At 43.7% G+C, this 274,666-nt stretch overlaps 2 protein-coding genes and 1 long non-coding RNA gene across 15 annotated transcripts; 1 reads left to right on the top strand and 2 right to left on the bottom strand.

Moving 5' to 3' along the window:
* The first annotated feature begins 6,367 nt into the window (after positions 1-6,367).
* On the top strand, positions 6,368-16,228 carry GPR65 (G protein-coupled receptor 65). 9 transcript variants are annotated; one of them, XM_047738509.1, is made up of 4 exons: positions 6,368-6,619; positions 6,882-7,048; positions 12,959-12,962; positions 14,468-16,228. In XM_047738509.1, the coding sequence occupies exon 4, from the start codon at positions 15,005-15,007 to the stop codon at positions 16,025-16,027; it is 1,023 nt and encodes a 340-aa protein (XP_047594465.1). In that variant the 5' UTR covers positions 6,368-6,619; positions 6,882-7,048; positions 12,959-12,962; positions 14,468-15,004; the 3' UTR covers positions 16,028-16,228. The 9 variants fall into 9 exon arrangements, with proteins under 9 accessions (XP_047594465.1, XP_047594464.1, XP_047594467.1 ...); XM_047738508.1 differs by lacking the exon at positions 12,959-12,962 and adding an exon at positions 12,816-12,958 and having other exon boundaries at positions 6,882-7,051; positions 14,550-16,228; XM_047738511.1 differs by lacking the exon at positions 12,959-12,962 and having other exon boundaries at positions 6,882-6,967; positions 14,550-16,228.
* A 72,825-nt stretch (positions 16,229-89,053) lies between these two features.
* LOC125105523 (uncharacterized) lies at positions 89,054-94,245 on the bottom strand. 2 transcript variants are annotated; one of them, XR_007128924.1, is made up of 4 exons: positions 93,524-94,245; positions 91,284-91,660; positions 89,912-90,017; positions 89,054-89,441 (listed from the first exon to the last, which is right to left on the bottom strand). It is a non-coding gene; the product is annotated as an uncharacterized LOC125105523 (long non-coding RNA). The 2 variants fall into 2 exon arrangements; XR_007128923.1 differs by lacking the exon at positions 91,284-91,660.
* A 51,026-nt stretch (positions 94,246-145,271) lies between these two features.
* On the bottom strand, positions 145,272-274,317 carry KCNK10 (potassium two pore domain channel subfamily K member 10). 4 transcript variants are annotated; one of them, XM_047738867.1, is made up of 7 exons: positions 274,094-274,317; positions 214,573-214,907; positions 194,764-194,881; positions 183,640-183,800; positions 153,386-153,572; positions 148,837-148,979; positions 145,272-146,757 (listed from the first exon to the last, which is right to left on the bottom strand). In XM_047738867.1, exons 1-7 carry the CDS (start codon positions 274,134-274,136, stop codon positions 146,137-146,139), a joined length of 1,608 nt encoding a protein of 535 aa, XP_047594823.1. In that variant the 5' UTR covers positions 274,137-274,317; the 3' UTR covers positions 145,272-146,136. The 4 variants fall into 4 exon arrangements, with proteins under 4 accessions (XP_047594823.1, XP_047594822.1, XP_047594826.1 ...); XM_047738866.1 differs by lacking the exon at positions 274,094-274,317 and adding an exon at positions 270,586-271,025; XM_047738870.1 differs by lacking the exon at positions 274,094-274,317 and adding an exon at positions 238,744-238,803.
* Between the last annotated feature and the right edge of the window lie 349 nt (positions 274,318-274,666).

The following is a 274,666-nucleotide window of genomic DNA, read 5'->3' as shown; positions in this document are numbered from 1 at the left end:
CAAAGAGAGAGAGTGAGGAGGAAGTCACAGGATCTTTCTGACCTCATCTCCAAATAGCACACCATGACTTCTGCTTTACTCTCTTCACTAGGAGGGAGTTGCCAAGTCTAGCCCACACTCAAGGGATGGGAAATTAGGCTTTACCTCTTAAAAGGAAGAGTGTCAGGACTGTGTGAATATATTTTAAAATCACTGCACATACTCATGACACATTTCAGCAAACCACCCATATGATACAGTATTAAATATTGCAGTAACTAATATGTGGTGAATTAATTTAAAGAAGTGAGTATTATAAAATACCTTAAGTAATGTGCTCAATTACTACACATTTGCAAAAATATTTTAGAAACCTTGAAAAAAGCTCCAAGGAGAATAAAGACTAGCATTATTTTCTATTAAATTGCAGACATTTCTCTTTTTTTAAGATTTTTTAAAATTTATTTTAGACACTTGAACCTTCTTAGATATCATAACATATTTGCTTTAGTTAAACCTGGATTCATGAAATACTTTTTGGATCTTAAATCTTAAATTGTTTGTTGGCTATCCCTACCATAAGCAGACTCAACAGAAGAGATACTTCCACAAAGGATGACAAGGATGTACCCTTATTAGCCTGACTTCAAAAATTAAGTTAATCAGCAGTCTTTACACCTATAATACATCAGAGGAAACGATTTGGAGTTAATACCCTTCTTAACATTTGTGGACATAATACAGGCCATTAAAATTATTTATGTAATTTATAGACATCAAGAAATACATATTAGTTCTCCTAAAAAGGTATTTAACGTATTAAAGCTTCTAATGTCTAGTTTGAAAACATATCTTCCTTTTAACTCTTACAATACTTAAGGTGACCTGACTTGATGTTGAGGTCAAAAGCATTTACAAGTCTGAAATGACAGGCTCTATCAGCTCTAGTTTTTGGAAAACGCGGGGCCACATAAACTAAAGGTACAATGGTGCAAAATGGAATCGAATCACTGATGAAGGGATAGTGGGAAAAGCAACCAAAGGCAAGAGTTCGAAAAGAGGGTGTTTCCTCACTCTTCTGTTTTCAGAGGTTCTTATCTCTCTCTCACAGTCTCTTACCCAGGCACCCATCCTAGGCATGAGTTGTTCTCAAACTTGGGAGCATCAGAATTACTCAGAGGGCTCATTAGAACACACACATCACTGGACTCCCACCTGAGCTTCCGACACCCTACGCCTGGGGAGGGATGGGTAACTGTAGCCCTCAAACATGACAGGAGTCACCGGACATTGATGCTGCTAATCCAAGACCCACACCTGGAGAACCACGGATGTAAATGATTCCAGTCTCGGGCCAGAACCTTAGATGCAAGAACAAGAACATTCTTTATCTTTCTGTAACTCAGCTAAAATGGTGTTTGAATCTTTCATTCTGCCAAGGTGGTGGAAACTTAATCGCATTTCATTCGGGGTCCAACCTCACCTTCTTCTGGGTCCCATCTGTCTTAGCCTGCTAGGGCTACCACAACAAAGTACCCCAGACTGGTGGGTTGAACAAAAGAAATTAATTTTCTCACAGTTCTGGAGGCTATGTAGTCTACCATCAAAGTGTTAGAAGGGTGAGCTTCTTCTGAGGCTTCTCTCCACGGGTCACAGGTGGCCAGCTTCTCCCTGGGTCCTCACATGGTCTTTCCTGGGTGCACATGCAACCCAGTGTCACTATGTGTCCAAATCTCCTCTTCTGATAAGGACACCAGTCATGTTGGATTAGGGCCCTTCATTTTCACTTAATCGCTTCTTTAAAGGCTCCATCTCCAAATGCAGTCACAGTCTGAGGTACTGGGGGTTAGGACTTCAGCCTGTGAGTTTTGGAAGAGGGATGGAAGGACATAATTCAGCCCACAACACCAGCTAAGATCCAGGGAGTTGTCAAAGATACAAATGTAGTGATCCCAAGGGGCACATGCACCCCAATATTTATAGCAGCAATGTCCACAATAACCAAACTCTGGAAGGAGTTGAGATGTCCATCGACAGATGAATGGATAAGGAACATGTGGTTTATATACACAATGGATTATTACTCAGCCATCAGAAAGGATGAATACTTACTATTTACATTGATGTGGATGGGACTGGAGGGTATTATGCTAAGCAAAACAAGTCAACAGAGAAAGACAATTATCATATTGTCTCACTCATATGGGGAATTTAAGAAACAGTGCAGAGGATCATAAGGCAATAAAGGGAAAACTGAGTGGGAAGTCATCAGAGAGGGAGACAAACCATGAGATACTCTTAACCATAGGAAACAAACTGAGGGTTGCTGGAGGGGAGAGGGGTAGATGGATGGGATAACTGGGTGAAGGACATTAAGGAGGGCATGTGATGTGATGAGCACTGGGTGTTATATTCAACTGATGTACTATTGAACTCTACCTCTGAAACTAAGGTACTATATGTTGGCTAATTGAATTTAAATTTTTTTTTCTTTCTTTAAATTTATTTATTTGAGAGACAGAGAGAGAGCATGAGAGGGGAAGTCAGAGGGAGAAGCAGACTCCCCATGGAGCTGGGAGCCCGATGTGGGACTCGATCCCAGGACTCCGGGATCATGACCTGAGCCGAAGGCAGTTGCTTAACCAACTGAGCCACCCAGGCGCCCCTGAATTTAAATTTTAAAAAGAAAGAAAAGAAAAATAAATAAAAGAAAATGAAAATAGCCAGGTACCTGGCTGGCTCAGTTGGAAGAACATGTGACTCTTCATCTCAGGGTTGTGATTCAAGACCCGTGTTGGGTGTAGAGATTACTAAAAAATAAAATAAACTTAAAAAAAATGTAAATGCATAATCTAGGGGCAAAAGGTAAAAATATTTTTTAAATAAATAAATAAAATGAAAAAAGAAAAAAAGATCCGTGAAGTTTTCATGTCTTCAATGCTAGAGGGTAGTAGCTCAATCCTTGGATCTCAAGCTGACCCTCTATCAAAGCTGGCCTCTCCTGAGATGCCCTCCCTCGCTCCCTCAGGTCTTCAGTCGTTAGCCTCTACAGGACTCACCCAACCTGTTTCTCATCAATGGTTGCAAGGCAGCTCATGTGACACACCAGGCCACTGGCAGCACCGTGACATGGGCTGAGGCCCTCTGTCACTTCTGTGTGCCCTCTGTGGCCTTCCAGAAATGAATCTACTCCCCCTGTGCTGTGCTAGGCATGGGGGATCTTGCTGAAGCTGTTTCCCACCTCTCCCCACACCCTTGAGTCTGACCTCTCAGACTTCACCCTGGACCTGAGCCACAGGTTTCCCCTCCTCCCCAGATCCGACATCTCATCTGGGATAACTGCCACTTCACCTCCCCACAGGGCTTGCTGGGAAGGGGAGGTGCAAGCAGTCAGGATGCCAAGCCCTGTCTCAGATGTGGCATCTGAGCTCTCATAACTTCCTCTCTCACAACGCTGAGAGGAAAACCCTTTTTCTGCTCCTGGGGGCGGGAAGCTCTGCTTTGTCTCCGCAGGTACACTCCCCAGCAGATTCTGTGCTTCAGTAATTTCCACTCTCCTACACCACAGAAATTTTTTGAATCTCAAACCCAAGGATTATCTTCTCCCTCCCATCGACCCATCTACTTTTCTGCCAAGAATTCCTCTTCTGGGGCACCTGGGTGGCTCAGTGGGTTAAGCCTCTGCCTTCGGCTCAGGTCATGATCTCAGGGTCCTTGGATTGAGCCCCACGTCAGGCTTTCTGCTCAGTAGGGAGCCTGCTTCCTCCTCTCTCTCTCTCTGCCTGCCTCTCTGCCTACTTGTGATCTCTGTCTGTCAAAAATAAATAAAGTCTTAAAAAAAAAAAGAATTCCTCTTCTGACGCAAGATATGCAAAGTAGCTAATTGCATTGGGTCGGGGTGGGACAAGGACATAGGTCAGTATTTCAGAACACACCCTGCCGTGTCTGCTAGCTGCTTTCGCTAGTGAAATTGCACTGAACAGACCACATGGCCTCACAGAGGCCCCTCCATCAGCAGGTTGCACTGCCTGCCCCATGGAGAATTTGGAACTGGGCAGAACCACATGCTCTTCCCTTTTCCCTGTGGGTGGACCAAGTGCCCTGCTTGCTGGCCTCAGAAGAGCAAACAGCTGGCACATCAGCAACATCAGCTCCTTCAGGCAGTGCTCTGAATAGCTACGAAGTGGCTTTTTCTCACCATGGAGCTGTTAAAAATATCACAGAGGCTCAATGCCCTGAAATGTCCAGCTGTTTGGTAGGTAGCCCTATGGTGGAAAATACGGTATTGACATATATTCTAGACTACATGAGAAGGAAATTTACTGGGGCACCTGGGTAGCTCAGTCGGTTAAGCGTCTGCCTTGGGCTTGGGTCATGATCTTGTGGTCCTGGGATCTCAGGCGGTCCCTGCTCAGCGGGGAGTCTGCTTCTCCCTTCTCCTGTGTACAACCCCTTCCCCATGTTTGTTCTCTCTGTTTCTCAAATAAATAAATAAAATCTTTTTAAAAAATTTACTATAGAATGTTAAATGTCTTATGGTGTAGAATTGGCCAAGTTTTAGCATAGGTGAGTGCAGAGGTTTTTCTCCTTTTTAATCAAAATTGAAAGTTTGATTGTGCTTCTTGTGCCTTGTAACTATGTCCTTTTTTTCTTCCTGAAGAGTAAAATTCACAAGTATTTTGATTATGGATATGAATATACCTTTCCCCTAGCAGAAGTATAGCATTTAGGCAAAATAAGAGATTGTGAGAGTCATGAAATAGCAAAGCACAGATACATGGATATACAAAACCAAGCAAAAGTGAGAATTTTGGATTAAAATCACAAGGAAAATGGTATCAGTATTTCAATTTTATAAAGTCTTAAGGGTTTTATTATCAGTTTTCCAGATTATACTTAAATTTTTCATTATTCAAGAAAAATATAAAGTATTCTAAATTTTTAAGTTACTGTATGCTAAATTACTTTGCAAACTCTCATGTACTTTATAAATATGCATTATTACTTACAGTATTCTCCATGAGAAACCCGCAAAGGAAGTAGAGAAAATCTGTTACATTTGTGTTATGTCCTGAATAACTCCAAGATTAAAAGTCTTGGTTCTATCACTAGATCATCTTTGCTACTTTTGTGTGGAAATTAAAAACAAACAAACAAACAAATAAAACCCTACCAACAACATCCTCTGATGTCCTTTTACAAAAACAGACTCAGATTGTCCTGATCACAGCTTTTCAATTTAAATCAAATGTATCCAACCCACATTAATTCTGTCCTGATAATGTTTTCCCTTCCTTTGTAATAAAAGTTTACGGGGGCCAGGTTCAAATGTGACATCTCTGACTTTTTTATGTCTCAGAAGTTCTGGGAGTTAATTTCACCTCATATTAAACCATTTATAGATTTGCCAGCAAAGGTCAGCATGTTAAAGTACTACACAAGTTTTTATTAAAACAATTCTGTCTTTCTCAAATAAATTTTCAAGTTTTAAAGAATTATTGATTTGTCTAAGCCAGTTAGGTCAACTGGTTGTAGCATAGTTTTTAACAATCTCTGATCTCTATTCTGAGAGGGCAATGAAAGGAGAAAATGGTCTACAAAAAAATACTATGTAGCTAATCCTTCTGGTCAAAAGAGAAGAAAGAAAGGGAGAAAGGAAGAAAGGAAGAAGAAGGAAGGAAGGAAGGAAGGAAGGAAGGAAGGAAGGAAGGAAGGAAGGGAGGGAGGGAGGAAGGAAGGAAGGGGAAGGGAGGGAGGGAGGAAGGAAGAGAGAAAGAAAGAAAGAGAGAGAGAGAGAAAGGAAGGAAGGAAGGGAGAAAGAAAGAGGAAAGAAAAAAAGAAAGAAAGAGAAAGAGAGAAAGAGAGAAAGAAAGAAAGAAAGAAAGAAAGAAAGAAAGAAAGAAAGAAAGAAGGAAAGAAAGAGGAAGGAAGGAAGGAGGGAAGGAGGGAAGGAAGAGAAAAAGTCTTCACAAAGTTGCCACCATTAAGCAAGGAAACGCGCTCTTTACACACCCAACATCCATTCTTCCCCAGCTCCTTTTCTCCCAGGAAGTTCATCCCGCTGAATCCAAGTAGACCCTCCTCTCTCCTACATCACACATTCAGTGATTCATCCTTTCTTTCTTCTTTCTTTTTTGGACATCTCTTAGAGTACTTATCTTTTTTTGCCCTTGTATTACGGTTATTACTGAACATGCCTTTTTCTCACTGGGTGATGGGGTCCTCGTGCCCCACAGCCAGATCCTCCATCACCCTCAGCACAACGCCCTACGAGTATAATAGATATCCGTGCAGACAGAATATATGAATGAGTGAGCAAGGGATTACATGAAATTCTAGCACGTTTTCTATTACCTAAACACATATATCAGTATACATTGTGATTGAGATGCAAAGAGGAAAGTGAATCATAAAAATTATTCTACCGTAACTAATAAACAAAAACATCTTTTAAAATATTTAAGAGACTTCTTTTGTTCAAACTTGGATAATGTAAATCTTCATTAAGAGGCTGCTTCCTCTTTAGTGATGAAATATGAATGCAATTTCCTGTCCCCTTGCTAGGGTTAGTTTCTCATCTCGGTGCAAGCAGATCTATCCAGCTCCTCGGTGGACAAGATTGTCACCCCAAGAAACATGGGTAAGTGTAAGATTAAACAATAAAATAAGATTTTTATTAGATAACATACTCTGACATGATCATTAGTAATGTTCACAACCCTTTAATCGAATTTAGACTAATGAATGCGATGAAGCAGAACTTTATGAGAGAGAGAAATGAGATTGACACGTGGTTTCCTCTTCTTTGGGCAGTGGTAAAAGGATGTCAAAATTGCTGTTTACAAATAGGTAAATCTACCGATATACAAGAGTGGAATATTTATGCTTCATTCTCTTTTCAGGAAGCATCATATTGGCAAACTGAATTAAGAGTTTGTGAAGCAGTCTACCAGCTCCCAGCTGTAGAGCCATCCCGCACCATTTCCTGGTTGGTACGATGGGCTTGTGATACTTTCTATGTCATCAGAAATAATGTGAAATTTGGAAATAGGATTTCCAGTGTTAATAAGTAGTAAGTCATAATTCTTACTTAACAAGTGGCTATCAGTATCTGGCACAAAATAGTCTTAATAAGCAGCTATTAAATTAATAATAGATATATTTTAATACACTGGGGATTATCTCCTTCTGGAATTTGGTAAAAATTGAAGTCAAAATTAGAAACTTATCCAAATTTCTCAGCACTGGTTCTAAAAACAATTTTGTCAAAATTGTATTAAAGTAGTAAAATGATATCTGAAAAGAGGTATAAATAATAAGAACCATGTATTCCATTAAAATCTCAGAAGCAGGGCACCTGGGTGGCTCAGTGGGTTAATCCTCTGCCTTTGGCTCAGGTCATGATCCCAGGGTCCAGGGATAAAGCCCTGCATCGGGCTCTCTGCTCAGCAGGGAGCCTGCTTCCACCTCTCCCTCTGCCTGCCTCTCTGCCTACTTGTGACCTCTCCCTCTCTGTGTCAAATAAATAAATAAAATCTTTAAAAAAAAATAAAATCTCAGATTCACCCACATTAATTCAACAACTATTATCTGCAGAGCTTGGTATCATATTTGAAACGTTGCTATACAAATTATACTCTGAGTGCTCCTGGTGTCTCTACTATGCTCTAGGCAGATGACAAAAGATGACCTCCACTCAGGACATGTTGGGGACAGCACAAGGACACCCACAGACTAGCAGTGGGTCATTCAAACAGTACTATCATCTAATACATAATGAAGGTCTCCCATGTTCCAGGAACGTTATGTGTGTTCTCATTTTATTGTCACAATAACTCTATAAAGTGGGTGTTAATCTTACCTATGAAGATTGAAACGTAGAGAAGAAGCACCAGGGTCATAAATCCCCCAAGGGCTGTGTGAGAGCCTTTCAAAAAGTCTCCGGAGCCACACACCCAACGACAGCCTCATAACCACTGCTTCTGTTATCCCACAGAGAAGACACTCTGATTCTGCTTCATCAGACTATTTGATCTTGTGGTGGTTTTAGTCAAAGCGGAAACATTTTTACAGAGGAAGAAACTCAGTCCATTGAGAATTTTACAAATCCTCCTAAAATTATGTTTGCCATTTATCCATCTTTTTTCTTCCTTAAGAGAAAAGATGAATACTTCTTAAGATGAATAGAGAAAGAAGGGGCACCCACTGCCAGTCCTCTCCCACCCCTGCCCTGACCTCTCAATCCTGGTCTCAAGGAAGGATGTTTTCATGGCGGAGGTGTTCTTCCCAGACAAATGAGCCTAGTGATAGGTGGGACCCTGTGCAACCATCAGAGCAGAGTTCCATCGTCCGTCACTCAGACTTTTTTCTAGTGTCATTTTCCTTCTGCACTTTTATCCTTTAGGTCTCTTTAATGAGGATTTTGGGGGTCAATTTTCTCAGTGGTAGTTTATCTTAAATTGTCCTTAATTTTGCTCTGGATTTGACATTTGGTTCTGTCATGTATATAATTATAGGATGACATAAATTTTCACGGCCATTTGGAAATATCAACCCATGGTCTCCTGGTCTTGGTTATTACTACTGTGAAGTCCTTTGTCACTTTACAGTTCATTCTTTGTAGGTACTCCATTTTTTCTCTCTGGTCATTTTTTCTTTGTCTTGAATCAGCAGCTTCATTGCAGTGTGTCTAAGCAGATGTCGATTCCCATCTTTGTTTTTAATCCTTGTTGGGATTTGCTGGGTTTCATAAATCTGAGGATTCCATGTCCTTCATCAGTCCTAGACGGCTGTCAGTCATTATCTTTGCAGACATTCCCTATTTTCTCTTTTCTGTCCCTTATGGAATTCCAGTTAAATATATGCAGACGTGTTTGCTTTATTCTTCATGGCTTTTTGTTTTTTCCCATGTCTTTAACACTCTGATAATTTATTATTTCCTTAGATCTGCCTTGCAGTATATTAATTTCCTCTTCAGCTAAAGCTCATCAGTGGGTTAGTCCCTGTGTTGATTTTTTAAAATTTAAATTATTACATATTTTATTTTTTGGAAAATTTATTTCGATCTTATTAAAAATATGCCAATTCGTCTTTTGTAGTCTCTTGTTCCTTGCTCATGAGTTTAAATTCCTTCATTTCTTATTTTTTCAAAGGTTTTTTTGTATTTATTTGAGAGATAGAGAGAGAGAGAGGGAGAAGGAATGAGAAGGGTGGGAAGGGTCAGAAGCAGAGGGAGAAGCAGGCTCCCCGCAGAGCAGGGCTCGATCCCAGTACCCTGGAGCTACCTGAGCTACAGCAGATGCTTGACCGACTGAGCCACCCAGGCGCCCTTCCTTTATTTCTTATTAACATAATTATTTTGTGCTGTAAATCTATTACTTTTATTCTAAAGCTTTTGTGGATCTGCTACTCACTTTCCTCATTTTTGATAACTCTCAGGCATAGTGGTTAATGTATGTGTGTGTATGTGTGTGTGTGTGTGTGTTTTCATGAGCTCATATTTGTTAAAACTTTTATCTGAGGAGATTCTTTTTTATTTAATATTTTCTACTGAAATAGAGTTGACACACAATATTACATTATTTTCAGGTGGACAACATAGTGATTCGATAACTCTAGACCTTACTCTATGCTCACCACAAGCGCAGCTGCCCTCTGTCACCACCACACAACACTCTCACAGTAACACTAGCTCTGGTCTCTATGCTGTACCGTTCATCCCCATGACTTATTCATTCCACAACTGGAAACCTGTGTTTCTCACTCCCCTTCACCCAGCTTGCTCACCCTTGTGCCCCCTCCCTTCTGGCAACCACCCATTCCTTCTGAGAGAGTTCTTTGAAGCCTAGGTGGAGAGAAGGTCCCTCAAGTGATGATTTCTATTTACTTTTTCCAGGTGCCTAGGATATTCGTTTTTTCATATAGCAAACTCTCATTTTTGGTGAATTCACTTTCATCTTGCTTAAATGATTTATGGTTTGCTTTGGTTTCCATGAATTATGTTTATATATGAGAAAAGAAGTAAAATGGTATCAGTTCTTAAGAAGGTCTGTGTGCTCCGCTGCAGGTAATATAGATGCTGTTTGGCTCTCAAGATTCTTTCAAGCTCATCACACAGAGCCTCTGATTACACTTTCTAACTTTTAATTGCAGGATAACAATACATGCAGAAACATGCACGTGTCCTAAGTGTACAGCTTGATGAATGTCTACAAACTGAACACGTTCATGGAATCAACACTCAGAACAAAACCAGAACATGGCAAATTCTCAGAAGTCCCCCTCATGCCCTCTTCCAGTCATTACCCAGCCGCTCCCCCAAGGCAAACACTACCTGACTTCTTTTTTTTTTTTTTCCTGACATTTAAATGTTTACTATGATACTCCACAACCAAATCAAACAAGGGTTTGTCCACCTAATGTGCAGCAAGCCAATTAAAACTGTCATGGAGCTTCTGCAGTGAAGAAAGGTAGGCTAGGTATTGGTGTGGTACCACCCAGGAGAATGGAAAGCTCATTCTCTAGAGTCCCGAACTGCCTGATGGCTTGCAAGTGAGGGCTCTGAAGGGCAAAATTTGGGGCAAGGGTCTTTGAGGAAGCAGACATCATTGAGTGGAGGCCCATGAGATCATGCTATCAAAGGTCTCCTGAGAAGGCAGATGCTATTTTTGTTTTTGTTTTTTATAAGAATTTATTAATTTATTTAGAAGAGAGTGTGTGAGCAGTGGGGGGCAGGAGAAAGAAAGGGAGAAGGAGAAGCAGCCTCCCTGCTGAGCAGGGACCCCAGTGTGGGGCTCGATCCCAGGACCCTGAGATCATGACCTGAGCTGAAGGCAGATGCTTAACCACTGAGCCACCCAGGCACCCCAAAGGTGGACACTATTGAGAGGAGGCCCATGAGGTCATGTTAATAGGTACTCTGATCCTGCTCCAGCTGGCCTCCTGAAGTTCTTTTCCATCTCAGGAGACTTAGATTTGGAAAAATATCTTTAATTCTTCTGTTACAGATTTCATTAGGTACATATAGTACTTATATCTTTAAGGTAGTGCCGATTAACTACATGTAAGCCAGTGGGATTGCATTCCTACAGGTTCTCTGGCCAGTCCAGCCATGCCTGCAAGTGGTATAACCTCTAGAGTTCATTTTTTTTTTAAAGATTTTATGTATTTACTTCAGAGAGAGAATGAGTGAGAGAGAGAGGGAGAGGAAGTGCGTGAGCGAGGGAGGGGCAAGGGAGAGGGAGAAGCAAACTCCCCACTGAGCAGCAGAAATAGACTCCCAGCTGAGCAGTGAGCCTGATGGGGGTTCGATCCCAGGGCCCTGAGCCACCCAGGCACCCTTCTAGGGTTCGCTCTTGCATCTGAACTGACAAGACAGATGCGGACTTCACCTCCACATGATTTTTGCAATCATGCACACATATCATGTTACATATACATCGATCTCAATCGGTCTTCACTACATTTTCTTCCTTACCACATTATGAGTGCTGAAAGATACTTAATTTCAGCTTTGAAATAATTCACAGAGGATTCCCAAACTCAACAAAATAGACCCTTCAAAGCTCAGCTTCATGACTCTTAAGAACTGGGAGATTGTTTTGAGTGTGGTAGCAGGATAAATGTTCCTTTTAGCCATCTAGTTCTCAAATCAGGTGCAGGAAAAATTAGAGCCTGTCTAAGTAAATCCAATACATTATCCATTATAGAAAAGGAATCCGTGGGCACATAACAACACATTGTTACTAAGTGGGAGGACACGATGTGAGATGATGATTTTTACAAGTTTATTTGAAGCCTGTAGAGTCTAACAGACAATGTGAAAGTGATGTGTTCTAGAAAACCTGTGGTCATCTTCTATCCAATTTACAGAAATGATTATTCACAAATTATTTTCTTTAATTAGATCTGTTATTATGGCGAGAAGACTTGTATTAATCTATTGGTGCTACTATTTTAGTGGAAAATAGAAAATAATTATTTTCTTTCTCAACAAAGCTGGTCTACTTTGCTGTAAAAACACCTCAGCTTTCGAAGGCATTTTTTTTTCTAAAGATTTTATTTATTTATTTGACAGAGAGAGAGAGATCACAAGTAGGCAGACAGGCAGGCAGAGGGAGGAGGGGAAGCAGGCTCCCCGCTGAGCAGAAAGCCCAATGCAGAACTCGATCCCAGGACCCTGAGATCATGACCTGAGCCGAAGGCAGCGGCTTAACCCACTGAGCCACCCAGGTGCCCTTTCTAAGGCATTTTTATGTAAAAAGCAGAAAGCAAAATAGTTTTCAGCCAAGAAGCTTTATTTAGCATTCCAACCTAGGATCGTGGCCAAGTTCCACCCATAATTAAATAGGTATTTCTAGGTAATGGCTTAATATGTGGCTCAATTCTTTATTTGTAATACAAGGATATAATAAATGGCCCAGAATAGTAGTAACACCTAAGTTATAACAAATATGCATGCCATTTTAAAGGGTGCCTAGCACATAGAAAGCCTTTAATAAATGGACCACTGCTCTGATTTCTGACAGAGTAGATTAACTTTACCTACTTTTTAATCACTAGTAATATTCTTTTGTGTCTGCTTTTTTCCATCACTCTGCACTATGTTTCTGAGCTTCAACTGTGTTATTGTACGCAGCAATAATTTGTTCGTTTTCAGTGCTGTATAGATTTCAATTGTGTTAATATATACTTATCTATTTACTGATCTATTTACTTCTCTATTCTGCTGCAAGTGCTCTTTCCACTTGGGGGATGCTACAAATAAGTTTACTGTGAACATTCTTATTCTACCCCACGTCTTTTAGTAAACACATGTATGTATTTCTGTTGACCAGATACCTGGAAATGGAATTGCTGAACCACACGGTATATGTAAATGTGAAAACAATTTTCCAACCACCTGTAAATAAGAGTCCCAGGCACATTACAGCCTTACCACAACTTGTTAACTTCTGCCTTTTTCATTTTATTCATTCAGGTGGGTGTCATTGTGGTTTTCGTTTGTATTTCCTTGATGACTGACAAAGTTGAGCACATAGATCCAGCAAGAGTTCCTGTGCAGATCACAGGACCAAACAAAGAGTGTAGACTCAGGCCCCGTTCCCAAGAGAGGACCAGCCGGAGGCCATGAATCCTCAGGGATTTTTCATCTTGGCTCCTCGCAGAAACACAGCAGAGACAGGGAACTTGCCAGCAATCCCCACCATCTGCAAGAAGCTTTCCAGTTTGTTTCCTATGTTTAATTTCTAGTTCACCTCTTGCGTGAGGACAGAGGCTCCAGCACCCCCACACGTGTGCTATGGTGAGAACCACTTCCTGCCTGCACACGTCTGCCTCTAGCTTCTCTGCATTAGAGACTCTAGTCACATCTTCCAACTCACACAGGCCTCCAGGACGTCCAGAGTTTTCTGCTCACGTACCTTCCTGATCTTAGCTCCCACTTCCTTTTTCTCCATCCCAATTTTTTTTCCTCTCTGGAAGTTCACCTATTGTTTCAAAAGTTGTTTTTTCACAGTTTGTTCATATTTCTAGGTGTAGTACAACAAGAAGATTTGGAGGAATTTAGGTCTTTACTTTAAAACTGACATATAAATAGGTACTCTGAATGTGGTTTTTTCTGCTACCAGAATCCTGTGGCTTGTGGTGGCAAGGCCTCTGTTGTGCTCAGGGCTCATTCATACTTGGAAAGGGGTGGTTTTGGTGTCCTCAGGCACATAACAAGAAGGCAAATCTTTCTTTCCCTGCACAGTGACTCTACAGAGTGTAATCTCCCCACCACATCCAACGCAGGAATAGGCCTCTCTGGCAAAGAAATAGAGACTAAAGTAGTTCTCTACTCCACTATGAAAAGAAGAATGGGGTCTCTGTTCCCATGTGAATCTATAATAGCAGACCTTTAAAAAATTAAGCTAATAAACAGTGACAAAGGTAGACACTGATGGTGAAAAGATTTTGCCCAGAATTAAGAACATTCTGCCCTCTCTTTCACAAAAGTACAGGAAAGATAAAATGCCCATGAAGGAAGCAGTGGGAAAGCAAAAGAGGCAGTGTTGTCTAATGATTTATGAACTTTCATCAAGCCGCTATATTTTACAATATTTCAGTTTATTAAATTTCTTGTGACTCTATTTTCTTGACTAATGAGCTGATAGTGAAAGTACCTCATACCTAGATTGCATACAAAATGAAACATTTGAAATCGTGTAACTATATGAACTATACAGTTCATATAACTCAAAAGCATTTACTGATTACAAACAAATCATTACATCTTCCATTTTTATTAGCTCCGAAAATGTTGTAACTTATAGTTTTGTGATCGTGTCCAGTGAGAAATAGAATTCCCTCTCATCTATCACCCTGTGGATAATTCTTATTTGAAATAGAGAAAAATGTCTCAGCTTGATTTTATTTACTGAAGTCAATTAAATAATTTACCTTTTTAAACACCTTCATTGTCATTTAATACATTTTTGATATCTCCAAGAAATGAAATAAAAGAAGATTGTTTCAAAAGCATGAGGCACCCGCTAAACACCTAAGCTATTCGAGTTCATCTTTCGTTACAGAAACAAAGGCATGTTAAAAATAGATGTCAATCTCCGTGAAAACAAAGCCTTCTATATTCACGTGTGCACCAATCTCCCAAGTTTTGTGAAGGAAAACAAAATGAGGACGACACTCTGCCAATGCTGAGGGATGGCCCGGTCGGTCGCTGGGGTTCTTCATCAGCATCCTGTGATAATAAGAACATGGATTTCTGCTCGTTAAAATTTACTGACCATTGTGGCTAATCGCCAGGAGGCTGGATTCTGGCCTCCAACTATTGATATCTTTGTGAAAATTGATCTACATCCACCTTTTAAAAGCACCAATGATAGAATCAGAACTTTTGAAAGCAAAGAAAAATGGACATATATTCGTAAAAAAGAAGGAGATGCTGAAAGCAAACTGGAAGGAGGCAAGACTTACCTTGCTGCGTACCTTCTAAGAACAAATGCAATTGCCACCTTAATACGAGAAAATGAACAGCACGTGTATTGAAGAACAGCACGACCTCGATCACTATCTGTTTCCAATTGTTTACATCTTTGTGGTCATAGTCAGCGTCCCAGCCAACATCGGATCTCTATGTGTGTCTTTTCTGCAATCAAAGAAGGAGAATGAGCTAGGAATTTACCTCTTCAGTTTATCACTCTCAGATCTGCTCTACACATTAACTCTCCCTCTATGGATTGATTACACTTGGAATAATGACAACTGGACCTTTTCTCCTGCCTTGTGCAAGGGGAGCGCTTTCTTCATGTACATGAACTTCTACAGCAGCACGGCCTTCCTCACCTGCATCGCCGTTGATCGGTACTTAGCAGTGGTCTACCCTTTGAGGTTTTCTTTTCTAAGGACAAGAAGATTTGCCTTCATGGTCAGCCTATCCATCTGGGTATTGGAAACCTTGTTCAATGGTATCATTCTGTGGGAAGATGAAACCACTATAGAATATTGTGATGCCAAAAAATCTAATTTTACTTTGTGCTATGACAAGTACCCCCTGGAGAAGTGGCAAATCTGCTTCAACTTCTTTAGGACATGTACAGGCTATGCAATACCCTTGGTCATCATCATGATTTGCAACCAGAAGGTCTACCAAGCCGTGCAGCATAACCAAGCCACTGAAAACAGTGAAAAGAAGAGAATCATAAAACTTCTTGTTAGCATCACACTGACTTTTGTCTTGTGTTTTACTCCCTTTCACGTGATGCTGCTGATTCGCAGCATCTTAGAGCGCGATGGGAGCTTCGGTAAACTTACCTTTAACCACAAGTCTGGGAAGCAGACTTACAAAATGTACAGAATCACGGTTGCATTAACAAGTTTAAACTGTGTTGCAGATCCCATTCTGTACTGTTTTGTCACTGAAACGGGAAGATCTGATATGTGGAGTATATTAAAATTCTGTACTGGGAAGCTTAATAACCCAAAAGCACAAAGAAAAAGCATACTTTCTATGTCTACAAGAGACACCACGGAATTAGAAATCCTGGAATAGAAGCAAAGACTTTTTTTAAAGTACACAGTATCATAACATCAAGGTTACATTTTGAGGAGGAAATTAAGGATGGGAGGGGACAAAGTGTTCCAACTGAATATTTTAATCCTCTTCAATAGAAATCTTTTGGAAGTGTACTGTATGGCTCCCTTTTATTAAATTGAATATTGAATAAAATTCAATAATATTAAAAAAATTCAATAGTATTTTAGTGACTCAAGATCATTATTATTAATAGCAATTGGTTTGTTTTGTTTTGTTTTATCTATGCTGTAACCTTTCAGAGGTTATTAGATGTATGGAAATCTGTGCCCTTAATTCAGTGAGCTTTGTGTTCAGTTTTCATGATTTTTATCACTCTTTCAATAGATTTCAATAGATTTCAATAGATTTCAGGCGCCTCTCATAGCACTCTTAATAATGGTTAAAGAATCAATGATTTGGAATATTGTATGATAGGTTAAAAAGGAACCAGGCCGCCAAAATCGTTGAGCAGTGTATCCATCCTGTCCGAGCAGAGCCAGTCTTGGAGGACCCACAGTGGCAGGATGCTGTCCAGATTTTAGGGCAAAGCACGCTAGATATGATCTAAAATTTTCTACAGTTCTGACAGTGGGAAGTTAAGCTTTCGGTTTTGAGAAGCTTTTGTCGTTCCTAATTACAATCCTCCATTAAACTGTAAGTATGGGGGTGCCTGGGTGGTTCAGTGGGTTAAGCCTCTGCCTTCAGCTCAGGTCATGGTCTCAGGGTCCTGGGATGGAGCCCCACATAGGACTCTCTGCTCAGTAGGGAGCCTGCTCGCCACAACCCTGTCTGCCTGCCTCTCTGCCTACTTGTGATCACTATCTGTCAAATAAATAAATAAAATCTTTTTTAAAAATAAAAAATAAATAAACTGTAAGTATGTCTGGAAGAAGAAAGACCCTACAGCTAATATCCACCTGGGACTTTGTTGGCAGAAGACCCAGACAGGAGCACCACTGACCACCCACCATTTGACCTTAAAGAATTTTTGTGTTCTCCCTAAGGCTCAGCTTCTGTCCACTGCAGGGGCAAGAATAACACTTGCTTTTAACAAGTAGATGTGAAAACAACTTTGCAGAAGGTGATGAGATGTCTAGATGTTCATTATTACTTATTCTCATCTTTATCAGGATTAGTGGACAGCTACCCAAGAGATAGAGATTCCCCAGGACCCTGGGGTAAGAATGTGGCCATGTGAGCTGACCAGGGCCAGCTCCAGCACACCTCTGCTCTGGTTACTTCTTCCAGGGAGCTGACCACACCCGTCAAGGTAACTGAAGGGCCTTCGTTGTTCCTGGCTCTGTGGCATCTTCTCCGCAGTGCCTGCTCCTGGGAGTTCATAGTGCTGAGGAGACACACACTGAGGATGTCACCATGAACAGAGGGGTGGACATCCATTTTTGATTTGTTTAAATTCCAGACTTTTTATTTCCTTATTCAGAATGTTATTTTTTTAAGATTTACTTATTTATTTTAGAGAGAGAGAAAAAGAGCACATGTCTAGGGTGAGGGCCAGAGGGAGAGAGAGAAGCTCAAGCAGACTCCTTGCTGAATGGGGAGCCCAACATGGGGCTCGATCTCACGACCCTGAGATCATGACCTGAGCCAAAGTCAAGAGTCAGACGCTTAACTGACTGCGCCACCCAGGTACCCCGATTTTTTAATCTAACGGACTCAGACATCTTAGATAAGCCACTGAGGAAACTGAGCACAGGATTTTAAAACATCCATTTTTCCTACCTCATCTGAAGAAGCTTCATGGATGAAGGAGACGTGAAAACACATCAAAAATAACCACCTCGTTTGGACCAAATGATACAGCATTATCTCCATAGGGGCAGTCTGAGCAAATCTGCTTCCCCAACATCATTTATTCCATTTTCTCTTTGCAGTTTAAGCCATAAATTCTCCCCAAGACATTATGTTTTCATTCCTAAATGTTAGGATCAGATAAACAATTATTTGCCAATTGCCTCTGTTGACCTTGTGAACTTGACTTACTTACTTAGAAATACGCAGTACCAATTTTAAAATAGAATCTGTGGTGCATGGCATGTAAGCATTTCTTTTTCCAACACTTTTTATCTCACCCTGGGCTTCCTTTAGTCCAGACACTACTGTCATCGTTCTGTCATTTATGCATGGGGCCTCTGTTCCTTCCTGGCTGAGCCCATCCACAGGTTGCTATGGAAACACAACAGCTACTGTAACTCCCTGACCCAAGAAGGCCTTTGTGATAATAGACTTCTTTGTCCAGGTCCATCGGGTGACTCTGCCATGAATCGGTAGGCTGTTCCTCCAACAGACACACCCACACACGAATAACACATATTCATAGATACAAACAACCTGTCCCATGTCACAAAAACAAACCAACGAAAATTCCTGGGATCTTTTAACATGTGTTTGTGCTATTGCGTAAGATGCCTAGTACCAATGAGGAGAACACATATTACCTCCTTAATTTCTGAAATAATTCTCCTTGTGGGTGTTTTCATTTTGTTGTTTACTAGATCAGAAGTCGGGGGTTGGGGGAGACATTGTCAAGATCCTCCCTGCCAATCCCTACTCCCTTCTCTTTCCTTCAGGCAGAAGTGGCTACCAAGGACTATTCTGGAAAATGGTATTCTGGAAAAATCCAGTTCTGATTGGGATTTTTTTTTTTTTTTTTTTTTTTACATCTTCTGGGCAGACACCTATGGGGGAGAATAATAGGTTAATTTAAAAGAAAGCAGGAGGGGCGCCTGGGTGGCTCAGTGGGTTGAGCCGCTGCCTTCGGCTCAGGTCATGATTCCAGGTCCTGGGTTCGAGCCCCGCGTCGGGCTTTCTGCTCAGCAGGGAGCCTGCTTCCTCCTCTCTCTCTGCCTGCCTCTCTGCCTGCTTGTGATTTCTCTCTGTCAAATAAATAAATAAAATCTTTTAAAAATAAATAAATAAATAAATAAATAAATAAAAGAAAGCAGGAATGTCCTGTGTTGTTCTTTGTTCATAATATAAACACTTGATTGGATTCAACTTTTTTTTTTTAACGACCATTCATTTCTTTTATTCTTTGGCATTTTGTAAAGCTTAAAGATAGAGCACGTGATTAAGTTCATGTTATTTAGTTGCATTTGCTGAATGCCCCTTGTTTGCAGGAATAAGCAGACAGTGGCAAAATTGGGTCAAACTTGGGTGAGGGAGAAGAAAGCCATGCAGGAGTTTAGAGTTTTTCTCCTCCAAAGATCCTTTTTTTTGCTACATCATTTGTTGCTGGCCAAGAAAAATCACACAGACGCCTTGCCTGTGGCCACTAGATGTTGATCATGTTCTATTTAGAACATTGTATTTCCACTCCCCTCCCCCCCACCGTCACTCCCAAAGGGCAGAGTAGTGTAATGGTGATGTTCTACCCAAGAAACAAGAAATATCCCCTATAAATTAGAAATGAAGGAGAGGAAATGGTGAAATTCAGTTTGTATCCTTTGTCTTCCTGCTTTCCGGCAACCTTAGTAAAGGTAGGGTAATTTCACTTGGTTTAAACTCCATGTATCACTTTAGTATCATTTTTTCCAGCTGCTCAAAATTGGTCAGTCCACATGTAAGAGAACATAACTGTGTAATTTCTGCAGGATTGGATACAACATGGATAACTTGTATTTGTTTGGTTATCTTACCCATGTTAGAAAATACTCATCCCCTTTCACATAAGTAGAAACAAAATAACTGAGCTATCAGAAGTTTGCAATTTTGTCTACTATAATAAAATTATTATCTATGAAATTCAAGATGTAATTCAATATATGTATGATTTTCAATTCCAAATTTATTATTGATTTATCTCAGCACTAAAAATGTACATTATGTTGAATTGTTGAATCTGTTCCTCCCCAAAGAAGAGTAATGCAGTCATCATTTAACAGCATTTGCATATCATTAAATATGAAATGGCCTGTAATCTGCTTCTTCTGCCTATAATTTTCTTAAGTCCTTTATGAAACACCAGTGAATTTTTACACATTTAGGAAATAGGTTATGATTCCTCAAATGATGTTGCAATTATGCGTTCAAAAAAGCAAGCCAGTAAAGAAATGAGCTAAGAAAGTCTCCATATTGTTTGGTGTAAGTTTGAGAATAAAAATATAAATTTTGTTATGTAGGGAATGTGTGCTCAATAAATTTTGAATCAAATACAATCAGGAAATCTTGCTCTACAATGATTTGACTTGCCAGTGCTATGAAAAATATTAGTGTGAGCTCTCGTCACTGCATTGATCCTTCTTGGATGTGTAATTGAACTCATAAACATCCTTCTAATAGAAATCTTTTCAAAATGGTTATAAAATCTCTGGTCTTGGTCCCAAAACTATTGACACTTACTTACAAATGGATTAACTTGGAAAACCTGATTTCATTTCACAGTTAATTATATCACCTCAAAGGATTAAAATAATGGACTAAAAAGTGACTTTGTAGAAATGCCTCAGAGAGGGGTACTGTGAGCCTTTGGAAGCCTGAACATGACTGCCAGATCTATTAGGTTCTATTAGTGTTTTTAAAAATATTGATAACTGGGGCGCCTGGGTGGCTCAGTGGGTTAAGCCGCTGCCTTCGGCTCAGGTCATGATCTCAGGGTCCTGGGATCGAGTCCCGCATCGGGCTCTTTGCTCAGCAGGGAGCCTGCTTCCCTCTCTCTCTCTCTCTGCCTGCCTCTCCATCTACTTGTGATCTCTCTCTGTCAAATAAATAAATAAAATCTTTAAAAAAAATAAATAAAAATAAAAATATTGATAACGGAACAATATCCTTTCTCATGCCATTCACCCTTTCGTGGAATTGACAGTTGCTGATGCTAAGGAATGCTGCTGTGAATCTTCAGGGAAAGGCCTTCAGTGACATCCCTGGCAGTTTACCCAAGAAGGGAAAGTGTGACTTCTGTGTTCAAAGGGACTACGGGAAAGAAGGACCTGCTGGATTGTACCACTTGCCCCATCTTCCCTGGATTAAATGATTGTCAAAGCAAAGCAGTGTCTGAGATAGGCAGAGACTCTCCTTGCTCTACAGATCTTGTTCTGGCCCCTAAAAGGACTACTGTAAACGTTATTCTCACTGGTGATCAAGATTGCTTTTTGGGTGAATAAGTAATAAGTCAATTAATGGAGTGAACCAAGAATGGTACAATTTCACCCTTTGTCCCAACCCTGGAGCTGAGTATCTGAAATCCTTGGAACAATTTGTATTTGGGGTTGAAAACTTTTTTTAAGATTATATGGAAAGATAAGTTTAAAGAGAAAGAGTTTCCTTTTAAGAAAACCCTAATTAATATGTGTTAAATTTGTTAAAACAGAAATGATAGAGGCTTCTGGGTGGCTAAGTCAGTCAAGCATCTGCTTTCAGCTTAGGTCATGATCCCAGGGTCCTGGGATTGAGCCCCAACATTGGGCTCCCTGCTTGGCGAGGAAACTGCTTCTCCCTCTGCCTGCCGCCCCCCACTCCTATACTCTCTATGTGTCTCAAATAAATACAATCTTTAAAAATTTTTTTTAAAAACAGAAGCACATATTACCAATGACATTTTACTCATCTTAAATGGATAAAAACAGGAAGTGTCATGTTGATTTCCATCTATCATCCCTTACTCAAGAAATTTTAGGATGTTCATTCCCTAAATTTTTAGTAAGATGTTAAAAAATTGACTTGCTCTTATTGCAGACTCCACAATGGCATGAGTTTGTTCACTGATTCAGTGCTACAGAAAAATATTGCTGCCTTTTCTTTAAGTCAACCTCATTGTAACTCCCAGCCCAGATATCACCAAGCTATAGGAAATTCCAACCTCATCATTCCTGGGATGCCCTCCTCTTTCAGGTTTATATCAGAATCAGAGAGGGATTACATGAGGCTAAGAAAATAGAGGCTAACAATTACCAGGGACTTTATCTAAGCTTTCACGGTCCTTTACACCTCACTGTTTTTTTTTGTTGTTGTTGTTGTTTTGTTTTGTTTTTTTGTTTTTTTGCTGCCTCCCTATCTTGGGGCATAAGGCTCATTGATAAGATTGAGTATATCCTGGCTAATGACCCAGATGCCTGTGCATCAAGTTGACTGACATGGCACTCCCTTCAAAATCCATGTAGTTCTTGGCTTCCAAACTGGGGCATACACCTCAGTTAAGCTAATCAGAGCAGCCCAATGCCCTGGACCAATGATGGGCTGAGTGGTGGGCATGTGACCCAACCTGCTTGTAATGCTGGGACAAAGGCTTTTGCTTTTGCCGTGGATAGTGTGCCCCACGGCTGCAGTGCTGGAATCTAGATGGTCATCTTGTAGTTATGAAATTACCATCACATGGAAGAAAGAAGAAGTCAGGGAATCACCGAGCCCTGGAGCTGGTTCCTATGATGCAATGAGTCTGTGTGCATTGTAGTTACACCTACCAGATGAGACTCCTTGTTCTTTACATCAGTCTGAGTCGGTATTCCCCCCTTTTTCAAACCCCAAAGTTTTGTAACATGGAAATGAAGATGATGTCAGATTGTTGAAGAAGCAGGTCTGAGGAGGTATGATGAAAAGGCAGTGAGGACGCACCTAGCCAGTGAAGTTAGCAGCCCTTGTTAGTAAATGGCAAAAAAAATAATGGTTTAAACTGTTTCTTGCTACAAGCTGGGACTCAAAAAATGCCTACCAAGGTTCTCACATCAGGGAATTGCTAAAAAAATTAAATTAAAAAATCATGACATTGGAGTTTTTGAGCTTCTTTTTACAGGCTTCAATAAGGTTCTGCAAAAGAAAGGTAAAATGATTCAATTTTTCTGAGACCTTTCCTGATATGTTTTCAAGTCTAGGAAATACCACTGATCTGAGGGGCCCAGGCACTGAACCAATGTGTTTTCATGCTTCAGGAAAAGGGTGAACTTTAGCGAGAAAAAGGAAGTCAATATTATTTGTGAGTCACTAGTGAGCAGAGTCTCGAAAAAAGCTAGACATTATGGAGGAAGAAAAGAATTTTAAAAACTCCTTCAGCTCGCATTTCACATAAAGAACTAGATTGGGTGAGTTAAACTTGGAGTCTTCAAAAAGCCAAGGGAAGGGAGGACATAAGATATAAACAAAGCTCTTGTTATGCAAGAAATTTAAAAAACCTAACCTCCTGAACCCTTGGGCTGTGGGGAGGAGACAAAGAAGAATTAGAATAAATACATCAGAGACACGTGTTGAACTTCATGACCAGAGGAGCAGTAGGAACTTCCAGAGTGGGTGGGGGAGAGTAGTCAATGCTGGTAACCTGCTTTCCCTACAGGCAGTTGCAAGCTTCTGGGAGAAACTCATTCTGACTATGGGAGAAGCCCCATACTCATAATGAGGTGTATCAATGTGGTACAAAAATAGAGATTAGCATACAGTTGAGCAGGTTGAGCACGGCACAAGAAATCTATGTCTAAGGGGTACCATTCATTTCACAGACATTGTAGATTTGTACATTTATTATGGCAGCTTTAGAGCATTGGCAGCTAAGTGTTCTAATAAAATCAGTGTGACAGGAAAGAAAATGTCTTAAGGAAGACACTTTTTTTTCTAACTTGCATAGAATGCTGTTTCAGCAGCTTAACCTGGCCTCACCCCTGTCACTACAAGGGCCTGTAAGCCTCTTGTACTCCAGAGCCATCATGGGAGGAACTAGGATATGTGAAACATACCTGAAAAATTGAGTGTTTACCCCAAAAAAGCTGAGTTAACCCAATTAGACAGTTTATGCAAGAGGAGGTGGAGATACTTTTAATTCACAAACAGAATAATTTTTTGTACCCTGCTACCCAGCAGGTTGGTGACTCAGAAGGAAGAAGAGACCAGTTACAAAAAAATAGAGCTACTTCTTTTGTGTGCACAATTGAATTGTAGTGTGACACTTGCCTCTCAGATGTTGAAGTTTTGACTGGAAGGGCCTGCTGCAACAGAGGGAGAAAGAAACATACTTTTATTTAAAATAATCCTGTCTACCTATGACCTACAAGCCAGGGTGACTATAAGTCCAGTCACTAGAGCAGTGGTTCTCAAACTTTAATGTTTGTAAGAATCACCTGGGAATCCTCGTTTAAAAGAGATTTGTTCAATAATTCTGAGGCAGACACTGAGATGCTGCATTTCTAACAAGTTTTCAGGTGATGCAGATGCTGCCAGATCCTGAGTCCAGGTGTTGAGTTGCACAGTTTTGGAGACTAGAGCCATCGTTCTCAGACTTTTGCATGCAATAGAAGCACCTGGAAGACTTGTAAGATGGAGAGCTGTGCCCCTACAACATTGTGATTTCTAATAAGACATACTCAGGGGTTTCCATTTGCGGTTCTGACACAGAACTCCTAAACCCCTGGGGATTTCCTAATGACAAAAGCACTAGGGCCACCTCTGGTTTTCATACTTGATCTTTGACCCCATCCCTATGACACAGGGCTCCCAAAAGTCTTGTAAATTCCTAAGTGATGGGGTATCTTTTGTTTTAATGAGTGGCTGGGTAGGCTGTTACATGGGGTGTAGATGAGACTGGTCACTGCAGAGAACAAGAGATGATTAGAAGTCTAGAATTTTCAGCCCCTTTCCCCATTCTCTTGAGAAAAGAAAAGGGTTAAAAATGGTGTTAATGACTGATGGTGCCTACCTGAGGCAGCCTCCCTAAAAATCCCCAAGGTTGAGTTGGGAGAGCTTCCAGCTGGACAAAAATATTTGCATCAGGAGGCTAATGCACCCCAACGCCACAGGGACAGAAGCTCCTGCCCTTGGGACCTCCAAGACCACACCCTATGAATCTCTTCATCTGGCTGTTCATCTGTATCCTTTAGCATACCCTTTAATAAACTGGTTCAAGTAGGGGCGCCTGGGGGGTGCAGTGGGTTGTGCCTGCCTTCGGCTCAGGTCATGACCCCAGGGTCTGGCATGAGTCCTGTATCAGGCTTCTTGCTCAGTGGGGAACAGAACTCTAGAAAACACATACATGAACCAGTTTCCTAGAGTTTAGTGAGCAGCTCTAGAAAATTAATGGAACCCTAAAAGAGATTATAGGCACCTCCTTTGTAGCCAAATTGAACAGAAGTTGTGGGTAACCTGGGACCTACTGCCTGCAGTTGGCATCTGAAATGGTTGGGGGCAATCGTGTGGAGTTGAGTCCTCTGCCAGTGGAGTCTGACCCTACTCCAGGTAGAAAGCATCAGAAAGTGTGAAATTGTGGGATATGAAGCTGGTGTTGCAGAATTGCCTGTTGCTGGTGAGGTTGGGGTGCGGGGACCCTCACACGCTGAGTGACCAAAGTGTCAGAAGTGGAGTATTTTGTGTGAGTAGTACAAAAGACACATAAGACATACACCGTAGGGGGAAACTGGGTAAATTTTTCCTTTATATCCCCATTCCCAGAGCTTCTGATCCAGTAGGGGTAGAGTGGGGACCTTTCTAATAAGTTCTCCAGTAACTGATGTGGGTGGGTCTTACTTTGAGAACTTCTGCTCTAATATAATGCAGCCCTATTCCAGGCCCTTCTTTATCAATTACCCCTACCCAGAATAAAGGGACAGCCTCTCCCACAGCAAGGATACCACGGATAATAAGCCCACAGGTAAGGAGTATAGTTGTGGGTCCCTTCCACTCTCAAGTTCAGTTCTACCCTGTGGTTGCTAAGACAGAAATCATCGAGGCTCTAAAACTGTGACCAATCAGGTTTCTGGCTGTGGTCCCTAACTTGCAGAATTTATGAGAAGTAATTGGACTAAAAGCTGCCAAATTAAGGGAGCTGGATAACCATTCACCTCTCGGAGTTCACAGTACTGTGGTGCAGGCCACATGTGGTTCTTTGCCATGCCTTAAGCCCGTGGCTGTATCCTTACCAGTAGGTCAAAAGCTATTTGAGAGCAGAAACCGTGTTTTATTCACCTCTGTATGTCCTTCAAGCCCATGTTCGGCTCCCTTCCTGGAAATGAGCATAGAGTTCTATATATTCTAGATGTAAAAGGAATCTTATTTAGAAAATACCAAAATGTTTACACTTTCCATTCCCATATAAGTGATCTTCTCTCAATGCCCATCCTTCATTAAAGCTTAGTTTATTGCTCAGGATAAAGGAGGGAGGTATCAAAAAGTCATAATTCATGAAAGAATATTGTTTTAAAAAGATTTTATTTTAGAGTGCCTGGGTGGCTCAGTTAGTTAACTGTCTACCTTCAGCTCAGGTCATGATCTTGGGGTCATGGGATCAAGGTCCATATAGGGCTCCCCACTCATCAGGAAGTCTGCTTCTCCCTTTCCCTCTGTGCATGTTCTCTCACTCTCTCTCAAAACTTTTTTAAAAAATTATTTTATTTATTTGAGAGAGATCATGTATAAACAGGGGGAAGGGCAGAGGGAGAAGCAGACTTCCCACTGAGCAGGGAGCCTAACATAAGGCTCAATCCCAGGACCCCAAGATCATGACCTGAGCTGAAAGCAGATGCTCAACTGACTGTGACACCCAGGTGCCCCAAGAAGATATTACTTTGTGACTCCTCACTGGGCAGAAAGATGAAGCAAATATACCTTCTGATTCTAGAATAAAGTCATGGAGTAGAGAAAGCTAGAGCAAGAGAGAGGACATGTCCCTGGGGTCAGACCTAGAGAGGTCAATAAGAAAATCCAGAAGCAGAAAGGGTTTCCATTCCATACCCTGTTTGGGGGCTGGGGAGGGGCCACCTTCAAGGAACTCTCACCCAAAAATGGGAAAATGGCAGGAAACAGAAAAGTAGACTGGGCATGCCATGCATATGCGAAAAAGAGATCTGGTGATTGGTCAGCTCATGTGGGGCTTGGAAGACATTCAAGCATTCTCACATGCTCTCAAAGGTGGGAAGGCAAGGAAGAGCAAGGAAGGCCAATCGGCTAACGTGGATCACTGTGGGAAAATGTGACCCCTATGGAAGAGGATGAAGATGGACCACCTAGAGCCAGGGCGTGATGGAGCAGGCAGCCGATACGTAGCAGATCTGCAGCTCTAGCAAAGACACAGGTAAAGGGGAACACTAGACCCCCACTAGGTCACAAGATCATAAGTCATGCTGACCACAGGGATCAGCAGCTCCTACCTAGAGGATGTCAAATGGACAAGCAGGACATCTTCTCAAAGGTGAGAGAGGACAAGAGGGCAGCACCAGGACCAGAAGGTAGACATCACCCCTTTCCCCACACAAAGAAGACAGGTAAGCTTTCCTTTCCTCCCAAGAGCCATCTTATGGGGGTGCCATTTTGTGGATATCTAAGAAGAGTTCTAAGAAGAGTCTTGCATTTGACTATTTATCCAAAAAATATTAAATAAGTTCATAAGAGACTGCATTAGCCAGCAGAGACTGGGATCTCTTGTACGAATTTAAGGATTTTTTTCCCCCCACCATCGATGGGAATGGAGTTTCTGTAGCAGGAAAATAAGCTTCTCTCTCACATGCAAATATAGTATGAAAAATGTGATGTCACAGCTCAACAAATGTTTGGCAAATTGCATACGATTACGTTGTTACATTCACTTTGACATAAGTCTAGCTTACTGAAGCTAAAGTTTCATCCACTGGGGAACAATAGCAGAAAATAGAACTACTGTCAACAGCCCAGAAACAATATCCTGGTCATTGGGTGCTAAAAGAATGGGTGGGTGGATAATAGGGAGGATTAAGTACTCTTCAAGATGTTCCTTCCTCTTTACTCCAAAGCTCATCTGTGTCTTTGGCATTCATTTGGTGAAAATGTATTCGGTCCCTTCTAAGGAGGAAACACATAAAAACAGACTGCTAATAATTACAGTACCTAGCACCACATCTTGCATAGAGTTAAGCACTGAATAATTATTTGGTCATTTGGTGTGCTGATTAGATTTGAAGAGATACGAAAACCATGTGGTGTACTTGGTTGAGTGAATTGAAGTGGGGAAGATGAGATAACATCTCTTCGGAACATCAGTGTGGCCAGCAAGGTCTGGGCAAGGCCTTTCTCTGCAGTAGCCTTTATTGGATGGAGGACAGGGCTGCCCCTCTGCTATCCTGAAAGTGCCAGGAACAGAGAAAGAAGAGCTCACAAAAAGACAAGACTTTCTTCCTAGTTCTACCCCAAGGTGAAGGATTGGCCACAGTTTCTCCTCTTCCACATTCAACTCTAGAAAGGCATTTAAAGAACATCCAGTACTGATTTCTAATATTATAAATAAAGGGATCTCAGCCCAGCGACACAAAATAATTTACCAAAGTTCAATGACAGAGACTGGCCTAGGCTTCACGTCTCCCAGGTCAGGAGTTTTTCCTTTATTGCAGATTCTTCTGGAGGCCCACGACAAATCACACAGTCCTAGGGGAAAAAAGGTTATCGGTCCAGAGAGGAAAAGTCCAGGGGCAATTTCAAGTCTGGCTAAAAACAAATACTCAACTCATGTTGCTAGGAACACATTCTTGCCATCTTCCTGCTTTGCCTTTTGTAGTCAAAGATTTTCTGTCATGTCAGAGAAGGCTCCCGGCACCTCCAGGCTTAGGATCCACAGCTTAAAAAAATCCAATGGAAAGAGTCTCTTTCCTGATAGTTTTGGCCAAAGTCACAATTCTGGTTCCCCTGCCCTTGTTCCCCACTTTAAACAGTCGCTGTGGTTAGAGGTATGCAGTGGTCAGTTCTCAGAGACCATGCCAGCTTCTAGAGTTTAGGGCAGTCACACTCTGATTTTGGTGACTGAAAGGAGAGGAGAGGGCAGCTTCTCAAAGGAAAATCAGAATGCTGTTATCCAGAGAAGGAGAGAAGAGAGTCTGCTTCTGCGACTGTATCCTTCTAGACTGTGTGGTCCAGATACACCTGTGACATCAGACACACACCTGGCATTATTCTCAATGGAAAGGGATGTAGGTTTATTTAATTTCTGAAAAGGGAGAAATTGGACTTCTCTGCATCCAGAGCAGACACTTCCCACAATGTCCATCCCGAAAGGTGGTATCAGGAAAGACCAGAGGCAGGCACTCTACTCAAGGGCCAAACCCTGGGAATATCCATGAGACGTCTGAACACATGTCCTTGTCTACATTTCTATACTGCAGCATTGCGTGCCAAACATTTGTAATAAAAATCTGTCGACGCACATGGAATGTGAATATACGTGACAGCAGCATCGGTGATGTCCACTGGAGCGTCTTCTTAGTTTGGGGTTACAGTTTTTGTTCCTTCCTTTACTAGCTCCCTGAAACCTGGAACAAACCAGATAATCTTTCAGAGATAGAATTTCCTCATTTTTATTTTTTTATTTTATTTTATTTTATTTTAAGATTTTATTTATTTATTTGACAGAGAGAGATCATAAGTGGATGGAGAGGCAGGCAGAGAGAGAGAGAGAGGGAAGCAGGCACCCTGCTGAGCAGGGAGCCCAATGCGGGACTCGATCCCAGGACCCTGAGATCATGACCTGAGCCGAAGGCAGCGGCTTAATCCACTGAGCCACCCAGGTGCCCCAGAATTTCCTCATTTTTAATGTGGAGATAACATTTCCCCTGCCCATCTAATGGTAATTGCTATTTGGTACAAATGAAAAATTGGATATAAAAGTGTTTGGGGGCGGGAAATGAAGTACTAATTTTATATTGATCATTTCAACCTTTATATGTGAGCATAGGAAATATATTAATATGCATTCTTTATGGGTATGAATTTTTATAATTCTTACCTCAGGGAAAGTTCCAAAGCCCATTTGACTCTTTTCCATACATGGCAGTATTTTTCACCATGCAAACGTTGAAATGAATTGAGGATAAATTTACCTCCAGTTTTCTCCAGGCTTGCAGCAAGGAGATGATTTACTGTAAAAGTTCACGTTTTCTGCTTGACAAATGAGTCACTGTGCTTATTATCTGTTTATGAGTAGGCAAAAGCACAAAACATCCCCATGTGTCCCAGTGAATTATGAAAGTCCTTTAAGAACAACACATTCACCATGGATCTTCCTGCTATCTCTCCTCTGCAGTTTGCTGAGAATGTTTTCCATAATACAGCTGAGCTTATCACAATTCATTTCTGCACTCCTGGCTCCTAGGATGATTACCTAGATTTCTAAACCCCAGATTAGAAGCTGCAGTTTGATAAAAACTGGAGAAAATGGCCCCATTTTCTCTCACCCCCTCTCAGTTCCTCCTTCTGTTCACCCCCGTCACCCACCCTACCCCATTCATCCCTCTCTAAATATTCTGGTTCCTGAGACTCTTTTGATCAAATTCTTTATTGTCCCAGGTTCTTGGGAATTCAGCAGTGATAGCCTCCCTGAAGACGATGAGAGTGTACCATGTGTTGAGTCCTCTACATCTGATATTTTACTTAATGCCTCCCACAGTCTTATGAACCAGATTATCTCCATTGTACACAAAAGGACTGAAGTTTGAAGAGGCTAGAGCAGGACAAGATTTGAGCTCAAATATCTGAGTCCAAAGTCTATGACGCTAACCACCATACTGGATAAGGTTTGTTTCCATTTTGTTCAAGCAGGCTTTTTTCCCCCTTCCCTCTCTCTTGGGTAAACTTGACTGATCTGCATTGAGAAATGGATCACACTTGGGTCAGGAGGCAGAGGGAGTTTTGTTCCTCTAATTTCAGGAGACACTTGTGTATGCGTTACAATATATTGCAGATAACTTTACTGGATAAGAAACTATGACTATCTCCTAAGGACCCCGTCTTGACAGTGGAGCAAGGAACAACCATATTGAATTGCTGTTCTCTGTCAGTCACTATGAAGTCTACATTCTAATTATTATATCATATAAAGTTCCAGGCCATTGGTGAGATAAATGGTCAAGAGGTAGTGTGATCAGCTTTGCAATCACTATTATGACAAAAATATAACACGGGATTTTTTAAATATAAAAATGAGGAAGAATGCTAAACGATTGGGAATCTATATATGAAATTTATTTATTTTCGAGGTATAGTTGGCACAGAATGTAACATTAGTTTCAGGTGCACAGCATAGTGATTCAGTAAGTCTGTATGTTATACTATGCTTACTACAAATGTAGCTGCCCTCTGTTACCATGCATTGCTATTACAATGCCATTAACTGTATTCCCTGTGCTGTACCTTTCATGCTTGTGACTTATTCATTCCATAACTAGAAGCCTATATCCCCCACTTCCCTTCACCCATTTTGCCCATCTCCACCACCTTTCTCCCTCTGGCAACAATCAGTTCATTCTCTGTATTTTTGTGGCCTGCTTTAAAAAAAAATTATTGGTTTGTTTTGTTTTTTTAGATTCCACAAGTCATATGGTATTTGTCATTCTTTGATGACCTATTGCATTTAGTACATATATGAAATTTAGTCTATTTTTCCTGCATAATGACTATAAGAGATTAATCCCAATGATACAAAATTTACCCCTCATAAAGTTCTCAATCAATTTCATGCTGTTCATACTTTCATTAACTTCTTAAGTATTTTGGAGAAGTGTATGAAGAAAAAAGAGTACACACTCTTTTCAAAAATTTTTTATTTTTTATAATTTTTTATCATGTTATGTTAGTCACTGTACAGTACATCATTTGTTTTTAATGTAGTGTTCCATGATTCATTTTTTGCATATAGCCCCCAGGGCTCCATGCGATCCATGCCTTTCGTAATACCCATCACCAGGCTAACCCACCCACCCCTAAAACCCCTCTAAAATCCACAGTTTGGGGGCACCTGGGTGGCTCAGTGGGTTAAAGCCTCTGCCTTCGGCTCAGGTCATGGTCCCAGTGTCCTGAGATCGAGCCCCACATCGGGCTCTGTGCTCTGCAGGGAGCCTGCTTCCCCCTCTCTCTCTCTCTGCCTGCCTCTCTGCCTATTTGTGATCTCTGTCTGTCAAATGAATAAATAAAATCTTAAAAAAAAAAATCCACAGTTTGATTCTCAGAGTCCATAGTCTCTCATGGTTTGTCACCCTCTCTGATTCCAACCCCCCTCACTTTTCCCTTCCTTCCCCTAATGTCCTCCATGCTATTCCCTATGTTCCACAAATAAGTGAAACCATAGAATAATTGACTTTCTTTGTTTGACTTATTTCACTTAGCATGATTTCCTACAGTTTATCCATGTTGATGCAAATGTTGGGTATTCATCCTTTCTGATGGCTGAGTAATATTCCATTGTCTATATGGACCACATCTTCTTTATCCATCCGTCTATTGAAGGGCATCTCAGCTCCTTTCACAGCTTGGCTATTACGGACTTTGCTGCTATGAATATTGGAGTGTATGTGGCCCTTCTTTTCACTATATCTGTATCTTTGGGGTAAAGACCTCATAGTGCAATTGCTGGGTCCTAGGGTAGCTCTGTTTTTAATTTTCTGAGGAACCTCCACACTGTTTTTCAAAGTGGCTATACTAAATTGCCTTCCCATCAACAGTGTAAGAGGGTTCCCTTTTCTCCACAACCTCTCCAACATTTGTTGTTCTTTTTGTCTTGTCAGTTTTTGTCATTCTAACTGGTGTAAAGTGGTATCTCAGTGTGGTTTTGATTTGAATTTCCCTGACGGCTAATGATGTTGAACATTTTTTCATTTGTCTGCCAGCCATTTGTAGGTCTTCTTTGGAGAAATGTCTTTTCATGTCTTCTGCCCATTTTTTGACTTGATTATTCATTTTTTGGGTATTGAGTTTGAGAAGTTCTTTATAGATCTTGGACACCAGCACTTTATCTGTAGTGTCATTTGCAAATATCTTCTCCTATTCTGTGGGTTGTCTCTTTGTTTTATTGAGTGTTTCTTTTGCTGTGCGGAAGCTTTTTATTTTGATGAAGTCATAAAAGTCCATTTTTGCTTTTGTTTCCCTTGCCTTTGGATATGTGTTTTGAAAGAAGTTGCTGTGGCCTATGTCAAAAAGTTACCGCTTATGTTCTCCTCTAGGATTTTGATGGATTCCTGTCTCACACTGAGGTCTTTCATCCATTTAGAGTTTGTCTTTGTGTGCGGTGTAAGACAATGGTCGAGTTTCATTCTTCTGTATATACCAGCACTATTTACTGAAGAGACTTTTTTCCACCGTATATTTTTTCCTGTTTTGTTGAAGATTAATTGACCGTAGAGTTGAGGGTCCATATCTGGGCTTTCTATTCTGTTCCACTGGTCTATGTGTCTGTTTTTCTGCCAGCACCATGCTGTCTTGGTGATCACAGCTTTGTAATGTAGCTTGAAATCAGGCAATGTGATGCCCCCAGCTTTGGTTTTCTTTTTCCTTGGTGATTTGGGGTCTTTTCTGGTTCCACACAAACTTTTAGGATTGTTTGTTCCATTTGAGAAATGCCATTGGTATTTTGATCGGGATGGCATTGAAAGTATAGATTGCTCTGGACAACATAGACATTTTAACAAAGTTTATTCTTCCAATCCCTGCACGTGGAATGTTTTTCCATCTTTTTGTGTCTTGTTCAATTTCCGTCATAAGTGTAGTTTCTAGAGTACAGATCCTTTACGTCTTCTGTTAGGTTTATCCCAAGGTATCTTAAGGTTTTTGGTGCTATTGTGAATGGAATCAATTCCCTAATTTCTCTTTCTACAGTTACATTGTTAGTGTATAGGAAAGCAACTGATTTCTGTACATTGATTTTGTATCCTGCCACATTACTGAATTGCTGTATGAGTTCTAGTAATTTGGGGATGGAGTCTTTTGGGTTTTCCACATAAAGTATCATGTCATCTGTGAAGAGAGTTTGACCACTTCTTTGTCAATTTGAATACCTTTTATTTCTTTCTGTTGTCTGATTGCTGTTGCTAGGATTTCCAGTACTATGTTGAACAATAGTGGTGAGATTGGTCTTCTTTGCTCTGTTCCTGATCTCAGTGGAAAGGCGCTCTGCTTTTTCCCATTGAGAATGATATTCCTGGGGGCTTTTCATAGACGGTTTTTATGAAATTGAGGAATGTTCCCTCTACCCTACGCTCTGAAGGTTTTTAATCAGGAAAGGATGCTGTAATTTGTCAAGTGCGTTTTCTGCATCGAGAGGGCCGTGTGATTCTTGTCTCTTCTCTTATTTATGTGTTCTATCACACTTATTGATTGCAAATGTTGAACCACACTTGCATCCCAGGAATAAATCTCACCTGGTCGTGATGAATAATCCTTTTAATGTACTATTGGATCCTATTAGCTAGGATCTTTTTAAATGATAATACACTTTCTTTTTATTTTTTTAAAGAATTTATTTATTAATTTGACAGACAGAGAGATCACAAGTAAGCACAGAGGCAGGCAGAGAGGGTGGGGAGGAAGCAGGCTCCCCACCAAGCAGAGAGCCCGATGCAGGGCTTGATCCCAGGACCCTGAGATCATGACGAAAGCTGAAGGCAGAGACCCAACCCGCTGAGCCACCCAGGTGCCTCCAATACACTTTCTTTTTAAATGATCATACACTCTCTTTTCAAATGATCATAAGGAGTAGTGAATAATTTAATAGAAAGAAAAGAAAAATGGTCAATTCATTTATTAATTCTTTTTTTTTTTAATTCTTTCAACATTTTGCCAAAGGCCTAATTTTTGCTCGGTGTTGGAATATGGGGAAGCTTATCGTCTAGGAGGGCATTTGGGGATACACAATATGACATAGTGAGTGTTGCAGTAACGGTTAGAAGTGTGGGTGGGCATGACCGATGCTAGCTCAATCTTGCAACATGCAGGAAAACGTCCAAGAACATTTCTGCCTCCTGAGTAGGCATTAATCAACTGGTGGAGGGTTCAGGCTGAGGGGCAGCACATAGAAAGTCCTGGCTACATTTTAAGGAAATGAAAGTAGTTCAATGTTGTTGGAACTGACTGTAAGAAAGGAAGTGGCAAAAGATAGAGTCCAAAGAAACAGAAGTTAAATCTTAATAAGTCTTTTAGCTAAGATAAATAATTTGGACTTTTATGGTAATGTCAAGAAGCAGCCATTAAAAAGTTTTAAGCAAGTGAATGACATGATCAAATTCGTGCTTTAGGAAATTACTTTTGTCTCAGTGTCCAAGAGGACATGGGTATGGGTTGGTCAGGGGGAGGAGTGATATTGTCCCTCATCTCTAGTGGTCTGAGCCCTTATTTACCTTGCCTTTGTTTGCCCATAGTTGTTGTAATACAACTATGTGTAAACACTACATGCAGCAGACTTATGTTCGTATGAAATATCAATTCCAGTAAGGACAAGTTTCTGTCCCCCAAAAAATAGAAGATGTTTATTATAGTCTGCTTGCTCCAAAAGATTGGCTGATTTCCTTGGTCTCTGCTGCTCGCACATTAGGCATGCAGAGAGTAGCATGGATCAGAGGGAGCCTGTGCAAGCCTCTGTCTCTGCCCCATGACCATACTTTTGTTGGGCCCATTGTCCAGCACAGAGGTAAAGTGACAAGAGGGACTGGCTGACATATCCAAGATGAGTCCACCTTTCTCTGGGGGTATCAAAAAAGCCCTCTGCAGCAGATGTTTTCTGTGGGCAATTAGATCTGCATACTTGGTGCCCATTCCCACTGGGTAAGAATTGAGCAATTCATCACACCCAGGGGTAGCCTGCTTGTTAACAGATCCTCATGTGAGCTCTCCTTACATTCCTTCTACTTTCTTCTTGTCCTTCACTCCTGATCTCTGGGATTATACTCAAGCCCTTTGCTTTAAGCTGTTCTTCTAAGGAAGCTCAGATTAAAATGGTTGGTATAAGGAGTGGCCCTAACAATCAACCATCACGATGAGATTTTCAAGCTATATTACTAGTGGTAGATACTAGAGCCCTGCACTGGGTGCATGGGAGCTGATCAGATATTCATCCCAGGCTGTAAAATTTTAACTATGAAATCATACTAATGACAGCTATCAAGAAAGTGTCCCAAAGCTCTAGATTTATTTTCCCCTTCTCACTGGATTGGAGTTCAATGGGCAAAAACAGAGATCATTCACTATGTTGTCACACATTTCTGAGCATCTGGTAGGAAAGCTGTATCTGAAGAGACCTGGCTGGTCAAGGAGATAGCTCAGTAGAAGCTGTGAGTCACCAGGTGTTTTAGTTGCCTGTGGACTATTTCAATGTTTCTTTTCTTCTGATAATTTAGTAAGTGATGGCGTTTTTTCACCTTCATTGGTTTCATGTTGGGTTTCATGTTCTAAATCAGTAAAACACTACCCTGATGTCTACAATTGAATAGCCTGAGGTGCTTTAAAAATTGATGCATGGACTCCGTCATTTAAATCAGAATCTCTCAAGTTGAGCCCAGATGACTGTATTTTAAAAGGTCTTCTCATGGTTCTAATGTGCAGCCAGAGTTGATTATAGCATTTCTAGACCAACAGATAGAGGAAGGGAGAGAGGAACTTGCATTCACTGAACAAGCACTATATTGGCCTCTTCCCTCTCTTTTTATAAACATGTAGTTCCAATAATGGTGTTATGGGAAAATGTAATCAGAATTCTTCTTTGAGGAACATTCCATCAGTTTGGTAGAAACACTTTGTTCAAAGTATTTGATGCTTGGGTAAAGGGAGAGTCCTCCCGAAGGCATGCTCAAAACAAAGTCATTTTGCATGCCTATGACAAGGAGAGAAATTAGTTGGCCTTTGAGGGGCTGGAGAAAAGAATGAAGAGGGATAAAAAAGAATAAAGGGTAAAACATCTAAATCTTCCATGGACTGAACTCCTGGTACTTGGGGTCAGGACCTCTTGACACAGAATAATGCTGAGGTTTCTGCTCAGGTGACAGAGTCCGTATGAAAGCAGGAGTTGGAGGCTCAGGGATGTCCCTGCTGAGGTCTGTTGCACTGTGATGTAAGAGAGTCTACTGATGTCAAGAGGTCACCTTGGTGATGGGCTCACAGCTAGAGCTGCATTTAGGGAACCCCACAGAAAGCCTTTATGACCCAAAATGTCTCTCCAGAATGTTAAACTCCTGGAGGTAATCATGAACCAGCACTATCCAAAGTGTGTTTTGTAAAACTTGATTCTAAGGATATTAAGTGGAAAAAATTAACAAGGGTTCTGTAGCCAAAGAAGTCTTGCAAATGGACTAAATGGAAGGACCTCCAAAATCTTCAGTATGCTAAATGGGCATAGTGACACTCCAAGAGGGAGGCACAGGCTATGGCTCTGTGTGTGTGTGTGTGTGTGTGTGTTCTCATGAAGTGTCTCAGATCCAAACTCTGTGAGAGTCATTTGGGAAATACTACTATAGACCTATATATGAATGACCCATAATACACGGATGTTTTTGCAAGAAATGACCAGACACAAATACACAAGGACACACACTAACACATTTTAAATTTGCCTTCTTTCTCAATCAAAAACAAAAGTTATTTTCCCTTTCAATGCCTTTTGCTAGGAGCAAGCCTCTTTCCATACAAGCTGTTAGCCTGCCAGAGGCACCGTGTATTCTATGGATGTTTATCCCCCAGTTGTTGTACCTGATGTAATGACTCTGCAGGATTTGTTTCACTGGCTTCCTGGAACTCAAATTCCCCATTGGGAGTTGTAATAATGTATGTGAGAACAGTAGGGAGCCCAGAAGCAAAGAATTCATCCTGCTGAATTTCTCCCATTGTACAGTCATGATGTGATTCTGTAAGTTGAATGCAAACTGAGAAGCAGTTAACATTTAATAGCAGGAGGTTAGAAATATATTGTGCTTCTGGATCAAGTTACTTTTACTAAAGTGGAAAGCATGTGATGGATGTAGTTATGAAGAAGAAGGCCGGAGACCTGAATTCTAGTCCCAGTGAAATCTTACTCTTGCTATGTGACCTTGGCCAAACACTGGGCTGTCTCATCTCTGAAGGGAGGGTTCAATGAGCCTGGAGGTCTCTTCTAGATTGAATCTCTGTAATAAATAATAAATGGAAGCCATTCCAAAGTTACTAGAGAAAACTTTAAAACTCAGAACCTACCAAAAGGGTCCTTCTTAGGAAAGATCTGTTCTTTAAAAAGAGGCTCCAGAATTTTTACAGCCAATGTTCTCAGTGGGCCTGGGGTTGAGGATAGAGGGATGCTGAGTTTGAGAAAGCTTCAGTCATTCTTGGAGCGCCTTCATTTACTCCACACAATGCTAGAAAAATGGTGAGAAGTCTAGGCCCTGATTCCCACATGATGCTGTTATCCAGCTCTGGCCCTTCCCGTGGGTGTCCAGCCATGAAGCTCCTGTACTCCATGATGCCCAGGCTGTCACCCTTTGTGCCTACTCTGTCCTCTCCAGCATAATTGCAGCTGTCCCTGACTTAAAGTTTGCCACCTTCTTTCCCTTTGCCTGTTACTTCCTCATGGACTACTGAAGGTCTCACAATAGAGCAAATTTTTCTGGGCGTTGCAAAGAGCTCAGCCTTTACAAGTGCAACAACCTTTGTCCCATCATCCAAGAATGGTCAGCATACCCTTTCTTATTCATAGTAAGACAATAATATAATTGGATTTTCACATGCTATCATACTAAATTCTCAATAATTCACCTAAGCTTGTCCTACAAATAAAATTTCTGATGCCTGAATTAGAAGGTTGGAGTGGCCAGAATGTATATAATTGGAACAGAGCTCTCCCAGGTGATTCTAGCATTCTCTCCTTCATCTCAACTCTCTTTTACCCAAATTTGAGGCCAGTGTCCTTCCTTGACCCTTCAGCTCCAAACATAAAGAAGCAGGCCACTTTGGTTGGCCTTAGCAATCTTTGAAAATTTCAGTGCATTTGGAGCTTTAGCCTTCTTGTGTGAAATTATGGGAAGAGCTGTAACAAAACACATTTTTGCTCATGAGGCCTTTTCCCATTTTAGATATCTCCTTCTAAAATATCTCTCTCATAATACCATACATCCCCTGACACCTGATATAACCTCTAGTGTGATCTCTCCATGTCCATTCCTGCCCCTTCCTACTCATTCTTCACATAGCAGCTAGAGGGATCTTTTACAAGCCTGATCAGGATTCATCCCACTGAAAACTCTCTTGGCTTCCATTGATCTTTGATTCCAAAACTCATAACATGGCCCACAAGAGCTTTGTGTTCTGAAGTGATCTGACACTGCATTAAATCTCAACCCTGGTCTTTTACGCCCTTCCCAAAACTTTCCCAAACTTCATTAAATTTTATAGATAAATTTTGGGAAACTTCAGATATTTCTCAGTTTCCAACCAGAACGCAGTGCGTGTTTTTATTTCATGTAAATCTTCCTTTATGCCCCCAATAAAGTTTTACAATATTCTCCGTAAAGATCTTAAGCATATATAGAAGATTTATTAGGTCACTTCCAGATTTTGTCACTTAAGGATTTCTGATACTGTAAATAGTATTTTTAAAAATTCATCCTTTAAGAATTAGTATCTAAAATATGGGGCGCCTGGGTGGCTCAGTGGGATAAAGCCTCTGCCTTTGGCTCAGGTCATGATCCCAGGGTCCTGGGATCGAGCCCAGCATCAGGCTCTCTGCTCAGCAGGGAGCCTGCTTCTCTCTCTCTCTCTCTCTCTTTCTCTCTCTGCCTGCCTCTCTGCCTACTTGTGATCACTCTCTCTGTGTCAAATAAATAATACAAATGGGCAGAAGACACTTTTCCAAAGAAGACATACAGATGATTAACAGACACATGAAAAGATGCTCAACATCACTCATAATCAGGGAAATGCCAATCAAAATGACAATAAAATATCACCTCACACCTGTCAGAATTGTTAAACTAACAACACAGGAAAAAATAGATGTTGGCGAGGATGTGGAGAAAGGGGAACCTTCATACACTGTTAGTGGGAATGCAAACTGGTGCAGCCACTGTGGAAAACAGTATGGAGGTTCCTCAAAAGGTTAAAAAGAGAGCTATCCTATGACCCAGCAACTGCACTATTAGGTATTTGCCCAAAAGATACAAAAATACTAATTCAAAGTATACATGCACCCTGATGTTTGTAGCAACATTATCAACAATAGCCAAATTATGGAAAGAGCCCAAGTGTCCACAACTGATGAATGGATAAAGAAGACACAATGTATATAAATAGATGTGTGTGTTTGTGTGTGTGTGTGTGTGTGTGTGTGAGAGAGAGAGAGAGAGAGAGAGAGATATGGAATATTACTCAGCCATCAAAAAGAATGAAATCTTGTCTTTTGCAATGACATAATGGAGCCTGAGAGTTTTAGATTAAGTGAAATAAGTCAGAGAAAGACAAATATCATAAAATTTCATTCACATGTGGGATTTAAAAACAAAACAAATGAACATGGGGAGGAAAAAGGAGAAGCAAACCAAGAAACAGTATTAACTATAGAGAACAAACTGATGGTTACCAGGGGGGAGCTGGGCGATTGGGATGGGTTTAACAAATAATGGGGATTAAGGAATGATGAGCACTGGATGTTGTATGCAAGTGATGAATCACTAAATCCTACACCTGGAACTAATATTGCACTGCATATCAACTAAGTGGAATTTAAATAAAAACTTGGGGAAAATTTTATCTTTAAATTGCTTTTTGAAGTATAAGAGTGAATTCATTTTATGTAAGATATCCAGTATCAGCAACTTTGAGGGCTTTTGTTCATTCTAGTTGTTTGTCTTTAGATTCTGTTCATTTTTATATAGCTATTAATTTTGCCCACAAATAATGACAATTTGGGTTTTCTTTACCTACTTGTTTCATTTTTATCTACTTCTAAACATTATTGTGCTAAATTGGACTTACAGAATAATGTCAAATAAAAGTGGGCACAAAAGACATCCTCATCAAGTTTCACCATTAAGTTTAATATTTGCTCTTGGCCTTTCTATGATTTCCCTTATCAGTTTAAGGAAATTTGTCATAAACTTCCATTATGAACTAGTATTAGCATTAATAATTATAATCATTATTATGAACGCTTTCTTTGTATCTGTAGAGCTTAGCATATGACATAAAATTATATGAAGATTTTTTTTCCCTACTTTTCTATTTTCTATACCAGTTTATATAGGATAAGAATTGGTTGTTTTTTGAAGCATTGTTAGAACATGCCTATAAAATCACCAGGACCTACCTATGGTTCTGCTTTTTCATTCCTTATTGATTTCTTACCCCTGTAAATTTTCTTTCTTTCATGGTAAGGTCAACAAGCATATTTTTATTTATTTTTTATTTTTTTAAAGGTTTTTATTTATTTATTTGACAGAGAGAGATCACGAGTAGGCAGAGAGGCAGGCAGAGGGAGAGGGAGAAGCAGTCTCCCTGCTGAGCAGAGAACCCGATGCAGGGATCAATCCCAGGACATTGAGATCATGACCTGAGCCAAAGGCAGATGCTTAACCCACTGAGCCACCCAGGTGCTCCAACAAGCATATTTCTAAAATGTGTTATATATTATATACAATATCCCGAATGTCTATATGTTATGCAAGTTTTTGTTATTACCTTGATCCACCAGCTTTCTAGGAAAAAAGTCTTTGATTATTTCTTAAATAATTTTTTTCCTTTCTCTTGTGAATAGATTATTATATAATCTTGATGGTCAACAGTGATATACAGAATGCATCTTTGCCTTCCTTTCGAGTCACTGTGCTAACCTCCTGAAAATATACCCAGCATATTACCAGATTCAGCAGTCTATAACTACAAAATAATATATATATATTTTTTGGTACTCAAGACATAAGGACTAGTAGGTCTATTGTATGGACTATTAGAAGTCTACACTTAGCCAGGGCTTCACTCTCCAACAGATTTTTGGGAATTTTGAAGGAAGGTATTCATGTAAATGACTCTTTGCTGGTGATCCCACTCACCTGCTCCTACAGCCCATGTCCTGGACCACTGCTTCTCAAAAGCCAGGAAGATCCCCTCTCATCACCTAATGCATTTCATATCCTTCTCAGATTCCCTCCAAGCTTGGACATGATCCACTTCTAAGATTCTCAAAGTAGAGTTAGGAGCAGGCTCTTATATGTAACAAAACTTATTTGTAAGAATCTAGAGAAGATGACCAAGCAACTTATCAGGGAAATGAAACTAGACTGCTATCAGACATTTCAAAAACAATGGTCCAGAAGAAAATGAAGTCCTGCATTTAAGATTCTCAAGGAAAAAGAATGTAACCACAGGTTTTATAACCAGCTAACCTGACTTTCAATATCAGGGTTTAAAAAAACTATTACCAGCATCTAAGAATTCAGGGAACTCCCTTATCCCTTCCCTGGATCTGCTACAGAACAAGCTTCAGACACACAGCATGTCTAGAGACATCAGCATAAATACTAGTATATAGTAGCTTATAGAATTAAGTTGAAATGAAAGTTAACAAGGCAATGGGGTTCCTGGCTGCCTCAGTCAATAGAGCACATTACTCTTGATCTCAGGATCATGAGCCCACATTGGACTTAGATATTACTTAAAAAAAAGTTAACAAGGCAAGATTAGAGTGTGTAATATTTAGATGCTCTGACAATGTAATTACTGTATAACAAAAAAAAATGGTGAGGGGAGGAGTGGAAGAAGCATATACAAATTTTTAAAAAATTTTTTTCAATAATCCTTTGATAGGGTTGTATTGATATCAGTATCAGGGACAAACATTTTGTATGATGTAGGATAAAACAAATTTAGTAATTATGATCTATTCTAATTCTATCATCATTCTAGAGAACAGGGGATTCTTAGTGTGGAAGAAGGAAGAGACAGATGTCAGCTAGGAGAAGTTACATAAAACTCAATTGTCCTGAATTAGAATTGAATGAATTTATACTGATATAATTCAAATTTACACTTATGAATATATATGTATGTATATTTAAGAAAACCTCATTTTGAGACTACAATCTGGGTATATGGGATGTCCAAGTCAATGGTTAGGTCATAAATCTGGCCACTGAAAATTTCTGGAAACAAAAACCCAACCCAGTAGCACTGAGCATCTCTAATACCCAGAAGATGATTTGAAATGAGGGCTTTTTGTAGATGTGACCAATTTCAGGACGTCAAGAAATACACGAGATGATCCTGGAACATGTTGTTACTCCATAAGGGTCTTGTTAAAAGAAACCAACTTGAAAAGGCTCCCCGAGGCCAAAAATGGGAGATTTTGAGTTTTAATAAAGATATTAACTAAAATAGATTGCTGTTATATCTAAATCTATATAGTTATTCTTATCATACAATTGGTCATATTTGGAGAAGGATTTGGAAGACCAACTCATTATCTTGGAAACTAACAGAAGAAATAAGCACACATTCATCTGGTCTTGTCTACGTGAGTTTTAATCTCTCTGACAAGGTGACCACAAGGAAACCTTGACAGCCAAGTGTGGAAAACAGCAGACTCACCATCACACCTGAATCCCTGGGAAATTATGCCACTGTTGCTCATCTAAGCTCCCTCCATAGGAAAGGAAAAATTTTTATTGAAGCCACCAAATTTTGGGGGTTTGCTCTATTCCCTAATCAATACAGAAATCAGTACCTGAAAGTGAGTGCCATAACAAACACCTAAAATATATGGTATGGCTTAGCATTCAGACAAAAAGAAGAAAATGGATATCAAAAGCTGGAAAGCTAGAGCCCTATGTTATCTACAGGGGAAAATAAATAAATTTATCATCTATGATCATTTGGAAGGCAGACCAAGAGCCTATTAAATCTGTAGCTGTAAGGAAAGCAGTTGGATAGAAAAATAATATTAGTGTATGTTGGCTGCTATTTTTTGCTTTGAGCAAAATATCACAGGGAAGAGATGAACTCGGACAAGAATTGACTAGTTTGCCAGCTGAAGTGGAATGTAATAAAAAAGACTTTCAAAATTCAGGGCTTCTGAGGGCTGGGATAACTTATGTTTTCCGTACCTCAAATACTAGAAGATAAGATTTGTAGGTCAAGGGAGAGAGAGAAAGAAAGGGAGAGAGAGAAAGAGAGAAAAGAAAAAGAGGAGATGGAAATCCAGCCCCAGTGGCAAAGATATTATCAAGGACGTTGTCTTGCTACCTAAGTCTATTTCAGACATCAGTGTAGATTCCACAAGGGCAAAGAGTCGATGAGCTAAGGAAGAAAAGCAGACTTTAGGACAAGCCTAGAAAGGAATTTGGGGCTTATTTACTACCACATGAAATGGACTGGAAACAGGTCAGAAGCCCGTCAAGTTTTTGAGCAAACTCTATTGTTTAGAAACCACAAGCTTGTGTTTATAAAATCGCTCTCACGCACCAGCAGAAAGTGGGTTCCAAAAGGTATATGGCTCCTAATAACCTACTCTGCAATATCCATTCCCTATGTGAATATGGGGAAAATGGACAAGAATATTCTACAAGATGGCAGAGCTCAAGCCCACTGAGAACAGCAGACAAAAAGATTCTGTGCTGAAGACCAACCCGGAGTTTATCAAGGCATTTTCTTGAAGCGGGTGGGTGTCTTCCCAATACCTCCCCAACAGGATTCCATCATTGCTGTGCATCAGGTGCTGCTTTTGGAGGGCTTACTGTGGGTATCCGGTCCATTTTTACATACTGGTGGGCAGATGGAGTGCAGGTAACTTCTCTTTTCGTTGGACTGGTGCTGGACCCTGAGGAACCATATATGGACCTACAGGGGAGGTCTGAGCATCTCCTGGGGATCCTAGACTTTGAAATAGATGCAACGACTGGATGAAAGTTTGGGTTTTCTCGCCTACAGAGCGTGTGAGTATGTTTTATGTAAGGGATTACGCTAGTCAAAGGGAGTAATGACAGGGATTGCTAGTTACAAAAGAGATTGTCTGCAAAAAACCATTCTCCCCTTCTTTCTGGGAACACAGCTAGACTTCATTTCTCAGCACCCCCTGCAGAGAAGTGACTAAGCTCACAGAATACAATTGAAGTGACACGTCTCTTCTGTGCATGGCTCATAAAAGTCCCTCACTGGGGACTTTTATGCTCTTTTTCACTACCGGCTGACTGAAATGGGAAGACTTTAGATGACGCCCAGATGTCCTATGTTGAAGTTACCAGAGCCATCATCAACTTGGGTCATTAAATGACTATAATGGGTTTTTGCTTTTTAAGCTATTGAAATCTGGAGATTATCTTAATTGCAATTTAGCATACTCTCACACATAAGGTCAAAAAATTGCAACATCTATTTTGCACAATTTGCCAACTTTTCAAAAAAAAAAAGACTATGGCTGATCCATTGAATCCAAGAGCTTTTTTTTTTAAGATTAATTAATTAATTAATTAATTATTTTATTTGAGAGAGATAGGAGAGAGAACTTGGAGAAGGAGGGGGAGAGGGAGAAGCAGACTCCCCACTGAGCACAAAGCCTGATACAAGGCTCCACCACAAGACCTTGAAGTCATGACCTGAGCAGAAGGCAGGCACTTAACTGGCTGAGCCACCCAGGCACCCCTGAATCCAAGAAATTTATTCCACTGTCCCTCACCCCCATCCCATCAAGGAACCCTATGACCACATTACATTGTATGGTCTCTTCTTCCTTATGATTCCCTTGAATCGATGTACTGTTAACTTCTCCTTTCTCTCCCCTACCACCACTTTCTCTCTCCCACCTCTCTCTCTGCTTATCCCCAACTCTGCTGACATCCAACTCTACCTTCTGGCACACTCACAAACTGAATTCATGACCACTGATGTAACACAGGTCCACAGTACTGCCCAGAGATTACATCACATTTCCATAGTCCATTCATCAGACCAGTCTTTCACAGAGCTGTTTCATATTTTCTTTTCTCTCTACAACCCTCCAGTTCCTCCACCCTCCTCCTCACTCTGAGCTGATGAGTGTGAATTCTACTTCAACAAGAAAACAGAAGCCATCAGGGGAGAATTTCCACTAGCTCCCACCACCGCCTCTACTGCCTACCTGCATCTGTTCCCATGTAATTTGCTTCCCCTCCTGGGTGAATTGTCTGTGCTCCTTTCTAAAGCCAAAACTTCCATCTGTGCACTGGGCACCATCTCCTCCTATCTATTCGGGGAACTTAGTCCAACTCTTTCCCTTCTCTCCTGCGTCTTCAAAATTTCCCTCCACACTGGATCTTTCCCATCAACATACAGAACATGCTGCAATATAGCTCATTTTTAAAAAACAAAACTCTCATGCCCTCCTTCAACTACTATCCCATTTCTTTGCTTGTTTTTATAGGTATGTCCAAGGGGAAAAAAACTGCTAGATTCACTCTGTTCCTTTATCTAATTTCATTCTATCTTGAACCCACTCCACGTAGGATTTCTTCCTCACTAATTCATTGAAAAAATTCATATCAAGATCACCAATGAGCTTCATGTTGCCAAAACCAATGGTCAATTATTAATCTTCACATTACTCAATGAGAATTTGATACAGTGTATTAGTCCTTTTGGAAATACTTACTCTCTTAATCTCCAAGGAACCTTCCTTCTCGGTTCTACACCTCCTTTACTGGCCATTTCTTAGTCTCCCCAACCTCTAAATTTTGCAGTGCCTTGGGCACAGTATCTTAGGTTAACTATTTCCTATTATTTCTATACCATATCTCTGCAGACAGATCACAAGTTTCTATTTCTAAGCCAAACATCTCTCTATAACCTCAGGATTGTACATTCAGCTGCTTTCTTGATATCTCCACTTGGGTGTCACAACTAACTTTTCCAAAAACCGAACTTGTGATTATCCTTCAGCCTACTCAGTATAAGTAGCTCCATTTTTCAGCTGCTTAAGCCAACCTTTATCATCCTTGACTCTTCTCTTTCCCTAAAACCCTGTAGCCAGTGCATCAGCATATTCCCCTGCCTCTACCTCAAACTATATCCAGAATTTGACTACGTCTCCTGAACCCCATCATCATCATCTCTCACCTGGATTATGGCAATAGTATCCTATGATCAAAACCACTCATTTCCTCCCAATATCTATTTAGCTGGGTACCTGGTCTTTCAGATGTAGATTTTCTAAACTTTCCTAGAACTTGGGGTAGCCAAGGGCATGTAAGCAGAAATGCCTATGGATTTCTGGGAACCTTTCCTAAGAGACAGTTGTAAGATAGCCCTTGTAGCTTCTTCTTTATCTTGTCCTCATACTGTTTCCCAGTACACAGATGGCTCCTTAGCTCACAGAGAAGCACCCTCATGTTTACTCTTTTCTATCTGCATCCTTGCCCCAGGTGAGTCCTTAGAGCAATTAATTGGAAAGTTTCCCAGTTGCTAAGGACTTGGTAAGCAACTACCATCTACCTCTGGATTCAAACCTCAGGACTTGGGAATGAAAGAGAAACCACCTTCTATTTAAAGCCATGTTGTCTGGGTAACATTGTCACTGTTAAACTTAATCCAAAGCAATATGCCTTCTGATTTTTCTCCCGCTTCTGCTCTTGTTCCTTTATAAACTATCCTCCCCACAGTGTCAGCCAGAGAAATCCCTTTAAAACCCAAGTTAGCTCATGCTACTCTTGTGGTCAAAATCCTCCAGGGGCTTCCTGTGCTACTCCTAACAAGGTCTCACTAAATGCCTTCCTAGGCCTGTCTGCACTATGTTCTCTACATGTTCTGCCCAACCTGCCCCCTGCCTTGCAGAAGAGACTCTGCCCTTTTCTCTTCCATTCTTTCCCAACTGTTCCATTCCAGACACAATGGCCACTCGCTGACTCAAAAGCACACTCCAACTATCAGGCTAAGAGCTTCCGTCTTTTTCCTTGGAAGACTCTTACCCCTGTTATCTTGTAGCTTATATTCTCACTCCTTGTCAAGGAGGTCTTTTCTGACTACCTGGCCTAAACCATCACCAGCAAAATCAGGACATTTCCCATAAAGTTGGAGTTTTTAGCCTCTTTATAAAACGCAACTTCTCTAACAGTTTAATCCTTTGCCCAATTCTCACAGGACAACGATGGACTTGAGCCAAGGATAAAAACAAAATAGAGCTTAGGGAAGCCTTAGTTGTTCTTCCTATATAATTTTCATCAGTAACTTTGTCTCCACTCCTTGACAGGAACAAAGGATGTTGTGTTTATTTTATATAAACTGCTATGCAAACTTAGCTTCAAGCAGCACCATCCGCATCCCATTCCCATTCCGAGCCAGATGGTCATCCTTCTAAATAGAAAGGTCTAAAGATGCTTCTGGCTAGAAATTGGGTAGCATAGGTATCTATACTTCATGGTCTCCTTCCAGCTTCCTAGTATCATACATTCCCCTGCTTCACTAATTCATAATTTTGTCTCATTCCTCCTTGTATACAGTTAGCAAATAATGGCTTAAAGCAAATAATGGCTTTGTTCTCCAAATTTATAGAGGAAAACTCAGAAGATTAAGAGGTCTTTGGGGACCCAAAGCAATGACTCTTCGATAGTGCAATTCCAGGCATCAAGAGGCAACCATTCCACATGCTAACTTTCTATACCTGCTATACTGAAGGCTGAAGTCCATCTCTCAGATTATTTTACAAAGCCATATGGCCTATTCCTGAAAAGTTGTTTGATTTGGTTCAGAACCCAAGTCTTTTTTTCTTTTTAAATGTCAATACAGGCCAACCAGGCTTTGAACATGTGCAGACATTATTACAAACAGATTAATCTCTCCTAGGAAGGGATCTATCCTTGCACAAAGGAACTTCTGCTTTAGACAACTAAAATGTGAATTGAATTATTGAGTTGGTGAAATCTATATTTAGAAGTTACTAGAGACAACTGCTAGTTCAAGTAAAACTCAAATTCCTCAAAAACAACAACTTGTAAGAGTTTTATATGGAGCTCAGCAATGCCCTGTTACATATTTATATGGAATTTTTTTTAATCAAGAAAAGTGTTGGTGTTTCCATGTTAATTTTACCACATCTTTATAAATGCTTTTGAAACCAAATTCTTAGAGAATGGTAATAGAAACTGCTTTGAATGGACCTCATGGACTTTTCTTTTTAGCAGTTTGTTCAGAATTAAGAATTATAAAATAATTTCATTCATTCACTCATTAAGCAAAGTCATGGAACAATTATCTATCTAACAATGTCAGTCACTGTTCTAGGCACTAAATTCAGGGCAGTGAGAAAAAGAACAAGATTCCCATTCTCATAGAGATGACAATCTTATTGGGGCAAGGGGTTGGGGGCAAGAGACATAAGTAAGTGTATAGATGTCAGGCTACAAAAAAAAATGCAAGCAAAGCAGAACAGTTGGAGTTTTATTCATATTTACATCACCAGCATCTGGAACTCTGAAGGAGCATGAGAAGTGAATGGATTAATGACTTTATATGATAGACTCTACCTGCAGAATCCTGAGCAGACTGAAAATTTGCTCTAGAGTTGTAGAATGGGGTGGGGGCATGCTTGCTTTTAGTTCCATCTCTCACAAACTGGAGCCTTATTGTATGTTGGCTGTAGGTCGTTCCTAAAGGGAAAAGCGTTGGAAGTCAAAGTCTTTGTTTTGGCCTCTGCCTACAACACCCACACCCGGTATACTGAGCAAGGGCTTCAGAGAAACATTACCACAAATCAAAACCACAATGAGATATACCTCAACACCTGTCAGAATGGCTAAAATTAGCAACTCAGGAAACAACATGTTAGCGAGAATGCAGAGAAAGGCGAACGCTCTTATACTGTTGGTGGGAATGCAAACTGGCGTGGTCATGCTGGAAAACAGTATGGAGATTCCTCAAAAAGCTACAAATGGAGCTACCCATGACCCAGCAACTGCACTACTAAGTATTTATCCAAAGGATACAAAAGAGGTGATTTGAAAGGGCACATGCACCCCAATGTTTATAGCAGCAATGTCCACCATAGCCAAACTATGGAAAGTGCCAAGATGTCCATTGACAGATGATGGATAAAGATGTGGTGTGTGTGTGTGTGTGTGTGTGTGTATAATGGGATATTATGCAGTCATCAAAAAGATTGAAATCTTGCCATTTGTAATGATGTGGATGGAAATAAAGGATATCATGCTAAGTGAAATAAGTCAGTTAGAGAAAGACAATTATCATATGATCTCACTGATACATGGGATTTAAGAAACAAAGCAAATGAAGATAGGGGAAGGAAAGGAAAAATATAAGAAGATGAAAAGTGAGAGGAAGGCAAACCATAAGAGACACTTAACAATATGAAACAAACTGGAAGTTGCTGGAGGGGAGGTCGGTGGGGAGAAGGGATAATTGGGTGATGGGCATTAAGGAGGGCACTTGATGTAATAAGCACTGGGTGTTGTATGCAGCTGATAAATCACTGAATTTGACCCCTGAAATTACAATACAATATATGTTCATTGAATTTAAGTAAGAAAGTTTTAAAAATGAAAGTAAAAAAATAAAATGCTGAGATTCTTGTAAAGTCGAGAAGTTTCCCAGTTTGGTGTTTTGTATTCCCTAAAGCAAATTAGATCTCTACTTAGAACAAAGGCTGCCTTGTTGGGAAAGGAGTGTGCCAGTTAACGTGTTTTCTGCTAAGTTTTCTTTGCTCCTCTTGGTGTCCTTGCAGTTGAACTCATCGTTTACCGGGATGCCCTTTTATTTTCCCTGGGCTACTTCACCCATCCAGTCATTTATGAGAGTTGCTAATTGCTTCACTTAGCAAAGTCAGCACTTCTTGTTTCCGGATGCACTGTGCTATGTTGGCAGTTTGGCTGAGTCTTTCCTCAACAGTTCCAGGAAAATTATATCTTTACTTTGTAGCCTTCATTAACCCTGAGCAGAAACAGAAATAGACATGCCCAAATGCTGAACCAAATATCTTTGTGAAAATCATGAAAAACAGTGTCACTTTTCCCTTCTTGGGGCCCTCTGATAAGGCCTTTCTCAACCACAGTTCATTAGATATCAGAGGATACGGTTGCCCCCAGCCAGTCTAACCCAGGAAGTGTAGGAGAGCCAACACCAAGGGTGGAACCAGAGAGCAAGAGAAGAGGGTGACCTGGTTCATGACAAATGAATCTCAGAGACAGAACTAGACGGTAAAGTCAGCAAAGTTGTTCAGGGCCCCATTACCATCTGAGGGGCCCTGGACACTTTTATCTTCAGGACTCCCCTTCCTCCATTAAATAATATGAAAAATTGTGTTTTATGACTGTTGGTATAAAGATGGAAACAATCCAGACTGGATTCATTATTATAGGTTAACTATAATTAGAGTTATTTTTGTCATTGTTGTTATTTTAAAAGAAATTAAAATTCAAAAAGTTTGTAAGTCTGATGCCTTCCCACTCCCACTGCCTGTACTGACTACAGACATTATCAGAACCCATCTGCCAGCTACAGAGTGAAGCAGGATGTCACAAACCAATGGCCTTCCAGTGTCTACTTCCTCCTTGCTCCTATGGGAGCGGGTTTGGCTGCCACTTCTCTGGCACTTCCCCTGCTGAGGTCATCAGTGACCCCTAGGTCGCCAATACTCATGGATAATGGTCAATCCTTATACTTCAGACCTTTCTGGGGCATTTGACACCATTCTCCATTTAACTGGTTTTTATTGAGTGCCCACATGTTTTAGGCTGTGTCCCAGATTTTGGAGGCATACTTAACTAAACAGACAAGATTCCACCCCTCATAGGGATTTTTGCCCAGGAAGGAACCCATATAAATAAACACCAAGTGCAATATGTTTTGGGGGTACTGTAGAAGCACAAGGGCCCCAAACTTGAACTTGGGAAGTTGAGAAATGCTTCCTAAGCCTTAAAGATGAATAGAAGTTCTCCTGTTAGAGGGAAAGGAGAGCGCCCTAAGTAGAAAGAGCAAATGCACTCAGGCTTGGTGACAAGAGGACCAAGTTCACACTCTGGTAATAGAAAGTGGCCCCATATGGCTGAGGCCTAGAGTGTGTGGGTGAGAAGGGGAGTTTAAACTGAGTGTCTCATGAACATATTGGCACCTTAAGAAGATATCTCTGGGGGCGCCTGGGTGGCTCAGTGGGTTAAGCCGCTGCCTTCGGCTCAGGTCATGATCTCGGAGTCCTGGGATCGAGCCCCGCATCGGGCTCTCTGCTCTCTCGGGGAGCCTGCTTCCTCCTCTCTCTCTGCCTGCCTCTCTGCCTGCTTGTGATCTCTCTGTCAAATAAAAAAAAAAAAAATCAAATAAGCTCGTGTTATTTAAAAAAAAAAAAAAAAAAAGAAGATATCTCTGGGGTCTGTGTGGAGAATGAATTGGAATGGTATCACTTAGCCTAGAGAGATACTGAGTCCTGGGAGGCTGTGGATGAAAGGCCTGTGGATGGGACCCAGGTAAGAGAAGGTAGTGCTCTGAAACAGGGAAGCAATGCAGGGCAAGAAGAGAAGTGAACAGACCAAAAATATTACATTAACAGGAGTTGGTGACAGCCTGGATTTGGGTATGCAGGGAAAGAAGGATGGCATCTGTCTGAATTCCTGCTAATAGAAAACACAATCTTCTATGCTGATTAAGCAGAAAGGGTTTTGTTATAAGATATTAGGGGGAACATGAACATTGGGAAGACCAGAAAGCCCAGTTTGGAAGGCTCACAGATCAAGAGCCATGCCCACTGTACTACAGTATGGTTAGAGCAGAATCACTGTGCCTGTCATTTGATCCTGTGAGACTAGGAACCAGACACTGGAAACTCTACCCCAGCAACCCCAGAAGAACTGGATGCCCCCATATTTGAGATTGCCACCAGAGGATACTTGCCCTAGCTCAGCAGCAACCATGTTGCTCACTTCTGTCTCCTATTCTTATGAAGGTGCAAATGGGATCACATGTTGAACCAGGCTACCAGGAAGCATGGGGAATGTAGTTCCTGACTTTTTCCAGAGGAAAACTACAGAGGAGTTGGAATGCGTGGTGAGGGAGTCCCTTCCACTATTAGCCTCAGCTGGTATCTCTGCATCAGCCCCCTGACCTGAACAATATGAAGAAGGTGTTACAACTCTCTTTCAGAGATGAGGCTTGAGATTAAATAACTCACCCCAGCAATTGTGCTACTGGATATTTATCCCAAAGATACAGATGTGGTGAAAAGAAGGGCCACATGCACCCCAATGTTCATTGTAGCAATGTTCCCAATAGCTAAACTGTGGAAAGAGCCAAGATGCCCTTCAACAGATGAATGGATAAAGAAGATGTGGTCCATATATGCACAATGGAATATTACTTAGCCATCAGAAAGGATGAATACCCAACTTTTGCATCAACATGGATGAGACTGGAGGAGATTATGCTGAGTGAAATAAGTCAAGCAGAGAGAGACAATTATCATATGGTTTCACTCATATATGGAACATAAGCAATAGCATGGAAGACCATAGAGGAAGAGAGGGAAATCTGAAGGGGAAGAAATCAGAGAGGGAGGTGAACCATGAGAGAATAGAGATCCAGGAAATAAACTGAGGGTCTCAGAAGGGAGGGAGGAAGGGGGAGAGTGTAACAGGTGATGGGGATTAAGGAGGGCATGTGCTGTGATGAGCACTGGGTGTTATACGTAACTAATGAATCACTGAACACTATATCAAAAACTAATGCTGTACTATCCAGTGGCTAACTGAACATAAAAAATAATAATAATAACTCATCCCAGCTCAGTCATGGGACAGAGATTTGAAGGTAGGTTTTGCTGACTCCACATCTGGGCTCTTTCTATTCACTCTGGCTGTCATTCAAGACTGGCCTCTGTCCTGACTGCCCCTGGAAAGTCTGCCCCACTCTTCCCAGACTGCAGGATATACAAGATGCCCTCTTCCTGGCTTCCCTAATGTCCTGGACAGATTTGTGCACAGACCTACTACACTGCATTTTCATTTTCACTAACATATATGTTGACCTCAACCTCACCCACCAAACCTGCCCTGCATGCTTTTCTATTTGGTATTAAAAGTCTCACCCATGCACAAAGCAAGAAGAACAGTATGATGAGCTCCTGTGCATAGCACCCAGCTGTGACAACAGCCTGCATTTACCATTTGGTGTCCCAAGCGTTCTTTATTCCTGTTAACCCAGCCTCCTTTTGTGCTGGCCTTTGCTCGATCCCTGTCCTCTGTTCTGTGAGCCTCACCCCACTCAGGAATCTCACAAACTGATGATCTCTGGTCTACACAAAGTCCTTCCACCCCAACTGTTCCCCAAGTACCTGAAATAGACTGTGGCTCCAATTTCCCAACCCCATTACCTCATTTATTAAATAAAATGGAACAATTGCGCCAGATGATCTCTTTCTGCAATAAAATTCTAGGATAGATTCTGAAATTTCCCCCCTTTTTTGGGAAGAGGTTGGGGAAGGTGCTTGGGATTTGGCTCAAGAATACTGCAGGTTGTAAGAATTCTTTTAATTAGATTCCTGGGTATCAGAATTTCTCTTTTACCAGTAATTCTCCTCCTCTGGACTCTCTGTGTAGGGAGGCTCTACCAACAGCACCAAGCTTCTCCTCTCTTGGCTGAGACCCATGTGTCCATCCTTCTCCCCATCCTACTTTCTTTTGCCTTCACATCCCCTCCCCACCACAGGCACCTGTGCAATTTTTCCTAATACCCTGCCAGCTGCTTGACTCTTGCAAAAGCCAAGTTCTCCTTTGGGAGTTCTGACAGTAGGTACTAAGGACACAGAATGTGATGCTTCTTCCTAACCTGGACTCAGAAAGGAGACCTTTGTCAGGAAGATTTTCTCACTTCAGATAAACAAACTCACTTTACAGCAAAGGATATCACCAGTGAGCACTTGAACTAAGATCGCTAGTCCCACACCGTCAGGGCCATTGGACAGCTTGAAGCAAAATCACAGATTGGAAGTAATATGCCGTGAGGATAGGTGCTATCTTTCAGGTTCCAGTGTACTCCCTAAATCTATGCCCATTATGTGTACCATGCCCCAAGGAGTTAGAGCACAATGGTCTCAGCACAAAGGAATAGATGTGCAAGGGGCCTCGCTGACTGTAATATCTGGTGACCCACAGAAACAGCTGTGCTTCTAGACCCCCAGTTGCCCAGAGCAGCACTTACTCCTTATCCCACTATTTCCTGACCCTCCCTCCCCCTTGTGTCATTTTCTAGTCCCTCACTATGCTCCTGAGATTACCTCCCAAGTAAAATCCTTGTACCTGAATCTTTGCCTCAAAGTGTGTTTTGGGGAGACTCAAGCTTGTACCCCACAGATTTGTTAGGAGGAAAAAATGAGAGAATGCACCAAGCACCATGTGTGTCTTAGAGTAAGTGCTCAGTGAATGCCAGCTACCATCATTCTTGTCTTCATCATGATCATCTTCATTGTCACCAAGCTCTTGCAAGAGAGCCGAGATGACCCTGTTCAAAGTCCTAAGAGAGGTGACATTGACATACCAGGCTTCCTCATTCCTCCTCTTCCCTCATATGCTGACTCAATATAACACTTAAAGAGTCTATAAGCAAGGCGCAAACTACTGATAATATTAATAGCTATGAGTAAAGGAGTGCCTACTCTGCAAATAGGTACTGTGCAAGTAGGTACTGTGTTAGTTACATCATAGACGTGATTATAGCATAACATTGCCTCAACAGCCTTACCAGATTACAAAAACTAGGGGCATAATTATAATCTTAATAACAAGAAACAAGATATGTTGAGCTTTTACCAAAAACTGGGGAGTTTTCTGGGTGCTTTACATGTATGCAGTAACATAGTATCTTCCCATTTTACAGGTGAAGGAATAGGTTCCAAGAGAGGAAGGGACTTGCCCATCACCACACAGACGGAAGATGGGCAAGATGGAATCTGGATCAGAAGCCAGATCTGGTTGACCACAGAGCTCACCCTTCCTGCTAGACCACAGTCTACTCACCCTCCCTGAAGTTTCTCTAGATGAGACAATGTAGTTGGGGAATTTACACTTTCAGGGGAACAAAACTTTGGGAACTGACATTTTCAGGAACTGAAAAGAAGACTATCACTCAGCCCAAATAAGCAAAGTTTGCAAGAAATCTAACCCTGAAACAATAATTTTAAGGAACAAGAAGACATGAGTCACAGTCCAAAATAGCAAGAATAAAGCATGGGATTCTGCTTACAACAAAACTGATGCAGCAACGAGTTCCAACTATAGCAGATGTGGGAGGGAGAAGTCCTGCTGAAAGCTGAGATGTCTGGGGAAAAGTAAACCATCCTAGACATAATAAAATGACTATTTTCTATGGATGTCTAAAAGGCAGAGATGTATGTGTCTAGTTGATAAATTCTTATCATATTCTACCCTTAGAAAAATTAATCAATAATTTATACCAATGTTGGACTCATTCTTAGAACATTAAAATTTGACCTTTTCTTATGTTTTACCTTATTATATTACAAAATAATCCACTGAAGTCTTCCAAGTTAAGGTTATATATTATCTCAAAGCATTCCCTCTATATACAATTATAGTAAGAAAACAGTTGTTTTACCAGCTCTTCAAGCTATAACAAAACTGAACTTGATAGATTCCTTCCCCCATGATTATTTGCAATCATTACAATAGCTAATATTTTCCAAGGGCTTATTGTTTCCCAGGATCTGAGCTAAGGACCTCTTGTTATTTCATTTAATTCATATAATGACCATAAGAAAAAAAAGTATCCTTATCTTCCCTTTACAGAAAAAGGAACTATAGATTAGAGAGGTTAAAATTTTACACAATATCATTCAGCTACCCTCTAGGGCTATTGAGATTCAAATCCATGATTAATCAGTGTATTTTGGTTTGAAAGGATTATCCAGCCAGCCAGTGCCCTTTCTGTGTGGACCTAAAACTTTAAGTTCCAAGTGGTTGAAATCAGGCTGAAAAAATGTGACCCGATGTATTTCTGAGTTCTCAGCAGGAAGAATTAAGAGCCTTCGAAAAGTTAACATCTTAATAAACTCTTCCAAAGATCTGTGTCTGTAGGAGGAACAGAGACCTTGGTCTTCATCACTGTGGCTTACAGGTAAGTTGCTTCCCTGTCACACTGTGAAAGCCATCACAAGGAATCAAAACAACATATTAAAAAATGAATGCCTTTCCAAAAACAGAGTTAGAATTCATGCTCACAGTATGGACTTACAAATCACCTGCACCACTCAGTGGCCCTGGGCTGACCTAGCAACCAAAGATGATTCTGGATTTGCTAGGAACAAAGAAATGGACTCTTACCAAACACGTGATCTCCTTAGGCTATGTTAGGACATCTGATATTCAGGTACTAAAAGTTGTTTCCAGCTTTATTGTTGAAAACTGAAATAAAATCTTGAAGAAGCGGAGGCACAAGGTACATGACAGATGCTTCTTCATAATAAAGATCCTTGCCTCAGCCTGATCTTAGGGGCGTGACTCAGCACTTCCTACTTGGCAATTTACCTATCCTGAGCCTACTTCCTGTCCTTAGCATGCCAGCCACCATGGGTCCTTCTACTCAAGGACCTCTGATAATTTCTTGGAGTCACCAGGAGATAAATAAACAGCCCCCAAAACAAAACTTGCCCACCCCATGGCAGCCACTTACTGCAAAGGAAAGGTCCCTTACAGAGGGACAGATACGGTAAAAACAAAAACAAAAGCTATCTCGAGAGGTATGCTGGCTTTAAGAGATGTTTGAGAGAAAGCAGTGTACTGCCACCACAAGCTAGATTTACACTCCTTGCCTTGAGGAAAAAAACACCTGGGACAACATAAGGTATGTAGGGTGTCCTTTGACCTGTTCCAGGGTATCAGGAATGCTAATATCTTTCACCGTAATTTCAATTGCAAGACTCAAACTCTCTGGATGGAACCCTCAAACATATAATAAGTTAGTAGAGGAGGTCCAGAAAGTGTTTTATTCCCACATCTTTTTTTTTCCTTTTTAATTTGTTGATTGATTACTTGACCCTCTTCGTGGATTTACTACATCCAGATAAACAAAAGAAAAGGAAAATAAGAATTCCTTCATAAGCATGATATGGTTTTAAAGAACTATGGGTCTTAACAGGAAGGTCTTAAATTCAGGAGATGTGTTTGCCAGAAATAGGGGCTGCTGATCAACTGGGGTACTGTTCAAGTAATTTTCCTGACTGATTGCTTTCTCCAAGTACTATCATGGTGTCTTGCTAAATCATCAAAAGTACCTGAGCTACAGCAGGTTCACTCTGACAGAAATATTTCACTTATGATTGAGTGTCAGGTCCTTGGTCATAGGGGAAATTTTTCTGTAACTTACAATAAAGGCAAACTGCACTGATGACATTTTCAATATCCTTCATTTAAAAGTCCATGTTGTAAATTCTTTCTGGAACTTAGGGACACAAAAACATATAGCACTTGCAAATCAGTTTATGAGAAAACTCCAAAGTGCTTTTCTTCCTTTTAGTTTTTATAAAGATGGTGGGGGGAATGAAAATAGCAAACATTTTCTTCTTCTTAAAAAAATTATTTGACTATTTCCCTAAGTAATTTCCAATGTTTCCTTTTATTTTAATTGCTTAGTGTATATTTTATATATAAGGCATAAGTGTGTTTTTTATTATAATTCTATACAAGTCCTTTTACAAATGACAAATAAATGCCTATCTAGCTACAATAGATAGCCCATCATAAAAAGTTTGGGAATGGTAGAAGCAGACTATTACAGGTCTCTGACAGAGTCCAGCTCTTCAGCTAACATCAGATAAGCTTGTAGCAGAGATGTTCTGAGTCCTCCACATCCCTCTGATTACCTATTGCTGTATGACAAATAACTTCAATGGTTTAAAAACAATAACAATCATTTATTTTTTTTATTTTTATTTATTTTTTTTAATTTATTTTCAGTGTTCCAGAATTCATTGTTTATGCATCACACCCACTTATTTTTTTCTCATAAATGTGGGGTTTGACTGGGATCAGCCAACAAACTAGAGGTGATTTCCCCCCAAGGAACATTTGCAAATGTCTGGAGCCTTTTTTTTTTTAATTTAAAGATCTAATTGGCTTTATTAAATGATTCATAGATCAGACATTTTTGTATCCTTTGGGTAAATACCTAGTAGTACAATTTTTGGATCATAGAGTAGTTCTATTTTTTCACTTTTTCAGGAACCTGCATACTGTTTTGCAGATTGGCAACATCAGTTTGCATTCCCACCAACAGTGCAAAAGGGTTCCCCTTTCTTCACACCCTCGCCAACACCTGTTGTTTCTTGTGTTGTTAATTTTAGCCATTCTGACAGGTGCGAGGTGGTACATCTCATCATGCTTGTGATCTGTATTTTGTGGAGGATGTGCGATGTTGTACATCTTTTCACAGTTCTGTTAGCTAATCTGGATGTCTTCTTTGGAAAAAAAAAATCTGTTCATGTCTTCTGCCCATTTCTTAACTGGATTATTTGGTTTTGGGGTGTTGAGTTTGGTAAGTTCTTTATAGGCTTTGGATGCTTGCCCTTTATCTGGTATGTCATTTGCAAATATCTTCTCCCATTCTGTAGATTGCCTTATAGTTTTGTTGATTGTCCAGGGTAACATGGTACTGCAAGGGCTCCAGCTAACTCTAGTTTCGGCTTTGCCTCATTTCCCATATTCTAACCAATGCCAACTCTACCACTCTAGACAAGCCCATCTTCTCCTATACTATTTCTGCGATCTTCAGCGAGTTACTGAACATAAGCTGAATATATATATAAAGTATCAGCTGCTACTATGATTCTAACTACAAACCAAAATCTTTTTCATAGTCAAATATCATGGAGAATAAGAATCTTTATGGGGCACCTGGGTGGCTCAGTGGGATAAAGCCTCTGCCTTCGGCTTAGGTCACGAACTTGGGGTCCTCAGATTGAGCCCCGCGTCAGGCTCTCTGCTCAGCGGGAAGCCTGCTTCCCCCTCTCTCTCTGCCTGTCTCTCTTCCTACTAGTGATCTCTGTCAAATAAGTAAATAAAATCTTAAAAAAAAAAAAAAAGAACCTTTAGAACAAGAAGCCTCTGGGCCTACTATAAGCACTCAGAATTCCCCAAATGAATATAAACGTTAGATCCAACTAGTAGTCCTCTTGTTAATCAATGTATATCATTTATGATTCATCTTCGCTAATGTATATACATTTACTGTGTTGCTTCAAATGGGCCACATAGGACCCTGTGGTATATGCCCACCACATTTTATCTATATATAATGAAACTACTATGTGTAGGATCTGTGCTAAGCTACTTATATTGATCTTTTTTAATCTTTACAAGAAAACCATAAAGAGTATTTTTATTGAATTTACATGCAATTTTACGATTCCATCATCTTAGTAACTGTTCTAGGTCCCAAAATTGTATAGCATAAGAGGAAGATGACTCAAAGCTTCTCCTCAGATTCAACGATTTTATAACAAAGAATCAGGCACAGAGAAGAAAGGGGACAAAGAGAGAAAACTGAGAAAAATGTCACATTTTAATTCATTTTTTTATCCACTTCCCGAGTAAATTTATGAAGTATATCCTATGCACCAGTGCATTATTCTGGGTCCTCTGAGAAGCAGGCACTAAGACAGGATTAAATGTGCAAGCAGGCACCAAGACAGGGGGGAACATCTGCGGGAAATAGTTGCCAGGGTGCCAGGAAAGGCTAAGAGAGCCATCAGATCATGATGCAGGTCTCACTCTGCATGAAGGAAGGAAGCAAGGTTGGATGGATGCTTCTTAGATTACCATCCAGTTTAAGAAAAGTGGGGCAAGGCCATGGGGGTGGCTTCAAGCCAAAGTTGCTTAGCAGAGGAGTCTTACCTCTCTTGGAAATGGGCCTATTTAATCTCTGCCATGCACAGCCAGCCAGTGTCTGGGAGCAGCCCATGGGGAAACATGGCTTTGGTATAAACTCAAAATGGATTTCAGAGCCAAGCCGGACTTTATTATCCACCAAAAAAGGAAAGATGAGCTCTAATATGAAGTGGAGGAAAGGACTTCAGCCTGGACTGTTCCTAACCTATTAAGCATCTCCCAGGAACTTTTCTGGTGAGCCAGCACCCATACTCCTAAATCTAGAAAGATGGACAAGGAAGGAGAGAATTTTTAAAACTTATTCAGGCAGGTTGTGGATACATTCCTGGCTGGTCTGGACTCCCCAACTCTCCTTTATTGGGTATGAAAGAAGAAACATTCACTGTCTTAGTCCACTTGATTTTTGTTTTTGTTTTTATATTGCATCAACTCCCGTGTGGAGAATGGATCAAAGAAAGGCAAATTAGAGGCAAAGAGACTCACTTTAGGTGCCCAGACTAATGTGGTGGCAATGGAGGTAAGAAGAAGAGAATTGGTGGAAAATATATTTTGGAGATATAATCCATAGGATCACTGGTGGATTACATATCCGTGACTTCAAAGATTGCACACATGGGCAGACTGCAGTACAATGTGTCAGAAAGCCATCACAACTTAGAAATATTAAACACTATCACTCTTTAGCTTCTACCACAACCCTACCATGAAGAGGCCATCTTGAAGAATGTGTTTAACCTCATCCAATCATGTAGCATGTTATTTCCATAGAAAGGCCCATCCCTGTCTCTTGTGTTGGTTAATACTTGTTGTTTTTAATTTTCTTATCCAAATGAGCTCATCTACTAAAAGCAGAGAACTCAAAATCATTTTTTAAAACCATCTGGATAATAATGTTAGAGCTCAGCAATTTTCAATTAAGGAATGACAATGTCCCCAAATAAGAAATTCACCTGAAAGTTAAAAATAGGGTGTAAGGGAGCCTGGGTGGCTCAGTGGGTTAAGCCTCTGCCCTTGGCTCAGGTCATGATCTCAGGGTCCTGGAATAGAGCCCCGCATCAGGCTCTCTGCTCGGCAGGGAGCCTGCTTCCTTCTCTCTCTCTCTCTGCTTACCTCTCTGCCTACTTGTGATCTCTCTCTGTCAAATAAATAAATAAAATCTTTAAAAAAAAGAGGGTATAAAAAGCACATATCAAATATCACTGTGAAAATTTAAGTCTAACAACCGAGATAATCCATTTAGTGTTTCCCTGAGAATCCAGAATAACCTTAAGAAATTGTCTTTCATTTCCTTTCTGAGCACAGCATCTTCTTATTTAACCTATATGAAAGTGTATTCTATTAGATTGTGATCAACCTGTAAATCTAACTACAGTTTTATTCTGAGCAAAAGGAAGTCTAGGGTAGGTGTGCAAGAAAGTCTACTGCCTTCCCATGCATACCAACCTTCATGTCACAGCCTTCATATCAGGGATCACAAAGAGGTACTCAATTTTGTACTAGAAAAAAAGATAACAAGCACCCTGAGGGAGAGCAGGACAACCCACTCCAAAGAAAGGAAAAGCATGTCTAATGCTTGGGGCAATCTGCTGTGTGTGGTGTTGTCCTCTCTTCCAACTTGCCTATCAATTCTTCAATAATCTCTACATTGCACATAGAAGCAGTTTAATGAATGAGTTCAGGGAGGATACAAAAAGAAACAGTTTTATTTTCTTCCTTCCACTGCTTCCAGCATGTTCTGATGGGTCTCCTTTCTCCACCTTTTGATGACATCCCAGGCAGAAACTGTAATCTTCCAATCTCTTTAGTTTCATGAATAATCTCTCAGTTGTAGAGGCTCATTTTCAGATACTATAAAGTTCCATCCAGCAAAACAGAACCTCATATCTCATTCCAAGCTCTGTCTCTCTCCTTTTTCCTGTCTCCCCTAACAAGCCTTCCCTAATCAGGTCTGACCTTGACTAGAGGACTTGCAGTAGAGATTGAACAAAACATTTTCCTCTACTTCTCCCATCTTTTCTCACTCCCTAAGAGTCAGTGCATGGAAAAGTCCAATTAGAGGAAGGGGCAAAGTTTTGGGGTTTTTTTTTTTCCCTAAATGGTCACCAATTTGTTTCTCCCTTGCCTGACACTGGGTGGCCCCTTCTACATTGCCCCCATTCACATATGGGTTTCTTGTGGGACATGTATAGTGGGTTCTTCAGAATTACTGGGGAGGGGTGCCTGGGTGGCTCAGTGGGTTAAAGCCTCTGCCCTTGGCTCAGGTCATGATCCCAGGGTCCTGGGATCGAGCCCCGCATCGGGCTCCCTGCTCAGCAGGGAGCCTGTTTCCCGCTCTCTCTCTCTGCCTGCCTCTCTGGCTACTTGTGATCTCTGTCTGTCAAATAAATAAATAAAATCTTTAAAAAAAAAAAAAAGGAATTACTGGCGAAACACTGTACTGCTCAGTTTCTAGAAAGGATAATGAGCTCTCTGGTTCTCTTTGGACCATCCTTAACTCCTGCTTCCTAAGGAACCTCCCACAGTTGAGTCCCCTTTTCATCACCTGACCTCTTGGGAGGATTCTTTCTAGATGATTGTCATCAACTACATGTTTGTATGTAATATGTATTACATATGTTGAAACCCTATCTATCCCACTCCATGGTAGGAATAGTGCCCTTATAAGAAGAGACAGGAGAGAGGTGCAATTCCACCTCAGTCAAAGACATTTGAGAATCAATGCAACAGGTCCCTCCCCCAAAAGATCAACAAGAACATCCAGCCAAGACCAAGTTCACTGATCAATGAGAACTGCAAAACTTCAGAACTATGGGAATACAGCACATGGAATTCATGGGTTTTTTTCCCATGATTCTTTAGTCTTCCAAAGTTAAATTTTTTTTATTTTATTTTTTCTTATCATATTTTTACAAATTTTTCCTCTTTCCTATTTTAACACTTTTTAACAATTTTATCTTATCAATACCTTTTTAAAAAATTATTTTTTTAACATATAATGTATTATTTACCCCAGGGGTACAGGTCTGTGATTATCAATACCTTTTTAAAAATCTTTTTAAATTTTCATTGTTGTAGTCATATTCTATCCCTTCATTGGATTTAGCCATATTCTTTGTATACATATAGGTTTTTCTTTCTTTAAAATTTTGGGATACAGTTTCTTCTAACAGCTCAAAATATACCCTAAATCTAGTGGATGGCTTTGTTCTAGACTCCAGCCTGATCACATTATTTCCTTTCTTTTTTTTCTTTTTTCAACCAACTTCTTATCTTACCAATTCCTTTTTAGAATCTCTTTTAATTTTCATCTTTACAGTCATATTCCATCCTTTCATTGTGTTTACCCTTATTTGTGTGTGTGTGTGTGTGTGTGTGTGTGTGTGTATTTCTTATCATATTTACCCTTACTTTGTGTATGTGTGTATGTGTATATATATATATATATATATATATATATATATATATATATTCTTTCTTTCTTTAAAATTTTGGGAGGCAGTTTCTTCCAACAGACCAAAATACACCCAAAGTCAAGTGTGTGGTTCTGTCCTATTCACCAGTCTAATATATATAGGTAGATAGATAGATAGATATCTAACAAGAAAATCTAACAATTTTAAATATCTATGCCCCTAACATGGGAGCAGCCATTATATAAACCAATTAATAACAAAATCAAAGAAACACATTGACAGTAATAGTAGGGGACTTACCACCCCCCTCTCTGAAATGGACAGATCATCTAAGCAAAAGATCAACAGGGAAATAAATTCTGTAAATGATACACTGAACCAGATGGACATCACAGATATATTCAGAACATTCCATCCCAAAGCAACAGAATACATATTCTTCCCTAGTGCACATGGAACATTCTCCAGAATAGATCACATCCTGGGTCACAAATCAGGTCTCAACTGGTACCAAAAGATTGGGAGCATTCCCTGCATATTTTCAGACCACAATGCTTTGAAACTAGAACTCAATCACAAGAGAAAAGGTGGAAAGAACTCAAATACACGGAGGCTAAAGAGCATCCTACTAAAGAATGAATGGGTCAACCAGGAAACTAAAGAACAATTAAAAATATCCATGGAAACAAATGAAAATGAAAACACAACTGTTCAAAATCTTTGGGACACAGCAAAGCAGTCCTCAGAAGAAAGTATATAGCAATACAAGCCTTTCTAAAGAAACAAGAGCAGTCTCAAGTACACAACCTAACCCTACACCTAAAGAAACTGAAGAAAGAACAACAAAGAGAGCCTAATCCCTGCAGTAGAAGAGAATAATAAAGATGAGAGCAGAAATCAATGAAATAGAAACCAAAGAATGGTAGAACAAATCAAAAAACTAAGAGCTGGTTCTTTGAAAGAATTAATAAGATTGATAAACCCTTGGCAAGACTTATCAAAAAGAAAAGAGAAAGGAACCAAATTAATAAAATCATGAATGAAAGAGGAGACATCACAGCCAACACGAAAGAAATACAAACAATTATAAGAACGTATTATGAGCAACTATATACCAGCAAATTTGACAATCTGGAAGAAATGGATGCATTCCTGGAGACATATAAGCTACCAAAACTGAACCAGGAAGAAATAGAAAACCTGAACAGACCCATAACCAGTAAGGAGATCGAAGTGGTCATCAAAAATCTCCCAATATACAAGAGCCCAGGGCCAGATGGCTTCCCAGGGGAATTCTAACAAATATTTAAAGAAGAATTAATACCTACTCTCCTGAAGCTGTTCCATAAAGTAGAAATGGAAGAAAAACTTCCAAACTCATTTTATGAAGCCAGCATTACCTTGATCCCAAAACTAGACAAAGACCCCATCAAAAAGGAGAATTACAGACTGATATACCTGATGAACATGGAGGCAAAAATTCTCACCAAAATACTAGCCAATAGGATCCAACAGTAATTAAAAGGATTATTCACCATGACCAGTGGGATTTATTACTGCTGCAAATTTGGTTCAACATCCACAAATCAATCAAGTCAGTACTCTCAACAGATGCTGAAAAAGCATTTGACAAAGTACAGCATCCTTTCTTGATCAAGACTCTTCACAGTTTGGGGATAGAGATACATACCTCAATATCACAAAGCCATATCTGAAAAACTCACAGCAAATATCATCCTCAATGGGGGAAAACTGAGAGGTTCCCTCTAAGGTCAGGAACATGGAAGGGCTATCCACATCGCCACTGCTATTCAACATAGTACTAGAAGTACTAACCTCGGCAATCAGACAACAAAAAGAAACAAAAGGCATCTGAATTGGCAAAGAAGTCAAACTCTCATTCTTTGCAGATGATATGATACTTTATGTGGAAAACCCAAAAGACTCTACTCTAAAACTGCTAGAACTCACACAGGAATTCAGTAAAGTATCAGGGTATAAAATCAATGCACAGAAATCAGCTGCATTTCTATATACCAACAGCAAGACAGAAGAAAGAGAAATTAAGGAGTTGATCCCATTTACAACTGCATCCAAAACCGTAAGATACTTAACAGTAAACCTAACCAAAGAGACAAAGAATCTGTACTCCAAAAACTATAAAGTACTCATGAAAGAAATTGAGGAAGACATAAAGAAATGGAAAAAACGTTCATGTTCATGGATTGGAAGAACAAATATAGTGAAAATGTCTATGCTATCTAAAGCAGTTACACATGCAATCCCTATCAAAATGCCATCAATGTTTTTTCAAAAAATAATGGAAAAAATTATCCTAAAATTTATATGGAACCAGAAAAGACCCCAAATAGCCAGAGGAATGTTGAAAAAAAACCCAGCAGCATCACAATTCCAGCTCTATTCAATTCAAGCTCTATTACAAAGCTATAATCATCAAGACAGTATGATACTGGCACAAAAACAGACACATAGATCAATGGAATGGAATAGAGAGCCCAGAAATGGAACCTCAACTCTATGGCCAACTAATCTTTGACAAAGCAGGAAAGAATGTCCAATGGGAAAAAGACAGTCTCTTCAACAAATGGTTTTGAGGAAATTAGACAGCCACAAGCAGAAGAATGAAACTGGACCATTTCCTTACACCACACACAAAAATAGACCCTAAATGAATGAAATACCTCAGTGTGAGACAGGAATCCATCAAAATCCTTGAGGAGAACACAGGCAGCGACCTCTTCAACCTCAGCCACAGCAACTTCTTCCTGGAAATATCACCAAGGCAAAGGAAGCGAGGGAAAAAATGAACTATTGGGACTTCATCAAGATCAAAATCTTTTGCACAGCAAAGGAAACAGTCAACAAATCCAAAAGATAACCAACAGAATGGAAGAAGATATTGGCAAGTGACATATCAGATACAGAGCTAGTATCTAAAATCTATAAAGAACTTGTCAAATTCAACACCCAAAGAACAAATAATCCAATCAAGAAATGAACAGAAGACATGAACAGACATTTCTCCAAAGAAGACACCCAAATGGCCAACAGACACGTGAAAAAGTGCTCAACATCACTTGGCATCAGGGAAATACAAATCAAAACCACAGTGAGATACCACCTCATACCAGTCAGAATGGCTAAAATTAACAAATCAGGAAACAACAGATGTTGGTGAGGATGAGGAGAAAGGGGAACCCTCCTACACAGTTGGTGGGAATGCAAGCTGGTGTAGCCACTCTGGAAAACAGTATGGAGGTTCCTCAAAAAGTTGAAAATAGAGCTACCCTATGACCCAGCAATCGCACAATTGGGTATTTACCCTAAAGATACGAATGTAGTGATCCAAAGGGACACATGCACCTGAATGTTTATAGCAGCAATGTCCACAATAGCCAAACTATGGAAAGAATCTAGATGTCCATCAACAGACGAATGAATAAAGATGATGTGGGGGGTGTGTGTGTGTGTGTGTGTGTGCGTGTGCACACACACGCACACACACACACACACACACACACACACACACTGGAATACTATGCAGCCACCAAAAATGAAATTTTGCCATTTGCAATGACATGGATGGAACTAGAGGGTATTATGCTAAGCACAATAAGTCAATCAGAGAAAAACAATTATCATATTACCTCTCTGATATGAGGAATTTGAGAGGCAGGGTAGGGGGTTATGGGGGTAGGGAGGGAAAAAATTAAATAAGATGGGACCAGGGAGGGAGACAAACCATAAGAGACTCTTAATCTCAGGAAACAAACTGAGCGTTGCTGGGGGGTGGGAGGAAGGGATAGGGCGGCTGGATTATGGACATTGGGGAGGGACATATGGACTATGGTGAGTGCTGTGAATTGTGTAAGACTGATGATTCACAGACCTGTACCCCTGAAGCAAATAGTACATTATACACTAATTTAAGAAAAATTACATTAGGGATAGGGTGGCTCTGTCAGTTAAGCATCCAACCTTGATCTCAGCTCAGGTCTTGATCTCAAGGTCCTGAATTCAAGCCCTGTGTTGGAGCCTACTTAAAATGAATAAATAAATAAATGAAAAATTTTTTAAAAAGGGACTTTTGGAGTGTTGGGTATGGTAACAAGTACTGGAGGTATGGAAGTGAACAGAACCCAAAGGTTGTAGGAGGAGGATAGATTTCAGTGGCAAAATATCATCCAGGCACCTAAAGGGTAAAGGAAATCCCTATTGCCCTCCTTCCTAAATGGATTCGTAATTGCATTCATTGGGAGCAGATCACAATATCAATAAACTAGTGTACATGATTAACTGACTTGCTATTTAATTTTCATGGGCAACTTTGTAGTTTTTCCACTAAATCATGAATAATACCTGTTTGAAGACCAATTGCCCCCCTACCTGCTATTCACAGGAGGATGTGCACTCATGGAGAAGGCTCAATTACTCCCTCTTGCTTCCCAGAACCAGTCAGGAAAAGGCTCTGAGCATCATACATTATGGCTTTTGCACTGTGACTAATTTATCAGAGTGTCTTAAGAACTCGTGTAAATGGTTATCTCTGAAGATGCATCAAATTGAAGGAGAATAATGAATAACATCCTGGAATTAGGACTCCATTGATTCAATCAGTGAGCATTTCCTTTTGCCCATCTTCAATCACTGTGACTCATACTACCCATTTCCAACACACAATGGCTACTTTCCATTTGCTTATGCAAGAAAATTTTGTTTAAATTCAATTAGCCAACATATAGTACATCATTAGTTTCAGATGTAGAGGTAAATACTTCATCAGTTGGATATAACACCCTGTTCTCATCACATCATATGCCCTCCTTAATGTCCTTCACCCAGTTATTCCATCCCCCTACCCCTCTTCCCCCCAGCAAACCTCAGTTTGTTTCCTAGAGTTAAGAGTCTCTCATGGTTTGTCTCCCTTTCTGATGACTTCCCATTCAGTTTTCCCTCTATTACCCTATGATCCTCTGCACTGTTTCTTATATTCCTCACATGAGTGAGACCACTTGATAATTATCTTTCTCTGATTGACTTATTTCACTCAGCACACTACCCTCCAGTTCCATCCACATCGACGTAAATGGTATTTATTCATCTTTTCTGGTGGCTGAGTAATATTCCATATATATATACATCATAAATACATCTTCTTTATCCATTTATCTGTTGAAGGACATCTCAGCTCCTTCAATAGTTTGGCTATTGTGGACATTGCTGCTATAAATATTGGGATGCATGTGTCCCTTCAGTATGGAGATTCCTCAAGAAGTTGAAAATATTTTGTTTTTTTGTTTTGGGGTTTGTTTGGTTTTTTTGTTTCTTTTTTCTTTTTCTTTCTTTTTTTTTTTTTTTTTGGCTTGATATGTTCCTATTAAAATCCTACTAGGTGCTAGGAACTTTGTTCAGATGATGTCTTATAATAACTATAGAAAATAGATAGGGTTATCTCCATTTAAAAGGTACATAAATGAGGCTCAGAGACATTAAATTATTTGCCTACACTCATGCAAGTAGCAAGCTAATTCAGACAGAATTTCGAGCTTTGTCTCCCAAAACCAGAGTCTAGACTCTTCCCCTACACCATCTCCTTAAAAAGATTAAAGAAAAAATTTAGAATTTTCTAAAAAGCCCCAAGATAGAGAATATATTCATGAATTTTCTCTTAGTGGTGTTATGCCAAAATGAGAATATCCACAGCTTTCAATCCTGCTACATTTATGAGTTTCCAAAACCAGTGAATCTCAGAGCTAGTCTATGTATCATCTGGTCTGACAAATCCTTCCTAGACGCTCTTCTTCTCCTCACTCAGGTCCTCCAGTCCCTGCTCCTCCAGGGCCAGAGATGAGAACTCATAGACTCAAAACCCTCCAATCATGTAACACTGAGAACAAAATCCATACTGCCCTAACCCACTATGTTAGAAGTTCACTGTTGTTCTGGAAGTGTGCTGGGAAGCTGACCTGACACAATAAAACTTCAGCATGCTGGACAATTTTGCAACTGCTCTGTATTTTATTCACATTTAGATAAATACTTGTGAATGAAGAACAGAGCAGATTCAAAGGTAAATTTGGCTTGCATCATCTGAAATGCAAGCAGGTCCAAAAGAGGAAAACCTAACCTCTAACTCCAATGTTGGGAGTATGTTATGAAATTTTCAACACCTTGTAGAGCCCAGCTCTTCTGACATGAACTCTAGCTTTCCATTATTATGAACATCTAAAATGTAGCAAGTTTATTTTTAATTTTCTTATCAAAGAGGATATTCTCCAGTCATTCTAAATAAGCCCAAAATAATACTGTTGCAAATATAAATGCAGTATGTTTTAGGGCACCTAGGCGGCTCAGTCTGTTGAGTGTCTGGCTCTTGATTTCAGCTCAGGTCATGGTCTCAGGATTGAGAGATCAACCCCTGCATCAGGCTCCAAGCTCATTGGGAAATCTGCTTGAGATTCTTTTCCTCTCCCTCTCCCTCTCCCTCTCCCTCTGCCCCTCCCCCAACTCATGCTCGCGCTCTCTCTCTCTCTCTCAAATAAACAAATTTTATAAAAACATAAATAAATAAATGAATTATGTTTCATGCTACTGCATCTAAACCAGGAGTAACCAATTGACCTTGAAATAATATATGAAATTCTGTGTGTGTTTGTGTGTGTGAGAGAGAGAACACAACACACACAACGAACACTGCCCCACCCCTATTCCACCACTTTCTCTTGGATTGTAGTAGTATGCTTATTTGTCTGCCATCCTGCATAGATGGTAGACTCTGTGAGGGCAAAGTTCACTTCTGCCTTATTGACCTCGGTTCTACCCCCATGGTCCAGTGTGGTGTCTAGCACCCACATGATACTTAGTAAATATTGGCTTTAAAACATTGTAAATTAATGAAAGTGCTCTCTGACTCCTTTTTATGAAAACTGCATGAATCACTGGAGCCAAATGGGAAGACCAGACATGTTCACCCGATATGTTCACCATGCGTCCATTCATTCATCCACTGCAATTATTTCCTGAACTTTTACTGAGAGCTAGCACCATGCGAAGCCCAGCGACTCAACACAAGCAGGACTGCCCAGTCTCATGCGGTCTTCAGTCCAGTGTCAGAGACATACATTAAATCAATAATCAATATCACAGCTATTAGAAACTGTGATCAATGAAATGCAGGAAACATGCAAGAGACGTAACTTAATGACAGGGCCTTAGAAAGGCATCTTGGGAAGAATGGTATTTCAGCTAAGAGCTGAGGGATGAATGGTAGTTAATTAGGAAGGACTCTGCCAGGCTCTGCACTTAAAGTTTCTGTGTTTCCTGCAGAGTAGGGTTCCTGGGAGACTTCCCAAAGTGTATGTACCTGCTGTGCTACCTTGTCTCCAAAGATGGCACCATCAAATCCTTCTTTCTTTGTAACCACACGCCACTCCATTCTATTGAATTTGAGTTGGCCTTTAACTGCTTTGACTAGTAAAATGTGGCAGAAGTGATGCTATGCCAGGGCTGCCTCCTTTTTTTTGGAGCCCTGAGCGGCCATGGAGGAAATCCAAGCTGCTCAGTTGGGGAGGGAGGCACCAGACTGGTGAGTGAGGTAGCCATCCTGGACATCCAACCCATTTGAGACTTTGGATGACTGCAGCCCCAGCAGCATTTTAACTGGACTGCATGAGAGATGCCAAGCAAGAATTGCCAGGCTGAGGGCGCCTGGGTGGCTCAGTGGGTTAAGCCGCTGCCTTCGGCTCAGGTCATGATCTCGGGGTCCTGGGATCGAGTCCCGCATCGGGCTCTCTGCTCAGCAGGGAGCCTGCTTCCCTTCCTCTCTCTCTGCCTGCCTCTCTGCCTACTTGTGATCTCTCTCTGTCAAATAAATAAAATCTTTAAAAAAAAAAAAAAGAATTGCCAGGCTGAGCCCTGTCAACTTACAGAACCAGAGCAGATAATAATAAGTTACTTTAAACCATTAAGTTTTGGAGTAGTTGATTACACAGTGATAGGTAATCAAAATGCTTTTCAATGACATATTAAGACTCATCTGGGGGCTTGGTCTAAGAGACCTCGTTTCCATCAGCTGACCGTGTCTCCCAAAAACATGTATTCAGATGTTTTTATCTGGGAAAGCAGGGAAGAAGTTTGTTCCTCCCAATGGATCCAACCCTGACCTGCCCACATGTCAAGTTTCCTTTGCTCTGGGCTGGAAAGGAGTGGCCTAGAATACCTTCAAGACTTGGCAATATCCGACACCTTTGTCCTGAGTCTCAGTGAGAAACTCTACCAGTTTCTCCCAGTTAGCACGCTTCTATTATTTCCAAATCCTTCATAAGAGTCCAGCTCCAAGGGAAACAAGCATGGTGTTTCTCTTTTCACAATGTGTGATTTCCTTGTCAATGTCATCTCTGGCTTTTCAGGATCCGGGGTCTGCTGGAGGAGACCCACTTTCTCTTGTTATCATGTCCTTCAGATGATTGGAGGGTGGGGAGCAAGGAAAAGGAGAAGAGGAATCATGCCTTGAAATCGGTAAGAGTGTTTTTGTTTGCACATCTTGCATTATTAATATTCCTGCTTTGCATAATGAGCTACCTTCTCCAGCTTACAACCTGCAGTGTTTATGCTTCCTTTTGAAAGCTCACCCATTAGCAAAGCAGTCTGTTCCCCGAAGGCTGAGTGCAGGTGGTTCTGAACGATGCAGGATGCCAGTTGCTCAGAAAAGCAGGCGACATGAGCTGTAATTGATGCTAAAAATACATTCGCTAGAAGAATCAGACTCCTTCAGTCTGTCTGCAGGGGATAAAAGCATCTATGGATCCAGCAGTCTTAGGAAGGCCCGGCAGAACAAAGGAGAGGTGAACAAATGTGAACAAAGGAATTTTATTCATGGGGAAAGAAAGACTGCTAACACAGGACAATATTACTTCTCTTTATTCAAATAATTGGCAGTCCGTTTTACTTACACAATGACTACTGCTCCAGAATATGATTTCAAACTCAACAAAGCAGTGCAATTAAAGTTCCGTCATGCCTTGTCGTCCAGCTTCGGGCAGCCTAGAAAAAAGTCATTCAATATTCTTTATGGACTCATGCGCTGTTAAAGCTGGATGAGAGCTCAGAGCTCATATATCATAATAGATGATATACTATTATTATATGTCATTTATATTACATTGTTATATGTATATTTCAGTGGTCTGAGTTCATATTTTTCCATCAGCTACTAATTCACTACTCAAGAAACAGTTATCCATGAAGGAAAAAAATAATCCACTTTGACTTCTCAGAAATGAGTCAAGATTGAAAGAGTACACACATGTGGGGAGGGAGGTGTCAAAGTAATTCTCCCTAGTCTGCTAAGCAAAGCACTGCCCTAGCATCCAGCAGAACCTGGAAATCCAGGTCAAATAATGCTTTCAGCAAATATTAATATGGTGCTTATAGTGCTTATAGGATATTAATCTCAGTATTAGCTATACTTAATTTATGTAATCCTTAAAAATCCCTACTAGGTCAACATTACGATCATTCCCAGTTGATACCGAGGAAAACTGAGATACAGAAGTTACAAAAGTCAGGACGCCTGGGTAGCTCAGTCGGTGAAGCATCCAACTCTTGATTTCGGTTCAGGTCACAGTCTCAGGGTCATGAAATCAAGCCCCACATCAGGCTATGTGCTGAGCATGGAGCCAGCTTAAGATTCTCTCTGTCTCTCCCTCTCCCTTTGCTCTTCCACCTCCTTTCTCTGGCTGAAAGATGAAGGAGAGGGAGAGGGATAGGAGGAGGCGGGGGAGAAGGAGGAGGAGGAAGTCGTTACAGAAGTCACCTATGGTCACACTGTAGCAACCAGAGTCAAGGTTTGGACCCCGAGAATCTGGTGCAAAAGTCTGTGTGCTTAATCAGTGTACTACACCACCTCTCGGTTCAAATTTGAATGTCTCCATATTTACCCTTGACCAGCCCTATATCACCTTAGAACAAGTTATTACCTCATTTTTAGTGTGCAGAGAACTTTCACGTGCATTCTTCCATGGGATCTTTGGGTCAGATTTGCGAAGTAAGGGTGGCATAAGTTATTACCTCACAGATGGAGGAACTCAAAAGTCATTTTCTCTAACTCCCTTATATTTCTGGTAAGAAAAGTAAGCTGAATATATATAAAGAATGTTTACAAATAAATATTGAGGTAATGCAAACAATATGATGGAAAAACAAGTAAAGACATGAAAAGTGTTGAACACACGGCTAGTGGCCATATGAAGGACACTGAACATTATTAGGTGGAGGGAAATGCATATCAAGGCCAGGATGGGGCACCAATTTCCATGCCTTTCATGGGCAAAAATGTAAAAAGTCCATCTATGACAACTACTGGGAATGAATAGAGCCATAAGAGTGACCAAATGTTGCTGATGGAAATGTGAGTTTGGAAAAGCTGACATTATCTACTAAAGTTGAACAGCCACATCTCATGACCCAGATATTCCGCTGCTACATATATTCTCAAAATACAGTTTTATATATCTGTAAAAAACATTCTCATCAATGTTGTTCACAGTAGCAAAGACTCTAAAAACAACCAAATGGCCATTAACAAGAGAGCAAATGAATATATTATGAAAAAAAAAATCATTTCATGGAGTATTATATAGCAGTTAGAAGTAAAAGGATTATAAAAACACATTCGGACACATACCAATGAATCTTAGCATTATAATAGTAAGTGACAAATAAAGCAAGTCTCAAAAGGTAAATAAACCTACAGCAAAAGGAAAGCAAGGGATGGACAGATTTTAGAGAGAGAGAGCCAACTGCATGGGATATCGGAAGGATTCTGTATAGGTAGTATGGTAGGCAGAATACTAAAATGACTCCCAATGACCCATACCCTTAGATAATCCCCTCGCTTTAAGTGGGAGTGGGACCTGTATCTTGCTTCTAATCAACACAACAGGGCAAAGGTGATGGCCTATCACAGCTGTGATCAAGTTTTGTTATAGGGCAGAAGTGAAGAGGTTTCAGAGATGTAATTAAAATCCCTAACAGTTGACTTTAAGTAAGCAAAAGGGGTAGCATCCTGGGTGAGTACCTAATCAGGGGAGTCCATTAAGAGGACATCGGGGTCAGAGGCTCAAAGCAGCAAAGAATCTTTCTCTCCATGGTTAGCTTTGAAGAAGCAAGTTTCCATGAATTCTAGAGCCTCAAGGAAACTGATTCAGCCAACTATCTTGACAATCACTTCTCAGGCTTCCAGATGAGATACCAATTTGTCTATGGTCTAAGACCCGAACAGAAGAACCAGATAAGTTAGACCCAGATTCCTGCCCCACACCATCTGTGACACAATATATGGATGTTGTTTTAAGCGGCTAAGTTTATGGTAATTATTTATGCAGCAATCGAAAATGAAGGTAGATAAAGATGCCAAAATCTTAGCTTTTGTTTTAAAATATCGTCCACTGGTAGTGATGAAATTACTAGTAAGTAATTAAAGTTCATTCTGTCTTCTTTTGATGAGATATAGGCAAAAAGAGCAAAAGTTAAACATTCCATTTATGTGTTTGGCTTCCATAAGCTAAAGACTAACAAAGCTAACAAGGATAGGATGTCCAGATTCCCTGCTGGGCGTGTCTCCTGCTCAAAGAAGCTGAATGCAGAACTTTATGGCAGAGGGTCCTTGAAGGGGTGGCATAACCTGCAGCACTCTAGGTGATCTGGGGAGGGGGGAACTGGACAGACCACCCAAAGACAGTGACAGATGTAAATACCTTGCCTAAGTGGGCATTCAGTACTGGAGAGTAACTGGCTGATCCCATGAATCCTTTTCATGGAGAAGGCAATACCGTTACTGGATTACAGGGTAGGCAGAAATATGTGCACATAAAGAAGGCAAAAGGCAGAAGCCACAGGTAGTAAAGGACTTGTATAAGAAGATGTCATGTGGTACAAAGAAGTTGAGTAGAAACAGCTAGTAGTGGAGTGTCGTGGTCAGGCAGAAGCAAGAGAAATAGTGATGGAGAGTAACTGAGGCACCATAATGTTAGGACGATAGTCTAAGAGGGATGGTCCTATCCTGCCGAAGGGATAACCAGACAGGACATCTCAGGGGACCACTGAGACATTCTTTATTTTTCTGACCTCCCCGTCTATCCTAAGAACAAACAACCCTTACTTGAGATAACATAAGAGTGTCTCTGCTCCCGTCCCTCAGAAGAAACCACCTAATTAGTGTAGTGATGCCTGAGCTCTAGAGTTAAGACTGCCCGGGTCATCTTCCAAGCTCCATCGCTTCCAAACAATGTGACCTGGAGCAAGTTAGCTAACCTCTCTGTGCCTCTGTTTCCTCATCTGTGAAGTGGGGATATTATTTATATCTAAGATTGTTATGAAGATTAAATAAATTAATAGTTGTAAAGTGCTTAGAGTACTTGGCACATGCCAAGAGGTTGTTGAATATAGTTGTCTGTTGAATGAATAAACTTGTCAGGGTGGGGGGCACTCTTCTTCCTGACTCCCTAACACTCCCTCCCATGTGGAGGGACATCAATTGGTGTAACACTCTGGGCTGCTCCCCACCTCTCAATCACCCTTTCCTGACCTAGCACCCAAAGAGATGGGAGTGACTTATCTGATTGGAGAGTGCATCAGTTCATTAAATCACAAGAATTTCAAAATAATAGTGGTTTAAACAAGATAAAGGTCCTCTCTCCCCCATACATAAAGTATGAGGTAAGTAGACCAGTACTACTATAGTGTATCTCCAGAGTCCCTGGCTCCTTCCAGTTTGTATGCTGTCCTCAAAATTCAGTTTCCATTTCATGGTCCAAATGGACACTCCAGTTTCTTAGTCTTAGAAGAAGGGATGAGGAAAACTGGGGAGAAAAGCTCAGATAATCACTCCCTAGAAATTGAGCACACTTTCTCTTACCCCACCCCCATTCCCTTGAACTAAGCCACAGGTAACACCTAGCTATATGGAAGATTGGGGAAGGTAGTCTTTGTTCTGAGGAGCCACTATGCCCACCTAAAAAGTGGGGGTTGTATTACTGTAGAGGAAGGGAAGAAGAGATTTAGCTGATAATTAGCAGTCTCTGCCATAGTGAGTTTGTAAGGAACAACTGAGAATGCTTAATTTATACCCTTGCTGGGAAAAAGCTCATCCTAATCTAGCAGGCTGGGTCCATATCTGCCTGATTTCAAGCATCAGTATTAGATAGTTGCCTTGGCCACCAGTAGAAGCCATTTTCCCCAATATCATCTTGGACACCACAAAAGTGATATATTTATTTCCACCTGCTAAACAAGTTTGTCTTGCTTTCATTGTTTCAGAACCCAAGCAGGGAAGTGGGGAGATAATATTACAGACCTTTCAAGATTTCTGATATAACACAAGAAAAGACATACACAGAATTTGTCAACACACAGAGGAGTTGTATAGAATTCCCTACACTGTGGGCTCATGTCACAGAGAGAATCCGGGGTATATTTGTAGCTACATTTCAATTGCAATACTCCCGGATCCAAATTTATTTGGTGGTTAAATATATCTGGATGTACTCTTTTAAACAGCTCCAGTAAAAGCAATGCCAAGTCACATCCTCCATTCTGAGAAGATTTGATAACTGAGTGGGATCTAGGGCTTTACTTTAATGTTAATCCTTTGGCAGAGTCGGCTTTTTTGGATCTAAACTATCCTCTACCATGGACTGTTTTAACATTTAGAAAGTGTCCATTTTTAGCGAAATCACAGCTATGTGAATGTAGCATATTGGTGTGGAGGAGGGTTACATTTCAACTTGTTATATTAAAAAAGTAAGAAAATCACTGACTTTTAGATCTGGAAAGAAACTTGGAGATCATTGAGACAACCCCTCTTATTATGGATGAGAAAACCGAAGCCAAGAGAGGGAAAGGGGAATATCCCTGGTCACACACATTAATCAATTATGGAATTAGAGAGGAGTCCAGTAGCTGCCAGACCTACATAATTTCCAGCATACAATACCACGCAAAATCCTACTCTACTTTCTTCCCTCCACTTTCCCTACAGCCAAGAAAATTAAAAAGGAAATGAAGTGGGTTACTTAAATTCTCTGTGCCTTTCCCATCTGTAAAATGAACATAACAATGCCTACCTCATAGGACTTTTATAAAGATTAAATTAGATAACTATGCTGATCCTCTAACACAAAGTAGGTGTATCTCAAACAGAGTAATGACTTGATAGTAGCTTCTATTAAAAGAAGACCTCATATAGAAGGTTGATAGTAGCTTCTATTAAAAGAAGACCTCATATAGAAGGTTAAAAGAGCTATGCAAGGACTAATGTAATGTAATCATTCTGTCACTTGTTCATTCATTCAATCAAAAGTAAACATGCAGTTATTGAACTGCTCTGTGGCAAGCATTATGCTGAGTTCTGAGGATATAAGGCGAATCTGATAATTCTAAAAGGGTAGAAGAGGTGATAGAGGACTACATAATATAGTAAGGGCAAAAACTCAACAGGACAGTATGAGGTGTAAGGAGTGACCAACTAATTGTCTTGGTTAAGGGTGTGAGAGGGAAGGTTAATAAAGGCTCCCTGAAAGAAGGGACCTCCAAGAATGGTTTTCAAAGTCAACTAGAAATTTGTCAGGTGGAAGAACATCCCTAAAAGAAATTGCATGTGCAATGGCCCCGAGGCATGAAATATCATGTTATTCATGGAAAAATAAGAGTATTCATAGTTGTTAGAGAATAAGGTACCAAGATGATGGAAATAGAAGATAAGGTGGACAGGAACCAGCACGTGAAGACTGTTCAGTCCATGTTGGGAGCTAAGAGTTCGGCTATAGGCAGTAAGGAACTTGTTGAATATTTCTGAAGAGAGAAATGTATGTCCAGATTGCCTTTGGTTTGAGTAGAGGAAAAGGAGCAAGCTGGTGAGGCAGGAGGCAGGGAAGCCAGTTAAGAGATGAGGACAAAACTGCAAGCTGTCCACCAATATCCTCTCCCTTCTTACATAAAGATTAAATTTTTACTTGAAGGTAGGCTGCCCAGAATGAAGATTACATGTCCCAGCTATTTTATTTCAGTGAAGGGAGGCCATGTGGCTAATCTTGTCCAATGGGATGTGAGTATAATTTACAGGGGGAGCCTCTGGGTCCTGCCTCAAAGGAAAGGGATATGCCCTCTCATTTCCCATCTCTCTTCCTTCTTGCTGAATTCAGTCTCAAGGATGAGCCATCTTGAGCTGTGTAGATGACAATGGTATTTAAAGATGGTAGAGCAACGAAATGGAAGGAATTAGAGCCCTTGCAGAGGAAGAGGCCCCGCCCAGCCTGGATTGTTATATGACAGAGAAAAACACTTCTGTCTTATGTGTTAAGCCACTGTGCCTTCTGTCTAGATGGAAGGAAATGACCAAAGGCAGGAGCAGAGGAATGGAACAGAAATAACAGATTTGAGAAAAGTTGCAGGACTTGTTCCCAGGATGTAGGAGACAAGAGAGGAGGTGTCAACTGTGCCCCTATGTGCTTTTGCTTGAAAGCTAGGTCGATGATGAAGTCATCAAAGAAAGAGAACAGAGGAGAAATTAAATTACTTCTAAAGATGTGGAAGTTTGCTGGAAAAGATCTCAATTTTCAGTTCATATGTTCATCTATTCTAACACCTTTTACTAAACTTGTATAAGGAATTGTATATGGAACAAAGGATTTTTTTAAGTTGTCGATTGGCAGTAAAGTTGGTTTTTTTTAAAAGATGAACATGTCATCAACAGATGAATCAATAAAGAAGATGTGATATATATATATATATATATATATATATATATATATACTTACACATATGTAGATATGTATGTATATAATGGAATATTATTCAGCCTTAAAAAAGAATGAAATCTTGCAGATATAGAGAGGATAATGTTAAGCAAAATAAGCCAGTCAGAGAAAGACAAATACCATGATTTCACTCATATGTGGAATTTAAGAAACAAAACAAAGGAAAAAAGAGAGAGAGGAGAAAAACCAAGAAACAGACCCCTAACTATGGAGAACCAACTGGTCACCAGGGGAAGGTGGGTGGGGGTGTGAATTAAATAGGCGATGGGGACGAAGAGTGCACTTAGCACAACGAGCACTGAGTCATGTGTAGAATTGTTGAATCACTATAGTGTGACCCAAAACTAATATAACACTGTATGTTAACTATGCTGGAATTAAAATATTTTTAATGTAAGAAGATAGACATCTTATCTGTAAAGACTATAGAAGAACTCTCCAGACTATGCACAGGAGTGGGGTGGACCCTTCATGACTTGAGCTGTTCATAGATTACCTGTCAGGGCACCTGGGTGGGGCAGTCACTTAAGCATCTGACTCTTGGTTTCCACTCGGGTCCTGATCTCAGGGTCATGAGATTGAGTCCAAGTCCCGCTCCACAGTCAACACAGAGTCTGCTTAACCTCCTCTCTCCCTCGCTCTCTGCCCTTCTGCCTGCACCTGCACTCACTCTCTCTCTCTCAAATAAATAAATCTTAAAAAAGAAAAGGAAAAAAAAAAGGTTATCTATGCCCTGGCTTGGTGCTGTTTCAGCTTTGCACAGACAGTTGCCTGAAAAAGGAAGGTGTGTGAGAGGCACACTTTTTGCTTTAAGATTTCATAAAAGCTCATGTGTTTGTAATGAGGTGTTGTGAGTAAGAGAACATCCCTGAAGTGAGGATAATTCCACATAGCCGCTCATTTGGTTGTGCCATAATCCTCAGAATCCCGAGGAAGTCCATTTTAAATTAAATTGTCAGGACAAAAAAATGTGTGTGTGTGTGTGTGTGTGTGTGTGTGCGCGCACACACACATTCTATACATTTAAAAACAGGGCCCTGTTTAAATAATCTCTGCACATTTTCACAGCAGACTTTCTTTTTTTGCACTATTTATCCCTCCTACACAGGCAGTTTAAATAATCACTCCACATGATAGTCCAGACTTCCTGGGTAGAACAGTTTTTCTTATATTGATTAAAAATTCAAAGTCTATCTATAAATCAGGAAAGTCACTTAACATTCATGTTAACATCCATAAACGTTAGGCTGTCTCAAACATATCCGAAAAAAAGATTTCTTTAACAAGAAATATACAGGAAGGAAGATCAATAAACGTATTTATTCCGTGTGTCTTAATGGGTCATTGGGATCGTGCTCGTTGCTCTGGTCTGTGCCCCTCAGAGTGCTCTATTATTGGTCAAATGAAGGTACTTCTCAGCTTAGTCAGAAGGGAAAGCATCAGTTTAACTAACCACATTCGGTGTAGCTCATCAGGTTATTTCCTGAACACCTACTATTGTCTTAGGCCAATGGGGATGCAGATGTATATAAGGTCCAGTGGGACTCTGACACAGATGCAAGCAAAGAACTCAGAGGGCCTGGAGGGAGAGATGAATTCCTTAAGGTTGGGATCCAAACATACTTCTTAAAGATTCCTACATTTGAGCTGGGCTGTAGAAAGGAGGAAAGGCTGGACACTGGAACTGCCAAAAAGGCAGATCTGACATTCCAGACAGAAGGAACTAGTTTCCGCAGGTGTTGAAAGAAGAATGCAAGAGCCCCATGAAAGTGGCTGTGGGCTGTGCTGGAGGTGTGTTTATGGACTGAGTTGTGCCCCCCCCCACCAACATTCCTATGCTGAAGTTCTAACCCCCAGTACCTTGGAATGTGATAGTACCTGGGATAGGGCCTTTATAAAGGTAATGAGGTTAAATGAGGTCATTAGGGAGGCCCCCTAATCCTATATGATTGGTCTCCTTATAAAAAGAGGAGGTTAGAGGGGCGCCTGGGTGGCTCAGTGGGTTAAAGCCTCTGCCTTCAGCTCAGGACATGATCCCAGGGTCCTGGGATCGGGAATCTCTGCTCAGCGGGGAGCCTGCTTCCTCCTCTCTCTCTGACTACTTGTGATCTCTCTGTCTCTTTCAAATAAATAAATAAAATCTTTAAAAAAAAAAAAAGAGGAGGTTAGGAGCGCCTGAATGAGCATCCAACTCTTGGTTTCAACTCACGTTGTAATCTCAAGATTGTAAATTCAAGCTGAGCATGAAGCCTGTTTAAGATTCTCTCTCTTCATGGGCCCCTGAGGAGGGCATTTTCATCTTCCTGGACCCCAGGAACTGCAGAGGACTGAACCCGGCAGTTTGATCCCTGCCTACACCTGAGCCTGACAGAGCAAAGGAAATGGAGCTGAATGGTCTGATAAGGAGGGAAGGATTCTTAAATGGCTCAGGGCAACATTCCGGAAGTACTGGCAATGGTTTCTATGATTTGGAAGATAAAAACTAGGAGTTCTATTCTTGATTTTTATGTAGAGCTTATCCGATTCATTCTTTATAACCATTTTCAGAATGGCCTGGGTGATCATTTCAAGACTTAAGTCGACATCCAGTGAAACCATTCAAGAACCAGTATCCTGCAAGGAGAAAGAAAACATTCATCACCTTCTAGAAGCTTACTATCTGGTTGGGGATAACGTGACAAAATATTTTTTAAAAATTGAAAAGGGGGACATCTGGGTGGCTCAGTCCGTTAAGCATCTGCCTTCAGCTTGGGTCATGATCGCAGGGTCCTAAGATTGAGCCCCACGTTGAGCAACCTGTTCAGTGGGGCGTCTGCTTCTCCCCCTCCCTTTGCCCCTCCCCCCGCTCATGCTGCACTCCCTTTCATTCACTGTCTCCTTCTCTCAAATAAATAAAATCTTTTAAAAAAAAAAACAGAAAGGAAAAATACAGGAATATACTTAAAGTAGGCCTCAGGTTATTTTTTTAAACAACCTAGTAAGAGCTAGTATGAAAATCCTTTATAAATTCTGATGCGCTCTAACAGGTTAAGAAGTTTTTATTACTGTTCACCAAAGAATAAATACTGAACTTCTTCTGTGGGTCAGGCACTGTTTTGTGATTATTCATAACAAAAGGATGCAAATGAGCCTGGAGAAGTTCAAACTGAGTCAGTGGTCCCCTGGGAGACCCATAATAAAGGAGCGATCCCAAAGCCTTGGGGGTGCTCTCCCAACACTGCCGCAGACATTTTTTTTTTTGTCTGAGCACTCTCCTGGCTCCGGGGCTTCAGGCCTGGGGCTGGAACCCCAATGCTCCCATCTATGGTTATTTGACTCACTAAAATCACAAAAAGATCATTGATAATAGTATACCTCCAAGAGTTCCTAAAAAACTCCATTGTAGTATGGGTAGAGTATCTGGACCACATTCAGGGCACTATAAATGGAAACTTTTATTATTCTTATCTCTGTTGGTTTCCTAGGGCTGCCATAACAACATACTAAAAATCAGGTAGCTTAAAACAATAATTTATTGCTCATGGTTCTGGAGGCTTCCAAGTCCAAGCAGGGCTGGTTCCTTTGGCGGGCTATGACAGAATCTGTTCCCGGCTGGTCCTAGCTTCCATTGATGTCCAGCCCCTCCTCAACACTCCCTGCCTGGCTTGTACCTGCATCACTCTGTCACTCTGGTCTCTGTCACCTGGACGTCTCCCTGTGTCTCTGTGTCCTACATGGACACGTGCTCTCTGTGTCTCTCTCCTCTTCTTATCAAGACACCTGTCCTATTGCATTAAGGGTCCACCCTACTCCACTATTATCTCAAATCTTAACTAATTAAATCTGCAATAACCCTATTTCCATATAAAGTCACATTCTGAGGTGTTGGGAGTTAGAACTCGAGCATATCTTTTTGGGGGGGAGTGAGGGAGTTTTTGAATTCAGCTTCTCATCCTGCTCTATCACAAAGCAGCCAAGTGACCTTGAACGAGGCACTGCCTCTGATCCTTAGTATCTCAATTTATAAAAAGAGGTGATAATAATAATACTGACCTTATAGATTCCCCTGAGAATCAGGACAATGAGTGAGATTTTCATGAACTATCGAGCATTATATAATTTAAGTTAATCATAAGCATTCCTCTGGTATTACAGTGTTTGGACACCTGTTCTACCCTGAGCTGTCTGCTTCTGCAGTGCCTGTGAGCCATCGAAACACCATGGTTCCTTGCTTGCCTTCCCCAGTCCCAAATAGGACATGTTATTAATCATTAACTCTAAGTGAACTAAATTATGCCTGTGAGTGATTGGACTATGAATTGAGTTACCTGACAATTTCCATGCAAGTCACAGGGCTAGCCTAATGCAACGTGACAGCTCTTTCCTGTAGCACATTCTCGAAATTCAATTATTCTGAGTTAGAAAACATTCACTGGGAGGCCTCATTCAGATTGCACAAGGCCTGTTCAGCATCCATATGGCGAGATTAGGCTTTGGGAATGAGGACCCGGAGAGCAGCCAGCCCCCCTGTCAATCACCTTTCTCGGGCTCCAAATGGAATAGAACTGATGGGGTGCCTGGTCCTGTCACCTTCTGCAGAATTAGGGACTGTACTAGCCCAGGAATCATGAAATCCACTATTAGTCATAGATAGATAGAGATAGTCTGTATTTTGACTCCACAAAAACAATTTAAAAGGAAATTGGCCTTTGATACTTACAGACCAGGCCCTCAAGAAAGACAATTATCATATGGTTTCGTTCATATGTAGAATATAAGAAACAGGACAGAAGGTCATAGGAGAAGGGAGGGAAAACTGAATGGGAAGTCATCAGAGAAGGAGACAAACCCTGAGAGACTCTTAAGCATGGGGGAAAAAAACGAGGATTGCTGAAGGGGACAGGTGGGAGGATGGGGTAAGTGGGTGATGGGCATTAAGGAGGGTGCATGATATGATGAACACTGGGTGTTATATGCAACTGAATTATTGAATACTACATCTGAAACTAATGAAGTATGTTGGCTACTTGAATTTAAGTCAAGTATATAGGTTGGCTAATTGAAATTAAATTAAAAAAAAAATGTTCACATGAACTACTCCTTACAGGTGGTCCTGAAGCCAGTGGGGGAGAGCACAGTACTAGATAGAATCTCAACAACATGGACACTTGAGATGAATGAAGGTCATGGTTGCCACCCACCCCTAGCAGAATAACCATAGATATGGGCTGTGGTAGGCAGAATCCTAAAGAGCGCATACACACACACACACACACACACACACACACACACTAGCATCTCTTGATTACTCATTCAAACACTAATATAGATCCTACCTTGAAGACATTTTACAGGCGTAATGAAAATCTTGAGTACCAAGTCAGTGGACCTTAAGAGAGAAACTCATCGAGTCATGTGAACCCTTGACAAGCAGAGTTTCTCCCCAGCTGGTAACATAAGAAGTATTCCATCAAGCATCACTGCTGGCCTGAAAATGCAGGGGGCCACACAACAAGGGAAGCAGGAGCTTCCAGAAGTGGTGAGCAGCACTCTGCTGGCAGCCGCAAAATGAAGAGGGACCTCAGTTCTGCAACTGGAAGACACTGGATTCTGCTAATGACCAGAATGAACTTGAGAGAACATCTGCACTCCAGGTGAGACGACAGCCAACCAACCACCTGCCTTTCAGCTACAGCCCAGCCATCCATGCTAGAATTCTGACCAGCAGGACTATGAGCTGATAAATGAATGGCTGCTTGTCCTATCAGCTCTAATGACACGTCTCACTATAGAGATCACCACTTTAAAGGGTACAATTCAGTTTTCAGTATCCACTGAGATGGGCAACCATAAGGCTATCTAATTCCAGAATATTTTTATCACCCCAAAAAGAAATTCTGTACCCATTAGCAGGTCCTCACCATGCTTTCAGTCCCTGGAAACCACTAATGTACTTTGTTTCCATGAATTTGCCTATTCTGGATATTTCGTTAATGGAATCATACAGTATGTGAGCTTTTGTATTTGGTTGCTTGCATTTAGCATGTTTTTTCCTAGGCTTTATCTGTGGTAGTCTATACCAGGATTTTACTCCTTTAGTGGCTGAGTAATATTCCATTGTACGAGTATATCACATTTTGTTTATCCATTCATCAGTTAATGGACATTTGGATTTTTCCCACTTTTCACTTGTTGTTAATAATTTTGCTATTCTTATTTGTGCACAAGTTTTCTATGGGCATGGGTTTTCGTTTCTCTTAGGGTATATACCTAGACGGGAATTGCTGGATCAAAGAGAACTCTATGTGTAACATTTTGAGGTACAACCAAAATTTCTGAAGTGGCTGCAACATTTTACTGTCCTGTCAGCAATGTGCCAGGGTTCCAGATCGCCTGCGTCCTTATCGACACTTGTTACTGTCTTTTTCATTATAGCTATCCTCGTGGGTGTAACGTAGTATCTCCTTTGGTTTTGATGTGCATTTCGCTAATGATTAAAGTTGCGAGCATCTCTTCCTGGGCTTTTGGCCACTGATGTAGCTTCTTTAGAGGAATGTTTTATTCAAATACTTTGGGGTGTGTGTGTGTGTGTGTGTTTTCAGGAAGGTGCCAGACAGGTCACATAGCGACAGTTCTCAGGGGAGGAAATGCTCTTGGAAACCTCTAAACTTTCTCAGCCCCCTCGAGCGGAGGAGAGGCTGCTGGTATTCCCAGTTACAACAGGTGCAAGGCTCTTGGGTTTTAAAGCTTCCATGGAACTTGGGAATGGGGAGATGTAAGGCACATTAAAATGCCCAAAGTTCACTGCTCGTGCCGAGATTCAGCTGGTATTTTTGAATTAATTCTCCTCAGATCATTGCAATCTTTTGGTTAATTTTACAGAGTTCTGAAAAATTCTGGCAGTTTTTTTTGCCAACGCCCCCATTGTTTATATGGAGGACAAGATTTTCAGAGGCCCTTATTCTGCCATTTCCAAAATACCTCCCTGCTGGTCTCACTTTAAACAACTAAGTTTGTGGTAGTTTGTGTAGCGATAGAAAACTAATCCATGAGACAAGGGTGAGGACGTGACTGGACTACAGAGCTAAGATCCGAGCTCCCACTATGGCAAGAATATTGTGACTCTCTGGGGTGGCCTCTGATTTACCTCCTTTGTGGTTTCTCCTTTAGATCTTTTTTCTTGCCCCTCCAGCAGATCCTTCACTCCGATCCAGGAAGAGAAAACCCTAGGCAAAAATCTTTTTCATGTTCTAGGAATATCCTTCCAGATGCTTGCTTTCCAATTGGCAAGCCGTGGCTTTGTTTATTCATTCAGCAAACATGTACCGTGCAATGGCTAGGGTCACCAGCTGTCCCACTTTGCCTAGGACATTCCATTTTCTAGCACTGACAATGCTTCAATCCAGAAAATAACTCAGTACGTGGAAAACTGAAATGGTTTTAAACCCTGTAATTCCCCAGGCCTATGGTCTAGGGCAGGCAGGGGTCGGGAAGCTTTTTCCCTAAAGGGGTACATAGAAGGACTTGAGGCTCTGCCGTCCAGATGGCCTCTCTTGCAACTATTCAACTTGGTGTTTGTAACACAGAAATGGCCGTGGACAGTGTGTGAACAAAAAGACATGGTTATATTTTGATAAAACTTTATTTTAAAAATAGACGGCCATACAAGAAAATACACATATGGTCAATACACACTAAAAAAAAACAAAAAAAAAAAAAAACAAAAAAAAACTTGCTCAACATCATCACCCATCAGGGAAATTTTAAAAAATCAACATCAAAGCCACAATGAAGTATCACTTCCCACTCACCAGGATGGCTACCATCCAAAAGACAGTCGCAAGTGCTGACAAGGGTGCGTGCGAAATCGGGACTCCCCCTATTTTAACTGGTAGATTAAAGGAGCCACTTGGGGAAATAGTTTCGTAGTTCCTCAAGATGTTAAGCCTAAAGTTACCATTTGACTCCGCAATGCCACTCCAGCGGTCTAGTCAAGAGAAATGAAAACCTACATCCACAGAAAGCTTGTGCCTAGGTGTTAACAATAGCACAGGAGTGGAACGGCCAAGCCAGATACTCTGTCTCCTTCTCACTCCTGTGCAGATGAGCGCTCAGCCAAAAACACAAATGTCTTCTCTGCAGCTCTCTGGAGCTTTGTTTCCTTCCCTTCTGCCCCAATTCCTGCCCTGCTGGCACTCCCAAATTCCCGTCCCTGTCTCCGTCTCTGGGAGAGACTGTCCGGCCGTGCCGTGTCTGGGCTCCTCCTTCTTGCACCGCAATCTGGAAACTGAATCCAGGCAGTAAACTGTGATGGTTGGGCTCACTGCTTTCCCTTCTGTCAGAGACCACAGGCCGGTGCGGCCCACCACCCAGGGTCAGGCATCATTAAATCATAGACTTTAGCTACTATTTCTTAGCTGCTTGAGGTGGGAGGGTAAATTCAATCTGTTCTCCCATCCTGACTGGAAGTGGGACTTCAGTCTTGCCTGCTTTTGAACTTTCTAGAAATGGATCCAGACTGATTGCGTTCCTTTGTCTCTGGCTTCTTTTGTTCAGCATTCGGTCTGTGAGAACCGGCTGTGTTGTTTCAAGCAGCTTTCGCTCCTTCATTTTCATTGCTGGTTTGTATTTACATATATTTATTGATTTCTTACCATGTGTGCCAGGAACTGTGCCAGGCTCTAAGGAGACAAGTTTGATCAAGATAAATATAGTTCCCATTCCCAGGAAGTGTAAAAGCGAGTGCAGGATTCAACAAACTACAGCTCATGGGCAAACCCAGCCTGCTGCTTGTTTTTTAAATAAAATTTTATTGGGCACAATCATATCCACTCATCTATGCATTATCTACGGCTGCTTTCATGCTACCATGACAGAGTGGAGTAGTGAGAGAAGCCACACGCTAGTCCACAAAGCCAAAGATGATTACAATTGGTTCTTTCTAGAAAAAGAAAATTGCTAATCCTTTGTCTAGTGGAGAAGGCTAGTAACTTCTTACTGTAACACAGTACAAACGTGGATGCCAACATCACAGAGACTAAATGACCTACTTGAAGGTACCCAGATCTGTCCAGTGGCATGCTGGTAAGCATTTAACAACTGGGAACTCAAAAAAAAAAGGAGCGACATATATGATACATTGTACCTTTGTTATAAATTATAAAGAGTACATATACCACATTTTACAAATAATAAAATGTATAATTTTTTTTACAGCATTACATGGCTCTGTGACTACACTAAAAACACACTGGTTGTCTGGGGGCTAGGTTGGAGGGAGTGGAAAATAACTATTAATACACATAGGATTGCTTCTGGAGGCATTAAAAATGTTCTAAAATTAAATCCTGGTGATGGTTGCACAGCTCAGTCCTAAAAACACCCCTGAACTGAAGAGCTTTATTCAGGCCATCTACTTAGTGTCTCTGGGGGCTTGGTCTAGTCTGGACATTTCACCTAAATGAAATCCAACAACGTATGGTCTTTGGGGACCAACAGTAGTCTCTCTTGTCAATTACATATGAGCAACTGGTTCTCACAGAATGCTTTCCTTGGTTTGGATGAACTTTTATACTCAAGAGACAGCCAGTGGTTGCAGTCGATGATTGACTGTCATTCCAACATGGTCATGGTATTTCCATTTCTATTCAAGAGTAGAGAGAGAAACAACAAGGACATATGTCAGAACTTCCTTCATCAATGATATGAGCAACTCAGGTGCAGAACGGTGTGATGTTCTGCATTATTAAATCATACAGTTTTTGAATAGTGAAGTCGTGTCGCCTCAGTATTCTATGCCTTGCACTATGTAACAACCAAAATCTTTTAAGTTTAATCCTGATCATTAGCATTTTCCTCATTACTTTTTAAGTCTAGACCCAAGATCGGCAAACTTCTCCTTAAAAGGACACACAGCAAACATTTTAAGCTTGTGGGACATACACTTTCTCTTGCCACTGCTCAATTCCCTCCCTCATCACCTGAAAGGGGCCACAGACAATAGGTAAATAAAATGGATGGGTCTGTATTCCACTAAGACCCAATTTACATAAACAGATTGAAGGCCTGCAGGCCATGTCTAGGTCTAGACAACCAAGAGTATAAATAAAAGACCTGATTTATGCCGTGTGCCAATCCCACCAGAATTTCAAGCTGCCAATGAGACATCAGCAAATGCGAAGTTAGGAAGACAAACACAGAGGGAGGGTTGCGTGGTGTTCTATAACAAAAAGAGAAAGATTAACAAAATACTGACCTCATAGTACTTAAGACAGGAGCTTTGAGGACTATATAAAGCATTCTAATGTTGCATCTTCCTGATCACTAATGCTCTTTGCTCTGGCCATTTTCTCTAAAGATAAGTTATAAGGGAAAGGAAAATTTCTTATTTCTTCATCACACTGATAAATGTTTTGGTTGTAGGATACCAATTAACATTCTAAGTGACTGACGATATTGTATTTTCTTACAAAATGATGACTCTTGAATAGAATAGCCTACATAGATTTCAAAGATGCAAGGAAAGTAAGCTTCTAGTAAACATGTGAACAAACCTCCCTCCAGTGACTCATCCCTTTCTGCCATCTAAAGGGAATGATGACTTCACAACAACCAAGCACAGGTAGTTCTCTGATTAACTTACCTCAGGTTACACTGAAATTCAGCAACAACCAAAAATATCAGACCGAGTATCCTCAATAATTCAACAACGTGGTTTATTTAAAAATTTTTAATCTAACATACTAAGGTACAACATAGGATGATAATGTGGATATAACATTACTTGTCTAGAATTCCTTAGTTATTAGCCAGAATTTGGTGAGCACTCACAAGATGTTAGACACTCCACTAAGTAACGTGAAGGATACAGACACTCCCTCCTTCCCCTCCATTCCCGCTTCTAACAATCCATCCAGGCCCTTGGCCATATCAGGATGACTGCATTTAATACCACCTTTTACGCCCTTCAACTCACCCAGCACCCTATCAGGTTGATATCCCTAAAATACAGCTTCTGTGATACCACTTTCATGTTCAAAAAGCATAAACTCCTTAGCCTGGCATTCAAATTCCTCAACAGCAAAGCATCTTTTCCACCTTGTCTCCCCCTACACACATTTTTCCTCCAACCCTTCTTTGCCCCATAAATATATCTTTGCAATTGGGACCACCACACTTTTGCACTTGCTGTTCTCCCTGCGTGGAATATTCTGTAACAGAGAACCCCCATCCTCCTGATTCAGAGCTTGAGTCAGGGCTTCTCATCTTATCCACCACCCCCCCCCCCATCCATAAGGATCTGTCTAGCTTTTGACTTCCTTACACTTGATCTTAACTCCAATCTGTTCTCCCATGTGGTGGAATTAGTGTGAACTGTCAATGCTACCAACTCTATTAGAAAGGGCTCTGTGAGAAAGCCAATTTAAGCAAGATTTGACCTCCCCCCAAAAAATATCTTTACTAAAAGAATAGTAAGGTAACTTACATTACTAAAGGACTGAACAATCAAATGACCAAGGACAAAGGTGCAGCTGAAAGTTGAGACTTCTTGGACTCCCACAGTCTCTTGCCTCTGTTTCTCATGGGTAGACTTGGTTTCTTCTCAAAGTGGATGACTTCTTGCACATGGCAGTAAGTAGGGCACCCTACAGTTGCTGAATGTCCTGTTTAGTAATGTCTTTTTCCCTCAGACTACAAAGCTTATTTTTTTAGACTGCAGTTAGGATACTAGGGAAGGATTCAAACTGGCTTGGCAGAGGCCAAGTACCCATTCCTGAATCACTCAGTCATAGCTAAAGGGCAGTGTTATTTAGTATATATGTGGCTCCTGAGAAACCAACTCCCATACATCCAGGGCTATTCCTAGAGTATTTATTTATGAATAAGACAATAATCCTAAAAGTTGTCTTGTTCACTCCGCGCCTTGATCTCCCAGTGTTAAGTGCTATGGGTAGGCTTGTACATCCGCATTCATGTGCACACAGAGGACCTGAGTGCCATAGTCTTAAATGAGGACAGAGTTCTCAATGAAGTAACCACAGACGTGTGCTCTGGAATTGAGGTAGTTAGCAGGATGCCCCTCTGTGCCCCAGGACCATTACTTGTGATGTCCTTTGTCAGAACCTTCAGACCTAGCACTCTGCAATAAGGATTTTAGATCCCTAAAAGCATAGCCACTACTGCAACCCCTGTTTCCTGGGTTTCTGAAACCCAATAGTGAGCCAACCTGGGGTTATGGCTATCTGTAGCTCCATACTATTCGGAGCGACTGGATGTGCTCTGCTTTAATGCCAGATCCACACTCTAAAGCTGCTCTGTGCTTTGCAAAGCCACCGTGGGTAGACCACACGAAAGGTTGACTTGCCCTCTAGCTTCTAGTTGAGTAGAGCTACTAGGGAGCCCCAGCAGACCACCAGATAGAGGAAGAAGAGTACAGTCAGAGCATTTATCCCCCCAGCTTCCTCCCTGTGGGTTGCCATGGACTGACTGCGTTTATTAACTGAAGATCATTGTTGTTCTCTGTCCGCATAACCTCTCTTGTCTCCAAGTTCCCTTAACCTCTCCTAATTCTGTTCTCTACTTCCCAATTCTTTTCTTGGGTCATGACATGTAATAAAGCTAGAATACTCTAAGTAGCTTTGGCAATTCAGCTCAAGCCAGTAGGAGAATCAAAGACTCTGAGAATAATTTGTTGGAATTATGAAAGGGGGAGTTTCACATTGTCAATATCCAAGGGCTGCTTGCCCCACTTCTCCACCCAAAGGATCTGAAGATTTTACCCCTTGCTCCTTACCCATTCACTTTCACACTGCTTCATTCTCTTCCAGAGGAGAATCTGGTAGAACTGAGTGACTTAGGACTACCTCCTGGGATCCTGAGATAGGATCCTGGGACCACAGAAATAAAGAGAGGACTGTTGGCTAGGGCAGAAGCAGGGGTCCAGGACAAGGGATAGTTTCCCATTATACCACAAAAGGACTGAAGATAAGAGCCTGCTCACCAGACCCAGGACATAGGACATGGAACAATGGAGGAGCCTGGAATGCACTGGATTAAATAGGAACCACTCACAAATCCTCCCTCCCACCGTGGACCAAGAATGGACTCAAGAATGAGACTCAAACCTGCAGTAAAAAATTCTTGAATATTTCTCTGGAATCTGTAATATATGTAACCTGCTTGGAGCTAAGGTTTTTGAATACTGTAATGTCTCGCTCCTCCCTTTCCTTTTGAAGAAACTAGTCCTCTGTTAAATTACACAGAGTCTAGGGTCAGGGGAGTCATTTCCCAGAGCCATAGCCACTGATCTTCTAGACAGGCAGCCTCTCCACGATCACCCTGCCCAGTCACCTGGATCACTAAAATAAATAAATAGACAAATGGATGGATGGATAGATAGATAGACAGACAGACAGACAAAGGGGTTTTTAAAAACTAATCTTTTTGAATTCGGTTTCATTCCAAAATAAATGCCGTTAGAGTACAAAAATAAGATAGTGAGATCGAAACACAATCACATTTTTCTCTGTAAGAATAACTTCCCAGAGAGAATACAATAGAAAATTAATAAGCAAACAGGCCAGCTTATTGGCCTGTTTCCTCTCTTGAAAGCTAGGAAGATATATACTCATTTGCTTGTGCTGCAGTGACAAATGACCACCCGTTTAGCGTTCTAAAGCAACAGAAATCTGTGATGTCCCAGTGCTATAGATAGGATTGGCTCACCTGGTTCCTCTCTCTCTGGGTCTCAAGGCCAAAGCCAAAGTGTTGGCCAGCTTCAGAAATTCTGTGGAGGCTCTCAGAAAGAATGTGCTTCCAGACTCATTCAGGTTTTTGGCAGAATTCAGTTATTTTTGGTTGTAGGACTGAGGTCCCTGTATTATTGGCGGCTGTCAGCCAGACATTCTCAGTTCCTAGCGCCCTTATTATGGTTCTTTTCATCTTTAAAACCAACAACAGTAACATGTTTCTCTTGCTTCAAATCCCTCTGTCTTCTTTGGTCACATTCTTTTGCTCCAGCTGGAGAAAGTGGACTGCTTTTAAAGGCTTGTGTGATTAAATCAGCCCCACCTGAATAATCCAGGGTAATCTCCCCATTGTAAGGTCTGTAACCTTAAATCTGCAAAGTCCCTTTTGCCATGTAATGTAACATATTCACAGTTTCTAGGGATTAGAGTGTGGACATCTTTGGGGTTCTTTCTCCCTACTGCAGAGACATTGAAGCTGGGTCATGACTAAGTGGAGGGAAGGAAGCAGTGTAGACCAAGACTGATGCCACTTTCACATGGGAATTTTTTTTTTTTTTAGCTCTCTTATTTATAGTCCAACATACTGGGAAAATGCTATGAAAATAAATGTTAATTTCAGTATACTTTTCTGATTATATCTATAAATATGTGTTGTACATAGAATATCTATACAGTTAAAACCTTGGAGTTGCATATTTAGCTCATTCAATTTTTTAGCTCTCTTATTTATAGTCCAACATACTGGGAAAATGCTATGAAAATAAATGTTAATTTCAGTATACTTTTCTGATTATATCTATAAATATGTGTTGTACATAGAATATCTATACAGTTAAAACCTTGGAGTTGCATATTTAGCTCATTCAATTTATGAAAACTATCTGCCACATAACCTAGTTAGCAAAGCCAGTCCTCCTTATCAAGTTACTCAATCAAATCACACTTCCCATTAGGAAAAAAAAAAAAAACTCTGACTTAATTTTTTTATCCAAATAAATGCATTAATTATACAATCTGCTGAAAAGGACAACAAATCACAATGGTAAGCTTACACTACTGTAAGATAAACTACTAAAAGTTGTCAGGATTAAAATTACTTGGATCTACTATCATTAATTTATGAATTTTTATAAGTTATAAAATCAAGCATAAATCTCTTTGCTGCTTTTCATTATTTAACTTGTAACAGTCCAAAATTTAATGTATAGTTAAAAATAAGTTTTTTTCTGAAGGGAGCCTAGGAGAAAAAGGAGGTGGTAGGCATGTGTATCCTAAATGCAGATGTTAGGCCTTCTGAAGAATGTCGTGAAGGGAATTCCCTTGACATAAAGGTAATTTCCACCTATGTTCTCAGGCAAGCTATCTCGAAGATCACAGAACAGAAAGGTTCACCAACCAAATTAAAATACTTGAATCAATACAATAAAAAAAAAAAAAAAAACTTGAATTACAGAGGCTATTTCATCCACTTGGTACAGAAGCAGGAGAAAGCGATGGGGTAAGCTAACACACTTAGCAAAGGGTAAAAACAGATTAACTTCTCCATCAGGCACCTTAGCCGTAGACACAACACTTTGGGGGCCCACTAAACAGTTTTAACTTCTTATAAAATCAGAAGAAGAAAAAAAGATAATCCAGCCTGGATTATATTAGTCTTTCTTTCAATGCAGTAGTAAAATAGAATTTTTTCTATTTCTTGTTGGAGAAAAGGGCCCAGGAAGAAAGACTCAAGTCCGCAGGGCCCAGGACAGACATCCTGCAGCCCAGGATGGGAAGAGAACACTACCTAAATCTTGGGTCACACAATATTCATATCTTGTCTTTCCTACATCAATATTCCCCACCGATGGTGGGCTGATGAAACAAGAGTTTAGTTTGAACAGAGGGCTTAGACAGAAAGCGCCTGGAGCCAATATAAATACCAGCTTCACCCAAGAGACTCATGCCTGGCCACAGCCACAGCCTGGCAGTTATCCAGCTCCGTAGCTCTGGGTTTTGACGAGTTTCTTAGGCAGAGACCATGTGGGGCCAGAATAGGACCATACTGGGAGCCTCCAGTGGCTGACCAATTTCAAGATGCCCAGAAATGGCCTCTTCAGTTTGTAACTTGAGTCTTTCCCTATTGTTGTATCTGTAAGTAACATTCATTTGTTCAACTACACATTCCATCTACCCCATCTACAGCACGTCTTACAGATTATGTACTAGTGTATTTAACACACTTACAAATTCTGCCTGTGCCTCACAAATTATTTGTTTGCTCATTATCGATCCCAAACATGTCCGATCAATTTTGCCCAAATCCTGTAAGCTACTAAGCTTCCTTGTTATGCTTTACACTTTTTTTGAGTTTTATCCACCCTATTTGTTGTCTAGCCTTTAATAGAAAGACTGAATATTCTCAAATAATATAGAAAGTATATTATAGGAAAGATTAAATAAAAATAATGTATGAGATTAAGAAATGACACCATTAGTTCATTAGACACTGTGATCAAACATGATTCATGTAAAGAGAGAGAAAGTTCTATTCCACAAAAGACCACGGGGCTCATCAACTTTTCACCATGCTTCCATCATCACATTACTACTTTATACCAGGAGGTGGACAAAATGAAACATTTTATAAGGTGAGATAAGGCAAGCATGTTAAGATTGCAATGCAAGTTTAAAAAACGAAACACAAAAATTTTATCCACAGGTTTTATCCAAGGTAACTTGAAAAATTTGATAGCTCCTGAAAATAGTTCAGTTACATTTTTAAAATTAACCATCCCTAACCTCATCTACTTGGGCCACTCGTAGGTGCTTTTCTTTCCAGCTAATTACTTATCTCGGGGATAAGCACTGAGAACAACCGAAAAGGATCCCTTATGTTCAAATCTGTTGGGGGAAGAGCACCAAGGGAGAGTGCCATTTTTAGCTTTTATTATTTCTTATCCATATTCTTTTTGCTTTATCTTCAACAAATTCTCAAGAGCTATGAATTTCTTGGTAACAGGGATAAAAGAGTAGTAAGTAATTAAATGAAAGTCAGGTTCATGGCCTACAGTTAATATATTACTTCCAATTTCAGAGTACAACATAGGGGCCCAAATATCCCCATTTCCAAACCCATGCCTCATCTTTAACAGAAACTTGCACAAGACATAAAAGGGGAGGAAGTTTGGCGGGTGATCCTTGATTTCATCAATTAAAAGACTCTTCCTCCAAGTCAGTATTTCAAATTGACTATGCTCCGGACAGAATTGGGGGCAGGGGCTATAACCCAAAGCGATGGGTCACACTAAGAATTGGATAAGGTAAAGTGTTTATCTGTCTTAGATGAAGCAGAAGATGGGCTGTGGAAAGGGGAAAATGGAATAGAACAGCTCTCTAATGTCAGGAAAGAGATGCCCAGGAGTCTGAGTCCTCCAATTTGAAGGCACTGGTCTGTACCATACAATGCAATTGGTAATTGTCTATTACTACTATCATTATAAAATACTTTAATCTTGTGCTTTTTTTTTTTTTTTTTTTTTTAGATTTCACCCATTTATTTGAGAGAAGGAGAGAGAGAGAGAGCACAGAGGGTGAGAGGGAGAAGCAGATTCCAGGCTGAGCAGAGAGCCCAATGCAGGACTCCATCCCAGGACCCTGGGATCATGACCTAGGCTGAAGGCAGAAGACGCTTATCCGACTGAGCTACCCAGGCAACCTAATATGATGCCATTTTAAGAATTCTAAGAATCCCTTTCTATAGTCCAGCCCCCACCATGCTTCCCATGTCGTAGGGGCTCAGTGATATGTATTTATCCAATTCTTCATTCATACATGCAGGCAGCATTTGCCAACAACCTGTTATATGTCAAATGCTGGGGCGACAAGCCGATGAACATTCACTATCACTCTGTGACAGGCACTGTACTAGACACTGGAGATAAACAATGAACAAAACAGTCTTTGAGAAGATAATTAGCATTGGCTGAATGCCTTTCTAGACAAACTTCCCTGGTCCTCTTTATTTAAAAATCCCTGATTCTGTTCTCACTATCACTTTCATCCTGTATGTCTATGAATCGAGGAGAGGTAAATGTGAAGCCACTCCGAGCTCATGGGCCATCCAAAAAGAGGGGATGGGTCACATTTGGCCCTTGGACCATTACTGGCTGACTGCTGACTTAATAAAAGTAAGAAGAGAAAGAAAACTGGGGGATAAACTTTCCACGGCAGAGATCCTTTGTAGGTGCTGATACACTATGACTAGTTTGGCCACATTGTTTGAAGACCAAGGGAAGAATAACAGTCCTGACATTATTTCTGAAAGGATTGTTTTGAATCCATTCTTTCGGTATGAAAACACGTGTATCTCTGAATAACGCACTATTATGGCTGCATCTTTATTTGGGGGGGGGGGTTAGGCTTTATCTACTGGCTTCTCCATATGAAAAATAAGTCTCCTCCTTCCTTCCCCTTCGTTCACCAACAGCCTACACATTGTCCATCCCCATCCCCTTTTGTTCAATGCAGTCATGTCACTCCCTATAAAATCATGCCTCTATGTGCTACTTTATAAGTGAGACCTGTAATGAAACTTCTTTTTTTTCTCTTCGGAAACACAAATTTTGCTTTTTCTTGCAGTGAATTATTGTTCCCACCCCTTTAGTTTCTGTGTTCTCATCAGTGATGCAAACTCCAGTTGTCCCCAGAGTCCTAAGTCCCCTGGATAGCACTCACGCCACATAATCCAGCAGTTCCGTCTAACAGGGAAGCCTCTCTTGTAGCCTCGGTACCTGCTGCAGCTAGATGGGCGGCCTGTCAGGGCTGGTGCACACCAAGCGCCCCGCCTTTCTCACAGGCTTTGCTGCCCTGTTGTGGCTCCTGGGGCCAGTACTGCAACGTCTCAGAGGAACAGTACTGACAAACGCAAACCTTGAGCTCTCAGAGCTTTCCCCAATGTGTGCCTATTCCTGTGTTTGCTCCATCAGCTCCCATAGTCCCTGGGTTGTGGCTGTGGCCACATGCACTTGCACCCACATTCTTCAACTGTGCATCTAAAACACATACATGCCTCCCAAGTCGCCCGCAAAGGGAAATAGAGAGCTGGGGGAATGTATATGGTATATTATTCAGGGCCGGACCTGGAAAAGGTTTACACTAGCTGTGCTCACCTCCCAGTGGCCATAACTCCAGCCACAGGACCCCAACTCCCCACCCCCATCCCCCCCACACATCCCCTCCCCCTACCTATGACCATGAGGGGCATTAAGGGCAGGTCGTCTGTGTTCCAGGAAGAAGAAACGCTGTGGGAAATATCCAGCCTTATTATGTCGGCCCCGTCTGCCCATCTGATCACTAAACCATTTTATTGCTCTTCTAATATGTAGACAAAAGACAACAAAGCAATGATCACTGGTTCTGACCCTCTTGGTCTGACAACTATGAAATAAAAACAAAAATCACTGGCTGCATAAACACCAAAGTAAAAGGGTAGCTTGGAGACAAAAAGTACCCCAAAAGTTGAAGAACAGCATACCTCAGACTATCACCACTCTGAAACAATTCAGAAATCCCTCTGGGCACCGGAGAGGGCACAACCCTTGGAAGTAGGGGCACTTCCTGGATTGGGCCCGGATTCTGCCTCTGGAAGAAACTCCTTTGGCTATCTGAAGCACTTTTCTCTGCTTTCTGAGAGACTCTCATTTTTATTTTCCTTGGTCACATCAGACCAGAGTGGTGGCAAGCATGTCCCTTCCGGAGGAAAGTATACAGAGCCTCTGAAGCCTCTTTCCCAGGTATGGAGGTTGGGCTGCTGGGATTGTTTCAGTTTTCAACCTTTTCGAGATTTTGCAGGGGTAGGGGCAGGGGTATTAATCAAATTCATGGTTTCTTTGGCAATACAGTTCCCTCAGAAGCCTAAGTTTCTGAGGTATTTGTTTTTGATCAGATTCACAGGCAACAGGTGTGCCCAAAGTTCCTCCCTAAGCATAGTTGTGCCTTCTAGATAGAGACCCCACGCATTGCCTCCTCCTCCCTCCCTATTCTTCTCCCAGTTCAATGACCACTACACTAAGGTTATCAGGTGTGAATGGGACCATAACACCCAAGTCACTTTATCTGAGAAGTTCTACTGTAAATCTGTATCTCTTACCTTTTGTGCTTTATAAACAAGGTGGCGGCTTTCGGGGCCCAAATTTCTGTATCCCCTTGTATTTCCTTTGATGTCTCCTTGCACACCAGCCAATTATTTCCAAAGCTACCTATCACTTGCAACAACTTGCCAAATGGATCTCAGAGTGGCGGACTCCCAACACCACTTTGGATTCTTTGTAACCAGTTCTCCTTGGGCCTCTAGTTCCCACATTGCCACAAGTGATGGTTTTATCAAATGTTTGCCACTGCCTAACTTAGAGTCTCCATTTCTTAATTTCTAATCTTAGTTCCTTTGCTAATCACCACTGAGCCACTAAACAAATGCCACTTAGTTTTTTTAAGTTCCTGTTCCATCAACACCTGCTTTCTAGGAGTATGAGAGCTCAACACTTGCTGCTTCAAAGACAAACCCCAAATCTCACATTCCATTGGCCAGCATTCCATTATATGGCTCCAATATAACTGCAAGGGATGCTGGGATATGTAGTCTTCCTATGTGCTGGGAAGAGGAAACAGGTAGCATTATCTCTGACACAGCATGTCTTCTGATTTCCTGGGGCTTCACCCCGAGCCCCACCTTGAAAAGGGCTATACAGAGAGGTAAAATTTTGAGGACCTCACACATCTGAAAATTTATTTATTCTAGCCTCGTATTCATTAATAGCATATCTGGGTGCAATATTTTTAATTGGAAATTTTTTTTTTCAGAATTTCAATAGATATCACTATCTTTGTTATGGTCTTTTCTGAATGCCTATATTCAGATATTAGACCATCTGGGCTAGTCTTATTATTTTATTTTCTCTCCTTTTTAATATTTTTGCCATTTTGTTCTACTCTCTGAAATGACTTTTCAGTGTTCTCTTCCTGACCTTTATTTGATTTTCTTTAACATCAAGTTTTTAATTTTCAGAAACCTTTTTATATTCTTAGAATACTATTTGATGGCAGCCTGTTCTTCATGCATGGGTGCTAGATCTTTCTAAAAACTTTGAAGTACTTTTTCATGCACAACTGGCTTCCTCCAGAGTGCTTTTTTCCTATCGCTTGTATCATTACAAGACTTCAGACTTCTGCTTGTGGTTCTTGGCCTGTTCCCATGGACTAGGAGCTCTGAGCAGATGAGGGGGTCAAGTGAAGATCCAACCGTATTTTCCAGAGAAGATCTTCCCATTTTCTGCCTGGATACCGAATGCCTGGAACAGAATGGAGAAAGATGGCTGAAAGTAGAGGTGGAGTCTCTATTTTCCATAGACATGGTTTGGTTAAACCTTCATATTTTCAGTTTGTCACTGAAATATAACTGTCACAGTTATGCCTGGCTGCTCTTGGTTCACAGACCCTAAGCTTAGTTTCTTTCCTGAGTGAGGGAAGAGTGGCTGCCCCACACGTGTGGAGTAAGAGAGAGAATCTAGGGGTCTCATCACTTCTTAAACCGGCACTCAATCTTCTTTCTTATGGGAAATACACACTTTCAGAAGTCCCTGAACTACCACCCTCCTCCAGTTTCAGAACTTTTTGAGGATTTTGTAGTTAAACCAGTTCCCTTTCCCCACTGGTGTCTGGTAAGTCAGTTACTGCTTATCCATTTCGTTTTCCAGTCTCAGAAATTTTGTTACTCTGGGTGAGTTAACTGAGCAGAGCTGCTTCCATCCCAAGGAGGCAAAGATTCTTTGAAGCAAGAGGTATGCCTGCCCAGGGTCTTTCCCATTCCCCTTTGAGATCCCACTCTTGGTATAGTGGACCCCCCAATTCCCTTTCCAAGTAGTTCACAAGACATGCCTAAGGCCTGCCAGAGTTTCTTCCTCAGTCAATCCAGCAGGCTGAATCCCCAGTGTACACACAGTAGACCTAAGGGATGGTCAAGAAAGGACTCTATGCAAGGGCTGAGAATGGAGCTGGACACATGCCAGCATGCTTATGTCCATGCTCGTGTGTGCACATCACTGCCTCTTCCCAAAGCCAATCACAGCTTAAACAAAAGTCAAATGAATTTTTAAATGGCACCGTCTGCAGTTATTTGATGTAAATATACACATATATGTTTAATGTTGTAATTATGAGGGTGTATTTGTCAAGGCAAGAAGATAAACTATAATAGTTTGTTAGCTTGATTTATAACTTTTAAATATTTAAACATATGGCATCGCCCACCCCATTCTTGCTCAGGAGCTTTGCAAATATTAGGGGTGACATGCTCCCCATATTTATAGATTTATGTCCTTAAAAGTCACATTACTGGAAGTTTTTGGAGGTGTTTCTGCAGAGAACAACATTAGACATGTGTGTCCAATCCGCCATCTTAAACAAAAAGGGTACCCGTTTCCCTCCCTACTTGAGGCGTTTCCCTGGTGCCTGATGCTCCTCCCACATTGGTTTTAGTTCCTCCTCTCCTTTTGGTTCTTTCTTTTTTGTGTCTTTCTCAACATCACTGCTGCTCACTGAGATATGACCAAAGAAGGAGGTTCATAAGGAATATTTATTCCTGTGCTTCTGTACAAGAATTCTCTATTTTTTCCCCTTATACATATTTTCCCCTCAGGTCAATTCAATTTCTTATGAAGTTTTTGAGGTCTTCTCATTTATTTTCACTGTATCTTATCATCTCACCTCATTCATCCTTGAGTCCCATACAGTGTTTAGCATAATTCCTAGCTCAGAGTAGAAACCTAATGAATATTTGTTCGGCATGGCCCTGAGTTGTAAGCTCTGAAAATCTATGTCAAAGGATGTTATTTTGAGATGTCAATGAATGCCTCCTCTTTGCTGACAGAAAATAGGTGACTCTATAACCAGACTATTTAAGGCATGATTATATTTATGTGCTTCCTGCCAAAGGAGTGGTTAATTGTACTGAATGGTTGTTTCAGAACTGTGTAGGATAGTCTCAAATTATATAACAAAAAGAGCTAAAATTCTGCCTCTGCATGGATTTATGATTCCCAGCAATAAGGACCATCCAAACAGAAAAATTTCTGAAGTTCTCCAAACATTCACCTCTGTGCGTATCCCTACCTACCACTGCTCTGACAGAAGGGACATCGAGGCATACTGCGTACCTCAGCCATGGGCTAGTGGGAGCAGAGAAGCTACACAGTAAAAATGAAAGGGACTGAGTTGGTTGTAGGAGCCAAAGGACCTCTAACAGGAGAAGAGAAGTCACAATCAGCAGCTAAGACAGTCCCCAAAGGGACATAACGAATCCAGGGAGGATTTCAACGAGCTTCAAATCCTCTTTGGGAAGGAGCTCCCAGAGGGCAGGACAATTGGCATTTGGAAAGCCAAAGGTGCAGTGAATCCAGGTGGTCTACTGTTTGGACTATACCAATGAGTGTCTGAGGACGTGCAAATCAGTGTCTGACCTACCAGAAGAATAAAAATATCTAAGAAAATTGTCAGCTGACCAGGCAAACTTCAGAGTCAGGGCAAGATTTTGATCCCAACAAGGAGACATGGGGAGCTCATCATCAATCCATCATGAATCCAAGGTGGCATCTGTCTTCAATGGACTTGTCCTGGTTTCTTGGCCATTTGAGAGATCTCGGTTTAAAAGACCTCACTAAGGCCATGTGTTTTGACTTCCCCCTCATTCTCAGTTGCTTACAACAAAAATAACAGCCCTAACTCCCCACTTTGGAAAACAAGGGAGATGTATTAAATTGGGCCAAACAGGGGACATTTGCTATAGGAACTTTCATCATCAATTGAAGTCAAATCTAGGGATGAATTGGCCAGCTGGGTCCTTAGAGCCAAAGCTGAGTTTTCTGCGGAATAAGAAAAAAAACAGCAGAATTCTCAGTCAAGAAATTCTAATTACAAAAAATAAGTTTTATCCAATGGTTCCTACGAAACCAGGGACTTCCCATCAGGATGCCCAATGACCTTCATCCACTGTCCTTACTGGGCACATATTGCTGTGGTTCCTCCAAATGCTAACTTTTTCTGCTTTGGGGATCCGGGAGCATATTTCCCATGCTTTTCCCACGCCATCAAAAAAGTTTAACTCTACCTAAGAGCAATTTAAAATATTGTGCTAATAATGAGAAATCTGACGAGTTCCAGAAGAAAAGAATGAAATGAACAAAAGTCAGATTTTAGGGATTGGGTTTGAAATTAAGGAAAAGACCTTTTAAACTACAAGTTGGGTATTAGGAGCTGGCCTCTTCCAAAACAAAAGGAATCAGACACGGCTGGCTTCCAGAAAGGCTCTAACATCCTTTGTGTAATAGCGCCCTCTGGCTTTAAATTACTTGGCAGTGTATCTGGCTTGGCGCCTCAGGTTTTGCTCAAAATCCATGGCTGCACTGGAAAGAGAACCCAGGATCCCTCATATCTGAAACCCTGCTCCTCTGTTTCTCCTGCATTTGCCTCTGCAAATAAGAAGTATGAGTCAAGCAATGCTTCGTCATCTGTGGAAGAAAGAACTGTCAAAGAATAAGTCCAGTAAGGACCTATTCAAATTATTCAATTTCAGGCGTGGGGACCTTTGTGGTGCTTTACCAGTCTCTAGAAAATACTCTCTTGAGACTGCCAGCATACACCAAAGAAAATGGTCTTCAGGTTTAGACATGGTCAACTAGAACAAGTTGCGGGAAAGGAAGAGACCCATCCAAGACCATTAGCATAAACGATTATTGATCTGTCATTCATGAAGGAAGCGGTTGAGGCTTCCTCATTTCCTGTCTGTGCTTAATTTTAAGACTCCTAAAGTGACTTCCAAGAAGAAAGAAAATGTTCTTGAACAAATGAAACAAACTCTTGCCTATGTTTGAGTCTTTGTGTGAATACAGATACTGAAAGAGCTTCTGGATTCTTCTTGGGAGTTTTAAGTAGAAGGTGTCAGAAAAATTCTGAACGGCATCATTGGCTTTTGGTTCTCCATTAGAGCTCAATTTGATCTTTTTGACCCTTCAAAGTGAGTCCTTCCTGGAGAGAAACAAGGCTCAGCAAGAATTAAGTTATTCATCGTGGTAGAAAGGAAGGAATCCAACCAGAGCCCCAAGAGTCTTCTCCTGGCTTTTGAGAAGACGGGATTGTCTGAGATGGATCTTCCCTATGATACTCTTTCCTTGGAAAGTATTACACTTTTGTTGCCCTCAGGTGAAATCTTGCCTACCCTTAAATAGTCAGTGCAGAGATAAACATTTTGTGCCTGAAACTACCACTATCTTGTTAGATCTTTAGAATAAAGCCAATGTAGCTAAGAAAACTAACCAAGCTGCATTGGTATACTGGAAATGCAGATTTTTATCAGGCTTGTACCCAGTTTGCCCAGGCATGATATCATCAGGAAAGGGTTTTGTTTTCTACCATCCATGCTTGGGGCAGATTCCATCCTTTTCAAGTCAATTTCAGGCATTAAAAAAACAGCCCTGTCTTCAGGAATTAATACATCCAGTCCAGACCATTCTAAATCAAAGCGTTAACCTTGATCCAATTAAAACTTCTTTCTCCAGCTTGACTTCAGGTTTGGGAATCAGCACCTTGGATGGGGGTCATTGTCTGGCTTTCTCTCTTTTCAATATCTCCTATTCCACCTCACTCTACCCAATGCCTGCTTCTGGCTCTCCAGGTACAAGACGGATGAGAGGGAAAAGATCAAAGGAATTTTTACTAAATTTGTTCTGTTTTCAGTACTCTCTTGGCTCTTGAAGTGCCTCTATCACATAAATACAGGCTTCTTTTTTATGGACAACAGTTATGGGCATGTTGGAGACCCCCTGGAGGACCAGCTTGTGAAACCATCCCCTTCCCCTGGTCGAGCTCCCATGACCGCTGCCCCATCAGCTCCTGCCCTGACAGTATGCCTCTGAGGTCCCCTTACCACCAGATAGCCTTCTTAGACAGCATCCTTTCAAGACAACTTGAGCCTGGATCCTTTTACACATTTGCCTGAACCCTTGGGGATTCATTCTTGTCCCTTAAAAACTGCAAGCATGACCTGCTCAGCCTCTGAACTTGCCCTTCTCACCGTACTACTGTGAACTGCCCAACCAACCTCTCACCTTTAGACTTCCTCAAGGGACACCTATCAACCTTTCTAGAGGACTCTGTGCTCTTGTAGGAAAGCTAATGACTTGCTGAACCCCAGGTGTCATTCAGCCAGGGAATGTAACATGGTCACCCCCACTTCTAGTAGACAACACCAAACTCTGCAATGTTCTGCTGGTTTTATGAGGCCCTCTTTTGTTTCGCTGATGAATGAGAGCAACACCCTCTCCTGTCCTCTTTTCCCTTCTCTGAGGAGGAGACCCATAGCAGCTTTATTCCTACAAATTCCCTTCAAAATAGTTCACCAAGCAAATACCAATCTTCTGATTTATAAGAAAGAATTTGGATGATGGGTGCAGGTGTTGAAATGACATGTCTGGATTCTCTTTGGTAAATTCTGAATGAACACGGAGTTATTTCTTTCACCCATTGCCCCCAACATTAAGCCTGTAGCTGAAATTCCAGTACAGAGAGAAGAATCTCTTTTCATTGGCCATTGACATAGACTGTGCCTCTTGGTGAGTGAAGTCCACCTCAACCAGGCTAAACAAGTCACAAGATGAGGTGACAAGGTGAGCTGTCTGCTTCAAACCTTCACCTCCCCATCTCTACTGGACATCTCTTTGGCTAATGCCAAGGAGTCCTTAGCACTGACCCTCTGCTAGAGTCACATGTCAGCCCCAGCCCTATGTACTTTGACCTCTCTACAGGAAGGTAACTACCCTCTCCCCCAAGGAACACCGACCAAATTCTCAAGGGGCTTTCAGACAACTGGATGGGCCTTCAAGCCTTTACTTCCGTAAAGCACTCAAGTAACAATATTAATGAAAACTGGCTACATACATACAAAAAAATGAAAATCCTTCACCAGTAGCATATATTAGCTCATAAACATGAAATTTCTCTTCTAACCTCAAAGAACATCATCAGAAGTAGTCAACCTAAGGCATACCAAAAACGGACCTTGATGAGTAACACCCGCTTTCAGTTACCCCGTTGTGATTTATTGAAAGGAAAACATTCATTTCATGCAAGGTCATTTTAGGGGTGGTTCCCCCCTACCCCTTGTGTTGGTGTGACATCAAGGAATTGAATCTAACTAGATGTCACTCCCCGAAAGAGAAGTAGACGGTTAATCTGCTCCAGGAAAAAACAACATAGCGTATCTTAAAGCCAAACACAGATTGTTCCTAGAAATTCTGTTGCGTTGTCCGTGAATAAACGTGGTGAATCTGATAGGAAAAACCCAAACTTGCCCATGCTTGAATTTTCTCACCCATCAGAGCTATTGAAAGTAGACTGACAGTGTAAGGCGAGTCCAGCCTCTCTTTCCACGTTCCCAGCATGGACAAAAGAAGTGCACACATGAATTTTGGACTGGGGTCCATTTTAAACACTGAGACAAGTAACGAGGCCATGAGAAGGATGTGGTGAGCAGGAGGAGGGAGGGGGCTGGGCCTGTGTCAGGGCACGCCCCTAGGTGTGATACATTCCAGCCTGGGCGATCTCTCTGGTATTGGTGCCAGAAAGGAGGAGGACCAGATGAGATGGCAGGACAATCAGGCTGTGCCTGCTCTCACCCAGCTCTTTTCATTGGCCCACCTGGGTATTTGCGGGCCTCACTGTTCCCAGGAGCTCTGGGACCTTGCCCTGGTCTCCCTTTCCCTGACACCCCTGCTCCCTGTGTTTCATGCATCAATGTGTTTTACACATATGAACCTTTTAGGGGCTTTTAAGACTCAGATTTATGTGCCCAGTTTAGGTCCAATCAATCCCCCCTCACTATCCTATCCTCCTCCCATTGAGTGCTGTCATAATGGGACTGTTCCCATCTGAGGGTGTCACCTCAGACCCATCCACCTCCTTTAAAATGCTATTCCTTTCCCAATTGTATCCTAAACTAAGTGTAGCTGATGTTCAAAAATATTTAACAACTGGTATTTGGTACGGGCACCAACCAATCAGAACGGATTCCAACAGTAAACAATCAGCCATGAAGGGCTGGGGACACCTGCCAGAGAAGGACCCTAAAGTAAGGACAAAGAGACCTACACCTGTTTGCGGGGCTAATGGCTTTTCTTCGGCTGCTAGCCCTGGTGTTCTTCAAGAGCCCCACAACTATCTACCACTAGACCTTAGCTTGACCCATCACATCATTTACGGAGGTGAAAGCCTTGTCTATGTGGAAACCAGAGGAGTCATGCCTACATTTTCTGTTTTCTGAGTTTTAGGGTTGTTGGGTTTTTTGATATTTAGGTCACATCTCCCCACAAATAAACATCTCCACACCTTAAAAATGTCAACAAGTGTATTTTTCTGAAACAACGTCCCAAGAATAAGCCCTTTCCTGAACTGCTAGGAGGTTCCAAGGAAACCCACAACTCTGAGCTGAGGCTTCCTCTACATTCAGGGGATCAGGAAGAATGACATCAGCCCTCACAGTGTCCTCGACCGGCCCCAGAGAGACTGCCAGCTGTTTTATTCCTCTCCAAATAAGACAGACCGACTGGCATCCGAGAGAGAAACCACATTAAATAAAGATTCCCAAATATAAATTCTATTTTAGCAGGAAAAGTAAGAAGTCATGATTAAGACACCAGCCATTTCCTGGAAATAAAAGCCCACCCGGAGGTGTTTGGGAGCCCAGAGTATCATCAACACCAGCTGGCAATTAATCTCCAGGGAAAGCTCTTCTTCAAGTGTCTCTGTTACAGGCTAAATATACCGTAAATATAATTATAAATATAAATGTCCCATCTATTCCTCACATTCCCTGGGGCTGCCGGCATAAGACAGGGATCAGCCCAGCGGTACTTGGCATTACAGGTACCCGTCGAGAGAGCATACTGACCCTATTAGCTCATTGGTATCCCACATCTGCTAAACTTGTCTGAACTCTGCATATTTAAGAAACACTCATTTCTCTTCCCTCAAAAAAAAAAAATTCATGAATTTCTTGAATAATTTTTGCTTTACTATGGAATTGAGATAGTGAACTATATCTTAAATCCAAGCATATTTGTTGCAAAACTGCGGTTATAAATCTCCCTGGTTTTCACTATAATGTTTTACCACTTTTCAAGATTTGGACTGAAATATTTATATACATATATATTCAGCAAGTGTAAGCAAATAACCCGAAAGACCAAGGTCTGGCAATGGAGAGAAATTTATCCCTAGAGCTACACAGTGAAATGGCCCTTATCAGAGCCCAAGGGTCTTTCTCCTTTAATTCTGCATTTCGTGGTCATCTCGGCCATGTAAGGCCAATATGGTCTGAAAGGAAAGATTTGGGGTCAGTTAAAGAATAGGAGTGAAAGAACAATCATAGGACAGGAGTATTGGGTATGGTTTTGGTTTCTTTCAAAATGCCCAAGGGCATAAGTACGGTTGGCAGGGAAACGACCACACTGGGCAGGAAACAAGAATGAAGGCAGCCGTCGCTGGAGTCTCCGAACATGGAGAGAAATGCCATTTCCTATCACTTTTGTTTGAACCAACAGGCCAAATGTTTTCAGACCCTGTGAACCTGACAATGCTCCCAACCAGTTGTTTGTGCCTCTGTGCTTAGAAAACATATCCATGGTTTTAAAAGAAGTGCTCTGGCCTGAGTTTTAAATCTCACCCAAAAGGCAGTTATTCTGCTTAAAAGTCTCTTTCCTGGAAGTTCCTCATGCAGGCCAGGTGTACAGTATCGTGCCTTGAACATCGCTCTCCTCCTCTGGAAGAGATTTCCCTCTGGCTCGGAGACATACCACTGAGGAAGCTATCACCAGGAACACGATGTGGATCGGAGACAGATTTGGCCAAGCTGGGGTCCAGGACCCCGTGTTCCTGAGAGGGGCATCAGTATAGAGGCAGAGCAAAGAGTGCTTAGGACTGGACACTGGGATTCAAAGGCTTAGTTCTCTTAAGGCATGGCTCTGGATCCAGGTCTCAGGCCACTGCCAGGCTGTCACATGCATAAGGTACAGATAGAAAAGGACTCCCTGAATGAGGTGGGTCTGTGGGAATCTAGGTGAAAAGGCACACAGCTGTGGATCCAAAGATAGCCTCCTAGCTTCCTTCGTCTCCAGGAGGCATCCTGAGCATACATGTGCAGCTAGGGTCAGGAACATCCTGGGGTCCAATGGACAGAGGGTTTGCCCCTGGTGCAAGGTTGATTGAATGAACCCTGATGAGTCTTCCTTTTGTCGCTGCCCAACTTTGTTCTCGAGCTCTGCAATGACAGTAAGTGTGCATCTGCACATGACTGTTTTCAGATGGCCCAACTCCCAACCAGAAAAGCTCACAGCATCACAGAACATTAGAGTAACTAATCTCTCAGCGCATCTGGACCCCTGCCCCAGCTCCCTATTTTCCCCACCACAGGCAGCTCTATTCCAGGCCAGTTACCTTGCCCTAGTCTAGCTGCAGACCAAGGCTGGCCTGAGGAAAGACATGGTTGAGTTGCTTCAGTCCTCCCCTCTTGCCCTTCCAACTCCACCACCCGTCTGGCAGGTCTTAGCTTTAGATTTCTTGCCCATCGAATGACAGGGGAGTGGTGCCCTTCCATGGTGGCAAGGATATAGCCCTATGCCTGGGATCATTCTGGCTGCCATCTCGACCTCCAAGTGCCAGGGCTGATCCCTGAGCACCCACACATCCCCTCTTAGGGTATCTTGTGTGTCCATTCTAATACCAGGACAATCAGGGTTCTTGCAGCCAGGGGTTCCCAAAACCAGATTTCTGTGTGCCCCACATCATAAAATTGGGTATCCGTCTTCTACCCCGTGTTCCAAGGCTGCGCTCTGATTCTCTAGATCAGCTGTTTTGATTATCCAATCCCCCAACCTCCAGAACCCCAGGTCCTAACCACAGCCTAGTCAGGACTGGATGAACCAGCAGTGGGCGCCCTCTGCTGAAAGGGGGTCTTCAGTCACTTCTCCCAGCACACCCTGTTGGGCCCGATCCAGATCTAGACCCGAGACCCTCTCCTTTGGACACCTTTTCTGATTCTCCTCACCCTAGCAAGGTGAGGGCCCAAGGTTGGAGAGCCTCCGCGTAGTTTGTCTCTAGTATGGTATGTTCGTATTCCATTATAATTCTGCTTCAACTTGAGTGCTATCTAGTAGACCTTCTTGTAGGCAGAAAAAAATTTTTAACCATTTCTATACAACCTTAGTGCAACTACAGTGCCTGGCACAGAGAAGGAACAAAATGCATGTCAAACGAAAGAACTTTGGATGGATGAATGAGAAAAATGAATGAGCTTTCTTATTGATAATAGCCAGCCTGCCTGGACTTCTCAGTACACCCTGAATTTCTGTAACCTAGGTCCACTTTCACGATGAGAGTTTGCTGGGCCTCCCAGGAAAGTTTGCCCACCTAGCTGGACCTCAGCTATGGGGATCTGTTGCTGGGCTTACTACACCAGAATCTATTCCATCCTACTGGTGATGTTGGTGAAAAGATGTCCAGCACAACCTTAGCCCTCTGACTATTCCCTACTTCGATCATGTCTCACAGAAAGCCAATCATCTGGTGGCACTAATTCTGACATGGGACGTAGCACCCTTTGAAGTGATGGTACCATTTTTGGAGTGGCATTGACATGTGTTTCCTTAAGTACTATTCTAATATTAATGACTCATGTTTCACAAACAATGACGTTCACAGGGTATGGAAAAGAAGAGAGGAAGAGCAAGGAGGGGCATTTTATAACTTATCCAAACAACAAGTGCCAAAAATCTTTTAAAGTTCTTAATCATTGAACACCAACAGCATAGAGAGAACTTGCATTTAACTGTGAGTGTAGACAGGCTCTGGAGTATTGTGTGTACCTTGTCCCAGTGCCTCATGAGAGTGAATAGATAAATAATCAGGGAACTGAGTTCAGGAGAACCTGTTTCACTGGGAGGAGATTTGGAAGGGTGCCAGGGCCAGGGCATGGGACCCCACAATGGTGGACTTTCCAGAGCAGTCCTGATTTCAAATATTCAGTCCTGTTGTGCAACCAAATGGTATTTCAACATTTTCTCACCCAAACGGCATCTCCTGGACCATCTCTTACACATAGGAGTCCCCCGGTCCTGATTCGAAGATTGAGAAAAAATGGCACCCACTGATAGCTCCCAGTAGAGATAGCCTTCAACTTGGACCTTTTATAACTAGATCTGCACTTTCCGGGGAAAGCCCTTCACTAGATAAATCAGAGGGGAGTTTCCCGAGCTTCTCTGAGGATCCTCAAGGAGTCTAGAGACAACACTCACTCCCTGGCAGGGTTGAGTAGAGTATTAAAGCAGAAGGTGCTAGAGAGCTTCCTCACCTGCAGAAGGTGGGCAGAACATGTATGCAATGGCGCAAGGCTTGTCTGATGCAACAAGAAACTGGAAGAGATTCTGGGCATTGGAAAATTGCAGTCACCAACATCTCAAATGCATCTGCCTTCTAGGGTCACAAAAAAGCCTCTTCTGATAAATTGGGATCAAATTATGTCTTTTTAGGGGGGAACATATCAAATTATTTCAATTATGAAGTACTAAACTCTCCAATTGGAGGTATCCACAGAGTTCCTCTGTTGGTTCCCCCAGGCACCCAGGACTGTGTAGGAGGGTAAGACTCTTCCTGGTGCTACTTTTACCCACCACTCACCAAAGTCCTTGCTCTTGGCATTCTCTGGTTATCATACTGCATCGTTCCTAGTCATGAACTTGGTACATTTATCATCCTGGATCTAAGTGTAGTATCCTTTATTTTTGGAGGTTCTCCTCTCAGCTTTGTCTTAAGAGGCTATCCTCCTTCTATCCATTTTCTCAGAGTTTATCCTACAGGTAAGCTCATACCAGCCATTACTACCTAGAAATTCTCCAATCCCCTTCACCACACAACTAGCACATCTCTAACTCTAGCATCCAATAGGTATCACAGATTTGAGTAGCGGTTAAAACATCTATCCAGCCATTATTCTCCAGCCACAGTGCAGTAGGCAGATGGCTTACATTCTGGGGGGAAAAAGAGGCTCTAGCTACATGACCCACAAAGAACAAAACCAGTTTTCCATAATGGAAAGCTCACACAGTGCACAGCATTCCTCCACCCAGAACATCCCTTCTGACATAAGCTCAGTAACATCATCATTCTTATCATTACTTTGGCATCTAGCCAATACCTTAAAGCATTTCAAAACAACCCCTGGTGTGCAAAAAAAATTAAAAAGTAAAAGTAAAAGACAGTGACTCTCAAATCAGTATCCATGGGTTGGCATCAAGGGGACCATAAAAACACTGAAACTGTATGCAATGTTTTTCCTTCTTTCTGCAAAGAAACTTCTTTCATCCATGCTTGTAGAGATCCATAACCCACGTGATGTTAAATTCCACTCCTGTAAGGTATATTTCAGAGTTACCCCTTGGCTTTCTGTGGAAAATGGAAAATACACCATTTTCCTGTGCCCAAACTGGAAAACCACTGGCAAGAGTCACTTGAAGTAACCAAGGACATAACCCCATAACCTTCCAGTCTGTCAACTTCTCTTACAGTGGCATATGCCCCATCTATCCCTGGTAGGTACTGCTGTGCCTGACTTACCCAGTTCCTGCTCACTGCCCACACATTTTGGTGACCCTGCTTGGGGTCCCAGAGTTCATCACTGGGGAACCATTTGTCCCCATAGACATCATGGCCAGTTTGGGTACCTACTTCCACCAGGAAGGGCACAGACCAGAGGAGTTGTTTCTTGGTTTCTCCCTTTTCACATCCAGCACAACTTTTCATCAGGGAATCCAGGAGCTTTCTGTCATGATCTGCCACCAGGAAGGCACCCAAAGTTTGGGAAAGTGGTATCTACCTTGTCCCACTGATACAACTAAATGCATGCTTTCACCTCCGTAAATGATGTGATGGGTCAAGCTAAGGTCTAGTGGTAGATCGTTGTGGGGCTCTTGAAGAACACCAGGGCTAGCAGCAGAAGAAAAGTCATTAAAAGCAGATACATGTAGACCACCATTGCAAACAAGGGTATCCCACTAGTGATTCATTCAGGACCACTCTTTTGCTGAGTTCTGTTAAGATCTAACCGACTATGCATTTTCCCCTTCTTCCTTTGGCTCTTGATTCCAGCCAAATCCCAGGTGAATCACCTTCTCTGACTTAATGACATACTTACTTCTTCCTTCACAGTGTCATCTCAGTTCTGGCCCTTGTTAAGAACACTCTAATACTTTGGCCATGGAGAACATCCCCCACATTCTGGCTAATCTCTCTCACTTCCCACTTCTTATGTCCTCACATCTGCCCATAAAAGATTTCTGGAAGAGTTATCATATTTATAAGTTTTTCAGATGCTTGAACTATTTCAGGGCAACAAAGGACATATCACTCCAGGCAATAAATTTGTCCACATTTTGCTATTTGAAATTTCTAAATCCAAAGAAACTGAATATTGTGTTGTAACATTATTTTTCCTTTTCCCTGATGGGAGGTGAAGGACTGGCCCTCATAGAGCAGGTGCTTCCTTACCATCTTGAGTAAAGCAATAACCAAGGAGGCCTTCCCCTTCCCTGTGTTCTCCACACCCAGCAAGCTGGACCTCACCCTGACAATTTATCCTTTTTCACAAGATCTTAGTGGCTCAGGGTGGTCTGCAGGACACCTACTATGAGATATTTTCTGGACTTGCTGCTTTACTTTACAGAACAAGTTCCACCTATAGAGCAGAGGATGGGGCAACCCCTGGGGCACTGTCCCTGGTCCTGAACTGCATATTCCCTTGGGGAGCTCACAGTCTTTCCTTCTTGGAAGCCATCCAAGAGCAGATCCATCTGGATGTGAGTTCTCTGATTAACTAGAGACTATTTTTGGTACTTGGACAGGAAAAATTACCCTTTGGTTGGGGTCCATCTCAGGGCTCACCCAATTCAGACTTCACAGACTGATGAGTTTGGTCCCTACCCTGTTTCCCTAGGAAGGCAGATATCAGAAGGGGAAGGCAGCATGGGTCATGGGATCAGCTCCTTTCAGCACCCTCAACTCTGTCTGGATATGACCCTGCCACCCACGTTCCCCTCTCTTTCTAGCCCTTTTGGCTCAGCTCTCTTCTGTCCCCCGCCCCCACTATCTCTTCAGTCAAAACCCAACTATGGATCCAGAAAGACTGGGAAGGAAAGGGGGTAATGCTTGGTAAGGAGAGGGGGAATAGAAGAGATGACACATCCTAACTATTCCACCACTGAAAACACTGGGCCTCTGAGATTTTATAGAATGAAGATGACAAGGATCTAAGTGAAACAAAACCTCAGACCTCATTATGTCTTTGCCTTGAGATCACGACAGGGCTCACCTTTCACTCAAGAACAAATTCATGTACCATCTGCTTTCTTGTTTTGTCAAGGAGGCACAAAGGGAGAGAGGAATGAGCCTCTAGAATCACAGGACCTGAGGATGATGTCTGGCTGTGCAAACTGATTCAATGAATCATAGATCTTCGGTTTGTGCTGGCGCACACGGAGGACAGACAGCAACAACCACAGTCCCCTCTGGACCTTTCACAAGCCCCGTGGGCCTCCTGATGTATTGAAACAAATTCTAAGCAACTTATTTGAATCCAAACTTACACAAATTCGAATTGATGCAGCACTCTCCAGCGATCTGGCCCGTGTCTAAGGGCTCTAATCTTTTATGGGGGGGAAATGGGGTCCCAAAAGCCAAGAACTCCCTCAAAGACAACGGAGCCCTTCCTCACCTAGAGACCACTTGAAATCCAAGCAGCCTTTGCCAGGCCCTGCTGTAAGGGCCTGTTTAGCCAGAGCAGCTCCATCCGGTTAAACAATGATTTTGTTGTTTATGCAGTAAAACTTAAACTGACCCTGCCCACCGCAACCCCCCCCCCACCCCCGCTCAGGGAACTTACTTTTGAGTAAGTCCAGGAAACCAGTCCCAGGTAACAAAACCCAAATATAGGGGCGGATCAGGCCAGGTGGAGATATCCAATCAGTGGGGGCGCATATTGTCTCCCTAGCTACCAAGGAGTGTGGGCCCCGCCTTTTGGGCGCCAATTCTGACCAAGGTGATAGGCTAGTTCCAATAGCTACTATGGAGTAAATTGTAATTCAATTGGCCACCCGTGTGTGACCTAGCATGACTGTGCAGCTTTCTCTGTGTGTTATAATCTCATTGGCCACCTGTGTATGGCCAGTCCCAACCACATGGCCTTTGCTCTATAAAAGTTAGTCTGTGAGTCAGGGAAGGGTTGCCCTCTCTTTAAGAGGTGGACCCCAAACAATCAGTTTGATTCTCGATGCTTGGCGCGAAATAAAGCTTTGCTTGACCTTCGCTTTGTATCTGTCTTGCTCCTTTAATCACGGACCCATTATTGGGGGACCTTTCACTGCTAGTGAATGATTTTCTTTACTCTTTATAAAAATAATACTCTTACTAAATACTAATACTCTATCCCTGCAAAGCTCAGCAAACAATTAGTGAGTCCCTCCTGAATGAGAAGACTGCAGGACAGTCTGTGCAAGGTGATTGACATAGGAGTATTATATAAGAATTGGGGCCCTTAAGGGGGCTTGGGAAAGAATAAAGAGGAGGGATGCCAATATCCTTAAAACAGTCTGTGAGCCTGCCAGCAATTCATGTCTTGTATTTGTTTCTCAAGAAAGGAAACTATGTGTATGGTCCAATGAACTGATAATCAACATATGCGGGACGTTTGCCACAGAGCGGGTGGAATCTCTAACTTAGCCTTGGATTTGATTTTTGTTCTGCAGGTGGAGTTAGGTAGACAGAAATTCTGCCCCCTCCCCAAGACTCTGTTTGTCAGTTCTGCATCACAAAAGGACAATCGGGCTCATTCTTGATGTTGGCCCCTCAGGGTCAATCCATGGTTGTTTTCAGGCAGGAGTTATCTCTAAGAACTGGACATTTTACTAAACAAAACCGCATCCCATTTGGGGTTAAGTAAGTGCATCGTCTACCCTGGGGGAATGGGGAGGAAGGTAGGAGACCCAGACTTTCGTGTGGTAGGTTATGAAATAGTGGGAAAAGCAAAGCTACTGCAGAGGAAGGCCGGCCACAGATGAACAAGTGGGCAAGGCCACAAAGAAGAAAAGCAAAGCCCAATCTCCACGGGCCTTCACTTCGCTCTCCTCTGCTTAAGGAGAGTTACCACTGCCGAGGCACTGCCCACAGGGAGCACGGAGTCTCCATCAGAAGGCATTTCAATACACCCCATTTGAGCGGGACAAGTGATTCGGGATCATGCAATCTGAGGCCTGAAGAAGGAAGGAAGCCTCTTATGGGAAGGGTCTCGTAGAAAGGGAGCACTGCTGTGTTTGGAAGCCCAGTTTCCTATTTGTCAAGGACCCGCCCAAGGTCATGTTGAACTGCAGTTTTGAATCTTCCCAAGTCTCCTATTGAGTAAGTAGCACACTAACCACACAGGCCCTGGTCTCCCCCCGGGCAAAGGTAGTAACTCCAACAGAAAACCTAACACGGAATTTGCAGGCTCCTCAGATATGAATGGACCTGGGAGCTGGGTACACCCTCTTCTAGCCTCGATACCCCTCTCCCTCTCTCTATCACACCCACACCTCACATAGGGGATGGGGAGAGGAAAATTTTCTATCTAAAACAATCAGAAGTTCTGACTGCCTCTGCCTTCTGAGGAAGTGGCGTGAGCCAACTCCCAATAGATGGGTTTTCTGCTGAGATATCAGCTGGATGGGCCCTTGGGATATGAGACATGGGGCCACGGACCCAGCTGGTCAGGATGGGTGCAGATTAAGTCAAACAGAGATTACATGCTTTGTTCAATAAAGCAACCAGGACCTTGGAGCGGTCTACAGAGGCCGCAGTGAGGGACCTAGGATCTTGGAAAAAATGGGGAGGTAGTGAGGTTGGTAGTGAGGGAGGTAGTGAGGGGGCAAAGGGGGTCTCCTAGGGGAGAGAGGTGGCCTATGAACATGTCCCCACAGCCCGGGATGGCTAATGAATTCTGTCTCGTCCTAGTGCCTGTGGTGTTAAAATCTCTACCGCTAACCCCAAGCCTTCAGGTACACAGAGAAGTAGCAGTGTTTCTTTTCAGGCTGACGGGGGCAAAAAAAAAGTTGAGAGGCTAAGGAAAGGGAAAGAAAGACTTAGGCCAGATCAGGAAAAAGGAGAAAGGAAAGAACAAAAGAAACTCCAAGCTCACAGAAAACCTTGGATTGCTTGGGAGGGTGCTAGACCCCGGAATGGGGGCTCCAGCCTGGCTATTTAGTCCACCAAGGAGAGAGCCCCTGACCTGGGAATGACTCAGGGCCTGAGTTGGGAATGAGTGGACTCAGAGGCTCATGGGGCCCTTCTCACCTCCACCTCACCTTGTCTGCCTGAGGGCAGCCAGGTACAGGCATGTTTACCCAGAGGCCTGCTCCAGTCCCTCCAACCCTCCAGCCCCAAGCTGACTTCCAGAACGGGCACTAACAGCCCCTCACAACTCTGCTATCCCGGGGCGCCCCCTTCGGGCTCCTGGGCCTGACTCCCCAGTTCACATGGAAAATATTCCCTCTTCCCCCTTCCTTCTGTCCTTCCACCACCCCGATAACCGATCAGAACCAGAGCAGGGAACCGCCCGGGTGCCCCTCTCTGTGCAGCAGTCCTGTTGGGTGCCATTCAATGCCAGACTTCCACTGATACAAATGCTCTATCTTCCCCTAGACTTAGTAAATGGCAAAAACACAAAAGGAGACCAATCGTAAAATATCTAACAACTATTTTCTTTTAGAGTTTGTGGGGAAATGTTGCAGAAACAATCAGCCATTTTTGTCGTTCTAAAGTTCCGTCCGAAATATTTAACAGGCTGCCCAGTGACCACACAGACTGACTGAGGCTGAAAGTCACCCATTCAAGACAACTTTTATTACTTTTTCACAAGAAATGTTATATACTGCTTGTATTTCTGAAGTCTTGATACTTTTTTTGTTGTTGTTGCTGTTAACCAGCCTACCCCAGTTACTTTGTTCTGAATTCGTGCCCTAAGGCTGTCATCAGTTCTAAATATTCTGGTCCATTTAGGGGCAGGATAAATCCCACGGGATTCAGGGCAGAAATAGGATCATGTCCGGAAAAACTGAAAGCCCATGTTGCTCTGGGTAAGACCCGGTTCTTTCTCTAGAATGTCCATTTGCTTCCCCCAGCCCCACAATCCAGCATGCCATTTTTACTTCCTTAGGACACAGAAGATACATGAGAGTATGCGAAAAAAAACCAAAAGCAAAAACAAAAACATACTTTCTGGGATCAGGTAGCTGGGATTTTGCCACTTATCACCCAGATTACCTAGGGCAAGCCTATCCATTTTCTCCAAGCATCAGCTTCTGCATCTGTAAAATGGAAATAATTTTTCTGCCCGACAAAGTCCTTACAAGAATTAGAGCATATAATGCATGTCTGGGGTCATGGCTGAGTGTCCAACAGAGAGTGGGTGCTCAGGGAAGATGACTGCCCCTCCACCTCTCTCCTTCCTTCCAGCTGTCTAGACTGCTTCCCTTTATCCTTTGACATGAGGACCGTTTCCTAATTTGGGTGAGACAGTGGTTAGGAATCAGCTTCACTTTTCCGTTTTCATCTCCAAAACATCACATTCAACTCCAGCCTTGGATGCCAATATAAGTAGAGGGCTCCAGGCATCCTTCTAGCAGATGGAAGGTGTGGGTATTGACCTTTCATCAGCAAAACTCTCTATAGTCCTTGGGTCCTCTGTGAGCTCTGACAGCCTCAGAACTCCCTGGGTTCAAGCCTCTGTAAGGCTTTGTCCATCTCAGCTGAGCAGGATCAGTACCTCCCTTCTCTTGGAAAGAATGTAAGTTAACCAAAATACCAAATCGTTTCTTTAATCCTTTGGCAGTAGGCAGGGTGGGGGTACAGTTGTAGACCTTTGTGCAGCCGTGGGAAATGTAAGAGGTCATGGAAATCGGGAGAGTGAAACTGCTCATGTCATCAACCAAGGAATCCTGGACTGGGTTTTTCTTAGGTGACTAGGTCACAGGTTGCCCTCAGAAAGGAAATACTCTGCACAGAGAGCTTATATAAGTCAATTCCACAAGCACTGATTGAGCAACTGGCTTTTTCTTGGGCCCAGGTGGGTATAAAAATGAAACAAGCCTCCTGTCCTTGTAGGGTTCCTAGGCTTTTAGGGGAGACAAACACATAAACAAATCATGGTAACAACAAAACTATAAGCATCGAGTAGCAGAAAACAGAGTAAGGAAAGACTTCCCAGTAGAAGAAATGTCTAAGTTCATCCTTAAAGGGGGAAAAGGAGTTTTCTAGAGTCAGAAAGTTGGGCGGGTCCTTTCAGGCCCAAAGGAAAACAAGTACAAAGTCCCAGCAGGTGAAAAACAGCAGTACTCATCTGGAAGGCGAAAGAAACATCTTTCCTAAGGCTGCAGCCCAGGAACCCAGAGGAGCAGCCAGAATCTGGGGGGCTGGGGCTCTAGGCAGGGGCAAGGCCACAAGCAGACTGACAGCTGTGCCTGGGAGCAAAGGGTCTACCAGGTAGGTGATGGAGAACCACAAGGGAAAGAAGCAGCTTGAAGCATCTTTTGCCCCTTGGGCCACCACGTGAAGAACGAGAACCCGGATGCTCACTATGACATTCACACTTTAGGAAAGGGAAGCCCGAGAACAAATGTCCAGAGTTGCTCTACGCTGTGATATGCACCCTGTGACCTTCGGAAAATAAGAGGGGCCAATTTTGCGGAATCCTCTTAACCAGAGTTTCTGGCAGGAGTGGAAGGGCAGGTCTGTGAGGGTGGGTGTCTTCCATCTAACGCCTTGAGTGAAGGGCATTCCAAATAATTTGGGTAAACTAACATCGAAACAATTCAGATGATACCCGTATTGTCAAAGGCAGCAGGTTAACCATCTGCCTATACTTGGGTCCAACGTGAGTCTAAAGAGTACCCCTGGGACAGCTGTCACTGTGGCTATGTGTTCAGGCAGTAGAGCGGGAGGCCTGGCACGGCCCACCCAGAAGTGCTGGTATCAGGTGTAACCTCGAGGGAGTCTCTGAACATCGCTAAGATCAAAAGAGTACACCAGGGAAATAGGGAGCTCTCTTCTGTTTCCAAAGTTCCATGATTCATCTGCATTTGCAGGCGGGGAAAAGTAGATCTAGGGAGTGGTTCAGATTCATAGAACTAGTTATTGGGAAGCACTGTCCACTACGAAAGGGGGTGAGGAAGAAGCCGGAAAGAGAGGAATCCAAGTACTCTGCCAGAGGGGAAGGTCTCCAGCAGAGGCCTGGACAGGGGGGTAGGGAGCATTTCTTAAACGCAGACAGCCGTTTCTTGCATCTGTTGAACATCGGTGCTAACAAGTTTGAGCTTGTCAACACTTGGAAGACAGAAAAGAATTTCCCTGTCCCTAAACCCAAAGGACCTCTATGTTTCTTGCCTGGGCCTCTGGATTCTTCTCCTCCTTCACTATCTCTAGTGAGTGCCTCTACTCTCAGCATTAATTCCTTTCTCCCTCACTCCCTTAGAGGAAGGAGGCCCTGGGATTCCATCTATCTGTAATGATCCAACCATCTTGTCCAGGGCTCTTCCCCCTGGGCCACCCTCAGGGGGCACAAGCACAGACACAACTTGACAGGGTTGCCAAGGGGGCTTGGCCCTATGTTCCTGCTTTTATAATGGAGCCTCTGCTAGCAAGGGTCTCCCAGTGAACTGCCCCGCATCCCCCAATGAAGGCAGAAATTCCTTAGGGAAGTGTGTGGTCTTATGTAGGTTTGTGTCTGGCACGACATGTAGGTATATATACTTATACCGCTGTCACTTGACGGAAACAGAGACCTTCATGACCTATTGTTTCAGGCACTTCAACCCATTACACTGGGCAGCTACTCGGCCTAAGGTCTTAGCACCAGGCACTGTTGGGAACACCAAGAAATAAATAGCATGGCCCTGTTTATTAGGTTCTTACAATTTAGCTCTGCATATTTTCCCCGGCTTATGGAAGACCCGTTTGGAAACAAATGGTTTCCAAAGGCACTGGCTAAAATTTAAGATGCGTGTAAAGTTATGTATTGCTGAAGTAGCCACAAAGTTGTCTTAAGCATAGATGAAAACCGAAGAGAGAAAGGACGGAGGCAGGATAGGAGAAGGGGAGACGTTAGCTTTCAGCCCCATGTTTCTGGATTATTCCTTCACTGGTTCATGTTATTTCAGTGTTTTGTGTATTATTCCCTCTCCGGCTACCCACATGCATCCTATTACTGCATTTTCCTTGTGATTGGAGACCACAGTTGAAGCGAAGGTGCAAGTTTTTCTGAGGACATAAGAGAGAAGATGCAGAGATCCTAATTCATTTCGTGGTCAGTCACAGCTGATTCGGAAGGTTGAGAATCCATTCCTGTCCTTATGATGGCAATGTCATTTGTGAGGTTTCTAGGTGGCTTCTATGAAATAAAAGCTAAAGAAATACATCCTAAAGCTTTTTTGTCTTGTTTATTTAACTTACGGGAAATCTGACTCGTACGTGGAAAAGGGTTATTGCTTTTCATAAGTGTATAACCAAGTATGCACAGATAAACAAATCATCAAGCAACTTATGCTTATGAGGAATACCAGAGCAAGGAGGGGGTCCATCTGTGGCAGTTAGCTTCAGGAGCCGGGAAGGCTGCATGGCTACATGGGGAAGCTGAGTCTTGGGTAAGGATGGGTGGGATTTACAAGGGGAAGAAAAAAAGGAAGGTCCTATTGGAGGAGGAAGCCTGCCAAGGATTTCTGCAGAGCCAAGGGAGCTAGGCTCCCAGACATGAGTGGACCTGGGGGTTCCAAGATTATTGTAGGCAAGTACCATGAAATAGGAACAGACAGTTCCTCCAATGGGAGGTTCCTCCAATGAGAAATGGGCAGCCACGTTCGTGTTCAGCTGGGGAGATTCATGATGTCAGCTGTGCTTCTGGAAGGGTATCTGGCACATCTTAACGGTCATAAAGGCCCAAACTTTCAGAACCACCTATAGACCGTTATCCAAAAGAAATGCAGGCAACAAGAAAGGGCAACTCATTTTTACAAACCCAGATAAGGAAGAACTAATTCTTTTTCTCCCTGGCTAGTTTGTCTTCTTACTCTGTTATCAACTGATGTAATTTAAGCTTTGCTTATGCATCCATCAGGTACTTCAAGAAGCAGAAGGAGAGCAGATGGAGGTTAGACATCTGAGAATCTTGGGAATAAGAAACGTCTGGAACCTCAAGTCATTTCCAAAAATGATAGATGGGAGTCAAGTGTGTGCAACTTTACATATGTAGTCATAACAAGATATAAAAACAAGAAACCAAATTGCCATTCAGGCATATGATCTCACAGTAAAATGAATTTAGTGAAATTCAATGCTCCTAGAACGAAGAGACTTTTCTTGTTCCCTCTTTCAACTAGACCCATACTTATCGTTACTCCCGCTTCCTGGAGAATCTAAACCACGTAAGACACAGCCATTAAAGTTCATAGAGAAAAGGGTATTTATTAATGTGAGAAAAGGGAATGCATTGCCAAATGCAAAAGCAGGTAAAAGGGCAGTATGGTAACATTTTTATAGAAGTAAGTCAAACAGAGAGAGTCAATTATCATATGGTTTCACTTATTTGTGGAGCATAACAAATAGCATGGAGGACAAGGGGAGAGGGAGAGGAGAAGGGAGTTGAGGGAAATTGGAAGGGGAGGTGAACCATGAGAGGCTATGGACTCTGAAAAACAATCTGAGGGTTTTGAAGGGGCAGGGGGTGGGAGGTTGACGGAGCCAGGTGGTGGGTATTGGAGAGGGCACGGATTGCATGGAGCACTGGGTGTGGTGCAAAAACAATGAATACTGTTACGCTAAAAATAAATTTAAAAATTTTTTAAAAACGATATAGATATTAACATGCATTTATATATATTTATAGATAAATCCAGGAGGAGGAGAGGCCAAATATAAGCCAAAGATATATTAAGTTACTTTTGCATAGATGTGAATGCAGGTGGATTTTTCTTGCTTTTCTTCCCTTTAATACCATTCAAATTTTATACTGAGCATGTGTTTTTAAACAAATAAAAAACTGTGTTGTTGTTGTTGTTGTTGTTGTTGTTGTTGTTTGAAACTGCCTTAAGTATGTGGGATGAGACAAGACCCACAGATTATAGTTTTGATTAGTGGAGATTCCTCCATCTTTTGCCCTTTCCTTTGTAAGCCATTTGACAATAGAAAGCGATAAAAGTCCGTGGCTGATTTAAACCTGTGACCAGTCCTCTGCTACTGCCAATGGGAGCAGTATCCCACATCTTAATCCAGGTATATCTGCAATAATTAAACTCATCAAGCTAGAGTGGGAAGGGGAGTAATGGCCACCCAAGAAATGAACATGGATGTGTTAAAAAGAAGACAAATGATTATTCCAAATACTCAATCCAAGGTGTTTGCATGCTTTCACATGCCCCCAGACACTTAGTCACTGACAAGGACTATCTGAGTTTATGGCCTCCAAAATGATGTGGGTTTCATTTAGAAGATGGACCGCTTGTGTGCTCAGCTCCTGAATCATAAGTAGTTATAATTAATGCATCTCATTACACTACAGCGCAACACAGAAGAGAAAGGCTTCTTGCTGAAAGGCAGAGTGGGGTTCATCCCAGATCCTTGCTTCCTCAGACCCTCAGTGGGAGACCACAGACAGATAACGTCCTGCCTGCAGCCAGAATGCCACAACACACACTAATGTTATTTCTCTGAATAGCTTCTCTACACTGCTGTCCACAATGAATCTGCTAATGTGTAATTAATAGGAGTTATCAAACAGTTTTCTCCTTATCCTGAAAATCCATTGGCAACTACCATTATTGGGCTGCATTTGGCATCTGTAAATCTTACAATAGAAACTAGAGCTATCATCAACGTTTTCTACTGACATGTTTTTCTTTTCCCAGAATGGAGTGCCATCCAAGTTCACAAGAGATTGGCAGCAAGATGGCAGATGGTGACACAAATTCCCATAATGCCAGTTCCTCCAAGAGGGTTTTCCTTTGTCATTCAACAGATTCCCAGTGGTCTCCATTTATCTCCTTTCTGAGCTAAAAAAAAAAAACAAAAAACAAAAAACAGACCAACAGGCTCTGAGGTATTCTAAGCCCAGCAGTCATGAATCAGATAAGGTGAAAGAAAAAAACACTATTTGTACCAATGGGCTTCTCCTAACGTGCCATCTTAGGGCATTCTAAACTGTAACATATATATGAATCATCTGAGGATCTTTGTAAAATGCAGATCCTTAGGTCTGGGCTGGGGCCCAGGATTTAGGATTTCTACGAAGTCCCTACATGATGTTCACAATGTTACCAGACCATGGTCCATACTTTGGGTAGCGAGAACCTTGACTTTTCTGACCTTATCTTCTGGATCCCATTGGTTGAAAAAATACTAAAATCACTTTTGCCTGATGGTGTTCCAAGGTAAGTGAAATTTAATGTGGTGGTAAAGAGCTCACTCCTGGCCAGGGCATATTAGGAAAGAATTCCAGGACTTTTGTGCCCTGAACATTCAGCAAAAGGTGGAAGAAAAAGGGAGAAAGAGAGCACAAAGAGACAGGAAATGACATATACTGGAAGACATATCCAAGGTCCTTCCAGAAGCTTAAAGGGTGAAGATAGCTCATTACTGTATTCTTACCCTCTTGAAGCCAAAAGAAAACCAGGTACCACAACAACTCCAGAAATACAAACAGTACAAAACTGAAGCAGAGCTATTGATTTTTTTAAATTATTTTATCTCGGAATCTAAAATGTTGGGAAACAGAGGAAGGATTTTCAGTAGGAGAAAAGATCATATTGCCAGTGCCTCTGTAGGTGATTAATGTTGGCTGAAGGCATTAGGGAATGAGGAACCAGGCTCTTTCTGCATTCAACACTAGAAATGCAACTGTACAAAGACATGAACCACAAGGTAGATTCTTCATTCCATAGGTCACAGCATGAGACTCCTTCATTCCTAATTTCCAATGTTTTATGATTATAGGACATATGCAAATGAAAGATGTCTGGGGAGGATACATTTACTATCTTCCTAGTGAAGCATCTGTACCTGCTCTTGAGTCTATCAAAGATGCCCACTCCTTTGTGATTTCCAGTTACATAAGATGGATAAAAGTGTATATGTGTGCTCAGATATCCCTACACCATAGCTCATCACGGATACAAGGGATTATACACCCACACTCTCAGATCACAGAGGACTCTGAGGTCCACATGACTTGTCCAACTCCCAGTGAGGGAATATTCTACCATGCCAGGAAAGGAAAGTTATTTACGGAAGAATCACAGAAGCTCCGTGGTGTCTGGATTTGGATTCTGCCTGCCCCAAATTCAGAACTCATTTACAATTCCTCTGCCTTCCCAATTTGCAGGCTTCACGGAAAGACCAAAAGGCCAAAAGGGGAAATTTGAGCAAAAACATATACGTCCTTTGCAGGGACTTCCTGCAGGAAACAGCAGATCCCATGAAAGATGTGCTGAACCTGAGAATCCAGCTATGAATCACAGTCCCCATGACAGGATGAGGAAACAAACCATACAGCAACTCTCTCTGGCAAGTAAGAAGCCAACCTCCAAAGACTGTGCTTGCAAGTGAAAGATATTCTTTGTATTGTCCCAGACAACCATAGCCAGAAGCCAAAACTTGAACCTGCCCAGCTGGGCAAGAATCTAAGAATTAAGACAAAGGAAAGCATTCTCAAATATGCAAGGTCTATAACCTCCTATGATTGTTAAGGGGACATTTTTTGAAAAGTTAATCAGAGTTCTAAGAGGAAGAGAAGAGAGAAAGACAAAGGGACTCATCCTCAGAATCCCTAAATGCAAGGGGAAAAAAGAAAGTGTTTTGGACACCCTTACCCCTATCCCCACTACTAAAGACTTTTTGGGCAAGTGGATTTCTCCATCAAGATTTTTATGAATGTGGATAGGGTACTGGCTTGAACAATAAAATAAGCAAGCTCACGGAAGGTCTCTTGGAAAAGTCTGAACTCTACCCCTCCAACAGCCAGACCCTCTGTGTGGACCTTGCCAACCCTTCAAATAGCACCATCTTGGACATGTTAATATCCCAAGTCCTGGCCACCATCTCCCACTATCCATCCAACTCTTAATTCCTCCCTGGCTTTATACCAGTTCTTCAGTCTCATTGATCCTGTACTCCCCCCAACCTTCTTCCCTCCCAGCCAAATCCCTCTTTGGGGCTTCCCATCCTGTTTTAGAAAGACTCACAGTGACGTTCATAGTGAATCCTTCCCCACCACTCCCAAGATCCTCAGGGTCCTAGACCCTTCTCTTCCAGCCCCACCCGCCCTATTGCCAACCTTGGATTGGTCCAAACATTCTCCCCTCCTATGCTTCTACCACTGTGCTGCTGAGCACTGCTTGAAAAAGTCACCACACAGATCTGGAGCTTCTCCTGGGACCTCAGTGTTCCATAACAACCTTTTCATATCCTACCGGAGCTATCCCAAACCTTCACCACTCTTACCAAAACCCCATCCCATTCCCCAACTAACTGCCTTCAGCAGAAGGTCTTACCTCCTACCCCACAGAGGAAAATAAGGCCCTCAAAAGGGTCAGGCAAGTTCCCTGGTGTCTATGAATGTATCCAAATCTGTGTCCACCTTCACTCCATTTCCTTCAGAGGATTTAATCTATCCTTGTGTTTGAGAGGCCATCCCACCACCAATGTTCTACATCTGGCCTCTCTGCCCTCTTCCTGGCCTGAGACCCTGTCTCTCCCCAGTGCTTCCTCTCTCCCTCTGTGCACTCAACCCCTCTCATCAGGCTCCCTTTGTACAGCTTTAAAATGTGCTGCAAAGCTGCCATCCACACTTGTGGAAAATGCAACGTTTCTCCTGATCTTCCATCTTCTCCAACAATTGCTTTACCTTCCCTGCCGAGTTTGCCAAAGAAATCAGCTCTACTTGCCCCTTTCACTGCCTCCTTTAGCTCACTCCAACCAAGCTCCTCACTCCTCCAGCACTGAAAAAGTTCCGGCAGAGGTTATAGGCCACCTCCTAAATGACCAGCCCAGGCTCAGAGGATACTTTTCAAACCTCACCTTACATGAATGCTTTACTTCTTCTTTCTCAAAAATCCCTCACCCTGTTCTAGCCACCGCTCTGGCTTCTGTGATCCCACTTTTCTGTTTCTCTCCCCCCACCCCTGCTTTAATAAATTCTGCTTGTTTTGCTTCTTCCTTTGGCATGTTGCCTTAAGGTTCTTCTCCTCTTGCTCCACGTGTTCCAGTAAAAGTCTCTTGCCAACTCTCGTGGCCTTATCTCATGGATGTGTAAATGGACCCAGAGCAACCGAGTCCTTTCCTAACCATTTCTGGGTCCAAGCTTTCTAAAGAATGCAATGGCACTTCAATTGCCCAACTGATCCTTCCTTTCCCACAACTTCCAAGTCACAAGGAGGGTACAACTAAGTCTGGGTACCTTCATATAGAAAAGGGTCTCAAGAAGGTAGAAAGGTTGAAGATCTAAGATAGGGGAGGAAAGAATGGGAAAATCAGGAAAGAATGGAAATATTGTGGGGACATATAGAAACCCTGGCTTTGGAAAAAAAGCTGTGCTTCTGAGGAGGAAAACTGAGTATTTATTGAGTGTCTTCAGGTGCCAGCAAGTATAAAGAAGTTGCATATAATAGCTCAGTTTAAGTTCACAATAGTCTTGTGAGACAAAAATTACTACCATTCCTGTTTTAAAGAAGAGGAAATACACGCCAAACAAGGTTAATTTGCCCAAGATCACAAAGCTACTAAGTGCCAAAGTCAAGTGCTTAAGTCAAGGCTCAAACCTAAACCAGCTCTCTCCAAAGTCATTGTTCCTAAGGCATGAGAGAAATAGAAGAAGGATCCTGGAGAGAAGAGAAATAGCAAGGTGGAGAGAAGGGAAGATGAGAGGTCTGACAAGCTTCTTCTAAATATGAATATGAATAGAAAAAAATATCGCAAAATCTAATAAGCTCAGAAGCTTGCTGGAATATGCCCAATGTCTTCCCATTACCCAATGTCCCTTTCTCCATACAACCCAATAGTCACCTGGATTCATAGTATTTCCCTTCCCACTGCTCTTTTTTGTTTTTTGTTTTTTAATGAACATGTTAAATCTCATTTGTGGCCTTTTGTTATTTTATTAAATCTTGAAGGAAATCTAAATAGGGAATGGAGACTCCTTCTGCCTCCATCTAGTGACTTTTGACTGTCTGTCCTCTTCCTACCCCTTCCCTCCCCAATCACTTACAGTGATGCGGGAATTTTGTATACCGCACTGTTGCTTTAGGTCTTGGCACTCTGGGTATTCAACACTCACAACAGATACTTCCTAGGATCTTGAATATATTTTCCTGAAGCTTAATCTTGGTCACTACCTTTCACCTTCCTCATTGACTTTTAAAAATCTTAACCATTTCTATAATTTTATTGGGTTCTTGTAGGAGAAGGTGGGGGAAGATGAAGCAAGAAATCCATATATTTATTTCCTTTGCTTTTTTTCTAAACTTACTACAATTTCCTAACAGCCAAGAGAGCAATCTCTTTCTCTTTTGCTTAGCTTTGGAAATGAATTGTGAAAACCAGCAAGAACGACATTGGACAGCTCACGGATGGTTTGAGGGTATGTGTGGTAGGTGTGTGTGCACAGATTAAGGGTGGGATGAGAGCATCGTCTCTGAGGGAACGACCATTGAAAACCATTTCTCCTGCAAGGTTATCTTCTCCTCAGGGGATTGAAAACTAAGGATCCAGGTACTCTCTTCAAATATTATAGTGAGAAGGGAAAATGATTCTGACGAATTAACATCCAAATCACAATGTTAGTCCAATTACTTAAAGCCAACTTCTAAATTTAGCTTCAGTTTGCTGTTCAATAAACACCTCTGCAGTACAAAAGTAGATCAAAAAATATTAAAGAACACTAGGGTTGGTCCTTTTGTTTTTCTTTTTGCCTGATAGATGCATGCAACTAGACCTCAAGATTTTGATGATATACCATGATCCTTGTATCCCTCCAGGCCCTGTTCAGCCACAAATTCCTAGGAAATCCACACTTGTGCTGGCTCCTCAAAGTAGCTTTCTCCTCAAGCTTGTATTAGAGAAAGGGCTCCCTATTCCTCTTGGAAAACCTCTGGCCCCAAGTCTATGTGAAATTCATACTGAAGAATGGAGCAAACCCCATAAAAACCGCATGTGGTTGGAGGTGAAATGACAGACACTGGAAACATTGATCTTAACCTTGAGATTTAAGGTGGCTTCAGACTCACAGGGAGAGAAACCAGTGCTGCGTCTCTGAAGGGAGGCAAGTATTAAGAGGAACAGGCCAAAGGACAGTTTAACTGAATGGAACCTTCATGAAGGCAAGGTACCACCACAGTCCTCAAATCTGGGGGGAGGAGACTTTGGGCCTCAGGCTTTGATTGCTTTCACATTCCGATGAACACATGACTCTTCTTCCATAATCAGTTTTCATTTCTTGTTCATCTCCCAGTTGACTATAAGTCACTTCATTTATCTCAGTGCCCGAGCCAAGACTGGTACATAGTAAGCAGCCAGTGAATATAGGGAAGGGAAGGGAAGGGAAGGGAAGGGAAGGGAAGGGAAGGGAAGGGAAGGGAAGGGAAGGGAAGGAAGGGAAGGGAAGGTGGAAGGAAGGGAAGGGAAGGAGGGAGGGAGGAGGGGAGAGGGAGAGAGGGAGGGAGGAAAGGAGAGGGAGGGGGGAGAGGGAGAGGGAGTGGGGGAGAGAGGGAAAAACAACTAGAAAAACCTACTTACAGTAACAGATGAAACCATTTTAAAGGAGCAGAAGACTTATCTCACGTAGACACCTGAAAGATCCAGAAAATTTGGTGGGATTTCTGTAAACTTTGGTCGACTCAGCTCAATGGAGAAGAGGTTCAAAATGTCCCTAGTGGCCAAGACATAAAGGGAAATCCTGAGGATGTGCTCTATTCTTTATTCCCTTAAGCACCAGAGCCAGAAGTTAGCATAAAGCCTGACAAACAGGTGTTCCCTAAAAACATCTTGAATGAAAGTGAAGCTCATCTCTAAGGCCCTTTCCACCTCTGACAGTATGGGACTCTGCCTTTTAGGATCTGCTGTGGCTGGCAAATCCCTACCACCCCTCATTCTTGGGCCTGGCAAAATAGACAAAGGTAAAATGGTAAGTTGGAGGATAGAAATAGAAAGTGAAAACTTGGCCTCGAGAGGGAGCCTCACTGTTCAGCCCCCCAGCTTCCTGTATTGCTAGCCAAACCAGTGTTTTCTCCAAGAAAGACCATTCTGCTGATTGATAAATGCAGACATTGTGTTGAGAGACACACTTACCTATTTGATTGATACACACCACAAAACTCTGATCCACATTTCCCCATACTGGAGCCCTCCATAACCTCACTCTATGAAGAGGAGGGCTAGTTCCCAACTTGAGGCCTATTTGTACTCTGCACTGCTTCTCTTCTCTTGTTACCAACAAAGAAGCTCATCCTGGTTGTCGTCATCCAGGGATGCCCTGTACCTTAACTAGAAGGCACGCAGACCATAGTAGGAAGAATTACTGATGAGTTTTTGCCTGCATTTATTAGTAAGCAGTTAATAAAGAAGGAAAGGAGATGGGGGGGAGAGAGGGAGGGAAGGGGGATGTGGAAAGGGAAATGGGAGAATGGAGAGAGGGGGGCATGGAGAGTAGAAGGCGAGCAGGCAATGTGGAAGGGGAGGAAGGAAGGAGTGGAGGGAGGAAGGAAGGTCATATATGCAGATACAAAAGAAAAGAACCAAAAAGGACAAAAGCCTCTGTCTCAAGTCCACAGTTTAAAAAAAAAAAAATGTGTTGAATTCACTTCTGAGAAAGAACAGTGAATCAAAGTTCTAAAATTACTTGGTTCAAGTCTTGTAGCTGCTATTTCCTAGCTGGGTGGAGAAGTCCCTTCAACCAGATGCTCAGATGTGTGAATGCTTGCTTTTCCTGCCTGAAAGGACTGGAAGCACCTTCTACATCCATGGTGCTCTTCCTTCCCGTGGGTTTGTGTTCCTAGATAGAGTTGTAACCGAACCTGCCTCTTGGGCCTCGCCCTTCCTCACAAAACCTCAGTGTTCCCCCACAGCCTGGAGGATAAAGTCCAAGATCCTCAACATGGTATTTGAGGCCATCCTGGGCCTGGCTCCTCCACACCCCCATTTTGGCCTTTCCATTCTAACAGCACCCCCATGGCTCATCCCAACCCGTGCATCTCTGAGCTTCTGCTCGCCATCCTGCTCTGCTTGGAACCATTACCTACACCCCTCCCAAGGCCAACTGCCACTCAGACCTCTTCCTGAAGCCTTCCATGACCCCTGCCTGCTCATCCTTATGGCTAGGTGGCAGCTGGGAGACCCCTACCCTGGGCATATCTCTGTCATTGCACTGGCCACATTCTGTGACATTTGTCAGTTTCGTGGATTTCCCATGATAGTGGGGTCCTCTGGGCAGATCCATCATTGGATTCCCCACCTTTGAGCACCACGCCCAACACAAGGTAGGCCTTTGATAAATGTCTCTTGGGTGAAGGGGATGACGGAATGATCATCTTCTCCACACTTGAACCCAGATGTCCTTTAGAAGATGGAAAACGAAGTTTGAAGACACTCTTGTTTGTTAATCCCTCCCTCTGGCCCCTTGGTAGGAGCATATTTTGTGCCTTTTTCTCCTCGTGCCTTCTCCTGTTTCTGTCTTAATCTCCTTTGTCACTTTAGTAGCCCTCCAGCTCCTGTATGCTGGAAGCCTGGCCATACCAGAAAGTGTCAACTGCCAGAGATGGGCCCAAATCAGTTGAGGGCATCAGGAGGCAGGGCGATATCCCGGAAATCTGTTCTTAAGGACTCAGAATATGTTGGGAGACAATGCTTCTGTTTCAAGAAACCCAAGGAAAGCCTAACGTACAAATGCGGGCTCCACATCAGGAATGTTGTATTGCCTTCTGGACCCATCCCCACTTATGGTGGAGATGTGCAAGGAGCAGTGGACGGCCATCCCTCAGGATTACTGTAGAGAGAATGTAGGCTCTGCATGGAAGGTTGAAATAAGTGACTTCAACATTCTCTAGCTCCCTATTGTAGCTCTCCATCTTTGAATACGGTTTGCAGAAGTTGCAGTGAGTCTGACTGGGGCTGTGATTCACACCCACTGTCTCATCCCCTCCCCTTCCTTCCCAGCAGGGGGCACTGGGAAGGCTCTAGGTCCACACAAGCCTTCTCCCTGTCCTTGGGAAGAGTGGGCATCCTCCTCCTCTGGGTTCTTACAAGGTCCAGCCTATGAAAAGGAAATGAAAATTAGAGTTGCCAAGAAAGACAGTTACCATAATGTTAATATATGTTAACTATGTTAAGAATAAACATGCCCACCCTGGGCCCAGCCAATATATATACATGTATGTGTACATACATATCTATGAACATAGGTGACACCCCCCAGTTCCTCAAGGCAGTGTGGACAGCGGCAGGCTTGATGGCAATGTTTTTAGTGCCTTTGGTCCCAGCACCTCCCAGGACATTCTCTTGGACACACATAATTAAGCGCCAGCCCCAGGACCTTCTGGCAACTTCCACGGCCTGCCTGCCCATTCGAATATTGGTAGCAGTCCAGAGCGCTCACACAGTGCAGCAGCTGAGGAGAAATGATGAGTACTGTGTGAAATTCGCTTGGGGGTGGGGGGGAGGGTCAGTGGGGGGGCTCTTGGGATGATGTGAGAAACTCCAGGGGCAGGGGATTCCCAGGCAAGTGCAGGCAGCACCTGAGAAATAGTGTTTTGGGGCTCTAACTGCAATTCTCACCCTCTGAGTTGTTGGGGATTTCCCTGCAGAGTTTTGTCACATTCAGAACAAATGGCCTAAGAGGACTCCTGATAAAGAGTTTGGGAGTGAAGAGAAATGAAAATCTGGGCACACGAAAGCGTCCGCATAAGTGAGGATGGCAGAGGAAGCCTCCACCCGTAATGCAGGGCTCTGGGTGGGTTGTCCCGTTGGCTGGCAGTGTAGAGAGGAGCCTGCTGCAGTGACTGACCAGGAAGGTTTTCCTGGCCCACATGGGCCCAGGAAATGAGGCCCTCAAGTCTGCTCTGCAGCTGGGGTAGGGAGGAAGGGGGTATGGGGCAGGTGCTATGCGCTGCAGGGCAATGGGATGTAAGGTCACTGCCTGTCACAGCCCTGCCTGAAGAAGGGAACAGGTTCTGCTTGCGTCTGGAGTCCTGTCCCATATCTTGCCCATTTCTGTACTACCTTCACCACCTACCTTCCCAGATCCCAGGAAGCTTATGGGATGGGCCTTTTTTAAAAAAACAAAACTGTAGACTTGTGCAGAGCAGAGAAACTGACCTTGGAAGCGCACAGATACTATTAATATCACCCACTCCCAAATGTTCCCCACACTGGCCTTCCTGGCCTCCTAAAGCCTGAAGGAAGCGAGCTCTTTCACTCGGTTTCGAAATGTCAAGAGGTATTTTTGAATAGAATCCTGTAAGTCTTGAAAGGGTCCATATGAAACACGGGAAGTGGGTAGATATCACAGCAAGGCCTACAGCCCACCACACCACCCCCAAAATTTCAGAAGAATCGTCTCGAAGAAGACAAGTCACCTGGCACATGGGAGACTAATCACCCATGTTGAACAAACAGACTCCGCAGGCTGGAGAACCGGGAGGAGGGAGAGGTGGGAGAACGGCCCGTCACCCCCATTCTCTCTCTCCAGGAGCCACATCTGGTGAAGAGAAACTATCCAGGATGAGGAGAGCAGGTGTGGCTTAGGGGAAGTTTTCCAAACATCCCCATAAGGATGAAGCCCACCCACGACCCTCCAACCGACCCCTGTTCTTAGCTGCTTCAAACAGGATGGGACTCAGGAAACAAGAGAGGGAGACAGAAAAAGAGGAAGGTGAAGACACTACCTTGTCTTTTCCATTGTGCCCTGGTACCTAACCTAGACGGCCTAACACGTTTCATAATAGGTAGGGAACTTTCTGACTTGCCCTAGTGATATTACTGACCTCCGTAACCTGAACTCTGACTCACCTTCTCACCTGAGCTAGATGGGGCCGTTGATATTCAGGTACAGTCGTTAAAAGACATCACTATTGCTTGAGCTGGCTCCTAGTGCTTGAGCTGAGACATGGGGGACAGGCGAGCTTTGGAGGGGGTCTCCACAGCAGTTGACTCCTTGTCCCCTAGCCGAGGGGGAGAAAGAGTCCCTGATCCCCGGGAGTCAGTACCCTGCCCTTAAGAAACTCCTCCAAGTGACTCTGGAGAGAGATGAGGTACCCTAGCCCATCTGGAGCCCCGGCTCCCTCCTCTGTGACATGGTCTTCATGTTTAGCATAGACGTTTCTGGACAGGGAAGCACCAATGAGAAGAATGTGGGATCTGTGGCTGAGCACGTGTTTATTTCCCTTTCTGGCTCCTGTCACCCACTGGCGCCTGGGGTATGACCTTGGGCGTGACCTTGGGTGTCTCACTAAAGTTGTCTGTCACCTTGGGAGCCCACCCTAGCAAACAGGACTTGAGCTTTCGTAGTGGTAAACAAGGGAGGCGGGTCTGACAGGCCAGGAACTATTGAAAGGCTCTTCGGTTTCTTTGAGAATTAGAACCCAAATAAAAGGAAAACAAATCTGAAAGGGGGAAACATACACTCTGAAGAAAAGGACTTATCAAATTCTGAGTTGTGTATTTTTTTCCACTGAATCAATGATAATCTTCCCTATAAACAACAGCGTAGAAGAGGATAGGAATATTTAATATTAAATATTGAGTACATAATTATTTAGCTAATTAATAATAAAATCATTAACTCTGTGTGTGTGTACCCAGCACATAGCTAAGAGCTTAATATGTGGTAGCCCTGGAGTATTCTAGCCTTTTTTTTTTTTTAATCTTCTTTCGTAAAAGGTCACCTCTTGCTTTGTTCTAATGGCCTTTGGGACAACTTCTGGGTCTCTGGTCAGAGAAAAGTCCCAGAAGCCTGAACTTAAAGATACAGAAAATGGGGGGGGGGGGCACCACTGCCAAGCACTGAATGTTGCTTTTGTTTAATGAGGATTTCCATCGTACACCTTCATGCTCCCTTCATCTGCGGATTTTCTACGATAAACTTCCCCCCCAGGAAGGAACATGGGACAGAACACCTGCTTGGTAAATTCATTAGAGTGCCCAGTGTTTCTAGATGTTTTCCTCCCCTTCGACAGGTGGGAGCTGTTTGGGCCGAGGTCCAGCACCTGGCTTATTGCTGGGGTTTGGCGACTAGTTTAGGGCTGTGAACCCCTCCGCCCTGATGCTGTCTTGAGATGTACTGAGTTGAAGCCCCATGGCCGTAGTCAAGTGCGCCCTGCACACCTTTACAGCTGCCCAGGGATGCCATGAGCCTTCCTGAGCATTTGGCGGGGGCTCAGGAAACCCCGTCCTCTGTCCCAGCAACCCTTTTCTTCCTCTAGGAGAGCATAGCACAGGGGCAGCCAAAGAGATCCAGGGAGAAAACAGTCCCCCAGAGCCAGCCCATCTCTCTCCATGCACCTCTGCCCCCTTCCTCCTAGAAGGCCCTCCTGAGTCCCTTCAGCTCAGGTCCCTTCAGGGTCTTCTATGACCTCAGACCACCTCTTCTTGCTTTAGAATGTTGCTGAGATCATTTTTCCGAAAGCTCGCTCCTGCTCAGGGCTGGCCCTCCCCAAATCTAAGGGCTACCTGTAGCCTCCTGATAAGCCTCTGTGCCTCAGACAAGGTGGGGTAATCTAGGTGGGGACCCCCTTATCTCCTATACTCATCATCCAGTAGTTTGGGCTTACCTGTCCCGACCCTGCACCAGACACACAGAATATTGTCCTGTGGGATTCTCGCCCTGGCAGGGAAGGAGGACCTCTGCCCCCACCTGCCCATGGACGCTCGGCCGCCCTATGCTCTGGGGAGATCATCTTGCCTTTTAGCTTCTGGAAGACATTTTTGCCTGGAACCCCTATCTTTTCTCCTTTGCCAGTTCTCATTATTCTGTCTCCATCTCCCAAGGATTCAGACTTTTGAGGAGATAAAAAGCCAGGGAAATGCTCGGCTATTTCTGCTTCCTTCCCAGTCACATCCTTGTCTTGCTTGAATTGGGGCAGGGTGAACAGCCAGGCCTGGGCGCGTCTGGAGTCCGGTCCTATCAGCCGCTTTGGCCATGAGTCTGATTGGATCTCTCTGTCCCCATGAGGTTCCCCCTCTTCTGCCCCCATCCCTCCCTCCCTCCCTCAGGCAAGTAAATTCTGCTGGGCCCCACCTTCCCATTGCTGAGGGGGGAAGTATATAAAAAGTAGTTCAGCCGAGAGGTGTTCCTAGTCTCTAGTTTTAGGAAACTACCTCCCCTCCCTTCCTCAAAAAGAGATTGTCCAGTCTAAGGCCTGCTCAGATAGATACAAAGTATTTCCAGAATAGGAATCTTCCACAAATCACGGAGAAAACACTCTCCTCTTCCTGCCTAAGCAACCAGATGATATAGGTTCAGACCAAGAAGAATTCTTTAGGACAGAAACAAAGTTCAGGTATGCAAGACATGGTGAAGCTCTTTAATTTTCTGTCGATCAACCTAATTTCCCATTCAAGGAGTGCGGGAAGGACCCTAGGGCCCTGTACCTCTCCCCTGGCCCCACCCACCCATGCCCCTGGCCTTTCTGGCAGGGCTGGCCCAGGGCTTCTCTGTTGAGGCTTATCCTGCTGTCTGTCCTATCTCTTCAGGGGACTGCCCAAAGGTCTCTCTCTTCGGGGGATCCAGCCTCTGTCCTCAACCTAGGGCAATCTCTTCTGACTCAGGGAAGACGCTTTCCCACCAGGTGCTCCAAGCTGCTGTGCTTTCTGTCCAGTGAAATCTTCCTGTGGGCCTTGCTGTTGAATCAGGAATAGTCTTGCGATTGTATTCCTCCCTTGGGGAAATGAAGCCAGAACCTAGGTCCTGCTTGACGTGAGACGGGAGGGAGGGAACACAGAAAAAGAAGAGAAGCAAATGCAGAGCTCATGTACTTGAGTCACATGTGGCTATCAGAAGGAGTTACGATTCCTGTTGTAACGGGTGCCTGACGGAGCTTATCTTCTGTTCATCTTTTAAGTTTGGCTTAGAGTTTGTGAATGATTTGTCATCGTAAAGCTTTCCCACCCGAAGAGAAAATGTCCTATAACAAAGTAATCCCAAGCGAGGATTGGTTTGTGGTATCCTCAGACAAATGGATCCATCTGAAATGTTATCACAAAATATTGTGCTTGGGAGCCAGCCAGGCACCTCTGCCCCCTAACCAGTCCTCCTCTACCTCCTTGAAGGTGCCACGTCTTACAGAAAACCTGCTTTGACTGCTGTGGTGTGCGCTGACACTCGCGCGCTCTGAATTCCTAGCCGCCTTGTGCTTTTGAACCAAATCACATGCCATCCTATTATTTCTCTTCCCCTAACCCTGTGGCCAGATTTTGAAACCCAGAACACATTGCACCTGGCTGCCTGAGCGCACGGGAGATCCTTGAGGGCTGGGACTATGGCTTTGCCAGCCCCTGACATTCTCCTAGGACCTCACACAGCGTAAGCTCCAGAAATGATTGTAAATGGATGGATGGATAGATGGATGCAATCTGCAATCTTTACCAGTTACCGTCCCAATTAGCTATTTCTCCCCTTTTTTTTCTCCTCAACCATAATTCAGTGGAGAGATTGTTTCGGATTCATATTCATTCATAGAACAGGCAGACACCTTATTACTTTTCTTCCTTCTGTGGAATCAGACAGCTAAAGAACAATGTTCTTTTAAGGCATAAATTAATGCTCTCCATAAAATAATGAAATGTACACCTGCAAATTATGTTAGCATTGGGTGTATTTCTATTTCTTATTATTTGCAATGAACATTGATTCCAGAACAGTGACTTTCTCCAAGGCTCTTCATTACAAAACAAATTTGTATCTTATGAGGTCTTACCTTTGTTCTTTGCCTCAGGTATTTACAAATCATTCAAAAGAGCCATTGAAGTGCGGGCAGTTTATAGATAGCACAGATTACTCTACTGGAATATATTTTAGGGTTGTTATGTTCCAAGGGAAGAAAAATCCTTATTTATCTTAAATGATTCCACATAATAATTAATGACCTTTAAAATTCATTTAATAAACACAACTCTTCCAAAGAGGTTATGTGAAACATTTGTGTGTATATATATATATATATATATATATATATATATATATAAAATGTTAGATTCTTATAACATTTTAAAATTTATTTCTAAGAACCAGCCATTAAAAATTTGAAATATTTCCTACAGAGGTAATGGATGGATGTTGACTCATAAGTCACCATCTCAAATTCACACAGCCAGGTTTTACCCTAGTATTTCAACCCTGGAATAGTTTTGTGTTAAGGGTGTTTACACCGCTCTGGTTCCTGTGATTGATGTGAGGCCAGGAAAGTGACCAGGTAAAAGTTGTCTTTGAAGTCAGTGTTCTGTATCCAGAACTCTTCCAAGATACTTTCCATTTGTCTGGACTGCTACCCTGTGCCCTAGGCTCCCCTCTCACACTGAATCCATCTAACTTCCCCTCAAGTTCACCACAGCTTTGGGTTCTCTTCTTCTGTTCCTACAGTCCACAGAAGCCCTTTACTCAAACCACGGTTTTGGAATTGCTCCTTACCCAACGAATGTCTCCTGAGCGCCTACCAAGTTCTGTGCACTGTGCCAGACCCATGAAAACAACAAGGGAATGAGATGTCCCTCTAGGAGCTCTGGATACGGGGAAGATGGGACAGTTATGACAATGGAGTGAACTTTCTCACCAAGGGATCATTAGAAGGCCATCAGTTCCAGTCCTGGAGGGGCAGAGAGGCATCTAGAAAATTGATTCTCATAGCATGGCGGCCATGAAACTGAGTGCCTGTGAGAGGCCTCTGGGATTCTTAGGGCTAACTGGAGAGGAATTTGAAGGGGCTGGACCCTCACAAAGCAGGTGGGCAGGACCAGAGAAATACTGTATCTGGGTACTTTGGGCTTCACTAAGAAACACCCGTCTATTTACAAGAATTTTGGAGAATTCTTTAAGGTTCAACAAAATGTATCATATTACCTTGCCTCCATCCTCTGAATAACTAATACTACTCCCTTCTAAATGCTATGCCTTCATGAAGGAATGAGAGTTTAAAAGGCAAACAATGTCTTAGTATTGTTCTGGAAATAGTTCCAACCTCACGATCCCAGGAAAGAATCATAAAGACCTACAAGGGTCACTGGACCCTATTTTGAAAACTATTAACCTTGAGTATAGTCTTAAAGTAGAGTCTAGAATGCACCCAGGTTAATAGGGAAGAAACTCTGTGATAAAGAGAGCTGCTTTGGGCAGAGGAGTCAAGAATGTCAGCACATTTGTCATATATTCGCCATATATTTGCCATCCCCACGAAGCATAATCCTTTATTTCCTAGATTCACAGTCTGTAGTAATAAGATGGGTCTTAAAGCAAAAATTCCATCACCAAACATCATAAATAGAGCTCTCCTTCAGAGTAGTCACCTTTAGAGTCTAGTTATGTTCAAGAACTATCACTGCAAAATTTGGAGTTCTTCGTAAAATACAGCTCAAACTCATTACTTTGTAAGTAAACTGGGTTTTGACCAAGATGATACCTTAGGAGTGGGATAAATTGCTTATTGTTGGCTCCAAATGACTTCCAAGTTTGAAAAGATTAAATCTGTCTTGAAGGATGAAAATGGGCTATCAATACGTCTATTAAAATTACTCTACCAATAATTTGAGTGTGTCTGTTGTATGGAGCACCGTGCTCAGCACTGGAAACGGAAATCAAAGGCCAAATTCCTGCCCTGAGGAGCTTATAATCTGCATCAAACACACAGCGGGCTCCTCCACCTGCAAGACAACGGGTTTCCATGGGCTCTGGCCTGTTGCTGATGCACTTGCATAAGTGGGTTCTCAGCCAGGCAAGAAGCCTGTCCCCAGAAGTGAGAGTAGCTCCCCCCGCCCAGCCACTGTGAACCATGCTTGGCCCCACAAAAGAAAGGAAAACAGGAGAGACATTGGGTCAGATCTTCCAGAAGGTCTTTGTTGCAATTTTCTGCATAATTGAAAAAAAAAAGTTACATCGTCATCAAAGACAATAGCAGCAGAGCTCACTGAAACGTTACAAGCAAATTTGCTCTTGTACTTTTCCTAAGAACATTACGAAATTCCCTCCTCCCCCCCACCCCGCATTATTTTCTGTAAAATGCCTTTTTTTTTTTTTTAAAGCACCATGAAATCCTACAGAGAGAAAAACAGGTAAAACACCTCCACACATGGGTTTATCGTCATCGCTGGGGCCCCTGCCTGGGAGTCTGGGACAGGGAAGAGGCTGGAGGCTGGCATGTGGGTTGGTTTGCATAACGCTTCTAGGCACCACTGTACCTTCTTCCTTCAACCTCGGTGCCCTGATGGCAAAGGAGAGGTTTTCCCAATCACCCTCTGTAACACCAGTCTGCTGTATCAATGGAGCGGAGTCCTCTCAAGGATGGTTTTGTTTTGTTTTGTTTTGTTTTTAATGCACAAGGAACTATTCGAGATTTTTCACTTAAGAAACGATAACAGAAGGTAGATTTCAAATCTCTTAGGCACCTGTGAAAATGATAATCGCTTTCTGTAAAATCAAAGACACTTGTTAGTTCTCCTCAGTGCCACCGTGCCAATGTCATGTGACCTAGGGACCGCCATGGGAGGAGTGAGGTTTGCATGGATGGCTGCTGGTTTATCATGCCAGGACAGCCAGGGCTTTGTTTCTAGCCACGTAATCAACATGCTATTCCAAAGTTTCCGTATGTAGAATTAACAGGATCTGCAATGCCAAAGTCACCTTTGTTTCAGAGAGTTTCCCATTTTTATATTTTAAGGCCGTTGCTATTGAGCTCTTACACTCTACCCATGAAAGCTCCCTCCGCTGACACAGTCATGGTCTTTGCACACAGTCGCATCGTAACAGAAATAATAAACCTCCGCTTGAAACCTTAGCAGGATGCAGAAAGCAGAGACAGGAAAAGCAAAGCCGGTTTTTCCTCATTTCTTTAGAGAGTCTCTGCACATTTGTGTGTTTTCCTATGCCTTTCCTATGGTTCGGAAACCATGGTATACATTGAATGGTCTACAATCTTACCCAATCCAATGAGAATAAATCTGCCCCGCCCAAATTCTGGTCACATTCTCACTAATCCCCCAAACCCAAGCACACAAATAAATCCTCTCAGAGGGAGGTAAGGGAGTGGTTTGCTAACATCTAGCAACTAGGACTTTCAACATCAAATGGTCCCATTAGACCCCAAAGCAGCCATTTCCAGCGCGCGCGCGTGTGTGTGTGTGTGGCAGGTATCTGTCTATATTATATGAATTCATGAAGTAATCAAAGGGAACTTTTATCACAATTGACTGCAAATAGCAACAGCTTTAAAGTTCTTTAAACAATCTTAACACCATGCAAAAAAAGCCCGCATAGCCTGAGTCCTCCAGGTGACAGGATGTTGTAAGGGAGTATAGAGTGAGCCTACACAGGGCACGATTCTAATTCAGACACCAGGCTCCCAAATACATCTGGTCTCCATCAATTACCCAGAAAACAAATCCCAAAGGGCAGGAGACTCTTAGCCTAAAATAAGGGGGCCCGTGTGTCAGTATACACAAACATGGCTAATACCGTTCTTAATGAATTTAACAAACTCGTAGACTGGGGAGGTTTGGTCAGAGAACTGCAGAACTAAAAGGGGCCTTGATGATTACCTGTGTTGAATTCCCTTGATGTCCTGACGAGGTAACAGAGAAGCACAGGGACAGAGGTGTCCACGCTCACAGGCTGGGACAGGGAAACACAGACAAACAGTCCCAGTCACCTCACCTACAGGTCAGGGACATCCCTACCCGCACACACATTAGGGCCCTCCCCTGACAGTGGTAAGTTTCTAGAATTCACTATTGAGTTAGGACTGGGTATGGAGCTACCGTCTCCAAATGATCCTCCCCCCACTGTCCCCAGCAAACCTCCAGATCTGTTAGGGAAGAAAAAATCAGGACCCAATTACCAGGTGAGGCAAAAGACACCACCCACTGAAGACACAGAAGATACTGAACACGTGCTCTTCCCATGTGCAAAATCAAGGCGCTGACGCCAGCTTTACGGAGGCGTAGGGAGCACAGGTTGGAGGGGCAGGGGGGCGCTGATGGGTGTTTAGAATCTGCAGCAGCTTCGGTACGTGCTATTTGCTATGTGCTGTTTGGTCCCATCTTCAAAGGGTACCGCTCACACCACTTCCATCACGACTCGCCTCCCCCAAATCTTAGCCTGTACACACTAAGAGGAGCCCAAGCTCTTACTCCCTCTCAGCTTCTCAGACTTTGGAGAGTATGCTCTAGTTTGCCCAATACTGCCCATATTTAATGGCGCACTCTCCAAAGAGGGAGGGCTCTTCTTGGATTTCATTCCCCAGGGCTTTGGGCCCCACTGTATTCAGGGAACAGGTTGTACTGGGTTTTTTCCCACTCTCAGCCGAGGGCTGTTTTTGAGCCCTCTGTACTACTGTGATTTGACCCCTTTGGGGAAGCGTCTACGCACACACCAACACCTGTTCCATTTGGTAGAATGTGCAGCTTCGTGCTTTGAATTGTTTTATTCCTGCTATAAGCGTAGTTCCTGCAAGGTAAGCAAGTAAAGTGCAAAAGAGTGCTTTCAAAGGGCATTTTTTTAACAATACAGAAAGGGCACCACAGACAGCATTCCCAAAACCCAAACCAAAATAATGTGTAAGTATCTGTAAGGGTAATGCTTTAGGTCATGATTACACAAAGACCTTGTACGCTCTTAGTAATAGTGATCTCCCCACCTCCGTACACCCTGTCCATGAAACTAGAAAGACACACAAACACACACATACACATACACACACATACACACAAGAGTGCATGACGTGGACATTACAGCAAAGTCAAAAGCAGACTTTGGTCAGACAGTCTTTAAAGACGAGCTCTACCACCTTCTTGCTGTGTGCCATTGGGCAAGTTACTCAGCTTCCCTGAGCCTCCGTGCCCTCATCTGTGTAATGGGTTTGCAAACACTTCCCGTAGGGTGTTGCTATGAGGTTTCAGTCAGCTAACGCCCATAAAGTGCCTAATCTAGTGTCTGGCCCATGGAAACCACTGGATAAATGACAAGGAAGCCTCTTGGCCAGATTTGTCTGTAGGGTCTAGAGTTTTTAACACACTGCTACAGAGAAGTACAGGGCAGAAACGCAAATGCATGAGATGGATGGATAGTTTAATCAGGAAGCTTTTAACTTATCAGAGGAATAGAGAAAGTCCCAGAAATCTACCAATCAAAACACATTTTGTCAGGCTGGAAGGGCTCTCACAGTGAGAGCCAGCGCCCACACCTGTGTAAAGGTCGTTTCCGTGTCTGTTAATATATGAACACAGGATGTCACCAGTGAGCCACAGCTCCAGCCCGGTGGAGGCATTAACCCAAGTCTACCTTGGACAGGAAGGGTCTTGTGAAAGCTGCTTCTTATTTGGCTCCTTCCCGAAAGCAATGCCAGAACTTTAACTAGAGCCTAGAAGTTGGGGGAGGGGCCAGTGGGGCTACATGTGCTCCAGGCGAGGGAGAGCTGTGCAATTTTGGGAAGTGGGCGGGAAGAGGTCTGCCCTGGTACCAGTGGTCAAGGATGTGGTGGGTATCATTTTCCCCAGAAGTCCGACGTCTGCGCTAATCCTGTGGTCTTTTGATCAATCCCCTCCGTGTGTTAGTCATGTGAAATCCCCAAGAGGTGGCGCTGAGATTGGGAAGCCCATCACCAGCAACTTTCTGGGGTTGCCAGGTCCAAATGCTTAAAAGCATGGGCCAAACAGCTAAGTCTGAACCATCCATGGTCAGCTGAGGCACACACAGGATGGTGAGGCCTAGCACATAATTTGCCCTTTCTGGTTTCAAAAAATCCACTTAAAATTTTTTCAAAACCTATGACTGGCCCCTCCCCCACTCTCCTTCCCGGGACCATTCTAACCTCACGGAACAATCACGTTGCTATTGTTTGCGTTGAAACCATTAATCACCCTGGTGTTCCGACTTTAGTGAACAGCAGGTGTAAGACAAAGAAACAAGTAAGGAAAAGAAGTGATGCCTTCAAAATAAGGAACACCCAAACATAAACGTGGAAAGTTGTAAATACTTCTTTTAAGCATTAGTTTTTAAATGGCATTAATGGCACTTAAGCTGCAAGCAATTAAAACAATTCAATTTTCTTGTACAAGAGTTGGTTGGGGGGATTCTTTCTTTTGTTTGGAGAGCAAGATTGGACCTCGTCACTATGTCTACCTTAAGACACCCAAAGGGACAAAAAGCCCTGAGATGGAATGATGCCGTGGTCCTCCTTGGTATGTCTCAGACATGCAGGATGTCTATTTTTATAAAAATTTAGGATCAGCTAGACAGAACAGCAAGCCACTGGCATCATGCAAGGCAATCGTTTTGGTTTTTCCCCCCCTCTTATCAAAACAAGTTACAACCGAAGTTCCACTAGAAAAGTGAAATGGACATTTCAAAAGCAGTTTATTTTCACCACTGCACCCACTGAGGAAAATGCATGATTTTTGCCCATAACCATGCAGCGAATGAGGTTGAGTTTTCGCCAAAGCTTGCAAGTTCATTCTTCATTTGTCGAGAGACAAAATTCAATAGGCTTCTGTCCTTGGTTAAGGTGATATCCACAGTGTGATGCATTTGTGATTTTTTTTTCTTTTGTAATGAGGAAAGCAATTGCACCTTTTAATATGTGTGCTCTGATCTGTTTCTCACAAAGTCCACATGCTCCCGGGTCCCACGGACATTCGCTTGGAGCTCAGAAAGACTAGCTGTGCACTGAGGCTGTGTATCAAAATTCAAGCTCAGAGCAACATGCCACAATGTCAACTCGAACCCTCATTACAGGTACTAGTTCAGCCCCCATCCGGTCCCCTTCTCTGTGTGTGCATATCTCTAACGGTAGGTTCAGGAAACGAGGCTCCGTGTAAAAGCCACACGTGTTCCTTTCAGAAGGCTGGTCTGAGGAATAGCTGCCCTTTCTCCACGCCAGGCCCGGGCGGCACCGCTCAGGGGGAACAGCACCGTCCCATACCCGCCCTTAACTTCCGTGGCCACGACCTCCTGCGTGTGCAAACACTCCCGGCGTGTCCTGCGGCCCCTGACGGAAGTTCGGTCCGTGTTCTTTGATTCCTTTTGGCAGAGCGATCTTTCTCCGTCGTTTATGGCACAGTGAAATTTTTCTTCAATGCTATGTAATTTCGGACTACCGAGAAGTCTGTTTTAAGGCACGTGTCTCAGGGTGAATATATTAAAAAAAAAAAAAAAAAAAAAAAAAAAAAACAACAACACTTGGTCAAGTCCAAGGTCCTCAGCATTTAGTTTCTATCTTCAAGTAATGCATTGTTCTCGAGTTCCCGGTCTTTGGTGTCCGTGGGGACCATTCCGTTCTCCACGCCCGCCTGCTGCTGGATGCACTCGGTCAGCATGGCCGTGCTGGAGTGGTCCGAGTTGCACATCTTCTCCGTCTCCTCCTCCTTCTTCTCTTCGTCCAGGGAGTAATTCCGGAAGGTCTTGTAGATTTTGTGAACGTCCTCGGGCAAGGTCTTTTTGAGGTCCTTGTTTTTCCTCTTGGTGAGTCTGGAGGTGGATCCGAACTTGTTGATGATGTTGTCCTCAGAGGCTCCCTGCCCGTGTTTGTTCAGCTGCTCGGAGCCCTTGAGACGCAGGTTGTTGGGCCGGTTGTTGATGCTCTCCTGGGACGAGGCCTTGAAGCGGCCCGTGTCCAGGGCGGCGAAGACGGAGCGCTTCTCCGGGGACAGCATGTCCAGCGAGTGGGCCCTCTGGTCCAGGCCCAGGCGCCGGCGCTCCATGCTGCGGATGGTGGCTGCCCGCTGCAGCTTGTCGTGGATCTCCACGCTGAGCCGCCGCCGTGTCTCCCGGAACTCGGCCGTCACGTTGGCCTTCCACTCGGCCGCATGGGCCTTGATTTCACCAACCTGGCCAGGAGACAGAAGAGCAACTAAGGAAGCCATCCCCACCTTGGTCCCCCACCACTCCCAGCACCCACCGCCCTTGGAGGAGGTCAGGAGGTGACCTAAAGACCTAAAGACCCATCTCAAATTGGCTCCCGGCTCCTGTGGCTCGGGGGGCACACCTGCTAGAGGACCTAGCATGAGCCTGAGATGTGGAGGTGGTGACCGATCTGGAGGACGGCATTCTGCGGGAGAGACAGCTATCTGGAGTTGGCCGGGCTTGGGTTCCTGTTATGCGTCCACCCTTTTTTTAGCTGTATGGCCTCCTTCCTTTGACATAACTGGGGTAATCATGTCTAGCTCACAGAGTTCTTAATGTTACATGAGACAGGGACACACACCCGGGCACAAAGCACAGATGCAGCCGGTCCTTGGCCCTTCTCTGTTGCCGCAATGCTTCTGTCTGGGTAGGGTGACCAACCAGTCCCAGTTAGACTGGGACTGTCCTGGTTGTTGAACAGGACGCCCTTGTCCTAGGTACCCCTGCAGTCCTGGGCAAACTGGGAGTGTTATTCACCCTGAATCTGGGCCACACTATGGTTGAGTGCTACCTGGCTTAGGCTGCCTTAAGAAGACCCTCCGGGGCACCTGGGAACAAACTTCTCTAGTCATGTTCTGCAAAAGCCCACAGACCATGCTTCCTTAGAACGCAGGAAGATTGATACCTTTCTGGGCTCTCCTTCAGCACTTCCAACAGCACTAGTCCCATGCTTTTCTCTATAGACGAGGAATTCACAAGTCTGCATTTTTGCATTTAGGAAAGTCGATATTTGCACGGTTACTTTCTCTTTCACTACAGCTGACTTTCAGCCGGTCAGTTAGCCATCTGGGGAATCAGACTGAGGATGGCATTGATGGGATTGCATTGCCAGTGTTTCCGTGAGCCAGGAAAATTAACACTGGGGCCCGGGAACGAGATGGGAACATTTCCCATTCAGCAGTTTTGTCCTGGGGCCTTCTGTACAGAATGTCTGTCTGCCGAGAAGTGAGTAGGAGGCTTCACTCCTTTCAGGAGCCTCCCCCTCTTTTTGTTTCTTTTTTCTTTTTAATCTCCCTTCCACTTGTTACCTCTTTTTTCCTTCTCTTGCCCTCCTTTCCAGTTCTTTTCCTCTCTTCCTAGAAGAACTACATGGACTTTTTTTTTTTAATCACAAAATCTATCTTCCCCTCTTCTCCCTTTTCTTGCCTTTGTGTAGGTTTTCACGCATATTTACCCAAGGGAGTAAAGTTTGCATGTCCTTGGACATAGGGGTAGATGTGTTTCTGTAGATCTGACAACAGGGAGGGGGTGATGGTGAAAAGGGACCCCTTGTGTTGGTTTCCCCACAGCTGGTCACTGTTGGGAGGACTTCAGTCTCAGAGAATCAGGAAGGAGTCCTAGTATTCTACTCAATTTCCATATAGACCCCAAGACCTGAAGGACAGGCCCATCCTTCTCAAGCTTTTTATAGACATTCTAAGCCTCTCCCACATGTCTGCACATCTCCCTCACCTATGGTCTACCCCTGCTGACCATTGCTATTTTTTTCTTTTTCCCTTTTCATTTTCCTAAAAAATAAGTCATTCTGGGGCACCTGGGGGTGGGAAGGGGGTGGCTCAGTTAAATGTCCCACTCTTGGTTTTGGCTCAGGTCACAGTCTCAGGGTCCTGGGATCCAGCCCTGCGTTGGGCTCCATACTCAGTGGGGAGTCTGCTTGAGATGCTCTTTCTGCCCCTCCCCCTCATGCTCACTCTCTCTCTCTCTCTGTTCCTCTAAAAAAAAATTTTTTTTAATTTAAATAGTAAAAAAAAAAGTCGTTGTATATTAGTCCTTCCAGGATCCATGGGCTGGTGAGTCATCAGATGTTCTCACCTGCCAGAAAAGGTTCCAGAAATAACTGCCATTCCACTGAACTTGGCTTTCAGGAAATGATTCAAAAAGAGGAAGCCATAGGGGCCCTCCATGTATTAAGAAACCCTCCAGCCCATAAAATAGAGACAGGAATTCTTGACATGAGCTCATCTGATCTCAGAAACATTTATAAAATTTAGAAGGGGTCCTACCTCTTCTTTTGTCTTTTTGGATAGAACCCGTAGCCAATCTCCAATCATACTGAGGACAGCTGCAAAGTAGGCAAGGCCAACCAGGATCCAAAACCACACCAGGGGCTTGTACCACTCCCGGTAATTGATGCCAGCATTTCCCCCTGAAAACAACAAAACTTTACTTTAACCAGGGTCTAGCATTTGGTCTTTGCAGAACAAACATATTCTGGTCCACGGAGCAGAGACATCATCCCATCCCCATCTGACACTCAGCTGTTAGAGGTATTGGAAGGGAGGGCAAGGAAAAGATGTATCCTTTCCTAAAGGAGTCTGACTTTGGCTTAACTTCTCTGAAGTTTTGACCACTAACCGTTCTACACACAACAATTACCACTAACCAAATACCCATAATGTCCAGGGCCAACTTGGTCCAGCTCTTCTCAACCCGGGCTTGACAGTGAATGACGTCAGCTAGAGGACAATACATTAGGCCTAGCTGTCCAGAGTCTTCCCAAACTTCTTTAAATGCAATAAAAATAAAAGATCAGTAATCCCCAACGTCTTGGACTTCTTGGCACAATTTCCTTCCTAATACATGCATTTCCTAAGAGTGGGGTGGATATGTGGAAGTAAAATTAGACTTAATGGCATTCTTGAGACTTTGATCCAGTGGTAGTGATTTAACGCTAACTAAGGGATGGTGTTTACATGATGCTAATCCGAAAGGTCAATTAGGCTCAATAATTAGAATCACCATGCCAGAACTAAAAGGCCAGCTAGTCCAACCCCTCTATTTTATACATAGGGATTACAGTAGAAATCCATCAAATCAAATTGGCCAGCTGCCCGATTGCATTGACCAGCTGTCCCGCTGAAAGGACCAGTCATTTATTGCAAATAATTAGCCTATTTATTCTAGCCCTCCTACAGGCGCTGCCAAAGGTACCCATGCAAAGCAGCCTCTAAGCCCAGCCCCCTCTCCTAAAGAAGGGAGGACGTAACTGATGTCAGCCTGGCTTTCACTGTGTGAGACACTATTGCTCACTGAGGCAGGCCCACGGTCATTTCCAAGACAACCAACATTGGCAATATATGGGTAATTAGGGGGTTCCGTAATGAGTGATTACTAGTCTTTCCCACTGGGTAGTGGTTATAACCTCTTCTAGAACCACTGAATCCACACTGAGCTTTTACGGTATCAGTAATACCTCCCAAAGGCAGCTGGGCCAGCACTGCGGCCTGTGGCTCCTCTCCGTGCAGCCCACAATGTCTCGAGGCCATTGCCATTTCTTAAAATTAGAATTCCAAACATTACCAACGGGTTGTGTGGCCAGACCTCTTCGGTCTAGTTTAGCTGCCTTTGTTTTTTTTTTTTTTTTTTTCTCTTAGGTAACTCTCCCCCGCAGCTTCCTCAAGGATTCTACTGGAGTTCCTGCCGCAATAAGTGGTTTTTTGTGGTTCATTCCCTCCCTGTGCTAGGACTTGGGGCAAAGAGGAAATATTTACTTAGCAAGTCACCACCACCCAACAAGGCTTGTCACTAGGGGGCGCTAGCGAACAACACAACAAACACCCTTTGGCGTCTTTAAGGACTCCTTGTCTGGAATTCAGAGCTCTGTGTTCGCTTTTTATATCAGGATTTCAAAATCCTGTGATGTTAGGCTGTCCTAACGTGAGTTGGCTACAAAATAAACCATCACTTAATCCTGCATGGTGATCAATGTTCCAGTTACATTTCTAGAAGGGTTGATACCATGTCCAATCACAGCAATCATCGGCTCTCGTACCTTTTTTAAAGGATCGGGTATCCTTCCCCATTGCTCTTAGAGTATAGCTCAAAAGGTTGTGACAAACTTCCAGCCTTTTAAGGCATGCATTCCTTAGACCAATCTACGTAAGCTCCGGAAACCCGAGCTTCCAAGGGCCTGGTCTAATTGCAGTCAGCAATGTGGATTATAAGAGACACCTGTCCATGGAGACCTCAGGACAAAAGAAATCAGTCTCTGTAATAAGGGAATTAAAATGGGGCCAGGCCTGTGACTGTGGAGGTCACGCCCTTGCTAGGTAAGTCAAGTTAAGGTCAAGTACCAGTGAATACTAAGTGCTCTCAATCTGTGGTGGAGAATAAGAAGAAATAATCAATTAAAATCATTGGCAGTACCCCATGAAGCACCAGAATCCTCTCTCATTTTGTCCTTGCTTCTCCTCCCCCCCAGGGAGGAGCAGCACACCAGCTGGGCAGTGCGCCCTAACATGTGTGGTCTCCCTGAGTGAAGAGGTAAGGAATGTGGATGTCCTTGCTTCTCTCCCATCCATGATGAAGAGCAGGGACCCACTTCCTATGAATTCATACGTCACAATGTTAAATAAACCACACGTGTTCTCCCCCGGGGTTATCTTCAATTTTTTTACTTAGAACCAATGTTGCAAAATCATTTAGGTTGGCCAACTATATTCATCTAAGATCCAAATAAATCAATGCTAGCTTTTCTGACATTTTTAATAAAGCTGTAAATTAAGTCCCATCACATAGGCCAACTGAGAATATCTATGTGCATTAAATCTGGGGCTCATTTTATTTTATTTTTTATTTTTTCATCCTTCATTCGATGCTGTATTATAAAATGTAATTCGTATTATTATTTTACAGATTCATCATCACTTTTCAATCAATGTGAAGGCCTGGATTCAATAATGTTAACCAAAGCAGGTGGTAGATATTTTATATTTTGATTTTAATTTGAATAGGCTATAATAGTTTTGTTTTATAATATTACAATGTATAACATTAAAATTTAAAATATTCAATTATGTTATTGTCAAATGGCATTTTTTTAGTAAAACGCTTCCCTGCCCTTACACTGTATAATTAGATCTAAACAAATAACCTGAATTCAAATTAAAAATTTAAACTCTTTGCTGATTACCAAATAAATGCATTTTTAAAATTCTGTATCCCAAGGCTCTATTTGTGCCCCAGATTAACAGATTAACAGGCCAAGTCAAGCAGGTGTTTAGAGAGAAGGGCTCATCACTAGCGTCCCCTAACAGTGCGGCAGATGGCCTAGGGCTGGCACAGGGCACTTTGAAGCACAACCCAGTGCAAACTATGCTGTGGGGGAACTTGAACGAGTTTGTGAAATAGTCCCAACAGTTCTCTCTGTGGTTTCCCTCCAGAGCCGCAGGCCTCCCCTCTGGGCTGCACACCTGGGGGCTCCACACCCAAGGTGAAGGGCAGCACAGCAGCTGAGCACTGGGGTGGGGTCCCAGAACCCTGGCTTTTTTAATCACTTTGACTTTGAAGTGCTCAGTCCTTAGGCAGTGAAAAGGACAGAAAAAAAATAAAAACTGCTATTTTTACAAACTGGACTTTAGTCTTCTTCGGCCCATTTAGAACAGCTAGGAGACCACCCTGCTGGTTATCACCATCAGGGTAAATGTGGAGACACCCATGTGCCTTTCAAAGAGCCCTGAATATCCCCTCCAGAATGTCCTGTTTTCCAGATTTCCAGATCCCTAACCTCCTTGTGAGCACCGCAGTCCAAGAAGACACCAAGGCAGCGGTCAGGATCATGTACCAAATAAAGTCTGCGAGCTCAGCCTGCAATGTCCAGGCTGCTGCTTAACCAGGAACTGGTCAAGAACACACACACATGCACCCGTGCGCGCGCGCGCGCACACACACACACACACACACACACACACACAATGCACTTGCATCACCCAAACATTTTGAGTTTAGGACAGAGTTGCTTAATTAAAGTGTTCACTTATCAGACTAGAAAACAATCAATTGTCTAAACCCCTAGAAATATCCCTTAGGATAGAGAAGGATGCCTCCTCTTCCTGCCTTCCTACCACATTCTGGGAAAGCCATACAGGTAAGAAGCCAGATCGAATTTCTTTTTCAAACTCCCCGTCCCTAGCCGAAATTGATGGTGGTTTCCTTTTGCTTCCATAAACATAGTTCATTGTCATCTATGTTCACAATGAAGGCTATTGTTTCTATATACACTTGTGCAGAATTCGTTATAATATTGTACTCCCTTGGGACAGTTCTCAGCTCCTGGTAGTCAACTGAGCCCTAAGTCTTATGCCAGGGCAAGATCCAGGATAATGTCTGCAGGGAACACAACCCTCCCCTGGGCAGCCTCAGGAACCCTAATCCACAGGTCGCTGCAGGCAAGCTTTATGCTAATGGCTCCAGAGTTTCATATTTGCCACTTGCTAATACAGCCTTTATCAATAGATTCAAGGAGCCTTAATGCAAATCAGAAGTCCAACATTCAATGAGAAATTCATTTCACTCATGCATAATTCATAGGACGATAAGGGCAATGAGCATCCTGAGGAAGAAGACGCTGCCTTTCATTTCTCAGCAGAATCTGCTGCTTTTTACATTACGTGGAGCTGTGGGCTTGAAATGAGTCCATGCACAGCAGTAGGGACACTGAGCCGTTTTCATTTGCTTCTCCTACAACACAGTTTCTCTTGGTTTTGAAATGCATTATCAACAGAACATTTTCCCCACCAGGGCCCTGGTGGCCGGGATGCCCAGTGTGCTTACCTGCCACAAAATCACCAAAGCCCACCGTGGTGAGGGTGACCACGACAAAGTAAATGGACTCCAAGGCGGTCCATCCCTCGATATATTTGAAAATGACAGCGGGGATCGTCACAAATACAATGCAGCCGGCCAAGATGAATAGGATGGTTGAGATGACCCGGATCTTGGTCTGGCTCACTTGCTTTTTCTGGGAAAGCAAAGGAGAAAGACAGGCAAGTCAGCTTTATCACCCCAGGTTCAGATGGAGGCACAAGAAGAATGTTTTATGCCGGTGACTTTTCACCTTTCATCCGTCATAAGCAGCTTTGGGAGAATGTGATGAAGGCTGGGGACCCTCTCCTAGAAAAATGCACATACAGAAGTTTTCAGAGGCTCTAGGTGGTTCTCAGACCCAACGAAGTCTGTTCATGGACCCCGGGTCAAGAAACCCATCATGCCTTGGATGTCACGTGTATGGTTCCATGACTACAGTCCAAATGTGGATTCTAACTTCCTCACTAGTACAAACGCAATGATTCCCCAAGAAGGGCTTGCTACCAATTTTCACGTGGTGTTACTGACCCTCCTCCAGGAGGGCACAGGTTTGGAGCTCTTTCCACAGTGGTAGGGATGGACTCTGCACCTAGTTTCTCTTGTATCAAAGGGAATGTGTTGGAAACAAAACAAAACAAAAACACAGCTGACCTGAAACACACTAAACAGACTAATGTTCAGATAACAAGAAAACAGCCACCCCCATACGCATTTGAGATGGACTCTAGCTTCTTCACCCTCCTTCCCTGTTGAAGCTGTACACTCGCGACATACTTTTCTTTTAAAAAACACACATGAGCCAGTGCTGCGGTGCGTTTGTGCTCTGTTATCCACCAGGGACAGACAAGAGTGCGAGTCAGACTGACAGGTTACTCCTTAAATTAATAGGAGTTTCTGCAGGAGCCAGTCAAGAGGGGAAAGCATTTAGATTGGGAATTAGACAGATGTTACCCAAAGGAATGGTGCCAGTGGAGTCCAGATGTGGACTAGGAGCATCACTGGCATTCCCCTAGAATGAACTCAGGACAACACTGGCATGGCCTCTGAGCTGAATAACACTTATGGTCCTCTCAAAGCTCCCAGGACCAGCATGTAGATTGTCCTCAGGGGGCCGCAACACCATAACCCGACCAAAACCATACACATCAGAGTGCATGGGTCTTTCTCCGTCACCTAGATTGATTTTCTGCAAAAATACACCACATGGAGGGCACTGGATATAGGAAACATTTATCACGTGCTCTTTTTTCTATTCATTACCTTCCGGTAAATTAGAAGGCAGAGAACCTCAGAGCACAGAGAGAACTTTGCATTCATATACTCAACAGAAGCCAAGAGGGGTTGAGGGACTAGCATAAAATGATTTTGCTAATTAGAGACAAAGCCAAGATTGTAATTCTGATGTGATTAATTCCCAGTCCAGTGCTTACTGATGGAACCAGACTTCAAGTTACTCAACAATTTCCCAGCTCACACAAAGTCGCCAGAGTCCCGCTCCCACCTGCCCCCCTCTAACAAAATCAACCAGACTAACCCCCATGAAGAACAACAGGCCATCCTGCTTCCCTCCTGGAAAAGAAGACTGGGAATAAAAAGTTGTTTACTGTGTGATCTGTCCAGGAATTCCTAAGCTTCGGTCATAAGCAGTAACATCTCTGGCTGTATCCCCAGGACAGAGCTGGTCAAGAGAGAGCCTTCTAAGGTCAACCACTTGGATCAACCGTGGAAATGCCGGTCAAGAAGATGACTAGGCTTTCTATCCTCTCCCCCTTGACTGTGGGAGAAAAGTCGGTGCAGCCTCTTTATTGGAAAGTTCTAGGGATGCGGGAGGGCTATCCACTCTACTCCCAGAAACATTCAGCCCCATTTGCCTGGGGTCCCAGTCCCAGGTATGTTCAACAAGACAAAATGGAGGACTTAGTTCAACAAATAAGAGCAAGTATGGTGGACAGCAGGGAGCCTGCTTCCCTTCCTCTCTCTCTGCCTGCCTCTCTGCATACTTGTGATCTCTGTCTGTCAAATAAATAAAAATTTTTTAAAAAAGAACAAGTATAGTGGAGAACATTTATTTGCATGAATCTTAAATCAGCACTATGTACACCCCTGTTCTGAGATCAATATATTCCCTAAAAATACACAGGAAAACCTAAGGAAATACAATCCTTCTTTATGAAAAGCAGTCATGTGCTCCAACTCCCAAAAGGGCACTGAGTATATAAAGTGGGAACAGGGAAAAATTATTTGATCCTTGCTTTTATATAGTCCCCTCCTCATCTCCTCAGAAAAGCCATCTGCAAAAAAAAAAAAAAAAAAAAAAAAAAAAAAAAAAAAAATTATAATTTACTGATATTGCTGAAACTGCAAATGAAAATTCCAGGTTTGTTTTTTTTTTTTTCATGAAAGTATCGTGACAAGATGAGTCACTTGAGAGCCATGGGAATGTCTTACCCATCCCATGAATTTCCAGGCTGAATATTAGAGCAGGACCTGGTGAGGGGAGTGGAGCCCCTCCGAGAATCCAGGAACTTATTTATTACTAGCCTAGTTTTGTTATAGACATGTATAAAAATCCAAAGCCCAAAAGGAGATTTCACCATAGATCACATTATATTAATCTAATTGCTGGCAGGGGGAACATCATTCTGCCCCTCCTCTCTAAACTGTCCTCCTCAAATGCATAATGAAATTAAATGTTTGTGAGACACTTGTTAAGTCATAAATTAGGATGTGAACACAACTGTAATCCAAATGAGGCTGAGGTTGGCAAAGGAGGGCTTGCAAGTACAAAGAGAGTTGGAGACATTCCTGGGCTCCCTGAGGTGGGCGGAAAGGACGGCAGCACAGGACAGGATTTGTCTGGTGGCAGGGAGGGAGCTATGTAACAAAGGAGAAATAATGGTATCTAAAATGGGTTATCTGTTGGAGAGTTTATTGGCAAGGTAAACATTTCACCACCACTCACCTCACCACCCGAGGCAAACCTCGGCTTCTTCTTTCAGACATCCTAGGGTGATGTTCAGTGAATGCTTGGAGAATTCAATCATGGGGGTATTTTCGGGACTTAAGTCAAGTGTCATGTGTGTGTGTGTGTGTGTGTGTGTGTGCGCACGCGCGCGCGTGTGCACGCGCATGCGTGCGCATACGTGTACAGAAATGTGTATACCCATACTTCACTATAAAAGGAAGAGATGTGGACATAAAGTTTTAGCAATATACATTATTCTGGATACCCATGTTTTTGCTGCACTCTAGATATTAAAACAGAACAAAAACAGTTACCTTAACTGAACACCTTTTCCAGATGGAACCACAAACCATCTTACACGTCATCCAGTGATCTTTGGGCTTCTTATCCCCATTAGCCCCACAACTGTGCACTACCACTTGCAAAAGGGTGTTTAGGAATGTGGAGTCCAAGGTTAGACAGCCTGAGACACAACCCATCCCCACTGCTATATGGCTGGGTGACCTCAGGCAAGTTTCTCAACCTCTCTGTGCATAAGTTTCTTCCTTTATGACATGGACATCAAGAATCCATCTCATAGGATTGTTTGGAAGATTAAATATGTCTGTAAAAGTGTTGCACACTGCTAAGTGCTCAGGGACTGTTAATGATTATCTTTGATGTAGAACTTCAAATGTTTTCTCAGATGTGGACAGTCCCAGATTTAATATCACCCTTAGCTACTGAGGAATGCTCCCTCGTGTCTGGCTTAAGATAATCTTCATGTAGCTTCAGGAAATTGCAGTTAGTTGTCGCTTCCTGGATACATTATCTCATATAATTACCTCACTGTTAATGAGAAAAAGGTCCTCATTCTCTCTTGATTCTTCTGTGTTGGCTCTAGGTTGAGCTCTCAGACAGTCTCAGCCCACAATCTTGAAAACTCTGCCTTTCCATGAACTTCCCCCTAGTTCTTCGTCATCCTTCCGAGATTGCCAAGAATTGTAGATAATGTCTGCAATGTCAGGAACCAGCTGGAGAGAGGCACATACCTCACTTTCCTTGCCCTCCCCTCACCTCCCCCTTCTCTCCGCCACGCCACGTACAGAAGTGTGCTGAATTTCCAGAGAGGGGTTGCTAAGCAAAATCACACTATTTATTTACCAGTAAGCAGAGCAGCTAGCAAAAAGCTCTGTGAAAGCCCAGATCTGACTGAGCTAATGTGTTCCTGGGCTAACAAAACTATTATCTAGGAAGAGATGGTTCAATACAATATTTAGGCAGGAGGGACACGATGGTTGCGCACATCTGTCCAAATCTTGTTTTCACACTTTGTTGATTAGAATAAACGATGTGTTCTTTCCTTCTTATGCAAATATCATTATGCAAAATGATTTCCTGCCTCCGGATTGGCACTAACTGCAGGAATTTTCTAAGAACACAAAACTCACCTCCTGTAGAGTTCATTCTGTTGTCACGACTCTATGTGCAATTATTCCAAAGAGCGAAACAAACTTCACAAACAGAGAGCAGGAGAGCCAGCTCAAAGAGCTCTCTTCTGAGAGAGGGATATACGTGCTCACACTCCTAGAAGTGTTTACTTGTTTCAGACCTCAAAGGACTAAACCACACAGCCAAATCTCATTAAGCAAAACGCCCTCCCTGAGTTTGCTTGCTTCCACAATCTTATTTTAGAGAATGAGTATATTTCTATTCATTTGTGGGCTGGTTCTTTATTTCATTTTTGCCCCTCTAATGTCCATTCTCCTTTTCACTTCTATGTGATTTCTTAGAATTCTGAGATTAGCAATCCAGATTGTTGTGTCTGTCTGAGGAAACTGCTTCTCTGATGTGATTTTTAGCCGGGACCTTGGAGAGGTTATTTAATGATAAGGACACTGCATAAAAACCCTAGGACAGGAGCTACATGTGCAGAGCTCTACTTTTGGTCTGGTTTGGTTTGGGTTTTATTGAAATGCAAACACATCACCATGGTAATACAATTGAACTGAAAATAATTTATCAAAGTGGAAAGATAATAGGAACTGCCTCACAGAAGAATTGACTTTATTTTCTGATATTAGGATGTTTGCCACACAGATTTCTTTTTTAAAGGTCCAGTTCCAACAGATAGTTTCAACGTCACAGTGAACAGCTACGTAATACCAGCAATTCTATATACCATGAGGACAGTTTGTAAACAACATTTGCCTATAATCTCCATGGCAGAGACACTGTAAACACACATTAGTGAGAATCATGCAGCAAAATCTCCATGGAGCCTTTGGAAAATGTCCTCCTCAAAGGCTGAAGACACAAATGTATTTTGTTTCTATTCAGCTGGATAGCTGAGTTCACACACACCAAGTTTTGTCTGAGCCACACTGCAGCATCTCACAGATTATTGGCCCATTTGGGGTTTTGCTAGTATTGCCATGCAAAGTTTTTGAAAAAGCTTTTGGGTAGATACAATTAAGCCATTTTGGTCACTGAGATGCCAATGTTAGGTTCACCTGGGATAGAGAAAAATTTAAAATCCACAAGTAATAAAATTTCTCAGCTGTTCCACTCCAGGAACACTTTCATTAAAATCTTTAAAAGTTTTCTGTTCTAAAATTCAGTGGCTTTTAGTATTCAGAGATAATACTCGATCGGAACACCAGAGTTTGTGCTCAGAACACCAGAGTTTGTGCTCAAAATACAACCTGTTAATTCACTCAGTCCATAATTTTTAAGGACCTTTTACGTATCAGGGGCTGTGCTGGTTGCAAGGGACACAGCAGATTTTAAAAAGAGCAAAGTTCCTTCCTCACATACTGGAAGGCTAGTGGGTGGGGCGGCATGGGAACCTCTGAGCCTTTGGCTGAAAGCAGGCTTTGTGGCGCTGTCCATGGTGTCCAGCCCTGGTCTAACTATTGAAGGCAACGTGTAGTACCTAATGACATCCCACTGATTCAAAATATCACCTGCGAGAGAAGAAAGAAATATTCTCGTAGTTCTGGTATGTGGACTACAGAAGTATGCCAACCATCATGGGTGATCTTTGGGTCTCTGTTAGCTAGGCATTCCGAAACTGTGTCCCAGGGCCTGGAACAACTCAGAGGCAATCACACCAATGCAGGAAACATCCACATGTAACCTGGGCTGAAGAATGGTCCTTCTCTTCAGCTAAGATTTGGAAAGCAAGCCCATGGAAAGGAGAGGAGGCTGGGCACACCTCCTTATGAGCCACTTCAACAGACTAACTCCTAGCAACCCCAACAGATACCCCACCTAGCGGTTCACCTATCCAAATTGTAAACTTACCTTACGTGGATTTTAGCAGCATAGGGAACAATGCGTCCACCCCAAAATGCCCTCCCACCGTCATATATACAAGCATACAAGAGTAATACTGCAGTAACAATGCTACACACACCTGAAGTTGCCTCCCTCTTCTCCCCCCACACCTCCCCTCCCTGCTAACAGGGTTCAAGGTCAGTTCATTGGCCAAGCAATCCACAATAGCCAGGGAAACAAGATTCCACCCCAATGCTTCTTTCTCATACAGGGGACTCCCCCTGCTTTAACACACATGGCCTCTCTCCAGCCTTACTCTGACCCGTGACCTGAGTCACAAACTCCGCCTCTTCCTCTCCCTTCCTTTTGGGAACAAGCTGACCTCTAGAAGTGGCCTCATGATTTCCTAATTCTGGGCCTGTTATTAAGAAACCTATTTTTCAAAAAAAAGAAAGAAAGAAAGAAAGAAAGAAAGAAAGAAAGAAAGAAACCCATTTTTCCACAGATATAAACCATATTCTCCAGTGTTGAGAAAATATAGTAATACTAGGCTTCAGTACATCATCTCTTTTGTCTTACTTGTCAATCAGCTCATATCTTGGGTGGAAAAAAAGAGATGCTATTTATTTGGCTCCTTCAAAGACCCCCATCATCTCGATTCTCTTCTCCATAGTCCTCCTGGTACCATGGTTTTTTTTAATGTTAGTGACAGCTCAATAATTACTTCACCATGAAGAAGAAAAAGGTCAGACTGTGTTCAGTGGGGTAAGTTCTCCTCAATGAAAGGTGAGTTCCCTTCCTGACACTGTAGCCCCTTCCCCCCACCAAGGAGGAACACATATAATGAAAGCAGAAAGGAAAGAAATTACAATGGACCTCCTACTGAATGGCCTGTCCTAGAAGGAGATGAGGAATGGGGGAAGTCATTAAGGTAGGCCAGGCCCCAGTTGAGACTCTCTGAAGGGACAGGACCTTCCACAAAGACAAGACAGACTGAGGGAAGACCTTGGGAAGCAAGAGTCATAATGCAGCCATGTAACACACTGAGTAAAATAAGTGGTTCACTGGGGATTATCAAGGACACTCTGACTCCTCCTTGTCCTTCCAGGCCATCTCCAAGCCATGTCCTTGTTCACAGGAACCAGCATCCAAGGGTACCCAGGAAGTGTGGGAGAAAAGAAAGCCCCATCCCTCCATTCTCAGCTATGAGCAGCCCAGAGAAAAGGCCCTGGTGAGCTTCTGGTGGGCTGCCCAGGATACCTTTCTACATGCCCAGGAATCAAGGCTAGTGACAAAAAAGCATGCATTTTCTGTGACCTACTATTTATTTTGCCTGTTAGAAGATTTGGAGAAAGCCCCCAAGATCAGCCAGATTTAGGTCAATACCTTAAAAACCCACATGGGTATCACTGAGTCAATACCTGGGCAAATACCTGGGTTTTACTGGGGATGTGGTTAGCAATGCTCTCCAAGGGTCACACCACACCTTCCTTCTTTCTAGACAAATACTTTTTAATGAAAGCACACAGGGCTGCTCACCTTCATAAAACTATAGACAATAATGAAATAGGCATTAAGAAATTATATGGGGAAAAGATGTGGCAACTAGAAGAGAAAGAGGCAATGAGAAGCAAGAAAAAAAAGTCCATGAGAAGGATGAGAAAGAGACTTTGCATATACAAAGCAGAAATGAAGCCACAGTTTGAGGGTCTAGAAGTTTCCTGGAGGTACAAGAGGGCTGCTCAGACAGGCCTGCACTGAATTGTTTGCGAGACAGAAAGCAAACAGCGAGAAGACAGATACACCTGCACTTTCTAGTTAGGCTGGAAACAGAGAAGTTTAAAGAAGAATGAAACACAGCTTCACAGAAAAATCGCTCAGAAATTAATCCTAAACTAGGAAGACTGGCATTTGAGGCAGTTTGATAGAAACATCCAGATCAGACAAGATTTCTTTAACAGAAAATTTTCCAAGCCTGTGAATGGTGTAGAATTCTGTAACTTTTCTGTTCTTAAATTCATAAATATTATTGTGCACCTACTGAGCTAAAGTCACTGATGAGAAAACAGAACAGCCCTCCTCCCCATACAGAGGCTGAGGCATACCAGCAACTCACTCTCTCAGCCTCCCCAGTGCAAAGACTCAAGCACGCATTCCAGGCTCCCCAACCACAGAGACCTAAGTCATACTCTGACTCAGACACTAGTGAGACAGGTGACAGGTTTGGTCTTGGAGTATCCCCTCTATGGTTTTCTGTGTGTTTTCCTCTTGTCTCTCTCTGGTATCCCAAGGCTATCCCTAGGGAGGAGCAAAGATTCCCCAGAGACATCCTTGTAGAACCACTTTCTTCTCTGCCACAGACTCATTAAGACTAGACTAGGGTTAGGGACAGAGAGAAGGCAGGATGGCCATACAGCTTGGAGAGGAAAAAAGGGTGGAAGGGGCTGCCTCTTCCTAGGGTCTTCCAAGTGGCATTAGCAGAACCTGCTGTCTGGAGGGCCAGGGGCGGGGAGGAAGGGGTGAGAGGCACAGCCCTTCTCTAACGTGGACACAACTCCCTCAGCACCTGTGCCCAGCCCAACTCAAAGGGGTCCTGGCTCCCCCTAAGTCTCCTGAGCCGAGATGGAGGGACATGGACCCTAAACAGGATGGAGGCGTGGAGTCAGAACTTTGCCCCCAATCCAGGTGGAACTGGACGGCACTAGATGGAAGCTTCCATGGGGCAGTGGCGTGACAGACAGCAGTGGACACACCATCCATAAGGAAGCAGGGACCGTGTGGGTTCCATCCTGGGGCTGGTGGCCACAGTGATGGGATCAGATCACATTTCCAAGGGCAGTCACAAGGGTGGTTCGAGAAGAAGCATCTAGGGCCCAGAATCACAGGGTGGGAGGGGGGGAGCAGCAGGGCCAGCTTCTATCTGTGCCAGTCAGAAATGGTAGTGGCTTCCTCTGGAACCAGTTCTATGGCATGATTTGGGTCATCGTTCTTGGCTGGGCGCCTCCCATGTCTGGGTCTCCATCCAGCCCAGGGATTCAGTAGCTATCTAACACCCTTAAAAAAATTTTTTTTTCTGCTTAAATTATCCATTAGTTGGTTTCTCTTCAATCAGCTAAGCTGCCTGCCTGCAGGTGCCTCTCCTGGAGGTCAGGGTAAGCCGGTCTCCACCTCCGGCAGGCAGGTCAGAGACATAGACCCAAGGGGTCCTCATGACAGGCAGAGAACTCTGAACTCCAAGACCAGCCCGAACTTGAATGTGACATGGTATATAACTGCTTGGGCAATCTCCCAAGATTTCTAAGTCTTCAGAGAAGTCCTGTCAGAAATGACAGCTAGTTTCGGCTGTGGTGTGGAAGGGGCCGAAAGCATTCCTGGGAAGGAGAGTTGGAGAGAGCAGGATCAGACCCTGGGCCAGCTGAGGCAGAGGGTCTGGCCCCTGCAGGAGGGGACCAGTGGCACTGCCCAGAGAGGCTGCTGGTCAGCGCGGAGACTGGCAACCCAGACAAGTGAACAGGGAAGACACAGGCTGCAGCCAGGTCTGGGCACACGTCAGGGACAGCCCCTGCAGGCACCAGAGGGCAGAGGACCCTGGGAAGGGGGGCTGTGGTGGGGTCTGCCGGGTGCCAGTGCAGCTGCATTTGGGGCTAAAGATGCAAAGAGAAAAGATTCCTAAGCACAATTACCAACATGTGAACAGTAGATCTCTTTGGACGATGGGTCTTACGTGATTTTATTTTCTTCTTTGTACTCTGTTTTCCAAAGTCTCTACGATGGCCATGTTGTCTTTGTCATCTTTGCAATGAAGGAAAAAGGAAAGGCTGGAAGGGAGAGGGATAAGGAGGAGAAAAGGGAGAGAGGCAACAGGGGGAACCATGCCTCTGAATGTTGCGTGGTTCCCTTGAGAAATCACACCAAAGTCTTTGACAAGGCAGCCTGTCTTTTCTTTTGGGAAAGAGATGATTTCCCTTGAGGGAAAACTGGAGGAGAGAACTTTCACCCCACAGGAAAGTGAAGAGAGGGGCCTTATCTACACCTTCAGGATCCCAGGGACAATTTGCCAGCAGTGGCGGTGGCCGCCGCGAGGACATGGCCTTGTTCCAAGGCGGTAATTGCATCCTGCCTGCTGTCCTACCACCTCCTCATCCCACAGGACATGGCCACCCCCTTCCTGAGCAGAAGTGCCGGGGAGCCCCACTGTTGGCAAGCAGCCACTGGCCTTCTCCGTCTTGCCTATAATTCCAGATCTTTTCGCAGCTTACTCACTAAAGAGAATGAAGTTACTGATGCTCACAGTCTCGTGTCATGCTTCTGTTCTGTCTGCTGGGATGTTCTTCCCCTTTCTACGTTTGTCAAACTCCTGTTGGCTCCTTAGAACACAATTCCACTTTTGCCTCCTGCAGGAAGCCCTCTGCCTTCTCGATGGAGTGTCCCATCTCCTCCAGCTGTCTCTGTTCTGGTGCGTTCCCAGGTCAACGGACCCGCACGTCCCCCATTTGCTGTCCAGCTACATGCGTGTCTCCCTATCGTTGTATCAAATATGCAGTGTGTCTTCTACACTTGCTGCCTCTTTGTTAGCACCCAGGGAAAGCAGGAGAGCAGCTGTTGGAGGGAAGCTAACATACGAAGGACATAAAACTGTTGAGCTACCAAGAGATATACTTGTCAGGGTTTTGTCACGTCAGATGCTAGAAGGGGAACATATTACACAGAGACCCAGACGATGGACATACGCACATGTCACACAGTACACATTTGCAGGATGAAACTGAATATTAATAGCACGGAACTGTCTTAGTGGGAGAGTCCGGACTATTTGAACATGGTTATTTATACAAGGATAGAAATTATACGCATGTACTCCTGAAGTTACATAGGAGCTCCCTGGATGGCTTTTTTCTCCCCTTGCAACCCCATTTAGAGTATAACACTGTAGGAGGTGACTGGAAAATCTGTGAGGTGTTTTTGGTCATCACACCGATCAGAAGGGCCCTCCTGGCCTGCGGCAGGAGAGGGCGAGAAGGTTCAGACATCCTGTCTGCGAGAGCCGGTGCCAGACCAGACAACAACCCCAAATTTCGTGTGAGTTTTGACTATCCCTCTGAGGAAACTTCGTGTTTATACTTACCTGACCTGAGAACTTAACTCCCTTTCACGTATAAATATACATACATGCGCGCGTGTGCGTGCAATTTTTTTTTTCCAGCATGACTTCAATATAGGCTGAATTTTATAAGACTATGACTCCAACCTACATTGCAAAAAGGCTGAACTTTGACTAATTGGAACACTGCTCTGAATTGTTCTCCCTTTTGGAAAAGGACATCATGGGGAGGGGGGGACATCCCCTGTGGCATCTTCGTCACTGGGAGGACACACCTGAGCTGACCCACGTCTGGAGTGGAGGAACTCACCACTCTGGTGGCTCCCAGAGGGTTTCATGACCAAGTATCTATGACTAGAGCATATTATTTTATTCTAAATGGCCTACCTTTTATCTCTCCTTCATATTGGAGCTAGAAAGTAATATTGAAACTGGCAGAATTAGAGGCGTACATCAGTTGCACTCTCCTTGAGGTTCATTTCAATGTTGTAAATGGGCACCAAGGAACACTTGCTATAAAAGAGGGTGTTGGGTACGACGGGGTTGAGAAGCACCGGATGAAAGTCAACTGTACATCGTATTCGAGGTCAACTCGAAGAGTCTGTAGAATTTCACTTATGGGTATTGCCTGATGAGACAAAAGTCCCTGGTACATAAATACCATATGCCATGTGCAATAAGCAATGTCAGGGGACAGGTCCCTTACTGGACCACCCTCCCATCAAAATAATGGCAATTCAGAGGTTAAGCCCAAGGCATTTTTTTTTCCATTGACATTCATTGGCACATGATGCGACCTTTGGTTTCCAGGTCATCTTCCCTACCAAAATGTATGACGATGCTCATTCACTCAGTCATTGGGTATGGACTACAGGCTCTCCGGGTGCCAGGAGCTGGGCTGGAGACTGTGCTGAGGAGCAGACAGGACGGGGCTCCCCAGAAGCTCTCAGGCTGACGGGGACGGCAGGCATCAAACATGTAACTCCAATTTGGGGAGATGAATGTCATTCTAGGGGTGTATAAAGTGCTATGGGAGTTCTGGGTGCTGACCTCATTTAAAAGTCAGAAAAAAGGGATGCCTGCATGGCTCAGTCAGTTAAGCATCTGCCTTTAGCTCAGGTCATGATCCCGGGGTCCTGGGATCGAGTCCCATATTGGGCTCCTTGTTCAGCAGAGAGCCTGCCTCCTCCCTCTGCCTGCTGCTCCCCCTGCTTGTGCGCTCTCTCTCTTTCTCTCTCTCTCTCACAAATAAATAAATAAAGTCAGAAAAACCTCCCTGAAGAGCTGACATTTACCCTCAAAGCTGGAGGGTTATGGGGACTGTCCAAAGCACCATAAATACCCCATCCCAAGATGAGATCACAGCACATTCAGTGTAGACACGGGCCTTTTGGCTTTCCCCTTCGGGAGCGCAGATCTCGCCCCCAAATACAGCCCTCAAGGACCTCACTCCAAGAAAGCACGCTGACCATAGCTTTTTTTTTAATTTTGATACGAGCTTTTCACAAAATATGGTTAGTCAGTTCACCTTTTGTTGCTTCCCTAGTAATAAGAGAAGAATTTGAATTCAAGACATTTCTAGAAATATGATTAACACTAAAGGCATGTGATCATTTTTTAAAAATAGAAAAGGGATAGGAAGCAGTGTGCCCACTCTTCAGGCAGGGCGGCAATTTCATCAGCCCTCAAATTGCCCCCCACAGTGGCTCCCAGAAGCAGGTGTCACATGGTTATGGGGCCATCTGGACAGGTCCTCTTCCTCCTCTTCCCTGGAGAAAAGGTTCACAAGCCTCCAAAGGAAGGTAAAAGAGAAATGTGCCTCATAGAAATACAGAACCCAAAGCAGCAGAGGCAAGAAGCAAACGGCGATGTCAGAAAAAGGACGAATGCCAAAGAAAGTGGCCAGACCCCTTCGAGAACGCCATATGGCCTTGATAGGTCTGCGTTTTATTTTAAATGTTGATACTTGCTTTCTTGTTAGCGTTGCTGCCAACTCTGTTTCAGTACTCAGTAAAATTCATTTTTTAAAAAAAATCACACAGAAGCTCTCTGTACTCTATTCTTAAAATCATACATAAATTTCTATCCTTTTTTTAACTGCATGCTCTATGGCCCCGTTCCTTATTCAGACTACACGGCAAAGTGGTGTTAAATTGGAAGGGAAAGTCCTGTTGACTGATCAGAGATGCCCAACACATTTGTTTGTACCTACTAAGCAGGAAGAGGTAACCAGGCTGTTGGAGGGGTGGAGGTGCAGATAGGTAGGCAGCCAAATAGAAGGACTATTGATGTTTCTGTTAAATTCACTACTGCTGGGACACCTGGGGGGCTCAGTCGGTTAAGGTTCCAACTCTTGATCTTAGCTCAGGTCTTAATCTCAAGGTTGTGAGTTCAAGCCTCACACTTGGCTTCATGCTGGGTGTGGAGCCTACTTTAAAAAAATAAACAAAACAAAACAAAATAATTCACTTGTGCCAAGGAACAGAAACAACTAACCGAGGGGATCTCACTCCATTGAAACAGAGCCATAGCGGCAAGCACATAGGATCAGAACACGAGAGACAGGGCAAGGCACAGCAAAGCCCCTTTTGATATTTGGGGGCAAGGTGTCTTTTGGGAAGAAAGTCTGGGAACATTTTGATGCTTTATTAAAAATATGAACTGGCCCTTGTCTTCAAGGTCTAGGGAAAGCACACCCAACCTGAGAGGCAATCAGCATGTAGCTAAAATAAATTCTTTTTCATTCTTTGACTTTCCTTTTACTGGAATCTACATACGTGATGGGACGTCATGGATACGTTGGCATATACATTTACAGCCTATTAAGTGCACCCAAAGATGCAGAGCTCAGACAGAACAGCAGGGGCACACTCAGACCTTCTGTATTCTTTCTCTGAGTCCTGGCCAAGGCATCTTTTCTTTGTAGGACAATGTCTGATAACGAGCTTTGTCCCAGACGCAAGCCCTCCTGCCTATCATATTCCCTCTGTCACTGCTGCTCCCTAAACTCCTCCAGCCCATGCACCTCCAAGCCCATTCCCAAGAAGGGTAGGACTGAGCATCAGCAAGCATCTCTTCTGCATTCAGATCTGTGGGGGTGCTGCACGGCCTGTGCACCCTGGGTGCGTGGAAAGGAATCTGATTCATCTCCCCTTCTCCAACCAATACACAATCCTAGTAAGTATTTACTGAAGTATGGATGCCTCCATAGTGCTTAGTGTTGAGCAGGTATGGCAAGGGTACAGGAAAAGAAAAGGCATAGAAGTTCTACATTCAAGGCCCGTATGCTTTTCTTAAAAAGAACAACCCATGGTTATGCAACATAAGACAGGTGCTGCACTGAAGGTGTGTGTGATGTCAAACACAAGCTAGAATTCACAAGTCCCTCCTCTGGGCCCCCATCACTAGTGGCACACTTGTCCTGACAGTAGCAGCATTTACTGAGTGCTGACCAGGTATCAGGCAGGCTCTCAGGCATCAACTAAGTAGGAAAAGAGGGAGCTACAACTTTAACCTCATTTTTCAAATAAAGAAATGGGCACAAAAATAGGCACATAGATCAATGGAACAGAGTAAAAGACTCCGAAATAAACCCACAGTTATATGGTCAATCAATCTTCAACAAAGGAGGCAAGAATGTCCAATGGGAAAAGACAGACACTTCAACAAGTGGTGCTGAGAAAACTGCTACCTGCAAAAGAGTGATCCTGGACCACTTTCTGACACCACGCGCAAAAATAAATTCAAAATGCATTAAAGACCTAAACGTGAGACCTGAAACCATAAAAATCATAGAGAACACAGGCAGTAATTTCTCTGACATCAGCCACAGCAATATTTTTCTAGACAGGTCTCCTGAGGCACAGGAAATAAAAGCAAAATTAAACTATTGGGGCTTTATCAAAATAAAAAGCTTCTGCACAGTGAAGACAAATAATCAGCAAAGCTGACAGGAAAAAAAATGAAAATAAAAAACAAAACAAAAACCTGAAAGACAACCTATAGAATGGGAGAAGGCATTTGCAAATGACATATCTGATAAAGGGTTAGTATCCAAAATACATAAAGAACTTGTAAAAATCAACACCCCAAAAAAGAAATAATCTAATTTAAAAATGGGTAGAAGACAGGAACAGACATTTCTCCAAAGAAGACATCCAGAGGGCCAACAGACAGATGAAAAGATGTTCAACATCACTCATCATCAGGGAAATGCAAATCAAAACTACAGATATCACCTCACACCTGTCAGAATGGCTAAAATCAACAACATAAGAAACAACAGGTGTGGCGAGGATATGGAGAAATAGGAACCCTTGTGCACTGTTGCTTGGAACGCAAACTGGTACAAACATTATGGAAAACAGTATGGAGGTTCCTTAAAAAATTAAAAAATAGAACTACCCTACAATCAAGTAATCACATGACTGGGCATTTACCCAAAAAATACAAAAACACTAACTAAAGGGGAACATGCACCTCTATGTTTATAGCAGCATTATTTACAATAGTCAAATTATGGAAGCAGCCCAAGTGTCCATTTATAAATAGATAAAGAAGATGTAATGTGTACGTACACACACACACACACACACACATATACACAATCGAATATTATTCAGCCATAAAAGGGAATGAAATCTTGCCATTTGCAACAATATGGATGGAGCTAGAAGGTACAATATTAAGCAAAATAAGTCAGAGAAAAACAAATATCATATGATTTTACTCATATGTGAAATTTAAGAAATAAAGCAAATGAGCAAAGAGAAAAAAGAGAGAGACAAACCAAGAATCAGACTCTTAACTGTAGAGAGCAAACGGATGGTTCCTGGGGAGGGGGGGATGGGTGAAATAGGTGATGGGGATTAAGTAGTACACCTGCAGTGATGAGCGCCAGGTGTTGCAAGGAAGTGCTGAATCCCTATATTGTATACTTGCCACTAATGTACTACTGTATGTTAACCATACTGGAATTTAAATTAAAATCTTAGTTTTAAAAATTTAAAAAAATTTTTTAAAAGAAAAAGGGGCATAGCCCAAGGCACATGGCTGGTAAGTGGTGGATCAGGGCTTAGGCACTGAGGCAGTGGCTCCAGAGGGAGTCTACCTGAGCCCCCATCTCATCATGAACGTCAGTCTTTATCTATGTCTGTTTCTTCCCAGGGAAGGAGGGTCTCCTGTGCCTCATCACATACCCCAGTGTTGAGAACCCAGGAGGTATTATTTGATAATGGCTTATTAAAGTGACCCGGGGAGAGGTAGGAAGGAGCAGCCACAATGGGAAGCCGGAGAATGAAACATTGCGAGGCAGATAAAACCGTGTCAGAGCAACAGCAAGGCCAGGTGGACACCGGACGTCCCCCGCATGCAGAGACCCCAGTTGGCCTGGCGTCAGGCCGCCCTCCCTGCCAGGAGCTCTGCTGCAGGGCCGGAGCTGAGAAAGCACTACGGGGAAAAGCCCAGGGATGCAGATGGAGCAGAGGGTGGGGGGTTAGGAGGGCAGGTGCAAGAGGGAGACGAGCCACAAGGCACCGCCTTGCCATTTTGCCTCCAGTGTCACCGGATGGCATCTGTTGGGGCAGCCAGGACATGAGGAGGAATCAGCGATTTATCAAATGCTGTCTCTGCAGCCTTGAAAGTGGAAGAAAAGGAAAAAAAAGCAGAAAACAAGTGCTGGCAAGGATGTAGAGAAATTGGAACCTGTGTGCTTTGCTAGTGGGAATGTAAAATTGTGCAGCATTGTGCAAAACAGTCTGGCCGGTCCTCAAACTATTAAACATAGAATGACCGTATGACCCAGGAATTCCACATCTAGGTCTGGCTCAAAGAAACTGAAAACAGGGACTCAGAGAGATATTTGCACACTTGTGCTCATAGCCGCATTATTCCCAACAGCCAAAAAGTGAAGCAACCCAAGTGTCCACCGGTGGTTGAACAGATAAACAAAAACATGGTATATACACAGAGTGCAATATCGCCAAGCCTTAAAAAGGATGGAAATTGTGACTTGTGTTACAACATGCAGGACTCCTTAAAGACATGACGCTAATGAAACAAAGCAGTCACAAAAGGACAAGTCCTGCCCAATTCCACTTATAGGAGGTCTCCAGAGTGGCCAAATTTTCAAAGACATAAAATAGAACAGCAGTTGCCAGGGGGCTGGGAGAGGGCAGAGTGAGGAGTGAGTGTTGGATGAGTACAGTGTTTCAGTCTGGGAGGATGAAAAAGTTCTGGAGGTGAGAGGTGGTGATGTTTGCACAGCAATGTGAATGTCGTTAATGCCACTGAACCATACATTTTTAAATGGTGAAAATGGTAAATTTCCCACAGGAAAAAAAAAATATGCACAAGGAAAAACATTGAAGCAACGTTCTAAATTATCCCACTAACTCCTGGGGTACCTTAAATGAGAAGACAACCTCTTTGAAACAGAATGTTTCAAAATGTTAATTCTGTGGTGGGCGGGGGGGGGGGGAGAATGGCAAGGAAAAAGCGCTGATTTGAAAAGCCAGTTTTGCTCAGTCCCTTTGTACTCAACTTTTTTGAGTATAAGAATCCTTTTTTTTTTAAGATTTTATTTATTTACTTGACAGATCACAAGTAGGCAAAGAGGCAGGCAGAGAGAGAGAGAGAGAGAGAGGAGGAAGCAGACTCCCTGCTGAGCAGAGAGCCCAATGTGGGGCTCGATCCCAGGACCCTGAGATCATGACCTGAGCTGAAGGCAGAGGCCTTAACCCGCTGAGCCACCCAGGTGCCCCAGAGTATATGAATCCCTTTTAAACATTAAAAAGAAATTCCTCAATACCCACACAATAGAATTTTTTGTGCCCACTGATTGAATTCTTAATGATGATTCCTCCACGTACATTCGAAAAAGGGTAGTATATATGCTGAGATGTACTATTTATTCTATCTACCAGCCATGTTTGAAGCACAAAAAGTAATTCTCTGATTCTTTAAAATAGCACCTCAGGCCCCTATGAACCTACTACCCACAGGGTGAGAACCACATTTCTGTGCTAGCAAGATCTCAGCAGTGAACTCCCAAGACATAGTGCAAAACCATTAAGTCAAAAAGGCTGTGACGCATAAAGGGCTAGTGTCCAAAATCTACAAAGAACTTAGCAAACTCAACACCCAAAGAACAAATAATCCAATCAAGAAATGGGCAGAAGACATGAACAGACATTTCTGCAAGGAAGACATCCAGATGGCCAACAGACACATGAAAAAGTGCTCCATATCACTCGGCATCAGGGAAATACAAATCAAAACCACAGTGAGATATCACCTCACACCAGTCAGAATGGCTAAAACTAACAAGTCAGGAAATGACAGATGCTGGCGAGGATGCGGAGAAAGGGGAACCCTCCTACACTGTTGGTGGGAATGCAAGCTGGTGCAACCACTCTGGAAAACAGCATGGAGGTTCCTCAGAAAGTTGAAAATAGAACTACCCTATGACCCAGCAATTGCACTACTGGGTATTTACCCTAAAGATACAAATGTAGTGATCCGAAGGGGCACATGCACCCGAATGTTTATAGCAGCAATGTCTACAATAGCCAAACTATGGAAAGAACCTAGATGTCCATCAACAGATGAATGGATAAAGAAGATGTGGTATATATACACAATGGAATACTATGCAGCCATCAAAAGAAATGAAATCTTGCCATTTGTGATGACGTGGATGGAACTAGAGGGTATCATGCTTAGCAAAATAAGTCAATCGGAGAAAGACAACTATCATATGATCTCCCTGATATGAGGAAGTGGAGATACAACATGGGGGGCTAAGGGGGTAGGAGAAGAATAAATGAAACAAGATGGGATTGGGAGGGAGACAAACCATAAGTGACTCTTAATCTCACAAAACAAACTGAGAGTTGCTGGGGGGAGGGGGGTTGGGAGAAGGGGCGTGGGGTTATGGACATTGGGGAGGGTATGTGCTATGGTGAGTGCTGTGAAGTGTGTAAGCCTGGCGATTCACAGACCTATACACCTGGGGATAAAAATATATTATATGTTTATAAAAAATAAAAAATAAAAATAAATAAAAATAATTTTTTTTAAAAAGGCTGTGATGCACAAATGAAGCTCTTTGCAGAAAATAAAAAGCAAAGCATTTACACCAGAAAGACAAAGTGTGTTTCCTCTAATAGGAATGCACATGTCCTAGGCTAGACTGAACTGAGCCAGCCCTGCCTTACACAGAGCTCTCAGAACCTGGATGTCTTCTAAACAATCTCCCTTTCCTCAATGACTACTGACATACAGTTGCTTAGAACTCATGTTCGTTGCTGCCCTGGTATAAATATGCTGATCATATACCCAGCACTGTGATGGGCAGACTCAGCTCAACAAGGGCATTTCTCAATTTTAATTTGTTGTAAGCTACACTGGAGTGGGTTATTACTTGCTTGACTCACAGAGGTAGTATGAGGCTAAACATGAAAAGAAAAAAAAAAACAACACTTTTTTTTAACATTGACATATGTAACCAAAAAAGAGAAAAGAGTTCTATAAAAAGGCAAAGGATTATTACTCTATTATATCAGTGCCTTCCAGCGTGACCAAACTAGCCTGTAAAAATTGGTGATGAAGGGTGAACATGGGAAATCATCATCCACCTGTTAAGCTGGTTTTATGAGACTAATAAAAAAAATGTGATTCCTAATAAAATTCTTGCATTAAATTCATTAACTCAAAAGTACCTGGAAGTATTATTTTTTAAAGATTGTATTTATTTATCTGAGAGAGAGAGATCACAAGCAGGGAGCAGGGGAGAGGGGGAAGTTGTCTCCCCGCTGAGCAGGGAGCCCAGTGCAGGACTCAATCCCAGGACCCTAAGATCATGACCTGAGCTGAAGGCAGACACTTAACCAACTGAGCCACCCAGGCACCCAGTGCCTGGAAGTTTTAGGAAAAGGTTACCATGTGGTAGATCTAAAGCATCACTGGACTTGCGGTGGCCCCAACATGCACAGATATAAAATGTCTTAATAATACCCCTGAGATTCTAGAAAGTGATCATGTGTTCAATGGGCAAGTCCTAACAGATAATGAATATCCATAAAAATATTCCCCAGACTTTCCTCCACTGGATGACCGTTGAGGAAAAGCTTCTTCTACAACACTTCTGGAGTTTAGGACTGAGTTAAATCCCCACTGAGAATTAAGGTCTTGGTGTCGGTTCCCTCAAACTCCACATTCTTAAAACCATTGAAGCAGAGTGTTGAGACAACCTAATAAAACCAGGAAAAAGAGAATGCTTTTGAGGGCAAGACCAACTGTCTCAGATCACCAAGAGGCTTGGCTTTGAGCTTTGTGTTCCTCTTATTGTCAACACTAAGTGAGTTGTATGAGTGGGCAATGAGGTAAAGAGCAGAGAGTGCAGAATATCATCTGCCTGGCAACTTCTCTCTCGCAGGTGGCCCAAGACAAAGCAGCCATTGGGACAGCATAAGCCCCTCTTTTATGAGCTCACCTCCGCATTAGTCACAAACTAGACATGAGCAAAGGGGCATTTAAATCCTAGATGAATGTCCAAGACAAGAGAACAGCAAGAAGGAGATGTTTGCTAATAATGAACCAATAGTAGGGAGATAGTACAGGTTCACAGAGAAGAATCAGAGGCTATTGTCCAACTCAAAGTATTGACAGATCATATGAGGTTGGAAAACCAAAACCCTTGGAAAGCAGAGAAAGACAAGGCCAATACTAACTTTTTCTCAACAAGCCATCTTTATCTGTCCCCAGATCTTACAAAATCTTCCATGGAGACTCTTCTGAACCCTCAGATGCCAACCTTACCTTATAAGAGAAAGAAGGAAGGAAGGAGAATGGAAAGACTAAGTCTATGCATGCACACCAGGGCACGGTCACCTGCTTTGGAATCCTTGCTCTATTGCTTATGGGCTGGGTGACCTTGGGCAGGTCACAGAGCAGTCTAAGCATTCCAATCTCATAAGATTAAGAAGATGATAACGGTCTCTCTGGGAAGGCTGTAGTGCAGATGACTTTGGGTGAAGCTCACAACCCAGGGTCCAGCATACTGTAAACTCTCGAAGCAAATTAGTAACTCATCTCTAGACTTCGCTACTGAAGTGCCATAATACTCAGTCTGACCTCGACTAAATCCTACTGGCCAAATGACAAATCCAAGACTCTCTACAAAGGTCCTACACATGGGAGTTCACAAGCGATTGGCCATCCCTAAGTAACAATCAGATTCCCAGAAGTTACCTGCGATTAAAGCTTACCAGAGAGAGAAAGACTTTGTTATAGCTGCCCTAAAAATGTTTAAATGTTAAATACTATGTGGGCAGTATTTATACTTTAGTATAGTTATACTTTAGGCAGAGTTTGAGAGCTTTAATGTTTATAGAAAAGAGTGAAATGCATTTTAAAAGCCATTAAAGCCTACAGCGATCTCAGATGGTAACAGGAAACACCAAACAGACACCAGCTAGCTCCCAAAGATGAACCAAGAGAGAGGAAGAATCACACATTCGATCGGTCCTTAGGGGGTCAGCTAATATCAGTGCTGAGTTGGTTTGCCTGCTAAAAAATGTCAGCCAGAACAATCACTGTCTGTATATCATCAGGGTCAGGCCCCAGGCATTTTCCTTCATGGGGGAGAAATGATCTTATTCCCGGAGAATAACATTTCTAAAGCTCTCTTTAAGTACCCATGTGAGAGAGGAGAGCTCTGGGCAGGAATGGCACCAACACTGAAGAAGCAGTTAAGACCATTGGTAGGGACCCTGGAATCAAGTGGAAGATTTAGCCAGGGGAGCTGGGCATGCATCTTGGGACCTGTGAGGCAACCGACCCCTCACATTTCAGCAGAGTTATGGCTTAACTGGGCCAATTTTGCCCCAAGGGGACATTTATTAATGTGTGGAGATGTTTTTGGCTGTCATAACTAGGGGGACTCATGGCCCCAACATCTAGGAGTTGAAGCCAGAGATGCCACCAAACATCGTACAATACACAGGGCAGGGCTCATGACAATAATCCAGTCCCAAGTGTCAATCATGTCAAGGCTGAGCAACCTTGACTTACAGGAAGAGAGAAAAGAGGGGGTCATTCATGGATAGACTGTGTCATAGTCTGTCATTAACAAAATGTTGTTCAGTGGGGTACCCGGGTGGCTCAGTCAGTTAAGCAGCTGCCTTCCAGTCAAGTCATGATCCCAGGGGCCTGGGATCGAGTCCCACATCAGGATCTCTGCTCGGCGGGGAGTCTACCTATCCCTCTCCATTTGCCTCTCCCCCTGCTCGTGCTCGCTCTCTCTCTCTTTCTCTCTCTCTCAAATAAAGAAATAAAATCTTAAAAAAAAAAAAAACAGATGTTGTGCAGTCTGGTTTGTGAATGTCATTTATGGATTTGTCTCAAGTTCACATCCATGCTTATCATTAAAGCCAGACAATATCCTTAAACTAATTTAGAAGAGGCCTGCTTGATAAAGCTTTAAAAATATTTACCTTCTTTGAAATTGTTTTTAAAACGATTAACTCCCACCCCCTTCCAGTCCCTGAGGGAAAGTAAGAAAGCAATTGTTCACATTAAAACCAGGATCTTTTCTCTGATCAAAATAAACCCACACCATCCATGTAGCATGAATTCCACTGAGTTATGTCTCAGGAATTTTCAATACAGTATACACCAATGTAGGTGTGATACAGAGGCAAACAGACACGTACACGTATGTGCACACACACACACACACACACACACACACACTCACACTTGAGCACTCTCAGCCCACCACCTCGCCCTTCCCCCGCCTCTTTAGGCTGGTGTGCATAACTAATACTGGATGAATGTCTCCACTACTGATAGAACCAGAAATTGTAGCTGAACCCACAGAGCTGAAAAGAATACCCAGTTTCCAAAACAAGAGCTTTTCTCTTCTTGAAATGACAGTTCTTTTGAGTTAAGCCCGTTGCCCCTGGGGGCTAGCTCAAAGAGCACTTGCAAGTAACAGAAGGCTCCTGCCATGTGTGCCCTTCAGAGTCCTTCCCTGACTCATGCCAGGCACATGGCAAGGGCCCCCAGCAGTCCTTGGCTTCCACCACCAGCCCCCTGCCTGCAATCCAAAGTGATTGATTAGCCCACTAATTGAACATCATTAGCAGATTGAGACTGTCATCACCCCATCTTAAGCATCTCACAGCCTCTAAAGTCCCCAAACAATCATGGCACTGATAAGCCTAGGGTAATGTGTTATTATTTGTCAGCTAAACCAAAGCTCCTTTGGCTCCAAATAAACATTTCTGCTATAACCATGGGGGTAAGAGGCCAAAGAAGAAAAAGGGTGTCTCTTGGTTTTAAAGGTAATATCAAAAAAGCTTGCTGTTCAGCCAGATAAAGAGAGGCAGCTGCTTCCCACCAGAGGCCAAAGTCCAGCTCAGAGCAAGAAAATGGGATCTAGTCCCAAATCTGACCAGGTTTCCTATACCATCCTATCAGGTGATAGTCGGCCTGGCCCAGCAAAAGAGCCAGCCCACAGCGGGGAGAGGGAGAAGCTTCCCACTTCCAAAATCTGCTTCAGAACCCAAGGCCAGCCTTATTTAAAAATCCCAAATAATTATCTTCCTTGCTAACTGCCCAGATTTCCCTCTGGAAACCCAGGAAGAATTATTTTTACTTTATGTTCTATAAATACTTATAAATCATCTCCATAAGTTAGCACGACATGTTCAAAAATCTTACACTCTACATTGGTTTCCTAGCATGGATTAATATATTTGACAGTAAATATTTTTGGCCCACCTGGAAGAGGTTAAGGCAGGATTACTGGTTCAAGTCCAGGGTATACCCCCAACTCACTATGTGGATCTAGGCATGTCATTTAACTAATCATGGGCTCCATTTCTCAGATGTGAAATGAGCCTCACAGAGTAGTGTTCCCCAAAGACTGACCCAAAGGCCAACTGCACCTAAATTTTAAGGATGCTCATCACCCTAGAGTGGGGCACACAGATAATCCTGGACATCACTTGTACTCATACATTTTCTCATCCTGGAAATCACTTCCTGGAGCTCAAACAATGCATTCCAGGCCCCCTTTGTGGTTGGGTGGGGCTGAGTGATTAGTTGGAGTCAATGGGCCAAAAGACAAAAGCTCCTAAGAGCCAGGGTACAATGCCCAGCTCTCTTCCTCAGCCTGGTGGGTTCCCAGGGTTACAGCAGCTCTTGCAAGGGTGGGAGAAAGATAGGATTGTTGGATACCCCAGCATAAGGTAGTCTTCCCGGACAGATTCAAGGATCCCAAAGACCACCTGAGTTATGACAAGGAGGGAAGATAGCTTCCCTATGAGTGGTCTGTGCAGCTAGTAGTTGACTGGCACCTGACCCAGATGCTGTCATTTGTTTACCCCAACTTCTTCTTTGCTACCAGAATTCTCATTTTGTTCCTCATAGCAAGGTAGTCAGCCCCAGGAGATGAAAATGATTCCTCTGTGCCAAGGGTTCTGAAACTTTAGCAGGCATCAGAATCACCCAGAAAGCTTGGTAGACACAGATTGCTGGACCCCAATTTTGGTAAGAATTTTCATTTCTAACAAGTTCCCGGAGAATACTGATGCTGATGGTCCAGGGAACTAGACTTTGAGAACCACGGGTCTCAATCAATGGATCCCATGCTTCTCTGTCAGATACGTACTTTCTTAACTTCCCTTATAGGTGGGAATGGTCATACGACCCAGTCCTGATCAGTGAGACAGAGGGAAGTCTGCAGGGTAACTTCTAGGGAAGGTTTTTCCTCCCATAAAAGGAGACATTTGTCTTGCCTTAAATGTGACTGAGTGAAAACATGATATTTAGTCTTGAGGCAGCCATCTTGCAAACCATGTTGAAAAGATAATATGCCAAGGACAGCAGAGCAGAAAGAGAGAACAAAACATGGGTAAACTCATGTGGAGTTGTGATTCATAACAGGAAACAAACATTTGGTCTTCCTCCCATGACTGGCACAAAGGTCCTAAAACCCTTGGAATTTCCTGTGATGACAGTGACAAAGGTGTTTTTTGTTACATCAATGACATGACTTTTGGATCACCTAGGGATGGGGGCTGGTTGCCAGTGGAACCAACCAGAAATAGACATCTGAAACTTTCAATCCCACCCCCTGATTCTGAGGAGTGGGAAGGGGCTGAAGGTTGAATCAATCACTAATGGCCAATGATTGAGTCAATCATGCCTTGGTAGTGAAGCCTCCATAAAAACCCAAAAGGAGGCAATTCTAGGAGCTTCCAGGCTGGTGAACCAGAAAGCATCTATGTGCTACTAAAGGGACAGAGGCTCCTTTATTCAGAAACTCTCTACACATGTTCTCATCTGGCTGTTGACTTATATCCTTTACAATCCTTTGGAACAAACTTGTAATCTAGTGAGTACACTGGTTTCCTGAGTTCTGTGAGCCACTACAGCAGATTTATTGAACCCAAGGAAGGGATTGTGGGAATCTGTGATGGACAGCCATGTGGTCAGAAGCATAGGGAACAACCTGGACTCATGCCTGGCATCTGAAGTGAAGGGCCATCTTGGGACTGAGCCCTTAACCTACAGGATCTGATGTTACCTCTAGGTAGATAGAGTCAGAATTCAGTTGAACTGTAGGACAACCAGCTGGCATCAAAGAATTGCTTGGTGGTGTAGGAGGAAAAGTCTGCACATCAGAAATGGTACCACGATCCTCAACTTCTCACTGCACCAAACCAGAAACAACCTTCCTCCAGGCTTCTCACTATACAAGATAAGTAAGTGTTGAACTTTAACTCATGGTTAATCAGTGTTGGGGCAATGTCTATCTTCCTGAACTCATGTTCCACGTGAAAGGACTTCAGCCAGAGGAACATTCTGGTGGCTCAGACAAATGACTTACAGGTGGCCTTGGTGGAAGGGACTAAGCTCCTTCACCTCAGTCCCCTTCTTCTCCCATCTGAAACCATCTGCTACATAGAGGTATACTTTGATTTTCTCTCTATGATTTAGCAAGGTTACTGGGGCTGACCCTGCTCTCATTGACAGGGCCTGGGCTGCCGATGACTAGAAGAGATGGAATTTCTAAAATGGCCCATAAAAATATCCCACCCTAATCCCCAGGACCTCTGCTGTGATGAGCTACCACTCCCATAACTATGATATATCATATGGCACGGTTGACCTTAAGATAGGAAAATTATCCACATAAGCCTGATCAAATCACAGGAGCCTTAAAAGCAGGGCACTTTCTCAGGTTGGTGGCAGAGAGACAAAGGGAAGTCAGAGAGATACAAAACACCAGAAGAATCCCATGTTCGCTTTAAAGATGGAGGGGCCATGTGTCAAGGAATTCAGATATCTCCTAGAAGCTGAGAATGGGTGGCCTCCACCTGACAGCCAGCAAGGACACAGGAATCTCAGTCCCACGACCATTGGCAACTGATTTTTGCCAAAATCTGAATGAGAGTGGAAGCAGATTCTTCCCCAGATCCAGAGCCCAACCCAGCCGACACCTTCATTTCAGCCCCATGCTCTGCTGAGCCTAGCACCCAGCCAAGCCCGCCTGGACTTCTGACCTACAGCACTGTGTTACGATAAATGGGTGTTGTTTAAAGCTTCTGCAATTGTGATAATCTGTTACACATCCAGAGAAAACTAATACAGCAGGGCAGTCCTTCTGATTCAGGGTGAAGTGGTTAATAAGTCTTTTTGGCATCAAAACCAAAGCTATAGGACAGCTGGTAGCTCAGTCTGTTCAGGGTCTGCCTTGGGCTCAGGTCGTGATCCCCAGGTCCTGGGATGGAGCCCCATGTCGGGCTCCTTGCTCAGCAGGGAGTCCGCTTCTCCCTCTCTCACTGTACTTCCACTTATGTTCTCCTTCTCTCTTAAATGAATAAATAAAATCTTAAAAAAAAAAAGCTATATCCTCCGATCAGCTTATCAGCAATAAAGCTGACTTCTTAAACTTCATCTGACTCCCCCATTTTTCAATTATTTCTGATTTCAGAAGAAAAAAAAAAGAAGGGGAAAAAAGGTTTTATTTATTCATCTGATATAAACCCCAGTAGGAGGGTATTGTATTACTCTGCAGCCAAAAGCATTCCTAAACAATACATTAACCTCCAGCAACTCTTTAAAATGAGGCTCAGACCTGGGATAAGGGAGAAGGACCCAAATCATGTCACCTCAGAACACAGGCACCCAGAAGGCTTATTTTATATTTTATCTTTACTCCACTAAAAATCGTCTCTTCCCTATAGCTGAGAAAAAACACAGCAGATGAAGAAAAAGACTTAATCCTTAAATGGATGGGAGGGGGGAAATGTATCTTCCCCACAGGAACTAAAAATCCACAACCTCCAACTTCAACGAAGTTTATAAAATTTTTTAAATTTTCAGTTTTCAAGTAATCATCTAAGAGTAGCTGGCCTTTGAGATGTCATTTAAATGAATGGCAAAGCGCTTTGAGATTTTCCACCAAAACTACAGGCAGCCAGCGAAGTGCAGATGGGTTGTTTGTGTATTCAGGAAGCACGCTTCTCCTCCTCCTGGAACTCAGTCACCCCTTCCAACAGCACCCTCCTCCGATGTTCTGCAAATGCATACAGCTCAGTCTGCCAATTCCATAACACACTGCGGTTTCCTTCCTAAAAGACTCCCAGTCTTTGATGGCACTGCAAGGAACTGAGTGCCATCAGCATAAAAACGAAATGCAGGGTTTTTAAGGCTCTGTCCCAGAGTCCTTCGAACTACCCATCTGAGAGGCAGCTTTAAGGGAAGGAGACTTATACTCTCTACTTGTAGTTTGAAATTCATTAGGGGAAACTAGGCCCCAAATTCAGTAGCAGATGTGGTCACAATGATGGCAATCTCTTCCTTCATTTAGAATATAGTAACTAATTTTTTTTTCTAAATGGGGAATTTCAAAAGCTTTTAGTGCAATCCTTTCTTTCTACAAATAAGGAAACTTAGATCTAGAGAAGCTACATAAAAATAAAAATGCCGGGTCAGTCGTTTCTCCATTTGAATCTTGTTCTGAGTGTTCTATCCACCAGACTCCTGTCTAACTTGGAGGGCTATGAGGCCCTGGCTAACAGGGCACCTCCGAGAAGCTCAAAACAGCTCCTGGAGATGGGTTTGGAGATGGAGACTTGCCATGTCTGGTTTAGGGAGACCTGAACATCTGAGAAGCAGAAAAGCTGAGCCTTGACTGTTTCCATGGTGACCACTGAGCCCAAGCCTATGCTCTAATGAGCCAGTTGGCCAGCCAGCACCTGGGAGCAAAGGTTGTGGGACATTCCAGGAATATCCACGCACCGCTAAGCTCCTCAGAGGAAATCAAATGGGTGGCTAGGCTGCTAATAAGGGCTTCTTTCGGGACACAGATACACAGCAGATCTGAACTCTTTATGTCTGGCCCCTCGCAAGCTCTCTTCCATACATCATTCCACACAATCATCACCAAAACCTTCTAAAGTAGATTCAAATTCTATCCTCCTCTTTCTCACCGATGAGTAAACTGAGGTCGCTCACCCAGGATCACTGAGCTCATTAAAGATAGCGCTAAGCTAGTTCTCCTGCCCCATTCATTCCTCCACTCTCTCAAACCTGAAACCACTCACCTGGGGAGCGCCCCTGTCTTTTTCTGAAGAGAAGTTGTGTTCTTGTCTCTGAGAGAAAAACAAGTGCGGCGTTAGAGCTCACCACTGATCTATCTTTACCCATCATTGCTAGATTCCGAAAAGGTCTCAAATAGTCACTTTTAAATATTAAGTCATCATCAGAAACAACTCCCTGAAGAAGGTTTGAAAGACTCAAGAACTAGGTCAGTAACGAAAAAGAGAGCAGAAATGATGTTACACCTGAGCCAAACAAGTTTCCTCTGAGATCATATGGATAAGTGTTAGTTAAAAGGCATTGAGAAGCCCAAGCCAATGGCATCTTCTCCACAAACACATCACTGAGGCCAGGAATGCCATCTTTAGTAAATAAATTCCTTGAGTTGAGTTTTTGTCCTTTGTTTAAAGGTAAATATTCCCAGGAAGAAAAAACCCACTAAGATAATGGCAATCATCAACACTTTAGTATAAGTTAGTACATGCTACTGCTGAGAGAACACTCAGAAGTGAGAGGACAGAGAGGGTGGGGCCATGAAGAGACAGATACAAAGCATGACGGCAGTATCTGGAAAAGGCAGGCTTCTGGAAGAGGTCTTAGAAGCCAGGATCAGCCTAAAGATACCAGACCTAGAAATAAAAAGGAGTGAAGAGTTTCCAATAACAAAACAAATGGATTTACTTCTTTACTTTATTGCCAATACACTTAGCAACCTATCTTCCCTCTTTAAGATGGCACTGAGTATGCCTCCCATCTTCAGAAAACCTCATTTGGGATCACCTATACTTAACCCTCTTGTGTTGTGATTCCAGAAATACCACTGTAAAGAAGGAAACTGCTAAAGAGAAGGGAGTTTGGGCACAGTACTTGTGACTACCATTGGCCAAAACAGAAAATATGATTACGACATAAAACTCTTCCATTAAAAGTGACAATGAAAAGAATAAATGAAACAAGATGGGATCGGGAGGGAGACAAACCATAAGAGACTCTTAATCTCACAAAACAAACTGAGGGTTGGTGGGGGGAGGGGGGAGGGAGAGGGTGGTGAGGTTATGGACATTGGGGAGGGTATGTGCTAGGAAGTGTGTAAACCTGGTGATTCACAGACCTGTACCCCTGGGGCTAATAACACATTCTATGTTAATAAAAAAATAAAAAATTATTTTAAAGAAAGGTGACAATGATATGATAACATCCTAGTCATTCGTTTTAGATTCCATCAGGCTAAAAAGCCAGTTGGATTGCAGAGGTGAGGGTTTAAATAGACGCGGTACTCACTCGAAAGACCTTCTCCACTCTTGCAATGCTCTTCCCAAAGATGGTTCCAAGTTGGTCTCCAATTCCAGCCAATAAGAAACCAAAGAGTGGAATTCCAAAGATGGCATATAAAATACAAAAGATTTTGCCTCCTTCAGTGCTTGGAGCAATATTCCCATACCCTGGTGAGAAACAGTAAAGAGAGAGAGAGAGTGGTGAGGTGGCCAAGAAATGAAAGAGCTGAATCAAAGAATCCACAGATTTCTTAAAGGGATTCTATGCAATCCCACTGCACAAGCTTCAGGGAGAGGAGCATCATCAAAAATCTAACATTCAGGGGATGCCTGGATGGCTCAGTCGGTTAAATGTCTGCCTTCAGCTCAGGTCATGATCCCAGGGTCCTAGCATCGAGCCCTGCATCAGGCTCCCTGCTCAGCGGGAAGCCTGCTTCTCCCTCTCCCACTCCCCCTGCTTGTGTTCCCTCCCTCGCTGTGTCTCTCTCTGTCAAATAAATAAACCAATTTAAAAAAAAATCTAACATTCATAACATTGTTCCTTTACTTCTCTTCCTTCTCTCCCTGGAAAGAGTTTTAAGGAGATCCAGCCTTCCTGGATCTTAATGTGTTTAATTAGATTACATTTTAGGAAATTCACAGTCACCTAGAATTTCACTGCTGGTGAAAACCAGTATCTTCCATTTCAGAAACACCAAATATCTTGGACATATGTGTTCAGGGAGATGTGAAAGTCCAAGGAGGGCTCACCGTTGCCCTTTCTAGATTGGAAAAGAACTTCTCCTTTAGTCTCTTCCCACGAGCCTCCCCTCCACTTGACAGACTGGCTGTCTTCCACATTGGGCTCTCTAGGCTGATGGGTGCTCTGAATTAGGCAGGGTATGTGGTCTAGCACAAATGCAGAAAGGACCCAGGGATCATATAGCCCCATCCTGAGAAGCCTGAAAACAGCAGAGCAGCGAAGGAAGACCGTGCATCTTCCCGCACTGATGGTGATGTTTAGCTCTACTTGACTCTTTTTTCCTTGACTGGGAACTCTGCATCATGTCTGGGTCCTGCCTCTCCTCCAATGTGCTTCTTTCTTCAGGGGCTATCAGGCGCTAAAGACATGTTTATTTGTGGAATGGATGTTTGAATATAAAAGAATCTTTTTCTTTTTTTTTTTTTTTTTGAAGATTTTATTTATTTATTTGACAGACGGAGATCACAGAGAAGCAGGCAGAGAGAGAGGAGAAAGCAGGCTCTCTGCTCAGCGGGGCTCGATCCCAGGACCCTGGGATCATGACCTGAGCCGAAGGCAGAGGCTTTAACCCACTGAGCCACCCAGGCGCCCCTAAAAGAATCTTTTTATAGCCATGTCTATAATATGTATTTCAAATACTGCTTGAAAACACCAACATCTCCATTCTTAAGAATTCTGCAATTATTTAAGTAAATTCTGTATAGTGAGCACAGGGCTTCCTCTGTGTGAATGGGGCTAAGGGAAGTAGTACTGAGGGGAAAAGGCTATGGTATTGGCATGAGTTATAGAGAGATGAGAATCTAAATTTCTCGATATTCAGTTTCATGCCAATGAATATTGCCGATGAATATTGCAGTATTATGCTAACTACCATCTGGAGAGTCACCCAACAGTTCTCCCCTATTAGGGTAACTCAAGTGGGGCCCGTTTCCAAATCCATGCGATAGGTGAGTTACTGGGTTCATGGTCGCGAGCATGTTAGGCTTGCGGCACATTGGCCAAGGTCAATGTTGATGCTGCCCGTCCTGCATCTCCTACAAGCCTCGGGAACTCGCTGCTGCCGTCTGCTTTTGGGTGGTGAGTCACCTGGCTATTTTCCTTTTCAATTTTCTTGTCAGAATCATTCAAACCTTTTATGATGAAATTATCTAAATTACAGTTTCCATTTCTCAGATGAGTGTTCAGGCAAGCCTTCCTCCTCTTGCGTTCCTTTTACTCAGCACCGTTTTCATTTAATTGTGCAAAAGAGGCTCTTGGAACTTTTTTCAGGTGCTTTCAGGAACTTGGACAAAACCATTTTTCTAAGTGTTGCCCAGGGAATAAATGTGCCTACACAGCTTCCCTTCACACAGGTCGATGGGGACCTGCGGAAACATCTCTGACTCTTGCTTGACTGTCTCCGAGCCGCCTGATCGCTGTCAGGGAAGGTAGGTTTTCTTCCCTCTCAATATCTCAGAAGGAAACATGTGTAGACACAGCACAGGCAAACAAACTGAAGCTTCAAGCCTGCTGAATAGGCATCTCGTTAAGCACGACAAGAAGCACGCACACTTCTCCCAGCTTTTGGTGAGGACCTGCCCCCCTGCCTGGGTCAGGACTGTGTTCAGGGAACTTGCTGGTAGCGTCCAAGGAGCATGACAAAGGAGAAAGAAGACAGAGGGTCCGGATCCAATTCTACCTCACTGCACCCGGTTGTCCCCAGAGTCTCCCAACCTCCACAAACCCCGATGTCAGAGGGGTTTGAGGATCATGTGGAAAAATCAGTGAGCTGTAAAGTACCATATGAATGCAAAGTAGTAGTATTACTCATAGTATTATTACTACAATTGACTCCTTATTTACTCAGTGTTTCACAGACTACAACACTATGTTAAAGTTATAACAAAGATCTTGGGTAAGGACACCACTAAGTAAAATCCGCTAATACTCAAATAAGTCTTTAAATATATTCAAGGCCATCACTTCATACTGGGCATAAGGTAATTGCCATTCTTAAGTAACACTGTGTTTGTGCATTGTGTGTGTGTATGTGTGTGTACGTGTGTGTGTGTGTGTGTGTGTGTGTGTCTTGTCTCTGAGGAACTATATGGGAAAGCTGTCCCAGGGGAACCCTCAACCCTGTTGTTCCAGACTTTTAACACTTTGGGGCTTTGCTCTGAGACAATGGGAAGGCCACATTCCTGGATATTTGGCTCTACTTTACTGAGCCTGTAAGACTGCTCTGCTCCTCCACCCAGGATCCTTGGCAGAACCTTGAAAGAGGGGTGACGGTTATATAGACTGGAGACTGGAGCCTGGAGAGCTTCCTGTTCTGACACTCCCACTTCCTGATTCTCGGATCTTAAGGATTTCCTTAACCTTTCTGCCTCACTTTCCTCCTCTGACATGGGGCTATTGACAGCACAGCTATTAAAGATGAAAAGAGGGGCACCTGGGCGGCTCAGTCAGTTAGGCACCGACTCTTGGTTTCAGCTCAGGTCATGATCTCAGGGTCACAGGATCAAACCCGATGGCAGGCTCTGCACTCAGCAGGGAGTCTGCTTGGGATTCTCTCTCTTTCTCTCTCTACCCCTCCCCCTATAAAAAAAATAAATCTTTTTTTAAAAAAAGATGAAATGGGTTACATGTGAAGTATAAGTTACTTGTGGAGATTAAATACATGTAAATCATGACACAAAGTAAGCACTCAGTAAGTATTAACCATGATCATCTTGCCCGGGGTTTTCTGTAGGAAGAAATCACTTCTGAGCAATATGTTTCCGGGAAAACTAAGCCCCAGGAGAAAACAGATGGTTGGTTCCTGTTTTCCCTCCAGAAACCGCACCGTTCTCCCACAGTGCCAGGACAAGGGACAGAATGTCTATACCGCCAATGGGGCTGGCTCAGTGAGTTGGATGGACCACTGCTGCATTTGGGGTGTGGGAATCTCTCGGCACAGCTAGGGGCAGCAACATCTGGGAAATGAGATGGGATGACATGGAGGCAAGAGAGGCAGCTGGTCAGAGAGAACTAGCCCAGAACATTAGAACTGGCTTTAAGGAAAGCAAAAGAAGTCCAAACAGTGACTTTTGGTAGAAGAGAACCAACCCAGCAAGGACCGTCTGTTATGAATGAGAAGGACCAAGGCAGGCCTTGGCTCTGTTTACCTCTAGCCAGAGAACAACTTCTGGCCCTTTTTGAAGAGGAAGCTGGTGTTTAAAGAAGGCTGCCTGAGTCACTCTTGTGTAACACTTCAGTTGCTATTTATATGCCAAAGTCAGACCTTTGCCAAACCATGTGCCATTCAACCCTGTTATTTGGTGAAGAGTGTTCATTCTAGAACCAGAATGTCTAGAGGTGCTAACCCGGCTCTCTGGGGGTGAAATCTGTGCATCGACACTAAGAAGGGCCCCATGCTTGGTTTATTGATCTGCTGTTGCCATTTTGATCTTCTTAATCATTTTTTAACAAGGGACCACATTTTCATTTTACACTGGGCCCTATGAATTTTGTAGCTCATCCTACTGAATGTAGCTGGGCTCACCTGCTTACTAACCATGAGATAATGGCCAAGTTACTTGACATCTTGGAGCCTCTGTTTTCTCATCAGTCATCTGAGCTAATAACAGTACCTAATGGATATGCTGAATGCGATACTAAGTGAGATACTTACGTGGATCCCAGTGCCTGGCACCTATGAGCACTCAGGAAATGTTAGTCCCAATGACGGCTCTTTCCAAAGCCACAGGTGAGCCCCCAGTTCAGGTGCTGGGTAAGTAGAAATAGCTACTCAGGTACTTTGGCAGGTACAACTTTTTTTTTAATCTTTTTTCTAAATATTTTACTTATTTATTTGACAGAGAGAGAGAGCACAAGTAAGCAGAGAGGCAGGCAGAGAGAGAGGGGGAAGCAGTCTCCCTGCTGAGCAGAGAGCCTGATGCAGGGCTCAATCCCAGGACCCTGAGATCATGACCTGAGCTGAAGGCAGAAACTTAACCCACTAAGCCACCCAGGTGCCCCGGCAGGTACAACTCTTAATTAAGTCTGGGCAAGTGACAGTTACTAGCTACTATCTGGGACCTGAGCAGGTGCTCTCTCTGATTTCAGTAGAGTCAGGTGATTCAATCCAAAAATGTCTCAAAGACTGAAATCTACTAGCATCCCATAGCTGTTGATAAGAAAGCATCATTTGCTGCCCTTATGTATAGTGGCTTGTGGGGAAGCACCTGAACAAAGGAGTGAGCGTCATTCCTCTGGCTTAGAAACCCTAGTTGGTGGGAACCCACCAGCAGAGTCAACAGTCAAGAGCAGGTGGGACTTTCCCACATCAGAATTAGTTACTGAGAGAGGGGACAGGGGACAGGGCACCCTCCACAAAGACTGGACAGAGTTTCATCTTCCTCTGGCATTCCTCCTAGTTTGGAGAAGTGCCTGAATATATTCCTTTTTGCTACACATTTGTAAGCCTTCTTGTATATGTGAATGTAAGAAAACTTTGTTTGAAAAGAAGTACTTTGATACCTTCAGATAAAAGAGACATCTGATACTGAGTCGTATTGCTGCTTTTCAGAAAAAACTGTTATTCCTAAGACCTCTCTATACACATTCTAAATAATGAACACATTTTTCTTATATCTGGCAAGTGCATAACCTCATGTGGCTCATGAGAGTCTTTCTGAAAAGCAATTTGGCAAATCTTTAAAAAGTCCATGCCCTTTGACACCGCAGTTCCTTGGGGATCCTCACAAGGAAACAACCAGAGATGAAGACCACACTTGACACACAAAATTTTCACTGTGATGTTACACTCTCACAAAATAGAAGTATGTGATTATGGTGTGGGTAGTATATCCAACAGAACCCAATAAAAATTACGTTTTTCAAAGACTCTTAGTAATATGGGAAAATGTTTAGAGGATTGTGTCACAAATTATATGAACTCAAGTAAGCAGGTTGATGTTTGGATACTTCACAAATAATGAAAAGACAGCTTCTCAGCTCCAGCGACTCCAACGCACAACCCCTGAAGAGTGGAAAATTTCTCAAGACCTAGAAGAATTCACGGGCTCTGAGCTTTCCTATAAGCCTTGCGACCATATGTGATGAGTGAATTTACCACCAAATAATTATTCTTACTATCATTGTGCTCAGGTTTTATTTAGAATTCTCTAACTGTGTGATTTTGCAAAGATCCACCACTCTAGAGTTAAAATTAAGCCAGCTAAATGATTTTCAACTTACAGTGCTTTGTTTTTCAATGAAGAGAAAGAGAGAGTGAGAGAGAAAATAGCACTTTTACCCATAGTGTAGAACAAGGCCACTTAGGAACTGGTGATCAGGAGACAAGAGTGTATAAGTGAATGGACACCAGGAAGCAGAAGCCAAGGACTACAAGTGATTTGCTCAAAGATTCCAGGGTACATACACTACAAAGGGCAGCAAATGTTACATATCAAATGTTTCTCTTTAGGCAGATGGAACCAGCATTCCCCATAACATGAGGTCATGTGGTCAATAAACACTGTTGTTTAATAAACCAAGCCCCTGGGACCCTAACAAGTTGACACAATAAATACCATCAGTGAGCATTCCAGCATAGCTATAGTGTTTTTCAGTGCATCCTACAGACCACTGATTTAACCATTTTATAAAGCAAGAAAATTAGGATTTTCCTTTCTGTCTTCTTTAATACACACTAATGTCTCATAGATCCAACACTGGATACTGGATCGCATTTCCCAAAATGTACCTCTTGAACTGGCCCAGACTTCCTCAGCTTTAATTATTTTACTATAAATCCTCCTAAAATGTATGGCACATATCCCCATCTTAGTAAAACCAGGCTCATGAACACAATTTAATCTGACACTGGTCTTTTCTGATCCAGTACAGTGATGCTCTTGGGTGTCATTGAGTTTTATAGCACGTTTTACCCTTATACCAAATGGTGCCAGGCCACCCTGCTTCCTTCACTAGGAGCTATAATATTGTGGACTAAAATGATCCAGTCTGGGGGCACCTGGGTGGCTCAGTGGGTTAAAGCCTCTGCCTTCAGCTCAGGTCATGATCCCAGGGTCCTGGGATGGAGCCCTGCATTGGGCTCTCTGCTCAGCGGGAAGCCTGCTTCCCTTCCTCTCTCTCTGCCTACTTGTGATCTCTGTCTGTCAAATAAATAAATAAAAATCTTTAAAAAGAAATAATAGAAAAAAACAAAACGATACAGTCTGGTCTGAAGTGTCAAAAGGCTCCTGGGCGGGACGCCTGGGTGGCTCAGTTGGTTAAGTGGCTGCCTTCGGCTCAGGTCATGATCCCAGCGTCCTGGGATCGAGTCCCACATCGGGCTCCTTGCTTGGCAGGGAGCCTGCTTCTCCCTCTGCCTCTGCCTGCCATTCTGTCTGCCTATGCTCGCTCGCTCTCCTCTCTCTCTGACAAATAAATAAAATCTTTAAAAAAAAAAAAAAAAAAGGCTCCTGGGCCCCAAACCTACTAGTGTAATGCAAACCTCCAAAATTTATAATACTCAATCTTAGTATATTTGTATATTTGCAAGTGTGAGCATGGCATGTCATATAATTAAATTAAAAGACTTTCTAAAAAGAAATGCCATTTCTCTTTCAACCCAAATTTTCTTATTGCATATAACTTTCTTGAATGCACCAATGTAGAAAGAACACAGGTCCTAAAGGCTAGGTCTAAAAACAATAAAAGAGGCTTGTACCTCTAAAACAATCCTTAGCCTCTGAAACTTGCACCAGTTAGGAAGTTGATTATCGAAGATGTACATCCCAAAAGGATGGCACCCTATCCAACACCCACATAAGAAGTGGTCATAAAGGGTAAGGGAGCGGGAAGAACCTGTTGTAGAGAGCAACAGATGAGGGAGGGCCTCCCAGAGAGCATAAAGGGTGTTAATGACAAGATCCTCCCAACGATCAATGCTATGTGTCTCTTTTGTTTTTTTTTTTAAGATTTTTATTTATTTATTTACTTGACAGACAGAGATCACAAGCAGGCAAAGAGGCAGGCAGAGAGAGAGGAGGAAGCAGGCTCCCTGCTGAGCAGAGAGCCCGATGCGGGGCTCGATCCCAGGACCCTGAGATCATGACCTGAGCCAAAGGCAGCGGCTTAACCCACTGAGCCACCCAGGCGCCCCGCTATGTGTCTCTTAATTAGGACTTTTATTGCAGTGTGATGACACTTTTGTAGAGGGACAGAAAACTCTCATTTTCAACAAAACTGGGAGAGGAATTTTATCTATGGCTTCCCCCATATGTGTAAGGATTACCAAAAGAGTTGGACTGATGCCACATGGGGAAAAAATAAAGAGAAGAAGCACAGAGAAGGAAGAGAGAACCCATCGGTGGAAAACCCCTCAAAGTGCCAGCAAAAATCCAATATGAAGGAGAGGGTCTCATTCTGAACTTCAAAAGAGTGATCCTTGTTTGCACCAAGTGTAGAAAACAGGGTGAAGAGAGAGAGCAGCAGAAGCCCCCTTGAACTTGATCTGGTTCCAAAAAAATTAGGACTAAACAGAGAATAACATAGATGGATCACTTTTGCAGGAAACCCTCTCTCTCTTTGGCAGCAAAAAAGAGAAGAGTTAGGGATGCGCTACCTGGAAGGTTACCATACCTCTCCTGGCTCTCCTCCCTCCCAGCCCAGAATCACGTAGCAGATAGCTGGATTAGGAATATCCAGTTTACCGGGCATCAAGTATTTAAAAGGAAAATCTGCCCAGCATAAATATAAGACTTTTATTGCTTTTCATTTTTAATGTGGAAAGAGCAAAAAACTTACCAATGGATGAAAGACACTCAGCAGAAAAATACAGACCCAACCAGACAAAAAGTGTGACCAACTATGAAGTAATCACCCACAAGAAAAACCACAAAGCAGAAAAGCAAGAAATCAGGAAAGAATCAGAAAGATAACAAGGGAAAATGGAATGTGAGCTAATGGAATTCAGGAAAGAAACAGGAAGGGGAAAAAGTCCTAATGATCACAAAAAGGAAAATAAAATTGGAAGGAACATGTGGCAAAATAGACACTGTGCAAAAACAGGAAAGGAATAGAGAAGATAAAGCGAACAAAACAGAAACCACATTTCATGAGTTAAAGAGGAGTAGGACAGACACAGAAGACAAGCAAAGAAGTGACAATATACGTATAATCAGAATGCCCAAAGAAAAGAACTGAAACCACATGGCAGAGAACATGTTTAAGGATGACAATCAAGACCACTTTCCTGAAGGGGAGGAAGATGGGGGGATGGGATAACTGGGTGATGGACGTTAAGGAGAGCACAGGATATAGTGAACACTGATATAAGGCTGATGAGTCACTGACCTTTACCTCTGAAACTAATAATACACTATATGTTACTTAATTGAATTCAAATTTTTAAAAATAGAGAACTTAAAAGAACATTTTGCCAAAATAAAAGGGACAAAACCTAATTAGAATCATCAGATGGAAGATAAATAACCTTTTGAGTAGCCAAGGGTCAAATCACTTATAAAAGGGGGAAAAATTGGGCTGGCATCAGGTGTCTCCACAGCAGCACAGATATCAGAAAAGAGTGGGTTATCACCCAAAAGATCCACAAAAAAGAAAATGTGAGCCAAGAATTTCATTTCCAGCCATACTGCCCAAGGAGGGTAAGGCTGCCATTTTGAGCAAAGCAAAATATGTCGGGGAATATTGCTTCCATGAGTCATTCTTAATGCAACTGTTTGAAAATGAGTTTCAGCTGAGCAAGTGATGATGGGGAAAGCCACGTAAGGACTAGAGAGGAACATTGACAAAACATATGCGTAACTGTGACTTGAAAATAAGTGTGAGTATCAGGGTAACGGAACAGAATGTAAATCATATACCCTGACGTTATAGAATGATAGTCAGTGAGTAATAATCAGCAGCCCAAGAGTAAAAGAAGTTAAGATGCTGAGTAAGTTCACTGACTGCATTATACATAATAACTGAGAGCCAAGAGTCACCATTTGAATTGAGCAAATTATTGAAGAGAACCATAAACATATTTAATAACTTAAAAGTAAACATTAAAAGGATACTGTCAACTAAAATTGTGTGCAGAGAAGAAGAAGACATCATCGCCTAGGATGGGGAACTAACAAATACTGCTTAAAGAAGAGAAACCCTGTTCTGTATGATTATAAAGTTAACCCTCATACAAAATCATAAAACTCCACAAGAATCAGAAAAAAAAACACACACACACACAGATATAGTAAGACAAAAATCCATGCAAGAAAGAGGTAAGTGTAGATCACCTCCAGATGAGTTATAAAGAGCATTTACCTAGTCAAAATCATGCAAATGCTCACAGCTGATTTAATTAAACTATATTGGGAAGATAGAAGGACAGGAAGAGAATCCTTCTACAGTGGGACAGGGAAGGAGAAAGAGTCACCCCCCCTTATCTGCAGGGGGATATGTCCGAAGACCCCCAGTGGAGCCTGAAACCATGGACATATATAATATGTTTTTCCTATACATACATCCCTATGATAAAATTTAATTTATATATTAGGCACAGGAAGAGACTAACAACAATAGCTAATAATAAAATAGAATAATTTTAACAATAGACTCTCATAAAAGTTCTGTGAATGTGGTCTCTCAAAATATCGTATAGTATGTATTCTCCCTTCCTCTTCTTATGACGCTATGAGATGATAAAATGCCCACGTGATGAGATCAAGTGAGCTGAATGACACGGGCATTGTGACATGATGTGAGGTCGCTACAGACCTACTGATGCAGCATCAGAAGGAAAATCATCCACTTCTGAAACACAGGTGACCCAGGGCAAATGAAACTTCAAAAAGCAAAAGCATCGATGAGGGGACCACAGTAATTTCTCCCCTCCTATAGCTGGAGGTCAAGAAACAACCTCTAACACTGAAAATTCAGGAAGTGGCAATACAAGCATGGTAGTTAAAGACAAGGAGATGAATATGAAAATAATCAACCAAAAGAGATGAGAGCATTGCCACAGGGGAGGTGAGGACGGGCAGAGGGGCAGAGACAGCTGTATTTCATTAAACTTTGTAGAACGTTGGAGTTCTTCCATAGGCAGCCTTAGTAAAAAGGACACATTTTTTCAAGGAATTTGAGCTCCACTGACCAGTCCATATTTTGATTTTCCACTCTGACCATTTCATCAGGTCCAGTCAAACTAAAGGCTCTCTAGCTCTCATTTTAAAAAATGTAATTCTTAGTCTGGTTTGACTTTTATAGAAAGCCACTACAACCCCTGCATTTCTCCGACAGTGTTTCATGAGCCTCCTGTGACCCTCAAGTTGCCAGGGTTCTAGGACCAAACATTGACCAAGTGCCATTTCTCAGGCTGGCCCCCAGACAAAAAGATGTTAGCCAACAAAGGGATACCTATGGTGGTGATGACAGTCCCAGCAAAGAAAAAGGCACTTCCAAGGTCCCAGTGACTGCTGTTGTTGGAAGAGTTTCCTATTGGACTTACTCCTGCGTTGTCAGCGTCAAGGGCATGCTGCAAAGAGAGCGAGAAAGCACAAGATTCAAAATTAAAAGATTAAAGATCCAAGATTCAAGATTCAAGATTAAAAATTAAAAAAAATTTTTTAAAAGCTCTCAAATTCTTTCCTTGCACAAGAAACTGAAATGATCGGGCACCTGAATGGCTCAGGTGGTTGAGTGCCTGACTTGGTTTCAGCTCAGGTCACGATCTCAGGTTCATGAGATGGAGCCCCAAGTTGGGCTCCGCACTGAACAGGGAATCTGTTTGAGACTCTCTCTACATCTCCCTCTGCCCCTCGCCCATACACACACCCCTCCCCCACCACTCTCACACATGCTCGCTCTCTCTCTCTCTCTCTAGTAAGTAAATAAATTAAAAAAAAAAAAAAGAAAAGAAACTGAAATGACCTATAGGGTACTGGTTATATGAACGTGGGTGCAGTCATAACATGAAATACTAAACACACACTTACTAAAACTAGAAAATTACTTTTAGGTGGGAAAAAAATACTAGGCTATATAGTACGGTGCCATTTATGTAAAATTTGCAGGCACAGGATTTAGGCAATCTGGGCATGGGTTATGCAAAATACATACATATCACTGTGTATATAGAAAGATGTCTAGAAAGATTGTCACCCAAAATGTCATTCCTGGAAGGCAGGATTTCAGTTGCTTTTCATTCTTCCCTCTTCTGTTTTGTTAAAATGTTTTAGGCTGAGCCTGTTTCAGGATGGCAGAAGGTGAGAGCCTGGGCTCTTAAATCAAGCCAGCAAGGCTCTGCCCATTATTAACTTCAGAACCACGGACAATTTATTGTAGCCTCTGTAAATGCAAATGTCCTTGTTTGCAAACAGGGAATAATAATGCCTTTGTCCACAGAGTTTTGAGGATTCAGTGAGAAGGTCTGTGTAATGCACTCAACCCAGGGCCCAACACCGAGATAGGGGGTAACAAATAGTAGACAATTTTGTGACTGCCATTTGACTACCCTCCTGCCCCCAACGTGCAGCGTGTGTGTGTGTGTGTGTGTGTGTGTGTGCGCGCGCGCACTAACCCTAAAATAAGTGACAATGACTCCTCACTGGTTGCAGGGTTTGGAATCCCATACACCTTAAATGCACATAAATTGACCACACTGAGGATCCAAGCTCATCTCACACTACTAGAAAAGCTCCAACCCAAGGCAGGTCAACTCCATGAGACATCCCCTTATACCTCTGGACCTTTGCTTATGCCCTCCCGCAATCATACGTGTCCTGTAGAGTCCAGTCTGGGCCCCACTTCTTGCAGGAGGCTCCATGAATGTACCGCAGTCCCCACAGATACCCGCTTCCCAGGGCTCATACTCCTGCACCACATATATTTAACTGGCTTTTGATCACAGGCTCCCCAGCTGAAAATCCTCGCCTAGACCCCGCATGTGCAGAATAACGTGCAAAATACATCCGCAGCCCTTCCTGGGCTGGCCTCTGCCAGCCCCTTTTAGGCCCGGGGAGAGGGTAGAAGAACCTTCAAGCAAGGGAGCTGTGGTGAGGAAGTGACAGGTGGGGCCTTCAGAGGGAGGTGACAAACATAGGAGCTACTTTTGGAACAACAAATAGTGTTCCCTGAACAAAGTTGGAATAACCCCATGTGGAGATAACAGGTCACAGTTAAATACTGAAATGCAATTCAATTTATCCTAAATAAAACCCACAGAGCTTTGTTCAAACAGGCAGAGAGCGTCTGCCACAAATCAGACTCACTGAAAAAGCCAATATTTCACCTTCACAAATCTGAGATATTTCAAACTTTCTAGACCAGGTATCAGCAACCTTTTCCTCTTTTTTTTTTTTTCCCTTTGCCTAGTTTTCTTTTCCTTTAGCAATGCTTTAAATATGCAAACACCATTCTGAGCTCATGGGTGTTACAAAAGCAGACCCCGGGCTAGATCTGGCAGACCCCTAGACAACTGATTGGACAATAGGGAAATAAAAATCTCTTTTGTTGAGGTGTATTCTTTCCTGATCCTAAGAACATGAGATGGTCCACTGGAGGCTGTTTCTAGTATAAACCCTGGCACCCTAGGATTTAAAATCTGGCCTCGCGGGATGCACACAGGCTCTCCTAGCCCATGTTTAACAGACCTAATTGACAGCTATCACTTACCCATCAGAGGCTCTGCTCTGCTTTAGAGCAAGACAGATGGCAAAATATCCATCTTCTGCTGGTAAATACTTCTGCTGGTAAAATACCCATTTTCACTGTGCTGTGTGAGTGCCATCAGACCAAATCACAGGCCTTAACTAGTGTTTATGTGCTCATTACCTGCTCGGCTGTGCCAGGCCCACCTGCAAGGAAAACCTTGGGGACAGCTCTAGGCACGCTATCAATATCCTAATATTTACAACATCTATGAAGCTGCATAGAGAGTTGGGCTTCAGTCAAGACTCCTGTGCTGAGAAATGTACCTAAATGTCATAAGCCGTACATAAAAGTACAGATTTACAGCAGAGACAAGTGGGGATGATTATTTGTTTCATCAAAAAAGCCGGAGGAACATGCCTTTTTAAGTTTCATTTCTTGAATTATGCAATTTATAAATATTTAATGTTTACATATGTAGCCCTCAAGGAAAGCATGTGTTGGTTGAAAGGGAGGGAAACTACCATTTGTTGAGTTCCTGCGTGCAGACAGGTGCTTTAGAAGTCTTATTCCATTTTATCCTTCCTGCAACTTGTGTGTTATCCAATTTTAGCCTTTCTACAACTTGCAAGAAAGTAATATTATCCCCACATTTGAGATAGGGAACCAGGCTCAGCAAAGTTAAGTAACTTGCCCTAGGCCACACAGCAGGGAAGTGAAGCCAGAATTCAAATCCAGACTTGGCCCAAGTCATAGTTTTGACCTCTCCTCTCGGTGTGGCCTTCCTCTCTCCCCACCTCTGTGCTCATCTCCAGACAGAAATGAGGAGGAAGACCGCGACTGCCCAAGAATTTAGGCAGAAGGACCTCTCAAAGGATCATTTCTAATTAGACCACATGTAAAGGCAGGCACCCACCATCATTTGGCTGCTGCAGCTGGAGAGAGCTTAACTGTTCTACATTTAAAATAAAATTTAAAAAATAAATAAACACGGGGAACAATTGATGTTATACCCTGAGAGGGAAGAAACAGAGAAAAGAGAGCAAAAGCCCTGAAAAAGCAGGAAGACAAGGAAGTAAAGGTGAGAAAGGAGTGTCCATGGATGAGTGGGAGCTCGGGCTCAGGGGCAGCAAAGCCTGCGACGTTGAAAGGCCGGCCCATTCAGCATCCAACTTTAACTTTGCTTAGATCTCTGATATCAATCCCTCTCTCACTTTCCCAAATCTACAGTAGAGTGGGCTACACACACAAATACCTTCAGGAAGTGCTTTTGTGGAAATTAAATATAAAGCTGTTTACGGGCACAATGGGACAAAAACAAGGTTTGGAACCCGAAACAAGGAGAAAAAGAAACTCTCCAAAAAGTCATCAAGACCTTGGTGAAGCTTTGGACAATCTCCAGTCCTGGGAATAAGGTTTGATTATTCTGTCTGGATTGGGTGGGTCAGAAAGACTCCGGCAAACCACCAGAATTAAAATAAAATGGCACACATGAGCTAATACACACAGAAAGAGAACCCAGGTTAAACAGTCTAGCACTTGGAATTAATGGCATCATTTTTAACTCAGAATATTTCTGATGGAGTTCAGAGTTCCAACTTTATTAATTTTTTAAAGTATTTTCTAATCATTTTAATTGTTTGAACTCAAGTAAAACATTTTAAAATTAAATGCGCTTGCTCTCGTGTTTTTTTCTCTGCGTTCAGGCTGCACAAGTGAAGACAAGTCAGCCCGTTAGAAATGTCTGAGCACATAGATAATGAAATGATGCATCTGAGCTGTGTACTACTTCACTTAAAAGATCAGTTATAGGGGAGAGATGTGACCAACAGCAGCATCATGTTGGGCCACAATCTCAGACCCAATGAGCATCATGTGTACACTTAGAAGCTCAACCAGTATCAAGTTCAGAAAGCCCTTATGAGGACCCAAAAAGAAATTATACTCGATATGATGTGAGAGCTTCAGGGAAAGGGTACTCTGGATAAGAGGGCATTACTTTAAAATTTAATTCCACTCACTCTTTAATTTCCTTTATAGCCTCTGAGTTGGAATTTCCAGCGCCCACCCAACTACCCAGTAAACAACTCATGAGTGAAAGCTCAGATCATTAGTAAGTGAATGAACAAACAAAAGTAATAAATTTAGGCCATGCAATTTACTTCTTTGTAAAAGCAGAGAAATGTAATAAGAAAGTAGACCCACAAAAGAAATATAATGATTGTTTTTAAAAAAAGAAGAAGAAGAAGGTGGGGAGCTAACATGAATGGGGCAAGAACTAAAAGAATAGAGTGGTGGCTGTCCAGGGGCTGGGTAGTGGGTGAAATGGGCGATGTTGGTCAAAGGGGACAAACTTTCCCTTATAAGATGAGTAAGTTCTGAAGACCCAATATATAGCATTGTGATCACAGCTAGTGATACTGCATTATACCCTGGAAAGTTGCTAAGAGAGCAGATCTCAAGTACTCTCACCACAAAAAAAAAAAAAAAAAGAAAGAAAGAAAAGAAAAAAGAAATGGCAATTATGTAACATGATGAAGCTATAATGTAATTCCATGGTAGTAATCACCTTGCAATATACAAATGTAAACCACCATACTGTACATCTTAAGCTAACACATTATATATCAATCATATCTCAATACAACTGGAGAACAACTAGATAAAAGAGTCTGTCCCCCTCCCCCATCCTCCCACCACCACCCCCAGGAGTCAAGACCACCCAAAAGGAATAACAAAGAAACCGCCTCTGAAAGTGAGGTGGGTCTGAGGCTGATGGAAGAGAGGAGGCAAAGGTATCCTTTGGAGACACCCCCCTCTCCGGGTACCCCCACCAACTTCCCCCTCCCACCCCGGTGCTGTAATCCCATTAGACAATGCCAGGCCGTCCAAATCACTGTTGCAGATGGCGCAAGATACCATCATGAGTGTTAGCACTACAGTGGGATGAATGATGACCCACGGGGGACCACTAACTGTCTGTGGCTTTTCTCCGATGATCTGTGTACTCGGTGAGATAATCTGTTTTTCTGTTGCCTTATGTGGCACCAGAAAGAAAAGCAAAAAAGGGTGCAACAAGCATCACTCTTCGTGTCTGAGACTGGCTGATGGATACAGCCGATCGGTGTCATATGCCTGAACACCAGCAGCCAGAGTGATCATCTGACCCACAGTCCAACCCAGGACACTTGCCCAGTAAAGAAGGGTTCTGTGAAGGGCCATGCTAGGACCACAAGACAGGGGGAGCTCAGGACATAGGGTCATTTTACTAATAGCTTATACCAAAAGGACAAAAGGACAAAAGGAAAGGACCTCAGATGAGAACCCAAAGCTGGTTCTGTGCCTACCACATTCTTAGTCCCGAGAGGGCACAGTCGGCAAAGGGGTCTATGAAGTAGATATTTAGCCAGAGGTCAAGGTAGGATGAGGGAGTGGGTACAAAAAGTGACTTCATAAATGTATTAAAAGAGAGCACACTTTCAGCCATTAATGGACAGAAGGCAAGCCACAAACCCTGTGAGACAGAGAAAGGCAATTGGCAGAACACATTCATTACCACTCGGAAATGCCCCTAATGATTCAAAACCCCTGTAACAGGACAGGACATCTTTCCACCTCCTTCCGCGTCTGTGGCAGAAGGGCCTCAGGTAAGAACTGGAAGTAGGATATTAATTTGTTCACCATGGTTTCTTTCTATTTCTCTTGCTCCAGAAGCATTTCTCACATAAATATTTCATAGCGGTGGGAGCGAATATTCCGCTGCTAGGAGAGGGGCAAGTTTACGTCCAAGTGTGAGACGACATCACAATATTTCAACAGTGGGAGGGCATCTGAGAGGAAATCTGGAGCCACCCCCCAGCAAGGCACATCTGTGGCAGATTGCAAGAGGTCTTCGCCTTGGTCCAGAGGCGGAGAGGACAGCCCCCATCAGCACTTACTCTTGCAACAGAGAGAGTCTGCGGTAAAGTGGGAAATGTTCAGCCTGAGCACGTTACTCAGCTTCTTTGAATCTCCGTTTCTTCATCTATAACATGAGGAAACCTTTCCCTGCAGGGTTGTTGTCAGGATTTTTTTTTCCAGTGGATATAAAACTTTGAGCTGTGTGCCTTATCATTTCGTATATAATAATATTAATAATAACAGGAATCCTTTCCCAGCACTTACAGTGCACAGAGGAACTCAGTCAACCCTCATGATGACACTGTGAGACAGACATCAGTACCACCCACTGGGGCACCTGAGATTGAGACTAGTCAATTCCCCTGACCACGGTCCCATAACTCATGCATGGCCCAGCTGGCAAGCAAATGCTATTAGAATTGTCAACAGGAAGATCGCCTTCCTAAATGCTGGAAAGACAGCCTCTCTCCATCCTCGGGGTTCTCGTTTCTCCCCATCCCAGACCATCATGGTCCAGCTCCCTGCCTTGCAGAGAGCAAGTGGGCTCCCACCCAGGCTGGCCCCCATACAGCCGTTACCTCTCAGCATCTCCCACAAAGAAGTGTTCGCAGAAACCAGGCCAGACCATAAAAACAAAAAGCAAGAGGCACCCTCCGTGCCTTGGTGAATATTATGACAGTGTGTATTTTCCTGCTATCCTAACTGTATCCAGTTATATGTGCAAATATTAGCCCTTCCTGGGGTACCTGACAGCAGGCTTTCATCAAAACGTTATAGCCTGGTTTTAAATCTAAAGTGAAGGCACCTGTAGAACAGACAAGACGAGTAGAGAATCTGTTTAGAGAATAAAAGAGCAAAACCCAAGGTAGACTAGACTGCACTTCCAGAACCTATGATCTTAGACAAGTGGCTTTCCTTGCTACCACCAGTTAATTTTTGGTGGGGGTAAATGAGCTAAAACTCAATTCACTGGGTGCCTGGGTGGCTAAGTCAGTTGAGTCAGCGACTCTTGATGTCAGCTGAGGTCATGATCTCAGGGTCTTGAGATCAAGCCCCGTATCAGGCTCCATGCTCCTCGGGAGGTCTGCTTCAGGTTCTCTCTCCCTCTGCCCTTCCCCTCCCATCCCTGACCCCCACTGGTATGCTCAAGGGTGCTCTCTCTCTCAAGAAAATAAATAAATAATCGTTAAAAAATATTTGGTCTAAAAAAAAAAAATTCATTAGCACCTGGGTATACACTAATGACTAATCTACCTAAATATTGTCATGTGGGATCAAGCCATATTTGGGGGAGCTCTTTTACTTTCCAAGTTGTGTCTCACAATATAGAATTAATTCTCTCTCTCTCTTTGACTACATAAGGGAAAGTTTAAACCATGAGGAAAGCATCAAGCCCATAAGGAACTGGGGTATCATATATGCTCTGATGAGATCAATAAACTTTCTGATCAATAAACTTAACTGTCACTCTTTCATCTCCATTTGGACTCATCCTCTACGGATTCAGGAACAAATTTGCCAAATGTTGCTGAAAAGTCACCCTGGTCCTAGGGTCCTTGATGTACACTCCTCATGATCCCAAATTAATACTTCATTTCCTGGGCCCCCTCAAAGATTGTGTCAGCCCCTATAATCTCTAATGAGTGCACTCTGATCTGGGGACAGAAGAAAGCAGAGACAATCCCAGAGACTTTGAAGAAAGCTCTAGAATACTCATAAAAATAATCCTAGTAAATTGCAAATTGCATTTGCAATGTGCCTTCCTCTCTAACTCAACCCTCCACAAAAAACCCACTATCAAGTGTCACATTACGACTCCCGTTTTATAAATGAGACAACAGAAAACGAAGTAGCTTGTCCAGAGTTGTAGAAGTTAGTAAGTGGCAAAGCTGGGACTGGTTGAATGTACACCCCTTCAACCCTGCCCCAGACAGAGTCTCTCCCCCAGACGGCTCTCTGCCTGGCATGCAAACATTGTGCTAAAGCTCATCCGTTATGGCACCATCTTCCCTCATGAAATAGGACAATAGAGAGAAGTAAGAATTTGTGGTCTGGCCCTCGTTTCTCAAAGAATGAAAGGTTAAGTCCTCACTCCATAAAGTTAACCTACATTGTCAAGCTCTCCATCACTTCTGTCCACAGAAAAGGAAAAGAATTATCCTCGTTCTCAAAAGAGACTAAGAACTTACTTTTAACCACAGAACCAAAGGATAACCATAACCATAACTCTGGTTTCAACAGAATATGTTGACCCAGCCTCAACACTGTATGTGAGGACACAAAGCCACGTCCTTCTAGAGCACAACCAACAGCTAATCATTACTCTGCAGTGAATGATGGTCCTTTTGGAGGTCCCACAGGTTGAGTCTGAGATTCCTGCTCTGTGAATAAGGGCCTGAGTGTTTGCTTCTGTTCTAGCACCAGCCATAACGGACACCAACCAACTCCTCAAGCCAAGTCAGTCTCCCTGTTCATGAGTAGAGCATTGTGGTTAAAAAGCACAGACTCGGGTGCCTGGGTGGCTCAGTGGGTTAAGCCGCTGCCTTCGGCTCAGGTCATGATCTCAGGGTCCTGGGATCGAGTCCCGCATCAGGCTCTCTGCTCAGCGGGGAGCCTGCTTCCCTCTCTCTCTCTCTCTGCCTGCCTCTCCGTCTACTTGTAATCTCTCTCTGTCAAATAAATAAATAATCTTTAAAAAAAAAAAAAAAAAGCACAGACTCTGGGGCAAGACTCTTCATCTCCAGATCCCAGTTCTACCTCTCAGTTGAGCTTGGGAAAGTTATTTAATATCTCCCTTCAGTTTCTTACCCCTACTTCGAGGCACCACTTTAAACATTAAATGTTAAAATATTTAAGTGCCTGGCCAGAGCAAACACCATGCGAATGTTAGCTAGTGATCAAAATAATACAAGACTGGAAGATTCTGGAGGACAGGGGAAGGCATCTTGCTTCCTTTGTTATTGTTTTCTAATCACCAGCGCCAAGCATAGCACCTGGTACGTGACAGGAATTCAGTTAATATTAATAAATTCATTAAATTCAATTAATATCTAAATGAATAAATTTGGTTGTAATTAATGAAAATAATTATATGAGCCACACACTGTCAAAATCTCATTAAGTAAGATTGCCGCTTCACTTTAAACGAGAATCAAATACATGCCCATTTGTATAGAAATGTGGACACCGTACCACTCATTTCTGGGTTTTTGTTTTATTTTTATGGGAGTTTTTTTGGGGTGCAGAACACAATCCTCATTTTCAAATTCATTTTTCCAACGGCATGCCAATTGCCATTAGCTCTTTAATTTCTGGCTTAAAAGCTTTAGAACTTCACTAGACAGTGATGGAATCACAGCCTCAAGGATAAGAACAATAATAATAATGAAGAGGAGGCCTGTAGAGACAGGCCGGGGGCTGCAGGCCCGGTCTTGCATGCACGGAACAATCTTCCGCATGACCAGTTTGCTGGAGAAAGGGCAGCGCCTCTGACTTCAGGGCACCAGCTGGGAGGGGTCACTTCTCTTCAGCGGAGCTGTGTCCTTGGGCACGAAGGACCGAACCCTGCACTCAACAGAGGTCACCTGCTGCCTCAGCCGTGGCCTGAACTTCTTGCACAAAAGGCTGCTGGAAGAAGGGATGCCCCAGGGTGGGGAAGGAGAACGCTTAACTGGCTCCGCACGCCGACTCCCAGCAAGGATGGCCACAGACTGCTGAATCGGTGCTCGGGTGCCACACTCCCCTTAAACCACTGCATTCCTGGGGCGCCCGGGTGGCTCAGTCGGTTAAGCATGTGCCTTTTGCTCAGGTCATGATCGCTGGGTCCTGGGACCAAGCCCCACATCCGGCTCCTTGCTCGGCAAGAAGCCTGCTTCTCCCTCTCCCTCTCCCTCTGCCTGTCACTCTGCTATTTGTGACCTCTCTCTCTCTCTCTGTGTGTGTCAAATAAATAAAGAAAATCTTTTTTAAAAATCATTGCATTCCTAAATACGTAAAGCTTTGGAGGTTAGGGACACCAAGGGAATCTGCTCATGTAGAAAAAAGGCAGAAAGATGATTTGAGAGAAGTACCTTGGCAACCAGACTAAAAAGAAAGGACTTCTATTGCCCAGAAACAAAATAATTTTCTGCTTTGCTTCTGCGAAGATTCTGAATAAAGGACTCTTGGTCTCCAAAACAGATATAAAAAGCTCTATTCATTCATTCCTGAAACATCAATCATCTTCTATGGGCTGACTGCTGTGCCAGGCATGCAGGATATATGGATAAAAGACACAGACTCAACCTGGAAGACCTCACAGTTGTGGGAAGGAGACAGACGAGAAAAACGATGTTCCCTCCACAGGTCTATCAAGGGCCGAGGCACATGTGAGTGCTGGGTGCTGTGGGGCCAAGCAGGGTACCGCCCACCATGGAGGGTACACAAAGGCTTCCCCCAGCACTGGAGTTTAGGCACCTCTAAAGGTAAATCAGTTCCAAAATCCAGAGCCCCAGACTCAGCAGAGTCCCATCATTGGCATTCCATAAATGTGTAGTTATAAAATGAATGAACGGTTTAAAATCAGCTCCTGACAACCACTGCTAACCTCTGGGTTTATGTAAGGGACCAAAATGGTCATGTACTGATGGATCAGATCACGCCACTCTGCTACCTGAAAGAGCCATGAAGCCTTGCCTGGTTTGACCCCCCACCTGCCCCCAGGCTAATCTCCTACCAAGTTCCCTTTGCTAACTCACCTCCAGCCATATATGCTCCTCTTCTCTCAAGTCCTCAGACATCCTGGGCCTCCTCCCAACACGGGGTCTTGGCACTCAGCTTCCCCGCCTGGAATCCCCATCCCTATCTCAGTTCTCCTGCTCGTGTGCCCAACGGCCCCTTTTCCTCTGCAGTGTTCATCTCAGTTTTCTTTATACTGATTCATGTGATTACATGCACAAGGTTTGTCTCCCTTACTACCTATCAGTAGGGTAAGCATAAAATTTATCTTTCAAACCAGGACATTTTTGAGAGAGAAAGGGATGTTACTAATAAGTATTCTGGAACCATGAAAACTGGGATGATTGGTCATCCTAGCTAGAAGCTCCAGGGACTATATGTCCCCACTTTTATTCACAATTGTGTCCCCAGGACTTAGCACTGAAGTTGGCACACAGCAGGAAATCAGTAAATTTGTCGAATTAATGAATGAGTGAGTGAATGAGGGAGTAATTGATTAAGGGATTTGGGGTTTGGCAGAAGAAGGGAATGGTAGATGTCACGGCCTTGGGGAATGTTCATGGCTCATGCAGATTAACCAACATCTGCTGCTCCTGGAGAGAAGACTTTGAGAGCTCCTGATCTGTGGTCCTCCCATATCTGCAGAATAGCAGCTTGGGTCACCAAGACAGCATTCAATGTCCACACCCAGGACACAACACAGTAGCCAGTCCTCTTACACAACTGCTTGTATCTTAAATGAAATTGTGTCCCACCAAAGCATGGTGGGGTCAGGCCCAAGGAGCAGAGCCAGGGAAATGCGTCAGTATCCCAGAGGACTAAGCAATTATCTAAGACTCTAATCACTTTCTAGCAAAGGATCCAAATTCCCAAGAGATCATAAAAGGAAAACCAATGGCAGAGGTCCTGTTGACCAACATAAAAAGACATGAACCAGTCAAGGAAGGGGAGCTATAGTAGGATGAGAAGGGACACCCACACCCAAAGGTTCATACTTCCAGGAAATTCCAGACCTAGCCCATGCCAGCAGATGAAAGCTTCAGGTTTTCTTCAGATAAAGAGACTACCATGAAGAGAAAGTGCCCATTTTTGAGGTAAAGAGGGTTCTGTGAAGTTATGGAACTTGCCAAAGCAAGGTCTGAATGAAGTACACCAGGAAAAAAGTCAACTTTCCAGACAGTGAGGTAGCCTGCTCATGCTAGGGGGCATACACGAGCTGCCCCCAGGGGTGGCCTCCGGTGAGAGAGGAATCCTTGTTGCCTGCACTACAATGGAAATGCCCATGTCCTCCCTGGTGAGCACCTCCCCCAACACTACACCGGCTCCCATGAATCACCCCTCCCTTCCACATGGCTATTACCTGGAGAAAAGACAGTCATGTGACCCCACGAGCTACACTGGAGACATTCAGAGCCTTACAACATTTAAGCATTCACAGCTTGAAAAACAACTCTTACTTAACATCATCCACCCGGACTGGGGCATGGGTCCCTCCCCTCAACAGTCAAGGAGGCCACCTCATGGTTTTATGCTTTGAGGATCACAGAAGATGAACGTGTTACTGCTTTCTCCAAGACTAGCCATGGCAAAAGTTTCTAAGACTATTGTATTGGGGGCAGGGAGTAAGCATTTGAGGCAAGTCAGAGCAGTGAGGATCAAGAGGTTCTTGGGATTGGGTGGCCATTAAATCAAGTTCAAGGAAATAAAGTCTCCTGAATGTCAGCTAGATGCCAGGCTGTAGTGTTCTGTGTGGGTTTCATCCTTCCCTCCTCCTCCTGTTCTGAATGAGAAGGACTGTCCCACCCTTTCCTAGGAGGAAGAGCCTTAGGTTCAGTGGGGTCAGGGACCCAGTCTACCTAACTTTCATACCCATGCTCCTTCTTCTCCTGGACACCCCCTTCTTGAAAATCCAATGGTCCACATAAACCTGCTACAGTACCAAGTAAGACAGCCCGCGCCTCCTTAAAAATCTCTCCTTCTCCCTCCAGTCTTTTCCTTGGAGTAAAAGCTTTCAGAAAAGGCCCAGATGTACTATAGGGGATACTCTCCATTAACACAAGTAAGAAGCATAGCACAATGGTTAGACCTATGGGCCCCGGAGTCAGGTGTCCCAAGGCTCAAATCCCCGTTCAATCACATACTGACTGTTACTTACCTTGGACAAGCTACTTCTTGGAATTAATTTTCTCATCCATAAAATGGCATGATGGCGATGGAACCTACCTGTCGGCTCACTGAAAGGGTTAAATGAGGTCAGACGTGGAAGCACTTAGAACAGTGCCTAGGGGAAAGTGAATGACCAAAAAGCAGCAGCCGTTTTTCATGACTAGGACAGCCCTGCAGGAAATCTCTCTGTTACAGTCATCTGCAGACTCCCTCGGGTCACCTCAGGGGCGAGAGTCCAGAAATGGATGGCTGTTCTGTGTCTGCTCTGGGTGGAACGGCCAAGCCCCAGCTCTGGTTAAGTGGCTTGCTCCAGGGCATCAAACTAGAAGATCCACAAACCTCAGTCAGGGATAAACTCAGTCAGGCCCTCAGTCAGAGGACACAGGCCCTTTCACTCAGTTACACCTTAGAACGATGGCCATTCTGTCGTTCCGCAGACCTGCGCCTTGGGGGCTGCCTGAACCTTCTGGGTCCCTGAGTTTCTCCGGAGTGTTTCCCAAACCACGTGAGGAACAATGTGGGCAGGAGGCTGGGGCAGGGGCTGGCGCAGACAGCAATGAGCGGAGCTGGCATCAGTTTCCACTTAATATATATATGAGGCTCAGCATCCCCACCAAAGCTTGGGATAAAGATGCTGATCTAGGAAGCCATGGTAAGCCTTCTAAATGGGATAGGAAACTGCTATGTTGCCTCAAGCCATAAAGACACAGCCCCATTGGTGTTAGCAGCCCAGGCCTGCACTTGCCAAGCAACTTCTATAAAGGTGACTTCACACTTTAACAGTAGAAGCAAATTGAGAAAATCTGTTAATTAGAAAATTAAGATTGAAGCCCCAAAGGGCATTTAGGACCTTTCTTCTCTGTCCCCTTAACAGGCCCCCAGGATGGATATACCTTAGGGGCTTTCTGGTTTCTTTTTTTCTTTCTTCCCTAAAAAACAAATAATAGCAATCACAACAGTAAAAGTAACTGAACTTTTTGCCCACAATTCAGAATGCCCTAACAGGTGGACAGGAATACCACCATCTCCAGTCAACAGATGGGAAGCTGAGGCCTGGGGTGACTATTCCCCAAGTCACCCAGCCGGGAAGTGGGAACGAGATTTAACACAGAGGAGAAAGTGCTGAGCTTGGGTGCTCATCACCAGCTACATTGCCCACGGGGCTCTGCTTGAACAAGGAGAGGTGCGGAGCCCTGAGCTCTCCAGAAATCTCTGCTGGGTGGGAATAAGTCATTTTCTTTGTCTGACTCTCTTCCATGTGGCCCCTTCTCTGTGTCTCAGCCTCTCTCACCGATGTTCTAATATTCTTCTAATGGGTCTTCCTTCCTTCAGTGTCTCCTTCCGCTAACCCAAAGTCCCCACTGCTAAAAAAGAATTCTTATTCCGAAAAATAATTTTCATCTTGTCACTGCCTTTCTTAAACTTTGCAGTGACTTCCCACTTCCCAGGGCATAAACCCCAACTCCTCAGCAAGGCTCTGAGGGCAGCTCCCAAATCCAGCCCCACTCCCCTCTCCAGCCTCCATCTATCACCTCTCCCCACTGCTGGGACCTGAGAGCTCCCCACAGCTCTAGCTACACTGACCATCTGAAGCTCTCTCAATGGGCCACACACACCCCTGGGATGCCCTTTACCCAGAGCCGGCAGAATGAACCTCCTCCCATAGACTATGTTTCTGTTTGAATATGTGGTGGTTAAAAGCCTAGGATCTGTGGTCAGATTGCCCAGGAGTAAATCCTAGAACTTCTGCTTACTAAATGGGCGACACTGAACATATGACTTTGCTGCCTGCTGTCTCAGTTTCCTCATCTGTAAATGGGCACAAAAGACCATCATTCTAGAATAGTTGTAAGGACTAAAAGAGATAAATAGCCACAAAAACCTCCCTGACCTCCATTTGCCTCGCTGGGGCCCGCATTTTTTATGTACTTCCAATAGCTCCACTCCGGTCATCATCAAAAAGACAAGAGGCAACCACTGCGGGTGGGGATATGGAGAAGAGAGAAGACTTGTGCCTTGCTGGTGGGAATGCAAACTGGTACAGCCACTGAGGAAAACAATATGGAAGAGCCTTAAAAAGTTAAAAATAGAATGGCCATATGAGCCAGCAATTCCACTTCTGGGAATATGTCCAAAAACATCAAATACTTGATAAAATATACACACCCTCACGCTCGTAGTAGCATTATTTACAGTAGACAAGACCCAGAAACAACCCAAGTGCCCATCAACAGAGGGGTGGGTAGAGAAGCTGTAGTACGTAGACACAGTGGAGTATGAACGGACCTTGATGGCATGAGGCTAAGTAAAATAAGACAGAGAAAGACAAACACTTTAGGATCTCCCTTGTATGTGGAAATCTAAAAAATAAAATAAAATAATTTTCAAAAAAACCACAAGAAACAAACAAACAACAACAACAACAACAACAAAACTCATAGAAAAAGAGATCAGAAGCCAAAAGCGGAAGTAGGGGGAATCAGAAGAAGGTGGTCAAAAGGTACCAGCTTCGGGTTGTAAGACACGTAAGTCCTAGGGATGTAAAACACAGCCTGATGACTATAGCTAACACCGCTGTGTGATACAGTGTTAAAGTGTTAAGAGAGTCAGTCTTGAGGGTTCTCACCACAAGGAGAAATGTTGTGGGGTTTTTTTTGCTTTTTGCTTTTGTTCTTTATTGTGTCTATACTTGGTGATGGATGCCAAGCAAACAGCGGTATTCATTTCACAGTATATGTTCAAACCTTTCTTCTGTACACCTTAAGCCTTTACAGTGATGTATGTCAATTATACCACCATAACACTGGGGGGGAAGCTCCACCGCAGTAAATTAACACCGTTGGTTTATGTGCCTCTTCTCTCTGAGTTTCTTGACCTCAGCACTGTTGACATTTGACTGGATTAATTCCTTGCTCTGCTGGGGGCTGTCCCACGCACTCAGGACGTTCAGCAGCCTCCCTGGTCTCTACTCACCACATCCCTTTAGCACCCTCTCCAGTCACGACAACCAAAAATGTCTCCAGATGTTGTCAGATGCCCCCTGGGGGGCTAAACCCCTCGAACGTCCAGGGGACGTAGGGAGCTGCTGAATGGCTATATTGTACACCTGAACGGATAAAACACTGTATGTTAAGTAACTGGGATTTAAATAAACAGTTAAAAAAAAAAAAAAAAAAAGAACCACTGCCTGAAACTCAGCTCCCAGAACAATACCAGAAGCAGCTGCAGCAGAAAGAACAATCTTTTTTTTTTTTTTAAGCTCTCACCACCTACCAAACATTGTTCAAAGCCCTTCTCATGAATTACAGAATTTAATCCTGTCAACACCCCAAGGAGGAGGGATTTTAGGCATGTTTTATTGATAATGAAGTTGGATCACAGAGAGTAAGTAACTTGTCCATGGTGTATTTTATTCTCTTTTCTATCCCCAGCACCTCTCATGTGAGCTGATAACACAGGAACACAATAGGAACTTCCAGAATGTATGTATGAATTCCTCAATGAGATAGTTCCCTCCATAACAGCAATCAGTTTCAGGACGTTGACCCATCAGTCTTCTCCAGAGTCCCATGGCACCCCACTCCAGTGGTTTAATTCTTTTGGAAGACCATTCCCCCAGCTATGGCCATTTTCAGCTACAGCATTTCATGGGAGTTAAGCAGTTCTGGGTACTCTGTTTTTGTTATTAATAACATGAATTACACCTTCTAGCTTACCTTATGAGGAGTTCACTCAATCCAGCCAAGGGTCCTGACATTACCAGATAAATACCATCAATATATATTTTTTTAATTTATTTGACAGACAGAGATCCCAAGTAGGCAGAGAGGCAGGCAGAGAGAGAGGAAGGAAAGCAGGCTCCCTGCTGAGCAGAGAGCCCGATGCGATGCGGGGCTCGATCCCAGGACCCTGGGATCATGACCTGAGCCGAAAGCAAAGGCTTTAACCCACTGAACCACCCAGGTGCCCCAATATCATTTTTTTACCTGTCAGTCACTCCTTCCAGACTTTGGTGAAGTACAATAATACTATGTTTCCAGTTTGGAACATAACATGCTGAAAACCCTTCCAAGAAGTGTCTTATGAGCACTATACACAATGCTGCTCAGACACAGAAAGTGAGAGAATGCTCCCCCTTGTCCATAAGTGTGGACATTTTCATCCTGGGAAGGAATCAGTGAACTGAAAGGCAAACCATGATCAACTTATTCTTGATTACACAGACTCAGCATTTAAATCTGCTTAACCTGTGTTATGAAAAAGACTGTAAATAAACCCACGTATAAATCCTTACATCACAGTGGCAGGAGATCTTAAAGTATCCCAAGCCCAAGGCTCACACTCAGCGGGTGTGGGGAGAAGACAGAGAGAGATGCTTTCTGTTAGGAAGCGGGGAACTCCAATGTTTCTTGACTCTGTTAAAATTCTGGCAAGCGTTAAACACAAAGCAAATGTTTAAGAGAGAGCTGATTTTACGATAAAGCAAGACCACTTGAAGACCTTATAGACTCATTGTGGGAGGAAGGGCAAGGTCAAACAGACCTCACTTTGAATCCCAGCTCGGCCGCATTGGGGGTTGGGAAGTTACTCTGCTATTTTAGAATCGCCTTCCTCACCTATAAAATGGGTGTAATAGTGCCAACTTAGAGGGTTGTTGGAATGATTAAATGAGATAATGAGTGTAAGGTATCTGGCTTGTAGCACGTGTTTAATACAGGGTAGCTTTTTAAAATTATTACAGAAATGATCTTAAAGATGCATGTGTGTTCACATGCATACACACGCTCATACACACACACACACCCTCATTTCCCAGAGCAACTTTTGAGACCAAAGCAGGGGACAAGTTTTAATGGCAGCACTAGAATTAAACCTCTACACGCTCCCTTCCCGTCCCTTCTGGCCTCAGTTCTGTCATGAAGAAGAGAGCCAAAGAATGGAAATACATAAACAAATAAACCAGTGCATGCGTAATCTCAGATATCTCGTGGTATCACCAATGTTATGCATTTAGTTTGATATCTCAATCCAAAGTGATTTCTCTGTCAGGCAATAATTAGATACAAAGCAAATGCATCGGCTACACATGGATACGAAGATAATATGACATAATCTTTTCCTCAAGACCTCACTGTCTAAGAAAGGAAAAATCCAAGCATGAATCTAGATTCAATTTGGACCACTTTTTAGGTTATTTTATGTATTGCAACTAAATAGAAAGGATCTCACCGCATATCACAACAACATGTATAACTCCATTCTTATTTAAAAGTATTCCAGAATTGTTTCCCTCATCTTCTATGACGTTCTTAAATCTGAACACAGATTGGTTCAATACTCCTCATCATCACAAATTTGATACCATTTTCTCATGAAAAGAGGGAGAAAAAGACAAAAAGCTGTCTAAGAAAAAATAATATGAAATACTGCCCTTAGATTTTTGCATTTAAAATTTTCTTTTTAGTAAAAATTATAGGATCATAGATATGAAATCATATTATTCCCGGGGTGGGGAAATGTATATTTCTAATCATTTGTAAGAGTCAAGTCAGATTATCAAAATTTCTTTAAAGGAATAAAATTGCTATGAAAGTTCCAGATCATAAGAAGCCCCATAATCCCCATACCCTATCAATGTACTTTGAAATAAATATACAAATAACCAGGTCAGTCTTGCAATCCTGCAATATTCTGGGTTGTAGTAGCCGTTAGAATTTAATGCACATAGCCCCAGACCGGAAGGAGTCACAGGAGCCTTCTTTCTCATCCTTCTGCCTTGCAAACTTTCCAGAGTCCCTGGAAAAATGTGATTCTCCCTTGCCTCCATATATGTCACCACCTTCCACAAGGACCTACACTTCCTGGTTCAAGAGCATGTGCAGGACGGGAACTCAAACCTCAGTCTCCAAGGCAGCCATCCTCCATCTACTGAACAATGAAGCCCCCCAACTGGGCTCCCAACCACTCCCCTTCCTCCCTCTGGGACGAGGCTCCCTGCCCTTCCCAGTCTTCTCAAGCCTCCTGTTTTATCTGCTCCTATCACACCACCCAAGATGACTCTGTCTCTCATGACCCTCCCAACCACCCCATCCCCACTTTCACTGCCCTGCTTCTCTACATGGTAGCCCAAAGGTCTCCACCTCCATCTGTTTATGGATATTTTTTCTTAATATCCAAGGTCTGCAAGGACCTCAGTCAGTGCCTGATGCAATATGTTCAAACCAGCAATCCTGATCATTACTACTACTGCTATTTTTGTTATTTCTTCTCCATAAACCCACCAAAACGGCTCTGCTGAGTTACCAACAGCCTCCCATCACCCCCAGCGATCTTTACTCCATTTTCGGTTGAGTGGGGGGCAGGTTAATACATCCCTGCTTGTTTAAAATTCCTTCTTTGGCTTCTAAAGCACCCTCTTAGCCCAGTATCCTACACCAACTTCCAAACCAGGAAGCTAATCAGCACACAGAGGTGGCCTTGAATTTGAAAATCCAAAGCCCTTTTGCCCACTGCTGCCTCCAGCCACCTCATCCAAAAGCAGGTGATGCAAAACCCAGCCTGCTCCTAACATCGCCGAATCAAGGCTGCCACACGCCTGGCCCCCTTCCCGCACATCATTGCATGTCTCACTCTCTGGCTCCTTTGAGGTCCCAGCTCAAATGTCACCTCCCCGGAGAGACCCTCCCTAACCCACTGCTACCATCAGGAGCATCTCAACCCGAAGCAAACTCAGTGAGCTCGAAGGACAAAACCACAGCTGTCCCTTCAGCTGTGGCTGCCTTGCTCCCCGCTCACCTGGATCAGCGTCTCCAGCTCCTGTGGGCTCACGCAGATATGATCCCGCAGGAATTCCGCCTTCTCCAAGGCAATGGTGTTCTTCTGGCTGCTCTCGAAGGGCTGCTCCAAGGCCCGGAAGACTAGACCGCCGGTGACAAGGTAGACCACCACAACCACGAAGATCGCGACAACGGTTTTCCACTTCATGACGGTCTGCAGGCCCCCCTGGGAGGTGCCTTCCATCCTGGCTACCACCGTGGCTCGGGAGGAGATGGAGAGGCGCGGGGTGGCGTAGGGCCCGTTAGTGGCACCCTTGGGCTGGCCCACGGGGGGCGCTGCTGCCGGAACGGCCACTGAGAAACAGGGCAGGGGACAGGAGAAGAGAGAGTTTCTTGATAAATACAAGACACACGACTTTTCAGAAACAAAGCGCAGATGTCTTTCTCAAGCCAGCTTTCAAACGGGAGGTTGAAAACCTGGTTCACCAGGCTGGGCAGCGAGGGAATCTGATCAGTGGTGAGGGGCCTATTTGAGTTCTTGGAAAAGGAGCCCCAGGAGTTCGGGGGTTTCAAAAAAGGAGTAGTAACTGAGTTCAACATTCTTACATTTCTCTGCAAGGGCCCAATTTTGAAAGCCAGGTCTCCGTGGTTTATAATTCATCTCTTCTCTCAAGCTTCCTCGGATAAACAATGTGTAAGATGCAGGACAGACCATCATATTTGAAAAACAGACACGCTGTGCAACTTGGAGAGGGAATAAATAGGAGACAGATGCCCAGCTACTCTGTCCACCCACTGAGGACGGAGGACACCAAGAGCAAAGAGGAGATGAACGTCTAGGGAGTTTCAGAGTCCCTTTCATCTGGTCCTGGTCACAAAACAAAGGGAAGAAGAGCAAGCTTGCTATCAGGCAGACGAGTCAAAACTCAGACACAGTAAAGAAAGTCTGGGTTTCAGGGGTGCCTGGGTGGCTCAGTGGGTTAAAGCCTCTGCCTTCAGCTCAGGTCATGATCCCAGGGTCCTGGGATCGAGCCCCACATCAGGCTATCTGCTCAGTTGGGAGCCTGCTTCCTCCTCTCTCTCTGCCTACTTGTGATCTCTGTCTGTCAAATAAATAAATAAATAAATCTTTAAAAGAAAGTTTGGGTTTCAGAAGATGACCAAAGTGGGAAAAAAAAAAACAAAAAACAGGGGACTGGATGGAGGGAAGTAAACAATAAGTGATGTTGCATGTCAAGTAACTTGGTTTCCTAGAAAAATATAAGAATAATAAAATAGATTCTAAGCACATTTCTCAACAGAAAATGCAATGACTTTAGTGACCGAATTTTGTGTCTATTTTCCTCCAGTAAGAAACCTTCGGAAAAGAAATTTCCCCTCGGTTTGAGAACACATCGAATTCTCAAAGGTCCCTGGTCTCTAGAAGGGCAATCTCATTACTTTGGAAATAAATTTGTGAAGCTGGAGGCTTTTCTAGAATGGCAGGAAGAGCAGGGTCGTGTTGCACACACGACGCTATCATGCACTTTGGAGATCTGTCTTGTGCAGCAGTGAACAGCAACGCGTTCGATTTTGCTCTGCCTTTATTACACAAATGCTTATTATGGCCTCTGTCATAGAGCAGCCTGGCTGTTGTGTAAATAAGGTATTAGGGGATGGTATTAGGTAATTACCTAAGTGGAGCAAACAGTCCCACCCAAGAGAGCAGACTGCTCGCTCTCTGCCTTGGGAAACTCAAGACAAACAAAAGCACGGAATGTCACTCCCTCCCTATGCAGAGCACCGATGACCCTGAGGACACCCAGCCAGAAGGGTGGCCACCTCAAGGAATCCAGGTCTGCAAATACCTGCCTTTCCTCCTGCAGCCTCAAAATCAGCTTTTCTCTTTGAAAACCAAACAGAACATCAGCCTTTAATTGGACGTGATTCTAGCAAATAAAATCGTAAAATGTTAGATTTCCTTCTGACTCACTGAATGCAAAACCGTCTGGAATCTCTCACTGAAAGATTTAAGAGTCCAAATCAGCACCGTGGGCATCATATTCTTGCTAGTCCTTCCCTGCAAAACACGACTTTCAGGTTCCTGTTAACCTTTGTTGATACTGAAGTACGTCTTGTCTAGGTTTCTTTCAACCTTGCCCCCACATTTCCCACTCATTACCCTCCCTGCTGCCTCTCAGTCCCCTGTGCCTCTCTCTCACCCTTCCCAGGATAACCAACCTCATGTGGGAGGCCATCACAACGGCTTGCCTGGGCCAATCCAGCAGCCTCCTAGCGACCTCCCCTGCCTCCACACGGACCCACTTTGACAAAGCTGGGGTTAAATACTACTTCTGGAAGCACCTCCCCCCCCCACCCCGCTTCTCCCCTGTCCCCTCTGTGGTGGGCAGAATAATGGCTCCTGAAGATGTTCACATCCTAATCCCTGGGCCCACGGCCTACATTACCTTACATCACAAAAGAACTTTGCAAATGTGATTAAGTTAAGGATCTAGAGATAAGGAATTATCCCAGATTACCAGTGTTAGCCCAATGTAATCACAAAAGAGAGGCAGGAGGGTCAGAGAAAGAAAACGGTAAGAAAAGAAGTAGGGGTGACAAGCCAAGGGATGAAATCAGCTCCTAGAAACCGGAAAAGACAAGGAACAGACTCTCCCCTAGAGGCTCCAGAAGGATCCAGCCCTGCCGACACCTTAATTTTGGCCCAATGAGACAGATTTGGAACTTCTGGCCTCCAGAATCACAAAATAATAAATACGCATTGCGTTAAGCTACTAAAATGACGGCAATCTGTTACAGCAGCAATAGGAAACTCATACGCCCCTCTCCCCTGCTAGGTTAGGTCCCTCTGGTCCACACTCACTGGGCTGTTTACTTGTCATTGGACTTAGAGCTTCAGGAAGGCAGGACCCAGGTCTACCCTCTCACCTCTGTACCCCAGTGTCTTGTACGGTGCCTGGTACACAATACTCTAATTGAATGAGGAATAAAAGGTGGAGACCTTGGCACATCGAAACCACACATACAATGTGGGTGAGGGGTGCTCAGTGGGAAAGAGCCAGGCACTCCAGCGGCCCTCAACAGCAGGTGCCCCAACACAGCAATGCTCTGGTCATGGTCATGTCCATGGATGTTCCTTTGGCCGGGAGCCCCCTCCCCACCTTCACCTGCCTGGGAAACTCTCACCCTCCTCAGCCTCAGCTCAAAGCTGCCTCCCCCGTGAAGTCATCCTGGACTCTCCAGGCAGACTCGGCATGCCTGTCTCCCCACAAGCCTGGAAATCCCTGGGAGTCTGAAAGCTTGTCATTTGATTGTTGGATCTCCATTTCTTGGCACAGCGCCTGGCATAGAGCAAATGTTTGTTTTCTGTTGTTGTTGTTGTTAACTCCTTCAGACTCTAAACAAAAGGCCCATCTGAAACCCCACCACCCTCAGTGACAAGGATTTATTTAATGCCAAGTTAGCAGGAGACGCCAAGCTCTGGTGGGGCTAAGTCAGGGTCCCTCCCGGCTTCAGGGGTTTGATAACCTACTTAGGAAACATCCTTCACAGTGTCAGGTGACGAGATGTTAGGAGGAAGCCCAGTCACAGCCTTGAGCTCAGAGGTCAGCTGCCGCTGGGCCTCCTTCACTGACTTGCATCACGGATGTTTCTGGGACTTCTTGCATTCCTGAGGCTGAGCAGAATTGGACCTGACAAAGGTCTTTCTCAGACCAGTTCCTGGTGTCAGTTTGCTAAGAGGCTGTCCCCGGGAGCAGAGTCTGAATAGAATCCACCAATCCCAAGTTTCCAAAGCACCAGGAGAGTTTCAGTCCCAAAGCCATCAGTGTCTGGTTGACCACCTACTTTCTCTGTTTCCTTATCTGCTGAAGGTGGATAGTAAGGACTCCACTGGAGGGCTGCAAAGCACATGCATGGTCATAGCCACCGCGTATCCCTGCTTTGCAGATAAAGAAACTGAGACCTGGAGAGAGTACATGGCTAACCAGAGGTCAAGGGGGCAGAAAGCGGGGGAGTCGGGATTAAAATGAGAATAATCTGACTTCAAAGTCAGTTCTCTTCTGGAGCGTAGGCACAGAAGAATAGGAAACAAAGACATTCCCCTGGTGGAAAGGGCCCTTTTATCTGAAATGTATCAATAATAGATGGGGCATAGAAAGTAATGACCTATCATTCCTCATGACTCCCCCCGAAAGTATCCGGCAGCAAACGCACTGCCAAGAAGTGATGAGAAGGGAGAGGTGGGAAGGGCAATATCCCTTCAGTTAATTTTCATTTTAAAATATTTCCTCACAAATGCTCACCCATTCTACTTTCACCTAAACTCGGGTAGATATGGGAGCACGCACGGAATCTGCTTCTTCGTGGTTGAAGAGGTTCGTGGTAGTTTTGAATTTTTCAGGCTTTCCCGTGCCCTGTTTCCTGCCCATCCTTGCACTCAGTCAACAAACACTGGAGTCAGCCGGGTGCCATTGGCACTGGGGACATGGAAAGGAATAGGACCCATCCCAGCCTTCAGAGTCCGTGGGAGAGTCGACGAGGATCTTACACAAGCACGAATCTAGTGCATCATCACGAGACCTTGTGTGGAGAGCACTTGTCATTATCTGTCCCCCTTGACAGGTGAGGCTTGAAGGCACGGGGCAGCGGCATCCTTGGACCCATGTTCAGACACCCAACCCCAAGTGCCTCCACTCCTCCATGCCACTTGAAACCAATGACATCCCCAGGACTCAGGGTTTCTTGGGAACATGAAAGGCAGCCACCTCAGAGATGCCGCTGTCACACAGCAACGGACTCTGCCTATTGACCCAGGCAAGTACAACGGATTTGCAACACACTGACGAGAAGCAGAGAACTCCTGCCCTCCCCCCAACCCTCCCAGGCCTGGCACGGGTCTCAGGGCCACCTGCACTGGCAGCTCAGAGTCCAGAGAGCTCTAGGGGAATGCTGAGCCCAGTACGTGGACTTGAGGCAAGTGCAGAGGGTGGGTGTCGGGAAGAAGGAGGAACGCTGAGGAGCCTCACAGCAGCTGGTTTCACCATGACCGTCCCTGAGAAGTACAGAGAGAATATGCGAGGTCCTTCTGATGCCACATATGCCAACAGCCAGACCTTGTTCTTTCAGCTTCCGTCTGACAGCCGTACCTTAAGGGGGCTCAGACTTGTCCTGATAAGAACACAGAGACAGTCTACACACACTAAGTGAGCAAGCCATGCATATCCCCAGAAGGCCACCGCAGAAAAGGTTTTTTCCTTTGGGTTCAGGGATTTCTCTCACCTGGCCCTCTCAAAACGCCAGGCTTTGCATCAGATAGAAGAGAACAAGGCATCGGGAAATTTCTGGGACCCTTTAGAGACAGAGAACCAAGACGAGAGGAACTAGACTAAGGGGAGCTGAGAACATGCTGCCACCTTGACTCTCATCTGTCCCCCTCCTCTCCCTTTAGGGCAGACCCTATCTTCTCTCACCAGAATCTCTTCCAAAGCCTCCAGTCCTGCCTCCTCGAATCCATCCTCCACATCGCAGCCAGGTGGCGCTCTTCCAGGTGTGACTCTGAACTCGGCCACCTGACACTTGTGCTCCTCTGAAGGCACCATATGATTTGTTAAAGCACAGGCTCCTTCCAGGACCTGGTGCCTGCCGGTCTCCCCAGCCTCACCTGCTGCCACGCCCCCACACACAGCCTTTGACCCTGTCAAACCCAGCAGTTCCCTGACCCTTGCATGCTGGGCCACCTGCTGATGTGGCCCTTAGGGCTGTCTTGCTTCCCAGATACCTTTCTTCTCCCCACTCTTTACCTGGCCCACAATACCTCCTACTCACTTCATGAGTCACTTCATGTGTCACCACCTCCAGGAAGTCTTCTCTGACTCCCCACCCCCCCCCCAATATAATCAGATGTCCTTCCTCTATGCTCTCCTGATGTCTCATTGTGGTGCCTAGCACAGTGCCTACAATTGAGTTGCTCCTACTTATAATTTACTGAATTCCTGAATTCATTCATGCATCCATCCATAAATTTACCAGCATTTACGATATCAATTTTACACACTTCCCCAACAGAAAATCTGACTGCAGAATTCACTGAATCTGGTACTATGAGCAGCCCCAATACTGTAGTATTTTTTCCCACGGACAGACATCCAAAGTCAAGGGGTTAAAGTTCTCAGACATTGAAACAGTCTAAGGAGAGCTCCTCGTGATTTGTTCAATTCCTAGGGAAGACGAGAAAGAGCCCAGGACCAGGGCTCCTCCTTGTCCATACTGAGCTGGTCAGAACAGCCTTGTCCTTTTCCACGGCCCTGCTCCTCTTCCAAGATCTGGGGCTCCCTACTTTGTGGCTTTCCCAACAGGCCCCACACTCCACCATGCTGGTGCAATGGACCCCTCTGTCGTGACTGTATGGTCAACGTCTGAAGGCACAAAGCTATGGCTGGGGCTCTGTTGTCTAGTTCCAAAATACTTCCTGAATAACATTTTGTCCCTTATTTTTTTCTTTAAGATTTTTATTTATTTATTTGACAGACAGAGATCACAAGGAGGCAGAGAGGCAGGCAGAGAGAGAGGGGAGGAAGCAGGCTCCCCACGGAGCAGAGAGCCCGATGTGGGGCTCGATCCCAGGACCCTGAGATCATAACCTGAGCCAAAGGCAGAGGCCTCAACCCACTGAGCCACCGAGGCACCCCCATACTTTGTCTCTTACTCTAAGTTTTTTCCTCCGTAATTTAAATTAACTAGAGCACTTTAAAAAAAAGAAAGAGTTTCTTCCCCCTACCTTTTGGATTAAAAATAATAAGCAGCTGTAGTTCCCAAAATATCTTCTTTACCCTGGGGCCAAGTGTTTTAAATCCCATTGTCAGGGCCCATTCCTTCCAGAAAGAGGTTTGCCTTTCCCAGGTGTTTTGTCAAAAGCAGTTACCTCTCCTCACTGGGCTCCAGGAAGGAGGACCTCTCCCAAGCAGCCTGGAGCTGGGGGATCCTTCAAAAACTCTAATCCTGCTCCTGCTTAAAACCCCACAATTACTTACACAGCTGTTTACATGGCCTCCAATGCCCCATGTGCTCAGGGCCCTCTTCCTTCCCCAGCCCTGCCCCACCCTCCACATGCTGCCCTCTGACCCTGGCAAACATCCTTGGGTCTCAGCTTTCTCAAGCACGTAGATCACAAGTGGTTGTACCAATCGAACCAATTGGTTTTACAGACCCACGGTAGAAAACAAAACTGAAAAATGCATGTTAATCCATTTGGCAGAAAGATCCTATGACTTAAGTCTATAAGCCAATACACTGCCTGATTCCCTAACCTAAAGAAATCTGTTCACTGCATCCCACCCAATGATGCTGACAGAAGCAGCTAGAGATACTTTGATAAATTCCATTTTATCAGAGCATAAAATACAGAGGTGATCAGGACACTAATGTTTTCCAGTGATGAAGAGGGAGGGGCATTTAGAAACTTCATGTGCCATTTATTCACTTATTCAACAAATACATGCCAACTCTGTGCCAAGAGTAGTAGCAAACTCCACACTCAGTGTCCAGGCTGCCAAACCACCCTCTGCCAGGAAGCTCAAGGGACCAATTCTTTTGAGAAGCCCAAGGCCAGTGAAACCAGTGGATGTAAGCTTCCCCGTAGCTTTGATTCTCCAATGTAGCTTTAATCCCTCTTCTACTCTCTGCTTCCTCTGCTCTGATCCAACCTTCCCTTCCCATCCCAAACCTTTCCAAAGACATCTCAGGTCCACCAGACTAAAGACCTCTCCAAATTTCTCAGCATCTTGAGGGAACCTTCCTCCATCTTCTTCAGTGACACCTGGGCTTCCCCTGAGGACACCGTCCTCTGAGTGTGGCATTCAGGTAGAGGTTATTCAATCTCCCTCACCACAATGTCAGGGCCAACCCTGTCCCAGAAAAAATAACACTCCGTACCCTTGTGTCCAACTCCCTGTTCCTTTGAGATCCAAATCCTCTGACTCCTCCACTTTTTCCTCTTCCCATGGCTGTCGGTTGGTAGAGCTGCATTCTCTCCTTGATGCCCTGAAGCTTTCGTCCAGGTCCTGCTTTCCTCCTGAGATATTTCAGTTGTTTCACAGACAATCCATCCAATACCCAAACTCCCATTTCCTTGATTTCATCACCACTACCATCATCTCCAATCCACTTCAACCAGTGGCTCAGGCCAGTTCCCCAGAAGCAGGTCCTGAGGTGAAGATTGGTGTGGAAACAATTTATCTGGGAAATGCTTCACCAGGAGAAGCCCCTAAAAGGGTGGGGAAGCAGGGCTGGGAAGGACAGGAAACCAAGTAAGCATGGGTTCCAGCTGAAGTCCTTCCCCTGAGCCCACGGGAGCTCTGCAGTATAAATGCCTTCTCCAAGTTTGTCCCAACTCTCTTACCCAGTCAGTCACTAGCTACAGAAACCCCTGGAGGGACATAAATGCTCAGGAGCATCCTGGTAAGAGATGTCAGTAGACCAAAGAAAATCTTCTCAAAAGGGATTCTTTGTAGGGACAAGCTACAGGGGGAGAAGTGCATAGACTCTGGAGGAGGGGTACACAGGGTCAGGAAGAACGTTCTGGAAGGCTGGAGGAGCACCAGTAGTTTCCACTACAGCTGCCTACTCCTATGTCCACATCCCAAATGCCATTACCACAAGAAATGACCCTGCCTCAGTAATCCACTTCAGACCTGAGCTCCCTATCTACCCAGCTCTCTCCCTGTGACTACCCCCACAACACATCCTGCCCCCACTTCTCACTCTCTCATGCCCCCACTCTGTTTTCTTCCCTCCCCGCCCAGCTTAGATTCCAAGTTCAACAATTCACTCTCCAGCTCACAGACTCCACTCCCTCTCTTTCTGTCCTTTCCTGGAGCCACTGGAGACACCCCCTTCTATGTTCTTCTTTCTCTCTGCTCAGAGACCTCACCCTGGCTGCTAGATGCCACTGGGAAATCAAACAGCCTTGGGGATCACTGACGCTCCAAACCTACACTTTCCTTCTTCAGCTTGAGGCCACACAGCCAGTTGCCCTGTCTCCCTGCTCAGAAACACCCATCTGGACAGACGTCATGGAGATATTAAGGTGTATCTGACTGTACACGACCTGAAATTGTACATGGGAATCCGTCTGCAAGACAGCTGTCTACTTTCTGAGAGGATTTGCTGGGGAAAGCACTGGAACGGCAAGCTGCGTGTTTGACTAAAAGAGGCTGCGGTTTATATGTGTATATCTTTAAGAACAAACCATTTATGTAGAATGATCTGTACCCTCATTGTACCCTTGTGCTGGGGTCACTGAGATGGGAGTCTCAACGCCCCAGTACACTGGGCCCCTGGGATAGCCACCCGGAGCTCCTGGCTTGCTTCATAGCCACTAAAACCTCCTATATTAAAAAAAAAAAAAAAAAAAAATCTTGGATGAAAAAGAAATTTTAGATGGCTCTTCCTTCACTGTGCCTACTAAGTCACAAAAATGAATGCAATCCATCAAAGGCGGAAAACGGTTTCTACAAAACACCCCACAAAATGGCTTTGCCTTTCAGCATCACCCTCTGGATAATTTTCCCCTTAGAGTGGCTCCTTTAATGCAGTCTCAGAGCTGCTGACATCAGCAACATTTCTGTGATTCGCTGCAAATGCAGCCATCAGAGACTGGGAGTGAGTGCGGGAGAGAGGAAGCGAGAAACGTAAAAGGGGAAAAAATACCCACATTGTTCCTCATGAGGCTGGGGAGACAGTGATGTAGTAAATACCCGTCTGTTTCTCTGAAGCCTGAGAAGTGTTTCCAAATACTATTAATAGCTCTAATTGGTGAAGTCTTCAAGGAGTCAACAGACTTACTGGAAAATTGGGTGAACAGATCTAAAAAAGACAGGGAATGGAATCTTTGATAAACCAGCACTTCTAGATTTGGGGAACCAAATGGGATCCGATGGAGCCAAGAGTCATTCCTGGCTAGGGAATCCTAGGGCTGAACTCCAGGGAGTTTCCCAACCAACCATGAGCTGCTGAATATAGGCTGGCCCTTCTTGTCAGACCAACACCTCCCTCCACTGCCCTGTTATCTGCAGTCCTTTCTCATTAGTAATCCCTCCTGCTAGAGAGTAAATTCCTCTAGATGCCCCCTTGCTCTGGGACCCTTACCTCTAAATCTCCCAGAGTCCCAATCCCAGTGCACAGCATATAATAAGAGCTCAATTAATATTCATGGCATGAATTCAACAGATGCTGGTCTAGTATCTAACATGCCTTAGGAACCAATCCACACGCAGGTGATGAAGCAGGACCCTGGTGTCCAGGAGCTCACCAGCTAAAAAGGTGGATGAACTGGTGAAGCAATCTTCCCCCACCATGCCCCTGTAATTCAGAAAGGGCCCGGCGCTGAAGGATCTAGAAAAGGGATCCAAAATCTCAGAGAGCAAACAGATCCCTGCCTGTATTCTGAGGAAATCTTCCAAGCTGTTATGCTGGTCCTGAACCTGCTCCCCAAGAAACAGCTCATAAAACAAGGGAGTACAGAAAGAAGTGTGCTCTGGCATCATTTTCCAAAATTTATTCCTCTTCCTTTATGTTACTTCTGATGGGTTCTCAGACCCCCAGCTGTTACCCAGATGAACCCCATGTGATAGGTTATCAGCAGTTAAGCCATCCTCTAAAACATATTTCCAATCAAGGAACTGCCCAATTATAAGAACCATAGGACCTGGCTCAGAAACGTACAACCAAAACACAAATTAGCGAATATTGGCACATTGTAGGAGTCAATAAAATAGTGTAAAATAAAAATGTCCCGTTCTGCCTGCCATGTAAACAAATGTTAATGAGGGATGCAACAGTCCTTGTAAATAGCAAAGCTCAGGGGGAAGAAAGCACAAGAGAAAAAAAAAAAAACATTTCCATAGATAGCTAAACTATCTTTCGGGTTCTCAGCTTTTAAGTTTTTTTTTTTTTAATTTATGTATTTGAGAGAGAATAAGTGAGAGAGAGCATGAGAGAGGAGAAGGTCAGAGGGAGAAGCAGACTCCCCAAGGAGCTGGGAGCCCAATGTGGGACTCGATCCTGGAAGTCCGGGATCATGACCTGAGCCGAAGGCAGCCGCTCAACCAACTGAGCCACCCAGGTGCCCGGTTCTCAAAAAAAAAAACTGGTTCTCAGCTTTCAACCAAGGAATATAATCCTCATAGAAAATCCTAGCTGATATTTAACGCGTCAAACACTTTGGATTCAACCTATACTTAATTGCTTGAAAGTTGCCTCTAAAGAGGTCATTTGAAATACAGTCTTGTGGTTATGACTCCTCCACTTCATAGAAAGGAAAAAGAAAAAGGGCCTAGAAATTGTTATAACCAATTAAAATAGCAAATGACACAACCCAGCTACCTTGGAATTTGTGGGCATTTCCAAGAATTCCCTGCCATTTAAAGATTTTTAATGGCTCCTCAGATGCCAGTAGCATTTAAGCTGCTACAACTGGGAGGTGCTGAATTCAGCAAAGCCATTTGCTCCAGAGTCACAGGGCAAAATTAGGTACGTCATGGAGTTCAGTGTTCCTGAAGCACAGCCAAAAGGGCCATACCACTTAACTCACTGGAAACTTCCACGTGAAGTCCATCTCCTGACATTCTCTAAGTGGTTCACAGGTACCAGGGTGAGTTCTTTCCATTCATGGATCTCTGTGGGTTATTGGTCCCTGCGGCACATAATGCAGCTTCTATCATCTGATGAGTGCCTACTGTGTGCTCGGTACTCTATGAGGTGCCCTAAGGGAACTTAATAGGAGCATTAGCTATCACCAGAAAAAAAAGGTCCCTCGAGGTTGGCATTTCTTACTGGTCCTGGTGACTCAACCCTGAAGCAGACCTTCTACTTAAAGGTGGCTTCTACTTGACAGTCTAGCTAGGGTAGGTGAGTGTGCTAAAATTCATACTACATGAAATTCATCATTTTAACCATTTTAAAGTATACAAAACTCAATGTGCGCTGAAAGATTCAGCAAAAAAAAAAGGCAGGAGAAGAAGTTTAATTTGTATTTCAGATTTTCATAAATTAGGATAAGTAGAGCTCATGCAATATTTGGGATATACTTATACTTTAAAAAAATTTTTTTTTCCAAAATTTACATTTAACTGGGTGTCCTGCATTTTATCTGGTAATCCCATGTCAGAGGGACAGAAGGAGAACAACCATCAACCACCCAACACAACCAGCCAAAAATGTAGGTAAGTACGACACTGGGTGATACAATCATAAAACCATATAAAGGCAACCAGGCTTGAACCTCTGGCACCCTATCACGACTGCCCTTCCCAGGAACCCCACCACCTCCACCTCCCAGAACCAGTGCCCACCAACATGGCCGCACCTGACTTGGCCTCCCTTAGCATTCTGCATGTTCTCCACTGAACAGGGAGCCTGATGTGGAGCCTGATGTGGAGCTCCACGTGGGGCTCGATCCCAGGACCCTGAGATCATGACCTGAGCTGAAGGCAGACGCTTAACTGACTGAGCTCCCCAGGCACCCCAGGCCTTACTCCTTCTTAAAACACTCCCACTTCTGGCTTCTTGACACCACATTCCCAAGGTTTTCCTCCATTCTCTCTGGTTTGGTCTTGTGGGTTTGGTTTGGTTTGGTTTGGTTTTTTGAGAGAAAGAAAGCACACATGTGTGAGCAGGGAAGGAGCAGAGGGAGAGAGAAAGAGAGAGAATCTCAAGCAGGCTCCATGCTCGATGAGAAGCCTGACACAGAGCTCGATCTCCAAACCCTGAGATCATAACCTGAACTGAAATCAAGAGTCAGATGCTTCACCAATTGACTGAACCACCCAGGTGCCTTCCCTGGTTAGGTCTTTTTAAATCCACTCTACAGATTCCTCTTCCTAAAAATTTGTAAACATTGGACTTTTGTGGGGCTCATCCCTGCGCCCTTTCTTCTCTGCGTTCTCCCCATGATTGATCTATTTCAGGGCCCAGGTTTTAAATTCCACCCATTTGCTGATGACTCTCAGATCTTTATGCCCAGGGAAGCAGAGGACGGGAGCCAGCAGGAGACAACTCAGGGATCAGTGTGCAAAAGCCAGAGGAACAGAAGGCATGCTGCATCCCAGGTGACAAGACAAGTCAACACTGGAGGTGGCCAGACCCCCCTGCTGCAGAGAACGAGGGAGCTCTGCTGGCTACTTGGGTTAAAGGGATACTGATACCTGGGTCACCCTGGCCATCGCCATAACATCTAGGCCACTTACAACAGGAACAAGAACCAAGCATTTAATGATGACAATCTCAAAGTCATCCTCATGAACTACACAGAGGGCAGTGTAGCCACCACCTGAATGGCCAACCTTCCTCTGTGTGGATACCAAGAAAGCATGGGCTTCGTTCGCCGTGCTCAATCCCAAGGTCCAAGACTTGGTACAATAACTGGAAAACCCTTCACCATAATATTGACCTAGCAATGGGCACTGGTGGGAGCTGGAATCAGAAAAGAGAAAGAAGCATTTGGAAGGACCACATCCCCTGGGAAAACTGTCCTCAACTGTCAGGGGAGGGGAGACTGTTTCTTCTAAGAATAAATTTCAACTCCAGAAAACACATCTCTGACTATCAGCTTCATACATGCAAATACCAATGGTTCAGTTTCACTGGCAGACCCGAAATTGTGTCTCACACTTTCTATGTCCAAATTGTATTTGGTCGCCAACCAGCCAAAAAAGAAGCCTCCTCTCCCAGGATTGGTATCAATATCCACCCAGTTTGCTCAAGACAAATGGCCAGATTGTCAGAGGCAACCTCAAGTCAGCCACCCTGTGGCTCCCTCCCTCCTAGAGTTCTGTCATTTCTACTTGCAAACAGACCTAGAAGGAGGCCTGGCCGTCCTTCTCCCTACCCCACCATTGGCCCAGGCCCCACTACCTCTCTGCAAGACTCTGGCATAGCTCCTCACAGGTCCTGTCACCCCATGCTCACCACCCCACCCCACGCCACCCCCCAGGGGATCTCTGACCAGAAGTCAGAAAACGTTTTCAAACATAAATCCTATCACCTCCCTTCCTCAAACCTTTCCGTGCTCCCACTGTTACCTCTAGGATAAAATGCAGGCCCCCTACTCTGACCCCCAAGGCTTCACAACAGACCCCCCCACTTCTCCAGTTTTGTCTCCCCACCCCTGACCCCACCCTCACGCCCTGCATCCCAGCCTTCCCTCACTTCACCCAGGGTCTTCTTCCCCCCATTCTCCCCATGGCTGACACCCACCCATCCTTTGCCACTCCGTTTAAATGTTACCACCTCACAGAGATCTTTCCTGACCACCCTAAGTAGCCCCTCTCCTTTTGTCTCTACCTTTGCAGTTTACATTATTTGCAGTTGCATTATCTGCTGCTTCTTCCCCAGCAGCCTGCCCCTCTAGAATACCAACTCCAAAGGCAGAGAATTTGCTCATATGGTTCACTCTTGTATACTCAGTGCCTAGCACAGCTCCTGGCACATAGTAGGCATTTGATAAATACTTTGAATGAATACATAAAGCCAAGGAAGAGGTTTATTGTGTAATAAGTACAAATTATTCCAAAAATCAATAATATAATTTTTTTACCTAAAAGGGGTCCTAAATATCAGGTGGTTATCCAAAACCTCAGCTAGAGGATATAAGCAACTTACCCAAGGCAAGTGGCGACCCCAGGATACAGGCCTGGTGTCCATCTAACTCTAAAACCCATCAAGACACCTTGCTGCCTTCATGCTCTGTTGCAAGAAATTTTCTGAAGGAGCAGGTTGAACCGTGATCCTGTATTCATTTGAAAATTTAACCTGAGGTTCTCAATTGGGTACTAATAAATCCTGCCATAATCCCAAATTGCAATCTTTGGTGTTCAGGACTGGACTTCACCCAGTGAGCACAGAGATCAAAAGCTGAAGCATGGGAGACATCTGCTTTTCATGTATACCCCAAAATAAATCAGCAAGGAGCCACCCTTCCATCTCTGACATGAAGGTGAACTACATCTTTCCCCAGGATCTTCCTTTTAAGTCCAGCTGCACACTGTCTCAAACCAATTCTTTTCTTATTCCTAGACTCTCACCAGAAATGCCCTCAACTGAAAGCAGTGAAGGTACAGAAAGGCACTACTTTGGAAATGACAGCATAATGTATCTTCTTATTCTTACTGCCTTGAAGCCTGCCATCAAGTCCTCCCATACTTACAAATCAACAGAGACTGAAATCCATGACCTCCTGAAAGGACTGCCATTTGCACAATGTTCAAAAGAACCATTCACAATTGTACAATACACAACCTGCACAACTGTACATGGTGGCCCTACCTCTTAAGGCCTGCTTCATCTCTGTCAAGTTCGTGATGGCTCGACAATCTGGACATGAGCTAAAAAAATGTTCTTGTGCCAGAAAATTCAAGTTTCCTTTCATCACAAGTGAACAGTTGCTGGGTACATCTATCAAATTCTGCAGTCTGCTAAAGAAGAGGATGATATCATACTTTCAGGTTATTTTTTAAAGCACTTTCCATCATTAAAAAAATTTGTTATGGGGGTGCCTGGGTGGCTCAGTGGGTTAAGCCGCTGCCTTCGGCTCAGGTCATGATCTCAGAGTCCTGGGATCGAGCCCTGCATCGGGCTCTCTGCTCAGCAAGGAGCCTGCTTCCTCCTCTCTCTCTGCCTGCCTCTCTGTCTGCTTGTGATCTCTCTGTCAAATAAATAAATAAAATCTTTAAAAAAATTTGTTATGAAAAAGTAAACAGAAAACATCCAAAGGTCACGGTACGATCACTCTCTGGGACGTACTTACATACTAAATAAGTCAGTCAGGATAACCCATAAGATCTAAATCAAACCAAAAGTCTTAAAAATGGAATAAACCCTCTCTCCCTCTTCTATGACTTTTAGTTTTATGGATTTGTGCTTACACAGGCACTTTAAAGGTTAGATTCTACAGCAGATGGTAATGCAGATCTTGTCAGCAGAAAAGACTTTAGCTAGTGACTGAGATCTTGAGCCTGAAATTAGGTTAATGACAGTGGTACAACTCATGCGCCAAGTTTGTAAGCTACAAATAGCCAAGAGGGATGTAGAATAGACCAGAGGTGTTCAAACTTTTCAAATAAAACCCTTCCATTTCAAGGAAAGATTTTGTTCTAAAACCTTGAATTTCAAGTAGAAATTCAATTGAACGGAATAAGATTCAAAATTTAAGTGGAAATTATTGCTATAGAGGTAAGACTCCAATTGAAGGAAGGAGTCAGTGAGGTAAACCTAACAGACAGAAGATCTGAATCAAACTAAACTTCCTTCAAATGAAAGGGTTTTGTTCTGGAAGTTTGAATTTTGAGTGGAAATTCAACTGAACTGAATAAAATTCAAACTTTAAGTGAAAATTCAATAGATACAGACACAGATGTAAAATTTCATTTGAAGGGAGGATTTCGTTCTAAAAGTCTGAATTCCTCTGATCTAGTCCACACTACTCTTGGATATTGGATATTGGATTCAGTAGTACAAACATCAAATATGAAATACGTATTAATATTACCATATAGTATATTGCATTATATAATACAATGTATGGTATAATACAATATAATATCATCTCAAAGCATGCTGTATGGCTGGAATTTAGAGGAGGGCCCAAAGTCATATGAGCTTTGCCTCCTTCTCAATCTCTATACTCAGTCCAAGATCCACTTGGGACCCAGAAGATTCATGAATATGGATGGAAACCATGAATCTGGAGCAAAGAACACCAAAGGAATATCCAGAACTTGGGTTCTAGTCCCAGCTTTGTATTAACTTGCCCTGTCACCTTCAGCATGCACTGTGGGAGCAGACCTAAGCATCAATACCACCTTGTGTCACTTAACCTACTGCTCCATTACTCTCTCTTGTCTATAAAATGGCAACAGTAATCTGCCTCAGGGGATTACACTGCAAATGCAATGGTATCAGACCCATAAGGTGATTACTATATTGAATGGCTGTAGTGAATATTTAACAATCACTAGTTATGATAATAATTAATTCATTAGATAAGGTCTATAGGATGGGAAATGTGTTCCTGAATGTTGAATACAATGCTAATTGAAACATTTGCATTAAATTCTATTTGTGTCTTGTTTTGACAAGTTTTATTGAGACTACCATTAGGGACTGTCACTGGCTTTCTTCTTCTCCAGACACTGGTTAATTGAAAACCAAATGTATTCATCTTCACCTTTTGGCTTGAAGGCTCCTTGCAGCATCTCAATTTGCCCCCACAGCAATTGGCTCGGGGTCCTACACAGAGTCAGTATTCCATCAGGGTTTCTTAAATGAATGAGAGCTTACCAGTTCTGAATTCCAATACAACAAAAGCCAAGAGAAGTCAGGTGCTTTAATAAATAAAAGAGACCCTTACTTCAGAGCACATCCAAAATTCAGAAGTGCACTGCATCCTTTAAGCCAATTGGCCTTATAATTGGCCTTCTGGTTAAGCTTCAAGACAGACTGCATTTTTCCCAAAACTAGCCACAACATCTCCCATCCTGCATGCTCTCCTCACCATGAGGCTGGGATATTCCTCCCACAAGACAGAATCTCTATGCTCCCTCTCCTTGTATCTGGACAGGTTTCTGACTAAGGCAAAAGTGGCATTGTCTGACCTCCAAAGTTTCCATAAAAGATCACACCACTTCTTCCTGGTTCTCTTGGGACACTCACTCTTAGAACCCAGCTGCCATGCTATGAGGAAGCCCTAACTAGGCCATACGGAGAGGCCACATGGCATGGGCCTGTGTGGGTGCTCTAGCCAACGGCCAAGCTAAGATCCCAGCGGAGAGTCAGCCATAACTGCCATCACATGAGCAAGGAAGACTCCAGTTCATTCCAGTCCCCTATAGCTCCCCACTCGCCATCAATATTCATAGACTTCAAGTGTCTCCACGGGAGGCCTCCCAGAAATTCAGACATCGTGGAGCAAAGATAAGCCATCACTAATGAGTCCTCCCTGATTTCCTAAACCATAGAATCTGAGTTTAACAAGATTTGTTATACTTTTGGTTGGTTGATGTGGTTTGTTATATAGCAATTGGAACAGAAACAGATTTTAATATTACAGTAAAGAATTGCTCATAAAATGGAATCATGGCAGAACCAGGAACAGAACCCAAACATCCTATATACTGACTAATAAGCAAGTCAAAACAACATTCTAAAACATTACTCTTATTATACATATTCTTCCATCAGTTGAAGTGCACCATACAGAGTAAATATAATAGTAACATTAAGATCACTATAATTTATCGAGTGCTTACTATGTACCAAGCACTACTCCAGGTGCTTAATCAGTATTAACTCACCCATACATCAAAATAACTCTATGAACTAGATACTAGTATTACCCCATTTTACAGATGAGCAAACAAAACATAGGACTAAATTAACTTGCCTAAGAACACACCCTTAGTAAGAGGCAGGGCTGGGGTTTGAATCTAGCGATCTGGTTCCAGGATGGGTAATCCTATGCAGTGCACTAGGGATGCTTCCCAAGCCTTATGCCCTGTGAAATATACTATATGCAAAGCAGCTAGCATGGTGCTTGGCACACAGTACACACTCAGTGAATATTGTTTCCTTCCTTCCCCAACACTGACATAATTTAGATCGCCACATTTTCTAAAGCAAAAATGATATCCTTCTAAGCCAGACGTACACCTCCCACATTTTGCCTCACTGCTTGTTCATCTGACTGATGATTTCTACATTTTCATCCCCAGCCATGACCTTTTCCCAGAACTTGTGGATTTAACAGTCTAGCTAATTCCTCCACTCAAATGTCCATTAGCCTCTTAAATTTAACATGAACGTGATTTTTTTTTAAATCTTATTTTCACCCATACACATACCCTGAGACTGCCTCTTCCCCAGATCCCGCATTTCAGTGAGTAGCACTGCCTTTAACACACCCAGAAGTTCAGCCAAAAAGTCCAGAGTCGGTAGTGGTTCAGCTCTGCCCTGGCCACATCCGTCAAACAGGGAGCCATCTGCCAGCTCTTCCAAGTGGATCCTGATTTCCATTACTTCTCCCACCCTCACGCACACAGCTCCCCCTCCCCTGTCCAAGCATCGCAGCTGCACAATGGTGTCCTACCCAGCCAGCCCATTCACCACACAGCAGCCAGCATGACTCCTTTCTAAAACCCAAAATTAGCTCTACCACTCCCTTGCTTAAATGCCTCCAGAGGGTTATCATTACACACCCAAAGAATATCCAAACTCCTTCTCTTAGTTCTCCACGTTTTGGCCACTACCTACTGGCCCCCTCCACCTCAGTTCCCCATCAACACCCTCCAAGAGCCACACCCAGATTTTCCGAGTTAGTTCCCACCTCTGGGACTTTGCATTTGCTATTCCCTCTGACTGGAATAATCTTCTTCTTTTTTTTTTTTTTTTTTAGGATTTTATTCATTTACTTGACAGACAGAGATCACAAGTAGGCAGAGAGGCAGGCAGAGAGAGAGAGAGGAAGGGGAAGCAGGCTCCCTGCTGAGCAGAGAGCCTGATGTGGGACTCATCCCAGGACCCTGAGATCATGACCTGAGCCGAAGGCAGAGGCTTTAACCCACTGAGCCACCCAGGTGCCCCCTCTTTTCTTTTATTTTTTAAGATTTTATTTATTTATTTGAGAGAGAGAGCAGAGCTAGAGAGAGAGAGAGCACAAGCAGGGGGAAGAGAGAAAGAGAGCACAAAAGGGGTAGGGCCAGGCTGAGGGAGAAGCAGACTCCCCGAAGAGCAGGGAGCTGGATGCTGGGCTCGATCCCAGGATCCTGGGATCATGACCTGAGCCAAAGGCAGGGATTTAACTGACTGAGCCACCCAGGTGTCCAACGGCTGGAACATTCTTGCCCAGATCCTTGCAAGGTAGCTTCTTGTCAATGCTCAGGTTTCTGCTCCACATCACCTCCTCAGAAAGGTCTCCCTGATGAAAGGCCAGTCCCCCAGCAGTCACTCTGCAGCCCACTGCCTGTCTTTGTTTCCTTCACAGCTGAAACTGTATCACCAGCTGAAACTGTCTTCTGTACTTATTCGCTTGTTTACTATGTGTCATTCCCACCAGAATCTAAACATTTAGCGTGTCTGATCTACTGCATTTTGTTCCTTGCTTCATCTCAGCACTTAAATGTGTGCTCTACATCACAGAGGCTCAATAAATATCCCTTGGCTAAAATGAAGGAATCCTTTTACTGGACCATAAATCCCTGGCAGTCTGGAACCAGTAATTATTCATCTTTGTATCACAAGTTCTGAACCCAATGTCTATCCCAATATCTGTCTATAGATACTGAAAGAAAGAAGCAGGGCAGGGGGAAGGAAAAAGAATGGGAGGGAGAAAGAGGGACAGAAAGACAGGAAGGGAAGTTGGAAACACAGCCACAGCACACCATTGAATTTTTCCGATTTGTGGATTTTAGAGATATAGTCTTACCAATATTCAAAAATTGAATCCCACATCAGATTGATTTAATCTGTTGTCATTACTGGAAAATAATCACTTAAAATCAAGACTGTTTAAAATAGTCAGAATGTGTGGATGCTCTTACTATATCTGCCATAATTTCACAAACATTTTTCTACGGGCCAACCAGTCTGCTAGAAACATCTGTGAACGTGTCTAAAATGTAACATCTCCTAAGATCAGGGATGTAGGTAAGGGAGTAGAAAAAGAGAAGTTGTCCCAGGAGGAAACAGAAAGGTAGAAATGCAAATCCTGCTCCAAACAGCCTGCGCCTCCCGCAGGAAAGAAGCCAAGAAACGTTTACATCTATCCCGACTCTGCTCACAGCAGAGGAAGGTTCAACACTTCCATGCACACTTCAGCCCATCCTAGACTCTGGGTAGAGCCCCGGCAACTTCTCCCTCCTATCCCTGTCCTACATGGCCTGGGTGAGCTGCTGCTGCTCATTCCAGCACCCAGGAGTCTCATCAGAACACCACACAGTCTGGGGACCAACCTTCCCCCTAACTTTGCCCTTCACATAAAAGTTCCAGTCCCATGGGAGGGAATTCTGGCAAAGATCAAGAATAATGTGGCCTTTAATATTCAAATGCTTCCCTCAAATTCACTTGAATGTACCTTCTTTTTGCCCTTTAAAATCACCAGGTGGATTCTATACTAATCCCTGAAGAGGAACTTCACCGGGCTCCGCTCTTCCTACACTATGTCAGCTTGAAGCAGGTCCCCGTTAGCACAATGATAAACGGTCTTGGGAAGGATCAGTTCAGTGGGAGGATGAACACATGCTATTTGATTCTCTTGAAGACAACCGACATAGTAGTCAAGGCCATGATGTAGCTTTAGACCATGATCAGGATGGGAGAGAGAGATGTAGCATTGGCCTCCCCTGGGAACTCTGCCCACTGGCTCAGAATTGGAGCTACCTGTCAACCTTTTTTAGGAAGAGAGCCACAGGTTATACCATGTAACCTTCCAAGGACAGTATATTATTTTTTTTAAGATTTTGGTGAGGAATTGCTCAGGAATTACTTGCCCTTCCAAGGACAGCATATAATTCAGTAATTAACTGTAGGAGCTGAGAATCAGACAGACCTCAGCTCATGTCGCTAGCTGTGTGACTTTTAGAGAAAGTACTTAAGCTTGCTAAGGTCCAGTGTTCTTATCTTCAAAATGGGAATAAAACCTTTCCTTCACGCTACGATGGTGCTTCAGTAAGATTATTCACCTAAAGTGCCCAGCATAATACCTCACGTACAGTAAATAGTAAATGTCAACTGCCATAATTATCACTACTGTCATCTTGCCATTCATCTATTTTGGTGTAACCCTTGTATCTTACTCACTTTTTACACCCAGTGCAAAGCAAAGGGTCCAGCATACTGTGGATACTTAAAAGATAATTTTTATTTCTTTAACATTTGTTTATTATTTATTTGAGAGAGAGAACATGGGAGGGAAAGGCAGAGGGAGAAGGAGAGAGAGACAGTCGGAAGCAGACTCCTGTGCTGAGCACCAAGCCCCCATGGGACCAATCTCATGACCCTGAGACCACAACCTGAGCCAAGAGTCCAACGCTTAACTGACTGTGACACCCAGGCACCCCTTAAAAGGCAATTTTTGAAAGAATCAGTGCAATAGGCAGAATGATGTTTCCCCCAAAGACTGTCCATGCCCTAATCCTTGGTACTTGTGAAAATATTACCTTATGTGACAAAAGGACTTAGCAGATGTGAGTAAGTGAAGAATGTTGACATGGTGAGATTACTCTAGATTATCTGAATGGTTCCAATGTAATCACAGGGATCCTTATAGGAGGGAGACAAGGAAGCCAGAGGCAGAGAAGGGGATGTGAGGATGGAAGCAAAGGTCAGGGTGCTGTAGCCGTGAGCCACGGAACATGGGCAGCCTCCAGACACTGGAAAGGGCCAGGAGAGGATTCTTCCCTAAGAGGATTCCAGAGGAATGCTGCCTTGCTTATACGCTGATTTTAGCCCCATGAAGCCAATTCTGAAGTCTGACCTACAGAACCATACAGTAATAACTTTGGTTGTTCTAAGCTCCATCCAGTTCAAGGGAATCTGTGACAGCAGCAACAGGAAGCCCCCACAATCAGTGTCCCAGACGCTTGCTCGGTGCCAGGTGCTCTGTACCTTTCAAATAGGCTCACAGTAAGGCTCACAATAGGCCAGCATGGAAGTTCCACTCTTGCCCCAATTTTATAGACGGAGAAACAGAAGCAATAGGACTGACCCACACTGTGTGCAAAGAAGAAAATCTTTACAGAAAAAACCTTAATAAAAATTCTTACTGATTTTCCTGCAAGGAACAAAGCCCAAAGCTACAGGGCCACAAGAAAATGACAAAATTTTTTCTGCAAATGGTTCAGGTGCTATTTTCAGAACCAGAAGCAGATCTTTTCATTCACAGAAAAAAAGGCACCCACCAAGCAAGTTTGTGCAAAAGCTTCTAGGTCAGTGTCAGGAACCCAGGAGGAACTGTACACTGAAAAGGAATCCATTATATCGGCTGGATGGACGGTCATCTGCTGCAGAAATGGGCAGCGCCAGATTATTTCATTTCCGCTTGACTTGCACGGACTGTTGTTTTCACCAAAAAGTCATGAAAAAGCCAAACGCTGCAGAACGGTAAAAAGTGGGAAACTCTCCTTGGCAGGGACACCATAACTGGCTTTCCCAGGCACAGTGATTCTCCAACTACGCCCTGGAGCCAAGCTTTGAACACCTGCCTATTCCCCACCTCATCCCTCATGCAACGCCATGTCTGTCTGCTTTCTACATTGGACTTTCCTGTGAGCTCTTCTTTGAAGAAATGGTTTCTCTGCCACAATGTCATGTGAAGCAGGGCTTTTCCTGTTATCTCAGGATTTATACTGAGACCCAGAGCTGAGAACTGAGCATTTATTTATGCAGAAATTGCTAAACTAAGGTCAGACTGGCTCAGAAAGCACCTGCTGCTTCCAGCCCATGTAAGAGATTTCACTAGAGAAAAGGCGTTTCTCAGAAAAACAAAAACAAACAAACAAACAAAAAAACACAGCATTGGGGAGCATGGTGGCAAAAAAGAAAAAATAGAGGAAAAAAAGCCGCAAGGAAACAGCTCAGAGAGATCAGAGTGGTTGGCAGAAGAGGGGCACAGCATCTTGGCCCCCCAGCTGCGCACTTGCTGAATTGCAAACTTCATAGGTCTGCCTTGCGCTGTTCGGGAAAAGAGCGTGAGAGATTTATGAGAACTCCAGTCTGCTCTATTAATTGCATCGTTCCAGAGTCCATGCAGATGGTGCCCCCTGGAAGTGTGCAATGAACACAGCCCTGGGAAAATCAGACACAGGTTCCCACAGTTTGGCATACAATGGCTGGTTGAACACAGAGGACAGCAGTGGCGTGGCCTACTCCTCCCAAGCTTGGCAGCACCGAGACGCATAATGATTTCTCACGGGCCAAATGGAGACAGAGGTGGGGGGAGGCGATAGCTAGCTTAGAGCCTTCATGAAAAGGCCTTCCCCCAAGAAGTCAGTCTATTGAGCAAAAAAGGCCCAGAGTGTGCTCAAGCAGAGCCTGAAGGGGCTTTAGAAGGTCCCAGCCAGGGAGGGCACCACGCCTGCAGTGGGAAAGTGTAGAGATCTTTGCGGGGCGGGGTGGGGGGGGGGGGGTAGTGTCAAGAACTTACAAAATCTCCTGAATGCCTGTAAGGCTAGAGAGGACCATGAAGGACGGCAGCTCAAGTGGAACATTCTGGCCTTCTCTTCATCCCTCTCCCTGCCACCTGACTCTGGAGGAGCCAGAAGTTGCAAAGCAAGCAGGGAAGGAGTTTGGATCCGGAGAGAAAGAGAACAAACAAGCCCCGCCCCCGGCCTTTCCACTTCTGGACTGTGGTGTCTCAGGCCCAGCCTGACCTACAGGGAAAGGAGAACTTTGAAGTAGACCAGAGGTTGGTATGTGGGTTTATATTAAACTGTACTTTAGAATACTTGAAATTAATTATTTCTATTTTTGTTTTTATTTTACTTGAAAAATGCCTGGAAAAGCTGTAGGGTATTTCTGGGATATGATCCAAGGTTGGCCTACCAGAACAAATGTGAAAGTCTCATTTGTGACTCACATTGAAGAGAAATAAAGCCATATTCTGTTTGCATCCCCCCCCCAAAAAAAAAGTCCAGCCCACTTAACCAATTACATGACATTACTCCCCCCCCCCCAAAAAAAAAGGAAAGAAAGAAAGAAAAAAATGCTTCCAGCATCCCCATGTCCACTGTCCAAACCACCCCAATTCCTTGGTGCTTCAGGAACCTCCCAAATACTATCCTGCTTCCATTCTCATCCCTCCCCTCTCCCTGCCCCATGCACTCTCTCACCCCCAGCCCTCTTGGGGCAACAGCTGTGTACAGAGACGCCCATCAGACCGAATCTCTGCCCTCAAGCCGGGCTTCACTAGCCTTCCTTCCCTCCGAGGTTCCAGGAGTGAAGCACATGACTCGAGCTAAGCCAGTACCCTCATTGGCTCCCCAACTCCCACTCTGATTGGCTAAAGGATGAGTAGCCGACCTTAGACCAGCCAATGAGGACCAAGAGAATTTAACTGCAAGACTCTCGTCGGAGCCCTGGAGAATGCAGCTTTTCTCTGTCCTGAAGGATGTGAGTCTGGACCGATAAAGCCCTGGGGCCACTGGCAGCCATCCTAGAATCACCGGGCAGGAGAGCAACGCCGAATAGGCGAACGGAGAAATACCCAATCCTGGAAGCATCATCAGAGCCCTAGATGGAGCTCTGCCTGGACTGCCGAGTTGGGAGAATCAAAACTCCCCTTTCGGGCTGGAGCCCAGCTGAGCCAGGTTTTCTGTCATCTGCCGCAGAAACCGTCCCAACCAGCACATCAGCTGACCCAGCCACTGTGTTTATGCCCATTAGGCTCATGTCTCACTCAGCCCAGACTTACAAATGGCCTCACGGGGCTACGTGGCAGAGGCCCGAAGAGGTTCCCCTTGGTCTTCAGAACACAAATTCCGGCAGCGTCATTGACGTTTGGTTCAATTACTGACCTGAACACGTACGAGCTTCCTCTTTCTCCGCCTAAATTTAACATTCAACTTCAAGGAAACTGCAACTTCAAGGAAACCTTCCCCTGTTGGTGTCTTAACAATGTTCTACCTTTAGAAAACATTGAATTCAAGTACAATCCCCATTGATACCCTGAAGTAGGCCATACATTTCTCACTCTGCTTTCATTAATACTCTGACTCGGAATACTCTAATTCTCTTCAATGTATTTCTCATCTTCTTCATCGTCTGTTTGTTCTTATATTAAAAAATCCAAGAAGACAGGGAACAAGCCTCTTAGCAGGACACCTCACACAAGGCAAAGAGTAGTTAGGAGCTTAATAAATGCTTACTGTTGACAGAGACATGATGACAAGGATGAGAGAGGTTGTGTGACATGCATCATTAGAAAGATAACTGTTCTCACCACTTAGAGGACATACTTCCTCCAAATTAATAAAAATCTACTTAGTTCATTTAACCTATGAGAAAAATCAGAAAGGTTTACGTGATCAACTTAGAACGCTTCCTAGTTCCCACATCTGAATAGCTACCTTTGGTGTTTGAAAGCTTGGACCCTTAGAATATATAAAATTCTTCTGGTCTTTTTGATAGCTCTAAGCAAACTTACATAGTGATTCTAAATAATGAAGCAAACATTTTACATTTCCTTGAGATACATACGGGGTCAAAATCTAAAAGGAATCCATTGAAAGCAGAACATTCCCCACAGATATTAGTCACATAATTAAAATTATTCATCAGCTCCCAGCTATAGACTGTGAGCTCACCCCTACAGCAAGTGGCTCTTGGGATCATGGGCTTTATTAAAATACCCATTACTGATTTCTGGAATCTCAGCTATAACAGCACTTCTGTTCTGCGGGAGGTCTGATTAGAGTAAAGTAAGAAATTCTTGAACCTCAGCACTTAAGCCATCCGGCTGTCAGGTGCTTCCCTGGGTCTGGAAGGCATCTTCCTCCTCCCAATCTTGTGCGGTCCATGTACCTGGGCTACAGCACACCGGGACGTGACTTAAAATGTTGGTGGAATTCTGCTTACTGGCCCTAATTTGGGATTCTGATGCTACTACATGTAATTGTCCGTGTACTGCTCTGACTCTGGTTTGCTTCTGGGACCTCTGATGATTGGACACAAAGTCCCTGCCCATTGTGAGAATGTGGGATGTCCTGCAGGATGTTGAAAATGGAGTAGACTTTGATGATCCATGGACCCAAGCTGAATCCTGCTTCTGTCACTTAACTAATTGTATGATGCCAGGCAAGTTATTTACCTTCTCTGAGCCCCAGGTTCACACATACAACAAAGGTGATAATGATGCTCCATGAATACTTATCTTGCAGGGTTGCTTTTTTTTTTTTTAAGTGACTTACTTGACTCAAAACCACTATAAGGTATCACCTCACACTGTTAGAATGTCTGTTACCAAAAAGACAGCAGATTACAAATGCTATTGAGGCTGTGGAGAGAAGGGAACCCTTGTGCACAGCTGGTGGGAGTGTAAATTGGTGGAGCCACCTTGGAAAACAGTCTGGATATTCCTCAAGAAAGTAAAAATGGAACTACTATATGACCCAGCAATCCCACCCACCTCTGGGTGTATCTCCAAAGGAAATGAAATCACTATCTTGAACAGATATCTGTACTCTCATGTTCACTGCAGCATTATTCACAATAGCCATGGTATGGAAACCATCCATGTGCCCATCAAAGGATAAATGTGGTTTATAGATATACAAGTATATAGATACACATACAACATGATACAATTCAGCCTTTAAAAAGAAGCATATTCTGCCATTTGCAACAACGTGGATGTAACTGGAAAGGATTATGCTAAGTGAAATAAGCCAGAGTAAGAGAAATAGTGCATGGTATCACTTATCTGTGCAATCTTTTTTTTAAAACGCCAGACTCAAAACAGAAAGGTAGTTGTTGGAGGAAACGTTGGAGGAGATAGGCAGACACTAGCAAAAGGCTATAAGATAAATTAGGTCTGAGGATCTAATGGAAAACATGGTGACTGCAGTCGATCGTATTATATTGCACAGTTGAAATTTACTAAGAAAGTAGAACTTAAGTGTTCTTACAAAAAAAAAATACATGTGAGATGATGGATGTTGCAATTAAGTCAGGAGTGGAAATCTTTTCATAATGAATACGAATGTCAAATCACCAGGTTGTACACTTTAAATATATTTATGATTTAAATATATTCCTATTTTATTTGTCAGTTATGATTAACAAAGTTCAATAAAGCTGGCAAATGGTGTTTTTGAAATGGGCAGTAGTAAGGCACTCAATAAATGGATGGTCCCTTCATTGTAACTTCGTTGCTCACTTTATCACCAGGTCCTCACTCTGACGCTACTCTCCTGTCTCCCATGCTACAGCCCTGCTGCCATTCATTTCTCATCCCTCCTACTCCGCTCTGCTGTCTGGCAGAGTCACACTGCCTGAATTTATGTGCAGACCAGAGAGGGAGGGAAGATGCAGAGACGTGAGGCTTTAGAGAATTTCTGTCCTCCCTACTGTTACTGCCTATAAAGCCTGAACGTGTTGGCTCTCAGTCTGCCTTCTGACTAACTTTTCTCCTACTCTGGACATCTGGGCATCCAAGATCTGGCATCCTTGGACCAACCTCTGTGCCTAAAACTAGAGGCTTAACATTGGTACTGAACCCAATATGGGGCCATACTGTGGGTCAAAGCATGGTACCAGTAATAGTATTGTGCACATATTTCCTATAAAATACAATCCATCATCAGTTACAAAATGCATCACTATTTTACGTACTCTCATAAAATTAATATTGCCAACTGAACAGCTACGTATCATTGGTTGTAAGACACATTCTGATCAGACATGTAATGAGAATAATGCATCTTACAATTAATGTAGTCCAATACAACATTTCCCTTGCAGAAACAGCTAAAAGTACATGTTTCTTATCCTTATTTACAAGAGTCCTGCACAGAGCCTGTCAGACAGGAAAGAAATATTTGTTAAAGAAAGTAATATACACGTGAATGGATGTATTCCCTTGTGGCCACATTATAACAATGTTCTGCCATTTAAAAAGAAAATTTGATACAAGAGGAAAATCATGCTAAAATTTAAATATATCATTTCACCAAACCTTCCACTTAAATTCATTTAAAAGAATAAACTCCACTCTGAAGATTTTGTACATGTGTTGCCTCCTTAGCAAAATGGAAACCCAGATACAGTAATAGATTCCAAAAGTTTAGTGTCTACCTGATAGCCAGTCTTCAGGTAGACATTACCTTTAAGTGTGTAGTATCTGGGACCAGAAAATGCAAGGTGTCACTTCAGAAACATCTGGAAGCATCCTCAGGGCACACTTTGGGATTCTATTGGCTAAGGCACTGCCTTGGCGTCTTTGATAACTGGGAACATGGATGCACCTAACAGAGCCTTCTCCCTTCTACTGTACCTCAAAATTGGCTATAGATGTGCTGGAACTCAACAATCTCTATGTGGTGATAGGGATGCAGACGAGTGAGTCACAGTCTCCAAAGAAGTTCCCATTAGAAGAATTCGCCTCCACTTCCTGCCCAGAGCGGCTCCAAAGAGCTGCTTGGCCCTCTTCATTGCAATTAAAAATCAGTGCATTTCACCTCAGATACTACAGAGTTAGGCATTATATAAAACAGATAGATAAAAGAACAAGAACTACATGAACAGAGATGAAATGAAAATAGATGGATCTTGGAAATTCACAAATGTAGACGGTGCTCCAGGAAAATGTGGGGGCACAGGTGCCACCGGCAACAGAGGACCATCTTTCTCTTTGCTCTGAAGTGGCAAGCCCCATTTCAGACCCTCCTCTTTTTAAGCCTTTGTCTGCTCTTTGCTGTAAAGTATTCACATGAGATTCCTCTCTGTGTAGAAGCCAAACTGCATCCACAGCTACTGGATGTCAAGTCCATGTCAAGTGGAAAACGAGGAGTCAGAATAGAAGAATCCTGTTATGTAAGCATCCCTCCATAGAGGGACATAGCAGGGGAAAGGACTCTGGATAAAAACAAGTCACTCAAATGACTTTTCACAGTATACTGTAGGCCAATTTCCTAGGACATGGTATCTTGCACATGTCAAGAACAATAATGTCCATTTTCAGTGCCACCTAAATGCCCCTTGAGCATGCAAGCCCACATGGAAATTATATAGCTAATTATCTTTGTATATACTTAGAGACAAAATAAAAGAAATTAACAGAGCCGGGACTGCTTCTGTTCTTTCCCAGCAAAGAATTACTTGTAAGATGCCTCCTCACCCTCACCCACATATACTAGAACTACAATCTTTAACTCATTTCCCCTACATGCAATCAACATTCCCCAGTATTCCATACCTCCTGGAGGACACCACTCTCCTCCTTGTGATTTAAGAGAGAGGACTGACTCCACTGCACTGGTGGCTGGTCGCTGCCCCACACCTCTGCACTGATCCTCTGTTCAGATCTTTCTTCATCACTCCCTCATTGGTCCCTCTAGCCAAGACCTCTGTCATGTGACCACTCAGGATCTCGTTATTTGTCACCCAGATTACCCTGATGGTCCCCAGCTTGTTGTTCTTCCTTCTCCTCATCCCCTGGATGTGGACTCATACCCATTAGTGGTTTCATAAAGTGCAACACATCTCATGTCATAGTCGTCAAGGTCTCTTGATTGCCTCCAGAAATAAATCCACACTCAGCCCAGACTCTAGGGTGCCCACAAGACCCCCACCTTCTTTTCCACCTTCATCTCCCCACATCCCCACAGAACAACTGAAGACTTGCTCTTCTTCCAAACAAGGGCTTCTGTTTCCCTCTTTGGTGCCTTGTGGATGCCCTTCCCTCTGCTGGACACTCTCCATCCCTGCCTTTTACATCATTTCATCCTTCAAAGTCCATCTGAAATGCCAGATCTTCCAGAAAGCCTTCCACTGTCCCCAGAGCTAGCTATGAACTCATCCTCTCTCCTAAACCCTGAGCATTCACTCACTGCATCTCTCTCTTGAGGTCCTCATCCCATTCTGCTCCCCACCCTCCCACCAACCCCAACCACTTCACCCTTCATTTTCTGCTATATCCCTCACTCCAACACTGTACACTCCTTCATGTCTGCAAAAGCATCATGGAGTCTACGGCAAGAACTTACTGAAGTGAACTGGAATTAAGGAGGGCTTACCAGCCCAATACCGTAGATGAAGTTTACTCCGCTGCCCAGGACAGAGCTGCTGTTCAATGACATAATGAGAGCTGCTCCAACAGCTGGAACTGGCTTCATCTAGCCTACATCTCACCTTCTTACTGGTATGCCATTCTCTGGCTGCTTTGCTCCAAATCCGTGAAGAGCCAAGACTGCATATACTTCCTATTTTCATCTCCTCTGGCACAGCGGTTTGCACATGGTAAATATCTAACGAATGCAGCCGAACCCATTTACTCAATTCATCATGTCACAACCAGAAAGTTGTAACAGAGCTCTGAGTGTTCCCAAGAGTGTAGTACAGGACCCATTGGTGGTACACAAGGTGGCATTAGGTGACATGTAGATGAAACATTTTTTAAAGGCCATGGGTTTATTTTAATGAGCACTAGGCAAAACAGAAGTAGTGCAGAATACCTAGGATTTAATAGATACCATTGCTTAGGGTAAGGATAATTATTTCAGTTTTAAAATAAGGGGTCAATTTAAAGAAAAATAGGAACTAAACAATGATAGATATTGCTTAAGCAAAGCTAAATTTATTTAAGTTTTTAAAAGTTAAATCAACTTTAAAAAAGCAAATTAAGTAAATAGTGTTATGGGTGTATTTAAATATGGCCACAAACATTTTAAAGCGAAGGTGACATAGGAAAGGCTGAAGTTTAGAAACCTTGCCCTAACTAGTATTTCCAGTTGAATCTGGTATGCTCCCAAAAGCCCGACACCTAGTGCAAGATTTATCCTTTTATAAACCTCTTCATGTCACATCAGGTCTGGGAAACCCCAGTAGCTCCCCACAACCAGCCACATCTCACTTCTTCCACGGACGGTTCTTATTTCTCTAATCCTCTTTCCAAGCCCTCCTCTGATTCCTGGGCAGGAAGACTCCACCCATTCTGCCCCTTTGGCAAATCATGCAAATGGGCACAGCTTGCCTATGCCTAAACCATTCTCCCTCCTCTTTCCTTTCACCAGTCCAGGCACATTCCTGCCCCTGAATAATGGAAGTTCAAAACCATCCACTCCTTCCATTTCTTATTCCAATCCATCTTACATGCACATTCTTCATCCACGCCATTAACAGGTTTTACCTACGACCTTGCTTTCACCCACAGGCATGTTTCAGCACCCTGATCAGAATGTGAACTCAGCAAGAACTCAGCAAGGGCAGAGACTCTATCCTTGATGTTGTGTGAAGTCTCCATCAGCCTGCGAGTGTGCTGAGCACATGTCTCACAATGGAATAAACCAAAACCCACACATCCAGAAGGCATCTAACACCGGGTGCTCTAGTAGCATGTCAAACATGAGCTTGGTTCCAGATAGTTCACCCACAGCAAATGGAAGTCTTACTGCACTCATCCCAAAGACCAAGCTTTAACACTTTTTTCTGCATAATGAACCTGGACTTATCATTAGGGTCTATTATCTATTTATCAGGGTCTATTAATAAAAAAAATCGGGGCACCCAGGTGGCTCAGTCATTAAGTGTCTGCCTTCAGCTCAGGTCATCATTCCAGGGTCCTGGGATGGAGCCCCACATTGGGCTCCCTGCTCTGTGGGGGAGCCTGCTTCTCCCTCTCCCATTCCCCCTGCTTCTGTTCCCTCTCTCACTGTGTCTCTTTCTGTCAAATAAATAAATAAAATCTTTTTTTTTTAATCACTGAATCTGGGTTCAATGCTAATACTTTTACAGAACTCATCTATCCCAGGTCACCTGGGTGGCTCAGTTGGTCAGGCATCAAACTATTAATCTCAGCTCAGGTCTTGATCTCGGGGTCATGAGTTCAAGCCCTGCATTGGGCTCCACACTGGGCATGGAGCCTACTTTACAAAAAAAAAAAAAAAAAAAAACCTCACCTTCAAAAGATTTGATGGAATACAAAATTCAGAAGGCTTTTGGTCTCAAAATTAATTTCACTTATGATTTCAAAATAAATAAGAAATCACCTATCTTACATTATACTTCTCTTTCTTGATCTGTTAAGATGTAATTCAGTATTTCAGTCATCATCTGAGGAAATATAGTCCAGTTGTTCATAAACATGGACTTTGGTTTTACTCAGACCTGGGTTAGACACTCAACTGTACCATATGCCAGCTCCAGGACCTTGATGAAATCCATTTATTCACACAGTAAACATTAATTGGAAGCTGTGGTGTGCCAGGCACTATGCCTGAGCTCCCTAAGCCTCGATGTTCTACTGTGTAAAATGGGAATGATGACATTCCCTGCCAACAGACACACTGCCAGGATTAAATAAGATAATGTATGCAAAATGCCTGCCCCTCTGCCAGCTCGGTGTTAACAAATAGTAACAATACACATTAGTTACCACTGTCCTCACCACACCCTCATTGTCGTGATTTTCTCCAGTCTTTGTAGACGATCTAACATTGCCAGTGAGGGTCCCCTTCTTAAAACTCTTTCCTCCCTTGACTTCATGGAAATGTCATCTTAGTGTTTTAAATTTATTAATTTAGTTTTAGCTTACTAAATTAATAGACAGAAAACATTCTCAGTGAGTGACAGGCATGATTCAGACAATGACAACAGAGTGCTGACAGAGGGTGACCTGCTCAAGTGGGTGGACAGACAAGCATCTCTAAGGAGTTGACATTTGGAGGGAGGTGTCAGAGGTGAGGAGGAACAAGTCACATGAAGATCTGATGGGAGAGAATTTCAGGAGAAATAAAGGTCCTACAGAGGCCCAGGGATAAGAAGGGACTGGTTTATTCAAGGAACAGAAATAAGCCTAGGGGCGCCTGGGTGATTCAGTTGGTCAAGGATCTGACTTTGGCTCAGGTCATGATCTCAGGGCCTGGGATTGAGCCACTCACTGGACTCCCCACTTGGAGGGGCATCTGCTCCTCCCTCTACCCCTCCCCCTGCTTGCATGTGCGCGGGCTCTCTCTCACTTTTTTTTCTCTCTCAAATAAATAAAATCTAAAATAAAGAAAGAAAGAGGGGCGCCTGGGTGGCTCAGTGGGTTAAAGCCTCTGCCTTCGGCTCAGGTCATGATCTCAGGGTCCTGGGATCAAGCCCCACATCGGGCTCTCTGCTCAGCAGAGGGCTTGCTTCCCCCACCCCCCGCCTGCCTCTCTGCCTACTTGTGATCTCTGTCTGTCAAATAAATAAATAAAATCTTTAAAAAAAAATGAATTTGGTGTGGGCAGGTGGGAGCATTCAGCTAAATTGGGGCGATTTGTTTAAAAGAGAAAGAAAGAAAGAAAGAAAGAAAGAAAGAAAGAAAGAAAGAAAGAAAGAAAGAAAGAAAGAAAGAAACCTAGGATGGACTAGAATATAGATGAGGTTTGGAGAGGAAGTAAGCAACACCCTTCACACGGGGTTTTGCAAGCGAGCATCAGAAGCTCGGAGTTCATGCCAAGGGGACAGGGGTACCATTCGAGAATTGTAAGTGTGGGTATGATAGGATCTGATTTACACATTTAAAGATCATTTTGGTTGCCCTGTGGGGAATGGATTATGGAGAACAGGAGGGAAAGCAATAAAAAGGCTATGTCAGCCCTCCAGCTAAGAAGATACATCGGACTAGAGTGGCAGGAACACATCCTGGGTATGTTTTAGAGGTCACAGTTGGCGTGACTTCTTGATGAATGGATGAGAAATGTTAAGGGGCAGAAAAGAAAGGACTCACCCATGTATCATGCCTAGATTTTTGTTCCAGCAACTATATCCATCCATGGTGGTTTCATTTATTGAGAAGAGGAAATCTTGGGGAGGAGTAGGTTTGGAATGGGAGTCCACAGTCCTATTTCAATCTTTGGAGCTGGAGTGGGCCATTAGACAGGTCAAGTCAAGGGGGCAGGTGGATGTGCAAATTTGGAGACACACACTTGGGAGGTACTAGGGCTGCTGACATCACCTAGGGAGAACCACAGACAGAGACCAGAGAGACAAGTCCAAGTGCTTGGGCATGCTGCCATTTGGAAGGAGAGCACCAGAGAAGGAGCCAACAGGAGTGTGAGGTGCATGACAATTGAAGAAAAACCCCCCAGGAAATAATGTCACAGAGCAAGCGATAGAAGTGAAATGCTTTAAGAAGGAAGAAGCCGTCAACTGTTTGAAAGGCCACAGGGTGTCAAGGAAGATGCGGCAGGTGCTGCCTGGGGCCTTTACTTTAGCCGCTCTCCCCACCTTGCTAACACAACCAATTTCATGCATATGTTGGTTAAATGGCAACATGTTTAAAGAATGTGGGTCCCAGTCACAAGTTCAGGTAGTAATTCTTAATTGGTCCAAGCCAATAAGGATAATACCATTCCCTTTTAACACTGATTTGTTTAGGGGTTGTTGTAAGATGTATGTTGTAGGGCTCCTGTGGGGGTGGGGAAGTCCTCCCTGGTGAAGAGAGAAATGTAATGAAAAGCCCCATTCCCTTCCCTCCCTGTGTTTAGACGACATAATGCTTGCTGGAGCTTCTGCAGCCCTCTTCCCACCATTCAGGGAGCATTTGCCAAAGTGATGAAAGGGGGCACAGCGGAAAGCTACACAAACCTGGGTCCTCGATGGCATTCCAAAACAGTTAAGCCAACAATGGTACCCCCTGTTCAGTGAGAAAATAACTAGCTTAACAATAAACATCCTTGCTGTCTAAGCTTCTTTGAATGGGACACTCAGTCACATGCAGCTAAAGCATCCTAACGGATACTTAAGATACAAGAACAGAAAGGGGAGCAAACGGTCACTGGTGACCCCAGTCAGAGCAGCCCCTGTGAAGAGGTGGTGGCTTAAAAAGGAGATGGGGTGGGAAAGTGGAGACCACGACTCCAGACAACTCTTCCCAGCCATTTGGCTGTGAAGGGCATAAAGGAATTAGCTGGTGGCCACAGGGGATGTGGAACGAGGGGATGCTGGAAGATACTGAAATGAGTTCACACACTAGTGGGAAGATTCAAGTAGAGGGGAAGGGGGTAATGGTTTGGGTGAAGGGAGGAGGCCAAAAAAGCATAAGTGGTGGGGTCCCGGCATTCATGGATGGAGCAGATGCACGAATCCACAGGAATAAAGGTAGGGCGGGGGGTACAGATGTAGGCAGTCTGTCAGAGCTGGGGTGGGGGGAAGTGAGGTTGTTCTGACCAATAACTTCCTTTTTTCTGAGTGCTGTAGGAAAAGCTCAAAATGTCTCTCAAGGCCGATCTGAAACTCCCCGCCCCCACACTGAGAATTCCATCCTGAGTTACTCTCAATTCCTTCCTCCATATTCCCACAGAACTGTCTCTCTCTTCTGGAGTATGTATTCGTCTAGTGTTACAGCTTTAATCACCCATGCCACCAGAACAGAAACTCCTTAAGGGCAAGGAACATCTGGGACACCTGGGTAGCACAGTCAGTTAAGCATCTGACTCGGTTTCGGCTCAGGTCATGATCTCAGGGTCCTGGGATCGAGCCCCACATTGGGCTCCACAGTCCACTTGAGATTCTCTCTTTCTCTCTCTGCTCCTTCCGCTCATGCTGTCTCTCTTTTTAAGATAAATAAAATCTTTTTAAAAAGGGGGGTGCAAAGAACATCTAATGGACATCTCAGAACCCATCACAGAGCCCGGCACACGTGTCTAATAAATATACTGAATTGAAATAAAGACTTCACATGCGAAGTGAAAAGACAATAGGCCCTTATTCACAGACTCCACATATGCAAATTCTCCTACTCACTAAAATTCACTTGTAACCCAGAAACAATACTCACAGGACTTTCGCAGTCACTTTTGGACACGTGCAGAGCAGCAAAACATTTCAGTCATCCAACACGCGCGCTCCCAGCTGCGGTCGAACAAAGCCACACTCTGCCTTCCTGTTGTGGCTCTGGTACTGTAAGCAAGTGTCCTTTTCGTGGTCTATTTAGTGCCATGTTTTTCACATATTTTTGCTTTTTGCCGGTCATTTCATTGCTTAAAATAACACTCAAGCATAGTGCTGAAGTGCTTTCTAGTGCCCCTAAGTGCCCGGTTGTGATTGCCTTATGGAGAAAATATGTGCGCCAGGTAAGCCTCCAACAGGAACAAGTTACAGTGTTGTTGCCACGGGGTCAATGTTAATGAATCGACAATATTTATTAAATGAAATGGCTTTAAACAGAAACACACATAAAACGAGGCTATGTAAGCGACCAGTGGATGAAAATGTGGTGACCGGAGGCTCTCAGGAACCTAACCCTGTCTGTCCCCTAGAAGCAATTGTTCCATATTGACTAACTCAGTATTCGCAGAGACTTTATAGAACATAGCCTCTGCAAATAATAAGAATCAACTGTACTCCATTTTGCCCTCTTCCAAGAAGGAGAATTATGGAAACAGAATGGTTTGATGAGGCTGAGATGAGTCTCATCAAGCCTTAACCTCTCTTTTCATGCTTTATGGATTACTCATCAGCACCAGGATTCGTGCTAAAGATGTCTTGAAGAAAAAGCTGCTGATTAGCTGTAAATTGTATCCCCTGAGAGCCACTAGCCTGCCTGGGGGAGGGCGGGGCATCTTGGGACACTGTGCCCTATCCTGTCAAAGCTAGTGGGGTGTGGAATAAGGCAGAGAAGCAAGGGAAGGGTGAAGCTTTACCATATGTCTTAACATGGTTTCCCCCAGAAGCAGATCCTAAGATAAGGACTTTAGCACAGTAGTTATTTGGGAGGTGAAGAAAGCACTGGCAGGAGGGGTGGAAAAGAGAAAGGAGATTGGAAGACAGCCAAGAAAACCAATAAAAGTTACAATATCAAACTAGTTTTCACAGTGGGAAGAATGGGATTTTTCCCATTGGAGAAAATAAGACCCCATACAAAACATATTCCTGAATTATACCACCCAAGGCTGAGGGAACTGGGGTATTTATACACCATCTCCCATCAGTCATTGGTTGAGGGGTTCTCTTGGAGTGTGCTAATTTCCCTGCACTTTCTGCCTTCCACAGAAGCAGCAAAGGAGGCAATGTCAGGAAAATGGGAGAAGATGCAAGAAATGGCAGTCGAAAGTTTGTTTGCACTGAAGGAGTAAGAGTACAGGGACAAGGATGGGCCCTGGCACATCTGCTATGCCATGCAGGGCTGACACTGAGGGTCTCGCATAAACTGAGCCCAGGAATGGGCCACTTCTGTGAAAAATCTACAAAACAAACACATAACCATTGCCTAAGTCCTGGGGTCTGCATGTACTTTCAGCTAATTAACTGATTCATAGACCAATTCCCAATAGTTTTAATTCAAAATAAGGTTTAATGATGTTTCTAAAGGAACCCAGAGGCAGTATATAAAGTTATCTTCCTTCTTCGGTAGAAGCAAGATGGAAAGCTGATTTGCATTTTTAATGATCAAACGGGGCCTTTTCCCTAAAATAGCATGTGAGAAAACAGCAGGACAAAAGCAGGGTTTTTTGGAAAATCTAGGAAATCTAGCACTTCATAGGATATGCTGACTCACCACCGTTGGCTAGGTAGGCCCCCAGTGAACACACAGTAAAGACACACATGCTGCCCAAGAGCCAGCTGGTGCTGGGTCTTCCCTTCCACAAGGACCACTGCCACCATCTCCAACGCTGTCACAGCAACTGAGGAATGTACACTCGTATCTCAGGAGAAGTCCTGGGACAGGGAGAGGGGAGCCAGGTCACACCTTGGAGTGGTCAATTATAATATACTACTAAAGAGAAGGCAAGAAAGACAACATTTCCTCCAGCACCTTGGGTGAGCGGATTGCTGGGCTTTGAACATAGAAAGTATATTTCTCTCTTCATCTTGATTTCTACAGCTTTCATAGTTCGTACCACAACCCTTGAGAAATGGACAAAAGAACTAGACATCATCAAGATAAAAAGCTTTTGCACAGCAAAGGAAACAGTCAACAAAACTAAAAGGCAAGGTAGGGAATGGGAGAAGATATTTGCAAATGTCTTATCAGATAAAGGGCTAGTATCCAAAATCTTTAAAGAACTTATCAAACTCAACACCCAAAAACAAAAACTCCTGTCAAGAAACAGGCAGAAGACATGAACAGACATTTCTCCAAAGAAGACATCCAAATGGCCAACAGACATATGAAAAAATGCTCAACTTTACTAGGCATCAGGGAAATACAAATCAAAACCACAATGAGATACCACCTCACACCGGTCAGAAGGGTTAAAATTAACAATTCAGGAAACAACAGATGCTGGCGAGGATGCAGAGAAAGGAGAACCCTCCTACACTGTTGGTGGGAATGCAAATTGGTGCAGCACTCTTGAAAATAGTCTGAAGATTTCTCAAAAAGTTAAAAATAGAACTACCCTACAACCCAGGAAATACACTACTATGTAATTATCCAAAAGATACAAACATAGTGATTCAAAGGGGCCATGCACCCCAATGTTCATAGCAGCAATGTCTACAATAGCCAAACTATGGAAAAAGTCCAGATTTTCATCAACAGATGTGGATAAAGAAGATGAGGTATATTTATACAGTGGAATATTACTCAGCCATCAAAAGGAATGAAAACTTGCCATCTGTAACAACATGGATGGAATTAGAGGATATTATTCTCAAAACAAAATAAGCCAGTCAGAGAAAGACAAATACCATATGATTTCACTCATATCTAGAATTTAAGAAACAACGATGAGCACAGGGGAAAGGAAGGAAAAATAAAATAAGATGAAAATAAAGAAGGAGGCAAACCATAAAAAAGTCTAAACTCTGAGAAACAAACTGAAGGTTTCTACGGGGTGGGTTGGGGGAAAGGATAATTGGGTGATGGGCATTAAGGAGGGCACTGGATGTAATGAGCACTGGGCATCATATGAAATTGATGAATCACTAAATTCTACCCCTGAAACTAATAGTACAGTATATGTTAACTAAATTGAATGTAAACAAAGAATTTAAAAAAAAAAAAAGACCTAGACCAGCCAACGTAATTCACAGAAGCCATCTGTGGGTATGCAGCCATGAAACCAGATCCTCCTCCAGGAGATAGAGGGAGAATATCAGAGTCCAGGGAGCAGGGACTCCCTTAACCAGAAGGAAGAGGGGCCATGTCTAAGACCTGTAACCCATACCTAGTGGGACACACTGCCCGACCTGGCGGTGGCACTCAGCCTGACACAGAGGCCCAATTGGAAGCCAGCAAATGGCTGTGGCGCCAACACAGCTGTGGCACCAGCACAGCTGGGGTGCAAGCTGCAGCTCAAGCATTTTCAAGTGCGGGCAGCCATGAGCAGTCCCATCCACACTCTCAGCGTTGGTCTCCTCATCTGCCAAATGGCACTGACGCTACCTGTCTCAGATGGTTGTCCATTTCTTCATCCAGAAGTAGCTACGGATGCTACAAAAGGAGAGTACCTTGAGAACGTTATGCTAAGTGAAAGAACCCAGTCACAAAAAGCCACATGTTATATGATTCCATTTATATGTATGTCCAAAATAGACATATCCATGGAGACAGAAAGTAGACTGTGGTTGCCTAGGACTGGGAGAAAATGGTGAGGGATAGAGAGGGACTGCTAATGGGTACGAGGTTTCCTTTTGGAGTCATGAAAGCTTCCCAAATCAGATGGTGGTAATAGTAGCACAGCTCTGTGAATATAGTAAAAAAAAAAAAAAAAAGTACATTTTAGATGGGTAAAATTTGTGATGTAAATTATTTCTCCATAAAGCTGTTATCTTAAAAAAAACAATTAGATCTGGAGCCCTCACTATGTGCAGATTCTTTGGAAGCTATGAGCATCCATTCCAGGTCATGAGGCTACACATTAGGACACTGCCTTGGAAGAACAAGCAAAGGGACTCAGGCTGGTATGAAGAATAATGCATCTCATGTGTGTTAAACACTGAGTACCACGCCTGATGCAGAGAAAACCTTTGGTAAATGCATGTGACCAGTACCATTGTCATCATCAGTGATGAGTCTCCTATGTGCCAGGCACTGCATTCTGTTCTTTGTGCCCACTGTCTCATAAAAGTCCCACAGCCCCTAGGGGATGGGTGTCATCATCATTTCTGGATCTCCGATGGGGAAGCTTAGGCCAGAGAGAGAGGTCAGCGCCTGAGACCAGCAGCTTGCACGGCAGAGCTGGGAGACAAACGTGGTTGCTTACACAGCTTCCCATCACACACCCCTCATCTCCAGAAGCAGCAGGACCATTGGTACCCTCATCAGCACTCAGTACCACTGGGCAGGGTTCCCTCGATCACCAGACCCAGTTCAAAACAGAACAGAAACTTCTGAAAGCCGTTAACAGAATGGCTCATACAGGTCTATCCCAGCCACTCAGCTGAGAACCGGTATGGTGGTGTGGCCTCACGGCAACCCTGTCTCAGACTCCAGGTGAGATTTCTGCAGCCCCCGGGGATCCCAGTGGACACCCAGCCAGTCCAACCGGCTGCTGCCTCCTGAAGCTTCCATGACCCAGGCTGGCGTCCTTGACTGTCTGTTGGCCTCAGTCTGCCCCAGCATCCCAGATGCAGCAAAGAGACTGCCAGGCTCTAACCAGCAGACGCCCCAATTTCCCCCTATTCAGACGATATGTAAATTTAGACACTTTGGAAATCATGTGTAGCAAGAAGTTCCCATCTGCCAGAGAGAGAGACTGAGAAAGACAGAGTATTTAAGTACCTAACATTTCGGCCTCTTGCAATTCCTCGGAGATAATTTACACATCATCGTCGTGGGGCAGACTCACACTCTCCTCTCTTCCCAGTGATACATGCACAGTCCTAGTGGACAAAGATTCTTCATAGAAGTTCAGGGGAACCTGGGTGGCTCAGTCGGATGGGTGTCTGACTCTTGATTTCGGCTCGGGTCTGGTCTCCAGGTTGTGGGACCGAGCCCCGCATTGGGAGTCTGATGAGAGGGAAGTCTGCTTGAGATTCTTTCTCTCTCTCTGCCTCTCTCCCCTCTACCTGTCTTTCTCTCTCTCTCTAAAATAAAAAAATAAATCTTAATTAAAAAAAAGAAAGTTCAGTACAAACAAGGCAGCTCTGAGGCCTTCTACGACATCCCTGAATTCTCTAACAGAATGTTGCTGCCTTCATCAGGATCAACTCTCATTCCCTACAAACTTATCAAACTAAACATTTTTTGCAGAGCCATGTAACACCAGAATGGCCTCATTTCCATCCTTAGTACGAGACTTCTTAAACTCCTTCATGGGTCAAATGTGCATCTGAAAAAGATTCCTACAATGCAGAGGAAGGTGACCTAAGTGTCTACAAGAACAGCTGAGCGGTCTGGCCAGGTGCGACATTTCAGGAAGGCAAGGAATTGTGTCCATCGATCCTGCACCCCAGGCCTGGAACAGTGCTGAGCACAAAGAAGACATGCCACAAACATTCGCTGAATCCATGAACGGATGTCTCCCCTAGGGGGCTGAATATACACTCACATCCATACTAACAGAATTTAGTATGGAACCTCAGAACTAATATGCTCTAGGCTCTACAGAGCTATAGCTCCTCATTAATTCTTCCCAGAGGAAGGGAAAGCGTTTCAAAACGGGCCCCAGCACCTGTTGGCTTTACCTTAAGAGGCAAAGTTGAATCATGGAGGTTAGCAGATACGGAGGCAAAGATGAGCTTTGTTCTCTCTGCCTTCTGGTCAAAGGCAAGTCACTTCACCTCTCTAGACTCCAGTGTTTTCCGTTACATGTCTCGAAATTCCCTTCCGATTTCTGAAGCGAATTTCATGTGAACCGGATAACATTTACACGAGGGAAAGTTTGCCTTCGGTGTCTTTTTCCTGTTCTCTGGGTACCTTCTGCCCTCTGCCCCTGTGACACCTTCATCCCCCCACCCCCATCACACAGCCTTCACTTCCAGGGTCCTCCAGGTGTTCCCTTTGGGGCTCCTTCCCAAAGCCGGTCTTCCCTGCTCCTGATTTTTCCCTCCCCCGGCAATACAGTTGGGTCATGCGTTCCATTCCCTCTGGGCCCAGCTCTCTCTTAAAAACCTGATTAACACGGCTGCACCAGTGGGTAACTGAGAGTTCATATGTTATCCCAAAGAAAGACATTTGCATTTTAACAAGATAGGTTCTGGAGATGATGACATTTTAATCCACCTCTCGATCGGCACTTTGATTGTGGTATATCACGATACCTGATCATGCACCTGGCTCAGCAGCTAGACTGCGACTTTTCTGGGTCTTATCGTTCTGTGTCTGGTGCCTAGCCCCATTTCTGTGGGCATTCAGTCAATAAATGTCTATGGACAACCACCCGGTGAAGGAAAGGCTACTGAGGAAGAGTTAGCGGACAGAGTTCAGACAATCTGATGGTCACAGGAAGGACGGAGGAGGCTCAGCAACAGACAAGGACTAAGAGGGCTTCTCAGATCCCACCTCCTGGGGCTGTCTGCTGCGCCTGCCTTTAGAACTGAGTCTGAATGCAGACATTACTGCCTGACAGCAGGCATTCATGCTCCTATAGAATCTGTGTTCTCACCCTGCCAGAGAAAGGGACCCGCACATCATAGCGTCTCATTAATTCGGGCTTTTGGGAGGCCTTTGCAGCTGAGGCCACAGCGACTCAGGGGTTCCCATTATAGTCAAAGGAGAAATACCCCAGTGTCACAATGCCTCTCAACGCTCCAGACACAAAGTGACAGTGGGGATGGAGGGGATGCTGGCAATTTTTCTCAGGCCCATTATGCTGGACTGATAGTCAAATCCTTCTGAAAAGCGTCTGAAATACAAAATACAGGCACTCCATAGGTTTCGGTTTATTAATTCACTGACTCCAGATATGTAAATTATGACAGAATCAAGGGCCATGTAACAAAGCCAGGGAAAAGATTATTATAATGAATGGAAACTGAAAATGCAGTGGCTTGGCTTTAAGATACACCTCCCATTTGCAACCAGGAGTTTGGAATGCGTTATCATAAAACAAAGATGCCAAGGAAAGCTTTTTTCCTGCCTGGATGTTTTTCAAACATTCCTACAGTTCTCACAAGGAGACACAAAGTCCCCCAGGTGAGTCAGGCACCCAGCACCATGCGTGGCCCATAGGAAGCATCCTCCATAAACATTTGCTGAATCAACCTTTTAATTAATGAATGACTGAAATAATCTTTAAAATGCAAATCAGGTTATGTCACCTCCTACTTCAAACCATTCAGTGCCTTTGCTTTATTCTAAGAAAGTAACAAAAGTCTCTCATGTGACCTACTATGTACCCTATGAACCCCTGGCCTACACCTGCCGCCCCACCCCCATGCTGCCACGCCCACCTCACTCTCCAGCCAGCAGCAAACTCTGGGTCTCCTGAGACTCCCCTCACTGTGCCTCGCTGGCTTTTTCGATTCTTTCAGAACACTTCCAAATACTCCTGAGATCTCAACCAAACGAACTGCCGGAGCATTATTTGAAACAGAGTGCCACGAGCCACCATCCTTCTGCACAGTTATAATCACACCTACTAGACGACTTATGAGCACTTGTTCATAGTAAAAGTGGAAATGCTGAGGAAGTGATGTGCATGGGGCTTCAGTTGCTTCATAATGAACCGGTTATGGGTCCAGGAAGTGCCAACCGGGCTTCAGAAAATAGAAGAATCAGTCAGAAGTGAAAATCACTCTGAAAGTCTGTCTCTTTGCAGGGGTAAGTGGAGGCGGTGTGGAGGGGGGGACATTCCGGGATGAAGGAATAGAGGGGAAAATAACAGGACCAGAAGGTGAGTACAATGGCATATCTGTATCCGGAGAAATTTCCAGGCTGTGGTTACTATGGTTACAGACGCCATGAGAGTTGGCTCCAGAATGTGATTGGGGGAGGGGGCCTCAGGCAGCCTCCTTCAACCCCCTCTCCAGGTCCTAGGGCCTCTTTGCCATTTTGTGAAGGAAGTGACATATTCAACAAAGCCAGTAGTGGCACTCAAAAGAAACTGTCTTTACTCTCCTCTCACTCAGGACACAGAAGCCCCAAAACTTTCCTCGGAATGTAAAATGCCTCAGGAAACATGACAACCTCTAAGGCATCGGATGCATCCTTCCTGGAAATTGTTTTCTCTTCAAGAATGTACAGGGAGGGGCACCTGGGTGGCTCAGTGCTTAAGCCTCTGCCTTCAGCTCTGGTCATGATCTCGGGGTCCTGGTATCGAGTCCCACATCGGGCTCTCTGCTCTTCAGGGAACCTGCTTCCTCCTCTCTCTCTCTCTCTCTCTCTCTCTCTCTGCCTGCCTCTCTGCCCACTTGTGATCTCTCTCTGTCAAATAAATAAAATCTTTAAAAAGTAAAAAATAAAAAAAAAAAGAATGTACAGGGAAAACAACAAGGTAGTCCCAAAAAAGTCTACTCAAAATATGACAGAGAGCACTAACAGGCCTCCACTGGTGGCTTTTCCCAGGTGCTGGCTGGGCCCTTCATCTCCCAGCATGCCACCCCGCCATGCTGGCTACGTCCTGACTTCTGTTTCAGTCACACCGTACAGAACGAGGGCTGCTGCAAAAACACACCACACACCCATTCCTTGACATTTCTGCTGCTCAGCCTGAAGGACGTCCCGTTCTTCTGGCTTTATCCAAGGAAGGTGGGTTTTCAGGCACTGGATCTATAAAGGAAGGGGGTTGTCATGGAAGGGGAATCTGGAAAACAAGTGGGCCCATGAGCTGTCACATAGTCTCTGATATCAGAAGAAACTGGGTTTATTGAACGGTCATTTCTTGGTGAATGTTCTACAGATGTACACATAGCATGGTGCCTACCCAAGGCAGGCTCAGCACATGCTCTTTGTATTTGAATCATCTGCTTGGACTGGTAGGTGTACTGGGGTCTATTACAAGACCATATAGTCCTATTTTATATAAACCATCATCATACTTGCTGACTTTCTGAAATACCATTTTGAGGAGTGGGTAGGAGGAGGGGCAAATGGAGGTCCGTGAATCATTGTTCTGTGGTAAGTGGGAAATGCAGAGCTAAACAAAATCAAGCAGGTTTCTGTACTACCAGATTACCAGAGGAAGCATACAGGTAAAGGTAAGAGCTCTGACTTTAACAGGCAGACCCAGTGCAAGCCGTAGATCTACAGCGGAACTCTGTGCAGGCTACTCCAGCTCTGTAGGACTTGGCCCCCTCATTCAGAAAACAGGAACAGTCATGTCGTCTGGTTGGTTTCTCTTTTTTTGGACTATAAGGAGGATTTTATGAGCTAATGGCTATAAAGCACTTAGAAGAATACCTGAAACTTAGTATATATATATATATATATATATATATATATATATATATATATCCAATAAATAAGAAGGTAAATGCTTATGGTGATTTTAAAATATGTCCTCACATTCTTTGGCATTCCTCCCTTCCAAAGTGAGCTTAATCATCCCAAGTATGAATTAAACTTAGTATCTCACATCTAATGAAAAGACTGTGGTTGTAGGAATAATATGTGATTTCTGAGGTTGGGTCATAAAAGACCTCATCGGTTCTGCCTTGTTCTCTCTCAAATGGCTTGCTCTGGAGGAAGCCAGCCACCATGCTGGGAGGATATTCAAAAGACCTTGGAGAGGGTGACATTGGCAGGAAATGAGGCCTCTCCCCCAAAACCAGCAGCAGTTTGCAAGTCACATGAGCCCATCATCTCAAAAGTAGATCCCCCAGCCCCAGTCAAGCCATCAGATGACAGCAGCCCCCAGCTGACATCTGACCACAAACACTGAGGGACTCCTGAGCTGGACCACTCAGCTAAGCTGTTACCAAATTCCTAATCTACAAAAGCTATGAGATAATAAATATTTGTCATTGGTTTAAGCCACCAAATGTTAAAGTCTTTCTTACACAGCAATACCCACTCTCCGGGAAAGAATGAGACAGCACACATATCATCTGTACACCAACCATGAAACCATTTTTTTTTTCCCTCAGAGCATCTGAAGAGATTAATTTATATCTTAAGGAACACACTTCAGGAAATGCTGTCTAGAACTTAACAGTTTATAAAGCTTGTTCACATTTATTAACTCATTTAATCATCTCAGCAACTGTGAAGCAGGTGCTGACTGTGATCTTTATTTTACCCAGGAGAAAACCTAGGCTCAAGAAGGTTAAGTGACTTGTCCAATTTATTGTCTACTGATAAAACTGGTAGAACAAGAACTCATTGATGGAATAATACTCAAGTATTATGACTCCAAACTATGTATTTTCTTCTGATCTTTTCTCTCATTTGACCCAAACAATCTAGGTTTTTTAACTGACAGTTGAATAGAGTCCCAGGAAGGGCCAGTGTGCAATAGGCCACCCTCCCAGATGATTCGGAAAATGAAACAGATGCTTCTCAAGTGACTGGAACTGGAGTCTTCTGGGACTTCCTGGAATGGAGACCCCTTCAGACATAATAAGAACATAATGCAGGTACCACTCATGGAGCTTTTGCAATGCTCCAAGATGCTTCTGAAAGTCGGCATATGTCACTTTATTGGATCCACATAGCAAATCAAGGAAGTACAGGCTGGGGAGTCTGGGTGGCACAGTTGGTTAAGTGGCCACTGTTGATTTTGGCTCAGGTCACAATCTCAGGGTCCTGGGATAGAGCCCCGTGTTGGGCTCTGTGCTCAGAGGGGAGTCTGCTTAATTATTTTTTCTCTCTCTCCCTCTCCCTCTGCTCCATCCCCTGCTCACACACACACATACTCTCTCTCTCTCTCTCTCTCTCTCTCTCAAATAAATAAATAAATCTTTAAAAGGAGGGCGGGGTGCGAGGAGAAGACTGGCTAATATCATCTCCATCTTACAAATGAGATTGTCACAGAGAAATGAAGCTACTTGCCAAAATCAGCCACTAGTAAGTGATACAGCTCAAATTGGAACCCAGGCAACCTAAGAATATCAAGGCATGGAAGTAACTGAGCCATCAACAACCCAACTCTCTCCTTTACCATCAGAGTGGGAGAGCCAGCACTAGAACCCAGATTCTTCCACTTTAAGCTCCTATACTGTGGAGAGGGTGGCATATAGTCCCAAAGCTAAGTTAAATGAATATAATATACATTTACTTCTACCAGGTTTTAAGGATCTATATACCGAACCAAAGCTACCATAACTACTTCCCCTATGGCCTCAAATTCCAACATGAGAAATGAATGCCTTTAGCCTAAGGTAACATTCTCAACCAGTAGAATCTGGGGGCTGACCCAGGTTGGTTCGTGGTTAATATGGGTAACGACAAGTGACCCCAAATTTGCAGACAGAAAAAATAATTCAAGGGATAGAATCCTTTCACCTCTAAACTTTATCTCCCATCAGTTTTTCTTAAACATTTGGATACTGCTTTCTCGTCTCGTAAGATAAAAGTAAGTAAATATTAGGGGCGCCTGGGTGGCTCAGTGGGTTAAAGCCTCTGCCTTAGGCTCGGGTCATGATCTTGGGGTCCTGGGATCGAGCCCCACGTCAGGCTCTCTGCTCCATTGGAAGGCTCCTTCCCCCTCTCTCTCTGCCTGCCTCTCTGTATACTTGTGATCTCTGTCTGTCAAATAAATAAATCAAATCTTTAAAAAAAAAAAGTAAGTAAATTGTCAGATATCACACCCAATATCAAGCATCTATATTCAGACTGTCAGGCTCATATTCATTAAATTCAATAAGTTATGCTATTTGTCTTCATCCTACTAAACTATTTGATATTTGGGGGGTCTACAGACATGCTCACACATAAGAAACTCATTTTTCTAGTATTACATTGTTTAAGAAATACAAATAGAGAGGCACCTGGGTGGCTCAGTCAGTTGAGCATCTGACTCTTGATTTCAGCTCAGATCATGATCTTGAAGTCCTGGGATCATGCCCCACTCAGACTCCATGCTGGGTGTGGAGCCAGCTTGAGATTCTCTCTCTTCCACTCCCTCTGCCCCTCCCTCTGTTTGCTCACTCTCTTCCTCTCCATAGGAAAATAAAGAAATCTTAAAAAAAAAAAAAAAAAAAGAATACTAATAGCATTTGGGGTCATTCTGCAAAGGCCACCATAACTTCCAGATGCCTAACACTTGAGTAAACCTACACTCTCTTCGAGCATCCCTTTTTAAACTAAAAACATTACCACCACCCCTATGTTGGGTAGATGATTCTTTTAAAAAATTAGGATCCTTTGCATAAGAGATAGTGATTGAGATGAGAACTGTAGGAAGACGGGGAGAAAAGGATGAAGGAAGGAAGGAATAAGGAAGGGAGATAGGAATGAGGGAGGTAAAGTTCCCTATGATGATGTGAGCTATGTACTGCAGCAGTTAACTCTCTAAATCCTGTGTTTTGTCACCATTCTACTCTGCTTCAAAGTCCCTTCCATGGCAGGGGGAAGTCATGGAACCAAAAATTAGTGGCACTATAATAAACGGAATCCCCTGAAATCCTACCTACCTATCTACCTACCCCTCCAGGCCACCTCTTACACCCACCTCTCCACCTCCTGCTCTGGGAATGGAGGAGAAAGAGATAATAACTCCCCCCGCCGCCAATTGTTGCCCCCGCCACCGACCCTGGTGTTCACCACCACCACCACCCCAACCCTAAATGGAGGATTCGAAAGTCAGGTTTCATTTTGGATTCATAGTACTCAGTCCCAGACACTTATGAGGGGAGAAAAAAAAATCTCAAACTCCATCGGCAAACCACAAATAAATGTTCTTGAAATTAAATAGGAGGTTTTTGTTTCTCCATTCCGGGTAACAGGCGTGAGCCTGACCTAGATCAGCAAACAATAAGGTCTCCACTGAGAATACCACCAGGACCAGAACCCAAAAGCTGTTGGCCCATTGACCACCATGAAAACATTGGCCTGATGGGTGTAACATGCCCCATTTCGGTAGATTCCGTAACCAAGTCATGCAGAGCGGAGTCCCTAACAGACTCTATCTCTGTCTGCATCATCTGGTAAGTGCCCTTTCTAACAGAATTGGAGTACAGCACCAGATTCTCCCTTTAATTCACCTTTATGCTTCGGCCAAGGAAGCTATCCAAACTGAAACCCCCTAACTGGCTCTCAGTAAAATGGCTTTATTCTGTCTCATTAAACTCTTCTAATTCTCTATGGACTAAAAGTAAAAAGAACCCACTATCTCAATAACCCTTCTCTTGCCAACAGTGGGCCCCTAGATCTGGGCCTACAGTAGATATCCTTTGCACCATATCTCAGTTGTGGTCGAAGTGTCCCAATTTCCTGCAAAGTACACATTGTCTTCTTAGAATGCTCCTGATTTATGATGCTAATATAGAGGCTGTTGTGGACTGAATTGTGTCCCCTGAAAAATTCATATGTTGAAACCTTAAATGCCAGCATGACTGTATTGAAGATAGAGCCCTAAGGGGGTAATTAAGGTTAAATGAGGTTATGAGAGTGGGGCTCAAATTCAATAACACTGGTAACCCTTGTAAGAAGGGGAAGCCACCAGAGTGTTCTCTCTCTCCTCTTGTGAGGACACAGCCAGAAGGTGGCCATCTGCAACCCAAGGGAAGAGCTCTCATCGCACATGGGCCCTGCTGGCATCTTGATCTTAGACTTCCAGTCTCCAGGACTGTGAGAAAATAAATTTCCATTGTATAAGCCACTCAGTCTAAGGTATTTTGTTATGAGAACGAGAGCAGATGCATACAGAGCCAAAACACAGATGTTTTGGAAACAGGGTGAAATAGCAAAATCAACCTGCCCCATCTTAATTCTACCTAGCAATCGCTGGCATTGGCAAGAGGATGATGAACCTCCCTCAGACACTGCTGGAAATCAACCCTGAGCCAAATCTTGGCCCAGACGATCTTTGGAATCGTCTTTCCTTTTTACTTTCTAGGATAATTGTGGTGATTTGGGCACATTATTAATCACATTTGGAATGCTGATCTCCTGAAAGCTGGACATTAAATCAAAAATAGATGATTTTCTTTCCAGAAAAACCTAAGTTATACAAATGTGTGTTTGGAAACACGTTAATAAAGATAGCGCTCCATGACCTTGCAAGTTGAACATGGCTCACATTCACAAGACACTGAAATCTCTTTTCAGCCAGGAGAGCAGAAGTGAAATTCAAGGGTCTTCAACTGAACTCATGAGATAAAGTGCCAGCCAGCGCGTGACCTGCCGAAAACAGCCATTGTCTCAGAACTCACCCAACAACTGTGAGTCTTCTTCCTCTAAATCTCTCAGAGAAACTTCTGAATACACTTTTGGATAAGAAGCAATGAGAGCGTATGAGATAAACAAAGACCTTGGAAGTGTGGGAAGCTTGAGAGAAATGATCCTGGACATATGTATCAAAAGGACTGGGTTGGCCCCAGCTCTGCCTGTTTGCAACCTTGGGCCCCCAAATAACTCATTTCCTCTTTCTATTCCCATCAGTAAATCTAAGACTCGAATATCAACAAAAGTAGGGTTCTTTAAAGAACAAATGAGATAATTTGTAGAAAGTGTTCTGTAAACTGAAAGGTGCTAGACACATACAATATAGGTCTCTCTGGAATTTTGCATTAAAGTATGCACTGAAAATGCAGCTTTAAAAAGAAACAAAAAACAAAAAACATCTCCAGCTCTGAAGCTTTGCTTCTTCCTTAAGTAGATTTACATACCTAAAAAGAGCTACATATCCATAGCTAATATGAGCCAAATTACTAATTGGACACCAACCATATCTTTGTCGGGTTAGGTCACCTCCCTGCCCCAGCCCCTACCTCACCACCCCCCGCCCCCCTCCTCCCTGGCACTATCACTCCTGGTGAAAGGCAGAGCAGAAGGAAAATTCTGTTGGAGACTTCAGGGAGATAGGAGCTTGCAAGATGCGGGAATATCCACGTCCTTGCCGATACCCTGTTATTTAGGGATATCCTTCCTTTCTCCTCAGTTGTATTTGCCCTTTGTAGCTTGGAGGAGTTCTGGAATTTCCTTCATGGGTGAAGACTTAGAGATCCTCTCCATTCTAACCCTCCACCCATCCACCCATTCAGCAAAAGTTACTGAATGCCTACTACGTGCCAGGCACTTCCTGGGAGCACTGAGGATCTAACAGTCAACAAGACAGGAAAAGTGCCCGTTCGTGAAGCTCATAGACTAGCGAGGAAGGCTGGCATCAACTGAGACACATGAGTAAGATGCTTTCAGATGATGACAAGTACCAGGAAGACAACTGAGCAGGTGACATAATAGAAAAAGGACAGACCTGGGGAAGGAACAAAAGGAGAGGTCTTCAGATGGGACAGGGAAGCCCTTGCTAAAAAAGGTGACATCTGAGCTGAGATTCAAAGGTTGAAAGGAGCCATCCACGTGAACACGCATTGTAAGCAGTGGAAAGGACAAGTTCCTGAGACAGGAACAAGTTTGATCTACTTGAGGAACAAAAGGAAGACGAGCGGCCCAAAGGTCAAATCAAGAAAGAGGGTTGGAGACATAGGGTTGGAGAAGCCATGTCAATGGCCCCTTTGCACACCGGAAGAAAGTAAAACCCAGAGGTTAAATGAGCTGCCCAAAGTCACACAGTTAATGATTGCTACGGTTCATTCTAGAAACTATTTTTCCCCCATATCCAGAATTTTCTATACCATATTGATATGCTTGCCTTGAGGTGTGGGGTTATTGTTTGATGATCTTACTGATTTTTAAAAGCCCTCAAGAGGGTCACTTGGGTGGCTCAGGTGGTTGAGCATTTGACTTGATTTTGGCTCAGGTCATGACCTTGGGATCAGGGGATTGAGCCCCACATTGGGCTCCACGCTCAGCACAGAGTCTGCTTGTCCCTCTCCCTCTCCTCCTCCTCCATCTCTCTCTTTCTCTCTCTCAAATAAATAAAATCTTTAAAATCCCTTAAGATACCCAAAAGCAGCAAACCAATCTCAGTTTTCAGCAAAAAATCATCCACAAGTGATCCCAATGATGTAAAATGCTCATGAAAGCCAAGACTTAGTGGCAGCCTACTTTTCCGTATGTCCTATGCAAGCAGTTACTCTCTTTGCTGTAGGCTCAGCTTTACAAATACAGAGGAAGGCCACAGCTCACCAGAGAATGATCATTTTACATTTAGGTCTTATTTTTCCACCGAAACCTCTTGACAGTGCTTTGCTTAATTCACACAAGTGCAATCAAAACCAATCTGCTCTCAATCCACCTTCATTCTGTGCTATTAAATTGTCAGGTAATGGGACTGTGAGCAAAACATCATAATTACAACTTCCTTCCACGATCTGTGAGCACCTCCACCTGAAGGTTCAAGTCTGTTAACATCAAATCCTACAGTCCATAGAACCATCCCTCCCTTGTCTATTAGAATGCCAGGTTCTCCTTCATCTCTGCTCTGCTAAACATACTTGGTCTGTGTAAAACCAAACCTCCAAAGAACTCTGCCCAGTGGCCAGTGACTGGCCCACCAGCGGTAGAGGCAAAGATGCTGTTTGGCCAGATAGGTTAATGAAGAAAGGAATGAGTAGAAAAGGAATTCTTCTTCCTCTTCTTCCTTCTCTTCTTTCAATCTCCCTTCCTCTGCACACCCCCCAACTCCTCTTTATTCTTTTCTTTCTCCTTACAATGAGTTTCCCCAGTCCCTGAGCTCTGAGAGTCTCACCAGGCAAGACCCAGAGGTCCCAATAATTTAAGAGATAGACTTAAGAGATAGATTCAAAGAATATATAAGGACCCCTGCTCTAGTCCAACTCCACCATCTACTAGCTATGTGACCCCAGGTAATATATTTTTTAATACATGTAAAGCACTTCACAATGCCTGACACGTAGTGTTACAAGGCAGGAGATATGCTACCTCCACTCCTGACCCTCCTCCTGCCTCCACCCCCTGGCTAGGAAAGACTGCCGTCACCCCCACCTACAAGAACAATTGTGCCCGAAGTCAGAGCATCTTACTGGAAGGCAGCTCAGTGGTATCCTGATGCCTGTCAAGTGGGGACAAAGCACTGACTTCATTGAATAAGTATTATGAGAACAACTCTATGATATAATGTGCATAAAACACCTGGCATGCAATGATTTCTCATTAAATGTCGGTATTTTTATCAGAATCTTTTCATTTTTAGCACCATCAATTGTGACTGGAGATGCCACTTGTGTATGTCTTCACTGTGTCAGGCTGTAAAATGTTGGATTCGTCTGTGTTTACCTCTGTGATATAAATATATACAATGATGATCATATAGAAATGTATTCTCAAAGCCAAGGCAAGCTTCACAGCCCTCCATCCTGACCAGAGTTCCTTCAAGATCCCAACATGACATTTTAGACAACTGCCCACTTGACACACATCTCAGATGGCTCAGGACAACCCCCCTTCTACAAGTCCCAGACTGAATTCACGAGCTTTCCCACAAGACTGGTCCTGCCCTAGCTGCCTTCCCAGTCATTCCATGTCCACACTCTATTCACATAAAACCTGTTGATTTTCTGTCATCCATAGCTCCCTACCCAATCCACTTCTCCACCTCACAGCTAACACCCTGGTCCATGTCACCATGCTATCTGGTCCCTCACATCCACAAGAGTCACACAGCATTTGTTTTGAAACTGAGCTCAGATCACATCTCTCTTCAGCTTTCTGTGGCCTAGGATAAAGGCAACACTCCTCCTCCCACCCCACAGCCCCACCTTACCTACAACAACATGAGGCTCTGGGGTCTGACCCTATGGCTCTACCAGCCACACCTCAAAACACACACTCTCTTGCTCTCTGCTCTAGCCAGGGAAACTGCCTTTCAGTTCCTTAAATACACATGTTCCCTCTGCCCCAGGGCCTTTGCACTTGTTGTTTTCTCTTCCGCATCAGTTCACCTCCTCAGCAGCCAATTAATCACTACATCTCTTCCAGGTCTCAGTACAAGTGTCTGACTACCTTCCCTGACTACCCACCCTCCCTGATCCTTGTCAGTATTTTCTATCACTTTCTTAACACCCTGATGCTCTCCTTCATGAAACATACATAAACATGTAATTATGCCCCATTCTGTGCATTGATTGATTTAGGTCTGTCTCCTTCACCACAAACTTAAAGAAGGCTTTGTCTATACTATTTAACTATATCTCCAGGGATAGCATTTGGTAAGTAGTAGGTATTCAATAAACACATTTTACAGGGATTAAAAAAATTAAAATAAAATAAAATAAAAAGCCAAGACACACTTTCCAGAGATCAACGACAACACTGTTGCGTTGCAGTAAGGTATGACAGCTTCAGTGTTGAAATAGGCAACACATCTTCCCTCATTCTATAATAGCCGTTTATAAGACATTTACTCAACAAATAAGTGTGTTTCCTCTTTTCTGGTCTGGAGAAAAGAATGAATGCACTTGTAAAAAAAAAAAATTAAACGTACCTACTACACACATCAGATAAACAGATTTTAACCCAATATACACAGAGGTGTTGCCTGGCTGGACCCAGCTTCAGAGGAGCTGAAGAATTCTTGTCAAAACTGGACACTTGGTTTCAACTTGTTCTGCTCCCACACCAATCACTCTGGAGGGGCCTTAACATCTGTATGCTAATTATAGACACGGCGGCGGTCAACGCTAGGCACACACAAATCTGTCTTAGTCGCTCTCTTTTGCGCCAAGGAAACACTGTCCAACATTCATCAGAGCTTGTAAACCACACTACTGTTCAGGCAGACACACTCCGTGCCCCCTCCCCAGCCCTTGCCAGCCCCACCCTTCTCACAAACCCTTCCGCCCTCCCACTTCTACTTCTATTGAGCCAAACTAGCTGCCTGGTTTGGTAATAAGATTGAGAGAAGACTTCAAAGGCCCCCTGGGCTCCATTATTCCACGTGCCCTCTGAGAAGGGCCACCTCTAGGGACCATTGCCGCAGATCTGAGCCCCACTTGCTGCCAGGAAACCTTTCCCACTGAGGACACCCTGGGCAGGCGGCGCAGCTCCAGGTCCAAGGGGAGGCACCCCACCCATCTGCCAGAGAGACAAAGATCACCAGAAACAAAGGACACACACACACACACACACACACACACACACTCGCACACAGAAAGTCAAAAGCAAATACCGACACTTGGTGTGATTTCAAGCCAAACAGCCGGCTTGGTGTATCTTTAAATAGGTTTTTGAAACAATCCAGGAGGGACAATGATTATGTAGTAATGACAGGCACTATCTGGGTTTGGAACCCACGCTGCCTCCGCCCTCCTCCCACCCGCGCTGCGGTTCCCAGGCGCATTTTCCAGCCTCAGGACACACGCCGCCAGGAACAAGAGTGCTTCCACTCATGGAAGCGCGCGCGCGCAGGAGATGGAGGCAGGGCGAGGGCCGCCAAAAGTAGGAAATACCAACCTTTAGGATCCCAGTTCACCTGTTTTCTTGGAGTCTCGATTGGAAATTTCATTGCTCCGTTGCCCAGAGGGGAGGAAATGAAAAGAATCAAAATAATAATAAAGTCCTCAAGCTTTACACGCCTCGGTACAGCAGTCCAACAAAACAATTTCCAAGGATGGAGGAGCCTCGGACTGGCTCGTGGAGGAACCCCAGAGAAAGATAAGTGGGAAAGACTGGCTAAGGAGAGGCTGGAAACGGCTTAGGTGTTGGCAACGGTTAGGGGAGGCCAGCTGCAGCCCCCTGGGTGGAAGGAAAAGTAAGACTGGCGAGGGGTGGATGGAGGCTCGGGAAGATAAAAGAGCCAAGCTGCTTCCCAAACGCGGTGGCGGCAGGTGGGGGGCTGAGCAGCCGGAGGGCCGGCGCGAGGGAGAAACCCACTGCAGTGTCACTCCAGCCCCCGAAGGCGTGTGCGCACACACTCCCGCACACACACACTCGCCCGGGCGCGCGCTCCGGCGGGCACGTCAGCCTCTCTCGGCCGCGCACAGCGCACACGCCCCACCCTGGCCGCGGCTCCTCGCCCCCGGGCGACGCCCCCCACTCCCCACCCCCCGAAAGCCATTGGACGCGGGAGTGGCGCGGCACCCGGGGAGCGCGCGGCGAGAGCGACCCTCCCCGCAGCGCGCCGCAGACGCCGCGCCACGGCGGGAGAGCGCGCGGCGGGTGGAGGCGCGGGGCCACGGAGGCGCGCGGGGCTCGGGGCGTCCGGCCGGGAACCGCGACCTGCAGTGGACTCGCCCGCGGGGCGGCGGGGGCGGCGCGCGGCGGCGGGCGCGGCGGGGCGGGGAGCCGGCGCCGGGCGCGCCGCTACTTACTGGCTCGGCGGGCCGGCGGGCTGGCAGGCGTGGAGGCGGCCGCGGCGCGCTCGGCGGAGTTGCAGCCGGAGACACGCTTGGCTGCCTGGAAGGCGCTGTAGGAGGCGGAGGAAGAGCCTCGGCGGCCCCGCCGCAGACCTCGGCCTCGGGGATGACCTCTTGTCACAGCTCCCACCCTGGGCACACACACACACACACCCTTCTTTTCTCACTTCATTTTTCCACTCCAGCCCCCTCCCGCGCCCGGTTCTCCCGCCTGCGTCCCGAACCCGCGTCCCCAGCGCACTCGGAGGAGACCGGTGCCAGCCATGAGCCTTTTGTTCTGGGACCGCTCCGCGTTGGCCGCGCTTTCCCCGCCCGGGGAAGCTCGCTCCCCAGGCGCAGCCCGGTCCCTTCCCCAGCTACCTGCCGCCCGGCTGGGGCCGCTGCTCGGAGGCCCTGGAGGCGGATGGAGAGAGACACGCCACGGGCCCAGAGGAAAGTGGAGTTGCCAAGACCTAGCGGCCCCGGGAGCCCGGGGGCCCTGCAAGGGCAAATGCGAAGGGACCGCACACATGTTCCCGGAAAGAGGCTGAACCTGGCGCCTTTCCCCTACCCCCACTGAGGCCTCGATCTCCAGAAGATCCAGGTGGTGCTGAGATGCTCTTGAATGGGCCACTCGAAGTACTGATATGAAAGATGCTTACAAATTACTTCAGCTCCTAGCAACAAAGACTTGCACATCGTAGATGTTCAAGAAATACTTGCTAAATGAAAACACAAGCTGCATGAAGCAGTGTTGGACAGAAAGTAGTTTAAATTACTGTCCGTTCACTGTCCACTTGATGTATATCTGAACCCCCTTCTCCATGCCATCACTGTGCCAGGTGCTGGTGGTACGGCAAGGAACGACATAGATACGGACCTTGCTTTCATGGATCTTACTGTCTAGTGCTCAGGAGGTCCAGCTAGATTTCTCTCTGCCCTTACTTATGAAAGAGTAAGTGACTACTTGGCTTATTGCCCAGCCTGCCCGCTGTGGCCCTAAAACCTACACTGGCAGTTGCGCTCTGGGCGCATGCCACTCTAGGGCACCTTGAGGCTTCTGGGAGTCCTGGTACAGCGGCATCTTTATAATCATCCTCCCCCCGCCCTCCACCGTCACATCCAGGTTTCTGAGTCCCAGAGCAAGAGCTACAAGAGGTCCACTGTCATCTGCAAGAAGGGTTGCTAAGTGCTTTGTCACTGACCCTGCAGGCTGCTGGGACCAGAGCACTGAAGTCTCTGCAGACCCCAGTCAGGCACACCTGGTACCAATCTGATGGCGCTCTCTGGACTCATCAGCCCTGCAGACACAGATTCCCAAGACACCTGACAGCCACCTCCTCTGGACTCCACTTCCACACTTGGTTTCCCTCTACTAGAAGGCTGAGAGGACGGATGAGACATGGAAATGAGACAAACAAGGAATTTCTGCTTCTCCAGCCATGCCCTCAGAGACACTAGTACGTGTCAATTCTGCCCCAAAACCCAAAGGGAACTGTTTTTAAGCTCCTGAGACAGTCTTCAGAGCCTCACTGTACCCTCTCCTCAACTGCTCACAGGCAGGAGGGCTCCACCCCGTCACTGCAATGCAATGTTTTTACTTGCACCTGAGTCAGAGAGAGGTGCCCCCTAGGAAAGATACCCTCTCTCCCAAAGCCTCTGAGGTCAGGGGAGCAAGAGTGGCCCCTCACAGCCTCATACTTCTCTCCACTTATCTTCCCTATGTCACACTGAAGAAGCTCTCACCGGCCTCATTTTACAGATGAGAAGATCAAGGCTCAGAGAGGTAAAGGAACACACCCAAGGTCACAACATAGAAAGTCAAACCCAAGGAAGCTCATCTGGTCCCTGGGTCCCTGAATCTTGACCCTGAAACTGTCAGATGGGTTCTTTGGGGTCATGATGATCCAAATACTGTATTATCTAGGACTCCACCTCTTCCTCCTTTGCTGAATGAATTGGGCTACCCTGGTGCCCTGAGGCCTCCCTCAGGGAATTAGTTCACTATCAGAGGCAAATTCCCATGGTACAAAATGTAGCCTTTGGGTACGTCATTCAGTCAATCAGCAAACATGTATTGAGCAGGTCTTGCGGATGAGATGATTGTAGGTTTTCCTCAGAAGTTACCCTGGGCCGGTGGAGAACCTTCCCCCAGAAAAGCATCAGCAGGATGGTTTTAGGAAGTCTTGGGATGGACCTACTGGGATGAGGGAGCGGGATCAGGGGTCTGGAATGCCTGATGTGCGTTGAGGACTTGCCCTAGTCAGAGCCCTTAGGATCTCTCTGCTAAATCACTCGCCCCACCCCCCAGCCCTAACCTCTAGGGCTTTCTCTTTCCTCCACTTTCATTCTCTCTTCTCAGTATGTGGGCAACACAAGTGGGGAAGGATCCACCAAAAATTAAGTAAGTCATCCCTGCACCCCCTCCGCTAACGCGCCTGAAATCAAGTCCCAACTCCTAAACTGCGTACGTGGAATGGACTGCGGGGGGTGGGGTTATAAAGGGAGAGCCCCCCCCCAACGCCCCAAGAAAAACAACTTGGCACATTAACCCTTTGTGTTACTGCAATCCCACTCCACCATCCTCAGTTCTTCCCCTTCGTTATTACGCACTAGATTCCACTTACCCCAAGAAGGAGGAAAGAAGTGGACTGTGTTGAGAAAAAACATCCAAAAAAGATGCCGCGCCAAGCGGTTCTCTCTCCCTCCGTGCGGCCGCAAGTTCCATGGCTATTGCTGCGGGCAGGTTAAGTCTGGTGGATAGAGACCGCCTCGGGTTCCTGCGGCAGGAAAACAAAGCATCGTGGCGCAAAGTCAGCCCGCACTGACGGTGCCCCGCCAGCAGCCCCGGGCCGGCGGCGGCCGCGTCCCGGGCACATTCGGTGGCAGAGGGCGCCGGTCCTTGCCGGGGAAGCTTTGCAGTGGGGCGCCCCGGGTCTCTGCAGCTCAGAACCTGCACCAGTCGCCGCACCACTTTAACGATCGCCGTGTGGCCCCGCGCGGGAGGGCTGGGGGAAGCCGGAAAACCCCAGGTCACTTCCCGAGAGGAAGTTTTCCGCGAGTTAGTGGCTCCCCTACCCCTTCCCCACGCCGCAGTCCGGGATGAGTGTGAGAGCGAGGGGTGCTGCCTGCCGCGCGAGGAGTCGATCTCTCCGAGTGGCTGGCAAAGAACAGCTCAGCCAGAGAGGGGAACCCGGAGT

The sequence above is a fragment of the Lutra lutra genome, chromosome 7 (genome assembly GCF_902655055.1).
Source record: "Lutra lutra chromosome 7, mLutLut1.2, whole genome shotgun sequence".
NCBI lineage: Eukaryota > Metazoa > Chordata > Mammalia > Carnivora > Mustelidae > Lutra > Lutra lutra.
The sequence above is the reverse complement of the archived record's forward strand: the minus strand, read 5'-3'. Positions and strand labels throughout refer to the sequence as shown.

Excerpts from the sequence above, each read along its gene's own strand:
- GPR65 (XM_047738514.1), top strand. The coding sequence starts at position 15,005 with ATGAACAGCACGTGTATTGAAGAACAGCACGACCTCGATCACTATCTG.
- KCNK10 (XM_047738866.1), bottom strand. The coding sequence starts at position 270,637 with ATGAAATTTCCAATCGAGACTCCAAGAAAACAGGTGAACTGGGATCCT. Across the intron at positions 153,573-183,639 it reads GAGTGGAGAAGGTCTTTCGA|AAAAAGCAAGTGAGCCAGAC; the intron begins GTGAGTACCGCG and ends TTGCTTTCCCAG. Across the intron at positions 146,758-148,836 it reads CCAAAAAGACAAAAGAAGAG|GTTGGTGAAATCAAGGCCCA; the intron begins GTAGGACCCCTT and ends TCTCCTGGCCAG.